The sequence below is a fragment of the Electrona antarctica genome (genome assembly GCF_951216825.1).
Source record: "Electrona antarctica genome assembly, chromosome: 9".
NCBI lineage: Eukaryota > Metazoa > Chordata > Actinopteri > Myctophiformes > Myctophidae > Electrona > Electrona antarctica.
This window is the reverse complement of record NC_136790.1, coordinates 54,887,525-55,160,024: the sequence shown is the minus strand read 5'-3', so window position 1 is coordinate 55,160,024 and position 272,500 is coordinate 54,887,525. Positions and strand designations below refer to the sequence as shown.

Here is a 272,500-nt window from a genome sequence, read left to right as displayed (position 1 = left end):
GGGCTGCCCCAAGGTCTACCACGCTGACTGTCTGAACCTCACCAAGAGACCTGCAGGTAGGGACCCCCCCCTTATAGGACCCTAACCTCACCCAGAGACCTCTCTGTGTGTGTGAGTGTGTGCGTGCGCGCGTCCCCGTGTGTGCGTGTCTCTCCAGGGCGCTGGGAGTGTCCGTGGCACCAGTGTAACTGTGTGTGTGTGTTTGTGTGTGTGTGTGTGTGTGTGTGTGTGTGTGTGTGCGCGTGCGTGCGTGCGTGCGTGCGTGCGTGTGCAGGGCACTGGGAGTGTCCGTGGCACCAGTGTAACTGTGTGCATGTGTGTGTGTGTGTGTGTGCGTGCCTCTCCAGGGCGCTGGGAGTGTCCATGGCACCAGTGTAACTGTGTGTATGTGTGTGTGTGTGTGTGTGTGTGTGTGTGCGTGCCTCTCCAGGGCGCTGGGAGTGTCCGTGGCACCAGTGTAACTGTGTGTGTGTGTGTGTGTGTGTGTGTGTGCGTGCCTCTCCAGGGCGCTGGGAGTGTCCGTGGCACCAGTGCGACGCGTGCGGCTCCGAGGCGGCCTCGTTCTGTGACGTGTGCCCCTCGTCGTTCTGCGTGGACCACCGCGAGGGCCTGCTGTTCATCTCCCGGCTGGACGGACGGCTGTCCTGCAGCGAGCACGACCCCTGTGGCCCCCGGCCCCTGGAGCCCGGGGAGATCCGGGAGTACCCGGACCCCCCGGAACCTCTGCACAAGGGCGGCACGCAACCTCTGCACACAGGTAATAAATAATAATAATAATGGCGGCACGGTGGCACAGTTGGTAGTGCTGTCGCCTCACAGCTAGAAGGCGGTAAATGAAAATATTGATTTAATTTTAGTTTTAGTTTTTTAGTTAGTTTTATTTAACTATAACAACCTCTGCACTGAGGCGAGCAGTGTGGATTTTGACAAGCAAGTTATTTAGATTTTAGTTTTATAGTCTCTTGGATAGTTTTCACTTAGTTTTGGTCACGTTTCAGTCGCCGGGAATGTTTTAGTGTTTAGTCTGGTTTTAGTCAACTGTATATCCTAGGATTTTAGTCGACTAAATCTACGGATGATTTAGTCGACCAAAATGTGTCTTGGCGGGCCTTGATGCCGTCGTAATGGCTGATTTTACACTTTTGCCGATCTACAAGCTTGTAGATCTGCTATTTTCAGCATGCAACCAAGTGTAAAATTACTTATACTGGATCTCTTGTCCCTTCCTAACATTTTAGTCTAGTTTTTATTGGCTGACGGACATTGTCACTATATTTATTCTCTATCCTCAGGTGAAGACGGTCCACCTCATCCACGACCTCTGACCTCCAGTCCGGTGGTGTCGTCTCCTCCTCATCCACGACCTCTGACCTCCAGTCCGGTGGTGTCGTCTCCTCCTGTCCATCAAACGTCTCATCCTATCAGGTATTATTAAAGTTATGTGTATATATATATATATATATATATATAGCCGATCTACAAGCTCACAATGCGTCGCAAATGACTTATACGGGATCTCTTGTCCACTAGTCCCTTCCTAACATTTTAGTCTAGTTTAGTAGCTTTTATTTGTTGACGAAATTGTCAATATCGTTAGTCTTAGTTTTAGTCGTCATAGCGTAGTTTTTTTAAGTTTCGTTTCCATTTAGTTTTCATCAGTGAACAAAGGTAGTCGACGAACATTATCTCACCATAGTATTAGTCGATAAAATCAACACTGGTGCATGCTGAGATGGGCAGTATTTGAAATACATGTATTTGAAATACTTTTTTGTATTTTGTAATTTGTATTTTGCTGGGATGGAAGAAATGAGATGTATTTTGTATCTAAATACTTTCAGATCTAGTATTTTCTGTATTTCAAATACATAAAATATACTTTTTAATGTCATTTTACACAGCCTCAGGTTTAAACTGTAGGGGCAAAACACATGCACCCACACACACCGTGGCCACATTTGAGCCGACAGGCGCGGCCAAAGGAAGCTGACTGACAACGTCTTTCCGGAGTTTTAGACAGCTGGTGGATGGAAAAGAAGCTCCACCCCCGCGGCTGACTGCCTCGACTGACAGATTCCCGGAAACACTCTCCTCCGCGGCAGTCAGCCGAGGGGGTGGAGCTTCTTTTCCATCCACCAGCTGTCTAAAAACTCGGAAATGACGTAAAATACAGCTTCTTCTGTCCGCGCATGGAATCTAAAGTGTGCTTAGGCCCACACACAACACAACACAATGTGTGATGTCACTTCTGATTGGCTTACACTCATTGAACCACAAATGAGAGGCAGAGTAGGACGGGCCTTGAGTTGAGACTTTACCTCACATCTCCAAGTTGCAACTAAATGATTACTTGTTCCCCAGAGATACAAGGTGTATTAATCTAAACATGATTATTGGATATTGCAAGCTAAGGCAAGCTTACAACAGGACATATTTAAATATTAGTAAAGTAGTGGAAGGTGGAGGGAGGCTTTAGAGCTGGGCATGTCTGACTCTGTGGACAAGCAGAACATGTGGACACATGGAACTGAACAGAACAGGGCACACCAAACAACCAACATGTTATAATAAATATGTTTGTTCTACTGTGTAGAGCCTAAATGTGCAGGTGCAGTACTATTTCAACACAGTGTGGGTGTATAATTCTATTTTTGGTTTTTTGTTTGGCTGGATCAGTCACAAAAAACACACCTGACTGCAATTAAATCTCTACTGTAGAGTGGTGCCAACTAACTGTTATTGTGTTTCTGGTCCAGTGCCACTGGACATCTCGCCGGTCCTACGGCCGAGTCCACTCTCCCCGCATCGTTCTCCATCGTCCCGGGGCTGTCCGTGGCGAGCGGGGCCCCCCAGGGTCCCGGCAGCAGCCCCCATCGGTGGGAGGGGGAGCGGGCCCCCCAGGGTCCCGGCAGCAGCCCCCATCGGTGGGCGGAGGAGCGGGCCCCCCAGGGTCCCGGCCACAGCCCCCGTCGGTGGGAGGTGGAGCGGGCCCCCCAGGGTCCCGGCAGCCCCCGTCGGTGGGAGGGGGAGCGGGCCCCCCAGGGTCCCGGAAGCCCCCATCGGTGGGAGGGGGAGCGGGCCCCCCAGGGTCCCGGCAGCAGCCCCCATCGGTGGGCGGAGGAGCGGGCCCCCCAGGGTCCCGGAAGCAGCCCCCATCGGTGGGCGGAGGAGCGGGCCCACCAGGGTCCCGGCAGCCCCCATCGGTGGGCGGAGGAGCGGGCCCTCCAGGGTCCCGGCAGCCCCCGTCGGTGGGCGGAGGAGCGGGCCCCCCAGGGTCCCGGGGCCCCCAAGGGTCCCGGCAGCAGCCCACATCGGTGGGAGAGGGAGCGGGCCCCCCAGGGTCCCGGCAGCCCCCATCGGTGGGAGGTGGAGCGGCCCCCCCAGGGTCCCGGCAGCCCCCGTCGGTGGGCGGAGCGGGCGCCCGCGGAGCTGCCGCAGTACTCTCCCATCTCCTCCTATGAGGGGGAGGAGCCAGATGAGGAGGGGGAGGAGCCAGAAGAGGAGGGGGAGGAGGTGCTAGATGAAGAGGAGCTGGAATGTGTGGAGATCAAAGAGGAGGAGGAGGAGTGACCTCCTCGTAATCACTCATTATTTGACCGTGACAGATCTGAAGGCTGCCAGTTATTCTGCAGCCCATTTGAACTAACCTCGCGTCTTTCCACCTCGGAGGAAAGCCTGGACTCTGTTACAAAATTGCCGTGTGATCCCGGTCTGGAGCGGATGATATCGTTACGTCATGTTGTAGTCATTGTTTTGTAGTCATCAGGCAGGAACAATCAATCGGAACTTGAATTCCTTTTCCCTCAAACCGGAGGAATAACAATAAAAGTGGCTTTTAATGAGAAAATTCGGTTTGAGGGAAAGGGAAGTTCCGGAAGATTGCTGACTACAAAACTATACTACAACAACATGACGTAGCGGTATCGTCCGCTCCCGACCGGATCATAAATAAAAGGAATGCTGCCCAGGCCAAATTTGAACAGGCCGATAAAAAAAAGGCTTCTAAATCAGACAGTTTTCTGAAAAACCTATGTTTCTGTGTCAGTGGTGCTCAACCTTTTCCATGTCAAGGACCCACAGACATTATATGTACAGTATTATAGGCTGCCGACCCCAGTCTGACAATATGTTGTTCCACGGACCTCCCAGAAGCAAAGATATGAGTTAAAAATGTTCGCTCTGAAAGAATATATATTATATTATATCATATATATATATAGAGAGAGAGATGTGTGGCACATTTTCACGATTTTTCAAAAGGCACTCGGTGCCGCACTATGAGTTTGTAGATCTGCTATTTTTCAATAGCTAAAGTATAACATAATGCTTAAAAACACCAACAGTGGTTCCCGTCCTGACTGGGTTAAACCTGGTGTCCATATTTTGGGCTTATGGGGAAAAGTTTCAAAGGTTTTCTGAATATGGTAGCCAATCTACAACGCGTCATTTCCTGACACTTTGCGAACTAGCTAGAAGATAGTTTATTTATTTTTTTGTATAGGAATTTGTGTTTATTTTCGTTTATTGGTTTTTCTTATACGTTTAGATCGTTCTCAAGTAGTAAATTGAATCAAAATTTAATTTAATTGGTCCTCACTAATGTTCATGATAAAATGCCACCATTTTTTTCTACTCAGTCTGTGTCTCATAGGAAGGCTGTGGGCGGTTCAGAAACCAGTCTGTGTCTCATAGGAGGGCTGTGGGCAGTTCAGAAACCAGTCTGTGTCTCATAGGAGGGCTGTGGGCGGTTCAGAAACCAGTCTGTGTCTCATAGGAGGGCTGTGGGCAGTTCAGAAACCAGTCTGTGTCTCATAGGAGGGCCGTGGGCAGTTCAGAAACCAGTCTGTGTCTCATAGGAGGGCTGTGGGCAGTTCAGAAACCAGTCTGTGTCTCATAGGAGGGCTGTGGGCAGTTCAGAAACCAGTCTGTGTCTCATAGGAGGGCTGTGGGCAGTTCAGAAACCAGTCTGTGTCTCATAGGAGGGCTGTGGGCAGTTCAGAAACCAGTCTGTGTCTCATAGGAGGGCTGTGGGCAGTTCAGAAACCAGTCTGTGTCTCATAGGAGGGCTGTGGGCAGTTCAGAAACCAGTCTGTGTCTCATAGGAGGGCTGTGGGCAGTTCAGAAACCAGTCTGTGTCTCATAGGAGGGCCGTGGGCAGTTCAGAAACCAGTTTAGAAACCAGTCTGTGTCTCATAGGAGGGCTGTGGGCAGTTCAGAAACCAGTCCACCAGTGACGGGGAATCCAAGCTAATGCAGGCTTTCTATTCATGAAAAGTTGCAATGCGAAAATGGAAGCCGTAGTTCTCACGATAATACAAATCTAAATAGTCTTGTTTAAAAAATGAAATCCGCCTAATGATGATGTCACTGGTGGACATTAGGGAAGGTGTATGCATGTACTATGTGTACTATATGTAAACTCTTCATTTCCATTTCCCAGCCACTCAGTTGCATAAAAAAAAAAGTGTTTTTCTGTTTGTTTTTTTTTAATTTATTTGGGGACCCCCCAAAATAATTTGGCGACCCCCCGAGGTGTCACGACCCACGGGTTGAGAACCCCTGGTCTAATACGTGGCAATCCCATTCTGAACAAACTGTACACTGTGCTCAGGAAAAGGACACTACGCCTTAGGAAGATAAATTAATAGCTACTATATGATGCAATGAATGAACGATAAGCCACCTTTTATTAAAAAATAAAATATATATATCATTATAAATAAGAAGAAAATAAATGAAATGCAGTGTAAGAGTTTTAACTAGTGCCTCCTGAGTAGAATGATTCTAAACTATGGTCATAACGTTTTCACTAAAATACAGTTTTATGTCAATAAGGTCACATCATGCTATTTCTATTTTCTATTCAGTAAGTTGTATTGGTCAAGTTTAGTTTTTTTTTTAATTTAATCTGGTTTATAAACACTTCAGTCGGTAGGTTCAAACTAAGTTTGTCATGATTTTTGTTTTATTTTATTTTGTATCATTAAATATAGTTAACACAATCTACCGGGTGTGATGTGAGGTGATTAGCGGCAGGGATGGAGCTCGATAACCGATAACAAGCTTATTGAGTACCCGTTATCAATAAGATTTGAGCTTATCAAGCCTGTTATCGAGCATAAAAAAATGTAATCATCCACGCTGGCACAAACATGTCTAAAGTGTATTGATACCTGCCAACCAGAACCAGCGCTGCCCGGGTAAACAAAATTACACTTTTAAAGTGACTGTACACATATTAACCAGTTATTTTATTGGTAAAAAGGTCAATTGCCTTCCGTCTGCTAGAAATGTACTGTATTTGAAGGCTCTCGTAAAAGATACTGGTTCTGTTCAGAATGTATCGTCTCCCGTCTTTCCACAAAATAATATAAAGTGCTCGATAGTGGTGCTCAATAAGAACCCGGCTCGATAAGCCGGATCGATAAGGTGCTCGTTATCAATAAATCTTAACGAGCTCCATCCGTAATTAGCGGTGATTTTGTGCACCCTGCACCATGTCACCACTCCTTTAAAAGGAACTTACATTCAGTCACTCTCCACACTGATGAAGGCTGGATATCCCAAACGTTTGTTCCTGTTCAACAATGAAATACATGTTTTGAACTTCAGTCTCGGTGTGTGCGAGACCCACTACCGTTTATTTATTTGATATGTTTTGAACGGGTAACGCACCTACAGTCAGCGTGGTGGTCACATGAAGAGTATCATTAAATATAACATAAAACATTAATTCTTCCATTTTACACTTCCTGTCATGGACCCCCCTGTAGTTCCTCATGGTTGGACCCCCCTGTAGTTCCTCATGGACCCTCCTGTAGTTCCTCATGGACCCTCCTGTAGTTCCTCAAGTGGACATTTGAGAAACACTGCTCTGGGAATCGGCGTCAGACCCACGACTCTGGCATCGGTTGGACTCTGAACAGAATAGGAAGCTGGTTCCTAGTCTCTGTCTCGGTTGGACTCTGAACAGAATAGGAAGCTGGTTCCTAGTCTCTGTCTCGGTTGGACTCTGAACAGAATAGGAAGCTGGTTCCTAGTCTCTGTCTCGGTTGGACTCTGAACAGAATAGGAAGCTGGTTCCTAGTCTCTGTCTCGGTTGGACTCTGAACAGAATAGGAAACTGGGAAAGAGTTTCTATTAGTATCTGTCTCGGTTGGACTCTGAAGTCTGAACATTATAGGAAACTGGGAAACTGGTTCCTAGTCTGTCTCGGATGGACTCTGGACATGGGAAACTGTTTTCTAGTCTGAACTCTGCACGAAGGATTTCTGAACTCACATGAACTTTGTTCACAACTAGATCTATTTAAAGTATCCTGTGGTTTTGGTGAGTTGAGCAACTGTCTTTGAAAATGTTATTGTACTGTCTGGAAAGTAAAAAAAAAAGAAAAGAGAGACAAAAAAAAACTCAAATAAAAAAAATCTATGGAACTTCTGCTTGGAATTTGGAGTCACTAAATCCAAATGGTGGGAATTGTAGTCTCCTTTTTGTAGTCCATTCTTACACGTGTCAGTTCCACACTACGGCACTGCTGCTGCTGCTTTGGTTTTGGTTGGTTGTTTTTGGTTGTTTTTAATGTTTGTGGCGTCATGCTAATAAGAAGAGTTATTAAAACCATCTGCATATCTGATTAATATGCTTTTAAATGTCGGATCCACAGTGTCTTGTTATTTTATCAGCAATCATTCTACAGTCAACCTTATTCTCACATCCAGGAGTCACCAACGTGTCCTACAGAGGTCAGGGGTCACCAATGTGTCCGTACATGGATAAATGTGTACACAACATTACAATGTTCTCATTTTGACACCCTAGGGATGTGCCGATGACTCGATGAGACATTTTGTCCGATATCGATATGCGATATAATTAATTGCTGTTATGGCTGATAACCGATATAACCGATGTCAATATGATCTCATTCTGTATTGAAAAATTATAATAATTTTGTCCATTCTGAAACATGCATGTAACAGGGTGTCTGCACTGCAGGCTTAGACAAGTCAGATTTAACTTTAATACCTTTATATTTAATATTGTGAGCTTGTAGATCTGTTCAAGGTGTTACTTTGGGATTGTTTATCTGTAAAGACAGACCGATTAATCGGACCGATTAATTAATCGGTCTGATTGATTAATCGAACCGATGCCGATTAATCTAAAAACAACTAGAATCGGCCGATACCGATGTGTTTGCAGATTAATCACCCGTCACTACAACACCCACTATACTGAATGAAGTCTCCAGGTCTTCTTCAGAATATGTATGACACATATTTACTACGACATCAGGGGCCCTATTATGCATGTCTTAAGTACCAGGTCTTATTACTTAACTTATGACCTGGAGGCGTGATCAATGCCATTTGGCTATTCTGAGTGGCCAAACAGCATTGACCACGCCTCCAGGTCTTAAGTTAAGTCATAAGACCTGGTACTTAAGACATGCATAATAGGGCCAACTAGTACTAGTGAGTGGTTCTCAAATGTTTTATTTGCAAAGACCCCGCCTTAACTCTGACAGTGTTCAATTGGAACCAAACGGACCCGTACGGGTCCGTTTGGTTCCATTTGAACACTGTCGGAGAGTTACAGACCTGTTATGGTCATCCAGGGCTATCTATTCACGTGTTTCTGGTAATATTTTCGTCCATTAATTTCATATGTCTGTGGCAAAGAAATTGAATGTACACTACAAGCCAACATGGAGATGACTCCCTGACCCCGATGACCCCTGACCCCCGATGACCCCTGCACATCACATTTTAGGCCTATAAAGCAGTGTACATAAGTACAAATTTGTTTGACTTTCTTCAGTATTTTTCCATTTTCTTACTACTCCACTACATCTCAGAGGAAAATATCGTTGTGCTTTTTACTCCACTAAGGGCCTTTCTCTGCCCCACCTCTCTCCCATTGTTTATATTGTGTTTTAGGATCCAAGATGGCCGCAGCACCAGGAGGGGGTGGCCTTACTGGGCTAAGTTCACAAATTCAAGAGACCTGTCTTGCGTCTGTCTTGTGTCTGTGTATAATGGCCGCTCCAATGCATTTCCAATGGAATCCCATATGGTTTGACCAAACATTTTGTTTGATGAGGGGGTGGGGGAGGACACATCCATCAAAGCTGTGTTCAGACACAAGTCAGGTGTCAGACACAAGGCAAGTGTCTTGAATGCAGCTCAGTAAGGGCATATGTCGACCCCGCCCGCTCACCTCCGCCCCACCCCCTCCTGGTGCTGCGGCCATCTTGGATCCTAAAACACAGGGAGAGAGGTGGGGCCGAGAAAGAAAAGTTTATTTACAACTGTGGTTAGCACCACTCAAAAATATCCCTTAAAAAAATAGAAGAATAGGAGCTGGAAACTTCTGCTTTGGTCCACCCAGTCCTGGGACTATGTGAGAAAGACCCAGTGAAGAGGATTCAAGGGTTAGGTAGCCTGTGTGACCAGATTTGACTGAGAGCCTGCCATCGCGCAAATTCCAGCTTTTCACCAGAGGAGAAAAACTTTCCAAAAATGAGTTAATAGCACAGGCAGACTCTTCACATACTAGAGCATGTCTGAAATAAATGTCAGAGCTGAAATTGACATGTAAATATGAAATAAATGCTTAAACGTGTAGCTAGGTGTAATGTTAGAGTCCACAGAAGACATGTAAATATGAAATAAATGCTTAAACATGTAGCTAGGTGTAATGTTAGAGACCACAGAAGTGAACCTTTCAAGCCTGTTTTCTCAACTCGCTGTTTTCTGCAAGACATTACTCTATAAGCCATATCTCCAAAACTGGTGGGTCAAACTGAACAACCAATATGTCAATTTGAAGCTGCTTTCATATGACATGAAAAAACGAAAAAAAAGCCAATGGCAGTCCCTCAGGCAAATTTAGTCACATATGTTGATGCTGACACTTTTGTACTTTTACTCAAGTAGGGTATATTTTGACTTCTAAAACGGTTAGTCCCAATAGAGCGTCGCAGTCCCGCCCCCTTTCATGACGACAAGAGAAAAGAAAAGAATGTGTTCTGTTTTTCTTCTTATAAATTATTTGATCGGCCCAAAACATTGTGTTTATCGTCATGATTTGTCACAACTCGAGTTGGCTTTGTCCGCGGCATAAACGTCTTTAAATACAAACTTTTTGAAAAGTCTATGAGGAAAATGAACGGGGAATTATTTTCCGGGTCTCTCGAGGGGGGCGGGACTAGCGACGCTCTATACTTGATTCTGATTGGCCGGTTGCCATGGTAAATCTCACGATAATCCACCACACCTTCAATCACTGTATATCATTCCCAGCTGCGTTATACATTGATCCCGCAGTGATCAAGGGGAGCACTTGATTGCCTTACAAACACTGGCCGTGCGGGCGTCTAAGCACCTCGTAAAAACATCAAGCGCCTCCTATTCCCCCGTCTGAGTAAAAACCAAGGACTATCTAAAGAGGACGAGAAGCGAAGACCGTACGGTGGTGGACGCCATGTTGCTCCATGGAAGGAAAGAAACATGCGCAGTTGAGACCAGGAAGTTGAACATGCACACATTTGGGCATGTATGTACAACTTCCTGGTCTGTCTGTGTGAAGTGTTAAATTATAGCAGACACAATTTAAAAGTACACATCGATTATACTATATAAAGATAGATTGCACGGGCCGGATTTTCCTGATTTTCTCCCCCTCCTTGATATCGCCCAATGATATATGCTGTAAATACCTTCTCACTATAGAGCGTTGCAGTCCCGCCCCCTACCATGGACCAGGAAATGATTCTCCGTTCATTTTCCTCATAGACATTTCAGAAAGTATTTATTTAAAGACGTTTACGCCGCGGACAAAGCCAACTCGAGTCGTGACAAATCATGACAACAAACACAATTTTTTGGGCCGAACAAATAATTAGAAAGAAGAAAAAAACGGCAGGTTACAACACTTTTTTTGTTGTTTTTCTTCTTTGTAATTATTTGTTTGATCCAAAATATTGTTTGTGTTATCATGAGTTGTCACGACTCGAGTTGGCTTTGTCCGCGGCGTAACCGTCTTTAAATAAATACTAATAGAAATGTCTATGGGAAAAATGCATTGGGATTCATTTCCTGGGCCATGGTAGGAGGCGGGACTGCGACGCTCTATTAATGCTGAAGTTTGGATATTTTGTGAATGTGATTGTGAACCAAATTTCCTGGGATGATATGAGATACTAGACATACGAACACTGTACTGAGGGTTTTAGTCCATTTAGACCTGAGGACGATTCTACAAATGTCTTCTAAATCCTGACAGTTTTCTGAAAAAACCCATGTTTCTGTATGTCAGTCGTTCTCAAACAATTTCATGTCAAGGACCCCCAAAAATATATGTAATTGGCCGCCGACCCCCATCTGAAAATATGTTGTTCCAGGGACCTCCCCAGAAGCAAAGATTTGAGTTAAAAACGTTTTTGAAAGAATATATATTCAAAGTTTTGTGCCACATTTTCACAATCTTTCCAAAATAGCAGACCTACAAGCTCGTAGCTCGTAGCTTGTAGATCTGCTATTTTTCAATAGCTAAAGTATAACATAATGCAATAGCTAAAGTATAACATAATGCAATAGCTAAAGTATAACATAATGCTTAAAACACCAAAAGGGGTAAAAAAACAAAACAAAACAAAACACAAACAATGATCATCATCTCACAAGCAGTCCCATCGTTCAATCGTACTTCTCTTGCACAAGGCCTTATCAAATAACTCTTTGAAACGGTTCTCCTTTGCATCATTGCTTGGTTTGGGCGCCGGGGACCTTGTTGTCAGCTGGACCGTAGGTCCAACGTAGGTCAGAGAAGCAGGGATCACCTCAAAGCAATCCCACTCACCGTCACCGGCAGAACTGTCCTTGTCACTGCACTCAGGTTGGCTACGTGAGCTGATGCCCACTGGATCGAGGCCTTCACCGTGAGGGACGGGATCGTCGTGAAGGCCGGTGTCATCCAAGCGTGGTCCCTTGGTGGGGCTCTGGTTTTGGGCAGACTGCTTTCTCCTGCTCTTCCTTTCTGTACGACTCCCCCTGTGAGAAGGGCTGTGTCATGATTACAAATTCAAGGGTTGCCGATTAATTATCACACAAATAAATAACTGCGATTAACGATTGAATTGCTGTTTTGTTTGCTTTGAACAATGGAACGTTACAATTTATAATGCCTTTTAGGTCTTCATAATCACATGGCAATGCACAGGGCAGATATGACAAAAATAGCGGAAATAGTTGATCTACAAGCTTACAACACATCACAAAGTCACGTGTTGGGAGACAGTCACTGGATTATTTTTGTTTTTGTCATGTGTTTTGTCCCTGCTTTCACACGCCATGTGAAAGCAGGGAATCGAAGCTTCAAATGGACATATTGGTTGTTCAGTTTGACCCACCAGTTTTGGAGATACGGCTTATAGAGTAAATGTCTTGCAGAGAAACAGCGAGTTGAGAAAACAGGCTTCTGTGGACTCTAACATTACACCTAGCTACATGTTTAAGCATTTATTTCATATTTACATGTCTTCTGTGGACTCTAACATTACACCTAGCTACATGTTTAAGCATTTATTTCATATTTACATGTCTTCTGTGGACTCTAACATTACACCTAGCTACATGTTTAAGCATTTATTTCATATTTACATGTCTTCTGTGGACTCTAACATTACACCTAGCTACATGTTTAAGCATTTATTTCATATTTACATGTCGATTTCAGCTCTGCCATTTATTTCAGACATGCTCTAGTATGTGAAGAGTCTGCCTGTGCTATATTAAATCATTTTGGATAAAACATAAATAATGTTTTCTCCTCTGGTGAAAAGCTGGAGGTTGCACGATGACAGGCTCTCAGTCAAATCTTGACGATTACGCAAAAAATATCTGTGATTATCTCAAACAATTGCGATTAGACGTGACGGGCCTATACCTGTGAGGGACGGGATCGGCGTGAAGGCTGGTGTCAACGGCGCGTGGTCCCTTGGTGAGGCTCCCGGCTTTGGCAGACTGCTTTCTCCTGCCCTTCGTGGCGGTCCTCCTACTCCCCCTGTGAGGAACTGGATCGCTGTGAAGGCTGGTGTCGCTGTGAAGGCTGGTGTCGCTGTGAAGGCTGGTGTCGCTGTGAAGGCTGGTGTCACCATGAAGGCTGGTGTCACCATGAAGGCTGGTGTCGCTGTGAAGGCTGGTGTCGCTGTGAAGGCTGGTGTCACCATGAAGGCTGGTGTCGCTGTGAAGGCTGGTGGCGCTGTGAAGGCTGGTGTCACCATGAAGGCTGGTGTCACCATGAAGGCTGGTGTCGCTGTGAAGGCTGGTGTCACCATGAAGGCTGGTGTCACCATGAAGGCTGGTGTCGCTGTGAAGGCTGGTGTCACCATGAAGGCTGGTGTCGCTGTGAAGGCTGGTGTCACCATGAAGGCTGGTGTCACCATGAAGGCTGGTGTCGCTGTGAAGGCTGGTGTCACCATGAAGGCTGGTGTCGCTGTGAAGGCTGGTGTCACCATGAAGGCTGGTGGCGCTGTGAAGGCTGGTGTCACCATGAAGACTGGTGTCGCTGTGAAGGCTGGTGTCGCTGTGAAGGCTGGTGTCGCTGTGAAGGCTGGTGTCACCATGAAGGCTGGTGTCGCTGTGAAGGCTGGTGTCGCTGTGAAGGCTGGTGTCGCTGTGAAGGCTGGTGTCACCATGAAGGCTGGTGGCGCTGTGAAGGCTGGTGTCACCATGAAGGCTGGTGTCGCTGTGAAGGCTGGTGTCGCTGTGAAGGCTGGTGTCATCCAAGCGTGGTCCCTTGGTGGGGCTCTGGTCTTGGGCAGACTGCTTTCTCCTGACCTTCGTGCAGGCGGTCCTCCTACTCACCCTGTGAGGAACGCGATCTCCCTGAAGGCTGGTGTCGCTGTGAAGGCCGCTGTCATCCAAGCGTGGTTTCTTGGTGGGGCTCTGGTTTTGGGCAGACTGCTTTCTCCTGCCCTTCGTGGCGGTCCTCCTACTCCCCCTGTGAGGAACGGGATCGCCCTGAAGGCTGGTGTCGCTGTGAAGGCTGGTGTCATCCAAGCGTGGTCCCTTGGTGGGGCTCTGGTTTTGGGCAGACTGCTTTCTCCTGCCCTTCGTGGCGGTCCTACTCCCCCTGTGAGGGACGGGATCGCCCTGAAGGCTGGTGTCGCTGTGAAGGCTGGTGTCGCTGTGAAGGCCTCTGTCATCGACGCGTGGTCCCGTGGTGAGGCTCCCGGCTTTGTGACGAAGACTCTTCCTCACAGTCCTCCTTCCCCTTCTGACCGCCCTACACCGCTTCAGGTTTCTAGAATGCAAGAGTGTGAAGATATTTCCACACAAAAAAGGGAAACCAATGCATGAACGCACATTAAAAAACCCTCTTGCACACAATGACATACTATACAACTATAGCTGCTATTTTGCACTGAAAGACTGAAACTGACAAATCAAGTGTGTGTTTTGTTACCTCTGTAGGAAAATGTGTGGTCTGGAACAGCTGTCTCTGTGGACACGCTCTATGGCATGGCGATCCCAATAAGGAGTCCTGGAAAGAATATTTATAGACCTGAGGACGATTCTACAAAATGTCATCATGACAGTTTTCTGAATAAACCTGTGTTTCTGTCAGTGGTGTTCAAACTATTTCATGTCAAGGACCCCCAAAAATTATATGTAATTGGCCGCCGGCCGCCATCTGAAAATATGTTGTTCCAGAGACCCCCCCTTCCCCCAAGAGCAAAGATTTGAGTTAAAAACATTCGCTCTGGCCCAGACGGTTAGCTCAACCGTCTGGGCACCTAGGCTGCTAAGCCAGCCTGACGGCGTGCCGCGGGTTCGACTCCCGATCCCGACGGCCTTTGCCGCATGTCTTCCCCCATCTCTATCCCCATTTCCTGTCAGTCTACTTTCAACCTATCAATAAAGGCAGAAAAAGCCACAAAGAATATCTTTAAAAAAAAAAGAAAAACATTCGCTCTGAAATAATATTAAATTCAAAGATTTGCGTCACATTTTCACGATTTTTCAAAAATATCAGATCTACAAGCTCGTAGCGCGGCACTCGGTGCAACGCTATGAGCTTGTAGATCTGCTGAAGCAGGAATCTATACCATCATCACACTCAAACTTATTTCTGGTGCACTATTTACAATTTCTCGCTGTGCCGTCTTCTTGTGCTGCTGCGCCTTTTCTGCATGATCCACTGGTCGCATGTCAAGGAATTAGGATCTGGGGAACAAATCAAAACACAATTTAACGCCATATTGTCATATTGGGGGGGCTGTATTGATTCACAATTAAAACGCTTTGTGTGCCCTTTCAACATTTTCAAAATAGTGAAACAAGTGTGAAGCAAGCTTCTTCTTCAATCTGGCGGAGTCAGGTTAGGAGAAACTGACCCAGCCATGCAACAACATGGTTTTTCCAGCATGCTAAGTAACATAATTATGGGCAAAACGACCGGTGCTCACCATTATCTAAGAGTTTGTTTTTGAGTGGCCTTCTGTTCTTCTTCTTCTTAATGGTTTGGTACAACGTTCGGCACCCAGCACACATGATGCCCTGCATTGGACCCTGCTGCGTCGTATGTGAATGTGGGAACGAAGGGCCAGACATGGTGCTGTCAGAATGAATGAAGGACACTGAGGTTAGGTCTGATGATGGCTCCCATTTAGGCCTGACGTCGAAATAAAAAAAGTCTTCTGAAAGAATATATATTAAAAGATTTGTGCCGCATTTTCACGATTTTTCAAAAATAGCAGACGAGCTTGTAGATCTGCTATTTTTCAATAGCTAAAGTATAACATAATGCTTCGTTAAAACACCAAAAGGGGTTCCCGTCCAGAATGGGTTTTAAGTCACCCTCCGGGTCACTGACTCCAGCATCATGGTAGTGTTATGGTGGAATTGGTGACCTGGAGAAATAGGCTATCTGACGATATCGTTCACCCACCCCTTTTTCCCCCTCACTTTTGATTGATTGATTGAAATATGTATTAACAGTTTGCAGAATTACAGTACATTTCAAGCACAAACTCAATACAAAGACTGTTAACTGTGAGTGGACGACCCAATTAAGCATTACACTTGTTTACAAGAGGGCTCACCTTGTTCAATCCATCAAAAAAAAATCACTGTATATGTTTCTTTTCCCTTTTTAGATCCTTTATGATGAATTCCTGTTCTCCAATAATATAGAAGTGTCTATTTTTGTACGTCTCTAAAATGTTTTGATGAATCGAAGGTGTGTGTGTACACGTGTGTGTGTGTGTGTGTGTGTGTGGGGGGGGGGGGGGGGGGGTGGTTTGGTTGTTGGAATTTGGCTTTCGCGTGCGTGCATCAGGCTATTCGGTACTTCCGGTCCGTGGAAACGGCTCTGGGTGGGCTAGTGTTTATAGTTCCGCCTCGTGAGGCGCGGCAGGCAGCCTCATAGCAGCAGCACGGCTGGTTGTTGTTTACGTTGTTTACTAACAGACTGAAGGGTCAGTAATCATCCATCACTGACCGACAGTCAGTGGTCAGTCACCTGCTTTGATGAGGTTCCAGTTCCTCTGTCCTGGATGTCAACACACAGCTAGTCGTTAGCATCGTTAGCATCAGTACAGTGACAGTCCCTCTACTGTACTGACTGTAGCCTGGCTTTCATTTTCGTCTGCGCAAAAAAACCCAAGATTGACGATAATAACAGCCTGTAGGCCTTTATCTGCTTCATGTCGTTAGATGTTGTCTATAGGCTGAAGAGCTGATCTCACATCCAGATAACAGGTATGGTTATTATGACTTGAATTGTATGATGTCTGATTCTTATCTCATAGCTGCTTTGTTCTCTGTGTCTGTCTTTCTGTCTGTCTGTCTGTCTGTCTGTGTCTGTCTCATTTGTGTCTTCTTTTGTGTCTATGTCTGTCTGCGTGTGTGTGTGTGTGTGTGTGTGTGTGTGTGTGTGTGTGTGTGTCTGTCTGTCTCGTGTGTGTGTCTGTCTGTCTGTCTCGTGTGTCTGCCTGTCTGTCTGTCTGTCTGTCTCTGTCTGTCTCATGTGTGTCTGTCTGTCTGTCTGTCTGTCTCATGTCTGTGTGTGTGCGTGTGCGCGTGCGTGTGTGTAACAGTGATATACAGTGTGTCATTAATCTGTCGTCTCGTGTTTGTAAAGAACGTTTCAAATGTTTACATAAAAAAAACAAGGCTTTTTATTTCTTTTGTATCTCTTTTTGAGAGTGAGATCTGGCCAAGAGGCAGACATACAATTACACAACAGTGGTTCCCAAAGTGGGGTCCGGGGACCCCCAGGGGTCCTTGAGGGAGTTCCAGGGGGTCCCCAGCTAAATGATAGTTTGGAACCAAATGGACCCTTACGGGGGGTCTGTAACTCTGAGTGGGTCCATTTGGTTCCATTTGTACACTCTCAGAGTTAAATTAACATTGATTTTACAATATAAATCGGGGGTCACAGAGATAGAAATGCCATTAAATGGGGGTCCGTAGACTAATGCATGTCAAACTGGGGGTCCTTGAAATTAAACGTGTTGAGAATCACTGCTAGAGCCGTAAAAATCTTCTCTTATGGGGGGTCCCTGGCATATGTTTTCAAATGGGGGTCCACGAGCTAATTGGTGCCAATGTGGGGGTCCTTGACATGGAAAAGGTTTGTGAACCACTGAAATACATTACAGAAAACAGACAGAGTAATTAATACATCCATGTTTATCCTCAAGAATACTTAAATACAATACAATAAGAAAGAAATCTACAAAGAGGTACCAATCCCAAGAGACGTGAAAAGGGCAAAGTGCTACGTTGTTATAGAAATGTACAATATACATAAGAACATAAATATATGAGTCTAACACAGAGTGCTACTAGTACATGTCCGAACATGTGCAAATGTTGGAGTGTACGTATAACGTAAGAGATGTGATCCTTTTGAAACTCCCCAGGGGGATTTTCAATGAGCAATAAGGACATTATGAAATAAGTACCCATTCCAGCTTATCGGCTGAGCTCATATAGTTTGTAACTGGTTGCCAGGGGTTGGGAGGGACGATTCACATAGAGAGCGTACGGGTCCATTTGGTTTCGTTTCACGCTCTCAAGAGTTTTTTGTTGTTGTTAAAACATCTGCGTTACATAATTTACCAAGAGTAGAATAATTCGTATCTGTTGTCTCTACTATTATCCCATTTTGACCTGAGATCAGATTCTAAAAATGTCTTCTACATCCTGACAGTTTTCTGAAAAAGCTATGTTTCTATGTCAGTCGTTCTTCGATTTTTCAAAAAATAGCAGACCTACAAGCTCGTAGCGCGCCACTCGGTGGCGCGCTATGAGCTTGTAGATCTGCTATTTTTCAATAGCTAAAGCATAACATAATGCTAACACCAAAAGGGGTTCCCGCCCAAAAGGGGTTCTAATGGTACCAACATCAATTTGGAAAGAATTGTGGACAAAATCTTATCCAACGACAACAAAATATGCTTTAGTTTTTGGCTCTGACAACCATGGGGAAACAAGGGAGCAGTTGAATCATACACTTCTAGAGGTCTATAATATCGTGTGTCATATTTCAGTCATATTATTTCCTTTCTAAAAACAATGATGCAGTGGTGTACAACAGGCTGCTTTTAGCAGTTCCTGCTCCATCAGTGATGTAAATAGCTTGCGAGCGCGCGCGCTGTAATGTTTTTATGTATTTCTGACTGGACTCCTGGAAGATTAGCTGATATTAGGCTAAAAGAGATCCAAATATAATTCACATACAAATTCAAAATAAATAGTGAAGGGAATACGGATGTTCTGTTGGTGTCTCCCCGTCCGTATTAATTAATCAATCAAAGGTGGTGTTTTTACCTGGTTGCTAGGTGGTCATGATGCGGGTGGATGCTAAGGTGTTGTTTTTACCTGGTTGCTAGGTGGTCATGATGCGGGTGGATGCTAAGGTGGTGTTTTTACCTGGTTGCTAGGTGGTCATGATGCGGGTGGATGCTAAGGTGGTGATGCTGGGGAAGGAAAGTGTCGGGAAGACCAGCCTGGTGGAGAGATATGTCCATCAACGCTTCCTGGTTGGACCGTACCAAAACGTACGTATTACTTCCAGGTTGGACCCAAGGACTGTCTAAAGAGGACGAGACGCGAAGACCGTACGGGCGACGCCATGTTGCTCCATGGAAGGAAACTGAACGTGGAAGTGTTGGCTGCATATAGCCCATTGCGCATGTTCTTTCCTTCCATGGAGCACCATGGAGCAACATGGTGTCGCCCGTACGGTCTTCGCGTCTCGTCCTCTTTAGACAGTCCTTGGTTGGACCGTACCAACACGTAAAGGTAAAATGTATGTACGTATGAACTGAAAGGAATAATGGATGTGATCTTGTGTCTTCCAGACCATCTAATATAATAATGGATGTGATCTTGTGTGACCATGTGATCTTGTGTCTTCCAGTAATAAAGTAATAATGGATGTGATCTTGTGTCTTCCAGACCATCGGAGCTGCTTTTGTTGCCAAGTCCATTCAAGTTGGAGACAAAGTGGTGACCTTAGGAATCTGGGTGAGTTTATTATCACTGTGGTGACCTTAGGAATCTGGGTGAGTTTATTATCAAAGGAGTGACCTTAGGAATCTGGGTGAGTTTATTATCAAAGGGGTGACCTTAGGAATCTGGGTGAGTTTATTATCACTGTGGTGACCTTAGGAATCTGGGTGAGTTTATTATCAAAGGAGTGACCTTAGGAATCTGGGTGAGTTTATTATCAAAGGGGTGACCTTAGAGGAATCTGGGTGAGTTTATTATCAAAGGGGTGACCTTAGGAATCTGGGTGAGTTTATTATCAAAGGGGTGACCTTAGAGGAATCTGGGTGAGTTTATTATCAATGGGGTGACCTTAGGAATCTGGGTGAGTTTATTATCAAAGGGGTGACCTTAGGAATCTGGGTGAGTTTATTATCAAAGGGGTGACCTTAGAGGAATCTGGGTGAGTTTATTATCACAGTGGTGACCTCAGGAGGCTGGGTGAGTTTAACCCATTTTGACCTGAGATTAGATTCTAAAAATGTCTTCTACATCATTTTAGTCTAGTTTGTATTTTGTCGGTGAAATTGTCAGTATGTTTAGTCATAGTTTTAGTCATCATAGCTTAGTTTCTATTTCATTTTTGTTTTTGTCGGTAGTCGTCCAACATTTTCCGGCATAGGTTTTAGTCGACAATATTAATATAACGAACATTGTCTGTCTCTCAGGACACTGCAGGGTCAGAGCGATATGAAGCCATGAGTAGAATTTATTACAGAGGAGCCAGAGCTGCCATCGTCTGTTACGGTAAATATACTACAATACTACTGATGTTACGGTAAATATACTACAATACTACTGATGTTACGGTAAATATACTACAATACTACTGATGTTACAGTAAATATACTACAATACTACTGATGTTACGGTAAATATACCACAATACTACTGATGTTACGGTAAATATACCACAATACTACTGATGTTACGGTAAATATACCACAATACTACTGATGTTACGGTAAATATACTACAATACTACTGATGTTATGGTAAATATACTACAATACTACTGATGTTACGGTAAATATACTACAATACTACTGATGTTACGGTAAATATACTACAATACTACTGATGTTATGGTAAATATACTACAATACTACTGATGTTACGGTAAATATACTACAATACTACTGATGTTACGGTAAATATACTACAATACTACTGATGTTACGGTAAATATACTACAATACTACTGATGTTATGGTAAATATACTACAATACTACTGATGTTACGGTAAATATACTACAATACTACTGATGTTACGGTAAATATACTACAATACTACTGATGTTATGGTAAATATACTACAATACTACTGATGTTACGGTAAATATACTACAATACTACTGATGTTACGGTAAATATACTACAATACTACTGATGTTACGGTAAATATACTACAATACTACTGTGTACTAGTAGTACTACTACTACTACTAGTACTACTACTACTACTACTACTAGCTCTGATCCATAGCTCTAATGCGTTGCATTTAGAGCTATGTTACTCTCAACTTCCGCCGCTCACATGAATGCAGACCAGCCTCTCCTCTTTAGCGTAAATAAAAATAATGTTTTTGCTACTCAGTTTCAGTTTATTTTATTTATAGTACAAAATCACCCCAGGGGGTCTCTGTGCACTTTACAGCATTAATACATCAAAAAACAAATCAAAGACACAAATAGCATAGCAATAAAAAACATAGTAAAACATGGTAAAATGTATGAATCATACTGATTAAAACTAGGCGGAACCGTAGTGTATAGAAAAAAGGTGTGTTTTTAGCCTTGACTTAAATATGTCCAGGGAGTGTGCATTTCTGACATCCTGAGGGAGAGCGTTCCAGAGACAAGGGGCACGGTGTGTGAAAGCTCTGCCCCCAACCGTTATTTTATTGTGTGTGTTGTGACTGAGTTTTCCAGCATCCTGAGAGCTTGGAGGGATGTATATATTTATTAAACTGGACATGTAAGGTGGTGCGAGTCCGTTTAAGGTTTTATAGGTCAGGAGGAGTATCTTGAAGTCGGCTCTGGCCTGTATGGGTAGCCAGTGTAGTTCTATTAGTGTTGGTGTGATGTGGTCAAATTTCCTTTTTCTGGTGAGTACTCTAGCTGCTGCGTTTTGTACTAATTAGTTACTCCGCCTTCTACCGATATTGCCCAGAGAATTGCCTCAGAGAATATTTTTCCTCCGGTGAAAAAATATCCCTTTCTGGCCAAAAAGTACAGTGTATACGTGTGTGTGTGTGTGGGGGGGGGGGGGTGCTCCGAGTGCGTCCACTAAGGAAAGTAGGCTTTCTAATGACACAACCCGCCTTTGTTTTGGTGTGTAGTAGCAAAAACGTTATTTTTATTTACACTAAAGAGGAGAGGCTGGTCTGCATTCATGCGAGCGGCGGAAGTTGAGAGTAACATAGCTCTAAATGAAACGCATTAGAGCTATGGACCAGAGCTACTCTACTACTACTACTACTACTACCATTACTACTATCCTCCTATCTCTGTGTTGAAGCAGTTGCTCTGAAGTTGCACACGGGAACGATATTTTTCACTTTTCCCAAATTCAAGCTGTTTATTATAATCTTTTTGTAACTCTGTTTAACACCGCGGCCAGAGTTTTTGACATTACTGGCCAGTGGCCACTGCACATACTGACTCACTGGCACAGCAACAGCATTACTGGCCACTGCAAATACTGACTCACTGGCACAACAGCAGCATTACTGGCCAGTGGCCACTGCACATACTGACTCACTGGCACAACAACAACAGCAGTGACAACAAACACACAGCAATTATTTGGCATAAAGGCAAACATTGGTGAGAAATATTGTCCTGTCCCCTTCACACGCCTTGCATGAATCGGCAGGCAGATAAACTCCATCCCCAATAATCACACCAACAAAGACGTTCCAGTTGTCTTTACTGTAATCACTGGCAGTAGGGTAAAACTGACAGAAAGAAAACATACATACAATCATAATGAGTACAAATCACATGAATGCAAGTACAATGTAAATACGGTGAGTATGAGTAAATCATAAAACAATATAAAAGTTACACAAACTTCCAAATGTTTCCCAAACATAGGCTACGGTAAGTATAATGTTGCACAATACAATGCATAAGCACATGTCTCTAACCCAAACAGGTACAAACATTATTACCTAAATATGCAAAGTGTCTGTATTAAATCTTCACAAAACTTGTACAAATGTCTCTTAATTGTAAGAACATGTATAAATGATAACATAGAAAGTATTTGCGCTCTTACCAACGATGCTATCAAAGACTTAAACGTCAACTGAAGAGAGCAGAAACAGCATGTCCTTCTCTGAGCTTGGTACATGTAGAAATGATCAGCTCTGCACTAATCAAACTGACCTGCTGTCAATAGGAGCACTAACTAGACACACCTGTTGAAGTGCTTTGATCCTAATGATCAGAATGTCATGGTGACATTAAATGCAGTTACACAAATCAACACACAGGGGGTGCTAAATAACAAAATACAAAACTGACTGACTGAAGGCAGCACACTCCCCGCTTGGTATCCCAAGATACCACATTTCAACCCTTTAACAGTTCACTGTGAATGAAGAAGACACTTGTTACTAGTATACTCGTCAGAGAAGAGCAGTAGTACCACTTCAGCGACAGTACTAAGAAAGAGTTATGATTCCTAAAGTCCAGTCATTCCCTTTGGACTGACAATCCCTCATGAGCACCACAGTTCCTGGTGGGATGTTTGGCCTACTGGAGGTCCATTTCCTTTGTGACTGCAGGGTAGACAAGTATTGCTTGTGCCATCTATCCCAGAAGGTATTGGCGAGGCTTTGCACGTGTCGCCACTGGCGCTTGTACAGGTCCTTGCTGTCAAAATCTCCTGGAGGAATTGAGTAAGGGCCGATTTTCTGCGTGTGTAGTGTGACAGGAGTGAAGATTGAATGGATCCTGCTTATCTGTCGAGACCGGCACTAGAGGTCTCCAGGTAGAGAAGCGCTCAAAGCGCTGAGATCCATGTCTGCTGTCATGGGCGGTGGATGTGAGCTCTGTCACTTGTGTGCAGATGTCTTTATCCCGTTCTGTGTCCAATAGTTTAAAGCTTGCTGTCTTGAGAGACGTCGTCTCTGGCTGAGATAAGACTGCAGGCCTGCTGAACCAGGCGGTGTCTTGCAGACAGACGGCAGGGATGGACCTTGTAACATGGTCCGTAGGGTTGTCAAAACCTGTGTGACAGTTATCCTCTGCAACTGGGATCTTCAGATAGGGAGCTGCTCCTATTGTTTTGTCTGAAGCATCCGAAACGACACTGAGTTCTTTGAGCAGGGTGTCTGTCAGAGACACTCTTGTTTCTGGCCTTGGTATCTTGTAATTGTGTTCGGTCTGTTGAAAGACATGTTCTCCGTAATCTCCATATGTGGGAACCTCCACATGGTCAGGGATGGGGAGACCTGGGACCTTGCTGCTGTACCACTTTTCCTTCACGACATAGCGAATAGGGCATGGTTCGTGGTGATCGGTATCCAGAGTGTTGGTAAAGTAGGTGCTCACAGTAACTGGTTTGTGAACATTACTCAAACAAACATCGCCAACAATCACCCATCCCAAATCTAGTCTTTGAGCATAGGGTGAGTCACATGGCCCGTTTATCTGTTCCCGTGCTTTGTGAATCTGAATGATGTCCCTGCCAAGCAGGATCATGATGGGAGCCTGAGGGTCGAGCTTTGGGATCGTGGGGGCTATAGGTCTCAGATGTGCATGGTGCATTGCTGCTTCCGGTGTAGGGATTTCCGAGCGATTATTCGGAAGTGCGTTGCACTCAATCAGTGTTGGTAGGTCGAGGATAACCTGTCCATCTATGGATTCAACCCGGAATCCATGTGCTCTTCTGCCTTTTGTTTCAACTACACCAGCACACGTCTTGAGAGAGTAAGGATAGTTGTAGCCCTTGATGCCGAAAAGGTTGAAGAACTCAGACCTTACTAAGGAGCGATTACTCTGATCGTCCAGTATCGCATATAACCGGATGGCCTTTCCCGGCTGACCAGCAGGGTAAACTTTCACAAGACAAATCTTCGAGCACGACTTGTCAGTGAGTTCTGCTCCACAGACCTGTGTACAGCTTGAGGAAACTGTAGTCTCTTCCGTATCCTTCTCTTCCTCCCCGCCATGCTCACATGCAGGGGATTGAGCCTGTGCGGACCAAGGAGCAGGCCCAGGGTGTAAGGCTGAGACGTGACTCTCGCTTCCACATTCATTACACTTTATGCTGCTGTGACAGTTTTTGGCCAGATGTGATGATGAGGCACAGCATTTGTAACAGATGCCCAGTTGCTTTAAAATGGCTTTCCTATTCTCAATGGAGTTCTCCCTAAATCCACGACATCTAGGGAGAGGGTGAGGTTTGTTGTGTATGGGACATTGCTTAGTAGGATCCACCTTACTCCTACGTGTTGTGTCAGGAGAGGTGGAAGGAGACACTTCAGTCTTATGGACCCAGATTGGAGGCTTCTGACTGCTGGGCTTAGGAGCTAACTTTCCCATAACTGGAGGGTCAGCACTGCTTTGTATGAGCGAGAAGCTAGGATCATTTCGCATTTTAGCTTGCTCACACACAAATTCCACAAAGTAGGTATACGGTGGGAAAGGAACGTTGTACTTAGCCTTGTACCTAGAACCTTGAGAGAGCCATTTCTCCTGCAAATAATATGGCAGCTTCTGCACAATGGGCCTGATGCCCTGGGCGCTGTCTAAGTAGGTGAGTCCCTGCAATTCTCCATCATATTTAGCAGCTTCAAGCTCCATTAACAAGTCACCGAACTCCCTTAACTTCTGGTGATCCTTGTTAGCAATCTTAGGGAAGCTATCCAATCTACCAAACAGCGAACTCTCAATGACCTCTGGTGACCCGTAACATTGGTCAAGTCTATCCCAAATCATCTTGAGACCCCTCTCAGGGTGATGGACATGTACGGCTCTCATCCTTCGCACATGTTCGCCTGACTCGATGCCTAGCCACTTCACCAAGAGGTCCATCTCTTCACTGTCTGTGAGGTTTAGACCTCGTACGGCATTTAGGAATGATGCTTTCCAAGCCCTGTAATTCTCAGGGCGATCATTGAACTGCAGAAGCCCTGAGGACACAAGTTCGCGTCTTGCGAAAAACCTGACAAGTTCTGACATACTGTCAGCAGGACTAGTCGGAGTTGTGCGACTTGTGTGATCCATGGTTCCCCCTGAACTCCTTATATTCTGGGACTTTCTATCTGAAGAGTGTGACATGTGATCATGGCGCCTGCTATCTGGAGAGTAGGACCTGCGCTTATGGGGCCTCCTATCTGGGGAGTGGGACCTGTGAGCCTGGGCCTTCCTATCTGGAGAGTGGGACCTGTGAGCCTGGGCCTTCCTATCTGGAGAGTGGGACCTGTGAGCCTGGGCCTTCCTATCTGGAGAATAAGACCTGTGCGCTTGGGCCTTCCTATCTAGAGAGTGGGACCAGTGAACATCAGTGTACATACTGGGCTGTACTTGAGTTCCAGCAAATGAAACACGCACTGGCGAATGATGGCCATGACTGGATTCCTTAATCTGAATGGGATGCTGCACAGTATCTGTGGGTGCATGGTGTACAACACTGTCTGCATCTTGTTGATTAACATTGTCTGCAGAGACTTGTCCTAAAGCTGTTGATGCCTGAGAAGTAGATGGCTCTGCATGCTGTTTCACATACTGTTTGGTGCGCTCTACTGGATCATGGCTTTCAAGATCAATGTTAGAACCACGGTCATGATCTTGCTCCTCCATGATTGCCTCTAATGCTCCAGCTTTAGCCTCTGCAATTGCAGCTTTTTTCTCTGCTTGTAGAGCATCAAGTGATATCTCTAAACGTGCTTTTTCCAATTTGATTTTGCTCTCCTGTATTATAAATGCAGCCTCCGTTTTAGCAGCTTCGGCATCAGCACGAGCCAAGGCTGCAGCTGCACTAGTGGATGAGCGACTCGATCTTTTAGATGAGCTTGAGGCGCGTGACCTTGTATGGTATGATCCAGATTCAGATGAGGATTTAGATGACCTTTTGTCTGACATCCTTGAAGAATATTCGTCTCTGAATGCAGTTTAGTATGGCCTGCTGCACTCACTGTTGTGATGTACTGTTGTGAAGCTCGTTCTTCGCTGTTTGGTCCGTCTGAAAGCGTTGTTTTACTGTCCTGTCCCCTTCACACGCCTTGCATGAATCGGCAGGCAGATAAACTCCATCCCCAATAATCACACCAACAAAGACGTTCCAGTTGTCTTTACTGTAATCACTGGCAGTAGGGTAAAACTGACAGAAAGAAAACATACATACAATCATAATGAGTACAAATCACATGAATGCAAGTACAATGTAAATACGGTGAGTATGAGTAAATCATAAAACAATATAAAAGTTACACAAACTTCCAAATGTTTCCCAAACATAGGCTACGGTAAGTATAATGTTGCACAATACAATGCATAAGCACATGTCTCTAACCCAAACAGGTACAAACATTATTACCTAAATATGCAAAGTGTCTGTATTAAATCTTCACAAAACTTGTACAAATGTCTCTTAATTGTAAGAACATGTATAAATGATAACATAGAAAGTATTTGCGCTCTTACCAACGATGCTATCAAAGACTTAAACGTCAACTGAAGAGAGCAGAAACAGCATGTCCTTCTCTGAGCTTGGTACATGTAGAAATGATCAGCTCTGCACTAATCAAACTGACCTGCTGTCAATAGGAGCACTAACTAGACACACCTGTTGAAGTGCTTTGATCCTAATGATCAGAATGTCATGGTGACATTAAATGCAGTTACACAAATCAACACACAGGGGGTGCTAAATAACAAAATACAAAACTGACTGACTGAAGGCAGCACAATAGGGGTAAAAAAAAACGTGATTTGCTACAGCTGTGTGCAAATCAATGTTGTCTTGCACGACACATAGAAGAAAGTTCACCACAATGCAGCTCTTGTCATGAAAATGAATTAGTAGATGTCACATAAAACGAATGACTGTATGTCACATCATCAGATAAATCACTGTTACTGATCATAAAAGTAATTGCCGGGTATGTCGGTTGCTTGCCATGTCAAAGACCTTTATGTGTCATTGGATACAAACTGGTATGTTTAGTTATAACACTGTGTTAAACCATTTAGGCCTGACATCGAAATTTAAAAAATGTTTAATGTTTCTGTATCAGTGGTGCTCAATATTTCATGTCCTATGTAATAGGCCGCCAACCCCCATTTGAAAATACAGTATGTTATTCCAGGAACCCCCCAGAAGCAAAGATTTGAGTTAAAAACTTTATATATATATATTCAAAGATTTGTGCCACATTTTCACGATTTTTCAGAAATGGCAGACCTACGGCACCGAGTGCCGCACTATGAGTTTGTAGATCTGCTATTTTTCAATAGCTAAAGCATAACATAATGCTTAAAACACCAAAAGGGGTTCCTGCCCAGAATGAGTTAAAGTTAATGAGTTACTAAAACCACCGTATTCCTCATGAATATGACTGTAGTGTTGTAGTGTGTCAGATCTAATCCCCTCCAACCAACCAGATGTGAACATATGGATACAGTGTGTCATTTTGTGTTTTGTAGATCTGACAGACAGCAGCAGTTTCCAGAGGGCGCGCTTCTGGGTGAAGGAACTCCAGAACTGTGAAGAGGTAATAATAACCTACCAATAACATATCACAACATTCTACATCATAATTATAGCTTCTGAATATACTACGCATTATTTTACTCATTAGGACCTTTGTCAAATACCTAAGACCTTAAGGTTGAAGGGGGGGGGGCAACCTTAGGCACGGGTGCCAACATTGGCAGAGTGAAGGGTGATCACGGCTTAACACATTTTGTGCCCAAGACGTCTGTGGACGTCTTTGAAAAAAATAAATAATAATCTTTTATTTTTTATTTTTTTTTAAACCAAAAAAATCTTAACAATGTTTTTTTTTTTTTTTATACGTGGTGCTAAAGTTTGTGTTTTCGCCATTGAGAATGCATTGGGCGTTTAAATTAAATAACTCAGAAACTATAAAACATTTCAAAGTAAAAAGTTCCAGCATGTGTCTCCACAGTCAGCTGAATTAAAAACAAAATGAATGGATTTTCTAGGTGAAAGTGATTTTCACCCACTTTTGCGTGGGCGCACTTAACACGAGGCCTGCCGGGAACATAGGAATTTTAAAACGTAGAATCTTGTGGCCTGCCACAAACGGAAAAGCCGTTTTAACAGCGATGTATTAATTAATGCATGTTTTAATACGATCGTATCGAAATCTACCGTCAGTTAGCTTTGTTATGCTTCTGACACAATGGGCGCGGCCATTTTGAAAATGCGCGCGCATCCACTTACATTGCCGGCTCTGGTTTCAGACGGCTTTATCTCACAGAAGCGACATTGCAGAGGACGCTTTGTCCCAGACAAGCGTTTTCAACGGCCTGTAGCAGGCGCTGTGATACTCGCGGTCAGCTTTTTCCACCGCCGAGCGAGACAACAACAACCGGTCATGATACCACACACAGCAGCTTTTCACAGGAACAATGCGATTACGGATATTTGGATCTTCAAAGTAAGTGTTACGCGCGATAAAACCTTGGCAATACGCAATCGAGGGATTAATGAATGGCGGCAGGCAGACGGTTAATCAAGTTAATAAAGCATGGCGACATGTTTGTGTGTTTTTCAGTTTCACATGTTCAGAGATATTTGAGTATAATTGTGTGTGTGTGTGTGTGTGCAACTGTGCATGTGTTTGTTTGTGTGTGTGTGTGTGTGTGTAGCATTGTCAGATCTATCTGTGTGGAACCAAAGTGGACCTGGTCGACGCAGATCGCAGCATCAGGCAGATCGACCGCCACGACGCCCAGGACTTTGCTGACGGTAGGTCTGGGGAAAAAATGTTTTGAAATCGGTGTTGATTTTGACAGCAACTCTTTGTTTTAGTCATAGCCTTTTGAATAGTTTTAGTCACCTGGAATGTTGCAGTGTTAGTCTGTTTTTTGTCAACTAAATGTCATAAGATTTTAGTCGACTAAATCTACAGTTGATTTAGTCGACTAAAATGTATTTTGGCGGGCCTTGATGCCGTCGTAATGACTGATTACATTTGCTGAACATAGCTGATCTACAAGCTCACAGCGCGTCGCAGCGCGACGTGTTGTGAGCTTGTAGATCTGCTATTTTCAGCATGCAACCAAGTGTAAAATGACTTATACTGGATCTCTTGTCCACTAGTCCCTTCCTAACATTTTAGTCTAGTATTTATTTCTTGACTAAATTGTAATCATAGTTTAGTTTTCATTTAGTTTCCATGTAGTTTTCGTCAGTGAAAAAAGGTAGTTGACGAACATATTTTTGTCATTAGTTTAGTCGACGAAATTAACACTGTTCTGCATGCCTTCCTTGTTGTTTTTATGTGTAAACGTAGAAGATATTATTTTCTGTGTAAACGTAGACGTGACACATGCTTGTCGTTAACAGAGATCGGAGCGCAGCTGTTTGAGACTTCCAGCAAGTCGGGAAACAACGTAGGTAAGTCCACCCTCCTTCTGGGACGATCTCATTGGTCCACCCTCCCCTCTGGGACGATCTCATTGGTCCACCCTCCCCTCTGGGACGATCTCATTGGTCCACCCTCCCCTTCTGGCACGAGCTCATTGGTCCAATGACAATATAACGATACAGAGACACCTCCCTGACAATATAACGATACAGAGACACCTCCCCGACAATATAACGACACAGAGACACCTCCCTGACAATATAACGATACAGACACCTCCCTGACAATATAACGATACAGAGACACCTCCCTGACAATATAACGATACAGAGACACCTCCCTGACAATATAACGACACAGAGACACCTCCCTGACAATATAACGATACAGAGACACCTCCATGACAATATAACGATACAGAGACACCTCCCTGACAATATAACAATACAGAGACACCTCCATGACAATATAACGATACAGAGACACCTCCCTGACAATATAACGATACAGAGACACCTCCCTGACAATATAACGATACAGAGACACCTCCATGACAATATAACGATACAGAGACACCTCCCTGACAATATAACGATACAGAGACGCCTCCATGACAATATAACGATACAGAGACACCTCCCTGACAATATAACAATACAGAGACACCTCCCTGACAATATAACGATACAGAGACACCTCCCCGACAATATAACGACACAGAGACACCTCCCTGACAATATAACGACACAGAGACACCTCCCTGACAATATAACGACACAGAGACACCTCCCTGACAATATAACGACACAGAGACACCTCCCTGACAATATAACGATACAGAGACACCTCCCTGACAATATAACGATACAGAGACACCTCCCCGACAATATAACGATACAGAGACACCTACCTGACAATATAACGATACAGAGACACCTACCTGACAATATAACGACACAGAGACACCTCCCTGACAGAGACACCTCCCTGACAATATAACGACACAGAGACACCTCCCTGACAATAACGCAGAGACAGCTTGTTTATTTTTGGACCACAACGCTTCTAGTAGACTATATTAAGATGAGCCCATGTTATTCTCCATAGAGAAACTACTTCCGTGAACCAGGGGATGAGCAAGTGACGTCTAATTTACATATGTTGAGTCTTGTGTGTGTGTGTGTGTGTGTGTGTGCGTGTGCGTGTGTGTGTGCACGTGCGCGTGCGTGTGTGTGCGTGTGCGCATGCGTCAGATGAATTGTTCCATAGGGTAGCAGACGACTACAACAGCTCCAGCTTCCAGTACATGTCAGGTCAGTATTAACCTGATTCCACCAGATGGTGGCAGTATTGAGTTCACCAGTTCCCTCCTCCTGCCTGCATCTGGTCTCTCTCTCAGGCAGAAACGATGAACCCGGAAGCAGCAGGACAAAAATCTGATATCTCCATAATAATTTTGAGTTGTAGGTCCTGTTAGGTTGAGTTTATATTTGCGCTGTGGCAGCGCTTCAATATGTCATGAGTCTCACGTTGATCCAGCCTCTAGCGGCCTCATATCGCTCCGGACAGAATTGGTCCGGAGTACATCGTCTCTGCCCGAGAGACTCCAGACTCTCCCTTCTGGCAGAATGCAAATGTTGTCCAGCAGGGGGAGTGGTTTCACCAGGCTAGGTCAGTATGACACTTATATTAACCCATTTTGGACTGAGGTCGATTTAAAAAAAGGCTTCTAAATCCTCATGTTTTTCTGAAAAACCTATGTTTCCATGTCAGCGGTGCTCAACCTTTTTCATGTCAAGGACCCCCAAAATTATCTCTATTGGGCCACCGACCCCCATCTCAAAATATGTAGTTCCAGGGACCACACAGAAGCAAATATTTTAGTTAAAAATGTCCGCTCTGAAATCTGAAACGATTTTTCAAAAATAGCAGATCTACAAGCTCGTAGCGCGGCACTCGCAGCGCTACGAGCTTGTAGGTCTGCTATTTTTCAATAGCTAAATTATAACATCTTTAAAACACCAAAAGGGGTTCCCGCCCAAAATGGGTTAAACCTGTCAAACTCACATGAAATACTGACGTATCCCATTCATGAGTGTAGATCAGTACTTCCCAAACTTTTGTAAAATGTCAAGGACCCCCAAAATGACCCTCATTAGCCCGCGGACCCCCAAAATGACCCTCACGCTCAATAGCAGATCTACAAGCTCATAGCTCATGAACTTGTAGGTCTGCTATTTTTGAAAAGTAGTGAAAATTGTGGTGCAAATCTTTCAGAGCAAACGTTTTTAACTCAAATCTTTGCTTCTGAGGGGGGGGGGGGGGGTCCCTGGAACTACATATTTTCAGATGGGGGTCGGTGGCCAATTACATATCATTTTTGGGGTCCTTGACGTGAAATATTGAGCACCACTGATACAGAAACAGGGTTTTCAGAAAACTGTCAGGATTTAGAAGATATTTTTTAAATTTCGACGTCAGCCCTAAATGGGTTAATGTCCATGTTCCAGCCATTCATTTGGCAAAAAAAATTAATATAACTTTTTTTATTTAATTTTTTTTATAATCTGGGGACCCCCCAAAACAATGACGCATTGTGAGCTTGTAGATCGGCTATTTTTTCAAAAGATGTTTGAAAACTTGGAATGGGACATCCTTGCAAACGGGGAGCGATAAAACGTGCCTATAGTTAATTTTCAATGAGACCTGCGTTTTTGCTCAGAGAAGTCTCGGTGCGACAACGCAAGCGTATTTACGTGGGGCTGCGGCCCCGTGAATTTGTCGCGCGCGTGCTCGTTACGTGCACACGCCCCCCAACGACTCACCAGACCTGGATTCTGTTTAGCTTTTTTTTACGCTTGCGTTGTGGCGCCGCTCTTCAACAGACCTGGAGGAGACCTGTGTTGATCCAGGCAACAACTCCTGCGTTCCTCGCTTCACGTTTGCCAGGCCCTTAACCGTCCGTCGTTGTCAAGGACCCCCACAAATATATGAAATTGGCCCGCCGACCCCCATCTGAAAACATGTTCCAGGGACCCCCCCCGGAAGCAAAGATTTGAGATAAAAACGTTCGCTCTGAAAGAATATATATTCAAAGATTTGCACCACATTTTCACGATTTTTCAAAAATAGCAGACCTACAAGCTCGTAGCGCGGCACTCGGTGCTGCACTACAAGCTTTTTTTCAATAAATGCTAGCGCTGAAACGGTTAATTGACGTAGATGAATGGCAATGGTGCGAAGTGGGTTAAGTAAAACATCTCTGATGTGATGTTTCAGAGGACAGCGGAGCGGTGGACCTCGGACAGAAGAAAGACTCTTACTTCTATTCCTGTTGTCATGGCAACTGAACCTGGACGCAACAGGAAGTGATGTCACGCTGGCTGTAGATGGACGGATCTGGACGGACAGACAGAGGTCAAAGTTCACACAGTGAGACTTTTTTTTGTAGTTTTCAGAGTTCTGTTGTGGAATATTGATGGAGTGGTTGCCGTTGGATACCGGGACCATACGGCCATGTTGGAAAAGTGATCGCAGGAGGCGGGGTTTGTGTCCCAGGAGGCGGGGTTTGTATCCCAGGAGGCGGGGTTTGTGACATTTTATGTTCGGAATGATGCACCTTTTTTTCCTTTTGCGTAGCCAATGGTTTTCACCCCCTTTTTCTCAATGTATTCCTTTTACAAATGTATTCCTCCCACTGCTGGCTCACCTGCCGGTGAGGAGCCCCCACCAGGAGGATGTACTGTTGTGCCCTACTGGCTCTGCCAGTGAGGAGCCCCCACCGGGAGGACATAGGCCTACTGTTGTATCCTACTGGGTCACCTGCTAGTGAGGAGCCCCCACGGGGAGGATGTACTGTTGTGCCCTACTGGCTCACCTGCCAGTGAGGAGCCCCCACTGGGAGGACGTACTGTCGTATCCTACTGGTTTGCCTGCCAGTGAGGAGCCCCCAATGGGAGGACGTACTGTTGTATCCTACTGACTCACCTCCCAGTGAGGAGCCCCCGCCGAGAGGACGCAATGTTGTACCCTACTGGGTCACCTGCCAGTGAGGAGCCCCCACCGAGAGGACGCAATGTTGTACCCTACTGGGTCACCTGCCAGTGAGGAGCCCCCACCGAGAGGACGCAATGTTGTACCCTACTGGGTCACCTGCCAGTGAGGACGCACTGTTGTATCCTATACTGACTCACCTGCTAGTGAGGAGCCCCCACCGGGAGGACGTACTGTTGTATCCTATACTGACTCACCTGCCAGTGAGGAGCCCCCACCGGGAGGACGCACTGTTGTATCCTATACTGACTCACCTGCTAGTGAGGAGCCCCCACCGGGAGGACGTACTGTTGTATCCTATACTGACTCACCTGCCAGTGAGGAGCCCCCACCGCCTCCATCGTGCTCTTCCCGCGCAACACTCCTTGCTGACAGGCTCCACCCCCCCAGGCTGTAGGAGTACGTACAACGAACACCCTCCCCACCACCAGTAGTGTCCACATCCAAACTGGATCCAACCGCCTGGACTCAATGGTGGTGGTGGGGGCGGGGGGTTTGGGGGAGGCAGGTGCCCTTACCCCCCCACACCCCCCCAACGCCTGGACTCAATGGTGGTGGTGGTGGGGGCGGGGGGTTTGGGGGAGGCAGGTGCCCGCACCCCCCCAACGCCTGGACTCAATGGTGGGGAGGGGCCAGGTGCTTTAACACCCCTGCACCGCTCCAACACACGCCTAAGAATGTTTAGTTTCTTTAATATCACTCCAACATGGCCGTATGTGGCCTTACACCAGGTCTACATCTCATCTGCATGTATTGTTCGTTTACTGAAAGGAAGCGTATAAGTGATATTTTTTTGGTAAAAAAACACACAGGTATGAATATATATATACGTATATATATATATATATATATATATTACAGGTATTTAATACTTATTTTAACCAAGGAATATCACTTACCCTACCCTTTTCAAATACCATGTATTTACTTATTGGAGAAGGAAAGGACATCTCTGTCATTCTCTCTGATCTGGCATTAGCCCTGCGACACTTGGGGACTTGAGAGCTATACTTAACTTAAATAACCAGCTCTGCCCACCAAAAGAATGATGATCCATATTGCTGAAACTAGTTTAAATATGTACGCGTTACATGTAAGACAAACACACTTGGAATGGAAAATAGAGGGAGAAATGGAATTGATGTTTTGTTTTGTTTTTGAGTGGTGCAACCACTCCAAGGAACAGTAATGTCCCTATGTGACTATGTCCCGATGTTTAGAGTACCAGTAGGGGCAAAAGTGGCGCTGTTGTGCCAGAAACAGAGAGAGAGAGATAGTGTTGCACTGTTGCCTGCTAATGAGAGAGTGAGAGAGGGAGAGGCAGGGGGAGAGGGGAGTTGCACCACTCAGTTCACACAGGTGTGATTTTCTTTTAATATATATCTTGTAATGCTACCTGAGTAACTGAACATTTGTGCACAACATTCTTGCAAGCAAAGTATTGCATTGATGTCACCGGTGGAGTCCTCTGCCTAGTCTTACCAGAGACCCCCCCCCCCCCCCCCCATCTGAAAATATGTAGTTCCAGGGACCCCCAAGAAGCAAAGTTGTGTGTTAAAAACGTTTGCTGTGAAAGAATATAATATTGAAAGATTTGCGCCATGTTCACATGATTTTTCAAGACTAGCAGATCTACAAGGTCGTATAGCGTGGCACTTTACGAGCTTGTAGATCTGCTAATTTTTCCAACAGCTAAAGTTTAAAATAATGGTTAAAGTGGTTAAAAGCTAGAAGGTGACACAGATGTGTTCCAGGTCTTAATTACCCGTAAATGTAATCATTTTAATGCCATGCCGTGTTCCTTATCGTGTGCGATGGAGATTATGTTTGGTGCCATTATTACGAAGTGCTTTGCAAAAGTGCATATTTTTGTTCCGAAAACAAACTTAAGATTGCCTTGTTCTTTCTTTCTTTCTTCTTTTTTTGTGTTATGTTCTTGAAGTGGTGGATGCTTAATTTTGCTCTGATATTATTATTATCCCCCAAAAAACAAAACAAACCAAATCCGATGATTTGTCTTTATTTAACATCTCTGCCTTCATACAATAAATCGCCCGATACTCATGTGGCTGTCTGTGCATCAGCAGCAGCACAGCCAGTGTTAACCCATTTTGACCTGAGATCAGATTAAAAAAAATGTCTTCTACATCCTGACAGTTTTCTGAAAAAGCTATGTTTCTATGTCAGTCGATCGTTCTTCGATTTTTCAAAAATAGCAGACCTACAAGCTCATAGCGCGCCACTCGGTGGCGCGCTACGAGCTTGTAGATCTGCTATTTTTCAATAGCTAAAGCATAACATAATGCTGACACCTAAAGGGGTTCCCACCCAGGATGCGTTTTAAGGGCCTTTCAAACAAGCACTGATTTAACTCACTATAACCTATAGTTCATTTTCAACGAGACCTGCGGTTTTTTTCGTGGAGAAGTCGAGGGGCGACAACGCAAGCGTATTTTACGTGGGCGGGCGCGTTCCCATGAAATTGCGCTGGGATGGGAATGTGGACGCGAGGCCCGGTTCTACAACAATGCTTTATAAATCTTGTAGTAATCGGATTCGGTACATCTTTCACGTTTCCCCCCCCCCCCCCCCCCCCCCAAAAAAAAGTTAAACGAAAACAGCAGATGTACAAGCTCGCAATGCGGCACGCACATGCTCTCCCCCGGCTTTAATGGGGTTAATTAATCATAGGCGATGATGTCACTGGTTCTCAAACCTCTGGTACCCCCGGGGACCCCCCCCAGCGGTCCAAAATGGACCCTCAATGGGTCCGTAACTCTGCCCGGGAAAATTAACACTGAGGATTTTGCGATGGAGATTTGAGTCCCAGAAAAAAATACTTTTTTTTTTTTTATTATTATCAAAGTGGGGAAAATGTAAAATAAAATGAAAAGGTTGAGAATGGCTGGCATATTAGTTTATGTGTAAATAAATACTTGTTGAATGTATGGGCTCATGTTTACACGTGTATCTTTAACCCTTTTCGACCTGAAGACTATTCTACAAAATGTCTTCTAAATCATCAAAAAACCTATGTTTCTATATCAGTGGTTCTCAAACATGTTCACAACAATGCTTAGACATGTAATTGGCTGCCCCTCCCCCCAGAAGCAAAAAGATTTGCGCCACATTTTCACGATTTTTCAATAAAAATAGCAGACCTACAAGCTCGTAGCGCGCCACCGAGTGCCGCGCTACGAGCTTGTAGATCTGCTATTTTTCAATAGCTAATGTATAACATAATGCTTAAAACACCAAAAGGGGTTCCCGCCCAAAATGGGTTAATCCGAATGTATGGGGTCATGTTTTACACTTTAATCTGAACACTGACTGGGATGATGTGGATTTTGTTTATTTGTATTATTTTGTGGTGATGCTCGAGAATGACTTGATTCCAGATAAATATTGTTGTAAAATAAAAAGAACAAAGCACATGATGATAAAAAAGGCTGTGTTGATATTCAATAAAGTTACATTAATAAATAAACAATTTTGTCGACTTTGATAAAATGTTCGACTACCTTTTTTTTTCACTGACGAAAACTAAATGGAAACTTAAGGTATGATGAGAAAAACTAAAGACTAAATATATTGCCAATTTCGTCAACAAATAAAAACTAAAATGTTAGGAAGGGACTAGTGCAGGGGTTCTCAACGTTTTTGGCCGGGGACCCCCGGAAATGCTTTGGCAATGTCTCGGGACCCCCGCCCCCTCCCGACCCCCAATATAAATTGACTGCTACAATAACCTTAAAGTTAAACCATTTTGGGCGGGAACCCCTTTTGGTGTTTTAAGCATTGTTATAATTTAGCTATTGAAAAATAGCAGATCTACAAGCTCATAGCGCGCCACCGAGTGGCGCGCTATGAGCTTGTAGATCTGCTATTTTTCAATAGCTAAAGCATAACATAATGCTAACACCAAAAGGGGTTCCCGCCCAAAATAGATTAAGGCAACCGGCCGGTTCCATGCGCTGCACAAGGTGCCCTTTTTTAACTTGAGCACCTGCCCCTCTAAATGTCTGTGCACGCCACTGGACGTCACTCATGCGACTCCTCCATGTCTCTCGCTGTCACTCAAGTGACTACTGGCCAATCACAGCGCCTCTTTTCCGGGACTTATGTTTACGCACGCTTGACGCTCATTGAAGGCAAATGCTTTGCAAGGAATGTTGGGAAATTGTGCCTTCAATGGTGACACGCGCCTCAGAGCCAGAAAGGGCGTGTACGTATATATGTCTGTGTGGGTGGGGGGGGGGGGGGGGGGGGGGGGACACGAGGGAGGCGACCCAGGCATGGCACACTGTGGGCACAGAGTGGGACAAACGCACACATGCACGGTGCACGCTCACTGACTCGCTCTCTCGACACACACACATTTTAGGTCTTTATTTGGATCCGCAAATTACAAATTATTTTTACAGGGAAACAAATATAACAGGGTTGAACTTGACAGTTCATGGCACCTCCACACAGACAGACTGCCTAGAACACCTCCTCCTCCACACAGACAGACTGCCTAGAACACCTCCTCCTCCACACAGACAGACTGCCTAGAACACCTCCACCTCCACACAGACAGACTGCCTAGAACACCTCCACCTCCACACAGACAGACTGCCTAGAACAGCCTAGAACACCTCCACACAGACAGACTGTCTAGAACACCTCCTCCTCCACACAGACAGACTGCCTATAACACCTCCTCCTCCACACAGACAGACTGCCTAGAACACCTCCTCCTCCACACAGACAGACTGCCTAGAACACCTCCTCCTCCACACAGACAGACTGCCTAGAACACCTCCTCCTCCACACAGACAGACTGCCTAGAACACCTTCTCCTCCACACAGACAGACTGCCTAGAACAGCCGGAAACAGAGCAGCATTTGGCAAGTATTGTTAGGACACTCATGGTCAGTTTATGCACATGGCCCGGGCTTCCAAACATCAGTATAGTGAATCTACAGCGATACCCCAGGTCTGTTATGATTCCAAGTAATGGTTGCTACTTAGAATGTTTATCTTGGACGGACACACACACACACACACACACACACACACACACACACACACACACACACACACACACACACACACACACACACACACACTAGTGCTACAAGACAGTGTCATGCTCGTCCTTATTTGAGCTACTCGTGCGTGTGTCGTCCACTTCCTCCTTTCCCTTCCGGAGTGGACAGACACTTCCCTTCCAGAGACAGAGGAGGGACAGACACTCCTTGTCCTTCCAGAGACAGAGGAGTGGACAGACAACGCCGTTGAACACGTGCAACACGGTGCAGAGCGGCAGACCGTACGCCGAGGACACGGCCTCGCCCGCGGCCTCGCCCGCGGTGACCTGAAGCAGCGACAGCAGCAGCACGGGAGCCCAGCAGATGAGATGGCCGAAGGTCACGGGCCATAAAACCGGCGACTCTCTCTCCGGAGGAGTCTCCACGACGTCGTTCCGTCCGCCGCACTTTAGCGAGCGGCTCGCCACGATGACGACGACGGGAAACGCCAGTCCAAAGAGGACGCGGGAAACCGCCACCGCTGTCGTTCTCTCCACCGCCACGGCAGACGGGCTTCGCTTCGTGACGTAGTCGTAACTCTCGGCGCAAAACACGGTTCCGTTCCTCTCGGGGTTTTCCTGCAGCTCCATGGACAGCAAGGAGGGCGTGGCTAAGACGGCTCCCAGGAACCAGCTGAGGAGGACCGGGAACAGCACGTTCCCGGGGAGGCATTTCTTGGGGACACACCGCGCCGCGTGCCAGAAGGTCACGATGAGCACGGCGGAGAACATGTCGACGAACGTGACGTAGGAGGCCAGCTTGCACGCGGCGGCGCCGGACTCCCAGGAGAAGCGACGGAGCGCGCTGAGCAGGGACAGGGGGAGGAAGAGGCAGCGGGCGAGGTGCGTGGCGGCCAGGCCGAGGATCTGGGCCTGTCCGGCGGGCGGTCTCTTCTTCTTCCTGCGTCCGAAAAGGGCCGCCGCGATCACGGCCAGGTTGAGCGGCAGCCCGAGCAGAGCCACGGAGTACGCCGACACGTACAGGAGTCTGAGCGACGTGACCGCGAGCGAATCGTTGAATCCGATCGGTTGGTCGTCCTTGATCCACAGGTGGTCAGGAGGAAGGCTGTAGTCGTAGTCTGGAGTGTCCGTCATGTTGTCCGTGACCTGGACGAAGGAAGAACATATATGTTTTATATATGGGTGCTACAAATGTAAGGACTCCTACAAAGCAGAGCCACAATTCACTTTTTATAGAGGGTATGCTCTGTGACATCATCATCAAACCAGGAAGTTATGCAGGAACGCCTACTGAGTGGCAAGAAACTACTTCCTGGCCTTGACAGCCCATACATCCACACAGAAAAGTCTTATCTGATTGCATTAAACAACATTAAACAATGTTATACTCACTTTGCCTGTTGCTTTGCCACTCGATTTGCCACTCGATGTGCCATTCACTTTAAGCATGCGCATACTCTCTATTCTGGTCAGGAATATAGCTTGTCTAAAAATCTGTAGTTAGATTAATCGGCATCGGTTCGATTAATCAATCAGACCGATTAATCAATCGGTCTTTACAGATAAACAAGCCCAAAGTAACAGCTTGAACAGATCTACAAGCTCACAACATTAAATATAAAGGTATTTAAGTTAAATCTGACTTGCCTAAGCATGCAGTGCAGACACCCTGTTACATGTATCTTATAGAATGGACAAAATTATTATAATTTTTCAATACAGAATGAGATCATATGGACAATCGGTAATATCGGTTATCGGCCGTCACGGCAATTAATTATATCGGATATCGATATCGGCCAAAATGTCTCATCGGCACATCCCTAGTTTAAAATACATCACAATACAGTCATACACATAACAGTACTATATACATTATACACAACACAACATGTACGTCCCTATCCATCCCTCTAAGATGACCCTTTATAGGGGAGCCTTGTCTTCTGTTTAAATGAATGGAATGTCTTTTCTCTAATCATGTACTGTAGATCAGGGGTTCTCAACGTTTTTGGCCGGGGACCCCCGAAAATGCTTTGGCAACGTCTCGGGACCCCCGCCCCGCCCCCTCCCGACCCCCAATATAAATTGACTGCTACAATAACCTTAAACCATTTTGGGCGGGAACCCCTTTTGGTGTTTTAAGCATTGTTATAATTTAGCTATTGAAAAATAGCAGATCTACAAGCTCATAGCGCGCCACCGAGTGGCGCGCTACGAGCTTGTAGGTCTGCTATTTTTGAAAAATCGTGAAAATAAAAATTTACTTTTTTTTTTTTTCTTTTTTTTTTAAATAATTTGGGGACCCCCTAAAATTATTTGGCGACCCCCCGAGGGGTCGCGACCCACGGGTTGAGAACCCCTGCTGTAGATAACCAAGTATTCTATTCATGTTGTTGTTTTTTGTTTTGTTGTTTTGTTCTTGTTTTATATACTGCAATCATGTATTCTGGATATTCTATATTTCTTGTACAATGTTTCATTGTGTTTTTCATACAGTAGGTAGAGGCCTCGTATAAGCCCCGCCCCTTGGGCTTTTTTGCCTCAGCCTAGCACTTTACCCTTCTTATATTTATATGTTCACTGTATTGTTTTTATACTGTGCTGAATAAATAAATACTAAAATACTAAATACTGTGACCTCAGATTGGATGTCAGTTTAACACTGGTTTCCAGGCTGTTCCACTGTGTGGCTCCCCTAGACATGAATGAGCCTTTTGACCACTTTACTTTTAAATTACCGATATATCCTTTTAAAGGAGCATTCAGTGATTTGGGTGATTTGGAAAACCACCCAGTCTGCCCCGGTAACAAAATGTGCAAATGCACGCTCTACAGTGGGGGGAAGTGCAACAGGCCAACAGCATGTGCACCAAGGCCCGCCCCCACTCGATCATGATTGGAGGAAGTCCCCTCTCACCCTGATTGGTTGAAGGTTTTGCCACCCGCCACCAAAACTGAAACTAGGGTTTTTTGACCCCAGGGGCTCACTGGGGACAGGGAGGAACTCCTTATGTGGTCAGCACACTCTATAGTAGGGAGGATTATCCAGAAAAAAAGAAAAAATAAGTGATATTTGAATTAAGTCAAATCACTGAATATACCTTTAAGGCCAATATTGGCCGATACCGATGTGTTTGCCGATTAATCTCCCATCACTACTCCTTGTGGAACTCCACATTCCATGATGTTTGGGTCAGATAAAATGCCATTCACCTCTACCCTTTGTCCGCACCGTCAGATATGATCTGAACACTTTACATGTTGGCCTGTCTGTCCCCAGGGCCTCCAGCTTGCTCAGTAACCTACCAGCCGATTCACCCGTTATCACTGTATTAAATATACGAAATCAACCGTTATCAGGACGTTGGAATACGGCCAATATGGCCTTACTGGCATACTAGACATTGTGGTGTTTGGCTGTATTCCCCCGGACTGCACGCATGCATGTTGGTGCAGACATAGCCTGGTCAAGGACTCCCCCTGCTGAACGTGTCATTTCCAACTCTATTGTCGGCGCATGGAAACTAGGGGCTAGTAGGGCTACTAATATATACTATTCTCTGCCTATCGGGACGTAACTCGGACAGCGCTGAGTCGGATCTGGTGGCCCTTGCAACGCTCGGCACGGCGACACGGCGACTCACGTGGCTCAAGGCCACCAGACACGGCGCGCCTCCGCCATTGACATCATTGACACAAAAAGCAAACGCTCCCATAGTTTCTCTTCCGGATTTCCCAGTATGTTGATTATCATGGGGGTATTTCTAAGGTGATTATCACATACTGGGGGTATTTCTAAGGTGATTATCACATACTAGGGGTATTTCTGAGGTGATTATCACATACTGGGGGTATTTCTGAGGTGATTATCACATACTGGGGGTATTTCTAAGGTGATTATGACATACTGGGGGTATTTCTAAGGTGATTATCACATACTGGGGGTATTTCTAAGGTGATTATCACATACTGGGGGTATTTCTAAGGTGATTATCACATACTAGGGGTATTTCTAAGGTGATTATCACATACTGGGGGTATTTCTAAGGTGATTATCACATACTGGGGGTATTTCTAAGGTGATTATCACATACTGGGGGCATTTCTAAGGTGATTATCACATACTGGGAGTATTTCTAAGGTGATTATCACATACTGGGGGTATTTCTAAGGTGCTGATTACGACCATTTCCTTGATTATCTGATGATAACGGTTGAATGGGGTGAACCTACTGTGGTTCACTGTGTCGAACGCTCGCCGTAAGTCCAGCAGCACCATTCCACAAAGTATTCCACTGTCAACTTCTTTCCTAGTTTGTTCTGTTAAATAAATATAGTAAACATGTGTCGGTTAAGTACGATTTTCTAAAGGCAGATTGGAGTTTATACTTCATCCATTTGAAAATAACTTTCTCATTTGACACGAGTACAAGTTTCAAATACAGGCATTTTAGGTGCAACTATTTATGTGTTATGGTTATGGTGTCACCTTACTTAAGTAAAAACATCTACTTCTACGCCAGTAAGACGCCTGAGGGTGAGCACGCATCCGCCTCGTTGACGGCAGCAGGGCTGGACTGGGACAAAAATTCGGCCCGGTCATTTTCGCGTGAATTTGGCCCAGACCGGCCCACCACAACCAGCGCGCAGATAGCAGAAACTCTACCACCCACTCCGTCAAGGCACACACAAACAAACAAGCCCTAATACCACCACTTTTACAGAACAACATAAACGATACAAACCAACCAGTGCCGGTTCTAGGCGTTTAGTGGCCCTAAGCAACATAATATTATGTGCCCCCCCCCCCCCTGCACTGCAACGCCGGGGGTGGTCCAGAAAAATCTGTAAATTTGCCATGGAAATGCTTTAATCTGGTGCACTTTGAGATCAAAATTAAGAGGCTAGATCAGGCCGCCAGTTGATATTAACCTGCGGGCCGCATTAGGTGAAGGTGGGGGCCACATGTGGCCCTCAGGCCGCCAGTTGATATTAACCTGCGGGCCGCATTAGGTGAAGGTGGGGGCCACATGTGGCCCTCAGGCCGCCAGTTCGCCAGGCCGCCAGTTCCATTGTTATGCGGATGACACGCAATTATACGTCCCCATAAAGCCTGGTCACTCTGACATCACCTGTATCGAGGCCTGCTTAAAGGGTAAGACCACTTTTTTAGAGGTTTGGGTTGTTTTCTTACCTTATTATGGGCAAACTAGTCCATTCCATGAGTTATTTCGCTCCGTTGTGTTGTTTATTAGAAATTTGAGAAATAAAAAAAGTCGCTCATTGACTTCCATTGTAACAGGGAAACAGCTCTCAAAGTCAGTCTTTTAGCACATGAACCAACGCAACAAAAGCTGATTCTGACAGTTTATGACACCAGGAAAACTCATACGGTTTTATTTTTAATAAAAAATGTCAACTTTGTCTTGTTTTGACTAATTTGTGTAGAAAGAAGATCCGGTAGGTATGCCTACACCGACCGAATCACTGCTGTGAAAAACGATCTGATTGGACCAAAACTGTACACCACTTCCTTATTGGAAATGACGGGGATGTAAACACATGGATTTGATCCCGTCCGCTTGTCACTAAAAACATACACAATGGACGTGTTTGAGGGAGACACTTTAGAAGAAGTGTGTAAAGTGTCTGGGACTGCTCATATGCGAGGCTGCAGCTGGATGCATCTCAAACAGCGTGGAGACTTCTGTTTACAAACGAAACCTCGCAAGACGACCCGCGAGAGTTGGGAACGCCGTAGCACTGCTTCAGTCTATCTCCGACTAAAATAGTAACTTTATAAATCTATCTTAAAAGACGAAAATAAAACCGTATGAGTTTTCCTGGTGTCATAAACTGTCAGAATCAGCTTTTGTTGCGTTGGTTCATGTGCTAAAAGACTGACGTTGAGAGCTGTTTCCCTGTTGCAATGGAAGTCAATGAGCGACTTTTTTTATTTCTCAAATTTCTAATAAACAACACAACGGAGCGAAATAACTCATAATGGACTAGTTTGCCCATAATAAGGTAAGAAAACAACCCAAACCTCTAAAAAAGTGGTCTTACCCTTTAAGTGACCTAAAAAATTGGATGTCCAGAAACTTCCTGCAACTAAATGAGTCCAAATCGGAATTAATTATATTTACCCCTCACTGCCCAAACACACAAATCTCTAATAATCTTACCTCCAGTCTTGGTTCCCTCTCCAGTAATCAAAAAACGAAGGTCCGAAACCTAGGTGTAATGTTTGACCCTGAGCTGTCCTTTGATTTCCAGGTGACTAAGGTAGTCCAGTCTTGTTTTGTCCAGTTGAGACAATTAGCTAAGGTCAGGCCATTTCTTATTTTTTCTGACCTAGAAAAAGTCATTCATGCTTTTATCTCTTCCAGATTAGATTACTGCAATGCACTTTATTCAGGTATCAGTAAACAGAACATTTACACAGTCTACAACTGATACAAAATGCAGCTGCTAGACTACTGACGCGCACAAAGATAAGTGAGCACATTACACCTAGCCTGGCTAATAAGCCAGACTAATATCACACAACACTGTCGCGGTATATTAGTCTGGGCTGGCTCCACTTGGATTTCATTTCCCGGGGGGCGGGTTCAAACATTTTCTCTTTGACGCAATTGGTCAGAGCTACTGTCAGTCAAAGGTCTCAAGCATTGAACGTCACTGTACCAAAGCCCGCCCATATTGCATACCGTGTCCCGATTGGCCCGACCTGTTCTCGGTTGTAGGAAAGAGGCGTGCTACTGAGCCTCGCCAGACCCTAATCCGCTGGCAGGCAATTTTTTTTTGCCAACGGCTGATTCGGTCTGGTTTATTAACCAGGCTACATTACACCTGTCCTTGCGGCACTCCATTGGTTACCTGTAAGTTTTAGAATAGATTTTATTACTTGTTTTTAAAGCTCTAAATGGTCTGGCACCTGCTTACATTCGTAATCTTTTAACTCCCTACAAACCTGGCCGCTGCCTGAGATCATCCAGCTTAACCCTATTAAAGGTTCCAAAATCTCGCCTTATCACAAAAGGCGACCGGGCCTTTGCTGTACGGGCCCCTCGGCTGTGGAACTCACTGCCTGAGGATCTCAGGCTGGCAAACTCAGAAATCACGGTTAAAAACTCACCTTTATTGCACATCCTTTTTATGAAATGTTTTAATTGTGTTTATTTTGTTTTATTCTTATTGTATTTTTTACTGCTATTATTATCTGTAAAGCACTTTGTAAACTTGTTTTTGGAAAGGTGCTATATAAATAAAGTTATTATTATTATTATTATTATATTAACCTGCGGGCCGCATTAGGTGAAGGTGGGAGCTACATGTGGCCCTCAGGCCGCCAGTTGATACTAACCTGAGGGCCGCATTAGGTGAAGGTGTGGGCCACATGTGGCCCCCAGCCTACAGTTGATATTAACCTGCGGGCCTTTTCTTTTTCTAGTTTGAACCTTTTAACCTTTTAACTAGTTCTCTATTAAAATTGTTTTTACTTATTTCTGTACAGCGCCCCCGGTGTAGAGGGATGGTATAAACATCCCTCAACTGTAGGCTGGGGGCCACATGTGGCCCCCAGCCTACAGTTGATATTAACCTGCGGGCTGCATTAAGTGAAGGTGGGGGCCACATGTGGCCCTCAGGCCGCCAGTAGCCCATGTATGGGATAGGGGATACATTAAAAAAATAAAATAAAATCTTCTCCCTGTGATGTGGCCCCCTCAGTGGTTGTGGCCCTAAGCGACCGCTTATACTGCCTATGCCTAGAACCGGCCCTGAAACCAACAGACAACTACACAACCCTTTGTCACTCACTGATACAGGTACAGTGACATTATCATGATGGCAGAATGGCAGCACGCCCGGACCTTTCCTGGTGGCCTTCCGCCTATTGGCCTGCCTGCCTGTCAAATCAGGATCCGGTTCCGGATCCGGATTTCCCAGTATGTTGATTATCATGGGGGTATTTCTAAGGTGATTATCACATACTGGGGGTATTTCTAAGGTGATTATCACATACTGGGGGTATTTCTAAGGTGATTATCACATACTGGGGGTATTTCTAAGGTGATTATCACATACTGGGGGTATTTTTAAGGTGCTGATTACGACCATTTCCTTGATTATCGGATGATAACGGTTGAATGGGGTGAACCTACTGTGGTTCACTGTGTCGAACGCTCGCCGTAAGTCCAGCAGCACCATTCCACAAAGTATTCCACTGTCAACTTCTTTCCTAGTTTGTTCTGTTAAATAAATATAGTAAACATGTGTCGGTTAAGTACGATTTTCTAAAGGCAGATTGGAGTTTATACTTCATCCATTTGAAAATAACTTTCTCATTTGACACGAGTACAAGTTTCAAATACAGGCATTTTAGGTGCAACTATTTATGTGTTATGGTTATGGTGTCACCTTACTTAAGTAAAAACATCTACTTCTACGCCAGTAAGACGCCTGAGGGTGAGCACGCATCCGCCTCGTTGACGGCAGACTGCTGGGCGAGCGCTGGCGCTTTGGCATGGGGGGGTCAGATCAACATATGGAATGAATTCTCTACATATGGAGCGTGTCTTGAGTGTACAGGGTTTGATGAGGTCAGATCAACATATGGAATGTCAGAACAGGTCAGCTCCATATATGGAGATCTAAGGGTGGCAGCGGGGGCAGTGTCTTGAGTGTACAGTGTTTGATGAGGGCCCAGGTAGGGCCGGGCCTTAATTTTTGGGCCAGCAGAACTCTAGTTTCCGGCGGCTGCGGCTGCACTAATAACTTTGGGGCAGGCCCTTCTAGAGTTTAGATGGATGAGGCGGGGTTGGCGAAAGGGCCTTTCTGTGCGGAGTTTGCATGTTCTCCCCGTGTCCCCTAGGGTAGGTACCCTCACAAAAACATGCAGTAATCCTGGTCTCTAAACAAACTGCCTCCCCCTGGCCAGCCGGGGCGCCTGATGGAGGGGAAAGGAACTGGTTGGAATAACGTGTTCCCTCCACGCGCTACGTCCAACCAGGGAAACTCCCCCCTGTCAGGTGTAAAGGAGAAACTTGGACACTCAAGCAGGAAGGAAGCATGAGTTCAAGTCCGTTGCTCTCCCCATGTCCCCCATATATGGGGACTAGGTTGGCGGAGGGTGTGTAGAGAGCCCAGGATCACATTAGATAATTGGCACAGGGGTGAAAAAATGGGTTACAAAATCGAGGGATAAAATGTATTAAAAAAAAAAGATGGATGAATGGACAGGTATCAGTCAAAAGGGAGACATCGGAGATGAGGGAAGGATCAGCATATGTCAGAACAGGTTCTGACATATCCATATATGGAGATCTAAGGGTTTGAGGTTTGCGGTTGAGTTGCTGGCCAGTCTTTTGAATAGTTTTCATTTTGTTTTAGTCACATTTTAGTCACCTGCAATGTGTTAGTGTTTGTCAGATTTTAGTCGACTTTAATCTACAATTGATTTAGTCACCAAAATGTATTTTGGTGGGCGTTGATGCCATCGTAATGGCAGATTTTACAATTGCTGAATATAGCTGATCTGCGAGCTTGTAGATCAGCTATTTTCAGCATGCAACCAAGTGTAAAATGACTTATACTGGATCTCTTGTCCACTAGTCCCTTCCTAACATTTTAGTCTAGTTTTTATTTGTTGATGAAATTGTCAATATATTTAGTCTTAGTTTTAGTCATCATAGCTTAGCTTTCATTTAGTTTCCATTTAGTTTTTGACAGTGAAAAAAGGTAGTTGACGAACATTTTTAGTTTTAGTATTGGTCGACGAAATCAACACTGAAATGGCCAAAATTAAGTGATTGTTTGTGAGCATTATTGCAACTTTGAGGAAGTGTGTGTTTGAGTAATAACATAATAATAGTAATAACATAACGGTGTGTGTTTAAAACAAGTTACGACATTCGTCCTACCACGTGCGGTGGGGAATCAGTAGTTAAGCAAAGCTATGAAACGGCAAAGTTTAATTATAACCGTACAATTGGTACTTTTACTTACGTAAAACATATGAGTACTTTTTCCATCACTGTGTATTTACACTCAGAAATTATTTCTCAATAAGGATTAGCCACACACACACATTATACAAATACATTAATGATGTCTCAATAAGGATTAGCCACACACACATTATACAAATACATTAATGATGTCTCAATAAGGATTAGCCACACACACATTATACAAATACATTAATGATGTCTCAATAAGGATTAGCCACACACACATTATACAAATACATTAATGATGTCTCAATAAGGATTAGCCACACACACATTATACAAATACATTAATGATGTCTCAATAAGGATTAGCCACACACACATTATACAAATACATTAGCGGTTGCTGTTCTTACCTGTTTTCCAGCAGAATAAATGACTACAGCAAACGGCGGTCCAGAGAGGAGGAGGAGTGTATATCGTGTGCAGACAGAGTAACTGTCAGGAATGCATTACGGGAGGACCCAAAAGCAGTCAAACAGGAGACTATTATTCAAAGTGTTTATTTCACTAGATCAAGATAGGGCAAAACAAAGGCACAGCAAAAACACATACACTCACTTGACAGAGGTCTATGGACCAACAAGGACACACTGCAACCAAAGGGCTTAAATAGACAGGGGTAACAGGACACAGGTGAACTCAAAATACAATCAAACAGGTGAACAAAACACAGGTGACTAAAGCCAAATTCCAATACCGCAACTTTCACACTCGCTCACTCCCCTCGCGTCCTCCACTCGCTCCTCGGCTCCGCCCCCAGGAAACACCAACAAGAGGGGGCAGGAAGGCACAGAACAATACTACAAAATAAGACAACCAAAAACACAACAGAGTAAAAAGTAACCAAAATACAGAACATACTGAAAACACAGCATAAGTCCAAAACCTAACAATGACTGTAACCAGTGTACAAAGGCAACACTTCCTTTCTCAACATCCAAGGCATTACAGAACAAGAAACAGAAAATGGCCATGCCATAATAGTTCAGGGTTTGGAGCCATATAGTCACGGTGCAAATACAAAGGCAGAGGAGCAGGGCGTGACAGTAACTGCAGTCAGAATGCACCCCCAGGTCATCTTTGAGCAGGCCACCATTGGACAGGTTAAGAACATTGTGTCTGACCCCTCCCATGTATTATACCTTGAGTATCGGCTATCAGGTAGGCGGTACGAGGTCCATGAGTGCAAATATAATAATAGGTACAAGCATTCCTTTTTCCCCGATCTGTCAATCACACTCCTTAACAGAGTCCTTGCAGAGGGCAGACAGGGTAGGGGTCGAAGGTTAGGAGGTGATGTTCTTCCTCTTTTGCACTAGGTATGTTGGTGTGTGGTTTTTTTAATGTTGTACGGGTCACTGTGTGCCTTTGTTGTCTTGTATTGTGTATTGTTTTGTATTGTACTGTATTGTATTGTATCTGTATGCTTGGGGTCCAAGACAAATTTCTCCCTTGGGAGACAAAATAAAGAAACCTTGAACGTGGTGTGCAGACAGAGTGACTGCAGTCACAATGCAGCTGGTGTACAGACAGAGTGACTGCAGTCACAATGCAGCTGGTGTACAGACAGAGTGACTGCAGTCACAATGCAGCTGGTGTACAGACAGAGTGACTGTGCAGTCACAATGCAGCTGGTGTACAGACAGAGTGACTGCAGTCACAATGCAGCTGGTGTACAGACAGAGTGACTGCAGTCACAATGCAGCTGGTGTGCAGACAGAGTGACTGTGCAGTCACAATGCAGCTGGTGTACAGACAGAGTGACTGCAGTCACAATGCAGCTGGTGTGCAGACAGAGTGACTGTGCAGTCACAATGCAGCTGGTGTGCAGACAGAGTGACTGTGCAGTCACACGTGGGGGCCGTGGGGGCTGTGGGGGGCCGTGGGGGCCACATTGGACAAAATGTGACTCCATGAGGGCCGGAGCGGTGCAACCAGTCACGGACTGCAAGCATGCTCACGCATGTTTACGTACACAGCTGTCACTTGGCTTTGTTTTTCTTCCTGTTGGCCCAGTCCCTGCTGTAGCTACACTACATCACACCATTTATATAAGAATAGCTACTTACATTATTGACTTTCATTATTGGTGTTGTGATATTACTTTGCCGGCGGGTACCCGGGAGAACAAATTAACGAGACACGAGACAGTATCACGCTAAGGTTCACAAAGTTTATTACACAAACATGAAACATATATAGTGCTGGATCATAATGACGTAACAATAAGATATGAGACAGAAGAACGTGCCTACTGCAGCAAGGCTGACCTTGCTGTCGCCTAGATGTCTCTCGTAGCCTATCTATAAAGAATGCTACAGTACCGGCAGTACACAATACATATCAAGTACACTGTATCTCAAGTTCAAGTACATAGACTAAGATGTACTGTGCATGGGCTAATATCACAAGAGGAAGGACTTGTAGTCTGGCCTTAACTGTAAATGTGATAATGTCCTCATTGAGTGCAGTGTTCTTGATGAATGCGTGTGAAACGGAGTGATCAGCATGGGGAAGACATGCAAGCTTCCCTTGGAGTTTTAGTCCAGTCCAGTGTTGTTGTTGTTGGTGCTGGTGTACATCCATGAGGACTCGTCTGGCACCTGTAGCTGTTAGCAGGTGACTGTGTCCAGCATAGGTGACCGTTGCCCTGACCTGGGTGAGGGGGTCAGTTATGATATCCTCGGAGACCCTCACAGTCTCTGAGTCAGACCGCACCCACTCCAGGGACACTCCAGTACGGACACAGAGGTCATTTAGGTCTGGCCAGTCCGACCAAACCCCAAAGCCAGCGGAACGGGTGTCCAGTTTCCCGTTGGGTTTCCTCCGGAAGCCAAGGAAGTGTGGCTCTAACTCCCTGGCCAGTGGGACCTTACGCCTCCTTAGGTCCAGGAACAGGGAGGATCGAGCCAGCTCCCTAACATCCTTGTCGTCGTTGTTTAGCATTTTTAAGAGGTGAGAAATCCTCATGCTGGTATAGATCCATTCCACGTTTGGGACCGCCAGTCCTCCCTCCCACTGTGGATGAAAAATGATGTCGCGGGTGCTGTGTGAGTTGAGTCCAAACCATTTTCGCACTAGGCTCACTGTTTTGTCATTCATCTCACACAGACCTTTCTGTTGAATGTGGACATTAGAGAACAGGTGTTGAACTTTGGAGAGCGCCACCTGTCTGATTGCTTCCAACTTCATAGTCAGGGGCAGTGGACACCTGTCAATCAGGTCCAGCCGAGATGTAAAATCAGACAAGATGGGTCCATTTGGTTCCATTTGTACACTCTCAGAGTTACAGACCCATAAAGGTCCATTTGGTTCCAAACTATCATTTAGCTGAACCCCTGGAATCCCCTCAAGGACCCCTGGGGGTCCCCGGACCCCAATTTGGAACCACTGGTCTAAAGTAACTATATAAGTACATTTTACTTAAGTACTGTACAAGTAAAATGTTGAGGTATTTGTACTTTTCTTGAGTATACATCACATATCAGTAGGCCTACTTCTACTCCACTATCAGAGGCGAATATTGTACTTTTACTCCACTGCATTTATTTGAAAACTTTATAGTTTGTACTTGTACTTTGTAGATTTTGATTATTAATACACAACATATACATTAATTACTTTATCCTATACATTTTGTCCAGAGTGCAGTTCTACAGCATTATAGGACAGATAGGTGCAAAACAGGACAAGAATGCAGTGCAAAACAAACTGAACTTATTTCTCATTTATTGAGCTGTCCTGACAGAACACTGACGATAACGTTTAGATGAATTCAGTTATCACTGTAATCCATCCTCCTCGTCCCTCGTGGTCATCTGGTTGGTGTCCACTAGGGGTCTCATGGGGTCAGCGCAGGTCAGGACTCACTATGGCTTTGTTCATCTATTGATACACAAAGACAATTCAAAGTGTTTTAGACACATAATGCATTTAAAGAGAAATAAAGAATACAACTAGATATCTACACACACTATATGGCTTTGGTTCATGGTTTGTTCATTGTTGTTTTTCTTATGATGAGACGCAGTAATACACTGTATTTTCATGTGTTCTTGTTTAATATCCTTGTTTGCCCTGTTTATTACTTTTATTATTATTGTTTCTTGATGCACCTTGTTTTTTCCTCCTGCCTTGTTTTCTTCTGTATACTACAGTACTTTTTATCCTTACTTGTATGTTGTAACCTTAACTGCTGTGCTGACTCTGGCCGACTGATTTCCCCCCGTGGGTTAACCCATGACGCCTGACGTCGAAAAAAAAAAAGAAAGAATATATTCAAAGATTTGTGCCTCATTTTCACAATATTTCAAAAATAGCAGACCTACAAGCTCATAGCGCGCCACCTGCTATTTTTCAATAGCTAAAGTAGAACATAACATAATGCTTAGTTAAAACACCAAAAGGGGTTCCCGTCCAGAATGGGTAAATAAAGGTATCTACAGTGGAGTCCCATTCCTTTTTGCCTCAGTCTCAAAAGGACATTTATCAGAACCCAGAGGTACCTCTGATAGACACACCCACAGACCCACCCCCAGATTCTCAGCCACACCCACAGGTTTATTTTAATATGTGGAGTGGCCATTCAACCACCAGGTGGCTTCAAGCCATGATGAGCAGAGCTGCACTGAGTATAGCTTGCAATATGCAGTGGAGTGGTGGAAAAAGTATCACATTTTGTACTTGAGTAAAAGTATCAATACTGCAATATAGAAATACATTGAAATACATACTGTTACAAGTAACAATCAAAGTGTACTTAAGAATGTCCCATTTCAAGTTTTCAAATGTATACAAATCTTTTGAAAATAGCAAATCTACAAGCTCATAATCTAGCACATCACGACGTATTGTGAGCTTGTAGATCGGCTATTTTCAAATAGTCTACTATACTGAGGAAGTGGTTAATGCATGTTTTTTTATAATAATCAAAATCACCAAAGTAACTAGTAACTAAAGTTTGCAAATAAATGTAGTGGCGTACAAATACAATATTTGCCTCTGAGATGTAGTGGAGTAGAAGTAAAAGTATTGGAAATTATGAATACTAAAGTAAAGTACAAATGCCTCAAAATTGTACAGTACAGTACTTAAGTAAATGTACTTAGTTACTTTCCACCACTGTGGAATGGTGAGTGGTGACTTTCTTAATATCATTTAAATATAAAAACTTAAATTAATTGGTTTACCATGCAGGCCAAAATAAGATTTTTTTCAATGGTTTTGTTATGTCATCAGGAGTAAGTCAGTAACAGTTCATATTTACCCCTGACTGTCATGTCATGAAATGTAGTGGAGTAAAAGTACAATATTTGCCTCTGAGATGTAGTGGAGTAGAAGTAAATAAAACATTAACAACTCAAGCCCTATACACAATTTGGCCATTTTATCTACAAGCTCACAATCACCACGGTGCGATGAAGTGTGAGCTTGTAGATCTGCTTTTTTCAAAATATTTGTATGTATTTGAAAACTTGAAATGAAAAAAAAATGTTCTCTCTCTCTCTCTCTCTCTCTCAACCCCCTCTCTCCGGTCTGAGAGGTGTGAAGATACGAGATCTGGAGACTGGCTAGTGGCTGGCTACCCCCTGCAGCCCACCTAGGCTTTTTCAGTGTGTATTCTTTGTCCAGACAGAGAGAGAGAGATAAACAAGCTTCCTTTTCAAGCAAAAAAGTAAATCAAGTAAAAAGACTTTCACTAATGCTTATTGTAGAACTTTACACAAATTATTCTTCAGTGGTGGAAAAAGTACAAATGTTTTTACTTGAGTAAAAGTATCAATACTGCAATCAACCATTTATGCCCATTTATGCCCATCTAGTTTCCCTGTAAAGTAGCTTGAAAACTTATAGTTGCATGTTGCCGTATTGGGCTTAATTGTTTCTGAAGCTTGGTTGCTTATATAAAAAAAAAAAACTTGTAGCAAGCTTCACAAGCTTTGCTTTAGAGTTGATCGATTAATATAAGAATTGAGAGTTGAGATTGAGAATAATGGTATCTATCTAGTGCTATCTGGCCCTACACAGAGAAACTGTATGGGGTTCACTCAAAAACCTGAGTAGACCCCAGACATGTTTTAAAGAGAAAACAAATACCCCTTTAAACTAACTTAAAACCAAGTAGTGGAAAAAGTACTAAATGTTTTTACTTGAGTAAAAGTATCAATACTGCAATGTAGAACTATTTTGTTACAAGTAAAAGTTTGTAATTCACCATTTACTTGAGTAAAAGTAAAAAGTATCAAAATGATTATAATAATTAAAAGTACAGCAGCAGTCTGGGGACGCATGGTCCTCCAGCCAGAGGTGCCTGCATGGTGGGGGTGGGGAAATGTTTTTTATTTTATTTTTCTATCAGTGGAGAGAGAGAGAGAGAGAGAGAGAGAGAGAGAGAGAGAGAGAGAGAGAGAGAGAGAGAGAGAGAGAGAGAGAGAGAGAGAGAGAGAGAGAGAGAGAGAGAGAGAGAGAGAATTTCCCACATTATTTTTGCCCTTGCAAAGTAGCCTGTAGTGCTGGTTTGCAATAGTTTGCCAAAGTTTTAAAATCAGTGTTTTATACTATACAATTGTATAAGTACAGAACAAATAATGTTTGTTTTTGCCATCTTTGTTGAAGAGTCTGAGAAATTATGTTTTAGTTTATTGTATGCCAGTGTTAATTTTTAGTTGGCTAAGACTAGATAGTTTAAGCAGCCTGAGACTGAGCTTAAATCAGAAATAAATTTGCTACTAAAAGTAACACTAAGACTAAGTTGCTAAAATACTTTGTCTTACTATAATTACTAGGTTCCCCCTGCCGTTTACCTGTGCCAAGCAAGTGTGTGTGTGTGTGTGTGTGTGGGGGGGGTGGGGGGGGGGGGTGCAGGCCTAATGTCTAACACCTAATAGGTGTCTGAGCACTAGGCCTGGCCATGCTAAAGGCAGTATAACCAGTTTCCTCAGCCTACAGCCTTCCCAATGGGCTCTATGCAGCCAACACTTCCGCGTTCAGTTTGGGCCGCCGGAACGCTTCCGGTCGGCAGAAACTCATTCACTGTGAACGTACGGTCGTGATTTTGTAGGAATAAAGTTCAGTACTTTATACAACACTATTTCATTTGATGTGATGGCATAGTTTTTCGTAGTTTGTATTATTTGTGTTGCGACGTTGACATGATGACATGAGTTAGAAACGTCTTAAATCTCCTGTTAAAAACGAGAGCTCTTCATGGATTTCTCCGTTGTTGACATGTCCGCTCCGTAAATTAAAATTAAAAGGTTGAGTATGGGTATATTGTTTCACTCCTTGACAGCAGCAATGACAATCCCTAAAACTGCAGTGCAAATTACTTAGCTGGAATGTATAGTTGCTGTGGCCTCTGTCCTACTGCCACCTACTGTCCATTTATTATATTACACAGTGGGTGAAAAAAACACACCCCTTAAGGCTAAACCCCACCCAACAGAGGTGTGGCTACCAGAGGTATTTTTTGGGCTGACTGACATTGATAGGTACCTACACATGTTAGCCCGGCAAAAAGGAATGGGACTCCACTGTATGCACGCACGCACGCACGCACGCACGCACGCACGCACGCACGCACGCACGCACGCACGCACGCACGCACGCACGCACACACACACACACACACACACACACACACACACACACACACACACACACACACACACACACACACACATTTTAACCATTTATTTATGTCCACACAAAGGATATGCATACAAGGACACAAATATTATAGGTGCATTAAAGTTACATCTGCAAAGTCATGGTATGTGTTTTCATGATACAACAGGCATGTCACACAGTACTCTATGGGTATAAGTAACAGCGTCTCCACCATATATGACGGCTGCCAATTATAGCAGAGACACCACAATACTTTGCCAGCCTTTTTGCCTCCTTTTTGGGCATCCCAAGTTGTTGGAACCCTCTAACAACCAGTCTGTGCATATGCCCTAGGCTGCCAAATATAAAGACAAATAGTCTGCACCTATAGCCCAGCTCTGAGATGTTATGTAGAAGTGGTTGGTATTTTATGACCTTGGTCATAAAGGCTTCCTCTAGGCTGTGGTCAAAGGTGCAGGCTATCTCTAATACAGACACTTCTCTGGACTCTTCATCAACCACAACAATATCTGGTGTATTAGCTGCTAGAGATGTAAAGGTATCTGAGTTATCACTGAGTTGGAACATGGATGGAATGACCCTGGAATGTTTGTACATTCTCACTGAAGATGCATGGTATTTTGATATATCCTTTGCTATGAGTTCCACTATTCTATCATGGCGTGCTATGTACATTCCTTTGTAGGCATAACATCCATTCAAGATGTGTGACAGTGTTTCAGTGATCTGTTCTGTGGTGTGGTGCAAGCAATGAGGGACCTGAGTGGTGGGGAACCAGATGGATAGATTGAGTCTGGTGGGAAGGACTTGTAGTCTGGCCTTAACTGTAAATGTGATAATGTCCTCATTGAGTGCAGTGTTCTTGATGAATGCGTGTGAAACGGAGTGATCAGCATGGGGAAGACATGCAACTAAGCTTCCCTTGGAGTTTTAGTCCAGTCCAGTGTTGTTGTTGTTGGTGCTGGTGTACATCCATGAGGACTCGTCTGGCACCTGTAGCTGTTAGCAGGTGACTGTGTCCAGCATAGGTGACCGTTGCCCTGACCTGGGTGAGGGGGTCAGTTATGATATCCTCGGAGACCCTCACAGTCTCTGAGTCAGACCGCACCCACTCCAGGGACACTCCAGTACAGACACAGAGGTCATTTAGGTCTGGCCAGTCCGACCAAACCCCAAAGCCAGCGGAACGGGTGTCCAGTTTCCCGTTGGGTTTCCTCCGGAAGCCAAGGAAGTGTGGCTCTAACTCCCTGGCCAGTGGGACCTTACGCCTCCTTAGGTCCAGGAACAGGGAGGATCGAGCCAGCTCCCTAACATCCTTGTCGTCGTTGTTTAGCATTTTTAAGGGGTGAGAAATCCTCATGCTGGTATAGATCCATTCCACGTTTGGGACCCCCAGTCCTCCCTCCCACTGTGGATGAAAAATGATGTCGCGGGTGCTGTGTGAGTTGAGTCCAAACCATTTTCGCACTAGGCTCACTGTTTTGTCATTCATCTCACACAGACCTTTCTGTTGAATGTGGACATTAGAGAACAGGTGTTGAACTTTGGAGAGCGCCACCTGTCTGATTGCTTCCAACTTCATAGTCAGGGGCAGTGGACACCTGTCAATCAGGTCCAGCCGAGATGTAAAATCAGACAAGATGGGTCCATTTGGTTCCATTTGTACACTCTCAGAGTTACAGACCCATAAAGGTCCATTTGGTTCCAAACTATCATTTAGCTGAACCCCTGGAACTCCCTCAAGGACCCCTGGGGGTCCCCGGACCCCAATTTGGAACCACTGGTCTAAAGTAACTATATAAGTACATTTTACTTAAGTACTGTACAAGTAAAATGTTGAGGTATTTGTACTTTTCTTGAGTATACATCACATATCAGTAGGCCTATACTTTTACTTCTACTCCACTATCAGAGGCGAATATTGTACTTTTACTCCACTACATTTATTTGAAAACTTTATAGTTTGTACTTGTACTTTGTAGATTTTGATTCTTAATACACAACATATACATTCATTACTTTATCCTATACATTTTGTCCAGAGTGCAGTTATACAGCATTATAGGACAGATAGGTGCAAAACAGGACAAGAATGCAGTGCAAAACAAACGTACAAAAAAAAGGAATCTTCTGTGAACTTATTTCTCATTTATTGAGCTGTCCTGACAGAACACTGACGATAACGTTTAGATGAATTCAGTTATCACTGTAATCCATCCTCCTCGTCCCTCGTGGTCATCTGGTTGGTGTCCACTAGGGGTCTCATGGGGTCAGCGCAGGTCAGGACTCACTATGGCTTTGTTCATCTATTGATACACAAAGACAATTCAAAGTGTTTTAGACACATAATGCATTTAAAGAGAAATAAAGAATACAACTAGATATCTACACACACTATATGGCTTTGGTTCATGGTTTGTTCATTGTTGTTTTTCTTATGATGAGACGCAGTAATACACTGTATTTACATGTGTTCTTGTTTAATATCCTTGTTTGCCCTGTTTATTACTTTTATTATTATTGTTTCTTGATGCACCTTGTTTTTTCCTCCTGCCTTGTTTTCTTCTGTATACTACAGTACTTTGTATCCTGACTTGTATGTTGTAACCTTAACTGCTGTGCTGACTCTGGGCGACTGATTTCCCCCCGTGGGTTAACCCATGACGCCTGACGTCGAAAAAAAAAAGAAAGAATATATATTCAAAGATTTGTGCCTCATTTTCACAATATTTCAAAAATAGCAGACCTACAAGCTCATAGCGCGCCACCTGCTATTTTTCAATAGCTAAAGTAGAACATAACATAATGCTTAGTTAAAACACCAAAAGGGGTTCCCGTCCAGAATGGGTAAATAAAGGTATCTATGCACGCACACGCACGCACGCGCACGCACGCACGCGCACGCACGCACGCACGCACGCACACATGCACGCACACACACACACACACACACACACACATTTTAACCATTTATTTATGTCCACACAAAGGATATGCATACAAGGACACAAATATTATAGGTGCATTAAAGTTACATCTGCAAAGTCATGGTATGTGTTTTCGTGATACAACAGGCATGTCACACAGTACTCTATGGGTATAAGTAACAGCGTCTCCACCATATATGACGGCTGCCAATTATAGCAGAGACACCACAATACTTTGCCAGCCTTTTTGCCTCCTTTTTGGGCATCCCAAGTTGTTGGAACCCTCTAACAACCAGTCTGTGCATATGCCCTAGGCTGCCAAATATAAAGACAAATAGTCTGCACCTATAGCCCAGCTCTGAGATGTTATGTAGAAGTGGTTGGTATTTTATGACCTTGGTCATAAAGGCTTCCTCTAGGCTGTGGTCAAAGGTGCAGGCTATCTCTAATACAGACACTTCTCTGGACTCTTCATCAACCACAACAATATCTGGTGTATTAGCTGCTAGAGATGTAAAGGTATCTGAGTTATCACTGAGTTGGAACATGGATGGAATGACCCTGGAATGTTTGTACATTCTCACTGAAGATGCATGGTATTTTGATATATCCTTTGCTATGAGTTCCACTATTCTATCATGGCGTGCTATGTACATTCCTTTGTAGGCATAACATCCATTCAAGATGTGTGACAGTGTTTCAGTGATCTGTTCTGTGGTGTGGTGCAAGCAATGAGGGACCTGAGTGGTGGGGAACCAGATGGATAGATTGAGTCTGGTGGGAAGGACTTGTAGTCTGGCCTTAACTGTAAATGTGATAATGTCCTCATTGAGTGCAGTGTTCTTGATGAATGCGTGTGAAACGGAGTGATCAGCATGGGGAAGACATGCAAGCTTCCCTTGGAGTTTTAGTCCAGTCCAGTGTTGTTGTTGTTGGTGCTGGTGTACATCCATGAGGACTCGTCTGGCACCTGTAGCTGTTAGCAGGTGACTGTGTCCAGCATAGGTGACCGTTGCCCTGACCTGGGTGAGGGGGTCAGTTATGATATCCTCGGAGACCCTCACAGTCTCTGAGTCAGACCGCACCCACTCCAGGGACACTCCAGTACGGACACAGAGGTCATTTAGGTCTGGCCAGTCCGACCAAACCCCAAAGCCAGCGGAACGGGTGTCCAGTTTCCCGTTGGGTTTCCTCCGGAAGCCAAGGAAGTGTGGCTCTAACTCCCTGGCCAGTGGGACCTTACGCCTCCTTAGGTCCAGGAACAGGGAGGATCGAGCAAGCTCCCTAACATCCTTGTCGTCGTTGTTTAGCATTTTTAAGAGGTGAGAAATCCTCATGCTGGTATAGATCCATTCCACGTTTGGGACCCCCAGTCCTCCCTCCCACTGTGGATGAAAAATGATGTCGCGGGTGCTGTGTGAGTTGAGTCCAAACCATTTTCGCACTAGGCTCACTGTTTTGTCATTCATCTCATCATCACAGACCTTTCTGTTGAATGTGGACATTAGAGAACAGGTGTTGAACTTTGGAGAGCGCCACCTGTCTGATTGCTTCCAACTTCATAGTCAGGGGCAGTGGACACCTGTCAATCAGGTCCAGCCGAGATGTAAAATCAGACAAGATGGGTCCATTTGGTTCCATTTGTACACTCTCAGAGTTACAGACCCATAAAGGTCCATTTGGTTCCAAACTATCATTTAGCTGAACCCCTGGAACTCCCTCAAGGACCCCTGGGGGTCCCCGGACCCCAATTTGGAACCACTGGTCTAAAGTAACTATATAAGTACATTTTACTTAAGTACTGTACAAGTAAAATGTTGAGGTATTTGTACTTTTCTTGAGTATACATCACATATCAGTAGGCCTATACTTTTACTTCTACTCCACTATCAGAGGCGAATATTGTACTTTTACTCCACTACATTTATTTGAAAACTTTATAGTTTGTACTTGTACTTTGTAGATTTTGATTCTTAATACACAACATATACATTCATTACTTTATCCTATACATTTTGTCCAGAGTGCAGTTATACAGCATTATAGGACAGATAGGTGCAAAACAGGACAAGAATGCAGTGCAAAACAAACGTACAAAAAAAAGGAATCTTCTGTGAACTTATTTCTCATTTATTGAGCTGTCCTGACAGAACACTGACGATAACGTTTAGATGAATTCAGTTATCACTGTAATCCATCCTCCTCGTCCCTCGTGGTCATCTGGTTGGTGTCCACTAGGGGTCTCATGGGGTCAGCGCAGGTCAGGACTCACTATGGCTTTGTTCATCTATTGATACACAAAGACAATTCAAAGTGTTTTAGACACATAATGCATTTAAAGAGAAATAAAGAATACAACTAGATATCTACACACACTATATGGCTTTGGTTCATGGTTTGTTCATTGTTGTTTTTCTTATGATGAGACGCAGTAATACACTGTATTTACATGTGTTCTTGTTTAATATCCTTGTTTGCCCTGTTTATTACTTTTATTATTATTGTTTCTTGATGCACCTTGTTTTTTCCTCCTGCCTTGTTTTCTTCTGTATACTACAGTACTTTTTATCCTTACTTGTATGTTGTAACCTTAACTTCTGTGCTGACTCAGGACGACTGATTTCCCCCCGTGGGTTAACCCATGACGCCTGACGTCGAAATAAAAAAGAAAGAATATATATTCAAAGATTTGTGCCTCATTTTCACAATATTTCAAAAATAGCAGACCTACAAGCTCATAGCGCGCCACCTGCTATTTTTCAATAGCTAAAGTAGAACATAACATAATGCTTAGTTAAAACACCAAAAGGGGTTCCCGTCCAGAATGGGTAAATAAAGGTATCTATGCACGCACACGCACGCACACGCACGCACGCGCGCGCACGCACGCACGCACGCACGCACGCACGCACGCACGCACGCACGCACGCACGCACGCACGCACGCACGCACGCACGCACGCACGCACGCACACACACACACACACACACACACACACACACCCACACACACACACACCATCATCATCATCATCGGCGATCACTCGGAACGAGTATGATTGTCCTCCTGTCGGTGGGTCTGGTCATCTGTGGGTCTTCAAGTGCTGGTTGCAGTGGGTGCATATGTGAATGGTTGTCATGGGGGTGGTGGTGGTGGTGTGAGGAGCCGTCTTGGTGGTAGGTCTCTCCTTTCTCAGTTGCCTTTTTGTTTCTGTGGCACTGTGGAGGTCCTTTTCTTGTTGTGCTGTGCCTTCATGGACCATCCTGCTCCACATGCCTCTCTGGAGGGCAGCCTCCTCCCAGGTGTTGAGGTTGAAGTGGCACTTTCTCAGGTGAGTTTTGATGTTATCTTTGTACCTCTTTTTCTGCCTTCCTTGGGTGCGTTGACCTTCCTTCAGCTGGCCATACAGCATTTGCTTCGGGAGGCGGTATGTTGGGCATGCGGATGACATGGCCTGTCCATCGCAACTGGTGCCGAATGATGGTTGTGGTGATGCTGAGGATGTTGGCTTCCTTCAGAACACTGATGTTGGTACGCCTATCTTCCCAACTGATCCTAAGGATCTTGCGGAGACATCGCTGATGGTATCGCTCCAGAGCCTTCAGATGTCTGCTGTAGGTGGTCCAGCTATCAGCCCCGTAAAGCAGAGTGGGCAGAACTACAGCTTGGTAGACAAGGAGCTTGGTGTTGGTCTGGATGTCCCTATTCTCAAAAACTCTCTTTCTCAGCCTAGCAAAGGCTGCACTGGCGCACCCTATGCGGTGGTTAATCTCTGCATCAATGACAGCTCTTGTGGAAAGAAGACTGCCAAGGTATGCAAATTGATCCACGTTTTCCAGAGTTTGGTTTTCCACATAGATTGTGGGGGCTTGGAAGGGTGTGTCAGGAGCTGGTTGGTACAGGATCTGAGTTTTTTTAATGTTTATATCAAGTCCTAGGAGTCGGTAGGCTCTAGCAAAAGCATCCAAGATGTTTTGGAGGTCCGCTTCAGAATGAGCAACTAGAGCGTTGTCATCTGCGTACTGGAGCTCTGTAATGGAAGAGGTGTCCACCTTGCTTTTTGCCCTAAACCTGTTGAGGTTGAAGAGCCCACCGTCAGTCCTGTACACAAACTTGACTCCCTCAGGCAGGTTTTGTCTCGTGAGGTGAAGAATGGCAGAGATGAAGATGGCAAACAGGGTTGGTGCAATGATACAGCCCTGCTTGACACCAGCACACACAACACACACACACACACACACACACACACACACACACACACACACACACACACACACACACACACACACACACACACACACACACACACACACACACACACACACACACACACACACACACACACACATGACCGGTGTCAAAATCAGGTTTCTCTTTTTTTTGTGTTCCTTTAATTGTTTGCATATTATTGTTGTATATCTATCAGTGACTTATAATATTCTCCCTTATTATATAGATATATTACTTTGTCGATTTGATATATGAGCTTATGTGTGCAAGACTAATGTGAAGGACTGAGCATGACATCTGAGCATGACATCAGTGTCATTACTGACAGCTGTCAGGAGTGAATGACAGCCAATCTGTGTTGTCTAATCAACACAGATTGGTTGCAGTATAAGAAGGACACTTGGAGAGAAAGGTGGTGTTGTGTGCTGCTCTGTTGTATGTGTAAGAGAGGTTGACAGGAGGACCACAGACACACACACACACACACACACACACACACACACACACACACACACACACACACACACACACACACACACACACACACACACACACACACACACACACACACACACACACACACACACACACACACACACACACACACACACACACACACACACACACACACACACACACACACACACACACACACACACACACACACACACACACACACACACACACACAGAGAGAGAGCTGGAGATCGGTTGGCACACCAAGGACGAGCCGAGAGAGAGAAGAAGGACTCGGGTGTGACCAAGCTGTTAAGGACGGAGAGGAACGAGTAAGCTGAGCCAGGGGAGGTGTCATCAGAGACGTTGCTGTACCTTTGGACATCGACGGGCCGGAAACGGTCCGTTGTGTGTGAGTAGCGCTCTATGCAAACGTCTGACAAATGCCACCACCCGTTAAAGGCTGCTAGCAGTGTCTGTCTATGGCTGAGCTCACACCTTTAATGCAATTCTGGTGCTCGTTGGATGCATGTTGTGTAGTGTCATGGCCGCCCAATGTATTTCCAATGGAGGTCACATGGTTTGACACAACATTGTGTTGTGTGAGGGGGAGGGGCGTTTCGACTGCGCCCCTCCCCCGGGCCTCACACAACACAATGTTGTGTCAAACCATGTGACCTCCATTGGAAATACATTGGGCGGCCATGACACTACACAACATGCATCCAACGAGCACCAGAATTGCATTAAAGGTGTGAGCTCAGCCTATGGAACAGAGAAACTGGCTTTCGCCTTATGTAATTTCAGGTCTACGATGAATGGAAGTGGACGTATTATTCTGATGCTGGACTGAATGGACTCTCTCTCCCTGATAACGCAAGGAACTGTCTAAACCTAACCGCACTTATTGCACACTTTTGTAGTTAACGCTTTTAAGGATTTATTACTTGTTTTGTTATTTTGGTTATTTTGATATTGCATTTTAGAATTAATAAATATTGTATTTCTACCGGTGTTTTAGGGGCCCATGTATAGGCTAATAAATATATGTTCTATTTTTGGATGTATGAGTCAGTGTCAGTCTCTCTCCAATGTTTTTATGGTTGCTCTCTTACCTGATTAAACGCGAACCTGTGTGTATCCTTGAACAAACTGAAGCTAAGAGTAATGATGACAAAAGAGTTGCCGTTCTCTTTAATCAAATAACGTGCTGGCGTAGTCCCAGGACTATTGACTTAATAGGGTTGTACAGCTTTGATATCTCTAGCACCTTAAACGGTGCAACTATAATAATTAAAGGTTGTATGTCTTATAAAGTAATAGTGATAAAGAATATTCTACTGCCCAAATTCTGTGTGGCTGATTCGGCCTTGGTCACACACACACACACACACACACACACACGCACTCTAAAGGAGTTGAGCTTGCGTAGTAGCTGGAGGCGTTGGTTACAAGTTTTTAAAAATCTATTAGTATTATCTACTATCTAGTATTTTCACTGAAATTGAGTTTGCTGTCAATATATGTGCCTAAGTATTTAAAGTTGTCTACTAGCTCCACTAATCCTAATGGACTGCACAGGTTCCTTTTCATGAATGACAAGTTCCTTTGGCCCCTAAGGAGCTTTTATCACACCAGTTCTGAGATGACACATGTACTCTGTATTAGTGATGCACCGAATATTCGGCCGCAGAAAATATTCGGCAGAAAATGGCTAAAAATGCATTTTCGGCCTATTCGGTTTAGGCCCGAATAGGCAGAAAATATATCACCGAATAGTGTATGCAATTAATGCATTCAAAAGAGCTGAATAAATGTTTTAGGGACCCATAATAGTGATTATTAATTAAGGTAAGTTTTGCCATAACCATTTATTTTGCCATAAATCAGCTGGTATAGCTTTAAGGTACGGCCATGACAGCAATGTTAGGAAAAAGGATATATAATATGAATCATATTCGGTTTTTGGCCAAGAATTTCCCTTTCGGTGCATCCCTACTCTGTATGCTTCCGCTGTGTCCCCCTTCTTCAGTAAGGCAACCAAGGCCATATTATCCACATTCTTAAACAAACAGGGGCGGTCGGTGGTTCAGGGGTAGAGTGGCTGGATGGTAACCACAAGGTTGCCAGTTCGAACCCGGGCTCCCCCAGAGTTAGTGTCGAAGTGTCCTTGAGCAAGACACTGAACCCCTGGTCCCTGGAACAATATATTTTTCAAATAGGGGTCGGCGGCCAATTACATATAATTTCTGGGATCCTTGACCTGAAACATTGAGCACCACTGATATAGAAACATGCAGGTATTTCAGAAAACTGTCATGATTTAGAAGATTTATTTTTAAATAATCTTGATGTCAGGCCTAAATGGGTTCAAATCTAAAAGTTACCATGCACAGACAACGGCCACAGGCACATTGTGTCCTTGTGCGGACGTGCTTCCCCACTCCCCTCCCCCGCCCCAGACCTAAAGGATACGTCTTATCTACGTCGTCGAACAGCATCTTGTTTTTATTACGTCTTCGTCTTTCTTCCCTCATCTGTTGTGACGCCAACATCCCATAATAGTTTAATAAACCTTGAGTGATACTTCCCTCCCTGGTGTCATCGTTCTCTACGAGGAGAATCAACTGGACGTCACCCTAGTTTAATAAACCTTGAGCCTCTCAGACCCATCTGAGCCACGGACCACCATGTGATGACATTTAGCCTCTCAGACCCATTTGAGCCACGGACCACCATGTGATGACATTTAGCCTCTCAGACCCATTTGAGTGGTATGTTAATCTCTGCATCAGAGACAATAACTCCTAAAGGGAAAATTGTAAAAGTGGCCTCTAAGATAATTGGCTCACAAATGAACAGCCTAGACCATATCTTTAAGAAACAGGTGCTTAACAAAGCCCTGTGTATCCGATCTGATGCTGCTCACCCTCTACACGGAGAGTACATCCTTCTGATGCTGATCACCCTCTACACGGAGAGTACATCCTTCTGATGCTGATCACCCTCTACACGGAGAGTACATCCTTCTGATGCTGCTCACCCTCTACACGGAGAGTACATCCTTCTGATGCTGATCACCCTCTACACGGAGAGTACATCCTTCTGATGCTGCTCACCCTCTACACGGAGAGTACATCCTTCTGATGCTGATCACCCTCTACACGGAGAGTACATCCTTCTGATGCTGATCACCCTCTACACGGAGAGTACATCCTTCTGATGCTGATCACCCTCTACACGGAGAGTACATCCTTCTGATGCTGATCACCCTCTACACGGAGAGTACATCCTTCTGATGCTCATCACCCTCTACACGGAGAGTACATCCTTCTGATGCTGATCACCCTCTACACGGAGAGTACATCCTTCTGATGCTGATCACCCTCTACACGGAGAGTACATCCTTCTGATGCTGATCACCCTCTACACGGAGAGTACATCCTTCTGATGCTGATCACCCTCTACACGGAGAGTACATCCTTCTGATGCTGATCACCCTCTACACGGAGAGTACATCCTTCTGATGCTCATCACCCTCTACACGGAGAGTACATCCTTCTGATGCTCATCACCCTCTACACGGAGAGTACATCCTTCTGATGCTCATCACCCTCTACACGGAGAGTACATCCTTCTGATGCTCATCACCCTCTACACGGAGAGTACATCCTTCTGATGCTCATCACCCTCTACACGGAGAGTACATCCTTCTGATGCTGATCACCCTCTACACGGAGAGTACATCCTTCTGATGCTGATCACCCTCTACACGGAGAGTACATCCTTCTGATGCTCATCACCCTCTACACGGAGAGTACATCCTTCTGATGCTGATCACCCTCTACACGGAGAGTACATCCTTCTGATGCTGATCACCCTCTACACGGAGAGTACAGCAGGGCCGGATTAACACCTCTGAGGGCCCCTTGGCACTGAAGCTCGAAGGGCCCCCCTTCACGCGCGTGCAACATTTTTGCTGTTTTGGAGCCGTTTTGGGGCAGTTTTATGCCGTTATATTGGCCTATTTCCGGTCGCCTACCCCCCCCCCCCCCCCCCCCCCCCCAGAGTGACAGCCAATCTAGGGCAATGTTGCTGCTTTACACACAATTGCACTTTTCAGCTGCCCTTCTCACCAACAATAAAACACTAATCTTTTTAGACACCATTTATTTCATTCGGATTAGCAGGGATTTTTATCCCACGATTTTGTAACACATTTTTCACCCCTGTGTCAATGATCTAATGTGATCCTGGGCTCTACACACCCTCCGCCAACCTAGTCCCCATATATGGGGGACATGGGGAGAGCAACGGACTTGAACTCATGCTTCCTTCATGCCTGAGTGTCCAAGTTGCTCCTTTACACCTTACAGGGGGGAGTTTCCCTGGTTGGACGTCACGTAGCGCGTGGAAGGAACACGTTATTCCAACCAGTTCCTTTCCCCTCCATCAGGCGCCCCGGCTGGCCAGGGGGAGGCAGTTTAGAGACCAGGATTACGATTACTGCATGTTTTTTGTGAGGGTACCTACCCTATAGGACACGAGGAGAACATGCAAACTCCACACAGAAAGGCCCTTTCGCCAACCCCGCATCGGGTATGGGCACTGATGACGCGGAGGAGGAAACATGCCGCCAGCACCCACAGCGTCCCGAGCGGGAATCGAACCCAGGACCTTCTAGCTGTGAGGCAACAGTACTACCAACTGTGCCACCGTGCCCCAAAAAATAAAATCAACTTTTTTGAGGGGCCCCTGGTGCCCAAGGGCCCCTGCCCAAAGTACCCATGGTAGATCCGGCCCTGAGTACATCCTTCTCCCATCCGGCCTTCGCTTGCGAGCCCCTTATTTTGCCACAAAAAACAGGCACAAACATTCCTTTGTCCCTGTCTCTATTTGCACACTGAATGCTGCTGTGATCAAGGAGATAACCTTATGATAAGCACTTTATTTACTGTATTGATCTCGTTTCTTTGCACACGCACTTTCTATGGCCAACGTGCACATATCGCATAGCACTTATAATGGTTATTTGTACTTTGGTATAACTGCTATGTGAACCGTTTATGTTTTATTTGTTCTGTTTCATTGTTTAATGTACTGTCTATATGCTGCAATCCAATTTGCCCTTCGGGGACACTAAATAAACTTGCATTTAATGTTTGTTTCCACAAAAAGCTGATTTGTTCAGACACATAATATGACGAAAATTCTCCTTTCATTGTCAATGGCAAATGTGACAAGAGTTCAGGACAATAAAGCTGTATATAGGAGGGGCTAACGGGTCCATTTGGTTTCATTTTACATCCTCAAGAGTTAAAGATCTATCCAGTTGCTTACCAACTCTCCATTTAGCTTGGGGACCACCTGGAACCTCCTCGAGGTCCACTGGTGGTCCCCGGACCACTGGTTGAGAACCACTGCTTCTGGTCTGCTCTGGTCTGCCCATAACATCGCAAGTTTGGGCCTGTCGCTATGTATATGTGCACTCTCTAGTCTCAGCTTACTGCAGTTACTCTGTCTGCACACGATATGCATTCTCTGGACCGCCCTTTGCTGTAGTAATTTATTCTGCTGGAAAACAGGTAAGAACAACAACCGCTAATTTATTTGTATAATGTGTGTGTGTGATGGGAATTTTAGAATGCCAACTACAGTGCCAAATATATGCATTATTGTGTATTTATCTTCCTTCCATTAAGTCTCTTTGCTCACCAATGTGCTCAGTCTAATTCATGCAGCTGTCAATCTAACAGCTGACTTGACTCCTCCACGCTGTCAGCAAAGGTATACTTATTTGTGTGTCGCCCTTATGTTTAGCGCAGATCCGTATATGGACATTCAGTATAGCATCTCTGTTAAGACTATAAGGACTGACTGAGAATGGGGTTGGGGAGGCTTGCGGAGGGGCTGCTGGAACAGGCAAGGAGGTCTGTTCCTCACTCTCTGTATGTTGTTACTCTGCTGAATCTTCTTAATAAATTATCAATACTTCACCCTGAAGAACTTTGTCATTCCTTCATCTTTGGAAGATTATTTAATCTACAACAGTGGCTAATCCTTATTGAGAAATATTTACACTCAGAAATATTAAAACGTGCAGGGAGGGACTATAGGAAGAGCAGCAAGCGTTCACGTCACGGTGCAGCCTGTATAGTGATTGTTTAATTTGTTTGTTGCAATTTGAAAGTTGCAACATGTCGGTCATTTGGCAACATTTTATATTGGAAAGTCCTACGAGCACAACAGCTACGTGCACGGTGTGCAAGAAGAATGTTCGCAGGGGAGGCACAAAGATCGCAACATTTAACACCAGCAACCTCATCAAACATTTGAGGAAGCATCCGGTAAATCACGCCGTGTACCTCGAATCAAGTAAGAAAAACAACAATGACCCAGGAGTACAACAGAGTTTGTTATTGTCATTTCAACGACGGGAGAAGCTGCCCATAGACAGCCCAAAAGCAACACAAATAACGGATAAACTTGTGGAATTCATTGTTCTAGATGACCAGCCCCTTCAAGTCGTTGAAAACATTGGCTTTCGCCGTTTAATCGAACATTTGGAGCCACGCTACAGTTTGCCAAGTCGACATTATATAACAGAAAAAGCCCTCCCTAGGCTGCATGATACCGTGATGAAGTGTGTTAAAGAGAAGATAAACAACGCACAGTTCTTAAGCTTCACAACCGACATTTGGAGCTCGGGTGTGAGCCCACTGTCTATGATAAGTTTAACAGCACACTGGGTGGACAGCTCGACATTTGAGCTTAAAAGTGTTGTACTACACGCTAGTGAATTCGGTGGGTCACATACTGGCGAACAGGGCTGCCAAGTCTCACGCTTTGAGAGTGAGAGTCACGCAATTTGACCTTTTACCACGCACCACGCCACACCTCTCATTTCTCACGCACGCACAATACGCACGCCGAGGGGGGCATAAAATGTGCCAAAAAAGCCAAGCCGGCTATCATAATAACAATTTTCTCCGCGGCTCCGCCGCGTAATAACGCGCGCCCATGTGTGCGTCCTCACAAACGGCAAAATAGCCGATCTGCAGGAGATCATGCAGCGCTGTTATATGCAGTAGAAGGGTAACCAGGCAGTGGACCACCAAATCGTCAGCAGGGTCCCTGACTGTGACGCATGGAAATGAGCCATGCAGAGTTTAACATCGCATCGAAATATTTTACATGGAAGACAATATAGCCTCCACAAGTGTTACAACATTAAGTGAGTAAGTCACAAGTCTATCTCTCTTCTATACTGGTGTGTGGCGTGACTGGCGTCTCTTGCGTGATATGAGGAACGGTGCCAGTAGCCTACGCACATTATAGGGACAAAGTCGTGTGTGTATGTGTGTGTGTGTGTGTGTGTGCGTGTGTGAAGGGGGAGGGGCCGCATCGCAACTTGTCGTTATAGTTCTGTTCAGAGAGGGGGGGGGGGGGGGGGGGAGAGAGAGAGAGAGAGAGAGACCACAGATGTGTGGGCATGGGGAAATTAAAAATAAGGCATTTTCCCAAATTCCAGTTTTCTGACTTTTTATTTCACAACATATTCCCCAATTTCCACTGAGATTATGGGGTGAATGAATGTGGCCAGACCCATCTTCTCTTTCTGTCATAGTGACATTGTCCTGCATCAGATCATGTCCAAATCAGGTTCTCCAATCTCCAGTAGCCTCTTCAGTTTTTTGAAGATTTTTTGAGTGGTGCAACCACTCCCTTACGGAGCTATGTGTGTGGCTGGCTGGGTCTGAGCACTATGTGTGTGGATTGCTGGCTGGCTGGGTCTGAGCACTATGTGTGTGGCTTGCTGGCTGGCTGGCTGGGTCTGAGCACTATGTGTGTGTGGATTGCTGGCTGGCTGGCTGGGTCTGAGCACTATATGTGTGTGGCTTGCTGGCTGGCTGGCTGGGTCTGAGCACTATGTGTGTGGCTGGCTGGGTCTGAGCACTATGTGTGTGGCTTGCTGGCTGGCTGGCTGGCTGGGTCTGAGCACTATGTGTGTGGTCTCACGTCATTCTACGCGATAACGCAACCAACATGAAGAAAGCAATGGAGCAGGAGATGAAGGTGGCGAGTTTGGGATGTTTTGCACACTCGTTGCAACTCGTGGTGAACGAGGCAGTGCTATCACAGAAAAGTGTTAAAGATGCGCTTTCTAATGCAAGAAAAATAATTGGGCATTTCAAACACTCTCCACTGGCGACATCGCGTTTGGAATCGGTCCAGTCAGACCTCGGAATGACCACAAAACGCCTGCAACAAGACGTGACAACGAGGTGTAACAGTACGTTCTATATGGTCGAGAGTATGTTGGAGCAGAAGAGATCCATTTCTTCATATATACGATCTGCCAGTGAACCTTACAGTCAGCCAATGGGCTTTGCTGGAGAAAATCGTGGTCGCTTTGCAACCATTTGAAGAACTGACCAAACAGAATAGCTTCTCCACCTCATCTGCAGCTGAAGTTATCCCCTCCGTCACCGTGCTAAAACGGCTGCTTGCCATTGCCAAGGAGAACAAAGAGGACACGGGTATAAAAACGATGAAGACCATCCTCCTAGAGGCTGTCAACAAGAGATTTGGACACGTCGAAAAGCAGCCCTTGTATGCAGTTGCCACACTATTGGATGCACGTTTCAAAGACAGGTATGTCCATTGTCCAACAATCATGTAATAGTCCAAATCTGTATGTAAACTATATTATTTATTTAACACATTGTAATGGCATTTTTAATCTTAATTGCACACATAATATAATTCCCCGGGCCATACCAGTGGTTCTCAAACTTTTCATTTAATGAATAAGTAACCAAATAATCAAATATGTATTTGGCTGTTGAAAAGAAGTTTGCCAGCAACCCCCATTATGTTTTTTTCCCCCAAAGGTAATCTGTTGAAAATAGTGCTCTTTGTGAGCTTGTAGATCAGCTATTTTCAAAAGAAAATGAAGAGTGCCCCCTCCTGGACAGAATAAAATAAAGGTTGTTTGTTTTGGAGTGTACACTTATTTTCTCTCATTGTAATTTCAGATACTTCACAACTGCAGACAGCGTCAAGCATGCAAAGGATGCTCTGACCAAAGAGATGGAGAAGATGGAGCAGTCTTTGAGGCGCACAACTGAGGCAGCAGAGTCGCCAGCAAAGAAGGCCCCACGTGTGGAAGCACAGGCTAATGCAAGCAGCAGTGGCAGGCAGAGCATTTTGAAGGGGGTATTTGAGGAAATCCTCCAGGAGCAGGGGGATGGGGAGGCAGGTGGGGCAAGTAGCACAAGCTCCCAGGTTCAAATGCACACATATTTGTCACAGAAAACCATCCCACGAGAAGAAAGCCCATTCCAGTATTGGAGCGACAACAAATCACAGTTTCCCACCCTGGCTGCCACTGCTGCAAAATTCCTCTGTGCTCCATCTACCAGTGTAGATAGTGAGAGACTGTTCAGTGTAGCCTCCAACATTATTGATGCGAAGAGAAACAGGCTAGATGGAGAGAGAGCAGAAATGCTCATCTTTTTGAAGAAGAACTTGCCATTGCTCTTGGATGTGCAAGCCTACTTGAAGTAGGCCTAGTGCTTTAGTTCATACTTTATACATTGTCTTAAAAAAAATAACTCAACTTCTCACTGTGTGTGTGTGTACTTACAGTGCTTTTATTAATTTGACTTGTGTTTGCAGTGTTAGTGTGTTACTGTACTTTTTCTTTACTTGGGGTGTGTGAGTGTGTGTGTGTGAGAAAGTGAGAGAGTTAAAGTGCCAGTTTTGCACAGCATGATGGTAGCATAATTGTAGCTCACATCTGTGGAAAAAATAAATCCTTATTAGGAATACATTTGCCTCCTGTGTGATATAGCTGAATATTAACATTGTATTTTAAGATTAATGCTGGACATGTTTTCTGAGGTGGTACTTGGTTAAAAAAGGTTGAACCTAAGTTACTTTTTAAAAGCACTCTGGTATCGGTATCGGCTAACACAGAAATTGTTGGATCGGAATCGGATCGGAAACGAAAAAAGAGTATCGGGACATCCCTAGTAAATACACAGTGATGGAAAAAAGTACTCAAATGTTTTACTTTCCGTTTTGCCAGATAATAAATAGCAGATCTACAAGCTACAAACTTGTAGGTCTGCTATTTTTGAAAAGTCGTTAAAATGTGGTGCAAATCATTGAATATATATATATTTCAGAGCGAACATTTTTAACTAAAATATTTGCTTCTGAGGGTGTCCCTGGAACTACATATTTTGAGATGGGGGTCCGTGGCCCAATAGAGATAATTCTGGGGGTCCTTGACATGAAAAAGCACCACTGACATATAGAAACATAGGTTTTTCAGAAAAATCGACCTCAGTCCAAAAGGGCGGGAACCCCTTTTGGTGTTTTAAACATTATGGTATAATTTAGCTATTGAAAAATAGCAGATCTACAAGCTCATAGCGCGCCACCGAGTGGCGCGATACAAGCTTGTAGGTCTGCTATTTTATATTTTATATATATATATTTCAGAAAGGATTTAGAAGAATCTTTTTAAATGTCGACGTCAGGCCTAAATGGGTTAATCCTATGGTTACTACGGTTCTGCTGGGCTGCGTTAAGTAAAAGTACTCTGATAGATATACTCTGTTACAACTGTAAAAAAAAAAAAAAAAAAAGCCCGGACTACAAAATGTACTTTATGAGTAAAAGTACAAAAGTGTTGGTATCAAAAGTAGAAAGTAGTCATTGTGCAGAATGTCCCATTTCAGGTTTCCAAATGTTTAAATATCTTTTGAAATAAAATAGCAGATCTACAAGCTCACAATGCGTCACACCGCATAATCTACAATGTAACTAAACTTTTCAAATGAATGTAGTGGAGTAAAAGTAGCCTACAATATTATGCCTCTGAAATGTATAGAGTAGAAGTAGCAGTACTGAAAATTTGACTTACTCGAGTAAATTACAAATACCTCCAAGTTGTATAACACCAATGATAATGTGTGGCTAATTATTAACCCATTTAGGCCTGACGTCGAAATTAAAAAAATGTCTTCTAAATCAAATTTTCTGAAAAACCTCATGTTTCTATATCAGTGGTTCTCAATATTTCATGTCAAGGACCCCAAAAATTATATGTAATTCTGTAACTCTGTCACGACATCTAACTAAAATCCCCGTCACTCGCCCCAGGTAAGCCCTGAGGTCATCGTGACATCACGTGACATCAGCCCCCATATATGGTGCCCAGGTCATTGTGACATCACATGACATCATCAGGGATGTATATATATAGTAAATGTGACCTGCTGTCGCAGTTAAGCCCATATATGGAGATCCCTGATGTCATCAATATTGGCCAGCAACTCAACTGGTCCTGGGTGCCATTTTAGCCCATTTTATAATGGGATAAAAGAAAGAAAATGTAATTCTATTGTGCATGTCATGTGCATGTCATCACCTGCACACCAGATTAGAGGACTTTTAAAAATATGCATACAAATATATATATATATATAATATATATATATATATATTTTGTTTTTTAAACTCGTCTTAACGTCCCTGGCAATCAGTGCATAATTAGATTCAGCTCGTCTTAACGTCCCTGGCACTTAAACAGTTTTAACAGTCTTTGTATTGAGTTTGTGCTTGAAATGTACTGTAATTCTGCAAACTGTTAATAAATATTTCAATCAATCAATCAATCAATCAATCAATCAATGAACCATGACTGTAGGTTACTGAGCAAGCTTGATGCCCTGGAGACAGACAGGCCAACATGTAAAGTGTTCAGATCATATCTGACGGGGCGGACAAAGGGTAGAGGGTGAATGGCGTTTTATCTGACCCAAACATCATGGAATGTGGAGTTCCACAAGGAGTAGTGATGGGAGATTAATCGTCAAACACATCGGTATCGGCCGATATTGGCCTTAAAAGGATATATCGGTCATTTAAAAGTAAAGTGGTCAAAAGGCTTATTCATGTCTAGAGGAGCCACACAGTGGAACAGCCTGGAAACCAATGTTAACCCATTTTGACCTGAGATCAGATTCTAAAAATGTCTTCTACATCCTGACAGAAAAAGCTATGTTTCTATGTCAGTGGTTCTTCGATTTTTCAAAAATAGCAGACCTACTGTACAAGCTCGTAGCGTGCCACTCGGTGGCGCGCTATGAGCTTGTAGATCTGCTATTTTTCAATAGCTAAAGCATAACATAATGCTAACACCAAAAGGGGTTCCCGGTTCCCGCCCAAAATGGGTTAAACTGACATCCAATCTGAGGTCATAGTATTTAGTATTTTAGTATGTATTTATTCAGCACAGTATAAAAACAATACGATATCCGATATAATGAATTGCTGTTATGGCCGATAACCGATATTACCGATTGTCCATATGATCTCATTCTGTATTGAAAAATTATAATTTTGTCCATTCTATAAGATACATGTAACAGGGTGTCTGCACTGCATGCTTAGGCAAGTCAGATTTAACTTAAATACCTTTATATTTAATGTTGTGAGCTTGTAGATCTGTTCAAGCTGTTACTTTGGGCTTGTTTATCTGTAAAGACCGATTGATTAATCGGTCTGATTGATTAATCGAACCGATGCTGATTAATCTAACTACAGATTTTTAGACAAGCTATATTCCTGACCAGAATAGAGAGTATGCGCATGCTTAAAGTGAATGGCACATCGAGTGGCAAATCGAGTGGCAAAGCAACAGGCAAAGTGAGTTTAACATTGTTTAATGTTGTTTAATGCAATCAGATAAGACTTTTCTGTGTGGATGTATGGGCTGTCAAGGCCAGAAAGTAGTTTTTTGCCACTCAGTAGGCGTTCCTGCATAACTTCCTGGTTTGATGATGATGTCACACGCATACCCTCTATAAAAAGTGAATTGTGGCTCTGCTTTGTACGAGTCCTTACATTTGTAGCACCCATATATAAAACATATATGTTCTTCCTTCGTCCAGGTCACGGACAACATGGCGGACACCACGCCCACTCCAGACAACATGGCGGACACCACGCCCACTCCAGACTACGACTACAGCCTTCCTCCTGACCACCTGTGGATCAAGGACGACCAACCGATCGGATCCAACGATCCGCTCGTGGTCACGTCGCTCAGACTCCTGTACGTGTCGGCGTACTCCGTGGCTCTGCTCGGGCTGCCGCTCAACCTGGCGGTGATCGCGGCGGCCCTTTTCGGACGCAGGAAGGAGAAGAGACCGCCCGCCGGACAGGCCCAGATCCTCGGGCTGGCCGCCACGCACCTCGCCCGCTGCCTCTTCCTCCCCTTGTCCCTGCTCAGCGCGCTCCGCCGCTTCTCCTGGGAGTCCGGCGCCGCCGCGTGCAAGCTGGCCTCCTACGCCACGTTCGTCGACATGTTCTCCGCCGTGCTCATCGTGACCTTCTGGCACGCGGCGCGGCGTGTCCCCAAGAAATGCCTCCCCGGGAACGTGCTGTTCCCGGTCCTCCTCAGCTGGTTCCTGGGAGCCGTCTTAGCCACGCCCTCCTTGCTGTCCATGGAGCTGCAGGAAAACCCCGAGAGGAACGGAACCGTGTTTTGCGCCGAGAGTTACGACTACTTCACGAAGCGAAGCCCGTCTGCCGTGGCGGTGGAGAGAACGACAGCGGTGGCGGTTTCCCGCGTCCTCTTTGGACTGGCGTTTCCCGTCCTCGTCATCGTGGCGAGCCGCTCGGTAAAGTGCGGCGGACGGAACGACGTCGTGGAGACTCCTCCGGAGAGAGAGTCGCCGGTTTTATGGCCCGTGACCTTCGGCCATCTCATCTGCTGGGCTCCCGTGCTGCTGCTGTCGCTGCTTCAGGTCACCGCGGGCGAGGCCTTCTCCTCGACGTACGGTCTGCCGCTCTGCACCGTGTTGCACGTGTTCAACGGCGTTGTCTGTCCACTCCTCTGTCTCTGGAAGGACAAGGAGTGTCTGTCCCTCCTCTGTCTCTGGAAGGGAAGTGTCTGTCCACTCCGGAAGGGAAAGGAGGAAGTGGACGACACACGCACGAGTAGCACAAATAAGGATGAGCATGACACTGTCTTGTAGCACTAGTGTGTGTGTGTGTGTGTGTGTGTGTGTGTGTGTGTGTGTGTGTGTGTGTGTGTGTGTGTGTGTGTGTGTGTGTGTGTGTGTGTGTGTGTGTGTGTGTGTGTGTGTGTGTGTGTGTGTGTGTGTGTGTGTGTGTGTGTGTGTGTGTGTGTGTGTGTGTGTGTGTGTGTGTGTGTGTGTGTGTGTCCAAGATAAACATTCCAAGTAGCAACCATTACTTGGAATCATAACAAACCTGGGGTATCGCTGTAGATTCACCATACTGATGTTTGGAAGCCCGGGCCATGTGCATAAACTGACCATGAGTGTCCTAACAATACTTGCCAAATGCTGCTCTGTTTCCGGCTGTTCTAGGCAGTCTGTCTGTGTGGAGGAGGAGGTGTTCTAGGCAGTCTGTCTGTGTGGAGGTGGAGGTGTTCTAGGCAGTCTGTCTGTGTGGAGGAGGAGGTGTTCTATAGCAGTCTGTCTGTGTGGAGGAGGAGGTGTTCTAGGCAGTCTGTCTGTGTGGAGGAGGTGTTCTAGGCAGTCTGTCTGTGTGGAGGAGGAGGTGTTCTAGGCAGTCTGTCTGTGTGGAGGAGGAGGTGTTCTAGGCAGTCTGTCTGTGTGGAGGAGGAGGTGTTCTAGGCGGTCTGTCTGTGTGGAGGAGGAGGTGTTCTAGGCAGTCTGTCTGTGTGGAGGTGGAGGTGTTCTAGGCAGTCTGTCTGTGTGGAGGAGGAGGTGTTCTAGGCAGTCTGTCTGTGTGGAGGAGGAGGTGTTCTAGGCAGTCTGTCTGTGTGGAGGTGGAGGTGTTCTAGGCAGTCTGTCTGTGTGGAGGTGCCATGAACTGTCAAGTTCAACCCTGGTCCATTTGGTTCCATTTACACTCTCAGAGTTACAGACCCGTAAGGGTCCATTTGGTTCCATTTGTACACTCTCAGAGTTACAGACCCGTAAGGTTCCATTTGGTTCCATTTGTACACTCTCAGAGTTACAGACCCGTAAGGGTCCATTTGGTTCCATTTGTACACTCTCAGAGTTACAGACCCATAAAGGTCCATTTGGTTCCAAACTATCATTTAGCTGAACCCCTGGAACTCCCTCAAGGACCCCTGGGGGTCCCCAGACCCCAATTTGGAACCACTGGTCTAAAGTAACTATATAAGTACATTTTACTTAAGTACTGTACAAGTAAAAATTTGAGGTATTTGTACTTTTCTTGAGTATACATCACATATCAGTAGGCCTATACTTTTACTTCTACTCCACTATCATAGGCGAATATTGTACTTTTACTCCACTACATTTATTTGAAAACTTTATAGTTTGTACTTGTACTTTGTAGATTTTGATTATTAATACAGAACATATACATTAATTACTTTATCCTATACATTTTGTCCAGAGTGCAGTTATACAGCATTATAGGACAGATAGGTGCAAAACAGGACAAGAATGCAGTGCAAAACAAACTGAACTTATTTCTCATTTATTGAGCTGTCCTGACAGAACACTGACGATAACGTTTAGATGAATTCAGTTATCACTGTAATCCATCCTCCTCGTCCCTCGTGGTCATCTGGTTGGTGTCCACTAGGGGTCTCATGGGGTCAGCGCAGGTCAGGACTCACTATGGCTTTGTTCATCTATTGATACACAAAGACAATTCAAAGTGTTTTAGACACATAATGCATTTAAAGAGAAATAAAGAATACAACTAGATATCTACACACACTATATGGCTTTGGTTCATGGTTTGTTCATTGTTGTTTTTCTTATGATGAGATGCAGTAATACACTGTATTTACATGTGTTCTTGTTTAATATCCTTGTTTGCCCTGTTTATTACTTTTATTATTATTGTTTCTTGATGCACCTTGTTTTTTCCTCCTGCCTTCTTTTCTTCTGTATACTACAGTACTTTTTATCCTTACTTGTATGTTGTAACCTTAACTGCTGTGCTGACTCAGGGCGACTGATTTCCCCCCGTGGGTTAACCCATGACGCCTGACGTCAAAAAAAAAAAAAAAGTCTTCTGAAAGAATATATATTCAAAGATTTGTGCCTCATTTTCACGATATTTAAAAAAATAGCAGATCTACAAGCTCATAGCGCGCCACTCGGTGGCGCGCTATGAGCTTGTAGATCTGCTATTTTTCAATAGCTACAGTATAACATAATGCTTAGTTAACACCAAAAGGGGTTCCCGTCCAGAATGGGCAAATAAAGGTATCTATATCTATATCATGTATTGGTACACAAAGACAATTCAAAGTGTTTTAGACACAAATAAAGACTAGTGATAATACAACTAGATATCTGTGGACTTCGTTGACATTAAGGAAGTATTTAGACAGATACCCATGTACCTGTCTAAATACTTCACTAAGATACCCATGTACCTGTCTAAATACTTCACTAAGATACCCATGTAAATACTTCCTTAATGTTAACGAAGTCCACACCCACAACACCAGAGGGAGTTCAACAAACCATGTACAATATATTTTTCAGACCCCTCCACGAAAAGGCCTGGTTGTCCTGACCCCTTATCCATCATTTATACATTATGGATAATTAGTGTGGACAATCATAAGCTGTTTTTCTTCTGTAGTACTGGAATGTCATTCAGTCAAACTGTACAGCAGGACATGTTGACTCACCGTTTAGACACCGTGTCCCTGGGGGTTATGCTTCAGACAAAAGAAAGAAGTTGGAGTTAAAAAAAGAAAACCTTTACCGTACATGTGTAATTGTGTACACACGGTATTTGAAGTACTAGAACAGCATGCAGAGCATTGTTGACTCACCCCAACTGCACGAAGCAGGCTCTTGATGTCGTTCGCCAACTGTGAACAGAATGAATTGAAATGAGTTGTAGTTATAAAGGCTCAACAGAGACAGGCAAAACATGTTAACCTACATGTGTACACGGTATTAGAAGTACTAAAACATGTTAACCTACATGTGTACACGGTATTAGAAGTACTAAAACATGTTAACTAAACATGTGTACAGGGTATTAGAAGTACTAAAACATGTTAACATACATGTGGACACGGTATTAGAAGTACTAAAACATGTTAGCCTGCATGTGGACACGGTATTAGAAGTACTAAAACATGTTAACCTACATGTGTTCACGGTATTAGAAGTACTAAAACATGTTAACTATACATGTGTACACGGTATTAGAAGTACTAAAAACATGTTAACTATACATGTGTACACGGTATTAGAAGTACTAAAACATGTTAACATACATGTGGACACGGTATTAGAAGTACTAAAACATGTTAGCCTACATGTGTTCACGGTATTAGAAGTACTAAAACATTTTAACCTACATGTGTTCACGGTATTAGAAGTACTAAAACATGTTAACCTACATGTGTAGACAGGCAGTAGGCCTCAGTGAAGTTGGCTGGGGTCAGGTCAGGGGAATCGCGAAAAACAGCCGCTGGTCAAGGGTCAGGGGCCGGTGACTTCTCAGGACAACCCTCATCTGAGGGAGGGGCCGCCTCTCCAGCATATGACGCAGTCTTCAAAGTATGAGGAAAATTTCCCCAGAATGCAGACCGGGCGGCCCCAGAGCAATGAATATAGGCATTGGGGTCGCGAGGCTTATAATGTTTACCCAAGGGGTCGTGAGTCTCCTCCAAGAGAGTATGGGCAGGACGGACGTTCCGGCCAGGGTGGACCCATTGTGAGACTCTACAGCAGGAGCGGGGACTTTTGAAGTTCCACAACAGGCCCACTGATATATCAAAGAAGTCGGCGATTTAGGGGTGATTGATGTCATGAGTGTGATAATAATAATAATAATAATAAACTTTATTTGTATAGCACCTTTCATACATAAATGCAACTCAAAGTGCTTCACAGGGCAGTACATAAAAATAGCAATAAAACACAGGCAAGCAGTTAGACGGATAAAACAATGGTAAAGAGCAAACAACAAAAAAAGCATAAAAACATAGATGGACGAGAAACAAAGCACACCGCAAAAGGTCAGAATAGAGAACTCAACTAAAACTAAAACTAAAACTCAATTAAAAGCAAGAGTAAAAAGGTGAGTCTTGAGTTGAGCTTTAAAAATGTCTACAGAGGGTGCGTGTCTAAGTTGAAATGGAAGTCGATTCCAGGCTGTAGGCCCATAGAAGCAGAAGGCTGCCTCACCATACTTTTTTGTAGACATTCTTTCAGGCACTTCAAGCAGGCCAGCAGTGGAGGACCTGAGGGGGCGGTTAGGAACGTATCTGGGTAGGCATTCGCGGAGGTATGAGGGTGCAAGACCGTTTAGGGATTTATAAACAAGTAAAATAATTTTAAAATCAATCCTAAAAACCACCGGGAGCCAATGTAGTGAGTGTAAAACTGGAGTAATATGATCTCTCATCTTAGTTTTGGTTAAAACCCTAGCAGCCGCATTTTGAACAAGTTGGATTCTGTCTGTTGACGATGAGATCATTGATGTTGTTCGCCAAAGTGTTTTTGTTTAAATCTATTTTAAAGTTTGTATGGTTACTATGAGAAGATATTTTATACCCCATACGATAAAAGGGAACGAAACAGCAGACGTGCATGTTGTCCTCCATATTAGGAGATTAGTAAACTGTCTGACTGACCTATTGTGACCTCCCCTGGTTTCCCAAAGTCTCTAGGAGAGATTTACACCCCCACCCCTAGTTTCACCCCAGATCAGCTGATGTGGCAGACACTATGAGTTCATTTTATTGTGTTTTGATTTTGTTTTCGCCTCTGAAATCTGATAATATGATTAGTAACCGTTTTGTTTGTAATGGTTTACAAGTTGAATTGAAGAAGGGACAATTGTTTTTGCCTACTAACTAACTACTAACTACTAACTAAGTAGAAGTTTGATTCCAGGTTGCTCATGTTTTCATATGACAACATGTGGTGTAAGCCTAAACATGTTAAATGAAATACAAGTTTTAATATAAAATAGGGATGATGTTATTTTAGCCTCCCTAGATCCTTAGAAACAGTATTGTGTTTTAATTTGTTTTTAATGCTAAAATGTAATGTTTGTAGGAAGTGTGTTTGTATATGACATGGTAAAAGGTCCTTAGATCTCCTTAGTTGATAAGTAAGGGCCCATAAATAATTAGGAGTTGGCATAAGAATGCGTGTCTGTTTTCCCCTCACTAAGCCATAGTGAGTTATTTGACGCCAGGCGTCTTCAAAAATATCAAAGCATGGTAAAAACAAAAAACAAGAGTGACCTCCCCCTCAGTAACACAGTAAAAAGTATAAAACCCCTCAGAGCAGAGGGTCGGTGTTGCAGTCTTCAGACCGGAGGGGAGAGGAGAGGTACCAAGACCGGAGGATGCTCTTAGCCTTTCAAAGAAAGTAGATAGCCCAGTTTAGAAACTTAGAGTTATTACTTCTATCTACCGTATATCTCCAGTTCTTCTAAACAATCTTTTTTTTCCTATTTTCTTTTCCTTATTTTTATTGATTATATAATTTTTGTATGCAACTACAAGTTTATAATAAATCTTCACTTTTGGAAAATCAACGCCCTGGTCTTGTATCCGTCTATTTTGGTGAGTAAATGTAACTGTAACTGTAATTATTATGTTTCCAGGGTATAATCATGCACTTTTGGGTGAGCGATATGTCAGTTGCCTCCATTGCCATGCACGGTCAGGACAAAGAGAAGACATCTACTAAAGTCTGCTTTTCCTCTCAACTCATGTCACAGGCGAGATGCTATGACCTCTGTGTTCAACGACCGGACTCCTCAGGCGAGCCGCTGAGGGTGTCCTTAATAACAGAGGCCGCTCTATCCTTTAGGCGAGACGCTGGGGGTATAGTGCGGTGCTCTCTCTCCGTCAGCAGTTCAATAGATACCCAGGCCTTACAGGCGAGTCGCTGTAGGGTCCTGGGGTCTGACTGACTGATTTCACCGGCCAGCCGCTACGCCACTCACTGGATCCTCCAGTGACGTGGTGGGAACAGTTAAGGAACAAACAGTACACCGAGATTTGTATCTCACAACCATTCGGGTGCACTACACAAGGCAGAAGGAGTGGAAGGACAACTTGAACCCTGTATATATGAGGTCCGATATTCCTGAAAGGCTCAGCCTGTCAACATGGCCAGGGGGCGGCTCTGCTCTCTATGCGAGTCGTATAGAGGGGGGGGAGTGGTGGTCTCTGACCCAGCAGTACAGTACTTTTCCCAGGCCTTACATGCGAGCCGCAGTATTGCCCTGGGATCTGACTTCACCATAAAATATACCTGGAACCTGGAACAATTCAACTCAACTCAAGTGCACCGTACTATAACAGACAGAAGGAGTGACCGACCGAACTTGAACCCGCAAAAGGGGGACAGATTTTTCCTGGTACACTCAGACTGTCAACAGTGTACACGGTATTAGAAGTACTAAAACATGTTAACTATAGATGTGTACACGGTATTAGAAGTACTAAAACATGTTAACCTACATGTGTACACGGTATTAGAAGTACTAAAACATGTTAACTATAGATGTGTACACGGTATTATAAGTACTAAAACATGTTAACTATAGATGTGTACACGGTATTAGAAGTACTAAAACATGTTAACCTACATGTGTACACGGTATTAGAAGTACTAAAACATGTTAACTATAGATGTGTACACGGTATTAGAAGTACTAAAACATGTTAACCTACATGTGTTCACGGTATTAGAAGTACTAAAACATGTTAACCTACATGTGTACACGGTATTAGAAGTACTAAAACATGTTAACTATACATGTGTACACGGTATTAGAAGTACTAAAACATGTTAACCTACATGTGTACACGGTATTAGAAGTACTAAAACATGTTAACTATAGATGTGTACACGGTATTAGAAGTACTAAAACATGTTAACCTACATGTGTACACGGTATTAGAAGTACTAAAACATGTTAACTATACATGTGTACACGGTATTAGAAGTACTAAAACATGTTAACTATACATGTGTACACGGTATTAGAAGTACTAAAACATGTTAACCTACATGTGTACATATGGTATTAGAAGTACTAAAACATGTTAACCTACATGTGTACACGGTATTAGAAGTACTAAAACATGTTAACCTACATGTGTACATATGGTATTAGAAGTACTAAAACATGTTAACCTACATGTGTACACGGTATTAGAAGTACTAAAACATGTTAACCTACATGTGTACATATGGTATTAGAAGTACTAAAACATGTTAACCTACATGTGTACACGGTATTAGAAGTACTAAAACATGTTAACCTACATGTGTACATATGGTATTAGAAGTACTAAAACATGTTAACATACATGTGTACACATGGTATTAGAAGTCCTAAAACATGTTAACCGTACATGTGTACATATGGTATTAGAAGTACTAAAACATGTTAACATACATGTGTACACATGGTATTAGAAGTACTAAAACATGTTAACCTACATGTGTACACGGTATTAGAAGTACTAAAACATGTTAACCTACATGTGTACATATGGTATTAGAAGTACTAAAACATGTTAACATACATGTGTACACATGGTATTAGAAGTCCTAAAACATGTTAACCGTACATGTGTACACATGGTATTAGAAGTACTAAAACATGTTAACCTACATGTGTACATATGGTATTAGAAGTACTAAAACATGTTAACATACATGTGTACACATGGTATTAGAAGTCCTAAAACATGTTAACCGTACATGTGTACACATGGTATTAGAAGTACTAAAACATGTTAACTATACATGTGTACACGGTATTAGAAGTACTAAAACATGTTAACCTACATGTGTACACGGTATTAGAAGTACTAAAACATGTTAACCTACATGTGTACATATGGTATTAGAAGTACTAAAACATGTTAACATACATGTGTACACATGGTATTAGAAGTCCTAAAACATGTTAACCGTACATGTGTACACATGGTATTAGAAGTACTAAAACATGTTAACCTACATGTGTACACGGTATTAGAAGTCCTAAAACATGTTAACCGTACATGTGTACACATGTATTAGAAGTACTAGTTGTTAGTCATTGGTAAAAACTGAACAGCAGAATGTTGTTGACTCACCCCATTAATGTCCTCGCGTATGTCGGCGATCTGGCCCTGAGAACAGAAGAGTTGGAGTTATATAAAGGCTCAACAGAATCCAGCAAAAAATAAGATAATATAAGATATATATATATATAAGAGCTACGGACTTGAACTCATATGCTTCCTTCATGCCTGAGTGTCCAAGTTGCTCCTTTACACCTGACAGGGGGGAGTTTCCCTGGTTGGACGTAGCGCGTGGAAGGAACACGTTATTCCAACCTGCAGTTCCTTTCCCCTCCATCAGGCGCCCCGGCTGGCCAGGGGGAGGCAGTTTAGAGACCAGGATTACTGCATGTTTTTTGTGAGGGTACCTACCCTAGGGGACACGGGGAGAACATGCAAACTCCACACAGAAAGGCCCTTTCGCCAACCCCGCCTCGGGTATGGGCACTGATGACGCGGAGGAGGAAACACGCCGCCAGCACCCACAGCGTCCCGAGCAGGAATCGAACCCAGGACCTTCTAGCTGTGAGGCGACAGCACTACCAACTGTGCCACCGTGCCCCATTACCCTTATTATAATAATTTACATGACTGTACACGGTTCTTGAAGTCATTCATAAAAACTGAACCGCAGCATTATTGACTCACCGTATTGCTCTCGATCTGCCTCTGAGAACAGAATGAAGAGTTGGAGTCATAAAGGCTCAACAGAATGCAATAATAATAATAATAATAATTACTGTCAGTCAGTTAGTTGTGTTGTTGTGTCAGTTCACTGTGTGGTACTGGAGTCAGTTATAGTTGTGTTGTTGTGTCAGTTCACTGTGTGGTACTGTTGTCAGTCAGTTGTGTTTTGTGGTGTTATAGGCTTCAAAGCTGTTGTCCTGTTGGCTCGATGCTTCTGAGGTGAATGTAAATCAGAACCTGATGCAATAGAGTTGGACTTATAAACACTTAACCAAACAAAAAAGTGTGACCTTGCCATGATGATTGATCCTGTGGTTGGTGGTCACTGATGTACGAGTCATAACATAAAATGTCACGTTCTCCAATGTAGATGAGATGTGCTTCACACACGCACGCACACACGCACGCACACACAGGCACTTGCACAGGCACGCACGCACACACGAGTGTTAAGCTTCTACATACAAGCTTGCAGCATGACATGCATGCACACACACACACACACACACACACGCATAATGTTATACTTTAGCTGTTGAAAAATAGCAGATCTACAAGCTTGCGTGGCACGTAGAGCTTGTAGATCCGGGGGAGTCTTCGTCTTTCTTCCTGCATCTGTTGTGACGCCAACATCCCATAATAGTTTAATAAACCTTGAGTGATACCTCCCTCCCTGGTGTCATCATGATCTCTTCGAGGAGAATCAACTGGACGTCCCCACTCCCCAGAGTTTAATAAACCTTGAGTGATACTTCCCTCCCTGGTGTCATCATGATCTCTACGAGGAGAATCAACTGGACGTCACCAGAGTTTAATAAACCTTGAGCCTCTCAGACCCATCTGAGCCACGGACCACCATGTGATGACATTTAGCCTCTCAGTCCCATCTGAGCCACGGACCACCATGTGATGACATTTAGCCTCTCAGACCCATCTGAGCCACGGACCACCATTTGATGACATTTAGAATCTCAGACCCATCTGAGCCACGGACCACCATTTGATGACATTTAGCCTCTCAGTCCCATCTGAGCCACGGACCACCATGTGATGACATTTAGCCTCTCAGTCCCATCTGAGCCACGGACCACCATGTGATGACATTTAGCCTCTCAGTCCCATCTGAGCCACGGACCACCATGTGGCATGTGATGACATTTAGCCTCTCAGACCCATCTGAGCCACGGACCACCATCTGATGACATTTAGCCTCTCAGACCCATTTGATGACATTTAGCCTCTCAGACCCATCTGAGCCACGGAACCACCATTTGATGACATTTAGCCTCTCAGTCCCATCTGAGCCACGGACCACCATGTGATGACATTTAGCCTCTCAGTCCCATCTGAGCCACGGACCACCATGTGATGACATTTAGCCATTTAGGCGACACATGTCTCTCTCTCCTCCCCCCCCCCCTCTCTCTATCGCTCTTTCTCTGTGTAGAGGGTCGGCTCCTGCGGTGTGTCGAAGAGTACTATACTTCTCCAGTACAAGGGTCTATAACCGAGGGACCATTCAGATCACAGCTGAACAAAAAAATTATCATATCTCACCACTGCAGATTATACATATTATTTAATGATGTTATGAAAATAACTTCTCAGAAACTAGTCGCTGATATTCAGGAAGCAGCAATGAAAACAAGACAGAGATGAAATGTCATGGTTTTAATTTCTTTGTCCCCCCCTTTGGCTATTTTTGAATTTTTTTTTTTTTTAATGTTATCACTTCAATAAAAAAGTAGGCCTGCATAAAAACAAGGGTTGTGTAGCCATTTACACATTTCTGCTGAGACAGTATTTGAAATTTAAATATTTTATTTTCAAATGGTTTATTGGCGCTCCATACATAAAAATAGCATCTCTCATAGCAATTTAGCAAATGTCTTCTATAGGCTACAGGGATAATACCAACTAGAAAAAGTGCCCTTCCGGGCACAGGTCTCCACCAGGAGGATAGGAGTGTGTGTGATGTTTGGCAAAATGTTTAGGAGGATGTTTTTTTTTTATTAGTTTTTGCAACAATTTTCTTCATTTTGTTGAGGAGAGCCAGATCACTCATAGCATCTCTGAGGATAGAATTCTGGATGAGCAGGACATGTGCAGCATTTTGTACAAAACGGGCCACTCCTGAAAACTTTGGAAGGCAATGTTAGCCAATCAGTGTACAATCTGAGAAATCCAACAGACTCGTCTTGATCACATGACTACAGAGATCATGTATTTCTGTAGCCATTTCTTCATACGCCTTTGATGGCAATTGGATGATTTGAGGCATTTTGTTCCAAAAATGTGTTTTGCAAAAATCAACCTGTTGGTGGCGCTATAACAGGCCAATGTGAAAAGGGTGGGATATATTCCTCAGCCTAGTAAGAAAATGTGTGAAAGATTTCACGTAAATTGCATGCTGCGTTCATGATTTGAGGCTATTGTTCAAAACGGGGCAATCTTGCAAACTGTGAAAGCCAATTATAGCCAATTAGGATGGAATATGAAATATCAGACAGATCCGACTTGAGCACATGACCATAGAGATACTGTGTAACGATTTGTGAGATTTTTGGACAGAATCTGGAGGAGTAATATCAAAAAATGTGTTTTACAAAAGTCGGCCTCCTGGTGGCGCTATAAAAGGCAGATGCGGAAAATGCAGGTCAAAGGTTTGTCCTTGGCCTCTAGGGAGTGTGCATGCAACGTTTCACGCAGATTGGTGCAGTTTTAGGTAATACATGTGAAAAGCTGCCTCATGGTGGCGCTATAACAGGCCGTTCTGGAAAATGTGGGGCAGAGGTTCATCGTTGGCATCCAGGGAGTGTGTGTGCAAAGTTTGGCATCGGCCGGGTTAACGGTGCCGGAGATTAGCTGTACACAGACGGACGGAAGGACGGACGGACGGACGGACGGACGGACGGACACACACACACGGACGGACACACACACACACACACACACACACGGACGGAGTGCAAAACATACTCTCTCCCCATGCCTTCGGCCTGGTGGAGACAATTACCTTTAGTCTTATCAATAAAACTTGTGATTCAACTAGTCATATAACTTGGTATGTGAGGGAAAGGAATCCTCACTGGGCTGAACCAAATTTCCATCCTCCAACAGCCAGTAGAGTCTTCAGATGAGGATTCCTAAAGACAAGTTAAGCAAAATTAATTTGTAAAAATTAGTCGACTTGTGCATTTCAGGGAAAATTGAGAAGGAGGTGCTTTGCAAATCTGTCCTAGACAGCTTACTTGATCTTCAGGTCGTTGAATGCCTTGTAGTTAACATCATCATTCCATTCATAGGTGACCAGTTCATTGTTGCTGTTGATTACTGAGAAGGCTATTGACAGGTGCGTAGGGCAATAAAGTATACTTAAAAGGGTATCTTTGAAAAACAAAGAAGGGTCCCGCACACTGTCAGAAAACTTGCCAGAAATGTTGCTCTTTATTCAACGTTTCGGTCTATTCGACCTTCATCAGGACAGACAATACAGGACACAATAACCACCAAACATTTATAGACCACACCCCCAGTAAGAAGGTCATGGAGATGCAGGTCATTGGCTGCACAGATAACCAGAACCCTTAAGACACTCCCCTTAAAACCATATTGAACCCACCCTAAATAGAGAAAAGGTGTATGCAATCCCATAAAACAAAATACAACAATTTATCAGGGTCAGGGCATCACTAAAGACCAAAGGATCATATGACAGTGTAAGTCATCCAGGTCTTCAATATCTAAAAGACAAGAAAAGTCATATTAGTGGACCCAAAAGTTTAAAAACACAGTGAGAATACAATATTATAGAATATTATAGAGAAGCCACAAGAGTACAAAAAAACAAATATATAAAGGCAGTCCATCCAATCAACGCAAGATAAATCACAGCATAATGTTAAGTGTGAATTCATCATTAAGACCCTTAGGGGCCAGGGTTTGCAATGTAAAGATCCAGAATGTTTCTCTTCTTTTTAGCATGAGGTCAAGGTCGCCACCTCTGGGTGGCATTTGGACTTGTTCTATCCCCTGAAATCTAAAAGAGGATATGTCATGCTTTAAGTCATTAAAATGAACAGCGACAGGATATTCTCTGTTGTTCCTGCGGATTGAGCTCTTGTGCTCACTCATGCGTTCTTTTAATTTTCGGGTGGTTTTACCGACATATGCCAGTCCGCAGGGGCATGTAATTAAATAGATAACATGGGTGCTATCACAGGTGATGACGCTTTTTATGGGAAACTTTTTCCCTGTGTGTGGGTGCCTAAAGTGCATCAATTTAACAGTGTTATTACACTGTGCACAGCGGCCACACCGGTAGTTTCCTTTAGGTAAGGGGCAAAGGCGTGTTTGGCTGGACTGTGGTTCGTTTTGTGCAAAATATGATTCCCATATTAAGAATCAAAATCTACAAAGTACAAGTACAAACTATAAAGTTTTCAAATAAATGTAGTGGAGTAAAAGTACAATATTCGCCTCTGATAGTGGAGTAGAAGTAAAAGTATAGGCCTACTGATATGTGATGTATACTCAAGAAAAGTACAAATACCTCAACATTTTACTTGTACAGTACTTAAGTAAAATGTACTTATATAGTTACTTTAGACCAGTGGTTCCAAATTGGGGTCCGGGGACCCCCAGGGGTCCTTGAGGGAGTTCCAGGGGTTCAGCTGAATGATAGTTTGGAACCAAATGGACCTTTATGGGTCTGTAACTCTGAGAGTGTACAAATGGAACCAAATGGAACCTTACGGGTCTGTAACTCTGAGAGTGTACAAATGGAACCAAATGGACCCTTACGGGTCTGTAACTCTGAGAGTGTACAAATGGAACCAAATGGACCCTTACGGGTCTGTAACTCTGAGAGTGTACACATGGAACCAAATGGACCCTTATGGGTCTGTAACTCTGAGAGTGTACAAATGGAACCAAATGGACCCTTACGGGTCTGTAACACTGAGAGTGTACAAATGGAACCAAATGGACCCTTACGGGTCTGTAACTCTGAGAGTGTACAAATGGAACCAAATGGACCCTTACGGGTCTGTAACTCTGAGAGTGTACAAATGGAACCAAATGGACCCTTACGGGTCTGTAACTCTGAGAGTGTAAATGGAACCAAATGGACCCTTATGGGTCTGTAACTCTGAGAGTGTACAAATGGAACCAAATGGACCCTTACGGGTCTATAACTCTGAGAGTGTACAAATGGAACCAAATGGACCCTTACGGGTCTGTAACTCTGAGAGTGTACAAATGGAACCAAATGGATTGGTTGATTGAAGTATTTATTAACAGTTTGCAGAATTACAGTACATTTCAAGCACAACTGTTAACTGTGAGTGGACGACACCATAAAGCACTAGACTTGTTTACAAGAGGGTCCACCTTGTTCAATTCATCATAACATTTAGAGACGTACGAATATACACTTCTATAAAGCCAAAAAACAGGAAATCATCATAAAGGAGGTAAAAAGGGAAAAGAAAACATATACAGGCCTACAGTGAGAAGGGTCCATTATTTGGTTCCATTTGTAGGCCTACCCTCTCAGAGCTAAATTAGCATTGATTTTACATTCATATAAATCGGGGCCCAGAGATAGAAATGCCATTGGTCTGTAGACTAAAATGCATGTCAAACTGGGGGTCCTTGGAATTAAACGGGTTCGTTGAGAATCACTGGTCCCTGGCATGTCTTTTCTAATGGGGGTCCGCGGGCTAATTAGTGTCAATTTAGGGGTCCTTGAGCTTGACATGAAAAAGATTGGGACCCAGTGCTTTACACCAGTTGTTCCAAAACTTTTTCATGTCAAGGACCCCTAAATTGACACATATCAGCCCGCAGACCCCCATTAGACAATATATGGCCCAGGGACCCCCATAGGAAAATACTTTTACGGCTCTAGCAGTGATTCTCAACCTGTTTAATTTCAAGGACGCCCAGTTTGACATGCATTAGCCTACGGACCCCCCATTTAATGACATTTCTACCTCTGGGACCCCCAATTTATATTGTGTAAAATCAATGTTAACGTAACTGTGAGAGTGCAGAAATGGGTTCCATTTGTACACTCTCTGAGTGTTACAGACCCATAAGGGTCCATTTGGTTCCAAACGATCATTTAGCCCTCAAGGACCCCTATAGAGGACAGGGGTCCCCGTAACCCCACTTTGGGAACCACTTTTAGTACTGAAAAATCGTTGAATACCCCATCATTTTTTTGGGTCAACACTGCCACCTACAGTAATAATATAATAAGGACAACGAGCATGCACGCACGCTTTGCACGCTGGTGAGTGACGTCAGTAGGCAGCAGAGCAGCAGCAGCAGCAACACAACGACATTGGCGGAGCGCGTGGTGACGTCACCAGGCAGCAGAGCAGCAGCAGCAGCAGCAGCAGCAGCACAACACAGCAGTCACAACAACATGGCGGACATGATGGCAGAGGAAGAGGCAGCAGCGGTGGAGCAAAGTTCTTCTGTTCTCACGGAGATCTTCACCTCTCCTCTCAACCTCAGCCTGCTGGCCCTGTGTCTCTTTCTGCTCTACAAGGTCGGTTTGACTTTAATTTAAACTCTAATTGATTTCATTTATATAATCGTCAAAGTTAATAACTAAGTTAAAAAGGCTGTGTGTGTGTGTGTACACAGTACTTCTCCATTAGACTTCAGTCTTTACTGCTGGCATTTTTTATTATGTGTGTGTTTCTATATGAAGACAGTCACAGTTTTAAACGGATTTGTATTTATTTTTTAGACTTTGTGTTTTCCATCTCAGTTGAGTGAGTTATAACTTATATTATGTCGGTTTCCTTCTTTAGTTTAGTTTTTTGTTAGAATTAATTTAAAGTTGTCCAAAGTGATTTCCCCCCATGTTGAAATAAGTGTGTTATTGACATTAGTCATTGCTATAGAGTGTGTTCAGTAACAGTGTTAAATAGCTCTATATTGTGACAGTAATCATTGCTATAGAGTGTGTGTTCAGTAACAGTGTTAAATAGCTCTATATTGTGACAGTAATCATTGCTATAGAGTGTGTTCAGTAACAGTGTTAAATAGCTCTATATTGTGACAGTAATCATTGCTATAGTGTGTGTTCAGTAACAGTGTTAAATAGCTCTATATTGTGACAGTAATCATTGCTATAGAGTGTTTTCAGTAACAGTGTTAAATAGCTCTATGTTGTGACAGTAATCATTGCTATAGAGTGTGTTCAGTAACAGTGTTACATAGCTCTATATTGTGACAGTAATCATTGCTATAGAGTGTGTTCAGTAACAGTGTTAAATAGCTCTATATTGTGACAGTAATCATTGCTATAGAGTGTGTGCAGTAACGGTGTTATTAAATAGCTCTATATTGTGACAGTAATCATTGCTATAGAGTGTGTGCAGTAACAGTGTTAAATAGCTCTATATTGTGACAGTAATCATTGCTATAGAGTGTGTGCAGTAACAGTGTTAAATAGCTCTATATTGTGACAGTAATCATTGCTATAGAGTGTGTTCAGTAACAGTGTTAAATAGCTCTATATTGTGACAGTAATCATTGCTATAGAGTGTGTTCAGTAACAGTGTTAAATAGCTCTATATTGTGACAGTAATCATTGCTATGTTTGTTTGTTTAGCAAAAGCGGTCTCTCCAGCTCTTTAGTAAACAGAAAATACATGTTCAGGTCTCGATAACAAGGAAAACAGGCAGTGTTGCACATTTTATCAAATCAGTGAACTTTGAGAAGCGGAGATGTAGTTGTCACCTGCTCAACTCATACAGTAGGTTGCATGACCATGGAGGTAGGGCGAAGGGTTAATTTTAACAGTACATTTTAATGTCGTTTTTTGTCTTTTGAATACAATTCTATGCATTTATAAGATTTTAGTCGACTAAATCAATGGTAGATTTAGTAAACTTTACATTCACACATCGATGACGAAGGAAACCATGCAAGGCACCAACCTGCACATCGGGAGCAATTAGGGGTTCAGAGTCTTGCTCAAGCACACTTCGACACTAACTCTGGGGGAGCCCACAGGGTTCGAACCGGCAACCTTGCGGTTCCCATCCAGCCACTGAGCCACCGCCGCCCGACTAAAATGTATTGTGGCAGGACCTGATGGTGCCGTAATGCCTGATTTATAATTAGCTGTGTGCTGATAATAGCAGACCTACAAGCTGTGATGCGTTGTGAGCTTGTAGATTGGCTATTTTTGGAGCATGACCCTCCATAACATTTTAGTCTAGTACTCTTTATTTGTTGCTCAAATATTTAGTGATATTTGTAGGCATGATAGCTTAGCTTTTATTTAGTTCTCATCGGTGGAAAATAGTACTTTAATAATACTTTAATAGTCGTCGCTGTCGGACAGAAACCAGCTACATTTTATTTATATATATTTTGTCCTATGTCCAGCTTTGTGTACACAAACATATAGTGTAAACACAAACATTAAAGAGACAAGTGAGGATGCAAATTGTGATTGGCCGGAATGAGATGATGTATGATTATAAGAGCGCCCCTCACTAAAATCTTTAAATCACACGGGTGTGATTTAAAAAAAATCAGTGCTATTGAACACCCTTTAACCCATTTAGGCCTGACGTCGAATATATATTCAAAGATTTGCGCCACATTTTCACGAGTTTTCCAAAGTATAACATAATGCTTAAAACACCAAATGGGATTCCTATATTTTCTATAGATCTTCCGAGGGGACCAGCCCTCGGGCCTCCTAAAGGGGGACCAGGTTATAATCATATATTTTCTATAGATCTTCCGAGGGGACTAGCCCTCGGGCCTCCTAAAGGGGGACCAGGTTATAATCATATATTTTCTATAGATCTTCCGAGGGGACCAGCCCTCGGGCCTCCTAGAGGATTAGGTTATAATCATATATTTTCTATAGATCTTCCGAGGGGACCAGCCCTTTGGGCCTCCTAGAGGGGGACCAGGTTATAATCATATATGTTCTTCTGGTCAGATCTTCCGAGGGGACCAGCCCTCGGGCCTTCTAGAGGATTAGGTTATAATCATAATGTTTCTATAGATCTTCCGAGGGGACTAGCCCTCGGGCCTCCTAGAGGGGGACCAGGTTATTATCATATATGTTCTGGTCAGATCTTCCGAGGGGACCAGCCCTCGGGCCTTCTAGAGGATTAGGTTATAATCATAATGTTTCTATAGATCTTCCGAGGGGACTAGCCCTCGGGCCTCCTAGAGGAGGACCAGGTTATTATCATATATGTTCTTCTGGTCAGATCTTCCGAGGGGACCAGCCCTCGGGCCTTCTAGAGGATTAGGTTATAATCATAATGTTTCTATAGATCTTCCGAGGGGACTAGCCCTCGGGCCTCCTAGAGGGGGACCAGGTTATTATCATATATGTTCTCCTGGTCAGATCTTCCGAGGGGACCAGCCCTCGGGCCTTCTAGAGGATTAGGTTATAATCATATATTTTCTACAGATCTTCCGAGGGGACTAGCCCTCGGGCCTCCTAGAGGGGGACCAGGTTATAATCATATATTTTCTACAGATCTTCCGAGGGGACTAGCCCTCGGGCCTCCTAGAGGGGGACCAGGTTATAATCATATTTTCTATAGATCTTCCGAGGGGACTAGCCCTCGGGCCTCCTAGAGGGGGACCAGGTTATAATCATATATTTTCTACAGATCTTCCGAGGGGACCAGCCCTCGGGCCTCCTAGAGGGGGACCAGGTTATAATCATATATTTTCTATAGATCTTCCGAGGGGACCAGCCCTCGGGCCTTCTAGAGGGGGACCAGGAGCCTCCCCTCCCCAAGATGAAGAAGAGGGATTTCAGCCTGCCGGACCTGCGTCCGTACGACGGGACCCAGAACCCTCGCATCCTCATGGCGGTCAACGGGAAGGTGTTCGACGTGACCCGGGGGAAGAAGTTCTACGGACCAGGTACCTCCATCCATCCATCCACAAGCACTTTGATTACAATAACATATCATAGTAACACTTTTTAGACCTGAGACCAGATTCTATAAAATGTCTTCTAAATCCTGACATTTTTCTGTTTCTAGTGGTCAGTGGTTCAGTGGAACTATTTCATTCGGCCACCGACCCGACGTGTTGTTTCAGGGACCCCCCCTCCCCCTGCAGCTAATACCTATTGAGTACCTATTTGGTGTGAACCTATTTGAGTTACAATTGTTTGCTGGTGCCTGGGCCGTGGCTCAGTGGTCCAGGCCTGGGCCGTGGCTCAGTGGTCCAGGCACCCTGGCTGGTAATCCAGTCTGGCAGTGTGCCGCGGGTTCGACTCCTGATCCCGACCGGCCTTTACTGCATGTCACCCCCCCATCTCTCTCCACATTTCCTATCAGTCTACTTACTGTCTATCCCTCTATAAAAAAAAATAAAAAAGGCGAAAGCCACAAAAACAAACATAAAAAAAAAGTTTGCTGAATGTTTTTAACTCAAACTGGTTCACACATTGGTTAGCCCGGGGGTCCCCGGGGGGCCCCACCTTGAGAACCACTGACTTAAGGTGGCCTTACACTAGCCGATAATCGGGCATTTTTGACGCTCGGGGGGGTGGGCACCCCCCCGAGCGTCAAAAATGCCCGACCGCTCAAAGCACGATCGGGATCGGCCCGATCAACATCAAGAATGTTTGATATTTGCTCTGCCCCGCTCCGATTATCCTGTAGTGTGTGGTGCTATCAGATTTCAGATTGAAAAAAATCGGCTAGTGTAAGGCCACCTTTAGAGAACATTTAGTTAATTCTATCTGGAGAAGGACGGTCATCCTCCTTTTGGAACAAGAGCTCTTTCATGTTTCAAGGTCTCTTAGAAACCAATCTGGGAACCCATCGTCAAAAAAAGAAGGAAGAGTCAAAACAGTGCCTCGCAGCTCTGAATCAATCTGTTCACGGGAGATTACTTGGAACATAAAAAGCGACGCAGGTCGATTTATTTTAACCTGAGGCTGATTCTACAAATCTCTTCTAAATCCTGACAGTTTTCTGAAAAACACCATTTCCATGTCAAGGACCCCCAAAAATGATATACATGTATTTGGCCACCAGCCCCCATCTCCCAAATCTCTGTAGCGCGGCTACGGAGAGTGCCGTGCTACGAGCTTGTAGATCTGCTATTTTATTTATTTATTTATTGTGATCTTTGATATTCATTCCCAGCAAACATATTAACTCAAATCTTTACTTCTGGGAGGTCCCTGGAACTAAATATTTTCAGATGGAGGTCGGCAGCCAAATACATACAATTCTAGGGGTTCCAAATACATATAATTCTAAAATACATATAATTCTAGGGGTTCCGAATACATATAATTCTAGGCGTTCCAAATACATATAATTCTAGGCGTTCCAAATACATATAATTCTAGGGGTTCCGAATACATATAATTCTAGGCGTTCCAAATACATATAATTCTAGGCGTTCCAAATACACATCATTCTGGGGATTCTTGACATGAAGTAGTTTGAGAACCACAGATAGGATTTAAGAAGACTAGAATTGGGTCTATAAAATGTAGATGTCCAAAGATTCCACAAATGTCTTCTAAATCATGACAGTTTTCTGAAAAACCCTATGTTTTTATATCGGTGGTTTTCAAACTATTTCATGTCAAGGACCCCCACAAAATATATGTAATAGAGAGTATGCGCATGCTTAAAGTGAATGGCACATCGAGTGGCAAATCGAGTGGCAAAGCAACATCGTTTAATGTTGTTTAATGCAATCAGATATTACTTTTCTGTGTGGATGTATGGGCTGTCAAGGCCTGAAAGTAGTTTTTTGCCACTCAGTAGGCGTTCCTGCATAACTTCCTGGTTTGATGATGATGTCACACGCATACCCTCTATTGGCCGCCGACCCCCATCTTGAAAATATGTTGTTTCAGGGACCCTCGCAGACGCAAAGATTTGAATTAAAAAACTTTCGCTCTGAAAGAATATATATATGTTCAAAGATTTGGGCCACATTTTCCACGATTTGTCCCAAAAAAAAATATAGCAGATCTACAAGCTCGTAGCGCGGCACTCGGTGCCGCGCTACAAGCTTGTAGATCTGCTATTTTTCAACGGCTAAAGTATAACATTATGCTTAAGAACAGTGTACGCTGCCTCTCTAGCAGTGAATGGATGGCGTGTGTGTTCAGGCCACAGTGAAGGGGAAAGTTCAAAGTTCAGACCCGAGCAGCAGAAAGCAGAACCAGCCAGTTTGTTATCAGACATGATGATGACATGAGGCATAGAAAAAAACCCATTCCTAACATTCCTCTGTGGAGCACGCCCTCCCTTATGGTCCAATAAACGCCAAGACAAACTATATTTAAGCTATATTCTTATTATTAATTATTATTATTATCGTCTCTTGGTCGGGTTAAAACATTTACTTTTCAGGATTCAAAAGCGTCAAAAGTAGGTCGTTCATTTACAACAATAATAATAATACAAAAATAAAATAGAAACAAGTTAAAATATGGAAATAGGAGGCACACTCTTATCACACGTGACTTTTAACCCATTTAAGACTGAGGCCGATTATAAAAAAGAAAATGTTTTCTGAATCCTAGAAGTTTTCTGATTAAAAAATGTTTGTGTCAGTGGTGTGCTCAACCTTTTTACATGTCGAGACTGAGCTACACTTCCTACGAAGGACCCCCAGAACTATGTGCATTTGGCCGCGGACCCCCATCTGAAAATATGTTGTTCCAAGGACCCCCCCCCTCCCCCCAGAAGCTAAGATTCAAGTTCAAAACGTTTGCTCTGAAAGCACAAGGGGCCATGGTCATTTTTCAGTTTTTGAGTGGTGTAAACCACTCCTACAACTGGCTTTTTTGTGCAGAAAAAATGAGCATGGTTGCTATGTTCACCCTGTTGTAATGACGTAATGAAATCACACCCGGGTGAACAGGGTGAACATAGCAACCATGCTCATTTTTTCTGCACAAACAAAGCCAGGTAATGAAATCACACCCGGGTGTGATTTCATTACGTCAGACATGATTTCATTACGTCAGACAGACCTTACACCACTCAGTTCACACGGGTGTGATTTTCTTACATATTATGAAACTACAGAATGTAAGCTTTCATATGACGTATTGTTTATTGAAATTGGAACATATTTGAAGAAGATATGAGACTTTGTAAAAACAAAAAGAAACCCAAAGTAGAGAAACTGCCTTGAACAAGATTAAATATTCAAAGATTTGCAGATCTACAAGCTTTCTGTGTGTGTCTCTCTGTGTCCCTTTCATTCCTATATATGGAGTTCTGTGTCAGGCATGCCCACATATCAGTTTCAGTTTATTTTTATTTATATTGCAACATCACCCCAAGGGGTCTCTGTGCACTTCACAACAATACACAACAAAAAAGCAGAAAATACAATAACAAGCATAATACGATCTGTAGTCGATACTGTATTACAGTAGTGCATCCCGTGGATGCAGAGGTCGTTGTTTTATTGCGTCCCTTAACTATTAACTGCGTTTTAGATTTTAATCTGTGTGTGTGTGTGTGTGTGTGTGTTCCAGAGGGCCCCTACGGGGTCTTTGCAGGGCGGGACGCCTCCAGGGGTCTGGCGACCTTCTGTTTGGAGCAGGACGCTCTGAAGGACTCACACGATGACCTCTCTGACCTCAACGCCATGCAGCAAGACGGCCTGAGCGAATGGGAGACGCAGTTCACCCGTACGTCCTGTCTGTCTGTCTGTCTGTCTGTCTGTCTGTCTGTCTGTCTGTCTGTCTGTCTGTCTGTCTGTCTGTCTGTCTGTCTAACATCATGTCCTGTGTTTTCGAAATCATAAAAAAAAAAAAAAAATGTCTTTCTTTCTAAAGAATTCCTTTTAACAAAAAATATATATATATATATATCCATTGATTAGAGAGGGGGTTCTCCCAAAAATATATTCTCGTGAAAGATATTCCCAGCCCCATACATCCACACAGAAAAGTCCTATCTGATTGACAGCCCATACATCCACACAGAAAAGTCCTATCTGATTGACAGCCCCATACATCCAATCAGAAAAGTCCTATCTGATTGACAGCCCATACATCCAATCAGAAAAGTCCTATCTGATTGACAGCCCATACATCCACACAAACTCGATTTGCCACTCACTTTATGCACATATCCTCTATTAGGCCTATTTAACTGAGTAAAAATAATAATAATAATAATTCAGAAAATAATCTGGAGGACCCCCGAAATAATTTGGCTACGTTTGCCTGTTGTCTCTCCTCATGGTACCAACATCAAATTCAGCATGGAATTGTGGATAGGATACAGCAAAATGTTATCCGACAATTACAAAATAGGCTATTCTATATTTTGGGTCTGAGAGGCGACGCGTTGTGAGCTTGTAGATCGGCTATTTTTTTGGATCCTGGGAAGACGAGACACATTCTCTCTGAATAGTTTGAGCACCACTACTGGCACGACGCCCTGCGCTCATTGAGCACCACTGTGGCACGACGCTCTGCGCTCATTTCCTCTTCTGCAACATCACAAAGTGTTGAAAGATGCAGAACGGTGAAATACTGAGGCCTCCTGATTTAGACACACTGTACTTGGTCTACATGTGATTGTGGAGATGTTTTTATGAACACACTGAGAAATAGTCAGCTATTAGACATCTGTCTAAAACTGTTTTTTCTAAAAACGGTTAGTCCCAATACTTGATTCTGATTGGCTGGTTACCGTTGTAAAATCCACAATAATCCACACCTTCAGGGAACTGGGGAAGGGGAGCACTTGATTGCCTTACACACGCTGGCCGTTGCGGGCGTGTAAGCACCGCCCGCACTCATATGACTGTGCATGTGTGGCTCCAGGCAGCCCCCTAAAGACATCAAGCGCTATTCTCCTGTCACATAGCCTATACTTGGCGAGCAAAACAAGGATGTGATGTGGCTCGCTCTGGTGGCGCAAAGCGTAGCTACTTTTGTGAATTTAATAGTTTTATGAGGTATAATATTTATAATGGCTGAGAGGGTAGAAGACCTACCTACGCCTCTCAACCATTATAAAATCCATGGCTATTTCCAGCATACAACCAAGTGTAAAATGACTTGTACTGGATCTCTTGTCTACTAGTCCCTTCCTAACATTTTAGTCTAGTTTTTATTTGTTGACGAAATCGTCAGTATATTTAGTCTTAGTTTTAGTCACCATAGCTTAGTTTTTTATCAGTGGAAAAAGGTAGTCGACGAAAACAACACTGCCTGTGCGGGACTTTATTGTCTCTTTGTGACACAGCAGTATTTATTGAACTGTGTCTCTGTCTCTTTGTGACACAGAAGTATTTATTGAACTGTGTCTCTGTCTCTTTGTGACACAGAAGTATTTATTGAACTGTGTCGCTGTCTCTTTGTGACCCAGAGAAGTATTTATTTGTAACGTTGCGTCTCTGTCTCTCTCACAGAGAAGTACGACTACGTGGGCAAGCTGCTGAAGCCGGGGGAGGAGCCCATAGAATACACCGATGACGAGGACCTCAAGGACAGGCAGGAGAAGAAGACGGAGTAAAACCAGCACCCTCGCAACGTGCACGCACGCACGCACGCACGCACACGACACACACGCACACACACACGCACGCCTTACTCCGATATACCTGATAATGCCTTTCTGTGTGTGTGTGTGTGTGTGTGTGTGTGCACCATGCTACAGCAGTAGTTGACCCAGACAATGATTTATTTTCTATCTGTTTTACACACACCTCACTGTCTATAATTCAGTCTATGGACATGTCTGTTGCATTCCTGTGCCAATAATTTGATGACCGGGTCATCGCTCAATAGGAGACTCTGTAGGCAGGAGACCTCAGAACAGAGGGAATGTACCTACAACGTGCCTCAGGCCCGTAGCGGCTCGTCCGGTGCATCACAGGAACAAGGACAACAGTTGTAGAAGCTGGAGCAGCACGGACAATTTATTTAGGTGCTGGTATGAAAAAGAAATGACTATACTCTTTACTCCCGACAGTCGTCAAAAGATTTGCTTAAACAAAAAAACAAATCTCCATGAATTGAAGGCTTCATGGGGGTGTGTAATCCATAGGAAATAAGTCATTTTTAGGGTGAACTGGGGCGAAGCTGCTCATTCATAAAGTGCATTCTATTTGTCTTCCAACCGACGACCATAATTCAGCCGGTAGTTGTGTAGTTGTGTAGTTCTGCGTAGTTGTGTGTACTTCACGCACAGTGGACCAGCTGGCGTCTGGAACGTTTAATTATCTGCTACGCCGTCTCGCGCCGAGAACAGCCGAGCTTGTCGATGGATGTTTTTTTGGCACGAGACACAGGGCGACTCAATTAACCAATCTGCCTTATTGAAAGAGAGAGAGAGAGAGAGAGAGAGAGCCCTTATCGGACCATAATGTCACTGTGACAACACGCACACTGTACACACACACACACACACACACACACACACACACGTCAAATTGGCATCACACACAGAGGCGCGCAGGCTGGTTGATGAATGAGTCCAACAGTCAGTCATTCTCTGCCTTTTGCATTTCAAGGACCCCCTCCCCCACACCCAGTATCTCTGGGACCCCCCCCCCCCCCCCCCCCCCAGTCTACACTGTAAAGACCTCAATGTTCATTTAACTTTTGAGAGTTCTACAGACCTGTTCGGGGTCCATTTGGTTGCCAACTATCAATCATTTAGCTGGGACCCTCTCTGGAACGTACCCCTCCTCAAGGGCCGTTGTTGTTGTTAAATGTGTGTTTGGTCGAACGGTTCATGTCACTGTAAATGGTGAACAATGGGCAACACTTTACCTAAAGGTCCGGGCTATAGAGCGTCGCATTCCCGCCCCCTCCCGAGACCCAGAAGTGAATCCCCCGTTCATTTTCCTCCATTTCAAAAAGTATTTATATAAAGACGTTTACGCCGCGGACAAAGACAACTCGAGTTGTGACGACAAATGACAGTAAACACAATGTTTTGGGCCGATCAAATAATTTGTAAGAAGAAAAACACTTTTTGTTTTGTTTTTCTTCTTACAAATTATTTGATCAGCGAAAAACATTGTGTTTGTTGTCATGATGTGTCACAACTCGAGTTGGCTTTGTCCGCGGCGTAAACGTCTTTAAATAAATACTTTTTGAAAAGTCTATGAGGAAAATGATTTCTTTTCCGGGTCTCTCGAGGGGGCGGGACTGCGACACTCTATATTTCATGCATTTAGTTTAAAAAATGATTTGAGGTAATTGATGTGATGTTTCCACGACAACCCGGTTGGTGAACAAACACATTAACTGTCCTGTGAGGATATTTGCAAGTGCCGGGCCCTAAAATATTATACGACAGATTCAAGTACACCGGTGTTCCTTACATAGTCAACTTTGTTTTATACAGAGTAATGTAGTAAGAGAGTGGCGACACTAGCGTTGACTCCCATTGTAACAATGGAATGCGGAAGTGCTCATTCTATCTCAATGGGATAGTTCCAGCCATAGGAGCAATGTGTGGAACTATAGCCCATAGGCACCCGCTTTGTCTCAATGGGATAGTTCCAGCCAATAGGAGCAATGTTTGGAACTATAGCCCATTGGCACCCTCTTTGTCTCAATGGGATAGTTCCAATGTTTGGAACTATAGCCCATAGTCACCGCTTTGTCTCAATGGGATAGTTCCAATGTTTGGAACTATAGCCCATTGGCACCCGCTTTGTCTCAATGGGATAGTTCCAGCCATAGGAGCAATGTTTGGAACTATAGCCCATAGCACCCCGCTTTGTCTCAATGGGATAGTTCCAACCAATAGTTCCAATGTTTGGAACTATAGCCCATAGCACCCCGCTTTGTCTCAATGGGATAGTTCCAACCAATAGTTCCAATGTTTGGAACCAATAGTTCCAATGTTTGGAACTATAGCCCATAGCGTGTCGCTACTCTCCTACTCTACACTCTGGTTTTATACATATATGATGCTTTGTATGGTCTCGTTTAATATTAACCTTTTAAAAAGATGCATCATCCGACATGATAGGATCACGTTTCACTGATGGCCGTTATTTGCAGAATACATTCTTGTTGTTATTGTCCAAGTTGGTAAAAGAAAATGGGTTGGATAGAAACGCTGCTCTTGAGAGTTTAATTATTGTTCAAATGAACAATGATGTTGATTGTTGTTTATTAGTTTTAATTGTTGTTCATGTGAATAATTGATTGTTCGTGGTTGATAATCTCAGACTGAACGTTTAGAGGTTAAAGTTCAGATTGTACCGTAATTCAACATTCTTTGTTGGATTGAAACAGACAAGATCCAACAGTTTTGAACATTCCAGAATTAAACATGCATTTTACATCCATTCAACTATAAATGTCATTGTATTGTGTGATATTTTGATACAATTGATAAATAAATCTTATAATGGAGCCAGTTGTTGTTGCGATTCTAATTATTGTGGCTTCTCATCATTTGTTTTTAATTAATTCATGACGTTTTTATTGCATAGCCAATGTGTAATAACTAGGTTATTAAACATCTACTTTATTTTTATTAGACTCTAAACTACCTCCCCTTGTAAGGGTACCTATCCTAGGGGACACGGGGAGAACATGTGAGGGTACCTACCCTAGGGGACACGGGGAGAACATGTGAGGGTACCTACTAGGGGACACGGGGAGGGTACCTACCCTAGGGGACACCGGGAGAACATGTGAGGGTACCTACCCTAGGGGACATGTGGAGAACATGTGAGGGTACCTACCCTAGGGGACACGGGGAGAACATGTGAGGGTACCTACCCTAGGGGACACAGGGAGGGTACCTACCCTAGGGGACATGGGGAGAACATGTGAGGGTACCTACCCTAGGGGACATGTGGAGAACATGTGACGGTACCTACCCTAGGGGACACGGGGAGAACATGTGAGGACACGGGGAGAACATGTGAGGGTACCTACCCTAGGGGACACGGGGAGGGTACCTACCCTAGGGGACATGGGGAGAACATGTAAGGGTACCTACCCTAGGGGACACGGGGAGGGTACCTACCATAGGGGACACGGGGAGAACATGTGAGGGTACCTACCCTAGGGGACACGGGGAGGGTACCTACCCTAGGGGACACGGGGAGAACATGCAAACTCCACACAGAAGGGCCCTTTCGCCAACCCCGCCTCGGGTATGGGCACTGATGACGCGGAGGAGGGGAACACGCCCCCAGGACCTTCTAGCTGTGAGGCGACAGTAGGGCTGTCGCGGTTACATAATTTAAACCGTGGTGCGATCAAGTGGCTCAGAATCATCTTGACTGTGAATCCCTTGACTCCTTCAAAACCGCTCTCAAAGGGCACCTACAGACGGCTGCAATTCGAAACTGGCCCCCGTAAAATCTGAGTCCCCCCCCACCACCCTCCCCTTTTTCCCCTCACTGTATATGTTTATTTTCCCTTTTTACCTCCTATGATGATTTCCTGTTCTGTTCTTTGATTATATAGAAGTGTCTATTTGTACATCTCTAAATGTTTTGATGAATTGAACATGGTGGACCCTCTTGTAAACAAGTGTAATGCTTAATTGGGTCGTCCACTCACAGTTAACAGTCTTTGTATTGAGTTTGTGCTTGAAATGTACTGTAATTCTGCAAACTGTTAATACATATATCAATCAATCAATTAACCTAAATTAAAATGATAGATAAAATGCAAAAGAAAAAAAGTACAAAGGTCAGTTTTTACTGCCCCCAAGTGGCGCTTTCCGGAATTACACATGACAATAATTGTGTGGCGTGAATGTGTGTAATGCTCAACGTTAAAACGTTGTAAAACATGAATTATACATTTTACTGTCAAACTGTGAACTGAACGACAGATCTGAATAGACTCTGGAGCAGATTTGAAGATAAAACACGAGCTTTCACTGTTAATGGCTTCATCGTTCATCATAGTCTTGTTTGTTTGTCATGTTTATTTCGAATATGCCAATAAAGCAGGAACAATTCCTTGCATTTCGCATCACAAAGAAAAACAATTAAAATATATAAAAACATAAAGATTTGTACATGAGTTACAGACCCATAAGGGTCTATCCAAATTATCATTTAGCTGGGTCCCCCCTGGAACTCCCTCAAGTACCCCTGGGGGTCCCCGGACCCCACTTTGGGAACCACTGGTATATTTGGTTCCAAATTATCATTTAGCTGGGGACCCCCTGGAACTCCCTCAAGGAGCCCTGGTGCTTTGGGATTGATGTAAACGTATGTTTCTCATGCCAATAAAGCTCATTTGAATTGAATTGAATTGTACGTATTTCCTGTCGGCCATATTGTATTGTTCAAGGGTAACAACACCATCCATCTCTCTCTCTCATCATGTTCCGTCTGGTCAAAGTTGCAGGGAACCTTTCTGGTGAGAAACACGCAGCCGTTACTTCACAAGACCAGTTTACACATTGTTCTGGTTTTAATGCCTGTCATGTTTTATTATTATATCAAATATAACCTCCAATAACAGCCTGTCTGTCTCCTCGTGACCTGGCGGTTAGCACCCGGCTAGCACTGTTGGCACCCGGCTAGCACTGTTGGCACCCGGCTAGCACTGTTAGCCTCCTCCTCCATACAAACACTGACCTGGCTGTTAGCACCCGGCTAGCAGCTGTTAGCACCAGGCTAGCACTTTTAGCCTCCTCCTCCTCCTCCTCCTCCTCCAAACAAACAGACTACTGTCTGAAGACAATACATAAATAACACGCATTTAAATGCTTTTACTGAATCCACGAGTTAATGTATTGTTTAGTTAATGGGTGGACGTATCTGTTGACGTTGGACAGTAACTATAACATGGAGTGTACTTTAGCAGTCAGTCATATCTGTCAGTGTTGTCCTCAGACAACCCGGTGCATTTTTATTAATGTGTAGCTTTGTGACCCCTTCACCTGACACGGGTCACACTTAAAGTCATAATAGTCTTAACTCTTAATGTAATCATTCTAAAACGACATTAAATTATATTTAATTCGTTTGCATATAATGTAGAAGTGTGTATTTCTTTGTACGTCTCTAAATGTTATGATGAATTGAACATGCATGGTGGACCCTATTGTAAACAAGTGTAATGCTTTATGGTGTCGTCCACAGTTAACAGTTTTGTATTGAGTTGTGCTTGAAATGTACTGTAATCAATCAATCAATGCGTTTGAGGTCATGTAATCCTAATGATGACCAGTATTCCTATATTAATTTATAACTGTGTTGTGACTATTATGGGACAGTTTGGCCAACATTAATGATTTACGTTAAAAAACCACGTACGTTCTGCTAGCTTCATTGCATTGACACTAGTATTACATATTAGATTAGTTTTGTCTTGACTCTTGCACCTTTCATTTCATGTTTGTTTTGGTTGCAAATCTGTTCTTCATCTATTTTATATTTTATGACAAGTTGTGTAGACCTACTAGACCAGCCTGGATTATTGTCTTCTATTCACTGTTGACATCACATAACTCTTATTTTTAACTAGAAAGGTCAAAGGGTCAAACTTTAAATGTAAATAAAACGTGTTTAACTTGCATCATAAACGGCCCTGCTAGCATTTAAATGGCAGTGATATTGGTTTGGCTAATGTTAAATAGCACTGTATTGTGTTAAATGTAACTTTTGGTGTGTGTGTGTGTGTGTGTGTGTGTGTGTGTGTGTGTGTGTGTGTGTGTGCGTGTGTGCGTGTGCGCGCGTGCGTGCGCGCGCGCAGACAACTTGGATCGTAGCTCATACTGGCAAAGTAGTAATAATAATAATGTCCTGAAGTTTTATTGTATTGACAGGTTGACAAAGAAAAGCGAAAACTAGGATAGAACTGGGTCTAATATTCCTCATGAGTAGAGTCAGTGAAGATACAAGTAATCTTTTGCAAAAAATACGCACTAGTCTGCACTCTACAAGTACCTAATTCAAAAAACGGTTGATGGTATCTGGGGGAGTGGGTCCCTGGAACTACATACTTTCAGATGGGGGTCGGCGGGCCAAATACAGATAATTCTGGGGGTCCTTGACATGAAAAAGGTTGAGCACCACTGACAGAAACATAGGGTTTTTCCGATAACAGGATTTAGAAGATATTTGTAGAATCGGCCTCAGGTCGAAATGGGTTACTGGGTAACTTGACCCATTTAGGCCTGACTGAAATTTAAAAAAAATGTCTTCTAAATCCTGACAGTTTTCTGGAAAAAAAAATGTTTCTATATCAGTGGTGCTCAATATTTCATGTCAAGGACCCCCAGAAATGATATGTAATTGGCCGCCGACCCCCATCTGAAAATATGTTATTCCAGGTAGGTAGGTACCCCTTAGAAGCAATGATTTGAGTTAAAAACGTTCGCTCTGAAAGAATATATATTCAAAGATTTGTGCCACATTTTCACGATTTAAAAAAAAAAATAGCGGACCTACAAGCTCATCGGTGCCGCGCTATGGACAAATGAGGAAGTAGGAAGTAGCGGAGGAGACTCACTGGCTCTCAATTCAATTCAATTCTCTTTTATTTGTAATCGTATATAAAACATATTGCCCCTCATGCCCCAGCCACTACAGCATCGTTCATGTGAACTACTCTGTCCACGGTTATTCATTGCAATGAAGAAAAATCACTATGATGATCCGCGACGGCTTGTCACCGTTGGCAAGCACGGGTTGAATGCATGCTTCAAGCCGGCCGGACCACCCAACCATGCGCTATACATACTGTAGCGATTCTCATAATTTCAATAGGCTTACATATTAAATCATAAACATACTATTTCACATGAACAATGGTGAAACTAAGATATGGGGATAATATTATACATGGCAATGAAATCGCATCGCGTTTTCATTATAATACTGCTGGGTTGAACACAACGTCACAGCCTCGTGCTGCAATTGGCTAAAAGTGTAAATCCGTCCCGACTAGTAAACTGTAGAGGATATAAACAGTGCATTCAGCCAGAGGGGGCCAAAGGGAGAGGGCTGGGAGAGGGCTGTTGCAGGAGAACACCTCAGCATCCTAATATAGGGAAAGATAGAGGGAAAAAGGCCAAAAAATAAATTTATATATATTTTAAATTTTGGCTGAAAACTTGTCTGAAAATACCAGAAGGTGTTCCTGCCCAGAATGGGTTAATAGCAAAATGGCAGCTGTGTGAATTTGGTGAATTGCTGGCAGTTCACCATATATCTGCTTTGGTTGAAATAGGTTTGATAATTGTGTGGTTGTGTGTTTTCAGGTCAGGCTGTGCGGCAGGCGAGGCACTGCTCCTCAGCGCCCCCTAACTTCCACACCAAGTATGGCAACGCGCTGATGGCTGGAGGACTTGTGTTCTGTGTGTCTGTCTGGAGTTATGTGAGTTCACATTTTGACCCAAATATCTTCTAAATCATGACAGTTTGTTTATTTCTGTTTCTATGTCGGTGGTTCCCAAACATTTTCATGTCAAGGACCCCCAAAAAGATATGTATTTGGCCTCCGACCCCCATCTGAAAATATGTTGTTCCAGGGCCACCGAGTGCCGCGCTATGAGCTTGTAGATGTGCTATTTTTCAATAGCTAAAGTAAACATGATGCTTAAAACACAAAGGGGTTTCCGTCCTGTATTGGTTATTGGTTAAAGTTGCACTATGTAAAGCTTTTTTTTTTTTTAATTAATAAAATGTAATGTTGTCCATCTGTATGGTAGACCAGTGGTTCCCAAAGTGGGGTCCGGGGACCCCCAGGGGTCCTTGAGGGAGTTCCAGGGGGTCTCCATGGGTCAGTAACTCGGAGTGTACAAATGGAACCAAATCCATTTGTACACTCTCGGAGTTAAATTAGCATTGATTTTACAATATAAATTGGGGGTCCTAGATATCATTAAATGGGGGTCCGTAGACTAATGGATGTCAAACTGGGGGGGTCCTTGAAATTAAACGTGTTGAGAATCACTGCTAGAGCTGTAAAGATCTTCTCTTATGGGGGTCCCTGGCATATCTTTTCAAATGGGGATCCGCACACAGATTGTTGGTGGTAACCTTGTGTGTCCAACAGCTAGGTAGGAGAACCTTCCAATGGATCCAAAGAATGCATTTTGGTATTTAGTCACAACTCACAAGCTCCTGTTAATAAAGGTTCTTGTTAAAAAATATTACAATTTAGGCATTTATCAGATGCTCTTAATCCAGAGCGATTTACAGTAAGCAGGAACAATACAAGGTAATACATAAAATACATAGAAATAGAATCATAAGCAAGCTAAGAACCTAATATCTGTCTAACAGTACATTATCTGTGCAGTGCAGCTATGAGTATACATTATAGAGTGCTACGTTTACATAAAATGCTAAATTATAAATCTAAATTACATTAAGTTGAGCCTTTGCATATGCCTGTAAGGCTGTAGAGTCTAGGGCAAGAACTACGGGCCAAGATGGAGTCTGAAGAGGTGGGTTTTTTTTCCTTCAGACTACGGCGGAATATTGGGAGTGAGTCTGTGGTTCTGAGTGCAACGGGAAGTTCATTCCATAGTTTCCGAGCCAGAAGGAAGAATAGTCTGGGACGTGTGGAGCGTTTTTATTGATTATCTTAACCCATTCTGGGCGGGAACCCCTTTTGGTGTTAGCATTATGTTATGCTTTAGCTATTGAAAAATAGCAGACCTACAAGCTCATAGCGTGCCACAGAGTGGCGCGCTACGAGCTTGTAGGTCTGCTATTTTTTTTTTAAATCGTGAAAATATTTATTTCAGAAAACTGGACGATTTGGAAGATTTTTTTTTTATTTCAACGTCAGGCCTAAATGGGTTAATGAATGTATTGTTTGATTGGATTATTGATTATGTTATGGATGTATTGTTTGATACGATTATTGATTATTATTGATTATTGATTGATTATTGGATGTATTGTGTGTGTGTGTGTGTGTGTGTGTGTGTGTGTGTGTGTGTGTGTGTGTGTGTGTGTGTGTGTGTGTGTGTGTGTGATTTGCAGGTGATTACGCAGGCTGGCATCACGTGGAACCTCTCCCCGATCGGTACACTCATGCCCAAACCCTGGAGACAGGCCGAGAGCGAGGAGGAGGAGGAGTAGTGATGAAGACCCCGCCTGCTGTCGTCCTCTCTAAACACCTTACTGTCATGTTTTAGAATCTAAAACATTGTGCTTGTACAGAAGAATGTCATGTTAAACTGTATCATAATAAATTAAACTTTAATTGAGAGTTGAGAGGTTTGCTTCTCGTGTTGAAATTGGCCAGGGTGTTGTAATTATCCAGTCCTGATTAACCCATTTTGGAATGAGGAGAAAAAAAAGGCTTCTAGGTCCCAAGAGTTGTCTGAAAAACCTCATGTTTGTGTTCAACCTTTTTCATGTCAAGGACCTCCAGAATTATTTGTATTTGGACCCCATCTGAAAATATGTTGTTCCAGGGACCCCCCCCCCCCCCCCCCCCCCCCCCCCCCCCCCCCAGGAGCAAAGATTTGAGATAAAAAACGTTTGCTCTGAAAAAATATATATTCAAAGATTTGCGCCACATTTTCAAGATTTTTCAAAGAAATAGCAGATCTACAAGCTCGTAGCGCGGCGCTACGAGCTTGTAGATCTGCTATTTTTCAATAGCTAAAGTACAACATAATGATTGAAACACGAAGGCGTTCCCGTCCAGAATGGGTTTAAAGGTACAGTTGTATGTTCTGACCGAGAGGTAATTGCAACCCAGTAACGGGCTGCACTCGTAGAATGCGATCTACACGTTACGGCACACGTACGTTTGTACTCAAGAGAGCAGCCCATCGCAGAGACTAGTACTTGCATAACATATTCATACATTGAAGTTTGAAGTCAAAGAAGGCAGCATAGTCGACGGTTTCTGTGACTTAACTTCTCTCTTCTTTGTGTGACTTCAAATTCACGCGTGTAGGTTTTTGGAACAACATATTTTGAGATGGGGGTCCGCAGCCAAATACATATAATGTTTGTGTCCTTGACATGAAATATTGAGCACCACTGATATATATATATATATAGAAACATGAGGTCAGAAAACTGTCAGGATTTAGAAGACTTTTTTTTTTTGTTTTGACGTCGGGTCTAAATTGGTTGATGAACAGAAAATACATGTTGAGGTGAGTGGCCAAATTTCAACCAATTAGGGGCTACATGCGGCCCCCACCTTCACTTAATGCGGCCCTCAGGTTAATGTCATAATACTGATATTATTGATTTCAGCTGTTACAATTCCAAACATGCAAACATGACCCGAGTCTATAAGTAGCTTAGCTTAGTATTAAAATGTTAATACTAGTTAACATAAGTATAACTAAATGCATTTGAAATTAAATACAAATTAGCAAAATTAACAATTCTGGATTTAAATTCTAATATAGGAAGGGGAAAAAAAGCAGATCTAGAAACATGCAGTCCTGCACACATTTCTAGATTGCTTTTCTATCGGGAATTTCATGGGATTTTTTCAACATTTTTCATGTAGAGGCCCACTATTCAATTGGCATTATGAGCCCCGGACCACCATTCAATTAGAATCCATCCATTAGATCTAACCTCAGACCTAAAACTAAAGAAATATTTAGTTGTTGGAAACGATTTAGTCGACAATTCCATGCTGTGTTGATGTTGGTATACCATTAGGAGAGATAACGGACACTATCAAAATATTAATTATTTGACATTGTCTAATTGTGTAGACTTCTTGTAAATTAACTTATGCAATGCAGATGTAACTCTTGAGAGCGTAAAATGAAACCAAATGGACCCTAATCATTTTACGCTCTCAGGAGTTATACATTCTACAAGGGTTCATTTGGTTTCCAGCTCTTCATCATTTAGCTGCATGGGGACCACCTGGAACCCCCTCAAGGACAGTATAAGGGTCCATTTGGTTTCCATCTCTCCATCATTTAGCTGGGGACCACCTGGAACCCCCTCAAGGACAGTATAAGGGTCCATTTGGTTTCCATCTCTCCATCATTTAGCTGGGGACCACCTGGAACCCCCTCAAGGACAGTATAAGGGTCCATTTGGTTTCCAACTCTCCCATCATTTAGCTGGGGACCACCTGGAACCCCCTCAAGGACAGTATAAGGGTCCATTTGGTTTCCAACTCTCCCATCATTTAGCTGGGGACCACCTGGAACCCCCTCAAGGACAGTATAAGGGTCCATTTGGTTTCCAACTCTCCCATCATTTAGCTGGGGACCACCTGGAACCCCCTCAAGGACAGTATAAGGGTCCATTTGGTTTCCAACTCTCCCAACATTTAGCTGGGGACCACCTGGAACCCCCTCAAGGACAGTATAAGGGTCCATTTGGTTTCCAACTCTCCCAACATTTAGCTGGGGACCACCTGGAACCCCCTCAAGGACAGTATAAGGGTCCATTTGGTTTCCATCTCTCCATCATTTAGCTGGGGACCACCTGGAACCCCCTCAAGGACAGTATAAGGGTCCATTTGGTTTCCAACTCTCCCATCATTTAGCTGGGGACCACCTGGAACCCCCTCAAGGACAGTATAAGGGTCCATTTGGTTTCCATCTCTCCATCATTTAGCTGGGGACCACCTGGAACCCCCTCAAGGACAGTATAAGGGTCCATTTGGTTTCCAACTCTCCCATCATTTAGCTGGGGACCGCCTGGAACCCCCTCAAGGACAGTATAAGGGTCCATTTGGTTTCCAACTCTCCCAACATTTAGCTGGGGACCACCTGGAACCCCCTCAAGGACAGTATAAGGGTCCATTTGGTTTCCAACTCTCCCAACATTTAGCTGGGGACCGCCTGGAACCCCCTCAAGGACAGTATAAGGGTCCATTTGGTTTCCAACTCTCCCAACATTTAGCTGGGGACCGCCTGGAACCCCCTCAAGGACAGTATAAGGGTCCATTTGGTTTCCATCTCCCATCATTTTGCTGGGGACCACCTGGAACCCCCTCAAGGACAGTATAAGGGTCCATTTGGTTACCATCTCCATTTAGCTGGGGACCACCTGGAACCCCCTCAAGGACAGTATAAGGGTCCATTTGGTTTCCATCTCCATCATTTAGCTGGGGACCACCTGGAACCCCCTCAAGGACAGTATAAGGGTCCATTTGGTTACCATCTCTTCATCATTTAGCCGGGGACCACCTGGAACCCCCTCAAGGACAGTATAAGGGTCCATTTGGTTACCATCTCTTCATCATTTAGCCGGGGACCACCTGGAACCCCCTCAAGGACTCATTCAGGTCTGGTGGCAGAAGACAAGATGCACTTCACATGGGAAGTGCATGGAACCCAACATCTGGTGGAACCCAACATCTGTCAAAGAAATGTACCCATTCTGCAAACTGTTAATAAACACTTCAATCAATCAAGTCTGAACAAAACAACATCACATCTGTATAACTATCATCCATCACAACATGGGCACCAAGAAGTCATACAAGGAGTGGAGCGCTATACTGTTTATAGTCCCAGGGTCACTTTACATCTGGTAATCCTGTTATGTGATCAAGTAGATTCCGTGTCTGAAGAACTGAGTTTTCACACTGCCGTTAACTTGCATTATCCATGCACAGATGTTAGGTTCACTGTATAGCCTACCTTGTTTTTAGCATTTTATTGTTTTCTTTATTTTAGCATTTAATTTGTTTTATTTGCACTGTTTACATCCGTGGTTTTTAACCCTCTTCATATCAAGGCCCATTATTTATTCAGCATTTGAGCCACGGAACCACCATTAAACCCATTTTGGGCGGGAACCCCTTTTGGTGTTTTAAACATTGTTATAATTTAGCTATTGAAAAATAGCAGATCTACAAGCTCATAGCGCGCCACCGAGTGGCGCGCTATGAACTTGTATGTGGCGCGCTATGAACTTGTATGTGGCGCGCTATGAACTTGTAGGTCTGCTATTTTTGAAAAATCGTGAAAATATTTATTTCAGAAAACTGGAGGATTTAGAAGATTTTTTTTTAATTTTGAGGTCATGCCTAAATGGGTTAAATGGTGGTCCGATCAAATTTTGATGACATTTAGCCTCATTATTTTGTTATCATTGGATAAGATTTTGTTCACAAGAGAGATTTACAGGCAAACATTGATACAAAATTAACAATTTGTCTACATTCTCTAATTGTGTAGACTTCTTGTAAATTAAGTAATGCAGATGTCTAACAACAATTTACTTTGTTGAAGTTTAACATACTTGCACAGAATGCGAATTAAGAGGCAGTGTAGTGCCGTAATAACAGATAAACAAAGAGGAACTGTCCTAGCATCAGTCTAATTATTTACAATCTAAGAAATAAATAATCTGTACGGTACATTGAAACTATATTTCTATGGTGTCGATGCAGGATGCCAGGTAATTTAACACATGAACATCTGCCTACACAACATGCTCTAAATCACATTATAAGTACCTTTCCATAAGACTGTCTCTGATAATATAAGTAAGACGCGGGGAAATTGCAATAATAACAATTACAATAAATGTATTATAAGTTTATTTTTTTGAAGGTTTCTTTTTATTAAAGATTATGTCTAATGATAATAAAGTGAACTGTAACTCATATAGTGAGTTTCAGGCAACACTACTTTCCAACCAGTAGGTGGCTCCAATAGTCCAATAGTAGATTATACACCAAGGTTGAAAATGCTTCTTATCAAGTTCAAGGCATAAAAAAATACCCCATGTGCTTTTTTTCCAATAAATGACACCAAACCCAGCCAATGGCTGCACGTCTGCGTCAATCACCCGGTCCCCACCCACTCTCTCTCCGCCAATCAGCGGGGGGGCTTGAGCCTGTAAGGCCCGCCCCCTGCGGTGTACCTCCCAGCCGGGTGGAGGTCAGTTCATTCTGTTGGAGGAACCCACGCAGGATCAGCTCAGCAGAAGACCACCATTTCAACCGTTTTTCCAACTAATACTGACCTATAAGTGACCAGCCACCATGTCTCTGTCCACCAAACTGACCCTGGACAAGGTGAACGTCAACGGAAAGCGAGTCATCATGAGGTATTCAAATTTCATTAAAACATTCACGACGTAGGCTAACACATAACGTATACTTTGTTTTAATGTGCTTTTTACTATTTGTTCATAGTTGTATCATTGTTTTATGAATGAATATCAAGTTGGGTCTGTTTTCTAAACTGTCATTCATTCGGGATTTATCAAAATACAAACATGATCATCCACACGAGATGCAGATGAATGAAGTGGACATCTTGTCAAATGAAATGTAAACGGTAGACTATAGAGTCTGTTGCAGTTCACTTGACAAGATGTCCACAGACGGACAGACAGACGTAATGTTGCATGTTGTGTCGAGCATAGAGTTGACATTAAAGACATGAGTTTGCAGTTCTATTGAATGAGTTCATGTTACATCACTTTCAGTACCAGTGTTGCTTTAACACAGACAGGAAGTGTGTGTGTTTGACTTCAGTCACGTTCCTATATCTGCTGTTACGTGCATCCTCTCAGATGATGCATGGAAGGATGGGAGGATGGTGGTGGTGCACAGTGCACACGGCATCACCCTGTAGGCCAGGGATGGGCAACTTTTTGACGATGGCGAGGGTCAATATATTTCCACACTCACTCCAGAGGGGCCACAGTGCATATTACTGTCGTTGCAAAAAAAGCTCAAAACGCTTGATTGATTGAAATATTTATTAACAGTTTCCAAAATTACAGTACATTTCAAGCACAAACTCAATACAAAGACTGTTAACTGTGACTAGTGGACGACCCAATTAAGCATTACACTTGTTTACAAGAGGGTCCACCTTGTTCAATTCATCAAAAGTGCGTCGCAATGCGACGCGTTTTGAGCTATTTTTGCTATTTGAATTGAAAACTTGATTTTTGGAAAATTGGAAACCTGAAAAGTAACCTTTTTTTTAATTCAATTTCAAATGCATTTAGTTATAGTTATGGTAACTTTATGAATTGTAACAGCTGAAATCAATACTATAGCCTATCAGTATTCTGATATTAACATGTGGGCCGCATTAAGTGAAGGTGGCGGCCGCATGTGGCCCCCGGGCCGCCAGTTGCCCACCCCTGCTGTAGGCCATACTGTGTACATGATGTACTGGAATCTTAAGATTCATGTAATGCAGCTTTTATTGTCACATAACAGCTTTACCAAGCACCATGCGGCATGCATCTATTTGTAGTTTTTTGAGTGGTGTAAACCACTCCTACAACTGGCTTTGTTAGTCTGTCTGTGCTCAAAAAATGAGCACGGTTGCTATGGTCACCCAGTTCACACGGGTGTGATTTCATTACGTCAGACATTACGTCAGACCACAGCTGATCAGTCTATATAAGACCTTACACCACTCGGTTCACACGGGTGTGATTTTTTCAGGATGCCAGGAAAACAACCTTTGCATGAGGTTACAGCAGGTGGAAGTCGTTATATGATCAAATGGGAGTAGTGTGAAAATGTATTGGGCTACATTACATACATATACAAGCAGGCCAGATAATGCCAAAAATATTTATGAGAATGGCAATGGTACAGTAAGATATACTGTAGTGTAGACCTACATGATTTAATACAAATCAGACCACTCTGAAGTGAGTGGTACTGTACTGTACTGTACTGTACTGTACTGTACTGTACTGTACTGTACTGTACTGTACTGTACTGTACTGTACAAGCCCTCCTCCCTGGCCTGTGTGTGTCTGTGTGTTAGGCTTGGTGGTGAACAAACGCTATAACGCTATGTTCGTGCTCGGACACAGCCAGGAACACCGGGACACAGCCACACACACAGCTGTCTATAGGAGTGGTTCAGAAATTGTACCAGATGATAGGCTACAACATGACTACAGGGAAGGCCTTTGAGCAAATGGTAATACTAGTAATGGTACATTCTAGTTTGATGTGAATGCCCTACCTGAGGGGCATTCAAGCTCCTAATGGTCCTTCAGACATTTACTGATGAATTGAAAATGGAGGACCATTTTCATGTAAACAAAGTCTTTATGCGTTTTCTGGTTCTATCCAGTAACGGTAACAGTTTTTGTATTGACCTGTACTTTAGCCCATTTTGGGGCGGGAACCCCTTTTGGTGTAAGCATTATATTATGCTTTAGCTATTGAAAAATAGGAGATCTACAAGCTCATAGCGCGCCGAGTGGCGCGCTACAAGCTTGTAGGTCTGCTATTTTTGAAAAATCGAAGAATGACTGACATAGAAACATAGCTTTTTCAAAAAAGGATTTAGAAGACATTTTTAGAATCTGATCTCAGGTCAAAATGGGTTAGTTTGAAATGTAGCCATTCTGCATACTGTGAGAGAAAACATTTAAATCACATCGTTCCAAAGAATGGTGGCCTCAGGTGGGCCATAGCTGAGGCCCCTAGAGTCTAGGGGCCTCAGGTGGGCCATAGCTGAGGCCCCTAGACCACTGGTTCCCAAACAGTGAGTCGGGAACCATTTGTGGGTCACAGACCACTTTTTTGGGGGTCAAGCCTAAGGGCCCTCAGGTAGGGCATACCAAAGCCTAAGGGCCCTCAGGTAGGGCATACCAAAGCCTAAGGGCCCTCAGGTAGGGCATACCAAAGCCTAGGGCCCTCAGGTAGGGCATACCAAAGCCTAGAGGCCCTCAGGTAGGGCATGCCAAAGCCTAGAGGCCCTCAGGTAGGGCATGCCAAAGCCTAGAGGCCCTCAGGTAGGGCATGCCAAAGCCTAGGGGCCCTCAGGTAGGGCATGCCAAAGCCTAGAGGCCCTCAGGTAGGGCATACCAAAGCCTAAGGGCCCTCAGGTAGGGCATACCAAAGCCTAGAGGCCCTCAGGTAGGGCATACCAAAGCCTAAGGGCCCTCAGGTAGGGCATACCAAAGCCTAAGGGCCTTCGGGTAGGGCATACCAAAGCCTAGGGGCCCTCAGGTAGGGCATACCAAAGCCTAGGGGCCCTCTGGTAGGGCATACCAAAGCCCAAGGGCCTCGAGTACCCCTTTCCGAAGCCTCCTAGGGTGGTGAGTAATGAGGGCAGTTTGAGGAGGATGTAAGGCTGCATACAGGCTCAGAGGACCAGCATGTCTGACAGAGATGTAGCTGCATTGACGCCTTGCAGGAATTTAAACGCTAAAACATTCAAATCCATCCTGGAACTTAACTTATAACCAGCCAGGAGAGAGACGCTAATATGGTTGATGTGAATGATATGGTTCACGTATTCCTAGAAATGAACTATACATTTCATGCAATCATCATAATGTTTCGACCGTGGTCGAGAATCGAGATCATGGATTTCACAATGCCACGCCAGACTTTCCGGTCATTCATTGCCATCCCCAGTTCCTGCTTACTGATGCATGTGTCCCTAGCGATGACATCAGGGAACGACAGTTTTCTACCTCTGGTCTGCTTTGAGGCAGGACTCCAGAGAAGAAGGGAAGATATAACCTCATTGTCAGCTCTGTAGCAGTGGCCGGCAAACTGTGTTCTTCTGGATCGGACCAGTGAAGAAACACGGGGAAGGTTGCCGTATATTAGAGAAGTCGATGGGTGGCTCTTCCAAGACAGATTTTGTGCTCTCATTAGAAGGCGGGTTCATGCAATACTCTGTATGGGAAGAACTTTAATACTGGTATTTGAGGAGTATTTTTTCCGTTTATGGCAGGCTGTGCAATATAACTTACCGTATTTCCCTTCCCCGGACATACAGTACTAGGTGTCCTGTCCAGGGGGAAGGTGTACTTGTGCATGGAGCTGGTCACACTTTACAGAAACAGGAGATATGCTCCTGACCTATGGGCCACATGACTCAGGAACCGGTTGGTCCCTGAGGCTACCCAGTACCCACTTATAAATATAACTGTACAAATATCATTTGAAAAGCAATTTCTGTGGATGTCAGAGTGTATGTCAGAAGTCTTGAGGACAACATCAGTGTGAATGTCACATGATGATCGTTGTTATAGTTGTGGAAGGTGCGTGGTTATCTTACTGTATAATTATATGATATATATATATATATATATATATATACATACAGTACACATTACAGTAGGCTACACAAGGCAGTGGTCAGCCATGTGCATACTTGACTGTCAACTTGAAACTGAACACCGACCGGTCTGTTGTAAATATCAGGGGTCAGACATTCAGGGGGCCGGCGGGGAAAGGTCAAGGTTCGTCTCGCTGTCAGGGAGGGGGCCGGCCGGCCGGTCGGTCCGCTGCTGTCCGACAGGCTCGGGGGGCGGGGGCTCCGAGGAAAGGTCAAGGTTCGTCTCGCTGTCAGGGAGGGAGGGGGCCGGCCGGTCGGTCGGTCGGTCGGCCCGCTGCTGTCCGACAGGCTCGGGGGGCGGGGGCTCCGAGGAAAGGTCAAGGTTCACGCCACTCCGTTGGTTCGTGATCTTTACAGAGAAAGGTTTGAAGGTTAACAGAGCAGCAAGTTCACTTTCTGGAGCGGATGGACTTTAGCCTGAGTGGAATCTAAGCTTCCATGTGATTCCTGCTGTAGGAGGAATCGATCTAGACATGTTTGAATGTGATTCCTGCTGTAGGAGGAATCGATCTAGACATGTTTGAATGTGATTCCTGCTGTAAGAGGAATCAATCTAGACATGTTTTACATGTGATTCCTGCTGTAGGAGGAATCAATCTAGACATGTTTTAATGTGATTCCTGCTGTAAGAGGAATCAATCTAGACATGTTTTACATGTGATTCCTGCTGTAAGAGGAATCAATCTAGACATGTTTTACATGTGATTCCTGCTGTAAGAGGAATCAATCTAGACATGTTTTACATGTGATTCCTGCTGTAAGAGGAATCAATCTAGACATGTTTTACATGTGATTCCTGCTGTAAGAGGAATCAATCTAGACATGTTTTACATGTGATTCCTGCTGTAGGATGAATCAATCTAGACATGTTTTACATGTGATTCCTGCTGTAGGAGGTAGGAGGAATCAATCTAGACATGTTTTGTGGAGAAGTGTTTGTACAGACAGGAACAGTGTTAATTTTAACAGCGCATCTTGATGTTGTTTTTAGTCATAGTCTTTTGAATAAAATTCAGTTTAGTTTTAATATTTTTGTTAATCTGAATTACTTTTAGCCTAGCTTTAGTTGACTACATATTATAAGATTTTAGTGAACTAAATCTAAAATAAATGTGTTTTTTGACTAAAATGTACATTGGCGACTGTGGCTCAGGAGGTAGAGCAGGTCGTCCAATGATCCATGGGTCGGCGGTTCGAATCCCGGCTCCTCCTGTCTACATGTCGAAGTGTCCTTGGGCAAGACACTGAACCCCAAATTGCTCCCGATATGTTGGTTGGTACCTTGCATGGCTTCCGCCGCAATCGGTGTATGAATGTGTGAATGTAAATGCACAATCTATGTAAAGCGCCTTGGATAAAGGCGCTATATAAATGCACCATTTACCATTTATAATGGCGTCCCGGTTCCTGATTTTTACTTGTCTGGCTGCCTGTGCCGACGTGAACTTGTAGAACATTCTTGCGTCACACGAAATTAACCCAGGACACTAGGAGGATGTGTGTGTGTGTGTGTGTGTGTGTGTGTGTGTGTGTGTGTGTGTGTGTGTGTGTGTGTGTGTGTGTGTGTGTGTGTGTGTGTGTGTGTGTGTGTGTGTGTGTGTGTGTGTGTGTGTGTGTGTGTGTGTGTGTGTGTGTGTGTGTGTGTGTGTGTGTGTGTGTGTGTGTGTGTGTGTGTGTGTGTGTGTGTGTGTGTGTGTGTGTGTGTGTGTGTGTGTGTGTGTGTTGCAGCACTGTAACTGTCAGTCTGCTGTGCATCACAAAGCAGACATTTGTTGTAACTATTAATTCACTTCCTGATTGTGCAACTTTCATTGTTGTTCTTCCTCCCTCCGTTCATTTAGCTGAGATCAAACACATAGATAGACCTTTTATTGGTCCTCTGCCTGCCTGAGGGAAACTCACTGACTGGCTGTATGGAAAAGTGCTTGGAAACGGGAATCTTTTCTTCTTTTTTCTTTTTTTTACAGAGCCTGGGTTTCGATGGGATGCTTGTTTTACAGTGCCAGCTACTACTAGTAGGGCGGGGTTATATAACCTCACAAAAACTGCCTAAACCTACACCTAACCTCACAAAAACTAAGTCTAAACCTAACCTTATCCCTAACCTGTAAAACAAGCGCCCCCTCAGCGACCATGGACTCCAATGGATCCACACTAGTTTTATACTGGTTCTATAAGTGGATTGAAGCTGGTTTCATTCTGGTCCAGCCAGTGGACACAGTTGTTATTTCAAATCACACCCCGATAGGATTCCTCTGGCACTGAATCAATGGAACTCACTGACTGCTTACTCAAGAGTCAAGATGACTAGACGCTAACAATAGACTGTGCGTGCGTGCGTGCGTGCGTGCGTGCGTGCGTGCACAAGCATGTTCATACATATATTCGCTGTGAAACGATAGCTAATCTATTGCGTGTTCTATATGGTTACACTTAGTAGTTTTCAAAATACATGGAACTGTGTGTGTGTGTGTGTGTGTGTGTGTGGTGTGTGTGTCTTTGCATTATACAAGAAGAATATACCATGTTTACATACATACAGTATAATACAACAGAGATTAAAATAGGGTGCATTTTGCATCCCAAAACGCAGTTTATAGTTGAGGGACGCAATAAAACAACAACCTCTGCATCCACGGGATGCACTACTGTACTACTGTACCGTTTTTTTATTCTAGTTTATTTTGCTAGCTTTAGTGATAATAATCATTCCTTCTGTTTTCTACATGAATATAACCACGTTATAACCATAATGAAATGAGAGTTAAATGCTGCAATTTGTAAATATGGCAAAATGTGACTCCTAACGTCGTTGAAGTGGGACTCATAAAGTCCCTGGGACTAATTTCTAAAAGACCATCCCTGGGACTAATTTCTAAAAGACCATCCCTGGGACTAATTTCTAAAAGATCATCCCTGGGACTCATTTCTAAAAGACCATCCCTGGGACTCATTTCTAAAAGATCATCCCTGGCACTCATTTCTAAAAGACCATCCCTGGGACTCATTTCTAAAAGACCATCCCTGGGACTCATTTCTAAAAGACCATCCCTGCATCCTGGGACTCATTACATTGGAAAGCTATTTACAGTATATCACTGATACAGTGTTATTTATTGAACAGTGTAAATGTAATCGTATCTCTTCATCATAATCCTCTGCGATGACTCTGAGGATTAGAAAACTCTCATCGTCAACCTGCCATACAGGGACAGCAGGGGGTCAGGAGCACTGGTGACACACACACACACACACACACACACACACACACACACACACACACACACACACACACACACACACACACACACACGCGTGCCATTTTGGAAAGAACTTGGGCCACTTCCCTACTTCCTGATGATGCTAATGAAGGCTGATTAGGCCCACTGGCAGAGCCTGACCAGAGCCTTTTGTGGTGGTTCTGGAGAACCGTGAGTCCGACCGACTCAAGGCCGGGCACCGCACTCCCTTTGGGGGGGCGGGGGGGGGTGGTGTGTGGAACGTGTGTCGAATTTGAATGCACGCACACAGTGCGTCACAGTGTGTTTGTTAGTTTTACTACAGTGTGTTTACAGTGTGTTTGTGTTTACAGGGTTGACTTCAACGTTCCAATGAAGGACCAACACATCACCAACAACCAGAGGTACATAAACGGACACACACACACACACACACACGCACACACACACGCACACACACATGTATCACCTTCTCACCCGTGTGCCTCTCATCAGGATCAAGGCAGCCGTTCCAACCATCAAACACTGTTTGGACAACGGGGCCAAAGCTGTGGTTCTGATGTCCCATCTGGGCCGTCCTGACGGCACCCCCATGCCCCAGAAATACTCCCTGGAGCCGGTGGCCGCTGAGCTGAAGACACTGCTGGGGAGGTAGCTGACTACAGTACTATTAATATCATATTTATACTGGGGAGGTAGCTGACTACAGTACTATTAATATCATATTTACACTGGGGAGGTAGCTGAGCACAGTACTATTAATATCATATTTATACTGGGGAGGTAGCTGACTACAGTACTATTAATATCATATTTAATATAAAACACTGCTGGGGAGGTAGCTGACTACAGTACTATTAATATCATATTTATACTGGGGAGGTAGCTGACTACAGTACTATTAATATCATATTTATACTGGGGAGGTAGCTGACTACAGTACTATTAATATCATATTTATACTGGGGAGGTAGCTGACTACAGTACTATTAATATCATATTTAATATAAAACACTGCTGGGGAGGTAGCTGACTACAGTACTATTAATATCATATTTATACTGGGGAGCTAGCTGACTACAGTACTATTAATATCATATTTAATATAAAACACTGCTGGGGAGGTAGCTGACTACAGTACTATTAATATCATATTTAATATAAAACACTGCTGGGGAGGTAGCTGACTACAGTACTATTAATATCATATTTAATATAAAACACTGCTGGGGAGGTAGCTGAGCACAGTACTATTAATATCATATTTATACTGGGGAGGTAGCTGACTACAGTACTATTAATATCATATTTAATATAAAACACTGCTGGGGAGGTAGCTGACTACAGTACTATTAATATCATATTTAATATAAAACACTGCTGGGGAGGTAGCTGACTACAGTACTATTAATATCATATTTAATATAAAACACTGCTGGGGAGGTAGCTGACTACAGTACTATTAATATCATATTTAATATAAAACACTGCTGGGGAGGTAGCTGACTACAGTACTATTAATATCATATTTAATATAAAACACTGCTGGGGAGGTAGCTGACTACAGTACTATTAATATCATATTTAATATAAAACACTGCTGGGGAGGTAGCTGAGCACAGTACTATTTATATCATATTTATACTGGGGAGGTAGCTGACGACAGTACAGTTAATATCATATTTATGCTGGGGAGGTAGCTGACTACAGTACTATTAATATCATATTTATACTGGGGAGGTAGCTGACTACAGTACTATTAATATCATATTTATACTGGGGAGGTAGCTGACTACAGTACTATTAATATCATATTTATACTGGGGAGGTAGCTGACTACAGTACTATTAATATCATATTTCATATTTATACTAGTCAAAACACTGCTGGAGAGGTAACTGCTACAGTACAGTTAATCACATTTAATATTTATATAGGGACATAACGTTCCTGAAGGACTGCGTGGGTCCTGAGGTGGAGGCGGCGTGCGCCAGCCCCGCCACCGGCAGCGTCATCCTGTTGGAGAACCTGAGGTTCCACGTGGCCGAGGAGGGCAAGGGCAAGGACGCCGCCGGGAACAAGGTACGCACCTGGGGGGGGGGGGGGGGGGGGGGGGGGGGCTGTGCGTGTGTGTCTTCCCTTCTTCTCTGGAGTCCTGCCTCAAAGTAGACCAGAGGTAGAAAACTGTTCCCTGATGTCATCGCTAGGGACACAGGCATCAGTAAGCAGGAACTGGGGGTGGCAATGAAGGACCGGGAAGTCTGGCGTGATATTGTGAAATCCACGATCTCGACCGCGGTCGAAAAATTATGATGGTGTGTGTGTGTGTGTGTGTGTCCGTGTCCGTGTCCGAATTGGAATACCCCATTAACAGTTTCAATGCCTAGGGCGAGATTGGCCGAGATTAATTAATGATCGCAGAGGACTTGATAAGGGTTTATAATGTTTAAGAGTTCCAGTTCCAATTTTGTCTGGTGACTTCTTTGTGTCATCACTTCCAGTTCCACTTGTTTATGCTTGTCCTGTTTGAGTTCTCTCTCCTGATTGGATGGAATTGGTGTCCTTGGAGTCCTGTCCTCACGGTGAAGGACCGTGACTCAGCTATAGGCCAGCTGCAGTGTCCCTGTAGAATGCTGAGTCACTCTTTGATGATGTCACTGCAGTGTCCCTGCAGAATGCCGAGTCACTCTTTGATGATGTCACTGCAGTGTCCCTGTAGAATGCCGAGTCACTCTTTGATGATGTCACTGCAGTGTCCCTGCAGAATGCTGAGTCACTCTTTGATGATGTCACTGCAGTGTCCCTGCAGAATGCCGAGTCACTCTTTGATGATGTCACTGCAGTGTCCCTGCAGAATGCTGAGTCACTCTTTGATGATGTCACTGCAGTGTCCCTGCAGAATGCTGAGTCACTCTTTGATGATGTCACTGCAGTGTCCCTGCAGAATGCTGAGTCACTCTTTGATGATGTCACTGCAGTGTCTTTGCAGTGTGCTGAGTCACAGCAAAATGCAGAGTCACCCATGAGTGATGACATCAGCAGGACTGCAGTGCACTGCCTGGATCCACTCCCTGTTTTTGAGGGGCGCCAGCCCCTCCTATACTCGGCTATCAGTGTAGCAAATCGGCTATGTTTGTCTCATACAAACATTAGTGTCTATTTTAGGTCATGAGAAATGAGACATGATGAGCACCCCTCACTTCACACGGGTGTGATTTTTGAGGGGCGCCTATATACAGCTTTTGTCCCCACAAAATGTCCGCAACACAAACATTAAATGCCATTAATGAAGGGAAAGTTTATGTCATATTGTCCTCCACACATCTTTATTTGCCATCGACAATGAAAGGAGAAATTAGGTCAAATGTCCGCCAAATATGACGTACATTTGTGGCAGCAGGCATTCTGATTGGGCAGTATGAGATGATGCATGATGATGTAGGATGATAAGAGCGCCCCTCACTTCACACTGGTGTGATATTTACTGTAAGACTAACCAGTACAACCACAGTCTGATACTGTTGTACTGACCGGTACAACCACAGTCTGATACTGTTGTACTGACCGGTACAACCACAGTCTGATACTGTTGTACTGACCGGTACAACCACAGTCTGATACTGTTGTACTGACCGGTACAACCACAGTCTGATACTGTTGTACTGACCGGTACAACCACAGTCTGATACTGTTGTACTGACCAGTACAACCACAGTCTGATACTGTTGTACTGACCAGTACAACCACAGTCTGATACTGTTGTACTGACCGGTACAACAGTACAACCACAGTCTGATACTGTTGTACTGACCAGAACAACCACAGTCTGATACTGTTGTACTGACCGGTACAACCACAGTCTGATACTGTTGTACTGACCGGTACAACCACAGTCTGATACTGTTGTACTGACCGGTACAACCACAGTCTGATACTGTTGTACTTACCGGTACAACCACAGTCTGATACTGTTGTACTGACCGGTACAACCACAGTCTGATACTGTTGTACTGACCAGTACAACCACAGTCTGATACTGTTGTACTGACCGGTACAACCACAGTCTGATACTGTTGTACTGACCGGTACAACCACAGTCTGATACTGTTGTACTGACCGGTACAACCACAGTCTGATACTGTTGTACTGACCGGTACAACCACAGTCTGATACTGTTGTACTGACCGGTACAACCACAGTCTGATACTGTTGTACTGACCGGTACAACCACAGTCTGATACTGTTGTACTGACCGGTACAACCACAGTCTGATACTGTTGTACTGACCGGTACAACCACAGTCTGATACTGTTGTACTGACCGGTACAACCACAGTCTGATACTGTTGTACTGACCGGTACAACCACAGTCTGATACTGTTGTACTGACCGGTACAACCACAGTCTGATACTGTTGTACTGACCGGTACAACCACAGTCTGATACTGTTGTACTGACCGGTACAACCACAGTCTGATACTGTTGTACTGACCGGTACAACCACAGTCTGATACTGTTGTACTGACCGGTACAACCACAGTCTGATACTGTTGTACTGACCCGTAAAACCACAGTCTGATACTGTTGTACTGACCGGTACAACCACAGTCTGATACTGTTGTACTGACCGGTACAACCACAGTCTGATACTGTTGTACTGACCGGTACAACCACAGTCTGATACTGTTGTACTGACCGGTACAACCACAGTCTGATACTGTTGTACTGACCGGTACAACCACAGTCTGATACTGTTGTACTGACCGGTACAACCACAGTCTGATACTGTTGTACTGACCGGTACAACCACAGTCTGATACTGTTGTACTGACCGGTACAACCACAGTCTGATACTGTTGTACTGACCGGTACAACCACAGTCTGATACTGTTGTACTGACCGGTACAACCACAGTCTGATACTGTTGTACTGACCGGTACAACCACAGTCTGATACTGTTGTACTGACCGGTACAACCACAGTCTGATACTGTTGTACTGACCGGTACAACCACAGTCTGATACTGTTGTACTGACCGGTACAACCACAGTCTGATACTGTTGTACTGACCGGTACAACCACAGTCTGATACTGGTGTACTGACCGGTACAACCACAGTCTGATACTGTTGTACTGACCGGTACAACCACAGTCTGATACTGTTGTACTGACCGGTACAACCACAGTCTGATACTGCTGTACTGTCTACTCATAATGGAATGTGGATTCCTAGTAATTGTACATTAATAGTATTGACCTTTGAACCTTCCTGGACTCTGGTATTTCAGGATGTTACAGTCTTGACCTTTCAGCCTCAGAGCTGTGACCTTTTGACCTTTCAGCCTCAGAGCTGTGACCATTAGGTTGATAAAGGTCAACATGAACCAGAGCCAGCAGTGTAATGTCTCAGTCCGACCACCAGGGGGTCAGATGTTGAACATGATATATATTTAATTATTATTTAGACCTGAGACCAGATTCTACAAAATGTCCGACCCCCATCTGAAAATATGTTTTACCAGGGACCCCCCCAGAAGCAAAGATTTGAGTTAAAAATGTTCGCTCTGAAAGAATATATATTCAAAGATGTGTGCCACCTTTTCACAACTTTTCAAAAATTACAGATCTACAAGCTCGTAGCGCGGCACTCGTAGCGCGCAGCAGATCTACAAGCTACGAGCTTGTAGATCTGCTATTTTCCAATAGCTAAAGTATAACATAAAAAACACCAAAAGGGGTTCCCGCCCTGAATGTCTTACGAAAAGACACATTCAACTTCATTGAACCCCCTCAAGGACCACTGGTTGAGAACCACTGCTCTACGTTATCAGCAAAATATCTGTGTTGAAATCAACGTAGACAAAAACCCTATAGAAACCTTCCACGGACGGACATGACCCGTTTTCTTTGGGTCACAAGTTTCAATATAACACGGTTCTGGTGTGTGTGTGTGTGTGTGTGTGTGTGTGTGTGTGTGTGTGTGTGTGTGTGTGTGTGTGTGTGTGTGTGTGTGTGTGTGTGTGTGTGTGTGTGTGTGTGTGTGTGTGTGTGTGTGTGTGTGTGTGTGTGTGTGTGTGTGTGTGTGTGTGTGTGTGTGTGTGTGTGTGTGTGTGTGTGTGTGTGTGTGTGTGTGTGTGTGTGTGTGTGTGTGTGTGTGTGTGTGTGTCAGACATTCTTCTACTGCGTGATGCGCGTGTACAAGCCACACACACACTGACTGATAACATTATTCAGGTCAATTTAAACATGATGTGGCTACGGTCCAAAGGTTTGGCAAGCTATTGTTCTTTCTTTCTGGCTGTATGTCGTTCTTTCTGCCAGTCTCCGAAAAAGCAAGATAAATTAAGCTGTTAAATTAAGCAATATTACACGAGAGGGTGTGCGTTAATGGCACGCCTGCATTGCTGCAAGAACGAGCCGAAGGAGAGTTCTGTAAGCAGCGCAGAAGTTATGTAATGACAGTAACGCACACCCTGGAGTTTAGTTACCCTTAAAACTAAGATAGTTGCTAAGAAAATCATATTTTTTTTTAATGACAGATGAAGCCGCTACGACCACAAATACCACAACAGTCTGCTGCGCTCTGAGAGAACAGAAATTAACTACCCTAGCCACCCAGTCTGCTGCGCTCTGGGAGAACAGAAACTAGCTAGCCTAGCCACCCAGTCTGCTGTGCTCTGAGAGAACAGAAACTAGCTAGCCTAGCCACCCAGTCTGCTGCGCTCTGGGAGAACAGAAACTAGCTAGCCTAGCCACCCAGTCTGCTGCGCTCTGGGAGAACAGAAACTAGCTAGCCTAGCCACCCAGTCTGCTGTGCTCTGAGAGAACAGAAACTAGCTAGCCTAGCCACCCAGTCTGCTGTGCTCTGGGAGAACAGAAACTAGCTAGCCTAGCCACCCAGTCCGCTGCGCTCTGGGAGAACAGAAACTAGCTAGCCTAGCCACCCAGTCTGCTGCGCTCTGGGAGAACAGAAACTAGCTAGCCTAGCCACCCAGTCCGCTGCGCTCTGGGAGAACAGAAACTAGCTAGCCTAGCCGCCCAGTCTGCTGTGCTCTGAGAGAACAGAAACTAGCTAGCCTAGCCGCCCAGTCTGCTGCGCTCTGAGAGAACAACGCGGCTGAATTCTTTGTTTTAATTAGCCGTTCCATGATGCTGGTTTGAAGGACAGCTAGAAAGCTGTTTCAACCAATCAGATTGCTTCCTCGAAACAACCTTTTGTTGTATAATTCTAAATACTGTCTGTCTGTCTGTCTGTCTGTCTGTCTCTCTCTCTCGTCAGACCAAGGCAACTCAGGAGCAGATAGACGCCTTCAGGGCGTCTCTCTCTAAGCTGGGAGACGTTTACGTCAACGATGCGTTCGGCACCGCCCACAGAGCACACAGGTACACACACACACACACTCACACTCACACTCACACTCACACTCACACTCTCACACACACACACACTCACAATTTAGGCATTTAGCAGACACTCTTAATCCAGAGCGACTTACATTAGGCAAGAACAAAAGTATGGGAATACATCACATATATAAAATGCATTTATCAAGAAACATGCGTAAGCTAAGAACGTAACTAGAACATATCTATAAATGACACTATACATATTAACTATACATATATACTATACTATGCTATACATATGTACTATGATGTGCTATGACTACATACAATGCAATTATTGTGCTGTCTACATGACATGCTATAAGTCTGTTTCAAATGCTATCTAAGTCTAAAAAGTGCTATCTAAGGGGGTAGGATAAGTGCGCACACACACACATCTCGACCTCCATGTAAGTTGTGTGAAGTCCACAAGATGGTCACATATTTAGGCAAGTCACCAACGTCACCATAACAGCAGCACCATGCTGAGTGAGAGAGTGGCTGAGATGTAGTGTATTGTCTAAAGTTAACAGTACTGCTCTCTCGCCTCTCAGTTCCATGGTAGGAGTGAACCTTCCCCAGAAGGCAGCAGGCTTCCTGATGAAGAAGGAGTTGGATTACTTCGCCATGGCCCTGGAGAAACCCGCCAGGCCCTTCCTGGCCATCCTGGGAGGGTAAGAACCTTAACCCAGGGGTTCCCAAACTTTTTTTTCGACCAGGTACCCCTTTTGGGGTAGACATTTTTCCAGGTACCCCCTCATCTGAAGCGGCCGCAGAAACCTTTCAAGTGTCCTGAGTCTTTTTGTTGTTTCTGCAGCATGCGTCCTGCTGTTACTGTTTGGGGTCACGACAGGTTGACTGATGTTGTAGTTTTAGTAATCATGTCAGCTATTGGCCCAAAGCAAACATGGGAGAAACACAATGAACAACACAAAGAATACGTTTATTGCGCAACTTGGCAGAAATGACCACGTAGATAAACATAATTTTAATGTTAAAAAATGTTAAAAAAAGGGGGGGAAAAAAGAAATTCTCGGAATTATTTCGCGTACCCCCTGGCTATGCGTTGCGTACCCCTAGGGGTCCATGGACCCCACTTTGGGAACCGCTGCCATAACCCATTTTGACCTGAGATCAGATTTAAAAAATGTCTTCTACATCCTGACAGTATTTTTCAAAAATAGCATACATCAAAAATAGCATACATCACAATAGATAGGCTACGTATTTAAAAAAGTCAAATTAAACAATGAAAACAAATGTCGGGAATGTCGTGATCCGCAGGGAAGCTGTTCTTTAGCAATTATGTCGTGAATAGCAGCCAAACTGTTTACATGTTAGTGTTGGTTTTTATTTGTTGAGAAAATTGTCAATATATTTTGTCATAGTTTTATTCATCAGTTTATTTCCTAACGTAGTTTCCAATGCTACCTCCAGCAACCTCAGGATTAATTACATTCTCTCCAAACAGACTGTATTAAATAACTTAACTGACGTGATTTTAAAAGGTTTTACCTTTTTATATTCACTGGTTGTCCTGAGCACGCACGCACGCACACACTCTCTTGGGTCAGGGTCCAGGTTCTGTTGTGCAACTGCCACAGCATTTTAACGTCTGGAAAGCAGCCAATCAAATCCTTCCACTGTCATGTGTCTGTCTGCACAGACACACAGTCATCATTAATGATTACAGACGTCATTGTTCAAATTGACATAAATAGAGTACATTTTAATATATGTTTTGTGACTGCATGGTTTAGTTGCACAGGCTAGGTTTCATGATCACAAAAGGTCTCTTTCATTTCTCTCATTTTCAAAAGTAGCCACCTCACCCCTGTCCATTTTAACAGGCTGTAATGGCTTAGGGTTGACGACAGAGTACAGCATCCTGCACCCACAACACCACAACCCCATCCTGCACCCACAACACCACAACCCCACCCTGCACCCACAACACCACGACCCCACCCTGCACCCACAACACCACGACCCCACCCTGCACCCACAACACCACGACCCCACCCTGCACCCACAACACCACAACCCCACCCTGCACCCACAACACCACGACCCCATCCTGCACCCACAACACCACAACCCCATCCTGCACCCACAACACCACAACCCCACCCTGCACCCACAACACCACAACCCCAACCTGCACCCACAACACCACAACCCCACCCTGCACCCACAACACCACAACCCCAACCTGCACCCACAACACCACAACCCCACCCTGCACCCACAACACCACAACCCCACCCTGCACCCACAACACCACGACCCCACCCTGCACCCACAACACCACAACCCCACCCTGCACCCACAACACCACGACCCCAACCTGCACCCACAACACCACAACCCCATCCTGCACCCACAACACCACAACCCCAACCTGCACCCACAACACCACGACCCCACCCTGCACCCACAACACCACAACCCCACCCTGCACCCACAACACCACGACCCCAACCTGCACCCACAACACCACAACCCCATCCTGCACCCACAACACCACAACCCCAACCCTGCACCCACAACACCACAACCCCACCCTGCACCCACAACACCACAACACCATCCTGCACCCACAACACCACAACCCCACCCTGCACCCACAACACCAGAGAGAGTTCAACAAACCATGTGAAACCAGCCAGCTCTGAGTCCAATTACAGTTTGAGTCAAGCCATAATATGACTGCTTAAATCAGCCATCCTGCATCCCTTAATTTAATCTCTCTCTCTCTCTCGCTCTCTCTCTCTCTCCCCCCCCCTCCCCCTCTCTCTCCCTGTGTCCTGGTGTCTCTCTCCCCCCCTCCCTCTCTCTCTCCTTGTCTCCTGGTGTCTCTCTCTCTCCCTGTCTCCTGGTGTCTCTCTCTCTCTCCCTGTGTCCTGGTGTCTCTCTCTCAGAGCCAAGGTGAAGGACAAGATCCAGTTGATCAACAACATGTTGGATCAGGTCAACGAGATGATCATTGGAGGAGGAATGGCTTTCACCTTCCTGAAGGTCCTCAACAACATGGAGGTATGGACACACACACACACACACACACACGCACACACTCTTACACGCTCTTCCTGTGCGTCAGGTCACTCTGTCCACACGCGCCCGACGCATGTGAACAACAGTGCAGTTCAGTTGGACGCTGGTGTACTTTGACCGGGCATCGACCAATAGGGAAGAAGCACCGTAACTCCACTCTTCAACGAGCCGTTCTCCAGGCCATTTATTCTGTCGTGTGTAGCCCAACGTTCCAACGTCAATGAAATGCACGACAAAACAACCCCGCAAGGCCACATGGGAAACTGAGGCATCTGAGCACCAGGGGTCACCAATGGGTCAATAGTACACCGTGGCAAAGACCCCGTCTTGTCTGTGGGAAATCTTTAGATTTTCTGTTTTTTTACACACCATTACAATGTTCTCATTTTGATCATAACACCCACTATACTGAATGTCAGTCTCCAGGTTTTATTCACAATAAGTATGACACATATTTACTACGACTCTCTACGGCACATTAGGAGTCCAACTAGTAGTGGTTCTCAAATGTTTTATTTGCAAAGAACCCTCCTTAACTCTGACGAAATGGAACCAAATGGTTCCATTTTTTTGTAAATGTGTAAAAGGTATAAAATGGAAGTGATTCAGCTTATTATTTGGCATTACTCAATCCAAATAAATGTTGACCGAGTGATAAGAGTGATAACAGGAGTATAATAATGTTATCACACAGACTTGGTGGAAATATGTCACGTTAGGAAAGCACTAAATAAAGTGACCTCCGGTTGACCTCCACGAACAAACGCTGGTTTTCCCACAATGCAGGCCAGGATAGGCTACTGAAAGGTTCACATCACATGTGAACCTTTCAGTGTTGTTTTCGTCGACTAAGACGAAAAAATGTTCGTCGACTGCCTTTTTTCACTGACAAAAACGAAATAGAAACGAAATGAAAACTAAGCTACGATGACTAAAACTAAGACTAAATATACTGACAATTTCGTCAACAAATACAAACTAGACTAAAATGTCAGGAAGGGACTAGTGGACAAGAGATCCAGTATAAGTCATTTTACACTTGGTTGCATGCTGAAAATAGCAGATCTACAAGCTCACAACGCGCCGAAGCGCGTTGCGTTGTGTTAAGAAGGTCTTAACGAGGTGTTGTTAACGAGGCTTTCTTCCGTTCCACAGATCGGAACCTCGCTGTACGACGACGAGGGGGCGAAGATCGTCAAGGACCTGATGGCGAAGGCCGAGAAGAACGGCGTGAAGATCAACCTGCCCGTGGACTTCATCACCGCCGACAAGTTCGACGAGAAGGCTACCATCGGCGCGGCCAAGGTGTCTGACGGGATCCCTGCCGGGTGGATGGTGAGTAGAGTAGGGTTGTTCGATCACGTCATTTTCAAATGATCGGAAATTGGATCGGGATCACAAAAAACAGGGACATCCCTACTCCCTAGTATCAATATTATATCCATATCATGATATCAGACTGGATATTGTCTGTGATTTTGGATATTGTACTATTGTGATATGACATGTGGCAAAGAGTGTTCTATAAAATATAAATATTGGATTGGGAAGAATCGGTGTCTGCAGATAGTCAACATCAAATGATCGGAATCAGATAAACGTGATCACTAATGGCGAGTTAACGTTGCTGCCTACCAGTGACATCATCAATGTGTAATCTATGCTAAAAAAAACCCCAGCCTTTCTCTTCCTGAAGAGAGAGGCCATTGGTCTCACATTAACAAAAACCTGCCTACCGATGATGTCACTGGTATGCAGGTGTCTGAACTGTCCAATGACACACAGAGTAGACAGAAATGCTATAATGAGCAATAAGGTCCTTTTCAAATGGGCAGCGATGCCGAGCGAGTCGCCGTGCCGAGCGCTGCGAAGGCCACCAGACCCGACTCGGCTCTGTCCGAGTTACGTCCCGATAGGCAGAGAATAGTAAATATTAGTAGCCCCTAGTTTCCAAAAATTAGTAGCTCCAATTCTCCAAAAGCCACATCTTGTACCTTTTTCTTAAATAGAATTAAATGATTGCACTGCTGGACATTCCATAGCTTTACTCCACTGACACAGTGGTGCGAGCACCAAGCTGTTTGAAATGTAGCTCCCTTCTTAGTTCATATCTCATCCCTCCCTTTCCATGAACAATTTCAGAATATTTCCTGGTAGTAGTTTATGCCTTGCCTTGTAGATGATTTGTGCTGTTTTAAACTGTACCATGTCCATAAACTTCAATGTGTTAGACCTTATCTGGAAACCAATGTCTAAACACAATTTACCACCTGTAAACTAATGTCTAAATGTATAACTTATATCTAAACATTACCATGGTCAACTAATGTCTTCTAAACAACCAACCTTTGTAAACGTAACTGTGTGTGACAGAAGCAGACCTGGTATATTGGTCTGGACACTATTATATCGGTCAATATTTGACTTTAATCACTATAATTGTGTCCTGATTTGTAACCACTTTGGTGGTCTGCTAGCACCACCTACTGGTTGGCAAGAGGTACTGCATGCATATCATAGTGCCCAGTCATTCTCAACGGGACGCACACGCAGAACCGACACGCCAACGGACCGACGTGTGGAAACAACGGTCGGCTAAAGGCTAAAACATGTCATTTAGATATTACGTAGACATAGTGTTCTATAGTGTACTTATAGTTTAATTGTGCAGATGTGTTCTTGCTTACTGTAAATCACTCTGGATTAAGAGCGTCTGATAAATGCCTACATTGTAAATAAAAAAGACGGCTACTAAGTAATTATAAGCGGGTTATGTTTGCGTGTTTGGAATTGTAACAGCTGAAATCAATAATATATCAGTATTTCCAATATTAACCTGCAGGGCCTCATTAAGGGAAGGTGGGGGCCCCATGTGGCCCCAGGTACCCATGTACGGTCTAACTAACTTATATATTATTGTGGTGTTCCACGGCCATGAGACTGGGTCTAACGTATGTTGTGGTGTTCCACAGGGCTTGGACTGTGGCCCAGAGAGTTGCAAGGCGTTTGCGGATGCCGTGTGCCGAGCCAAGCAGATCGTGTGGAACGGGCCCGTCGGCGTGTTTGAGTGGGAACCCTTCGCGCACGGAACCAAGAGCCTGATGGACAAGGTGGTGGAGGTCACCAAGACCGGATGTGTCACCATCATCGGTAAAAACAAAACCCTGACCCTTAATCCATTGAGACCTGGAACGCATCCATGTCACGTTAGCGTTTAACCACATTAACCATTAACCCATTTTGGGGCGGGAACCCCTTTTGGTGTTTTAAACATTGTTATAATTTAGCTATTGAAAAATAGCAGATCTACAAGCTCATAGCGCGCCACCGAGTGGCGCGCTATGAACTTGTAGGTCTGCTATTTTTGAAAAATCGTTAAAATGTGCCTCAAATCTTTCCGAAAATTGTCATGATTTAGAAAACTTTTATTTTATTTTGACGTCAGGCCTGAATGGGTTAACCCATTCAGGATGGCAAAACCCGTTTTGGTGTTTTAAGCATTGTTATACTTTAGCTGTTTAAAACGTTTTTTACTCAAATCTTTGCTCCTGGGGGGGGGGGGGGGGTCCCTGGAACAACATGTTTTCAGATGGGGGTCAGCAGCCAAATACAGATAATTCTGGGGGTCCTTGACATGAAAAGGGTTGAGCACCACTGAAACATAGGGTTTTTCAAAAAACTGTCATGATTTAGAAGCCTTTTTGTTTTTTTTAGAATCAGCCTCAGGTCTGAATGGGTTAATGACCCCTGTACCTTCACCCTAGAACCCCAAAAGGTAGATCACACACGCTGCGCAGGTAGACCACATGACATGCCCCCTAAAACATATATTATTTACATGTCGAATAAATAAACACAAAAAGGCAATCTGCCACTTGAATTAAGGCGACTTGATTGACATCAAACAGGGGGCATGTCAGCTCAAACCCCACAATGCGATACTTTGTTTTCAAGTATTGTATCACAAACATCAGTAGTATCAGTACTAGCATTACACAAGTTCTGTACAAGAAACCCCAGCTACCAATTCAAAGTTGTTGTTCCCATTCCAAGTGTCTTTCTATTCCAAAGGCCCCTCAGGTACATTGTTTAACCCATTTTGGGCGAGAACCCCTTTTGGTGTTCTTAGCATGATGTTATACTTTAGCTATTGGAAAATAGCAGATCTACAAGCTCATAGCGCGCCACCGAGTGGCGCGCTACGAGCTTGTAGGTCTGCTATTTTTGAAAAATCGTGAAAATGCGGCACAAATCTTTGAATATATATATATATATATATATATATATATATATATTATTTCAGAAGACTTTTTTTTATTTCGACGTCACGCCTAAATGCGTTAACTATTTTCAGCAATTTGATGATTTTCTTTTTTTTGGTGGGTAGATCTTGTTGAGCTTGTCGCTTTGAAAGTAGCTCTCTAACTCTAAAGCAGAGGTTCTCTTTTTGATAAACAGACATTCAAGTGTTCAGGAGAGGAGAAACTGATTTTTCTTTTTTCCCCCCATGCAAAATGAGTTAACATCACAGGCAGACTCTTCACATACTAGAGCATGTCTGAAATAAATAAATGTCTGAAATAATGTCTGAAATAATGTCTGAAATAAATAAATGTCAGAGCTGAAATGTAAATATGAAATAAATGCTTAAACATGTAGCTAGGTGTAATGTTGGAGACCACAGAAGACATGTACATATGAAATAAATGCTTAAACATGTAGCTAGGTGTAATGTTAGAGTCCACAGAAGACATGTACATATGAAATAAATGCTTAAACATGTAGCTAGGTTTAATGTTAGAGTCCACAGAAGACATGTAAATATGAAATAAATGCTTAAACATGTAGCTAGGAGTAATGTTAGAGTCCACAGAAGACATGTACATATGAAATAAATGCTTAAACATGTAGCTAGGTGTAATGTTAGAGTCCACAGAAGACATGTACATATGAAATAAATGCTTAAACATGTAGCTAGGTGTAATGTTAAGAGTCCACAGAAGACATGTAAATATGAAATACATGCTTAAACATGTAGCTAGGTGTAATGTTGGAGACCACAGAAGACATGCAAATATGAAATAAATGCTTAAACATGTATCTAGGTGTGATGTTAGAGACCACAGAAGACATGTAAATATGGAATAAATGCTTCAACATGTAGCTAGGTGTAATGTTAGAGTCCACAGAAGACATGTAAATATGGAATAAATGCTTAAACATGTAGCTAGGTGTAATGTTAGAGTCCACAGAAGTGAACCTTTTCAAGCCTGTTTTCTCAAACTGAACAACCAATATGTCAATTTGAAACTATGATTCCCTGCTTTCATATGACATGAAAAAAAAACGAAAATTAAAAGAAAATCAATGAATTCTGAAACGGCCACATTTGGCTCAGGGTTACACCCCTGTAAATACCCCTGTAGGGACCACCTGAAGTACTGTATTTATTGTATAGCTTTTCAACCCTTTTTGCATCGGGGCCCATTATTTATTCAGCATTTGAGCCACGGACCACCATGACGTTTAGCCTCTCAGACCCATTTGAGCCACGGATCCACCATCTGATGACATTTAGCCTCTCAGACCCATCTGAGCCACGGATCCACCATCTGATGACATTTAGCCTCTCAGACCCATCTGAGCCACGGACCACCATTTGATGACATTTAGCCTCTCAGACCCATCTGAGCCACGGACCACCATTTGATGACATTTAACCTCTCAGACCCATTTGAGCCACGGAACCACCGTCTGATGACATTTAACCTCTCAGACCCATCTGAGCCACGGACCACCATTTGATGACATTTAACCTCTCAGACCCATTTGAGCCACGGAACCACCGTCTGATGACATTTAACCTCTCAGACCCATTTGAGCCACGGAACCACCGTCTGATGACATTTAGCCTCTCAGACCCATTTGAGCCACGGAACCACCGTCTGATGACATTTAGCCTCAGACCCATTTGAGCCACGGAACCACCATCTGATGACATTTAGCCTCTCAGACCCATTTGAGCCACGGAACCACCATCTGATGACATTTAGCCTCTCAGACCCATTTGAGCCACGGAACCACCATCTGATGACATTTAGCCTCTCAGACCCATTTGAGCCACGGAACCACAATCTGATGACATTTAGCCTCTCAGACCCATTTGAGCCACGGACCACCATTTGATGACATTTAGCCTCTCAGACCCATTTGAGCCACGGACCACCATCTGATGACATTTAGCCTCTCAGACCCATTTGAGCCACGGACCACCATCTGATGACATTTAGCCTCTCAGACCCATTTGAGCCACGGACCACCATCTGATGACATTTAGCCTCTCAGACCCATTTGAGCCACGGACCACCATCTGATGACATTTAGCCTCTCAGACCCATTTGAGCCACGGACCACCATTTGATGGCATTTAGCCTCTCAGACCCATTTGAGCCACGGACCACCATCTGATGACATTTAACCTCTCAGACCCATTTGAGCCACGGACCACCATTTGATGACATTTAGCCTCTCAGACCCATCTGAGCCACGGACCACCATTTGATGACATTTAACCTGTCAGACCCATTTGAGCCACGGAACCACCGTCTGATGACATTTAGCCTCTCAGACCCATTTGAGCCACGGAACCACCATTTGATGACATTTAACCTCTCAGACCCATTTGAGCCACGGAACCACCGTCTGATGACATTTAGCCTCTCAGACCCATTTGAGCCACGGACCACCATCTGATGACATTTAACCTCTCAGACCCATTTGAGCTACGGAACCACCGTCTGATGACATTTAGCCTCTCAGACCCATTTGAGCCACGGACCACCATCTGATGAGATTTAACCTCTCAGACCCATTTGAGCTACGGAACCACCGTCTGATGACATTTAGCCTCTCAGACCCATTTGAGCCACGGAACCACCATCTGATGACATTTAGACTCTCAGACCCATTTGAGCCACGGACCACCATCTGATGACATTTAGCCTCTCAGACCCATCTGAGCCACGGAACCACCATCTGATGACATTTAGCCTCTCAGACCCAAAACTAAAGAATGTTTTCTTGTCGTTGGATAAGAGTTTGCCCACCATTCCATGCTGTATTGATGTTGGTACCATTAGGAGAGATAACAGACAAACGTTGATCAAAATAATATTCAATTCTCAATTCTCCTACATTCTCTAATTGTGTAGACTTCTTGTAAATTAAGAAAATGCAGATGTTTAACAATAATTTAACTCTTGAGAGCGTAAAATGAAACCAAATGGACCCATACCAGGCTAAATAGGACCCTAAGGGCTCTATTTTCGTCCATGCTAAACCCCTTATTCCTAAAATTTTGATTTTCTGTTTCACACCATTATAAAGTCCTTATTTTGACACACTTAGTGAATGAAGTCTCCAGGTTTTCTTCTGAATATGTATGACACATATTTACTACGACTCTATACGGTACAATAGGACTCGGAGTCCAACCATTTGAGTGGTTCTCAAATGTTTAATTTGCAAAGACCTGCCTTAACTCTGACAGTGTACAAATGGAACCAAATTGGCACTTCATCATGCCTGCGGACCCCCATTTGAAGAGATAATGCCAGGGACCCCCCCATAAGAGGAGATGTGTACGGCTCTAGCAGTGGTTCTCAACCCGTTTAATTTCAAGGACCCCCCCCAGTTTGACATGCATTAGTCTACGGACCCCCCATTTAATGCCATTTCTATCTCTGGGATCCCCAATTTATATTGTAAAATCAATGTTAATTTAACTCTTGTGCATTTGTACAATCTAAGTGTACAAATGGACTTTTGTACACTCTCAGAGTTACAGACCCATAAGGATCCATTTGGTTCCAAACTATCATTTAGCTGGTGACCCCCTGGAACTCCCTCAAGGACCCTTGGGGGTCCCCGGACCCCACTTTGGGAACCACTGTTCTATAGCTAACGAATCTAAATGATTGGGGTGAGTGTGTGCTTGCGTTCATGTGTGTGCACTACCTGTCTCCTCCAGGTGGGGGCGACACAGCCACATGCTGCGCTAAGTGGGACACGGAGGACAAGGTCAGCCACGTCAGCACAGGAGGCGGAGCTTCACTGGAACTGCTGGAGGGTGAGACGGCATGCTAATTAACCTCGTTAATTATTCATGAACCCATGATTACGTCGTTGGATAAACTCCATTCATATTAAACTTTATACACGTTCATTTGAGAGGGTCAATGCTGTATTTTGGGGGCGGCTGACGGTGGCTCAGGAGGTAGAGTGGGTTGTCCAATGATCCCTGGGTCGGCGGTTCGAATCCGGCTCTTCCTCCTGTCCACATGTGGAAGTGTCCTTGGGCAAGACACTGAACCCCATAGAGCGTCGCAGTCGAGCGTCGAGAGACCCGGAAAATAAATCCCCGTTCATTTTCCTCATAGACTTTTCAGAAAGTATTTATTTAAAGACGTTTTACGCCGCGGACAAAGCCAAATCATGACAATAAACACTATTTTGGGCCAAACAAAGAATTAGAAAGTAGAAAAAAACGGCAGGTTTTTGTTGTTTTTCTTCTTTGTAATTATTTGTTTGGTCCAAAATATTGTTTGTTGTCATGATTTGTCACGACTCGAGTTGGCTTCGTACGACGCTTAAAAGGTCTTTAAATAAATACTTTTTGAAATGTCTATGGGAAAAATGCATTGGATTCATTTCCTGGGCCTGGCGTCGTCATGAAAGGGGGTGGGACTGCGACGCTCTATACTATACCGACTCATTGGAGGCTATAGAGTCTATAGCCTCCAATGAGTCGGTCGGTGTGAGCTCGCCACCGTCGGTGTGTGGATGTGGGAAGTGAGGACGCTGGCGTCGACTGTTCGCCGCTTCACCTCCCAATGTATGGACCGTTGTAAAGCGCTTTGAGTAAGCACGTAGTGCATAGAAAAGTGCTATAAAAATGCAATTTATTTTTATATTAATGGCACTCTATGGAATGCGCGCATGTTTCCTTGTGCTGGGAGTGACGAAGAGACAGTTTCATATCGATAAAGTACATTAATGTGCAAGGCATGATTCATAATGGTGAAGACAGACACACACACAGACAGACCCTCTTCTAGACTGCTCGCCTCGTAGAAGCCAAACCGCAATGGTGTGTCAGCGTAGAGATGTGGCCGTGGTGGCTGATGGTCCTATAGACCCAACAACTCATTAAACTCACTTATCTTATAAAAAATCACCTCATATAAGAACTGTTGAAAAATAAACACATCATCCAGGCCGTTTCACTCATATGGATATGAAGAATCAACTGACTGAGAGAAAACGCTAATGTTACTGCTACTGAATTAGTTACATTTACACTAGAAACAGACTGTATCATATATGTGAGACACCTCCCTGACAATAACGCAGCTTGTTTATTTTTGGACCACAATGTTATATGCTTATATGAAACGCTTATATGTAAATGCTTATATGAAACGATTTTAAGATGCATTTTCTCTCTGTCCTCAGGTAAAGTCCTGCCTGGAGTCGACGCCCTGAGCAGCGCTTAAACACACACACACACCGCATACCCGCACTCGCGTGACACACACACACACACGTGCACACACAAGCGCACACAGACACAAGCACTCGCGCACACACTCTGGCTCACGCACACACACACACACACTACTCTGGGATCCTGGATGTTCATCCTGAGGTGTGAAATGAACGGGACCTTCTTCCTACAGCCACTACAAACCTACTCCCTTCTGTGCGTGTGTGTGTGTTTGTACTTGTTTTACTATACTTGTGAGGGCCAAATGTGACTCCACAAGTATGGTAATTTGACTGTGTGTGTGCGTGCTCCCTGTATACATGGCGTGACCGTGTGTTCATTACGTCATGTGTTTGTTGTATCACTGTTGTTCCTGCCTAGTCGTTGAATGTTTTCTACACATCCTGCTGTACTGTACGTCCTGCTGTACTCTACTGTACATACTGTACGCCATGTGAACGGAACCTTATCATAAAGTTGTGTTTTCTTACAGTGCAACAACGGGTTCTCATGGTTTTTTGTTCATTTCGACGCCCCTTACCGACTCCCCCTCACCTCTGAGAGTTGTGGAAATGGAACCAAATTGACCCAAACGGGTCCGTTTGGTTCCATTTATTCAACTCTCAAGAGTGACAGACCTGTAAGGGTCCATTTGGTTCCATGTGTTACACTCTCTCTGAGTTAACAGACCTGTAAGGGTCCATTTGGTTCCATGTGTTACACTCTCTGAGTTAACAGACCTGTAAGGGTCCATTTGGTTCCATGTGTTACACTCTCAGAGTTACAGACCTGTAAGGGTCCATTTGGTTCCATGTGTTACACTCTCTGAGTTAACAGACCTGTAAGGGTCCATTTGGTTCCATGTGTTACACTCTCTGAGTTAACAGACCTGTAAGGGTCCATTTGGTTCCATGTGTTACACTCTCTGAGTTAACAGACCTGTAAGGGTCCATTTGGTTCCATGTGTTACACTCTCTGAGTTAACAGACCTTTAAGGGTCCATTTGGTTCCATGTGTTACACTCTCTGAGTTAACAGACCTTTAAGGGTCCATTTGGTTCCCCACTTTGAGAACCTCTGCTGTAATACATTCTTAACCCATTTAGGCCTGACCTCGAAATTTAAAAAAAATCTTCTAAATCCTAAATATTCACGTATTTAAAAAAATAGCAGACCTACAAGCTCGTAGAGCTATGAGCTTGTAGATCTGCTATTTTTCAATAGCTAAATTATAACATGTTTAAAACACCAAAAGGGGTTCCCGCCCAAAATGGGTTAAAGATCCCTTTATCATAAAGTTGTGTTTCCTAGTCGTCCTGCTTCGGTCTGACTCACAGTGAAACTGTCGTGTTGAGATAGTTGTGAAGGTTTAGAACCATTAATAAATATAATAACATATAGTATCATTAATATATGTTAATATATTATGCTAATTTAGGCCTTGACGTTATGTTAACGGTTGAATTACGGAGCACTTTTCTTTGTTCACACAAAATAAAGCGTTTTCTGTTTAAAGGAGATATGAGCCGTCATGATTATTTTTTTGACTCCCTTTTGCTCCTCGAGTTGGTAGTTATGCTATTGAATTCCTCCACACGCACACACACACACACACACACACACACACGTTTGTTTTGTCACTGCTGTTCTGTTGTATCTAGGGCTGTCCCCATCCGATCAGATCGGAAATCAGGGCCGATCACGTCATTTTCAAATGATCGAAAACGGATCGGGAGCAAAAATAACGTGATCGGGACATGCCTAGTATCAATATGATATGCATATTGAACTGGATATTGTCTGTGACGTAAAATCGGGACATCCCTAGTTGTATCCTACTCGCTCACCTGCCGGTGCGGAGTCCCCACCGGGAGGACATCCCTAGTTGTATCCTACTGGCTCACCTGCCGGTGAGGAGTCCCCACCGGGAGGACATCCCTAGTTGTATCCTACTGGCTCACCTGCCGGTGAGGATCCCCCACCGGGAGGACATCCCTAGTTGTATCCTACTGGCTCACCTGCCAGTGAGGAGTCCCCACCGGGAGGACATCCCTAGTTGTATCCTACTGGCTCACCTGCCGGTGAGGAGCCCCCACCGGGAGGACATCCCTAGTTGTATCCTACTGGCTCACCTGCCAGTGAGGAGCCCCCACCGGGAGGACATCCCTAGTTGTATCCTACTGGCTCACCTGCCGGTGAGGAGTCCCCACCGGGAGGACATCCCTAGTTGTATCCTACTGGCTCACCTGCCAGTGAGGAGTCCCCACCGGGAGGACATCCCTAGTTGTATCCTACTGGCTCACCTGCCAGTGAGGAGTCCCCACCGGGAGGACATCCCTAGTTGTATCCTACTGGCTCACCTGCCAGTGAGCAGTCCCCACCGGGAGGACATCCCTAGTTGTATCCTACTGGCTCACCTGCCAGTGAGGAGTCCCCACCGGGAGGACATCCCTAGTTGTATCCTACTGGCTCACCTGCCGGTGAGGAGTCCCCACCGGGAGGACATCCCTAGTTGTATCCTACTGGCTCACCTGCCGGTGAGGAGTCCCCACCGGGAGGACATCCCTAGTTGTATCCTACTGGCTCACCTGCCAGTGAGGAGTCCCCACCGGGAGGACATCCCTAGTTGTATCCTACTGGCTCACCTGCCAGTGAGGAGCCCCCACCGGCACGAAGGAAGCTCACAGAAGGAAAGGTCAGTCATGTGACGAATCTGCCGTCTGGAACAATTTAGGCATTTAGCAGATGCTCTTAATCCAGAGCGATTTACATTAAGCAAGAACAAAAAAGCATGGGAATACATAAACATACATAAAAAGTAGTTATCATGAAACATGCGTAAGCTAAGAACGTAACAGTGGAGTATCTATGTAAACTATACATACTATACTATATTATATATAATACATGTGTACTATAAAGTGCTATGACTACATAAAATGCAATTCTAGTGCTGTCTAGTCTACATAACATGCTATAAGTAAGGTTGAACTTGAGTCACTTTGAGTTGGATATGAAATGATCTCTGGATGCATTCTGTAAACACTGGCATTTGAAAGCTGGCTTTATATTAGAATATTCTAGTCTCATTGTTATGAAGGTTGTGCTTTTAAGTTATATTTATAATGTATTGGTTTAAACTATAGTTTCAACTATTTTTTGGGTAGGAAAACAAATCTCCAGCAGGAATTAGAATTAGTTCCACTCTCTGTGTCCACTAGATGGCGCACAGGAGCCACAACAACACGATTCAGTGAGAAACATGGACGGTTTGTAGTCTCAACTGTGAACACCATGACCCACAATCCACTGGGACGCGTTTGTAGTCCAACGTGTCCACACAGTCCACTGTGAACACCATTACCCACAATCCACTGGGCTGTTGTAGGCAGCGTGCGCCACGTGGCTCCGCCCACACCTGCAGAGTGTGTGTGTGTGAAGATTCAAGAGCCGCTGCCTGCGTGACGGAACATGGCTTTATGTAAAGAGTTCTTATTATCACTCTGTGGTAAGTTGTCTACATTTGTAAAGGGAGTGTGTGTTAACAGAGTGTGTGTGTGCAGTTAGTGTCTGCGTGTGTCACAACGTGTGTGTGTGCGCTGTGTGTGTGCTGTGTGTGTGTGTTCGGAAACCACGTGGTTCATTTTAAACAACAGTATATAGTGCTTCCCGAAACAGCACAGAGGGAGGAGGGGGAAAAGAAAGTAGTCACTGTTTGTTTTACTTAAGTACAAGTATCAATACTGTACTGTAATGTAGGTGAAAACACTCTGTAAATAGTAACACTGTAAAAGTCGGGAATTCAAAATGTACTTGCAGTAAAAACGTGCAAAAGTATTGCCATTACAATCAAAATGTAGACCACTTAGAAATGAATGGGTCATTGCAGATTTAATGCAGAATGGACCATTTCTTTCACATGTTTTCAAATGTGTACTCCTTTGAAAGTAGCAGCTCTAGTAGTACTGGTAAATGTATTTATTTAATTTACACCACTGCATGGGTGGGGTGTATAAAGTTACTGTAATGACATTCACACTGGATTTAAAGTTACTGTGTAGACTACACATAGATTCATTCATTTATTCACTCATTCTTTAATTAATTCACTCACTCACTCATTCATTGATAAGTCTGTGGCTGGCAGGTAATTAGACATAATTAAAAAACTGAATTAAAGGCAGACTGAGGAGCAATACTTCTGTCATGTATGTCACTGGTTCCCAAAGTGGGGTCCGGGGACCCCCAGGGGTCCTTGAGGGAGTTCCAGGGGGGACCCAGCTAAATGATCATTTGGAACCAAATGGACCCTTATGGGTCTGTAACTCAGAGAGTGTACAAATGGACCATTTGTACACTCTCAGAGTAAAAAATAGCATTGATTTTACAATATAAATGGGGGTCCCAGAGATAGAAATGCCATTAAATGGGGGTCCGTAATGCATGTCAAACTGGGGGGTCCTTGAAATTAAACAGGTTGAGAATCACTGCTAGAGTCGTAAAAATCTTCTCTTATGGAGGGGTCCCTGGCATATCTTTTCAAATGGGGGTCCGCGGGGCTAATTTAGAGTCAATTTGGGGGTCCTTGACATGAAAAAGTTTGGGAACCACTGGTGTATGTAATGTGACGCAACATTATAAATCCATGATGCAGTCAGTCCGTAGTTCAACTTTCAGTGGCACTTTGTTTTGTTTCCTTATTTTGGAACGTTTATACAAGCTAAGTTGCACATAGTGTTATCTTAATGTTACACTATTGCTACATGGCGTAAAGTAAACATTCTTGTATGGATTTGTAGCATGTGTGTAAATCTTTTACACCAATCAAATGTTCAAACATGATGTCTAGTAGCCTGCAGTCATTTTGGGGCTTAACCCATTCTGGGCGGGAACCCCTTTTGCTGTCATGCTTTAGCTATTGAAAAATAGCAGATCTACAAGCTCATAGCGCGCCACCGAGTGGCGCGCTATGAGCTTGTAGATCTGCTATTTTGGAAAAAATCGAAGAACGACTGACATAGAAACTTTTCAGCTTTTTCAGAAAACTGTCAGGATGTAGAAGACATTTTTAGAATCTGATCTCAGGTCTTAAAGCAGAAGATGAAGGGTAACTGTATGATGTTCACATCATCATCTTTTTCTTTCTTTCTTGTACATGTGTTATCCTTCCTCCTATATTCAGTGTAGATTTCCGTCTTACACAAACATTAAATTCCCACGTCATATAATGTGGACGAGCAAATCGTCTATTTTTGTCTTACATTAAATTCCCATTGACATTGAATGGAGAATGTACGTCATTATGTAGACGAGCAAATCGGCTAACTGATCACATCATTCCAGTTGTTCACGAGATGATGTATGATGAATGATAAGAGCGCCCCTCACTTCACACAGGTGTGATTGTTGATGTTCCAACTTCCAGCCCACAGAACCAGACCAGTATGACTCCAGCTTAGAAGAACCAGTCAACAGAACCATACCAGTATGACTCCAGCTTAGAAGAACCAGTCCCAACAGGACCAGACCAGTATGACTCCAGCTTAGAAGAACCAGTCCCAACAGGACCAGACCAGTATGACTCCAGCTTAGAAGAACCAGTCCCAACAGGACCAGCATGGTGTCAGTGGACCAGTGGGGACCAGAGCAGGTGGCAGGATGGCTGTCTCACATCGGGATGCCAGCCTGTGCCAACACCTTCCTGGGTGAGGAATGCCCACACACACACACACACACACACACACACACACACACACACACACACACACACACACACACACACACACACACACACACACAAAAGGGAAGAGTACAACACTTTTTTGTTGTTGTTTTTCTTCTTTCTAATTATTTGTTCGGCCCAATTTTTTTTGTTTATTGTCATGATTTGTCACCATCCGAGTTGTCTTTGTCCGAGGCGTACAGGTCTTTAAATAAATACTTTATGAAATGTCTATGGGGGAAAATAATGGGAAAGTCTCTTCCGGGCGGCTCGTGGTCATGAAAGGGGCTGCGACGCTCTATAGTGATTATTTGTTTGCATTGTCTGATGTTTGATGGCTGGGGACTGCCGATGGAAATTAGCATGTTTTGCCAAATCTGGTATATTTACACTGCATTTTTAATATAATGTTAATCAATATACACTGTCCCGACTAAATAAACAAATAAAGTGAAAGTAAATTTAGAATACAAAGCGGGGCTTGCAACTCACTTTTTTTAATGGTGTGTTTATTTGCGACACGACAGCAGTTACGGCGTTTCAACCATGTCGGTCTATTCGTATACTTGGAAAAAGACGAAAGGGTCAAATTGTTGTTATCTGCTGCTTGTTATAAGCGTTAAACGTCCCTGCTTTGATGTCATGATTCTGTTCTTACAGCTTGGCACAGCGCCAAGACCCTGAGGACGTGCGTTACTATTTGATTAAGCTCACATTTTTAAACTGTCAAAGTGATTTTGGACCAAAAAAAAAGAAGAAAAATAAGTATCTCAGTTCTGCCACTAGGTGGTGCAGTCTGACTTGAAACGCGTCTTCATTGTCCCTTTAGCTTGTGTGCTTGAAGAGTCTTCGGCTCTTAGGTTCACGGGTGATTGGCCCATGAGTTTTACCATTTCCCTATTGGCCAGCTTTACCTGTTTCCACCTCTCATGACGGGGACGTTAGGGTTGGATTTTGAGAGGCCTGACTTGAAACATAAGCTTTAATAGAAGTACACACAAGCATGACAGACAGAGTTGAAGTCAGGGTGCAGGCTGGAGGGCTTAGGGCGGACATTGAATGGAATTGGGCCAAACACTGAATAAGCACTTCCCCCCATATTTCATGTTTCCTATTTCCCTACTTTTCGTGTGTGTGTCTGTGTGAGAGAGAGAGAGAGAGAGAGAGAGAGAGAATGCTTAAACATTGAAATACTGCTGTCAAATTTCAAAAGTATGAAGCCAACGTCTCCTCTATGGATGTATAACTATCTTTTTTTTATAGTTTCAAAAGATAGTATTACCCAAAGTGTTAATGTAACACAGCTCTGTTTACACCTTTATTTTATTGTTTTATCTTGATTGTTTTGTTCCGCTTTTGCTTTGGCAATGTAAACGTATGTTTTCTCATGCCAATAAAGCTCCTTTGAATTGAAGAGAGAGAGAGAGCGACTGTTGTTGTACTGTACTGAATTTCTGTCAGACAAATAGCCTATTATAATAGATCATAATTATTCTTCTTCTATTTCACAGAGAACAGTGTGACAGGGTTGGACCTCCTGGAAGTGAGCGACTCCATGTTGGGTGAGTCTCAAGTACAAACGTAAAACACAAGAAAAGAGATGTTTAAAATCCGTCAACACGCATCACACTGTGACACGTTTTGAGCTTGTAGATCATCTATTTTTGCTATGACAGTAATATGCAATGTGGTCCTCTGGAGTGAGTGTGGAACTATAGTGGCCCTCTGGAGAGAGTGTGGAACTATAGTGGTCCTCTGGAGTGAGTGTGGAACTATAGAGCGTCGCAGTCCCGCCTCCTACCCTGGACCAGGAAATGAAACCCAATGCATTATTCTCATAGACATTTCTTAAAGTATTTATTTAAAGACGGTTACACCGCGGACAAAGCCAACTCGAGTCGTGACAGCTCATGACAACACAAACAATATTTTGGACCAAACAAATAATTAGAAAGAAGAAAAAAACGGCAGGTTACAACACTTTTTTTGTTGTTTTTCTTCTTTGTAATTATTTGTTTGGTCCAAAATATTGTTTGTGTTGTCATGAGTTGTCACGACTCGAGTTGGCTTTGTCCGCGGCGTAACCGTCTTTAAATAAATACTTTAAGAAATGTCTATGAGAATAATGCATTGGGTTTCATTTCCTGGTCCCAGGGTAGGAGGCGGGACTGCGACGCTCTATAGTGGCCCTCTGGAGTGAGTGTGGAACTATAGTGGTCATCTGGAGTGAGTGTGGAACTATAGTGGCCCTCTGGAGTGAGTGTGGAACTATAGTGGCCCTCTGGAGTGAGTGTGGAACTATAGTGGCCCTCTGGAGTGAGTGTGGAACTGTAGTGGCCCTCTGGAGTGAGTGTGGAACTATAGTGGCCCTCTGGAGTGAGTGTGGAACTATAGTGGCCCTCTGGAGTGAGTGTGGAACTATAGTGGTCCTCTGGAGTGAGTGTGGAACTATAGTGGCCCTCTGGAGTGAGTGTGGAACTATAGTGGTCCTCTGGAGTGAGTGTGGAACTATAGTGGCCCTCTGGAGTGAGTGTGGAACTATAGTGACCCTCTGGAGTGAGTGTGGAACTATAGTGGTCCTCTGGAGTGAGTGTGGAACTATAGTGGTCCTCTGGAGTGAGTGTGGAACTATAGTGGCCCTCTGGAGTGAGTGTGGAACTATAGTGGCCCTCTGGAGTGAGTGTGGAACTATAGTGGCCCTCTGGAGTGAGTGTGGAACTATAGTGGCCCTCTGGAGTGAGTGTGGATTCTGGAACTATAGTGGGTAGTGGCCCTCTGGAGTGAGTGTGGAACTATAGAGCGTTGCAGTCCCGCCCCCTACCAGGGCCCAGGAAATGATTCTCCGTTCATTTTCCTCATAGACATTTAAAAAAGTATTTATTAAAAGACGGTTACGCCGCGGACAAAGCCAACTCTTGTCGTGACAAATCATGACAACAAACACATTTTTTTGGGCCGGACAAATAATTAGAAAGAAGAACAAAACGGCAGGTTACAACACTTTTTTTGTTGTTTTTCTTCTTTGTAATTATTTGTTTGGTCCAAAATATTGTGTTTGTTGTCATGATTTGTCACGACTCGAGTTGGCTTTGTCCTCGGCGTAACCGTCTTTAAATAAATACTTTTTGAAATGTCTATGGGAAAAATGCATTGGGAATCATTTCCTGGGCCTGGCGTCGTCATGAAAGGGGGCGGGACTGCGACGCTCTATAGTGGCCCTCTGGAGTGAGTGTGGAACTATAGTGGCCCTCTGGAATGAGTGTGGAACTATAGTGGCCCTCTGGAGTGAGTGTGGTACTATAGTGGCCCTCTGGAGTGAGTGTGGAACTATAGTGGCCCTCTGGAGTGAGTGTGGAACTATAGTGGCCCTCGGGAGTGAGTGTGGAACTATAGTGGCCCTCTGGAGTGAGTGTGGAACTATAGTGGCCCTCTGGAGTGAGTGTGGAACTATAGTGGCCCTCTGGAGTGAGTGTGGAACTATAGTGGCCCTCTGGAGTCAGTGTGGAACTATAGTGGCCCTCGGGAGTGAGTGTGGAACTATAGTGGCCCTCTGGAGTCAGTGTGGAACTATAGTGGCCCTCGGGAGTGAGTGTGGAACTATAGTGGCCCTCTGGAGTCAGTGTGGAACTATAGTGGCCCTCGGGAGTGAGTGTGGAACTATAGTGGTCCTCTGGAGTCAGTGTGGAACTATAGTGGCGCTCTGGAGTCAGTGTGGAACTATAGTGGCCCTCTGGAGTCAGTGTGGAACTATAGTGGCCCTCTGGAGTGAGTGTGGAACTATAGTGGCCCTCTGGAGTGAGTGTGGAACTATAGTGGCCCTCTGGAGTGAGTGTGGAACTATTGTGGCCCTCTGGAGTGAGTGTGGAACTATAGTAAATGGTAATTGGTAAATGGTGCATTTATATAGCGCCTTTATCCAAGGCGCTTTACATAGATTGTGCATTACATTCACACACACATTCATACACCGATGGCGACGGAAGCCATGCAAGGTACCAACCAGCACATCGGGAGCAATTTGGGGTTCAGTGTCTTGCCCAAGGACACTTTGACATGTAGACAGGAGGAGCCGGGATTCGAACCGCCGACCCACGGATCATTGGACGACCTGCTCTACCTCCTGAGCCACAGTCGCTAGTGGCCCTCTGGAGTGAGTGTGGAACTATAGTGGCCCTCTGGAGTGACTGTGGAAATATAGTGGGTCAAAGTTGTCCACCCCTTGCCCTTGGTGTACACATACTAGTCAAGGCTTTCCTCAGTCAGTGTAGGATCAGTCACAGCGCTCATGTTACCGTATTCCTGCCACCTGTGTATTCTCTGTTTAGGGATCATTAGCATTAGCATTCTGTTCTATTCACTGCGGCCAGTTGATTGAGCTTAATGCCACCATTGTTGTTTTCTTTTTTCTTTTATCATTGTTTGTTGGGTGTTCGTTCACTCTCTCTCACTGGTGAAATGCCTGGAGGCATGCAGCCTCTGACCAGGCCCACATTAACCCATTTAGACCTGAGATCAGATTCTAAAAATGTCTTCTACATCCTGACAGTTTTCTGAAAAAGCTATGTTTCTATGTCAGTGGCTCTTCGATTTTTCAAAAATAGCAGACCTACAAGCTCATAGCGCGCCACCGAGTGGCGCGCTACGAGCTTGTAGGTCTGCTATTTTTCAATAGCTAAAGCATAACATAATGCTAACACCAAAAGGGGTTCCCGCCCAAAATGGGCCTGAGGACGATTCTACAAATGTCTTCTAAATCCTAACAGTTATCTGAAAAATGTTTCTATCAGTGGTGTTCAACCTTTTTTCATGTCAAGGACCCCCAGAATTATCTGTATTTGGCTGCGGACCCCCATGTGACAATATGTTGTTCTAGGGACCCCCCTGCACAAGCAAAGATATATGAGTTAAAAACGTTCGCTGTGAAAGCATTATATTCAAGTATTTGCGCCACATTTTCACATTTTTTCAAAAAATAGCAGATCTACAAGCTCGTAGCGGGGTACCCCCCACCCCACCTCCACACACACACACACACACACACACACACACACACACACACACACACACACACACACACACACACACACACACACACACACATACAACAATCTACATTTTGCTTGATATACTGAAAGGATACGAAAGTCATATTTATTATAGTCCTTAATCAAATAGTTGTTTGAGGAATAAAATGAAATGTAAAGTGCACCGTCTTGTCTGTCACATCACATGCAAAAGCAGAGATGTTTCTGTGGCTACCAAGGTGTGTGTGTGTGTGGGGGGTGGGGGGGGGGCACATGTGCGTACCTCGGCCACGTGTGCGCGCAGACACATCCACAGAAACCTGCCCCAATCATAGAAAACACAGTATCTTCGATTAACCCATTTTGACCTGAGATCAGATTCTAAAAATGTCTTCTACATCCTGACAGTTTTCAGGATGTCTCTATGTCAGTCGTTCTTTGATTTTTCAAAAATAGCAGACTTACAAGTTCATAGCTTGTAGATCTGCTATTTTTCAATAGCTAAAGCAAAACATAATGCTAACACCAAAATGGGTTAATTGATAACTTGAATTGAAGAATGTATTAACGATCGGTTGTAGAGCTCTAACTATAACTGTAATATATGTCACTATAACAGTGGCTCCCACATTTTAGCTTGAGGAAAAAAAAAGTCTCCCCCCAGACTCCCCCCCGGGACCCCCGACTAGTTAACATAGCTGATCTGCCCTGGGGGGGGGGGGGTCCCTGGAACAACATATTTTCACATGGGGGGGGGGGTCCGCGGCCAAATACAGATAACTCCTTGACATGATAAAGGTTGAGCTGAGTTAACGGGCAGCGGTGGCCGAACGGTTTGCGGAGCGGTCTTGTTATCGGAAGGTCGCCAGTTCGAATCCCCGGACCGGCACGTTAAAATTACCACCGCTGAAGTGCCCTTGAGCAAGGCATTGAACCCCTACCATGAAATGTTCTATGAGCAGGGTCTGGCTGTAAACAAGCATCTCGAGCTTAGTCCATTCACCCTGGGTAAACAAAGAACTTTGCTTTGCTTTTAGCAACGCTGACATAGAAACATAGTGGGTTTTTTTTTTCTTCCAGAAAACTTCAGAAAGAAAAAAAAGAAATCGAAAAAAAAAAGAAAGCAGACTTCAGAAAAACTCCTCCAGTTTCACACTGGGGAGGAGGAGGAGGAGGGGGGGGGGGTGTCAGAGGAGGAGGAGGAGGGGGGGGGGGGGATGTGGTCAGAGGAGCTGGGGGGGCGGGACTTCCAACATTCCAATCCTTTCACACAGTTTGCTGCCTCTGTGGGGCTGTGATCTGTTCCTCCACAGATCCTCCACTACAGCTCGCTCTCTTTATGATGGGTTCTTATTGAATCATGTAACGTCTCCAAGCTGTAAAAAACACACACACACACACACTGTCGTTTGAGCCGATTCAAGGATCCATCACAGGCAAACACACAGAGCCGCGGGACGGAGAAGAAGGAGACTTCTGAGAATTGTTTTTGGGTTTTTTTTCCTCTCTTTCCCTTTCCTCTTTCTTCCTTTTTTTTTGTGAGTAGGATTTATTTGGTCCATCTTGTTTGTTTACAAGACGTGAAACGGATTCCTTTTTGGAGACTTTTGGAGACTTGTGGAATAGTTTTGGAGTATGATTCTAAAGTTCACCAGACTAGGGACAGACCCTCTGCTCTGGCAGCTTCACTTTGCTACGGAATACTGAGACTTTGTTTCTTTACTTTTTTTTTCCTTGCTTTTTTTTTAGGAGGAATTTGGGGGGTTTTTTTATCTCTGGTTTTTTTTGGGTGAAATGTGTGAAAAGATGAATAATAATCCTAGCGGAGGAAGAGGATCTGGAGCGAACGTCGGAGCATCTCAAACCTCTTCTGAAAAGGTAAAGAAAAAAAAATGAAAGTAGGAAATCCGTAACACATTTTGGAAGTGTTCGAAACATCTGTCGACTCCATCAGGGGAGACTTTTAACCCACTTTGGGTCCTCGTTGTTGGTCTGGACAGGCCGACATCCTGCCCCCCCCCCCCAAATACAGCCTAAAAATCTACACAGCTCTTATAGATGGGTTGTCTTGGGAGCCCCTGAGGGGCCTCGGGTTGTGTTTGGAGTCCCCTGGAGGGCCCTCGGTTGTGTTCGGAGTCCCCTGGAGGGGCCTTGGTTGTGTTTGGTGCCCCTGGAGGGGCCTCGGTTGTGTTTGGGGCCCCCTGGAGGGCCCTGGGTTGTGTTTGGGGCCCCCTGGAGGGCCCTCGGTTGTGTTTGGGGCCCCTTGGAGGGCCCTGGGTTGTGTTTGGGGCCCCTGGATGGGCCTCCGTTGTGTTTGGGGCCCCTGGAGGGCCCTGGGTTGTGTTTGGGGCCCCCTGGAGGGCCCTCGGTTGTGTTTGGGGCCCCCTGGAGGGCCCTGGGTTGTGTTTGGGGCCCCTGGATGGGCCTCCGTTGTGTTTGGAGCCCCTGGAGGGCCCTGGGTTGTGTTTGGAGACCCTGGGGAGCCCTCGGTTGTGTTTGGGGCCCCTGGACGGGCCTCGGTTGTGTTTGGAGACCCTGGGGGGCCCTGGGTTGTGTTTGGAGACCCTGGGGAGCCCTCGGTTGTGTTTGGGGCCCCTGGACGGGCCTCGGTTGTGTTTGGAGACCCTGGGGGGCCCTGGGTTGTGTTTGGAGACCCTGGGGAGCCCTCGGTTGTGTTTGGGGCCCCTGGACGGGCCTCGGTTGTGTTTGGAGCCCCTGGAGGGCCCTGGGTTGTGTTTGGAGACCCTGGGGAGCCCTCGGTTGTGTTTGGGGCCCCTGGACGGGCCTCGGTTGTGTTTGGAGACCCTGGGGGGCCCTGGGTTGTGTTTGGGGCCCCTGGAGGGCCCTCGGTTGTGTTTGGAGTCCCCTGGAGGGCCCTCGGTTGTGTTTGGGGCCCCCTGGAGGGCCCTGGGTTGTGTTTTGGGCCCCTGGACGGGCCTCGGTTGTGTTTGGAGACCCTGGGGGGCCTCGGTTGTGTTGGACCTCGGTTGTGTTTGGGGCCCCTGGAGGGCCCTCGGTTGTGTCTGTGGCCCCTGGACGGGCCTCGGGTTGTGTAGAGGGAAAGAAGTAGAGGGTCTCTGGTACGCAGCCCTGGGGAACTCCAGGACGCGAGTTTTTTATTCCTATGATGGGAGGGAATTTGGAGCGCTGTGATTGGTTGTCAGTGGAGTAGGAAGCGCTGGGCTGTGTTTTGGACCGCACACAAGTGTTTATGCCTACTAGTACTCTATGACTAGTACTAACCCTATCTCTAACTCTAACCTAAACATAACCGCAAGCAGGGGAGCAACGCATCCCTCACCAACCTTAATCCAAAAACTATTAACGTACCCCTCACCAACCTTAATCCAAAAACTATTAAAAAATCTGCGGTAGTAAAAGAGTAGTAAAACGAGCGCTCCTAAACCTGAGCTATCCTAGGAATAAAAAACTAGCCTCCAGGACAGCATATAGAGTCTAACAGTGGTTTGTTTCCTGTCTGGTTTTCAACATGGCTACCCGACGTACTATTATTATTATTATTATTACAATAATAATTATTATTGTTGTTATTATTTCTTATTCTCGTAGCAGTGAAAGAGAGACACTAGAATCAATGACATGAAATGACATATTACATTACAATGACACTAATTCTGTAATATAGTTAATGTGTTTTTGTTTATCAGTGTGAGAATAGTTTTCTGTTCTTATCACAGTTGTTTTATTGATTGGAGGGTGTGTGTGTGTGTGTGTGTGTGTGTGTGTGTGTGTGTGTGTGTGTGTGTGTGTGTGTGTGTGTGTGTGTGTGTGTGTGTGTGTGTGTGTGTGTGTGTGTGTGTGTCTGTGTCTGTGTCTGTGTCTGTGTCTGTGTCTGACAGTTAGTGTTGAGTCACTTGGACCCCTGCCCATTGTTTAGAGTGACAATAGACAGACCTTTCCTCCCCACGACACACACACACACACACACACACACACACACACACACACACACCCATACCCTGTATAAATCATTAGGTGTGTGTATATTCTACGGTGTAAACATTATCAGGGCTGTCAGCTGGAAACCTGGTATGACCAAAACTGTTGCTTTGCATTGGTTCAGTATGTGATGCAGACACACACACACACACAGACACGCACGCACGCACGCACGAGACACACACACACGCACGCACGACACACGCACAGACACACGCACGCACGACACACGCACAGACACACGCACGCACAAACATGTATACAGCACGGAGGTAGAGTAAGGCATACATGGGCAACTGGTGGCCCGGGGGCACATGAGGCCCCCACCTTCACTTAATGTGGCCCTCAGGTTAATATCAACTGGTGGCCCGGGGGCACATGAGGCCCCCACCTTCACTTAATGTGGCCCTCAGGTTAATATCAACTGGCGGCCCGGGGGCACATGAGGCCCCCACCTTCACTTAATGTGGCCCTCAGGTTAATATCAACTGGTGGCCCGGGGGCACATGAGGCCCCCACCTTCACTTAATGTGGCCCTCAGGTTAATATCAACTGGTGGCCCGGGGGCACATGAGGCCCCCACCTTCACTTAATGTGGCCCTCAGGTTAATATCAACTGGCGGCCCGGGGGCACATGAGGCCCCCACCTTCACTTAATGTGGCCCTCAGGTTAATATCAACTGGTGGCCCGGGGGCACATGAGGCCCCCACCTTCACTTAATGTGGCCCTCAGGTTAATATCAACTGGTGGCCCGGGGGCACATGAGGCCCCCACCTTCACTTAATGTGGCCCTCAGGTTAATATCAACTGGTGGCCCGGGGGCACATGAGGCCCCCACCTTCACTTAATGTGGCCCTCAGGTTAATATCAACTGGCGGCCCGGGGGCACATGAGGCCCCCACCTTCACTTAATGCGGCCCTCAGGTTAATATCAACTGGTGGCCCGGGGGCACATGAGGCCCCCACCTTCACTTAATGTGGCCCTCAGGTTAATATCAACTGGCGGCCCGGGGGCACATGAGGCCCCCACCTTCACTTAATGCGGCCCTCAGGTTAATATCAACTGGTGGCCCGGGGGCACATGAGGCCCCCACCTTCACTTAATGTGGCCCTCAGGTTAATATCAACTGGTGGCCCGGGGGCACATGAGGCCCCCACCTTCACTTAATGTGGCCCTCAGGTTAATATCAACTGGTGGCCCGGGGGTCACATGAGGCCCCCACCTTCACTTAATGTGGCCCTCAGGTTAATATCAACTGGTGGCCCGGGGGCACATGAGGCCCCCACCTTCACTTAATGTGGCCCTCAGGTTAATATCAACTGGTGGCCCGGGGGGCACATGAGGCCCCCACCTTCACTTAATGTGGCCCTCAGGTTAATATCAACTGGTGGCCCGGGGGGCACATGAGGCCCCCACCTTCACTTAATGTGGCCCTCAGGTTAATATCAACTGGTGGCCCGGGGGTCACATGAGGCCCCCACCTTCACTTAATGTGGCCCTCAGGTTAATATCAACTGGTGGCCCGGGGGCCACATGCGGTCCCCACCTTCACTTATTGTGGCCCTCAGGTTAATATCAACTGGCGGCCCGGGGGCCACATGCGGCCCCCACCTTCACTTAATGTGGCCCTCAGGTTAATATCAACTGGTGGCCCGGGGGCCACATGAGGTCCCCACCTTCACTTATTGTGGCCCTCAGGTTAATATCAACTGGCGGCCCGGGGGCCACATGCGGCCCCCACCTTCACTTAATGTGGCCCTCAGGTTAATATCAACTGGTGGCCCGGGGGGCACATGAGGCCCCCACCTTCACTTAATGTGGCCCTCAGGTTAATATCAACTGGTGGCCCGGGGGTCACATGAGGCCCCCACCTTCACTTAATGTGGCCCTCAGGTTAATATCAACTGGTGGCCCGGGGGCCACATGCGGTCCCCACCTTCACTTATTGTGGCCCTCAGGTTAATATCAACTGGCGGCCCGGGGGCCACATGCGGCCCCCACCTTCACTTAATGTGGCCCTCAGGTTAATATCAACTGGTGGCCCGGGGGCCACATGAGGTCCCCACCTTCACTTAATGCGGCCCTCAGGTGTGAGTGTGGAAATGTAGTGGCCCTCTGGAGTGAGTGTGGAACTATAGAGCGTCGCAGTCCAGCCCCCTTGAGAGACCCGGAAAATAATTCCCCGTTCATTTTTCTTCATAGACTTTTCAGAAAGTATTTATTTAAAGACGTTTACGCCGCGGACAAAGCCAACTCTTGTCGTGACAAACCATGACAATAAACACAATGTTTTGGGCCAAACAAAGAATTAGAAAGAAGAAAAAAAACGGCAGGTTACAACACTTTTTTGTGTTTTTTTATTCTTTGTAATTATTTGTTTGGTCCAAAATATTGTATGCATTGGGAATTATTTCCTGGGCCTGACGTCATCATGAAAGGGTGCCTGACGGTGCCTGGCGTCGTCATTCATTGTAGTTGTAGTTGTAGAATTATTTGCACTTCCCGTTGCAATCAGAACTGCAGCATCACTCCCGATCTTCCGCCGTAGTCTGAAAACCCACCTTTTCAGACTCCATCATGGCCCATAGCACTTACCCTACCCCCCTTAGACAGCACTTCTTAGACTTATATAGCATTTGAAACAGACTTATAGCATGTCATGTAGACAGCACAATAAGTGCATTGTATGTAGTCATAGCACTTCATAGTATATATGTACAGCATAGTATAGCATATATGTATAGTTTATATGTATAGTGTCATTATATAGATATGTTCTAGTTATAGTTTATATGTATAGTGTCATTATATAGATATGTTCTAGTCACGTTCTTAGCTTACGCATGTTTCGCGATAAATGCATTTTACATATGTGATGTATTCCCATGCTTTTTGTTCTTGCTTAATGTAAGTCGCTCTGGATTAAGAGCGTCTGCTAAATGCCTAAATTGTAAATTGTAGAGGGCAAGTATTTTTAAAGCATATTTTGTCATGTTAGCCAGGGTTCCTTTTAAGATCCAAATAAGAACATTATAATGGTGTGTAAAAAATAAATACAATTAAATGTAATATTTGCCACGGATATCACAAGACAAGTCTCGCCACGGACACACATGTCATATATTGATGGGGACCATATGCCTGGGGACTCTCTCTCTGTCTCTCTCTCTCTCTCTCTCTCTCTCTCTCTCTCTCTCTCTCTGTCTCTGTCTCTGTCTCTGTCTCTGTCTCTGTCTCTGTCTCTGTCTCTGTCTCTCTCTCTCTCTCTCTCTCTCTGTCTCTCTCTCTCTCTCTCTCTCTCTCTGTCTCTCTCTCTCTCTCTCTCTCTCTCTCTCTCTGTCTCTGTCTCTGTCTCTCTCTGTCTCTCTCTCTCTGTCTCTATCTCTCTCTGTCTCTCTCTGTCTCTCTCTCTCTCTATCTCTATCTCTATCTCTATCTCTATCTCTATCTCTCTCTCTCTCTCTCTCTCTCTCTCTCTCTCTCTCTCTCTCTCTCTCTCTCTCTCTCTCTCTCTCTCTCTCTCTCTCTCTCTCTCTCTCTCTTCTCTTTCTCTTTCTCTTTCTCTTTCTCTCTCTCTCTATCTCTGTATTGCTGAGTCATCAGTTTATAATCATGTGACTTCAGAGAACTTCTCTCATCATCATGAACAACAATTAGTTGAGCTGCTGTCTGTGTATAGTACAGTGTGTGTGTGTGCGTGCGTGTCATGCGTGCGTGTGTGTAGAGACATCAGAGGAATACAGTACAAGCAGGAAACAAATGGACCGTTTGAAGGATATGACTGAATGCTAGCGTAGTAGCATTAGTAGCATTCTGCGCAACACGCGCGCCGACACATGGGAATCCAGCTTATGATGTTACATTAATCCATTTTGACCTGTGATCAGATTCTAAAAATGTCTTCTACATCCTGACAGTTTTCTGAAAAAGCTGTGTTTCTATGTCAGTCGTTCTTCGATTTTTCAAAAAATAGCAGACCTACAAGCATATTTATATACCGTAGACGACACGGGTTATTTATTTGTTGTTGAACTAATAATTACTTCAAAAGCGTTAAGAAAACAAGAACATCGTGTTATCATGAGAGAGAGAGAGAGAGAGAGTAGAAGGGGAGAGAGAGAGAGAGAACTGTCCACTGTCTGTCTCTCAGCTGTCCTACTGTCTGTCTGTCCTACACTGTCTGTCTCTCAGCTGTCTGTCTCTCCTACACTGTCTCCCTCTCAGCTGTCCTACTGTCTGTCTCTCCTACACTGTCTCCCTCTCAGCTGTCCTACTGTCTGTCTCTCCTACACTGTCTGTCTCTCAGCTGTCTGTCTTTCCTACACTGTCTCCCTCTCAGCTGTCCTACTGTCTGTCTCTCCTACACTGTCTCCCTCTCAGCTGTCCTACCGTCTGTCTCTCCTACACTGTCTCCCTCTCAGCTGTCCTACCGTCTGTCTCTCCTACACTGTCTCCCTCTCAGCTGTCCTGCTGTCTGTCTCTCCTACACTGTCTCCCTCTCAGCTGTCCTACTGTCTGTCTCTCCTACACTGTCTCCCTCTCAGCTGTCCTACTGTCTGTCTCTCCTACACTGTCTCCCTCTCAGCTGTCCTGCTGTCTGTCTCTCCTACACTGTCTCCCTCTCAGCTGTCCTGTCTGTCTTTCCTACACTGTCTCCCTCTCAGCTGTCCTACTGTCTGTCTCTCCTACACTGTCTCCCTCTCAGCTGTCCTACTGTCTGTCTCTCCTACACTGTCTCCCTCTCAGCTGTCCTGCTGTCTGTCTCTCCTACACTGTCTCCCTCTCAGCTGTCCTGTCTGTCTTTCCTACACTGTCTCCCTCTCAGCTGTCCTACTGTCTGTCTCTCCTACACTGTCTCCCTCTCAGCTGTCCTACTGTCTGTCTCTCCTACACTGTCTCCCTCTCAGCTGTCTGTCTCTCCTACACTGTCTCCCTCTCAGCTGTCTGTCTCTCCTACACTGTCTGTCTCTCAGCTGTCTGTCTTTCCTACACTGTCTCCCTCTCAGCTGTCCTGCTGTCTGTCTCTCCTAAACTGTCTCCCTCTCAGCTGTCTGTCTCTCCTACACTGTCTCCCTCTCAGCTGTCTGTCTCTCCTACACTGTATGTCTCTAAGCTGTCCTACTGTCTGTCTCTCCTACACTGTCTCCCTCTCAGCTGTCCTACCGTCTGTCTCTCCTACACTGTCTCCCTCTCAGCTCTCCTACTGTCTGTCTCTCCTACACTGTCTGTCTCTCAGCTGTCTGTCTCTCCTACACTGTCTCCCTTTCAGCTGTCTGTCTCTCCTACACTGTCTCCCTCTCAGCTGTCCTACTGTCTGTCTCTCCTACACTGTCTCCCTCTCAGCTGTCCTACCGTCTGTCTCTCCTACACTGTCTCCCTCTCATCTGTCCTGCTGTCTGTCTCTCCTACACTGTCTCCCTCTCAGCTGTCCTACTGTCTGTCTCTCCTACACTGTCTCCCTCTCAGCTGTCCTACTGTCTGTCTCTCCTACACTGTCTCCCTCTCAGCTGTCCTGCTGTCTGTCTCTCCTACACTGTCTCCCTCTCAGCTGTCCTGTCTGTCTTTCCTACACTGTCTCCCTCTCAGCTGTCCTACTGTCTGTCTCTCCTACACTGTCTCCCTCTCAGCTGTCCTGCTGTCTGTCTCTCCTACACTGTATCCCTCTCAGCTGTCCTACCGTCTGTCTCTCCTACACTGTCTGTCTCTCAGCTGTCTGTCTCTCAGCTGTCTGTCTCTCTCAGCTGTCTGTCTCTCAGCTGTCTGTCTCTCCTACACTGTCTCCCTTTCAGCTGTCCTGTCTGTCTGTCTCTCCTACACTGTCTCCCTCTCAGCTGTCCTACTGTCTGTCTCTCCTACACTGTCTCCCTCTCAGCTGTCTGTCTCCCTCTCAGCTGTCTGTCTCTCCTACACTGTCTCCCTCTCAGCCGTCCTGCTGTCTGTCTCTCCTACACTGTCTCCCTCTCAGCTGTCTGTCTCTCCTACACTGTCTCCCTCTCAGCTGTCCTGTCTGTCTGTCTCTCCTACACTGTCTCCCTCTCAGCTGTCCTACTGTCTGTCTCTCCTACACTGTCTCCCTCTCAGCTGTCTGTCTCTCCTACACTGTCTCCCTCTCAGCTGTCCTGCTGTCTGTCTGACAGGACGTGACTTGTGATTGGTTCCTCAGACAGACAGGTGTCTCACATGTTTCCAGGACATTGTAAAACAATCAGACCTGTCTGAAGTGAGTGGTGCAACAACAGTGACACTTGGTGGTCAACACATGCTATTGCGTCTGGAAGTGTGTTCTGTACTGTTACACTGAAACTCAGCTTCCCATCATGCACCTGTGCACAGTGTGAAGCTCAACAGCGCCACTTTGTCACCTGTTGGTACCCTAAACATACAGACAGACAGACAGACAGGCAGGCAGACAGGCAGACAGACAGACAGACAGACAGACAGACAGAGCTGGTCATTGGAGTGGCTCCATCCATCCATCCATCTTCAACCGCTTATCCGTAGTCTGGTCGCGGGGGCAACAGCTCCACCAGAGTGCTCCAGACTTCCCTCTCCAGAGCAACATTAGTGACTTCCTCCTGGGGGATCCCGAGACGTTACAAGGCCCCGGGGTCTCCTCCCAGTGGGACGTGCCTCGAGGACCTCCCTAGGGAGACGCCCGAGAGGCATCCTATCCAGATGCCCGAACCACCTAAGATGTGGCTCCTGTCCAGGCCAAGAAGCAGACAAGCAGTGTGACTCTACTCCGAGTCTCTCTCGCGTGACTGAACTTCTCACCCTATCTCTAAGGGAGATGCCAGCCATCCGTCGATAAACTCATTTTGTCCTTTTGTATTCACGACCTGGATCCAATATTATCCCATTCTAGACGGGAACCCCTTTTGGTGTTATGCATTATGTTTAGCTATTGAAAAATAAGCTCATGGCGCGCCACCGAGTGGCGCGCTACAAGCGTGTAGGTCTGTTATTTTTTTTAAATCGCAGAACGACTGACATAGAAACATAGCTTTTTCAGGAAACTGTCAGGATTTAGAAGACATTTTTAGAATCTGATCTCAGGTCAAAATGGGTTATGAAGTCACAAGCTCTCGTCAATAGTAATACTTTTCCTTGGTTCAATAAAAACAATAAACACAATGATTCATGAAAAATGTAGTTTTCTGCCTCACAGCTACGATATCTAGGTCACCCCCCCCCCACACACACGCAAGCACGCACGCACGCACACACTGGGAGTTTGGACAGTAATGACAGGAGAGAGAGAGACGCAGGCAGACAGACAGGCAGGCAGACAGACAGACAGACAGACAGACAGACAGACAGACAGACAGACAGACAGACAGACAGACAGACAGACAGACAGACAGACAGACAGACAGACAGACAGACAGACAGACAGACAGACAGACAGACATCACTGATCTGATCTGATTGGAGAGGCCCATTAATGTTCACAGCCAAGCTTGACTGCATTCCTTGTGTGTGTGTGTGTGTGTGTGTGTGTGTGTGTGTGTGTGTGTGTGTGTGTGTGTGTGTGTGTGTGTGTGTGTGTGTGTGTGTGTGTGTGTGTGTGTGTGTGTGTGTGTGTGTGTGTGTGTGTGTGTGTGTGTGTGTGTGTGTGTGTGTGTGTGTGTGTGTGTGTGTGTGTGTGTGTGTGTGTGTGTGTGTGTGTGTGTACCAGCGAGAAAGACCGTTGTAGCCCGAGGGGGGTGTGGGTGGTCTCATGCTGATGATGTCATCAACCTAGCAGTCAGGTGATTGGTCAGGAGGCTGTCTTTCTCTCCCCCATGTGTGTGTGTGTGGGGGGGATCAATCTGCAGCTGAAGGCAGATGTTGCAATCAGACAAGCAGAGACCTGTTAACTAACACACACACACACACACACACACACACACACACACACTGGATTTACACCTGTCTCTGGGTGGAGGTGCGGGGGGCGCGCCCCACCCAAAAGCACCAAGCAGGTGTAGAAAGAAACCACACACACACACACACACAGTGGCTCGGAGAAAGTTTAACTTAGCGCACATTCACACACACACACACACACACACACACACACACACACGTTCCCATGCTGCCTGCAGGAGGAACCTGGGATTGTTTTGGATCTGTTGTGAGAAACATTTCCAGGAGGAAAACGAGAGAAGGTTTGAATCCGTTTCTTGTTTTCTTTAAAGGCTGAATAGAGCACCGAAGTGTCATCCAGGCCGTTTCACTCGTATGGATATGTAGAATCAACTGACTGAGAGAAAACACTGCTATTGTTACTGCTGCTGAATTAGTTACATTTTCACTAGAAACAGATATGAGTGACCGACTGTCGTAAACGATACAGAGACACCTCCCTGACAATAACGCAGAGACAGCTTGTTTATTTTTGGACCACAACGCTTATATGAAACGATATTAACCCATTTAGGCCTGACGTCGAAATAAAAAAAACGTTCGCTCTGAAAGATGATATACCTATTCAAAGATTTGTGCCGCATTTTTACGATTTTTCTAAAATAGCAGACCTACAAGTTGAGCTACATGAGCTTGTAGATCTGCTATTTTTCAATAGCTAAAGTATAACAGAATGCCTGAAACACCAAAAGGGATTCCCGCCAAAATGGGTTAAGATCGCCCCATGTTATTCTCCATAGAGAAATTACTTCCGTGAACCAGGCAGAACCAGGGGAATCGAAGGGATGAGCGAGTTACGTCAGGACTTCGGCGCTCTATGTGAGAGAAAATAGCCCTGAGAGTTAAACTAACCTGATCTATTCATTTAACTCTGAACTAGAAAATAGTCCCGAGAGTTTGAGACCAGAGCCAAACTAAGGCTGATTTTACACTCGCTGAAAACAGCTGATCTACAAGCTCACAACGTGTCGCAGCGCGACGCGTTGTGAGCTTGTAGATCAGCTGTTTTCAGCATGCAACCAAGTGTAAAATGTCTCATACTGGATCTCTTGTAATGTCCACTAGTCCCTTCCTAACATTTTAGTCTAGTTTTTTATTTGTTGACGAAATTGTCAGTATATTTAGTCTTAGTTTTAGTCGTGATACTGTAGCTTAGTTTCCATGTAGTTTTCGTCAGTGAAAAATAAAAAGGTAGTCGACGAACATTTTTCGTCTTAGTTTTAGTCGACGAAATCAAACACTGCTCCTAACTAGCCTGGTCTGCCTTGTAGGTCATCGCCGGGACGTGTTTAGTATATGTGGTTCTCAAACCTCTTTATTCATCTCTTGAATAGTTTTCATTTAGTTTCAGTCACATTTTAGTCACCTGGAATGTTTTAGTGTTAGTCTTGTTTTAGTCGACTAAATGTCATAAGATTTCAGTCGACTAAATCTAAAGTTGATTTAGTCGACTAAAATGTATTTTGGTTGGCGTCGATGCCGTCGTAATGACTTTTTTTTTTACACTTGCTGAAAATAGCAGATCTACAAGCTCACAACGCGTCGCAGCGCGACGCGTTGTGAGCTTGTCCCATGGGGGACATGGGGAGAGCAACGGACTTGAACTCATGCTTCCTTCATGCCTGAGTGTCCAAGTTGCTCCTTTACACCTGACAGGGGGGAGTTTCCCTGGTTGGACGTAGCGCGTGGAAGGAACATGTTATTCCAACCAGTTCCTTTCCCCTCCATCAGGCGCCCCGGCTGGCCAGGGGGAGGCAGTTTAGAGACCAGGATTACTGCATGTTTTTTGTGAGGCTAGACCGGCATTTCCATAGACAACTTTTCGGTTCCAGCCAAGAAGCTTTGCGTTGTTCCCAAACATTTTCATGTCAAGGACCCCCAAATTGACACTCATTAGCCCCACGGACCCCCCATTTGAAGAGATATGCCAGGGCCTCCATAAGAGAATAATATGTTAACGGCTCTAGCAGTGATTCTCAGCACGTTTAATTTCAAGGACCCCCAGTTTGACATTAGTCATAGCATTAGTCTACGGACCCCCCATTTAATGGAATTTCATGGGACCCTCAATTTATATTGTAAAAGCAATGTTAATTTAACTCTGAGAGTGTACAAATGGAACCAAATGGACCCGTTAGGTTCCATTTGTACACTCTCAGAGTTACAGACCCATAAGGGTCCATTTGGTTCCGAACTATCATTTAGATGGGGACCCCCTGGAACTCCCCCAAGGACCCCTGGTGGGTAATGTGTGTTTTTAGATATTTCAGTATTTCAAAGTGTCCATGGACTCCAGGTTGTCATGGACACTGGGCTCACTTACTTCCTGGACTACATGTTGTCTCATTAAGGCTGCCATCCCCCTATCCACAAGGAGGAGCAGTGGACCAAAGCATTATGGGGATTGTAGTCCAGGAAGGAAGTGAGCCCTGTGTCCATGACATCATGGAGTCCATGGACACCATGGAAACCCAGTGTTTATTGTCTCCCAAACATCATTAAATTAAGATCTGGTTGCAAAAGTGTCCCGATAGAAAATGATCCAGAATGCACCAGCTCGCTTGCTCTTCAACCGGCCAACACTTCCCCCATGTCTCCCCCCTTGTCTCCCCCCTTCTCCCCCCCCCTCCCCCCCTTCTCCCCCCCCTTCTCCCCCCTTCTCCGCTCCCCCCATTGGCTCCTGCTTTAAACTGCCCACACAGAGTACAAAACACTGATGCTGGCCTACAAAGCAACCGAAGCTGTTGTAATACAATAAATGCAGTACATTATTTGTTTGCCTTCATATTTCTTCTGTACATAGAGACAATACACTGATTTAGTCAAATGCTCACAGATGAAAAGTTTTCATGATAAAACTATTGGCTATACACATTATACTGTTTTGGCCATACTAGCCTATGAACTATTAGCCTACTTGATTGATTGATTGAAGTATTTAACAGTTTGCAGAATTACAGTACATTTCAAGCACAACTCAATACAAAGACTGTGAGTGGACGACACCATAACGCATTACACTTGTTTAGCCTGCATGTTGGCTTCAACCAGTATGTGCTTAAAATACAAGTCACAGAGACGGACTCGTTCACCGTCGCATCACGGAGTACCTTCCTATAAGAAATCATCGGCAGCACAGAACTACCCAGTCTCCACAACATCTACACCACTCGTTGTATCAAAAAATCACACCCGTGTGAACTGAGTGGTGTAAGGTCTTATATAGACTGATCAGCAGTGGTCTGACGTAATGTCTGACGTAATGAAATCATAGCAACCGTGCTCATTTTTGAGTGGTGTAAACCACTCCTACAACTGGCTTTTTTGTGCAGAAAAAATGAGCATGGTTGCTATGTTCACCCTGTTGTAATGACGTAATGAAATCACACCCGGGTGAACAGGGTGAACATAGCAACCATGCTCATTTTTTCTGCACAAAAAAGCCAGGTAATGAAATCACACCCGGGTGTGATTTCATTACGTCAGACAGACCTTACACCACTCAGTTCACACGGGTGTGATTTTTTCTGGTACGGACAGACACGGGTACGGACAGACACGTAAACTAACAAAGCCAGTTGTAGGAGTGGTTTATACCACTCAAAAAAAGCCCACAACATCATCAAAGACACCAGCCATCCCGCAAATACCCTGTTCAAACAACTCCCTTCCAAAAAAACGCTACCAGAGCATCAAATCTCGCACCACCCGTCTCAGTAACAGTTTCTTCCCCCAGGCAGTCGGGCTGCTGAACAGCTGACCTTGAACTGTATTGTCACTTCACTTGCACTTTCTTTTGTGTTTTTGTCTTTTTCTTTGCACTATAGATGTTTGTTTATGTCCTGTGTATGTAAGAACTGAGAGTGCTCTGAGCAAAATAATTTTCATTGTATTTATACTCTGTATCTATACATATGACAAATAAACCTGAACCTGAGAATCAGAGAATATATCCCCGCATGCGAATAATTTTACTACCATTTAAAGGTATATAAAGTGATTTCACTTAATTCAAATATCACTTATTTTTTCAAATTTGTTTGGATAATCCTCCCTACTATAAAGTGTGCTGACCATATAAGGAGTTCCTCCCTGTCCCCAGTGAGCCCCTGGGGTCAAAAAACCCTAGTTTCAGTTTTGGCTTTGGGTGGCAAAGCTTTCATCCAATCAGGATGAGAGGGGCCTTCCTCCAATCATGATCGAGTGGGGCGGGCCTTGGTGTGTGTGCTGTTGGTCTGTTGTACTTCCCTCACTGTAGAGCGTGTGCATGTGCACATCTTGTTACCAGGGCGGACCGTTTTTTTTCTCCAAATCACTGAATGCTCCTTTAAGATTGCACTGTGCAGAGTGCAGAGGCTGGCGGAGCGAGGATGTCCACGCTACTTGTCACGTCTTAACCCATTTTGGGCCGGGAACCCCTTTTGGTGTTAGCATTATGTTATGCTTTAGCTATTGAAAAATAGCAGATCTACAAGCTCATAGCGCGCCACCGAGTGGCGCGCTACGAGCTTGTAGGTCTGCTATTTTTTTGAAAAATCGAAGAACGACTGACAGAAACATAGCTTTTTCAGAAAACTGTCAGGATGTAGAAGACATTTTTAGAATCTGATCTCAGGTCAACATGGGTTAAATAGTCAGCGACTCGTCGAGCATTACGTTTACATTTACTCAACTGACCTACTGTACGTAACTATTACATCGATTGTGATTTTAAAACTCGGGAGGACGGGTTAAATCGTTTTGTTTGGCTCACGTGATGCGAGCACTAGTACGTTACTGGAGTATTTCCAATTTTTGCTGTACTTTATTCTACTCCACTACATCTCAGAGACGAATATTACATTTACTCCACTGCAATTATTTGAAATATTTACTAGTTACTTTGTAGATTTTGATGATTATTATAAAACATACATTAACCACTTCAGCCCTTTATACATTTAGGCGGCCATTTAGCTTTCAGAGTGTATTGTGTGTGTTTCAGAATTGTGTGTGTTTCAGAGTGTATTGTGTGTGTTTCAGAGTGTATTGTGTGTGTTTCAGAGTGTATTGTGTGTGTGTTTCAGAGTGTATTGTGTGTGTTTCAGAGTGTATTGTGTGTGTTTCAGAGTGTATTGTGTGTGTGTTTCAGAGTGTATTGTGTGTGTTTCAGAGTGTATTGTGTGTGTTTCAGAGTGTATTGTGTGTGTGTTTCAGAGTGTATTGTGTGTGTGTTTCAGAGTGTATTGTGTGTGTGTTTCAGAGTGTATTGTGTGTGTTTCAGAGTGTATTGTGTGTGTGTTTCAGAGTGTATTCTGTGTGTTTCAGAGTGTATTGTGTGTGTGTGTTTCAGAGTGTATTGTGTGTGTTTCAGAGTGTATTGTGTGTGTGTGTGTTTCAGAGTGTATTGTGTGTGTGTTTCAGAGTATATTGTGTGTGTGTTTCAGAGTGTATTGTGTGTGTTTCAGAGTGTATTCTGTGTGTGTGTTTCAGAGTGTATTGTGTGTGTGTTTCAGAGTGTATTCTGTGTGTTTCAGAGTGTATTGTGTGTGTTTCAGAGTGTATTCTGTGTGTTTCAGAGTGTATTGTGTGTGTGTTTCAGAGTGTATTCTGTGTGTTTCAGAGTGTATTGTGTGTGTGTTTCAGAGTGTATTCTGTGTGTTTCAGAGTGTATTCTGTGTGTTTCAGAGTGTATTCTGTGTGTTTCAGAGTGTATTCTGTGTGTTTCAGAGTGGTTAGGAGTGTCTGATGTGGACCAGCGCCTGTTCGTGTTGGATCGTCTTGAGGATCTACTGAACCTCAACCCCCACCTAGAACTACAGCCACCTAGCAACCACCACCTAGAACTACAACCACCTAGCAACCCCCACCTAGAACTACAACCAGCACCACCTAGCAACCACCACCTAGAACTACAACCGTCTTCACCTAGCAACCCCCACCTAGAACTACAACCATCATCACCTAGCAACCACCACCTAGAACTACACCTAACACCACCTAGTGACCCCCACCTAGAACTACAACCATCATCACCTAGTGACCCACACCTAGAACTCCACCCAGCATCACCTAGCAACCACCCCCTAGAACTACAACCAGCACCACCTAGCAACCACCACCTAGAACTCCACCCAGCATCACCTAGCAGCCACCACCAGCAGCCTAGCGTAGCACCCATATCACCTAGCAGCCGCCACCAGCAACCCACGTCAGCAGCGGATGCTGAGAGACATGACCTCTCACTGACCCCTCTGTCCAGTGCAGAGGTCGAAGGTCATCTCCATACAGGTAGGCATGACTAACAAGTCCCATAAACTCCCACCATGTAAAGAGAAGACTACAAGTCTCATAACCTCCCACCATGTTAAGAGAAAACTACAAGTCCCATAACCTCCCACCATGTAAAGAGAAAACTACAAGTCCCATAACCTCCCACCATGTAAAGAGAAAACTACAAGTCCCATAACCTCCCACCATGTAAAGAGAAAACTACAAGTCCCATAACCTCCCACCATGTAAAGAGAAAACTACAAGTCCCATAACCTCCCACCATGTAAAGAGAAAATTACAAGTCCCATAACCTCCCACCATGTAAAGAGAAAACTACAAGTCCCATGACCTCCCACCATGTAAAGAGAAAACTACAAGTCCCATAACCTCCCACCATGTAAAGAGAAAACTACAAGTCCCATAACCTCCCACCATGTAAAGAGAAAACTACAAGTCCCATAACCTCCCACCATGTAAAGAGAAAACTACAAGTCCCATAACCTCCCACCATGTAAAGAGAAAATTACAAGTCCCATAACCTCCCACCATGTAAAGAGAAAACTACAAGTCCTATAACCTCCCACCATGTAAAGAGAAAACTACAAGTCCCATAACCTCCCACCATGTAAAGAGAAAACTACAAGTCCTATAACCTCCCACCATGTAAAGAGAAAACTACAAGTCCTATAACCTCCCACCATGTAAAGAGAAAACTACAAGTCCCATAACCTCCCACCATGTAAAGAGAAAACTACAAGTCCTATATCCTCCCACCATGTAAAGAGAAAACTACAAGTCCTATAACCTCCCACCATGTAAAGAGAAAACTACAAGGCCCATAACCTCCCACAATTTTACTTCTGAACAGAAGTTTTGCCAAAATTGGAAGATATGGTGGTTAGAAACGCCAATATGCTAACCGGGAGGTCGCACTATTTTTTTGTATTGATCTCCAAACATCGTCCCTCTGCCTCATAGCCTCAATTCCGAGAAATACGCAGCTAAAGATCGCGTGCGCATGTATGTGGACGGTGTTTTGGGATTTCGCTGACGTCACATCATGGAAGCAATCTTTGCCTAGCGACGGGAAGCTAAAAGAAGATAAAAGCGACGCAAGGTGTAGCTACTTTTGTGAATTAGGAATAGTTTTATGAGGTTAATATGACTATATGTTTGTAACTGTTTTAGAAAAGCAATAAGCCACTCGAGGTTTCAGCTTACCGGGTATTTTATAATGTCTGAGAGGGTCGGAGACACACTGCTACGTGTCGTGTCTCACTACGCCTCTCAGCCATTATAAAACATGCGGTAAACTGAGAGCTCTGGTGGCTTATTGCTGTATTACACTCTGTCTGTCTGTCTGTCTGTCTGTCTGTCTGTCTGTCTGTCTGTCTGTCTCTCTGCCAGCTGTCTGTCCAGAGGGAGATGAACGTCAGGCCATGCCAGTAGAAGTATGTCTGTTAAAGGAATATTAATAACTATGAATAGAAACCATGTTTGAAGTGCTTTAGACATTACATTCTAAAATAGAAACCAGTTTAAAGTGGTTTAGACATTACATTCTAGAATAGAAACCAGTTTAAAGTGGTTTAGACATTACATTCTAAAATAGAAACCAGTTTAAAGTGGTTTAGACATTACATGTTGAATATAAAACCAGTTTAAAGTGGTTTAGACATTACATTCTGAATATAAAACCAGTTTAAAGTGGTTTAGACATTACATTCTGAATATAAAACCAGTTTAAAGTGGTTTAGACATTACATTCTGAATATAAAACCAGTTTAAAGTGGTACAAAAACAACGGCACATTATAAATACATCATGTGTTCCATGCTGATGTTTATGTATTATTCATCGATTACTAATGTCTGATTCAACATATCATTGATCGATTACTAATGTCTGATTCAACATATCTTTGATTGATTACTAATGTCTGATTTGTGTCATTGATCGATTACTAATGTCTGATTCAACATATCTTTGATTGATTACTAATGTCTGATTTGTGTCATTGATCGATTACTAATGTCTGATTCGTGTCATTGATCGATTACTAATGTCTGATTCAAGTCATTGATCGATTACTAATGTCTGTACATATAATTGATCGATTACTAATGTCTGATTAGTGTCATTGATCAATTACTAATGTCTGATTGAACATATCATTGATCGATTACTAATATCTGATTGAACATATCATCGATCGATTACTAATGTCTGATTGAACATATCATTGATCGATTACTAATATCTGATTGAACATATCATTGATCGATTACTAATATCTGATTGAACATATCATCGATCGATTACTAATGTCTGATTCGTGCCATTGATCGATTACTAATGTCTGATTGAATATATCATTGATCGATTACTAATGTCTGATTCAACATGTCATTGGTCGATTACTAACGTCTGATTCAACATGTCATTGGTCGATAATGTCTGATTCAACATTGATCGATTACTAATGTCTGGTTTATACTCTGTACAACCATAGATATATATAAGAAAGCTAGATGGCTCACCCGCGCTCTGGCCAATGGAGAGCGACGTTGCTACGTGGCGGCCATCTTACCTCGGGGCAGCATAAGTAACATTGTGTCTATGGGGCATGTACTTTTACATAACCATAACTTGCTCAATTTTCAACCGATTTTCAAACGGTTTTGTTTGTTATAAACGTCAGATGTCCGCATACTTATGCTTTTATACGACATTCATATAAAAAAACAAAATTAAGCAGATAAGCGTCCTGAATCATAGCCACGTTGACAACGTTTGTAATAAACCAACCCGTTTGTAAATCTGTCAAGATTTGAGGGAGTTATGACTGTTTTTGTTTGAGCTGCCATAGAACATACTGTATACTGTAGCCCCGAAGCAAGATGGCCGCCGGGTGAACTACGTCAGAGACTCCGCCTTGAACCATCTAGCCTTTATATATATATATCTATGTGTACAACCATGACATCACTGACTAGAAGGTTTTCATCCGGTGATGTCATCGTATCGTATGAGTATAAATGTATCTTTCTGTCATGTCTTCAAACAGCCTAACGGTGTCTTATTTGTTTCATGTTTTTCTTTTAATTTACTGACAGATGTTTCGGAAAAAAGCTTCGTCTTCCTTGAGAATGAGAAGGATGACAGAAACCTCTAGATGTAATGTCTGTCTGTCTGTCTGTCTGTCTGTCTGTCTGTCTGAGATGCTTTTTCACGCTACAAGCTCATGAAAATGAAACCACACCCATGGAGAAATGGAATAGAAATCACAGACATGCAAACAGAACACATTATGTGATGTTAAACAGCTCTAGATTGTGTGATAGGGCGTTCACTTCTAGTCATTTTTACTATTTGACTAGTTTGGTTTGGTTGCCTGGTTTACTAGTCGACTAGTTGTTTAACTACCTATTGTGTAAAAAAAAACCGACCTATTTTCATAATAATATTTTTACATTGAACATTGGTGACTATAACTATAATCTAGCTGATCTTGAGGCCTACAAAAACGGGGGGACATTTTTTTTTCTTTCTTTCTTTCTTGTTCTCCTTATCAACTAGTCAACTAGTACCAACGAGGTCAACTAGTGGATTTACTAGTCGACTAGATGAACAGTGGACTAGTTGTTTAACCCATTTAGACCTGACCTCGAACTAAAAAAAAAAGTTCGCTCTGAAAGAATATATATCCTTAAGATTTAAGCCGCATTTTCACGATTTTTCAAAAAATACAAGCTCGTAGCGCGGCACTCGGTGGCGCGCTATGAGCTTGTAGATCAATGTCTACCATAAAAATCTACACTTTGCTGATATACAGAAAGAATTCATGTTATATTCCGTAATCAAATAGTTATTTGGCCACTTGCGATACAGGGCCAGGCAACGCCTCCTTTGTATGAGAAATGGAATCAAATGAAAAGTCTGTCACGTCACATGCAAAAGCAGAGACGATTCGATTAGTCATTATAACTGTTACGTTGAATTGACTAATTTCTTAACGGAGATGAATCGATTGACGATTAACTATTAACATCTATAGCAATGATTACTGTCACAATATTAGAGCTTTAACACAAAATGTTTAGTTTTAAAGGTGTAGTGAAATGAAAAATATTTTTCACACTTTTAGACCATCTCCGTGGTCATCATATGAGCATACCTAACAATGGATGCCAAAAAAATGGGAAAATTCTCATTTTTGTGTGTTTTTATATCAAAAGTCCATAAGAATATATTTTTTATTACTTCCTGAAAACGAAAACGTGCTGCGTGATGACGTGTCGAGGCCAACATCGATAAAAGCCAATAAAAATGAAGCTCACCCGTATCCTCAACAATATGTGCGCATCCGTGCAGCACAGCTGCTATTGATTACAGAAATCCTCCGTTTTTATTCCCATTCCAGATAACATCCAGACAGTGTATTACTCGGTTTCAACTTAATCATCACGCTAAAATATGTATCTGAAAACATTATAGGGTAGAAATAAGCCACATAACAGTAAACTGGTACAGCTGGCTCTCTATTTGATTTGTAAACAAACACACACCACGCTGCTGCGTATAGCATAGCAACATTCCCTAGCTACCGTCCCATCGCCTGAAGGGATGCGACGCTCTGATTGGTTCAGAAACTTCATAGCGGTGTTTCAACTTGAGACCGTCTGAAACTTCAAAATAAAATATCCACCATTTCCGTTTCACTACGCCTTTAAGCTTTTAAATGTTCCAGATGTCTGTTGTCCCCTGGGGTTGGTTTCAGCTTTGATGAACTGAACACTTTCAACTGTGTGTGTGCGTGTACGCTTGCATGGTGTGCATGCGTGGTATAAATGGTGCATTTATGTAGTGCCTTTATGCAAAGCGCTTTATATAGATTGTGCATTACATTCACCCATTCACACATTCACACACCGATGGCGGAGGAAACCATGCAAGGCACCAACCTGCACATCAGGAGCAATTAGGGGTTCAGCGTCTTGCTCGAGGACACTTCGACACTAACTCTGGGGGGAGCCCACAGGGATCGAACCGGGAACCTCACGGTTTTCCAATGCGGCCGTTCCGACCGGCCACTCTACACCTGAGCCACTGCCCCACCCTGTGTGTGTGTGTGTGTGTGTGCGGGCGTGCGTGCGTGCGTCAATGTTTTGGGCTGTGTGAAGGGTTGTGAGGTTTGGTGTCAGACATCCCAGCATGCATTGTGGTGGTGGAGGAGGTGGTGGAGGTTGATGAAAATGTGTTTGATATCCTTGTAATTTATACTCTCTCTCTCTGTCTCTCTCTCTCTCTCTCTCTCTCTGTCTCTCTGTCTCTCTCTCTCTCTCTGTCTCTCTCTGTCTCTCTCTCTCTCTCTGTCTCTCTCTGTCTCTCTCTCTGTCTCTCTGTGTCTCTCTCTCTGTCTCTCTCTCTCTCTGTCTCTCTCTCTCTCTCTCTCTCTCTCTCTCTCTCTCTCTCTCTGTCTCTCTGTGTCTCTCTCTCTCTCTGTCTCTCTCTCTGTCTCTCTCTGTCTCTCTGTCTGTCTCTCTCTGTCTCTCTCTGTCTCTCTCTCTCTCTGTCTCTCTCTCTCTGTTTCTCTCTCTGTCTCTCTCTCTCTCTCTCTCTCTCTCTCTCTCTCTCTCTCTCTCTCTCTCTCTGTCTCTCTCTCTCTCTCTCTCTCTCAGCGAGTATAGACCGGGCTCGCAGTTTGTCGTTCCATGAGGTCAGAGGTCACCACCAGAGGGGCGGGGCAGCAGAGATGAGGGCGTCCGAGGAGTCGTCCAATAGCAGCGCAGCAGGAGGGGGCGGGGGCAGCACGGTGCTGCAGCGCCTCCTACAGGAGCAGATGAACCGGAACTATCTAGACTCTGCCCACTCCAGCATGAACAGGAACTATCTGAACGCAGACTCCGCCCACTCCAGCATCAACAGGAACTACTTGCTGCAGCAGCAAGGAGGAGGAGGCGGGGCCGGAGGAGATGACTCTGCCCACTCCAACATGAGCCCGCACATCGCCCGGCAGGTACAGCCTGGCGCCTCCCTCGCAATTATGACATCATAATTGATGTGTGAACTAATTAAGCCATTAAGCTCTCAGTGATGTAAATAGGTTTCAACGTAATGAGTCCCGGGTTGCAGGGATGGTCTTTTAGAAATGAGTCCCAGGATGCAGGGATGGTCTTTTAGAAATGAGTCCCAGGATGCAGGGATGGTCTTTTAGAAATGAGTCCCAGGATGCAGGGATGGTCTTTTAGAAATGAGTCCCAGGATGCAGGGATGGTCTTTTAGAAATGAGTCCCAGGGACATTTTACGAGTCCCACTTCAACTACGTTAGGAGTCATATTTTTGCCATTTTTACAAATTGCAGCATTTAACTCTAAAAAATGTCATTTTATATGGTTATTATAATGTGGTTATATTCATGTAGAAAACAGAAGAAGAAATGATTATTATAACTAAAGCTAGCAAAATAAACTAGAATAAAAAAACAGTACAGTAGTACAGTAGCCTCTGTCTCTCCTGAATGCAGGAGCCTCAGTCTAACCTCTGTCTCTCTCTCCTGAATGCAGGAGCCTCAGTCTAACCTCTGTCTCTCTCTCCTGAATGCAGGAGCCTCAGGGCCAGGAGCTGCAGTCGGACGGAGGCCTGCAGGAGAAGATGAGCTCCTCGTGCTCCGTGTCGTCGCGGGGGGGCGGGGGGAGCCAGGGGGGGGGGAGGGGGTCCCGGGCCAGAGGACCTCCCCACGTACGAGGAGGCCAAGGTCCAGTCTCAGTACTTCCGGGGGGGTCACCCCCCTCCGCCTCCCCCCGTTGGGGGAGGCGCCCCCCAGCAGACGGCCCAGCCCCCCCAGAGCCCCTCCTCCAACGCAGCCAATGTGGCGGCGGCGTTCTACGTCAGCGCCGTGACGGGAGCGGGCGGAGCTAAGGTATGGAAAGACACATGATTGGTTTATAAAGACTGACAAGGGATTTGTTTGCAAACGTTGGCCGATTATTTCTTTACAAACATTGAGCTACGGTGTGTATATACCGATGGTTTGTTTACAAACATTGACCAAAGATATGTTTACAAACATTGAGCTACGGTGTGTATATACCGATGGTTTGTTTACAAACATTGACCAACTATATGTTTACAAACATTGAGCTACGGTGTGTATATACCGATGATTTATTTACAAACATTGACCAAATATATGTTTACAAACATTGACACAACAAACATTCCTGGCTTATCCATTGGAATTAATGAACGTCATTGGCTGGGAATAAGTTGTTAAAAGTCTTTTTCTGCCAGTTTTCCTGTGACCACCATTGACTTGAAATGATTTTTTTTTTACGCGCGGGAATAATGGTGATAACGGTGATTGTTGTCAGGGATGTAGCTCGATAACCGATATCGATTAGTTAGAAAAGTTCTGTATTTGAAGGCTCTAGTAAAAGATACTGGTTCTGTTCAGAATGTATTGTCTCTTGTCTTTCCACAAAATAATAGAAAATGCTTTATAAGAACACGACTCGATAAGCCTGATCGATAAGGTGCTCATTATCAATAAAAGTTAACGTCAGGTGCGTACAGACCTGAGATCAGATTCTATAAATGTCTTCTACATCCTGACAGTTTTCTGAAAAAGCTATGTTTCTATGTCAGTCGTTCTTCGATTTTTCAAAAATAGCAGACCTACAAGCTCATAGCGCGCCACCGAGTGGCGCGCTATGAGCTTGTAGATCTGCTTTAGCTATTTTTCAACAGCTAAAGCATAACATGATGCTCCAAAAGGGGTTCCCGCCCAAAATGGGATAATGGTGATAACGGTGATTGTTCTCAGGTGCGTACGGAGGGCCGTCCCAGCGTGCAGAGAATGGGCGGAGCCGGGGGGAAGGTCCACCAGGACGACGGGCTGAAGGACCTGAAGCAGGGTCACGTCAGGTCAGTGTGGATGTCGTCCACTAGAACCACGCCACGGTGACTGAGACTAAATCTATTGACACCACGGTGACTAAAACTGAGACTAAATCTATTGGTGACTAAAACTGAGACTAAATCTATTGGTGACTAAAACTGAGACTAAATCTATTGGTGACTAAAACTGAGACTAAATCTATTGGTGACTAAAACTGAGACTAAATCTATTGGTGACTAAAACTGAGACTAAATCGATTGGTGACTAAAACTGAAACTAAATCGATTGACGCTACGGTGACTAAAACTCAAAATCTATTGGTGACTAAAACTGAGACTAAATCGATTGGTGACTAAAACTGAGACTAAATCGATTGACGCCACGGTGACTAAAACTGAGACTACATCTATTGGTGACTAAAACTGAGACTAAATCGATTGGTGACTAAAACTGAGACTAAATCGATTGACGCCACGGTGACTAAAACTGAGACTAAATCTATTGGTGACTAAAACTGAGACTAAATCGATTGGTGACTAAAACTGAGACTAAATCTATTTACGATTTCGTCAACATATTTAAAAACTAGACTAAAATGTCAGGGAGGGACTAGTGGAGAAGAGATCCAGTAGAACTAAATGTCAGGGAGGGACTAGTGGAGAAGAGATCCAGTAGAACTAAATGTCAGGGAGGGACTAGTGGAGAAGAGATCCAGTAGAACTAAATGTCAGGGAGGGACTAGTGGAGAAGAGATCCAGTAGAAGTAAATGTCAGGGAGGGACTAGTGGAGGAGAGATCCAGTAGAACTAAATGTCAGGGAGGGACTAGTGGAGAAGAGATCCAGTAGAACTAAATGTCAGGGAGGGACTAGTGGAGAAGAGATCCAGTAGAACTAAATGTCAGGGGGGGACTAGTGGAGAAGAGATCCAGTAGAAGTAAATGTCAGGGAGGGACTAGTGGAGAAGAGATCCAGTAGAACTAAATGTTAGGGAGGGACTAGTGGAGAAGAGATCCAGTAGAACTAAATGTCAGGGAGGGACTAGTGGAGAAGAGATCCAGTAGAACTAAATGTCAGGGAGGGACTAGTGGAGAAGAGATCCAGTAGAACTAAATGTTAGGGAGGGACTAGTGGAGAAGAGATCCAGTAGAACTAAATGTTAGGGAGGGACTAGTGGAGAAGAGATCCAGTATAACTAAATGTCAGGGAGGGACTAGTGGAGAATAGATCCAGTAGAACTAAATGTTATGGAGGGACTAGTGGAGAAGAGATCCAGTAGAACTAAATATCAGGGAGGGACTAGTGGAGAAGAGATCCAGTAGAACTAAATGTTAGGGAGAGACTAGTGGAGAAGAGATCCAGTAGAACTAAATGTCAGGGAGGGACTAGTGGTGAAGAGATCCAGTAGAACTAAATGTTATGGAGGGACTAGTGGAGAAGAGATCCAGTAGAACTAAATGTCAGGGAGGGACTAGTGGAGAAGAGATCCAGTAGAACTAAATGTTAGGGAGGGACTAGTGGAGAAGAGATCCAGTAGAACTAAATGTCAGGGAGGGACTAGTGGAGAAGAGATCCAGTAGAACTAAATGTCAGGGAGGGACTAGTGGAGAAGAGATCCAGTAGAACTAAATGTCAGGGAGGGACTAGTGGAGAAGAGATCCAGTAGAACTAAATGTCAGGGATGGACTAGTGGAGAAGAGATCCAGTAGAACTAAATGTCAGGGAGGGACTAGTGGAGAAGAGATCCAGTAGAACTAAATGTCAGGGAGGGACTAGTGGAGAAGAGATCCAGTAGAACTAAATGTCAGGGATGGACTAGTGGAGAAGAGATCCAGTAGAACTAAATGTCAGGGAGGGACTAGTGGAGAAGAGATCCAGTAGAACTAAATGTCATGGAGGGACTAGTGGAGAAGAGATTCAGTAGAATTAAATGTCAGGGAGGGACTAGTGGAGAAGAGATCCAGTAGAACTAAATGTCAGGGAGGGACTAGTGGAGAAGAGATCCAGTAGAACTAAATGTCAGGGAGGGACTAGTGGAGAAGAGATCCAGTAGAACTAAATGTCAGGGAGGGACTAGTGGAGAAGAGATCCAGTAGAACTAAATGTCAGGGAGGGACTAGTGGAGAAGAGATCCAGTGGAACTAAATGTCAGGGAGGGACTAGTGGAGAAGAGATCCAGTAGAACTAAATGTCAGGGAGGGACTAGTGGAGAAGAGATCCAGTAGAACTAAATGTCAGGGAGGGACTAGTGGAGAAGAGATCCAGTAGAACTAAATGTCAGGGAGGGACTAGTGGTGAAGAGATCCAGTAGAACTAAATGTTATGGAGGGACTAGTGGAGAAGAGATCCAGTAGAACTAAATGTCAGGGAGGGACTAGTGGAGAAGAGATCCAGTAGAACTAAATGTTAGGGAGGGACTAGTGGAGAAGAGATCCAGTAGAACTAAATGTCAGGGAGGGACTAGTGGAGAAGAGATCCAGTAGAACTAAATGTCAGGGAGGGACTAGTGGAGAAGAGATCCAGTAGAACTAAATGTCAGGGAGGGACTAGTGGAGAAGAGATCCAGTAGAACTAAATGTCAGGGATGGACTAGTGGAGAAGAGATCCAGTAGAACTAAATGTCAGGGAGGGACTAGTGGAGAAGAGATCCAGTAGAACTAAATGTCAGGGAGGGACTAGTGGAGAAGAGATCCAGTAGAACTAAATGTCAGGGAGGGACTAGTGGAGAAGAGATCCAGTAGAACTAAATGTCAGGGGGGGACTAGTGGAGAAGAGATCCAGTAGAAGTAAATGTCAGGGAGGGACTAGTGGAGAAGAGATCCAGTAGAACTAAATGTTAGGGAGGGACTAGTGGAGAAGAGATCCAGTAGAACTAAATGTCAGGGAGGGACTAGTGGAGAAGAGATCCAGTAGAACTAAATGTCAGGGAGGGACTAGTGGAGAAGAGATCCAGTAGAACTAAATGTTAGGGAGGGACTAGTGGAGAAGAGATCCAGTAGAACTAAATGTTAGGGAGGGACTAGTGGAGAAGAGATCCAGTATAACTAAATGTCAGGGAGGGACTAGTGGAGAATAGATCCAGTAGAACTAAATGTTATGGAGGGACTAGTGGAGAAGAGATCCAGTAGAACTAAATATCAGGGAGGGACTAGTGGAGAAGAGATCCAGTAGAACTAAATGTTAGGGAGAGACTAGTGGAGAAGAGATCCAGTAGAACTAAATGTCAGGGAGGGACTAGTGGTGAAGAGATCCAGTAGAACTAAATGTTATGGAGGGACTAGTGGAGAAGAGATCCAGTAGAACTAAATGTCAGGGAGGGACTAGTGGAGAAGAGATCCAGTAGAACTAAATGTTAGGGAGGGACTAGTGGAGAAGAGATCCAGTAGAACTAAATGTCAGGGAGGGACTAGTGGAGAAGAGATCCAGTAGAACTAAATGTCAGGGAGGGACTAGTGGAGAAGAGATCCAGTAGAACTAAATGTCAGGGAGGGACTAGTGGAGAAGAGATCCAGTAGAACTAAATGTCAGGGATGGACTAGTGGAGAAGAGATCCAGTAGAACTAAATGTCAGGGAGGGACTAGTGGAGAAGAGATCCAGTAGAACTAAATGTCAGGGAGGGACTAGTGGAGAAGAGATCCAGTAGAACTAAATGTCAGGGATGGACTAGTGGAGAAGAGATCCAGTAGAACTAAATGTCAGGGAGGGACTAGTGGAGAAGAGATCCAGTAGAACTAAATGTCATGGAGGGACTAGTGGAGAAGAGATTCAGTAGAATTAAATGTCAGGGAGGGACTAGTGGAGAAGAGATCCAGTAGAACTAAATGTCAGGGAGGGACTAGTGGAGAAGAGATCCAGTAGAACTAAATGTCAGGGAGGGACTAGTGGAGAAGAGATCCAGTAGAACTAAATGTCAGGGAGGGACTAGTGGAGAAGAGATCCAGTAGAACTAAATGTCAGGGAGGGACTAGTGGAGAAGAGATCCAGTGGAACTAAATGTCAGGGAGGGACTAGTGGAGAAGAGATCCAGTAGAACTAAATGTCAGGGAGGGACTAGTGGAGAAGAGATCCAGTAGAACTAAATGTCAGGGAGGGACTAGTGGAGAAGAGATCCAGTAGAACTAAATGTCAGGGAGGGACTAGTGGTGAAGAGATCCAGTAGAACTAAATGTTATGGAGGGACTAGTGGAGAAGAGATCCAGTAGAACTAAATGTCAGGGAGGGACTAGTGGAGAAGAGATCCAGTAGAACTAAATGTTAGGGAGGGACTAGTGGAGAAGAGATCCAGTAGAACTAAATGTCAGGGAGGGACTAGTGGAGAAGAGATCCAGTAGAACTAAATGTCAGGGAGGGACTAGTGGAGAAGAGATCCAGTAGAACTAAATGTCAGGGAGGGACTAGTGGAGAAGAGATCCAGTAGAACTAAATGTCAGGGATGGACTAGTGGAGAAGAGATCCAGTAGAACTAAATGTCAGGGAGGGACTAGTGGAGAAGAGATCCAGTAGAACTAAATGTCAGGGAGGGACTAGTGGAGAAGAGATCCAGTAGAACTAAATGTCAGGGATGGACTAGTGGAGAAGAGATCCAGTAGAACTAAATGTCAGGGAGGGACTAGTGGAGAAGAGATTCAGTAGAATTAAATGTCAGGGAGGGACTAGTGGAGAAGAGATCCAGTAGAACTAAATGTCAGGGAGGGACTAGTGGAGAAGAGATCCAGTAGAACTAAATGTCAGGGAGGGACTAGTGGAGAAGAGATCCAGTAGAACTAAATGTCAGGGAGGGACTAGTGGAGAAGAGATCCAGTAGAACTAAATGTCAGGGAGGGACTAGTGGAGAAGAGATCCAGTAGAACTAAATGTCAGGGAGGGACTAGTGGAGAAGAGATCCAGTAGAACTAAATGTTAGGGAGGGACTAGTGGAGAAGAGATCCAGTAGAACTAAAAAGACATGCTCTCGCGTTGCACTCGGAAAATAGCCGATCTATAAGCAGATCGGCTATTTTCAGCACGCAACCGAAAGTAAAATCAGGCATTTTCGACGCCATCAAGGCCCGCCAAAACACATTTTAGTCGACTAAACACTAAAACATTTCAGGTGACAAAAATGTTTGACTAAAACCAAAATGGAGGCCTGGGCCGTGGCTCAGCGGTCCAGGCACCTTGGCTGGTAATCCAGTCTGGCAGTGTGCCGCGGGTTCGACTCCCGATCCCGACGGCCTTTACTGCATGTCTCTCTCCCCATTTCCTGTCAGCCTACTGTCTGTCCCTCCATAAAAAATATAAAATAAAGGCGAAAGCCACAAAAAAAAACATTAAAAAAAGAAAAAAAAAACGACTATGACTGAAAACCAAAATCTAAAACATTGTTCGTGTCCAAACCAGGTCGCTGAGCGAGCGCCTGATGCAGCTGTCGCTGGCCACCAGCGGGGTGAAGGCCCACGCCCCCGTCACCTCTGCCCCCCTGAGCCCCCAGCTGCCCGGACCCCCGCTTCCCCTCCACCACCACCACCACCCACCCCAGGGAGGAGGAGGGGACTACTACAAGCCCCAGCAGCCCCCCCAGCAGCAGCAGCACCGCGGACCCCCACCCGACTACCCCTACAAGGGCATGGGCTCGCCGCCCAAACAGCAGCAGCAGCAGCACGACTTCTACCAGGAGGCCTCCAGGGGCAGCCTCCACCGAGAGCTGCCCCAGGTCCGATACCAGCCCCCGCCCGAGTATGGGTCGTTCAGGTAGGAACCACACACTGATACCAGCCTCCACCGAGAGCTGCCCCAGGTCCGATACCAGCCCCCGCCCGAGTACGGCTCCTTCAGGTAGGAACCACACACTGATACCAGCCTCCACCGAGAGCTGCCCCAGGTCCGATACCAGCCCCCGCCCGAGTACGGCTCCTTCAGGTAGGAACCACACACTGATACCAGCCTCCACCGAGAGCTGCCCCAGGTCCGATACCAGCCCCCGCCCGAGTACGGCTCCTTCAGGTAGGAACCACACACTGATACCAGCCTCCACCGAGAGCTGCCCCAGGTCCGATACCAGCCGCCACCCGAGTACGGCTCCTTCAGGTAGGAACCACACACTGATACCAGCCTCCACCGAGAGCTGCCCCAGGTCCGATACCAGCCCCCGCCCGAGTACGGCTCCTTCAGGTAGGAACCACACACTGATACCAGCCTCCACCGAGAGCTGCCCCAGGTCCGATACCAGCCCCCGCCCGAGTACGGCTCCTTCAGGTAGGGACCACACACTGATACCAGCCTCCACCGAGAGCTGCCCCAGGTCCGATACCAGCCCCCACCCGAGTACGGCTCCTTCAGGTAGGAACCACACACTGATACCAGCCTCCACCGAGAGCTGCCCCAGGTCCGATACCAGCCCCCACCCGAGTACGGCTCCTTCAGGTAGGAACCACACACTGATACCAGCCTCCACCGAGAGCTGCCCCAGGTCCGATACCAGCCCCCGCCCGAGTACGGCTCCTTCAGGTAGGGACCACACACTGATACCAGCCTCCACCGAGAGCTGCCCCAGGTCCGATACCAGCCCCCGCCCGAGTACGGCTCCTTCAGGTAGGGACCACACACTGATACCAGCCTCCACCGAGAGCTGCCCCAGGTCCGATACCAGCCCCCGCCCGAGTACGGCTCCTTCAGGTAGGGACCACACACTGATACCAGCCTCCACCGAGAGCTGCCCCAGGTCCGATACCAGCCCCCGCCCGAGTACGGCTCCTTCAGGTAGGGACCACACACTGATACCAGCCTCCACCGAGAGCTGCCCCAGGTCCGATACCAGCCCCCACCCGAGTACGGCTCCTTCAGGTAGGAACCACACACTGATACCAGCCTCCACCGAGAGCTGCCCCAGGTCCGATACCAGCCCCCACCCGAGTACGGCTCCTTCAGGTAGGAACCACACACTGATACCAGCCTCCACCGAGAGCTGCCCCAGGTCCGATACCAGCCCCCGCCCGAGTACGGCTCCTTCAGGTAGGAACCGGTGTTGTCTCTTGAATAGTTTTCAGTCAGTCAGTTAGACAGATTTTAGTCACCTGGAATGTGTGTGGGTCTGGTTTTAGTCGACTAAATGTCATAAGATTTTAGTCGACTAAATCTACAGTTGATTTAGTCGACTGAAATGTATTTTGGCGGGCATGGATGCCGTCGTAATGGCTGATTTTACACTTGCTGAAAATAGCCGATCTACAAGCCCACAACGCGTCGCGCTGCGACACGTTGTGAGCTTGTTGATCTGCTATTTTCAGCATGCAACCAAGTGTAAAATGCACTTATACTGGATCTCTTGTCCACTAGTCCCTTCCTAACATTTTAGTCTAGTTTTTATTTGTTTGACGAAACCGTCACTGTATTTAGTCTCAGTTTTAGTCATCGTAGCTTAGTTTTCATGTAGTTTCCATTTAGTTTTCGGCAGTGAAAAAAGGGTAGTCGACGAACATTTTTTTCGTCTTAGTTTTAGTCGACGAAAACAACACTGCCTGAAGTCTACACACTAGTTTTTGAGACATTCAGTTGGAGAAAAGCGTCACCCAACACCACGAGAGGAAGTCTTCGAGTATTTGGCCGTGGCAATGAAGGACCGGGAGGTCTGGTGTGGCGCTGTGAAATACATGGTCTCGACCGTGGTCGAAAAATGATGATGAAAATATCATATATCATAAAAGTGAACTGAATTGACTTTGGTAACCAAAAGGACTTGTTGGAGAGCGCAGGTCTAGACAACACCCCCCATTACACACCTGATGAATGCATGATTCACATGCACGCACGCACACACACACACACACACACACCCTGAGGCGGACAGGTGTAACTTAGATCCCGTCTGTCCAGTTCTCAGAGAATTTGATTCATGGAAATGGCCGCGTTCCAAGTCTCTAAATGAAATCCTTGTTCCCCTTTACCTTCCTTGTTTCCTTAGCTCCTCCCACCGAGGAAGCATGGAGGTGAGGAGAGGAGAGAGGAATCAAAGACGTGTTGTTTAAAGAAATGGAACGTGGAAAAAAAGAACCAAAGGTTTTACTGCCAGAGTAAAATAATCAATAGTTCAGCCCCTGCCAGCGATTATAGTCTGACTATAATCACTAGAGGGCGCTAAGTCCACTGTTTCATGTACTTTTTATTTCCATTGTAATCCCCATAGGGGGAGTTTAGATCACCTCATATAAGAACTGTGTTTGAAAAATAAACATGTCATCCCGGCCGTTTCACTCATATGGATATGAAGAATCAACTGACTGAGAGAAAACGCTATTGTTACTGCTGCTGAATTAGTTACATGTTCGCTAGAAACAGACTGTATCAAATATGAGTGACTGACTGTCGCAAACGATACAGAGACAGCTCCCTGACAATATAACGATACAGAGACACCTCCCTGACAATATAACAATACAGAGACACCTCCCTGACAATATAACGATACAGAGACACCTCCCTGACAATATAACGATACAGAGACACCTCCCTGACAATATAACGATACAGAGACACCTCCCCGACAATATAACGATACAGAGACACCTCCCTGACAATATAACGACACAGAGACACCTCCCTGACAATATAACGACACAGAGACACCTCCCTGACAATATAACGATACAGAGACACCTCCCTGACAATATAACGATACAGAGACACCTCCCTGACAATATAACGATACAGAGACACCTCCCTGACAATATAACGACACAGAGACACCTCCCTGACAATATAACGATACAGAGACACCTCCCTGACAATATAACGATACAGAGACACCTCCCCGACAATATAACGACACAGAGACACCTCCCCGACAATATAACGACACAGAGACACCTCCCCGACAATATAACGACACAGAGACACCTCCCTGACAATATAACGATACAGAGACACCTCCCTGACAATATAACGACACAGAGACACCTCCCTGACAATATAACGATACAGAGACACCTCCCTGACAATATAACGACACAGAGACACCTCCCTGACAATATAACGATACAGAGACACCTCCCGGGCAATATAACGACACAGAGACACCTCCCTGACAATATAACGATACAGAGACACCTCCCTGACAATATAACGATACAGAGACACCTCCCCGACAATATAACGACACAGAGACACCTCCCCGACAATATAACGACACAGAGACACCTCCCCGACAATATAACGACACAGAGACACCTCCCTGACAATATAACGATACAGAGACACCTCCCTGACAATATAACGACACAGAGACACCTCCCTGACAATATAACGATACAGAGACACCTCCCGGGCAATATAACGACACAGAGACACCTCCCTGACAATATAACGATACAGAGACACCTCCCTGACAATATAACGATACAGAGACACCTCCCCGACAATATAACGACACAGAGACACCTCCCCGACAATATAACGACACAGAGACACCTCCCCGACAATATAACGACACAGAGACACCTCCCTGACAATATAACGATACAGAGACACCTCCCTGACAATATAACGACACAGAGACACCTCCCTGACAATATAACGATACAGAGACACCTCCCTGACAATATAACGACACAGAGACACCTCCCTGACAATATAACGACACAGAGACACCTCCCTGACAATATAACAACACAGAGACACCTCCCTGACAATATAACGACACAGAGACACCTCCCTGACAATATAACGATACAGAGACACCTCCCTGACAATATAACGATACAGAGACACCTCCCTGACAATATAACGATACAGAGACACCTCCCTGACAATATAACGACACAGAGACACCTCCCTGACAATATAACGACACAGAGACACCTCCCTGACAATATAACAACACAGAGACACCTCCCTGACAATATAACGACACAGAGACACCTCCCTGACAATATAACGATACAGAGACACCTCCCTGACAATATAACGATACAGAGACACCTCCCTGACAATATAACGATACAGAGACACCTCCCTGACAATATAACGATACAGAGACACCTCCCTGACAATAACGCAGAGACAGCTTGTTTATTTTTGGACCACAGATCTTATATGAGACCATTTTAATGAAAAGGTTTTGTATTTTACAGTCTCTCTCTCTCTCTCTCTCTCTCTCAGGTCCAGTAAAGATGGCGGCTCTCTAGTTTCCCAGAGGTCCTTGCTGCACCATAGCCCCTCCTCCTCGGTGACCTCGGTGGGCTCTCTGTCTCGCGCCCAGAGCCACGCCCTCAGCGGCCTCCTTAGCTCCGCCTCCTCCTCGTCGCACTCCTCCCACCCCTCCTACCCCTCCCACCACCACCCCCACCCACCGGGGGCGCAAGATAGCCACCATCATTACCACACGCTGGGCCCGCCCCCTCGCAGCGCAGAGCCCCTCCTCCATCCTGCCGGGCCGCCGCCCCAAAGGGGAGGGGCCCACGTCGGGTACCTCCCCCACGACCACTATGGCTCCACCCCCAGGTTATTAGAGTTAACTAAAACTAACATTTTCGTTAATTGACACTAAATTTAAAAACTAGAAAAGGAAATTAAAAATGATAACCGTGTTCACAAAACTAACTAGAACTAACTGACATGATAGACAAAATGCCCTTAGTTTTTGTTTTTTGTCAATTTATTTATAAGCTTAATTTGTAACTGAATATCGTTGTTGTTGGCAGGAAACCTCATAACTCCAGGAGGAGGAATTGCCGTATCACACTTTTGCTTATTCCTTCGAAATCTCTGCATATAAAATATAGCTCACTCAGCGAATCTCTCAGTTACATCAATATTGTTCTTCGACAATAGTTGGTTTGTGCCTAGGTATTACGATTACACAGTTCGCATTGGCCATTTCCAATGCGACGCACTGTGATGCACCTTCCCAGGCATTAGCCATGATCGCACTGGTTTCAACCTGTCCCAGAGCCAACTAATACAACAGTTACGACATTGAGGGGGCAAATAACAGCCGGAGCGCCGCTAAAACGTGGCAGCAGACTCGCTGATTTAATGGGTAACAGACAGTAACACATTTGAGTCTCAGTGACTGTACTCGCGAACTCCCACACATACTACCGCGGACCCCCTCCGCCCCGCGCCGAACTCCTCGGGGACCTCCACAGCCCCTAGCCTCTACCCGCGGACCCCCACGCAGGCTACCGCGGGACTTCTTTAGACCTGCCAAGCCTGCAAATGGACCCATAACTACAAAAAGTTCGACTCTCGTTTTAGGAAACATTGACATGTCAATGTGTTCGGGTGTCAATCAAACCAACTGCGTGAGTGCTGTCAAGTGGAAACCTCATACTCATATTAGTAGCCAATTTGAATGCAATCTGGTCAAACTGACTGGTACTGATACAGTCAGATATATTGCTGTCATGTGAAAACCTTGTATGACCAAAACCATTCCTTTACAAAATATATAATAATCAAAAATACATCAAATAGTTAAAATAGCCTATCTACAAGCTCACACTGCATCCTATTCATATCTTCACAAGTTGGGAGCTTGTAGATCTGCTATTTTTTTTTTTACTGTGGACCACCACCGCCACAAATATAAAAGCTGCTGGTAATAATATGACGAATATTCATAATTTCTTGTTTGGCATAAATCAGTGCTATTGAACACCCTTTACGTCTGTGTGTTGTTTTGAAAACGTTGAACCAATGGAAAGTAGTAAAAAACGCTTTGGACAAAACCTCTTAACTCCATTGGACCCTCAAACTGTCTGCTAAAGCAGCTAACTCCACCACCTCTCCCTCTCATGGAAGTCATTGACAATATATAAAGTTACAACACCAACTTCTATGAGGCTGTATTGCTTTGTTTTAAAAATATAAGGTTTTCTTAATTTTTTTCGTTTCCTGAAAAATGAACATTTTGGGTTTCTTCTCGACAGCAGTACAATATCACAGACAATATCCAGTCTTAACATCGTGATGTGGATATAATATTGACACTAGGGATGTCCTTTTGATGTAATTTTGCAAGTGACGTGATCGGCCCCCGATTTCCCATCACGGGATCGGATCGGGACAACCCTAATTGTAACCTCTCTCCACCCCCAGAATGCACCACCAACAACAACAGCAGCAGCAACAGCAGCACCACCAGTCGTTTGCACAGCAGCACCAGCAACACCAACAACAACAACTACACCAACAACAACAACTACACCAACAACAACAACAACAACACCTACAACAACAGCACCAACAACAACAACAACAGTTCCAAGCTCCTCCCCCTGTCCAGCATCAGGCTCCGCCCCCCGCGGGACATTTCCCACACCCGCACCCGCACCACCACCCCCACCTGCAGGGGGAGCCCTTCGCCATGATGGCGCGCGCTCACCATATGGTGGACATGCTGACGGAGGAGAACAAGACACTCCGACAGGAGATGGAGACGTGTCGGGAGAAGGTCAACAAACTACACAAGGTAGTGGTGTTGTTGTTGTTACGTGCAAGTAATGTTATCAGTCAGGTGCTACGATGCGTATGTCCCTTAGCCAGTGGCGTGCACAGATAGACACTAGGGGGTGCTAGAGCACCCCCTGCCCTTTTGGCAATGTGCCCTTTTGAAGAAAAAAAAGAAACAAAAACTTTGTTTTCTCTTTTTTTTTTTGATTTTTCAAAAATAGCAGATCTACAAGCTCATAGCGCGCCACTCGGTGGCGTGCTATGAGCTTGTAGATCTGCTATTTTTCAATAGCTAAAGCATAACATAATGCTAACACCAAAAGGGGTTCCCGCCCAAAATGGATTAAGGCAACCGGCCGGTTCCACGCGCTGCACAAGGTGCCCTTTTTAACTTGAGCACCTGCCCCTCTAAATGTCTGTGCACGCCACTGCCCTTAGCAGCATATGATATGACGAAGCAGACCGTGCAGGTATGTTTCCCGTCATGCTACGAAGCGTATGTCCCATGACGTGATGAAGATATGTACCAATGTCCCTTAGCAGCATAATGATATGACGTCATTTGCTGGCACGGGACATACGGAAGCAGACCGTGCAGGTATGTCCCATGACGTGATGAAGATATGTACCAATGCCAGGGTATAATTAAAGGGACATACGCATCAAACCACCCGAGTAACCACATTATACCACTAATCCAGGGTATAATTGGTTATCGATGGTGACGTAACGATGACATGTTTCAGTGTCGGGTTGACTAAAGGTAATGCCCCTATGTATACTAGGGCATTAACATAAAAAAAGATTAGTCGATTAGTCGACTAGCAAAACGGTAGTCGACACTGTAAATCAAAAATCGAGTAATCGTTAATATTATTTTTAATATTTTTTATGATTTTTGTTTTATTTTTACAGCAGACATGCAGCTGTGAGCTCTGTTGTTTTGTTGGTAGTTCTCCAACTTAAGTACTAATCCCTTCCTGGCTGATTGTTTTCATATCATATACAAGCCGACTGTACGTGGGTTTTGCCGTCACCGTCACTCGTGTAGGTGCGGTGGGCGGCAGTAGCTGCACTGGCAACATTTAAGACAGATTTTCAAAAAGCATATGCCTCATAGGCTCATACGCTCAATGGGGACAACTACAGTGTGTAAATACTTTTACTATTGGTGAGTTTATTACTGTAGTTTGTTCAACAAGTTAGATTGGAGACGTGTCGTCGTTTCGTCCGGTACAGTAGTATAGCAGCCTGTCCCTCCTCACTCTGCCCAATAATATCCAGTTTGGTGACAGTCAAACTACAATAGCTCTTGCCGTGATTTCATGTTTATTTTTCTTATTCATCTTTCTTCATGCTTATCCAACAAAAGTGCAGGCGTGCGGCATTATTAAAAACAAACAGCTATGCCGCGCGATCATAGTTATAATAGTCGCGATGGAGTGAAGTAGTTGATCATCTGATTCATAGCCTGGTAAGCCTGCTAGCTAGAAAGCCTAGTATGTAATCATAACCTCCTCCTAGCTTGTAGCTCCTTCTAAAAACCAAAGGAACTGTGGTTGTAACTTGTTGTTGAATATTTAGGGTTGTATGAAAAACATCGCATCATTCATTCCTCCTCCTCCGTCTCCACTCTCCAAGTTAACTGAACAAACATTTTCATGATTATGCTGCGCCGTAGAAAGGTCTTGCGCATCAAAAATAGCAGATCTACAAGCTCACAGAGCGTCCATCCGTGAGTCATTGTGGACTTGCAACTTTGACTTGACTTTTAACAGCTGATTTCGGCCAATCAGAGCGGCATTCAGCGTAATCTAGTAAGAGAGTGGCGACACTAGCGTTGACTCCCATTGTAACAATGGAATGCGGAAGTGCTCATTCTATCTCAATGGGATAGTTCCAATGTTTGGAACTATAGCCCATAGCACCCCGCTTTGTGGTGAGATCAAAGCGTGTCGCCACTCTTACTATTCCACTCGGCCTGCATTCACCGGCTCTGTTTTGCAGTTAATCCTTCACTCGCGCTGGCCGTTTCAGAACACAATGTTTTAATGCTTGATTGGATGGAAAAAAATATCATATTTTACCGCCGACTAATCGATTATAAACCGATTTTGATGGTAGTCGTGTCGACTATCAAAAATCACGTTTGGTTAATGCCCTAATGTATACATGTATGTAATCTGACACCACTGCCATAACAGGCATAAGTAATCATTACCATACTTCAAAATACTACTTTTTTCCTCCAAAAGCAAGGTATGTAGCAAATAGCTAAACCTAATAATTCAATATTGCAAACGTTCTTTCACAGAGAGGCTGAGATTTGAAAGTTTGTAGCGGTCGACAGTACTTGCACGCTCTGCTTGCGCACTAGTAGTATGGCCTACTAGTGCGCAACAAGCAAGTAGGCACTCGACAGAGTTCAGTTCTAGTTGTTGTTATTATTATATATAAACGACACAAGGTATTGAATGACACCGTGTTATTATTTCCAGTACACCTGACAAAAAAACTACTTTATTGTGTCTGTGTTGGGGCAGATACTGCATTGTGTCTGTGCTGGGGCAGATACTGCATTGTGTCTGTGCTGGGGCAGATACTGCATTGTGTCTGTCCTCTCCCCTCCCCTCCCTCCAGTGGGGGACAGATCCAGTCTAACCTCCTCTCCTCTCCTCTCCGATCCAGTCTAACCTCCTCTCCTCTCCCCAGTTGGAGACAGAGATCCAGTCTCCTCTCCTCTCCTCTCCGATCCAGTCTAACCTCCTCTCCTCTCCTCTCCGATCCAGTCTAACCTCCTCTCCTCTCCCCAGTTGGAGACAGAGATCCAGTCTCCTCTCCTCTCCTCTCCGATCCAGTCTAACCTCCTCTCCTCTCCTCTCCGATCCAGTCTAACCTCCTGTCCTCTCCTCCCAGATCCAGTCTAACCTCCTCTCCTCTCCTCTCCCCAGTTGGAGACAGAGATCCAGTCTCCTCTCCTCTCCTCCTCTCCGATCCAGTCTAACCTCCTCTCCTCTCCTCTCCCCAGTTGGAGACAGAGATCCAGTCTCCTCTCCTCTCCTCCTCTCCGATCCAATCTAACCTCCTCTCCTCTCCTCTCCCCAGTTGGAGACAGAGATCCAGCTGGTATCAGAGGCCTATGAGAACCTGGCCAAGTCGTCTTCTAAGAGAGAAGCTCTGGAGAAAACCATGAGAAACAAACTGGAGCTGGAGGTCAGGAGACTACACGACTTCAACAGAGACCTCCGAGGTAACGCACGCACGCACACACACACACACACAAACACACACCTCCCAGTGGGACATGCCTCGAGGACCTCCCTAGGGAGACGCCCGAGAGGCATCCTAACCAGATGCCCCGGGGTCTCCTCCCAGTAGGACGTGCCTCGAGGACCTCCCTAGGGAGACGCCCGAGAGGCATCCTAACCAGATGCCCCGGGGTCTCCTCCCAGTGGGACGTGCCTCGAGGACCTCCCTAGGGAGACGCCCGAGAGGCATCCTAACCAGATGCCCCGGGGTCTCCTCCCAGTGGGACGTGCCTCGAGGACCTCCCTATAGGGAGACACCCGAGAGGCATCCTAACCAGATGGTCTCCTCCCAGTGGGACGTGCCTCGAGGACCTCCCTAGGGAGACGCCCGAGAGGCATCCTAACCAGATGGTCTCCTCCCAGTGGGTCGTGCGTCGAGGACCTCCCTAGGGAGACGCCCGAGAGGCATCCTAACCAGATGGTCTCCTCCCAGTGGGTCGTGCGTCGAGGACCTCCCTAGGGAGACGCCCGAGAGGCATCCTAACCAGATGGTCTCCTCCCAGTGGGACGTGCCTCGAGGACCTCCCTAGGGAGACGACCTAGAGGCATCCTAACCAGATGCCCCGGGGTCTCCTCCCAGTGGGTCGTGCGTCGAGGACCTCCCTAGGGAGACGCCCGAGAGGCATCCTAACCAGATGGTCTCCTCCCAGTGGGTTGTGCGTCGAGGACCTCCCTAGGGAGACGCCCGAGAGGCATCCTAACCAGATGGTCTCCTCCCAGTGGGACGTGCCTCGAGGACCTCCCTAGGGAGACGCCCGAGAGGCATCCTAACCAGATGGTCTCCTCCCAGTGGGTCGTGCGTCGAGGACCTCCCTAGGGAGACGCCCGAGAGGCATCCTAACCAGATGGTCTCCTCCCAGTGGGTCGTGCGTCGAGGACCTCCCTAGGGAGACGCCCGAGAGGCATCCTAACCAGATGGTCTCCTCCCAGTGGGACGTGCCTCGAGGACCTCCCTAGGGAGACGACCTAGAGGCATCCTAACCAGATGCCCCGGGGTCTCCTCCCAGTGGGTCGTGCGTCGAGGACCTCCCTAGGGAGACGCCCGAGAGGCATCCTAACCAGATGGTCTCCTCCCAGTGGGACGTGCCTCGAGGACCTCCCTAGGGAGACGCCCGAGAGGCACCTCAGCTGGCTCCTGTCCAGGCCAAGAAGCAACGACTCTCGGAGGCTCTCTCACGTGACTGAACTTCTCACCCTGTCCAGCAGTGACTCTTCCAGGGAAACGGTTGTGAGCTTGTAGATTTTCTACTGGATCTCTTGTCCACTAGTCCCTCCCCAACACACACACACACACACACACACATGCACGCGCAAACACACACACACACGCACGCATGCGCAAACACACACAGGCACACACACACACACACACAGCAGAATGTTTTCAGGGTGTAATCTTTGTTTTTCATCCAAAAGTTCTGGTGTTTTAAACACTTTAAAACAAATGTTGTTTACTTTATGTTTGTGGAGATTCTGCCTGGCAACCGTCTCCCAGAGAGAGAGAGAGAGAGGGAGAGACAGAGGAAAACTTGGCAATATAAGAATGCTTGTCATGCCAATAAAGCATATTTGAATTTGAATTGAGAGAGAGAGAGAGAGAGAGAGAGAGAGAGAGAGAGATCATGGTGGATTTGGTCCAGATGGAATGGATTCAGATCAGTCAGCTCCACAATAACACTTTTCGGTTTCATGCTTGTTTTCCGATTATTGATGTATTTTTTATTTATTTTTTAACCTTTTATTTAATCAGTAAAAAACCCACTACCGAAGAAGACAATAACAGGACAGACATGCAACGTTCATAAATCGAAGAAACTAAATAAATGTAGCAGCCAAACATATTGACCCTGTGGATCGGGCTCTCTCTCTCTATCCTGATTGGATGAAATTGGTCGGTGACATTTGGCAAAGTTAGTTGTGATGTCATAATTGTGATGTCATTACAGTAGCTGTGATGTCATGACTCATGACTCATGAGTGTCATTGTGATGTCAATGTGATGTCATTACAGTAGCTGTGATGTCATGACTCATGAGTGTCATTGTGATGTCAATGTGATGTCATTGCAGAGCGGATGGAGACGGCCAATAAGCAGCTGGCAGTTAAAGAATGTGACGGATCTGAAGAGAGCCGCAAAACCATCTCGCAACTGCTCACGCAGAGTGAGTAACACATACACGCGCACGCACGCACGCACGCACGCACACACACACACACACACAGACACACACACACACATACACGGACGCACACATTATGTGTATTTGCAGGACCACTTCACCACTTTTCAACCTGTCTTCATATAACTGGTCGTCACTAATGTTCATGATAAAATACCTAAACCGTTCTAGGTGAAGGCGCGCTCTACTCAGAAAGTCAAGTTGAGTCTCTGTAGCTGATAGGTGCTAGGGCATTAAGCAACTAGTCGACTAGTTTACTAGTCGACTAGTTGACTAGTCGACTAGTAAATCCACTAGTCGACCTTGCTGGTACTAGTTGATAAGAAAAAAAAAAAAAAAAAGTTCATTCCCCCCCCCCCCCCCCCCCCCCGATTTTGTAGGCCTCAATATCAGGTAGATTATAGTTATAGTCACCAATGTACACAGTTTTTTGTGTTTTTTTTTTTTTTTTTAAACATAAAAGGTGGTTTAACGACTAGTAAACTAGGCAACTAGTCAACTAGTAAAAATGACTAGAAGTGAATGCCCTAATAGGTGCAGATTCTTGAAGATCAATGGAAAAAGGGGAATATCCACACCGTCTTGTATAAAGTTAGAGTTTCTCTATTTCATTAAATCACAATCAGAAGCAGCTCCACCTAGAGAAACGAACGCGTTTCGGCACACAGGCCTTCCCCAGCGTTTCAAACTAGGAACTACAAAATATATCTAGTTTGTAGGAACTACAAACTAGGAACAACTCTAGGTGGAGCTGCTGATGATTGTGTTTTCATGAAATAAAGAAACGCTAACTTTATACAAGAGAGTGTGGATATTCCCCTTTTTCCATGATAAAATGCCACCATTTTGTTCTCTACTGTCTCATGTGAGGGCTGTGGGCAGTTCAGAAACCCAGTCCACCAGCCAGTGACATAATCGTTAGGCAGATTTTATTTTTAAAATCTAGATTTTTATTATCGTGAGAATGATGGCTTCCATTCTCGCATTGCAACTTTTCAGGAATAGTTGACTTGGGGTGAATTAGTGCTCCTCTGACCTACTGTAAACACACAGCAGTTTACAATGTGTAGTTTATTAATTCATTTAAACGTCCCCTCTTAAATCCGTATGGCTGCATTTTGTCTGTGTTCTGTGCACGCGTTTTGTTCAGTGAAAAAAGGTAGTCGACGAACATTTTTTGTCTTAGTTTTAGTCGACGAAATCAACACTGGTGTGTGCGTGTGTGTGCGTGACTGCGTGCGTGTGTGTGCGTGCGTGCGTGCGTGCGTGTGTGCGTCTCCAGATAAGGACGTGCTGAGGGAGAAGGAGAAGATGGAGATGGAGGTGAGCGCTCTTCGCTCTCAGACCGACGACCAGAGGAGACACATCGAGATCCGAGACCAGGCGCTCAACAACGCCCAGGCCAAAGTAGTCAAGCTGGAGGAGGAGGTAGGAACTGCGTCCCCGACCCGTAAGGGTTCATTTGGTTCCATGTGTTACACTCTCAGAGTCACAGACCTGTAAGGGTCCATTTAGTTCCATGTGTTACACTCTCAGAGTTAACAGACCTGTAAGGGTCCGTTTGGTTCCATGTGTTACACTCTCAGAGTCACAGACCTGTAAGGGTCCATTTGGTTCCATGTGTTACACTCTCAGAGTTAACAGACCTGTAAGGGTCCATTTGGTTCCATGTGTTACACTCTCAGAGTCACAGACCTGTAAGGGTCCATTTGGTTCCATGTGTTACACTCTCAGAGTTAACAGACCTGTAAGGGTCCATTTGGTTCCATGTGTTACACTCTCAGAGTCACAGACCTGTAAGGGTCCATTTGGTTTGTTACTAACCACAGTCCGATACTGTTGTACTGACCGGTACAACCACAGTCTGATACTGTTGTACTGACCAGTACAACCACAGTCTGATACTGTTGTACTGACCGGTACAACCACAGTCTCATACTGTTGTACTGACCGGTACAACCACAGTCTGATACTGTTGTACTGACCAGTACAACCACAGTCTGAAACTGTTGTACTGACCACTAGTACAACCACAAACCACAGTCTGATACTGTTGTACTGACCAGTACAACCACAGTCTGATAATGTTGTACTGAGTCTGACCAGTACAACCACAGTCTGATACTGTTGTACTGGCCAGTACAACCACAGGCTGATACTGTTGTACTGACCAGTACAACCACAGTCTGATACTGTTGTACTGACCAGTACAACCACAGTCTGATAATGTTGTACTGACCAGTACAACCACAGTCTGATAATGTTGTACTGACCAGTACAACCACAGTCTGATAATGTTGTACTGAGTCTGACCAGTACAACCACAGTCTGATACTGTTGTACTGACCACTAGTACAACCACAGTCTGATACTGTTGTACTGACCAGTACAACCACAGTCTGATACTGTTGTACTAACCAGTACAACCACAGTCTGATACTGTTGTACTGACCGGTACAACCACAGTCTGATACTGTTGTACTGACCGGTACAACCACAGTCTGATACTGTTGTACTGACCGGTACAACCACAGTCTGATACTGTTGTACTGACCAGTACAACCTCAGTCTGATACTGTTGTACTGACCAGTACAACCACAGTCTGATACTGTTGTACTGACCACTAGTACAACCACAGTCTGATACTGTTGTACTTACCACTAGTACAACCACAGTCTGATACTGTTGTACTAACCAGTACAACCTCAGTCTGATACTGTTGTACTGACCACTAGTACAACCACAGTCTGATACTGTTGTACTGACCAGTACAACCACAGTCTGATACTGTTGTACTTACCAGTACAACCACAGTCTGATACTGTTGTACTGACCAGTACAACCACAGTCTGATACTGTTGTACTGACCAGTACAACCACAGTCTGATACTGTTGTACTTACCAGTACAACCACAGTCTGATACTGTTGTACTTACCAGTACAACCACAGTCTGATACTGTTGTACTGACCAGTACAACCACAGTCTGATACTGTTGTACTGACCAGTACAACCACAGTCTGATACTGTTGTACTTACCAGTACAACCACAGTCTGATACTGTTGTACTGACCACTAGTACAACCACAGTCTGATACTGTTGTACTGACCAGTACAACCACAGTCTGATACTGTTGTACTTACCAGTACAACCACAGTCTGATACTGTTGTACTGACCACTAGTACAACCACAGTCTGATACTGTTGTACTGACCAGTACAACCTCAGTCTGATACTGTTGTACTGACCAGTACAACCACAGTCTGATACTGTTGTACTGACCACTAGTACAACCACAGTCTGATACTGTTGTACTGACCACTAGTACAACCACAGTCTGATACTGTTGTACTGACCAGTACAACCTCAGTCTGATACTGTTGTACTGACCACTAGTACAACCACAGTCTGATACTGTTGTACTGACCAGTACAACCACAGTCTGATACTGTTGTACTGACCAGTACAACCTCAGTCTGATACTGTTGTACTGACCACTAGTACAACCACAGTCTGATACTGTTGTACTGACCACTAGTACAACCACAGTCTGATACTGTTGTACTGACCACTAGTACAACCTCAGTCTGATACTGTCGTACTGACCGGTACAACCACAGTCTGATACTGTTGTACTAACCAGTACAACCACAGTCTGATACTGTTGTACTGACCGGTACAACCACAGTCTGATACTGTTGTACTGACCGGTACAACCACAGTCTGATACTGTTGTACTGACCGGTACAACCACAGTCTGATACTGTTGTACTGACCAGTACAACCTCAGTCTGATACTGTTGTACTGACCAGTACAACCACAGTCTGATACTGTTGTACTGACCACTAGTACAACCACAGTCTGATACTGTTGTACTTACCACTAGTACAACCACAGTCTGATACTGTTGTACTGACCAGTACAACCTCAGTCTGATACTGTTGTACTGACCACTAGTACAACCACAGTCTGATACTGTTGTACTGACCAGTACAACCACAGTCTGATACTGTTGTACTTACCAGTACAACCACAGTCTGATACTGTTGTACTGACCAGTACAACCACAGTCTGATACTGTTGTACTGACCAGTACAACCACAGTCTGATACTGTTGTACTTACCAGTACAACCACAGTCTGATACTGTTGTACTGACCAGTACAACCACAGTCTGATACTGTTGTACTGACCAGTACAACCACAGTCTGATACTGTTGTACTTACCAGTACAACCACAGTCTGATACTGTTGTACTGACCACTAGTACAACCACAGTCTGATACTGTTGTACTGACCAGTACAACCACAGTCTGATACTGTTGTACTTACCAGTACAACCACAGTCTGATACTGTTGTACTGACCAGTACAACCACAGTCTGATACTGTTGTACTGACCAGTACAACCACAGTCTGATACTGTTGTACTGACCACTAGTACAACCACAGTCTGATACTGTTGTACTGACCACTAGTACAACCTCAGTCTGATACTGTTGTACTGACCACTAGTACAACCACAGTCTGATACTGTTGTACTGACCGGTACAACCACAGTCTGATACTGTTGTACTGACCGGTACAACCACAGTCTGATACTGTTGTACTGACCAGTACAACCTCAGTCTGATACTGTTGTACTGACCAGTACAACCACAGTCTGATACTGTTGTACTGACCACTAGTACAACCACAGTCTGATACTGTTGTACTGACCACTAGTACAACCACAGTCTGATACTGTTGTACTGACCAGTACAACCTCAGTCTGATACTGTTGTACTGACCACTAGTACAACCACAGTCTGATACTGTTGTACTGACCAGTACAACCACAGTCTGATACTGTTGTACTGACCAGTACAACCTCAGTCTGATACTGTTGTACTGACCACTAGTACAACCACAGTCTGATACTGTTGTACTGACCACTAGTACAACCACAGTCTGATACTGTTGTACTGACCAGTACAACCACAGTCTGATACTGTTGTACTGACCAGTACAACCACAGTCTGATACTGTTGTACTGACCAGTACAACCACAGTCTGATACTGTTGTACTTACCAGTACAACCACAGTCTGATACTGTTGTACTGACCACTAGTACAACCACAGTCTGATACTGTTGTACTGACCAGTACAACCACAGTCTGATACTGTTGTACTGACCAGTACAACCACAGTCTGATACTGTTGTACTGACCAGTACAACCTCAGTCTGATACTGTTGTACTGACCGGTACAACCACAGTCTGATACTGTTGTACTGACCGGTACAACCACAGTCTGATACTGTTGTACTGACCAGTACAACCTCAGTCTGATACTGTTGTACTGACCAGTACAACCACAGTCTGATACTGTTGTACTGACCACTAGTACAACCACAGTCTGATACTGTTGTACTGACCACTAGTACAACCACAGTCTGATACTGTTGTACTGACCAGTACAACCTCAGTCTGATACTGTTGTACTGACCACTAGTACAACCACAGTCTGATACTGTTGTACTGACCAGTACAACCACAGTCTGATACTGTTGTACTGACCAGTACAACCTCAGTCTGATACTGTTGTACTGACCACTAGTACAACCACAGTCTGATACTGTTGTACTGACCACTAGTACAACCACAGTCTGATACTGTTGTACTGACCAGTACAACCACAGTCTGATACTGTTGTACTGACCAGTACAACCACAGTCTGATACTGTTGTACTGACCAGTACAACCACAGTCTGATACTGTTGTACTTACCAGTACAACCACAGTCTGATACTGTTGTACTGACCACTAGTACAACCACAGTCTGATACTGTTGTACTGACCAGTACAACCACAGTCTGATACTGTTGTACTGACCAGTACAACCACAGTCTGATACTGTTGTACTGACCAGTACAACCTCAGTCTGATACTGTTGTACTGACCGGTACAACCTCAGTCTGATACTGTTGTACTGACCACTAGTACAACCACAGTCTGATACTGTTGTACTTACCAGTACAACCACAGTCTGATACTGTTGTACTGACCAGTACAACCACAGTCTGATACTGTTGTACTGACCACTAGTACAACCACAGTCTGATACTGTTGTACTGACCACTAGTACAACCACAGTCTGATACTGTTGTACTGACCGGTACAACCACAGTCTGATACTGTTGTACTGACCAGTACAACCTCAGTCTGATACTGTTGTACTGACCAGTACAACCACAGTCTGATACTGTTGTACTGACCACTAGTACAACCACAGTCTGATACTGTTGTACTGACCACTAGTACAACCACAGTCTGATACTGTTGTACTGACCAGTACAACCACAGTCTGATACTGTTGTACTTACCAGTACAACCACAGTCTGATACTGTTTTACTGGGAGCATAGAATTAGTTTATTTAATTAGTTTGTGCCATTCTGCCCCCTGGTGGTGGTAGATGAGAAGTGTTCAGGTTCACTGTGGTCTTTTCAGAGCTACTTCTTTAATCTTCCAGTTATCTCAGATAAGTGGACTAAAATGTTAGGGAGGGACTAGCCTGAGAGCTAACGAGTTAGCTTTCTGGTCTAGAGGGGTGGGTCTGCGCATGAGATTTGCGCTCGCCCTGATTTGTTCACCGATATGTCCGTCAGCCCCGGCCCCTCCTCTCCCCCCTAGTGCAGCACAGAGCCATCCAATAGAAGAGTTAGGACATTGAGGGGGCAGAAACCGAGCGCTCGAGCGCTGTTCATTCATGCAGGAGAGCCTCCATTGGACTGAAGCCCCATGAAGTGACCAATAGAAGTCTATGTAGGAGAGCCTCCATTGGACTGAAGCCCCATGAAGTGACCAATAGAAGTCTATGTAGGAGAGCCTCTATTGGACTGAAGCCCCATGAAGTGAACCAATAGAAGTCTATGTAGGAGAGCCTCCATTGGACTGAAGCCCCATGAAGTGACCAATAGAAGTCTATGTAGGAGAGCCTCCATTGGACTGAAGCCCCATGAAGTGACCAATAGAAGTCTATGTAGGAGAGCCGCCATTGGACTGAAGCCCCATGAAGTGAACCAATAGAAGTCTATGTAGGAGAGCCTCCATTGGACTGAAGCCCCATGAAGTGACCAATAGAAGTCTATGTAGGAGAGCCTCTATTGGACTGAAGCCCCATGAAGTGAACCAATAGAAGTCTATGTAGGAGAGCCTCCATTGGACTGAAGCCCCATGAAGTGACCAATAGAAGTCTATGTAGGAGAGCCTCCATTGGACTGAAGCCCCATGAAGTGACCAATAGAAGTCTATGTAGGAGAGCCGCCATTGGACTGAAGCCCCATGAAGTGAACCAATAGAAGTCTATGTAGGAGAGCCTCTATTGGACTGAAGCCCCATGAAGTGACCAATAGAAGTCTATGTAGGAGAGCCTCTATTGGACTGAAGCCCCATGAAGTGAACCAATAGAAGTCTATGTAGGAGAGCCTCCATTGGACTGAAGCCCCATGAAGTGACCAATAGAAGTCTATGTAGGAGAGCCTCCATTGGACTGAAGCCCCATGAAGTGACCAATAGAAGTCTATGTAGGAGAGCCGCCATTGGACTGAAGCCCCATGAAGTGAACCAATAGAAGTCTATGTAGGAGAGCCTCTATTGGACTGAAGCCCCATGAAGTGACCAATAGAAGTCTATGTAGGAGAGCCTCTATTGGACTGAAGCCCCATGAAGTGACCAATAGAAGTCTATGTAGGAGAGCCTCTATTGGACTGAAGCCCCATGACGTGAACCAATAGAAGTCTATGTAGGAGAGCCTCCATTGGACTGAAGCCCCATGAAGTGAACCAATAGAAGTCTATGTAGGAGAGCCTCCATTGGACTGAAGCCCCATGAAGTGAACCAATAGAAGTCTATGTAGGAGAGCCTCCATTGGACTGAAGCCCCATGAAGTGAACCAATAGAAGTCTATGTAGGAGAGCCTCCATTGGACTGAAGCCCCATGAAGTGACCAATAGAAGTCTATGTAGGAGAGCCTCCATTGGACTGAAGCCCCATGAAGTGACCAATAGAAGTCTATGTAGGAGAGCCTCCATTGGACTGAAGCCCCATGAAGTGACCAATAGAAGTCTATGTAGGAGAGCCGCCATTGGACTGAAGCCCCATGAAGTGAACCAATAGAAGTCTATGTAGGAGAGCCTCCATTGGACTGAAGCCCCATGAAGTGACCAATAGAAGTCTATGTAGGAGAGCCTCTATTGGACTGAAGCCCCATGAAGTGAACCAATAGAAGTCTATGTAGGAGAGCCTCTATTGGACTGAAGCCCCATGAAGTGACCAATAGAAGTCTATGTAGGAGAGCCTCTATTGGACTGAAGCCCCATGAAGTGAACCAATAGAAGTCTATGTAGGAGAGCCTCCATTGGACTGAAGCCCCATGAAGTGACCAATAGAAGTCTATGTAGGAGAGCCTCCATTGGACTGAAGCCCCATGAAGTGACCAATAGAAGTCTATGTAGGAGAGCCTCCATTGGACTGAAGCCCCATGAAGTGAACCAATAGAAGTCTATGTAGGAGAGCCTCCATTGGACTGAAGCCCCATGAAGTGAACCAATAGAAGTCTATGTAGGAGAGCCGCCATTGGACTGAAGCCCCATGAAGTGAACGCAGTTTGCGTAACTCTGTCTGTATCTAAGGCTCTGAAAAATAGCAGATCTACGAGTTGTGAGCTTGTAGATCGGCTATTTTCAGCATGCAACCAAGTAGTAGTATAGTTTTTGAAGTGATCAAACTAGCAATAGAATACACGTTTAGGGCCTGGGCCTGGCTCAGTGGTCCAGGCACCTTGGTTGGTAATCCAGCCTTGCGGTGTGCCGCGGGTTCGACTCCCGATCCCGACGGCCTTTACTGCATGTCATCCCCCCCATCTCTCTCCCCATTTACTGTCAGCCTACTGTCTGTCCCTCCATAAAAAAATCACACCCGTGTGAACTGAGTGGTGCATCTCCCCTCTCCCCCTGCCTCTCTCTCTCTCTCTCTCTCTCTCTCTCTCTCTGTAATTAGCAGGCAACAGTGCAACACTATCTCTCTCTCTCTCTGTTTCTGGCACAACAGCGCCACATTTGCCCCTACTGGTACTCTAAACATTGGGACATAGTCCGTCCCATAGTCCCATAGGGACATTGCTGTTCCTTGGAGTGGTTGCACCACTCAAAAATATAAAATAAAGGCAAAAGCCACAAAAGAAAAAGAATACAAGTTTAGAAGCATCTTCCAAAAACACGAATGGTCGGTCCTAAAACATCATCATTACATTTTCAGTCTTGAGATTTTATTTCGCTTCATTCTTTGTCTGTGTGTGTGCGTCTGAGTGCGTGCGTGCTTGCGTGCGTCTGTGCGTGCGTCTGTGTGCGTGCGTCTGTGTGTGTGCCTGTGTGCGTCTGTGTGCGTGCGTGCGTGTGTGTGCATGCGCAGCTGAAGAAGAAGCAGGTGTACGTGGAGAAGGTGGAGCGCATGCAGCAGGCTCTGGCGCAGCTGCAGGCTGCCTGCGAGAAGAGAGAGCAGCTGGAGCACCGACTGAGGACCAGACTGGAGAGGGAGCTGGAGAGTCTGCGCAGCCAGCAGGTACGCACACACATACACACACACATTTTCAGATGGGGGTCGGAGGCCAAATACACATATTTTTCGGGGCCCTTGACATGAAATAGTTTGAGAACCACTGATACCTGTATAGAAACATAGGTTTATCAAAAAAAAAACTGTTACAGAAGGGGGTTCCCGCCCAGAATGGGTTAAGTGTCGTATGTTGTGCCCATGTGTCATAAGTTAATGTATTGTCCATGTCTTTTTTTTTCCTGCTTAATAAAAATATTGAAACACACAGAAAACTGTCATGATTTAGAAGACATTTTGTAGAATATGGACTCAAGTGCTAACTGAACTGTGTGTGTGTGCGTGTGTGCGTGCCTGCCTGTGTGTGTGCAGCGGGGGGTCAGTCAGCCGGGGGCCGTGGGCGGGGCGTCCACAGAGTACTCGGCCTCGGCGCTCATGGAGCATCTCCGTGAGAAGGAGGAGAGGATCCTGGCCCTGGAGGCCGACATGACCAAGTGGGAACAGAAGTACCTGGAGGAGAGCGTCATGAGGCAGTTTGCCCTGGACGCTGCTGCCTCTGTGGCCACACAGAGGTACTACAACTGTTATTACTACTGCTGCTGCCTCTGTGGCCACACAGAGGTACTACTACTGTTATTACTACTACTACTGCTGCCTCTGTAGCCACACAGAGGTACTGAAACTACTACTACTACTACTACTACTACTGATGCCTCTGTGGCCACACAGAGGTAATGATACTACTACTACTACTAGTACTAGTACTACTACTACTACTACTACTGCTGCCTCTGTAGCCACACAGAGGTAATGATAATACTACTACTACTACTACTACTACTGTTCGCGACAATCATTCAATCATATATGATACAGTCTGTTTCTAGCGAACTAATTCAGCAGCAGTAACAATAGTGTTTTCTCTCAGTAAGTTGATTCTTCATATCCATATGAGTGCAGCGGTCTGGATGACATGTTTATTTTTCAAACCCAGTTCTTATATGAGGTGATCTAAAACCCCCCCTATGGGGATTATAATGGAAATAAAAAGTACATGAACCCGTGGATTTGCGTCCTCTAGTGATATTGACGTCAGACTTCGGTGCTCTATTGATCGATATTATTTGGTCTCCAGGGATACGTCCATGTCGTCGATGATAAGCCACTCCACCAGCAGCAGTTATGACACCTCCGTGGAGGCCAGGATTCAGAAGGAAGAAGAAGAGATCCTGATGGCCAACAGGAGATGTCTGGACATGGAGAGCAGGTAGCACACGCACACATGCACACACACACGCGCACACACACACACACGCACACACCAGTGTTGTTTTCGTCAACTAAAACTAAGACGAAAAATGTTCGTCGTCTACCTTTTTCAACTGACAAAAACTAATTGGAAACTAAATAGAAACTAAGCTATGATGACTGAAACTAAGACTAAATATACTGACAATTTCGTCAACAAATAAAAACTAGACTAAAAAAATGTTAGGAAGGGACTAGTGGACAAGAAATCCTGTATAAGTAATTTTACACTTGGTTGCATGCTGAAAATAGCAGATCTACAAGCTCACAACGCGTTGCGCTGCGACGCGTTGTGATCTTATAGATCGGCTATTTTCAGCAAGTGAAAAAAACTGTCATTACGACGGCATCAAGGCCCGCCAAAATACATTTTGTTCGACTAAATCAACTGGAGATTTAGTCGACTAAAATCTAATGATATTTAGTCGACTAAAACTAGACTAACACTAAACCATTCCAGGTGACTAAATGGGACTAAAACTAAATTAAAACTATTCAAGAGACTATGACTAAAACTAAAATCAAAATTTGCTGCCAAAAGAAACACTGACACACACACACACACACGCGCTAGGGCTTTAAGCAGCTAGTCGACTATTCAACTAGTCGACTAGTTAATCCACTAGTCGACCTTGCTGGTACTAGTTGACTAGTTGATAAGGAAAAAAGAAAATGGTGGATTTGTTTTGTTTTTTCCCGTTTGTGTAGGCCTCAAGATCAGCTGGAATGATAGATTATAGTCACCAATGTACACAGTTTTTAAATGTACGAAATAGGTAGTTAGACAACTAGTCGACTAGTAAACTAGTCAACTAGTAAAAATCACTAGAAGTGAACGCCCTAACGCACGCACGCAATTTCAGTTTATTCAAAATATAAGACCCATATCTCCCTCTCTCCCTCTCTGTCTGTCTCCCTCTCTCCCTCTCTCCCTGTCTGTCTGTCTGTCTGTCTGTCTGTCTGTCTGTCTGTCTGTCTGTCTGTCTGTCTGTCTGTCTGTCTGTCTGTCTGTCTGTCTGTCTGTCTGTCTGTCTGTCTGTCTGTCTGTCTGTCTGTCTGTCTGTCTGTCCCTCCCTGCAGGATAAAGAACCTGCATGCTCAGATCATAGAGAAGGACGCTATGATCAAGGTGCTCCACCAGCGCAGCCGGAAGGATCCCAGCAAGGCGGACGGCGGCGGCGGCGGCCTCGGGGGGGCCTCGGCCATGCGGCCCTCCAAGTCCCTCATGTCCATCTCCAACGCCACGGGGGGAGGGGGCAGCCTGTCCCACAGCCTGGGCCTGAGCAGCTCGCCCAACGCGCTGGGGGGAGCGAGCAGCTCTGTTCTGCTGTCCCACAGCCTGGGCCTGAGGAGCGGGTCGCCCAACACCGCGGGGGTGGGGGGCAGCTCTGTTCTGCTGTCCCACCACAACCTGGGTCTGAGCAGCTCGCCCATCACCGAGGAACGCAGGGACTCCGGCTGGAAGGGCAGTCTGGGTGAGTTATGCTAACGCTATAGCGCCATCTGGCGATAATTCACGCTACGCCAACCATTCACCGTCATTGTATTGCAGTGTAGAAGAAGGCCCGCCTCTCTTAACAGACCAAAACACTAATAATGGCCGCCGGTCCGCACACGCATCGCAGCAGTCACTAACTAAAGAGTCTTTAGAAGCGTTCGTATTTTAATCGCGCAGTCTATTAAAGGAGAATTCCATACTAAAAGGCTTTCTTACCTTTATTTGTAGTTGTTACGTCCCCACCAAAGAGGTACAGGTGTTATTTTGTGCAAAAGCTCCTTATTGGCTATTTCCCCTACCATAAGCCCTAAATGAATTGCATTGAATTGAATGGGAATATTTTGAGATGGCGGACAGCAAGCCAATTACATACTTGACATTAACTGGTTTGAGAACCACTGACATAGAAACGTATGTTTTTTTCAGAAAACTGTCATGATTTACAAGCTCGTAGCGTGGCACCGAGTGCCGCACTACGAGCTTGTAGATCTGCTATATCTGCCACAAATCTTTTGAATATATATTCTTTCAGAGCGAATGTTTTTAACTCATATCTTTGCTTCTGGGGGTCGGGATCCCTGGGCTCCTTGACATGAACTAGTTTGAGAACCACTGACATAGAAACTTAGGGGTTTTTTTCAGAAAACTGTTCCGTGATTTACTTAGACGACATTTTTGTTCTCCCTCAGGGCTTCTGTTGGGTCCAGAGTTCCGTGATTTACTTAGACGACATTTTTGTTCTCCCTCAGGGCTTCTGTTGGGTCCAGAGTTCCGCACCGACTCCCTGAGGACGGGCTCCATCTCCTCGTCTCCGTCTCCCGTCCTGCCGTCCACGCCCATGTCCGCCATGATGGCGTCCGCCCTGTCGTCCACTCCCGTCCTCACGTCCGCCGGACACTCCAAGACGGGCAGCCGCGACAGCTGCACGCAGACGGACAAGAGCAGCCAGCAGCCGCTTCAGAGCAGCACCGCGGACTGCAGCAGCAAGCAGAGCAGCATGACGCTGCCCGCTCGCCTCTCCTCTCCCAGCCCCGTCTACGTTCCTGACCGCCTCGCAGGTCAGTAAATAAATACTAACACTACCTCTCCTCTCCAGTAAATACTAACACTACCTCTCCTCTCCAGTAAATACTAACACTACCTCTCCTCTCCCAGTCCGGTCTACCTCCCTGACCGCCTTGCAGGTCAGTAAATACTAACACTACCTCAAATACTAATTATTAAACATTAAGTTAAGTTCAGTTCAGTTTTATTTTCAGAGTCAATGGACAACAGAAAGCAGAATGAATAAACTAATGGTAATAATAATAAAGAAACAAAAAATACTTGCCCAAATGTGTCCAAAATGAGCTGACCTCATCATTTTGTGATGACGGCTATGGCCGTTTTTATCCCAAGGAGGGTTTTTGGAGCGATAAAACGTGCCTATAGTTCATTTTCAATGAGACCTGCGTCTTTGCTCGGAGAAGTCGCGGTGCGACAGCGCAAGCGTATTTACGTGAGCGCGGTCCCGTGAATTTGTTGCGCGAGTGCTGGTTTCGTGCACACGCCCCCCCCCGCGACTCACCAGACCTGGATTCTGTTTAACTTTTTTTTTACGCTTGCGTTGTTGCGCCCCCCTTCAACAGACCTGGAGGAGACCTGTCGTTGATCCAGGCAACAACGCCTCGCTTCACATTTGCAAGGCCCTAAATACTGCTATATTATTGCTGTTACAGCTGTTACAGTTCCAAACATGACCAAACCGGGTTACTTCAGTCTGAATTAGTATTATTAAATTGTTATTGTGGGTTTTTTTATGTCCAATTGTTCATAAAGTTAACTTAACTATAATTTGAAAAGGCTGAGTGTGAGAATATAGTGGCCCTCTCCATCGTCAAAGTTGCCCACCTCTGCTGTTGACCACCGATTGTTTTGACTGAAATGTTGTGCTGTTAACACTTTAATTGCCCGGAACTATTTAATCCATTACATTCATGCGCCCAGCCGATTTATAAACACGGACGCCTTTTCCGGACGGACCGGCCGGAAGTTCATGATGTTGTGTAGCAGCTAACAATAGCCACAGCACTATAGAGTCGATCGACAACAACGGGAGACAAGAATAAATCTATCGAGACTAGCGACTGGACCGCGGAGCGCCGTCTAACACAGGATCTTTTTTCAGAAAAAGACGGGATGATTTAGATCGCGATTTATGAACGTTTTAAGATTTTCGTTTTCATCAGCTAAACAGGGGAGGGAGTTTTTAGATGACGCCTCACTCTTGCGCGTCACCGAGGAGAGCCCAGCAGGCGCGCCTGGGCTATACAGCCAATGCGATCTGTTCTCGTATCAATAAACTTCGTCTTTTGGACAATACTTCGTCCTGAGCGTCGGGCGTTACTAATAGAAAGGACAAAGAACTTCGTCCTGGGCGATGGGAGTGTTAACTAGTGATGTTTACCTAGTGTGTGTGTGTGTGTGTGTGTGTGTGTGTGTGTGTGTGTGTGTGTGCGTGTGTGTGCGTGTGCGTGTGCATGTGCACGTATGTGTGCTTCTAGACATCCCAGGGTTCCACAGCAGTACGCTGGAGAGGCGGGCTCCTGTTCAGTCACACCCCCAACAGGCTCCGCCCACCCAACAGGAAGTGGACAATGACATGGTGGAGATCCTCATCTGACCTCTGTGACCTTGAGGTCAGGTGAAGGTCATCCTGAAGACCACACACACACACACACACACACACAGGTGAAGGATTGTATCTCCCGTTAGCTCCTAGCCGCTAGCTGTGAGTGGCAGTTTGGAGCACCAATGACATTTCAGCCACAGATGTTTAAAGCTCCTCCCCAAAACGCTAACCTACAATCTGCATTCCTGATTGGTCTAAATCTACAATCTGCATTCCTATTGGCCAAAAATGGTCACAACATGAAAGTTTTGTAGTTTTGTTTTTCAGTTCAGTTAAAAAAAACTACAGAAGATTAAAGTTTTCATGACATTATTTTTTTCTTTTCTTTTTCTTTTAGGTTTCATGACCTCAATATGACACCCAAACACAACTTGAACTTTGAGCATTCAGTGGTTGTTCTGTGGTCTGGGGGTTTTCTTCTGTGTGTTCTGAAGCCTTTTGAGCTGCAATGAAAACAGGCAAACAGGCCTCAACAGTGATGTCATCTGCTGGCAAATCATAGTAAGGGATTTGTGGACTCTTACCTCACACTCAGAGCACTTGTTTGAGCCAGAAAACCCCAGACCACAGAAAATCTACTGAATGTTAAAAGTTCAGGGTTTATTTGGGTCCAATTGAGCTCAGAAAACCAAAAAAGAAAATAAGAAAAATTACAAAAACTTAATTTTTTTATGGCACGATCTTTACAAAAAACATGGCAGGCTGCATAAGGCTAAGATGTTCAGATCTTACATTTCAGTTATATTTTAGTTCTACGTTTCACTTATATTTCAGTTCTTATGTTTTATCTAAAAGCTAAAACCCAGACCGGTAGGGAGAGAGAGTGAGAGTGGCGACACTAGCATAGACTCCCATTGTATGAATCCATCCATCCATCTTCAACCGCTTATCCGTAGTCGGGTCGCGGGGGCAACAGCTCCACCAGAGGGCTCCAGACTTCCCTCTCCAGAGCAACATTAGTGACCTCCTCCTGGGGGGTCCTGAGACGTTCCAAGGCCAGTGAGTCGATGTGTTTCCTCCAACTGTGCCTTGGTCTGCCCCGGGGTCTCCTCCCAGTGGGACGTGATCCTTGGTCTGCCCCGGGGTCTCCTCCCAGTGGGACGTGCGTCGAGGACCTCCCTAGGGAGACGCCCGAGAGGCATCCTAACCAGATGTATGAATGGAACGCGGAAAATTCTCTTTCAATCTCAATGCGGAAGTTCCAGTGTTTGGAACTACAGGAGGCAACATTCCGCTTGGTGGCGAGATCAAAACGCGACAACTCTCTCTCTCTCTCTCGCTCTACGGGTCTGCTGAAACCCAGAGAATGTTTGACGTTCCTCACTAAAGATTAAACACTAGAGGGCGCTATAGCGGGTTCAGCTCATAATGTACAGTGTTGCTAACAGGAGGCTAACTGGTTAGCTTAGCCTCCGACCTTTGGACCAAATCTATGGACTCTACCTTCCTGTTGCATATTATTGCACTACTTATTTGTTTTTGTTTTTTAATGATTTTGTAGTTTTGACTGTTTGTTTGTATTTGCTTCGTTTTTTTCCCCCCCTTCATTACATCAAATCATTTGACGGTAGATATTTGTATTTATGTTTTAGTCGTCGTACGTTTATTGGTTTGGATCACGGCAGCGCATCGGGTTTACTGATTGGACATTTCATCTGATTGGCTGAGAGGAGGTACACTCCTCCTATGAATGAACTCACTGTCAGGCCAATCAGGGGGTGACATTCCTAAGAATGAGTTTAAAGTTTAGAGGTGTGGCTCTGGAGACCAACGATGCACAGGTATAAAAAGCTAGACACCTCATTGGCCGCTGCAGTTCCGTTGGAGCGACCTCATTGAAGCGACCTCATTGGCCGCTGCAGCAGTTCATTGGAGCGACCTCATTGAAGCGACCTCATTGGCCACTGCAGTTCCGTTGGAGCGACGGGTATGTCACACAGTAAGGCACAAGTCAAGCGGAAGAGGCCTGTCTCACAGCCCTTTCCCGCCCCCTTTCCAGACCTAGTGGTGTTTACGTGACGTCACTCCATAGACATTACATGTTAAAAGACCTACATTCAGAAGCCATAAACAACGCTTAGTAGCGTTGTTTATGGTCTAGGGATGTAGCTCTGGTCCATAGTGGACCAGAGCTACATCCCTACCTGCTTTCTCTGCACCATTTAAGGCCATTTCCAAATGTTAAAATGTAAAAGACCAATATTATTATGAAGAAAACAAGATGGTAAGACAGCTAAAACAAATAGAATAAAGTTTACCTTCAGAAAAAGGTAGGTATTTTAACATGTAATGTCTATAGAGTGACGTCACGTCAACACCATCAGCTCAGAAAAGGGGGCGGGTAAGGGCTGTGATAGGCCTAGTGCGTCGGTCCAAGCCGTACTCATCTGAGAGGAGAAAGGCCTGGGAAGGCAGAGACGACCTGAGGCAGAGACGGTGTCGGCGGGAAGTGTCGGTCCGGAACATCCGTCAGATGTATTTCCCGGCGGATACGATATTTTTTCGACCAATCAAAACACTTTGATTGATTAGATTTTTAAAGTGTCAACGTCATTTCCTTGAGCCAAAATCCGCCCGCCTAAAAACAAAACGATAGCGTCTACACAGCGCCGTAGGTCTGGCCCAGTGTGATTGGCATGAGAAAACAAACGTTTACAATTTGCATTGCCTCTGATTGGCCTGCCGAACGCCAGAGTAATCTAGTAAGAGAGTGGCGACACTAGCGTTGACTCCCATTGTAACAATGGAATGCGGAAGTGCTCATTCTATCTCAATGGGATAGTTCCGGCCACAGGAGCAACGTTTGGAACTATAGCCCATAGGGACCCGCTTTGTCTCAATGGGATAGTTCCAACGTTTGGAACTATAGCCCATAGGCACCCGCTTTGTCTCAATGGGATAGTTCCAACGTTTGGAACTATAGCCCATAGGGACCCGCTTTGCGGCGAGATCAAAGCGTGTCTCGCTACTCTACACTCTGCCAAACGCCAAGCGTCCGCGTGCGTCCCAGAAGCTTCCGCCCCCCGAGAGATACCCGAAAGGAGGCGTCTACCTTTCTATGTCTTATGCCCACAATGCACTGCTGCCTTATGACATCACACACCACGGACCACAATGCACTGCTGCCTTTATGACATCACCACCCACCACAGATGGAGAGACCACAATGCACTGCTGCGTTATGACATCACACACCACGGACCACAATGCACTGCTGCCTTATGATGTCACCACGCACGGACCACAATGCACTGCGGCGTTATTATGACATTTTCCACGGTGGTTCGTTTTGATGCCCGTAGGACCCCACTGGATGGGGTTCAGAGGTCATGTAATGAAGAAGAAGAGTTACAAATGTTACTTAATTATCCAAATAGTTACTGAACCGTATGTCTGTCTGTCTGTCTGTTGGACCTATCGGTTAGTTTTGAACAGTGGTGGACTCAAGTACTCAACGGCTCTAGCAGTGATTCTCAACACGTTTAATTTCATGGACCCCCAGTTTGACATGCATTAGGCTACAGACCCCCCATTTAATGGCATTTCTATCTCTGGGACCCCCAATTTATGTTGTAAAATCATTGTTAATTTTGAGAGTGTACAAATGGACCCTAATGGGTCCATTTGTCTCCATTTGTACACTCTGAGTTACAGACCCATAATTAAGGGTCCATTTGGTTCCAAACTATCCTTTAGCTTCAGGGGACCCCCTGGGACTCCCTCAAGGACCCCTGGGGGTCCCCGGAGCGCACTTCGGGAACCTCTGCGGGCGTTGGTGCACCACCACAAGGGGTGCACAACGCACCACAGTTTGGGAACCACGTCATGTACAGTATGGCATACAATAAATGTATGTAATAATAGTATTAAATATTAAAGGAGCATTCAGTGATTTGAAAAAAAAAAACCCGGTCCGCCCCGGTAACAAGATGTGCACATGCACGCTCTACAGTGGGGGAAGTACAACAGACCAACAGCACGTGCACCAAGGCCCGCCCCACTCGATCATGATTGGATGAAGGCCCCTCTCATCCTAATTGGATGAAGGCTTTGCCACCCAAAGCCCAAACCGAAACTAGGGTTTTTTGACCCCAGGGGCTCACTGGGGACAGGGAGGAACTCTTTATATGGTCAGCACCATACAAGTGAAATCACTGAATATACCTTTAAAGTATGTAATAATATTACAGTATGGCATACAATAAATGATTCAAAGATACTCCAGATATTACTCCACTACACATGGAAGTATTCAAAACTAACAAACCATATCACGCTTGATCACATTTTGAAATAATAATAAAAAAATAATCCCCCTAAAATGTCAAAAACAAATTTAAAGGAGAATTCCATGCTAGAAGGCTTTCTTACCTTTATTTGTAGTTGTTACGTCCCCACCAAAGAGATCCAGGTGTTATTTTGTGTTTAAAGTGCATTATTGGCTATTTCCCCTACCATAAGCCCTCAATGGGGGTTGGGTTTTAGAGCTAATTCGCTCATTTCCATCGAAATAAGTAGTAAAGTGTGCCGCTTGGGATACTATTTACATTATGAAGAGAGGATACAATACAACAAAAAAAGATTTTTGAGCGATGGAAATAAGCAAATTAGCACAACAACCCAATGCCCAATTCAATTCAATTCATTGAGGGTTTATGGTAGGCCCTACCATAAGCCCTCAATGAATTGAATTGAAAAAACCCAAACCCCATTGAGGACTTACGGCCAAGCTACACCAGGCTTTTCTCGCGCGTGCGTTTAATTTAGGTCCAGTCCTATTTAAAAAAAACGCCAATAATGCACTTTTGCACAAAATAACACCTGGACCTCTTTGGTGGGGACGTAACAACTACAAATAAAGGTAAGAAAGCCTTCTAGCATGGAGTACTCCTTTGATTTGTTTATTTATGATGTTTGTGGGGGGGGGGGGGGGGTTACATTTGGGTGGCAGGAGTCTTTTCCTAGAAATGTAGTGGAGTCCAAAGTACAATATTTGTATTTGAAATACTTGTAAAGGACAGATACTGTACTTTCAAGTACAGTACTCAAACTAAGTACGTCGATACTGTCCACCACTGAGTTCTGACGATGACTCGGATTGTAAACATGTTTAATAGTATTCACAAACGTTAATGCATTCATAATTAATGCACATATAATGAAAATTAATATTTTCTTTTTTGACATTTGTGTTTCAGACTACAACATAAAATGAGATTCACAATGAATGAATGAATGTGTTTGATAATGATAACGTCTCGTGTTGGGTTGGTTGACAATCATTTAATTTGATGTACGTCGTAGTGTTTATAACATGATGCTTTCATTTAACTGTGACAAATTAAACTCAACAGTCTTGTGTACAACTGGTGTAATTATTTTTTTAAACTATTTTTTTTTATCCCACGATTTTGTATCCCATCTTTTCACCAATTATCTAATGTAATTGTGGGCTCTCCGCCAACCCTTGTCCCTTGACCCTTATCCCTAAACTTATTTTGCCATTTTTTACTATTTTAAAAAACCTTTTAAATAGTTCAATACAGCTGATCTACAAGCTCACAAACAGTCCAGGGGTGCCCACGCTTTTTGAGTGGTGTAAACCACTCCTACAACTGGCTTTGTTAGTTTACGTGTCTGTCTGTCTGTTCGTACCAAAACATTAGCATGGTTGCTATGGTCACCCAGTTCACACGGGTGTGATTTCATTACGTCAGACCACAGCTGATCAGTCTATATAAGACCTTACACCACTCAGTTCACACGGGTGTGATTTTTTTTTTTACTTGAGAGCTATTTTAAAAATGACCAGCTCAACAAGATCTACCCACCGAATACCATTGCTGAAAATAGTTTAAATATGTCATGGAATAGGTAGTGTTTTTTGTATTTAATTTGTAATGCTACTGACGTTTGTGCATATAGCAACACTCTTGATCTGAAAGGCCCTTTTTTATGTCAATGAATCAAGTAATTTTAATTCAAGTGGCAGATGCAAAAAAAGATATATATTTTTTTTATATTTAAAATAAATATTCATTAGGGGCATGTCATGAGATCTACCTGCACAGCCTTTGTGATCTACTGGTAGATCACGATCTACCTTTTGGTAGATGATTTTCAAAATAGTAAAAAATGGCAAATAAGTTTAGAGATAAGGGTGGCGCAAGATGGAGCCCTATATGCACTAGATGGAGCCCTATATGCACCATATAGTAGGCTATAAGATGGAGCCATATATGCACCATATAGTATAGGCTATATATGCACTATATAGTAGAGCCCTATATGCACTATATAGTAGGCTATAAGATGGAGCCATATATGCACTATATAGTAGGCTATAAGATGGAGCCATATATACACTATATAGTAGGCTATAAGATGGAGCCCTATATGCACTATATAGTAGGCTATAAGATGGAGCCCTATATGCACTATATAGTAGGCTATAAGATGGAGCCCTATATGCACTATATAGTAGGCTATAAGATGGAGCCCTATATGCACTATATAGTAGGCTATAAGATGGAGCCATATATACACTATATAGTAGGCTATAAGATGGAGCCCTATATGCACTATATAGTAGGCTATAAGATGGAGCCATATATACACTATATAGTAGGCTATAAGATGGAGCCCTATATGCACTATATAGTAGGCTATAAGATGGAGCCCTATATGCACTATATAGTAGGCTATAAGATGGAGCCCTATATGCACTATATAGTAGGCTATAAGATGGAGCCCTACTGTAGAACGGACGTAGAATACGCACATCGACAGGCTAGGTGCTGGGCTAAAGAAACTTCAGTAGATATTGGATGGAGCCCGCACACCTGCAGGTACAAGAAAGACGTTCTTTATTGAAAATTCTGACAACGTTTCGATCTATTTGATCTTCATCAGGTCATGTGAACATACACAAAAGTTTGTACTTTTATAATAAGGGAGTGTCCCCAGACATATTGATATAAATATACTGTAATCTGTTCAGAAATGTTAGTGCACCAATTAAAAACATTTTAAAAACATTTTAAAACATACATGTATACCTATAATCATTTCACCGATACATCAAATCAAGATCTCACATGTCCTATCTACTACAGTAGGTCTGTGGGCTTTTACATTTCCAATGTTTTTCCTTTTGTTGTATTGTTTCCCTTTTGTAAGGTAAACTCTGGCAACTAAACTGAAAAACTGAAAGATATGGATGTAAGATAGTATACTATGGAGACAAGAACTGATAAAGAACAATCAAGACAACAAACAAGGAAACTACGGAAACCCCAAAAAATTATATAATACACACCAAATGATATACATGCAAAAACAACATATGCACCAGGTTAGATTTATTCAACGCAGGAGGCCACCTTTTAAAGCTTAGAAACGTATATTTTTTAACCATATTTGTTACTTTTTAAATAAAAAATCAATTGGAGAAGCAGAGCTTCACTCCTAACAAACCAAAAAGGTTTCTACAGAAAGTGTCTAATTTCATCTGCCTGGTTTAAGCCCCTCGGCATCATGGTTTGAAGAGTATGAATGTAGTAACTTTCTCTTCTTAATAAAAGGTTATAAACACCTTTAGATAAGCCAGTTCTGAAAGGAATGAAAATACACCCGCACACTGTGTATCTGCTCGGTATATTTTCTTTTAATAATGCAACGTTTCGTTCCCTCTGGACCTTCTTCAGGCAGTTCTAAAATACACTTTCTGGTGAGGATTTGTCTGAACTGTTGTATTACAGTATAATTACTCACATTGGGTGAACTATATTGAATTTACATAGCGTGATGTTAACAAAGTGGGCAGGCTATTCAAATTGATATCAGATGAATTGAATTCCATTCTAATGAAATGGGCCATAGCTTAGTGCTGAAACAGTCCAGAAACTGGATGGGAGATGATTGATGACTGTTGAAGTATTACATTTCTTATATTAGTTTTATTTTTATTTTTGATGGGTGCTACCCCCCCCCCCCCCCCCCCTATGTCCACTTGTCCAGCTTTTGAACACAAACTTTATCCTAACACAAACATTAAATGAAATGATATTGAATGTCATTTGTCCCAACACAAACATGAAATGCCATTGACAATGAATGGCCAGTTTTTGTGTTTGTGCAAACTTATTGGCCGGAATGAGATGATGTATGATGATGTATGATAGCGTCCCTCACGGGTGTGATTTTATTACATTTGATTTGGCAATCCATTTGTTTTCTCATGCCAATAAAGCTTAAATTGAATTGAAAAAACAATTATGTGATACAAAAATAACACATTTATTGTATACATATCATGTCTTGGGTAAATTGACTTTACAATAATGTATTTTATTGTTCCTTATATTGGCTCAAATTCACTGTGCTCATTTATATCTAGCAGAGCTGTGTTGCATTAAGGCAGCTACCGGTAAATATGTTAATACATTATGAAGTAAAATATATTGGATACATTTATCAGATCGAGAAAGCCACAGTTTGGTCAGTTAATGGGTAAATACAGACTTTAGCTGGCTTACTGGAATGATGGATAAACTGTGTTTATAGAAAACTCAAATCTCAAATTAACAACGTTGAGAATTGTTTGACTATCCGGTGGTGTCAAGGGTTAAGTGGGGGCAGGGGCTATTAACCAACAGTTCTCCAGTACAGTTTCTGTCTATTGTTGGTGTGTCCCACCCTCCACTCTGATTGGATCATCAGACCCCCTCTGTGAGTATTTAGCAGGGCTCTGTTTTATTTGGTGTCACTCCACTTTAATGTGTGTTGTTGTTAAGAGCTGAACTTCTCTCTTCTGGACTTGGTGAAGTTATCAGGTATGTTTAGGATTTCACAATTCTTGTCTTCATTAATTTGACTTGCAGTGATTTGTTTGAAGTGCTCAAATTCTGATTTCCATCTACCAGTACTGCTACTACTACAATTACTACTAAGGGTACAGTCACAGCTAACTTTGATTCTACCTAATGTGCCCAAGACTTATGTTGATGTGGGCGCTGGTGGGGCGTGTTCTCTCCTCCGCCCATACCCTAGGTGGGGTTAGCACTGGGGGCGTGTTCTCTCCTCCGCCCATACCCTAGGTGGGGTTAGCACTGGGGGCGTGTTCTCTCCTCCGCCCATACCCTAGGTGGGGTTAGCACTGGGGGCGTGTTCTCTCCTCCGCCCATACCCTAGGTGGGGTTAGCACTGGGGGTGTGTTCTCTCCTCCGCCCATACCCTAGGTGGGGTTAGCACTGGGGGCGTGTTCTCTCCTCCGCCCATACCCTAGGTGGGGTTAGCACTGGGGGCGTGTTCTCTCCTCCGCCCGTACCCTAGGTGGGGTTAGCACTGGGGGCGTGTTCTCTCCTCCGCCGGTACCCTAGGTGGGGTTAGCACTGGGGGCGTGTTCTCTCCTCCGCCCGTACCCTAGGTGGGGTTAGCACTGGGGGCGTGTTCTCTCCTCCGCCCGTACCCTAGGTGGGGTTAGCACTGGGGGCGTGTTCTCTCCTCCGCCCGTACCCTAGGTGGGGTTAGCACTGGGGGCGTGTTCTCTCCTCCGCCCATACCCTAGGTGGGGTTAGCACTGGGGGCGTGTTCTCTCCTCCGCCCATACCCTAGGTGGGGTTAGCACTGGGGGCGTGTTCTCTCCTCCGCCCATACCCTAGGTGGGGTTAGCACTGGGGGGCGTGTTCTCTCCTCCGCCCATACCCTAGGTGGGGTTAGCACTGGGGGCGTGTTCTCTCCTCCGCCCATACCCTAGGTGGGGTTAGCACTGGGGGCGTGTTCTCTCCTCCGCCCATACCCTAGGTGGGGTTAGCACTGGGGGCGTGTTCTCTCCTCCGCCCATACCCTAGGTGGGGTTAGCACTGGGGGGCGTGTTCTCTCCTCCGCCCGTACCCTAGGTGGGGTTAGCACTGGGGGCGTGTTCTCTCCTCCGCCCGTACCCTAGGTGGGGTTAGCACTGGGGGCGTGTTCTCTCCTCCGCCCGTACCCTAGGTGGGGTTAGCACTGGGGGCGTGTTCTCTCCTCCGCCCATACCCTAGGTGGGGTTAGCACTGGGGGCGTGTTCTCTCCTCCGCCCATACCCTAGGTGGGGTTAGCACTGGGGGCGTGTTCTCTCCTCCGCCCATACCCTAGGTGGGGTTAGCACTGGGGGGCGTGTTCTCTCCTCCGCCCATACCCTAGGTGGGGTTAGCACTGGGGGGCGTGTTCTCTCCTCCGCCCATACCCTAGGTGGGGTTAGCACTGGGGGGCGTGTTCTCTCCTCCGCCCATACCCTAGGTGGGGTTAGCACTGGGGGGCGTGTTCTCTCCTCCGCCCATACCCTAGGTGGGGTTAGCACTGGGGGGCGTGTTCTCTCCTCCGCCCATACCCTAGGTGGGGTTAGCACTGGGGGCGTGTTCTCTCCTCCGCCCATACCCTAGGTGGGGTTAGCACTGGGGGGCGTGTTCTCTCCTCCGCCCATACCCTAGGTGGGGTTAGCACTGGGGGCGTGTTCTCTCCTCCGCCCATACCCTAGGTGGGGTTAGCACTGGGGGTGTGTTCTCTCCTCCGCCCGTACCCTAGGTGGGGTTAGCACTGGGGGTGTGTTCTCTCCTCCGCCCATACCCTAGGTGGGGTTAGCACTGGGGGCGTGTTCTCTCCTCCGCCCATACCCTAGGTGGGGTTAGCACTGGGGGCGTGTTCTCTCCTCCGCCCGTACCCTAGGTGGGGTTAGCACTGGGGGTGTGTTCTCTCCTCCGCCCGTACCCTAGGTGGGGTTAGCACTGGGGGCGTGTTCTCTCCTCCGCCCGTACCCTAGGTGGGGTTAGCACTGGGGGGCGTGTTCTCTCCTCCGCCCATACCCTAGGTGGGGTTAGCACTGGGGGGCGTGTTCTCTCCTCCGCCCATACCCTAGGTGGGGTTAGCACTGGGGGGCGTGTTCTCTCCTCCGCCCATACCCTAGGTGGGGTTAGCACTGGGGGCGTGTTCTCTCCTCCGCCCATACCCTAGGTGGGGTTAGCACTGGGGGGCGTGTTCTCTCCTCCGCCCATACCCTAGGTGGGGTTAGCACTGGGGGGCGTGTTCTCTCCTCCGCCCATACCCTAGGTGGGGTTAGCACTGGGGGCGTGTTCTCTCCTCCGCCCATACCCTAGGTGGGGTTAGCACTGGGGGCGTGTTCTCTCCTCCGCCCATACCCTAGGTGGGGTTAGCACTGGGGGTGTGTTCTCTCCTCCGCCCATACCCTAGGTGGGGTTAGCACTGGGGGGCGTGTTCTCTCCTCCGCCCATACCCTAGGTGGGGTTAGCACTGGGGGCGTGTTCTCTCCTCCGCCCATACCCTAGGTGGGGTTAGCACTGGGGGGCGTGTTCTCTCCTCCGCCCATACCCTAGGTGGGGTTAGCACTGGGGGCGTGTTCTCTCCTCCGCCCATACCCTAGGTGGGGTTAGCACTGGGGGCGTGTTCTCTCCTCCGCCCATACCCTAGGTGGCGTTGGGCGAAAGGACCTTTCTGTGTGGAGTTTGCATGCTTGTTCTCCCCGTGTCCCCTAGGGTCAAAAATCACACCCGTGTGAAGTGAGGGGCACTTTACGAACATCACATTATGACATCAATTTAACATCACAAAATGGCAGTTTATAAGAATCGTGGTCCCTTATTGGCCGAGGTTTTCCTCTGACATGCATATGCTGATTTGCTCAGTGACAGACAAGACAAACATTAAACTCTGTTCATTGTCAATGGTGTGTTTAATGTTTGTCTAGACAAGACAAACATTAAACCTGTATATAGGAGGGGCTAGGGGAGGGGCTTGGGGAGGAGCTAGGGGAGGGGCTAGCGCCCCTCAAAAAAGGAACATCCATTACAACACAGTAATCCTGGTCTCTATACTGCCTCCCCCTGGTGGAGGGGAAAGGAACTGGTCGGAATAACGTGTTCCTTCCACGCGCTACGTCCTACCGGGGGAACTCCCCCCTGTCAGGTCAGGTGATATAAGAAGCAGCCTGCTCACTCCTCATGCATAGAAGGAAGCATGAGCTCAGTTCGTGGCTCTCCCCAGGTTGGCCGAGGGAGAGTAGCTCCCAGGATTACAGTTTATAAGCAATTGGCACCGGGTGATAAATGTGTTGCAAATGCTGTGGAATAAAAATGCAACATCTCAGAGGCAATTTATATCTGATCCCACCATCATACTGTAGTCAAACCTCTGAATGACATCATACTGTAGTCTCTCATTGTCTTAATCTCTCTCTCTCTCTCTCTCTCTCTATGTCTCTCTCTCTCTCTCTCTCTCTCTCTCTCTCTCTCTCTCTCTCTCTCTCTCTCTCTCTCTCTCTCTCTCTCTCTCTCTCTCTCTCTCTATGTCTCTCTCTCTCTCTCTATGTCTCTCTCTCCAGTCCAGTATCACCATTGACTCCAGTACAGTAGGATCGTCTCTAGTCCCGGTTGAACACAAAGGAAGAGGTACATGAACGCACGCACACACGCATACACACACACACATGCACACTCACACACACACACACACACAGGAACAGGGTTGCGCCAATATGTTTGACCTTTGGTTCTGCAGCCAACAAGGGGGCGTGGCCTCACACAGCGATAATATGTGTACGTGTAATATATAGATCAGTGGTTCTCAACTTGAAAATGATGATTTTCCAGAAGCTGATCTAATATATGTGAACTATACAGGGCTAATATATAGATCTAATATATGTGAACTATATAGGGCTAATATATAGATCTAATATATGTGAACTATGTAGGGCTAATATATAGATCTAATATATGTGAACTATATAGGGCTAATATATAGATCTAATATATGTGAACTATACAGGGCTAATATATAGATCTAATATATGTGAACTATACAGGGCTAATATATAGATCTAATATATGTGAACTATACAGGGCTAATATATAGATCTAATATATGTGAACTATACAGGGCTAATATATAGATCTAATATATGTGAACTATACAGGGCTAATATATAGATCTAATATATGTGAACTATACAGGGCTAATATATAGATCTAATATATGTGAACTATACAGGGCTAATATATAGATCTAATATATGTGAACTATACAGGGCTAATATATAGATCTAATATATGTGAACTATACAGGGCTAATATATAGATCTAATATATGTGAACTATACAGGGCTAATATATAGATCTAATATATGTGAACTATACAGGGCTAATATATAGATCTAATATATGTGAACTATACAGGGCTAATATATAGATCTAATATATGTGAACTATACAGGGCTAATATATAGATCTAATATATTGTGAACTATACAGGGCTAATATATAGATCTAATATATGTGAACTATGTAGGGCGGCTGTGGCTCAGGAGGTAGAGCAGGTCGTCCAATGATCCCTGGGTCGGCGGTTTGAATCCCGGCTCCTCCTCCTGTCCTGTGGAAGTGTCCTTGGGCAAGACACTGAACCCCACATTGCTCTTCACCGCGGCTCGTGCCATGTTGTAGTTTGGTGGTCACCTAACCACGGAAGTGAGGACGCTGGCGTCGACTGTTCGCCACTTCACCTCCTAAATTTTTATTGTTGGGATTTGTATGACTTTATTGATAGGACGGTAAGATGACAGGAAATGGGGAGAGAGATGAGGAGTAACAGTAAGCAAAGGCCATCGTGATCGGGACTCGAACCCGCGACGTGCAGTGCACGCCTAATGTATGTTTTATCTTAATATCAATCAAATCAAAAGCACAACATAAATTACTCCCTGACTGCATTCAGAAGCTGTTCCAAATGAAAGTAAACCATTACGAGCTGAGGGGTAAACGGATGTTTGAAATTAAAAAAGCAAGAACTAACATTAAAAAAAGATGTCCATCTGTAATGGCAGCCGAAATATGGAATAGCTGTGATAATGACCACAAAAAGTGCAATACGATCTATAAATTCAAGAAAATGTTTAAAATTAATATAGTAGAAAAATATAAAACATCATCATAAACCTCTTATATTGCACCATTTCCATCCATATGATTCTACCAAATGCATGGATGTTAAAAAAAAGGATTTTTTATTTTTTCCCTTATTTTCTATTTCTATTTTTTGTTGTTCGTCTTTGTTATTATTTTGCATTAATGTAAGATAAGTAAGTCAAAAAGGATAGGCACTATATAAGCTACGGCTTCAGCCTATACCATTTTTGGTCCAAACATGTCCTGTAAAATGCCTTTGCTGCTGTAATAATCATGTACATGTTGTTTTAAGACCGAAATAAAACTATTCATTCATTCATCAAAGACAATTGCGCACTAGTAGCACTACACTGCATCGACATTCCCCGCTGTTCACAGGCACCATGCACAGCCAGTTTCAGGAGGAAAGGCACAATGTACAACTCACGTTGGCTGAACAAAGTTCCAACCTTCTCATGGTTCCATTATAGGCTATTTCCAGGACAGGAGTCATTTGCATTTCTTCTACCATCAGTAAACGCTGCATTCGTGGTCTGGAGAGGGCAGTTGTTTTACAGACGGGTAAAAGGGCAGGGGCTGAAGCCCCCTTTGATGTCTATGTGTGCACGTCCCTGGCTACAACTAAACATGTTTGTAACCAAATAAGCCTGTAGCAGGTAGTGTAAAGCCCAACAAACACCGTCTGTGAAGCGGGTGCGCAGCGACGCGGCACAGTATTGCCGCGCGTCATAGCCGCACAGCAACACCCACAGGACGCGCCGTGCTACCGCACGGCTGGCCAGCCACGCCCACGATTCCCGGATGGAGGCCGTGCGGCAACGCCTGGAAAATAGAATAGCGGCGTATCGGAGCGTCAGGCGAGGCGTGAACGCGTGCCAGCGTGCGTCTGACGCCGCCGGTGTGGGATAGGTTCATTGAAAATAACGGAGGTGGCTGTTTTGACGCGCGGCGTTCACAGACGGTGTGTGTTGGGCTTTACATTACGTGGACATGGTGGGCAACCTTAGAGTATATACGAATAGAGACGGCACCCGGATGAAACCCTGAGGCGAAATGGACATAGTGGCCGAATTTGATATTGCAGCGTGGGCCCAAACACATGAACGCGCTGGTCCGTTGACTATCATTGTGCACGTTCACGATGACACGTGAACGCTGAATGCCTGCAATGATAGTCAGCGGCAGCGCGTTCATGTGTTTGGGCCCAATCCATCCCAGAATGCACTCTGTTCCTACCCAGAATGCACAGTGAAATCGCCTCATGCGCTTTTGAGCAACTTAATGCAAGTGGATGGGAGGAGAACTCGGGTGCCGTCTCTATTCATACTCTAAGTGGGCAACATGTATGTAACTTGACGTTAATGCTCTCTCTCTGTCTCTCTGTGACTCTCTCTGTCTGTCTGTCTGTCTGTCTGTCTGTCTGTCTGTCTCTGTCTGTGTGTCTCTCTCTCTCTCTATGTCTCTCTACCTGTCTCTCTCTCAGTGGGCAGAGAGACAGTTGGAGTCTAGACGATGAAGGCGGAGCCGCCGTAGAGTTTATTGTCCTGAGGAGACAGGTGAGTGACAGCTCAACCGACAATCACATTTTCCTCATAGACTTTTCAAAACGTATTTATTTAAAGACGGTAACACCGCGGACAAAGACAACTCGAGTTGTGACAAATCATGACAATAAACACAATGTTTTGGGCCGATCAAATAATTAGTGAGAAGAAAAACAAAACAGAAAGTGTTGTATCCTGCCATTGTTTTTCTTCTTACAAAGTATTTACCGTTACCGTCTTTAAATAAATACTTTTTGAAATGTCTATGAGGAAAATGAACGGGGGATTATTTCCGTGTCTCGGGGGGCGCGATTGCGACACTCTATTACGATTTCTAAACGGCGACGCGTTGTAGGCTTGTAGATCTGCTATTTTTCGGCTTTAGACTAAAAAAACTAACATCCACTGTCTTAAAATGTACAAACCTGTGTCACGTGCGTGCGTGTGGTGTGCGTGCGTGCGGTGTGTGTGTGTGCGTGCGTGCGTGCGGTGTGTGTGCGTGCGTGCGTGCGTGCATGCGTGCGTGCGGTGTGTGTGCGTGCGTGCGGTGTGTGTGCATGCGTGCGTGCGGTTTGTGTGCGTGCGTGTGCGCGTGCGTGTGCGCGTGCTGTGTGTGCGGTGTGTGTGTGTCTAGGTGGTGAAGATCAGTCGTCGTCTGGCCGGGTTGGAGCGTCAGAACGCTGAGAGGAGGAACTCTGAGGTGGTTCTGTTCTCTCTGCTGCTCTCTACCTGTCTGCTCAACACATGGCTGTGGATACGACGATGACGCACGCAGACACACACGCACAAAATCACACGTGTACAAACACACAGTCACACGTACTAACGCACACAGTCAGTCTCACACGTACTAACACACACACAGCACGAGTGTGTGTGAGAGAGACAGACGTAGCATTCTTTTGGGCGACTTGGTAGCTAGTTAAGGTAGTGTTATACAGTATATAAATAAACATGATGTCATTAAACTGGTAATTTGATCAAAATATATATCTTTTGAATCGATAATTTTGCCAAAATGTCGATCAGCAGGTCATTGTTGCGTTGTTTACCGCATATCGTCTGTGTGGGGTGGTAATCTCACATGTCCAAAACTAGAGATGTCCCGATACTGTATCGGTATGGGGAAAGTATCGGTATCGGCCCTTATTTGGTCATATCGGTATCGGCGAATATGCCAGTCTAACCAGCGATCCCACACAGGGGTAAGGGGTTGACAATATGGCAGGTAAATAAAATGTTGGGGCATGTGGAGTTTGCTTTGGAGTTTGTTTTTGAGAATTTGAGTGAGGAGTCTGCTATAAACACAACACCAGATATACAGCGAGATAGCTATAAAAACTATTCCCGGTTGTTGGACTTCAAAATAAGATCTTTTTTCTTTTTGTATTAGTATAAATATTATTCTCTGGTGTCGGTATAATTCGGTATCGGTATCGGCTAACACAGAAATTGGTGTCGGGATCGGATCGGAAACGAAAAAAGTGCATCCCTAGTTTCCAAAACTGTCACTTTTCAGGATTCAAATAAAAGCATGAAAGGTGGACGTGTTTCAAGCTCTGTGTGACGCTGTAGTAACCAAATGGACCCGCTGTAGTAACCAAATGGACCCGCTGTAGTACGGTGGTTTTCAACCAGTGGTCCTCGAGGCGTACGCTATCCAAAGACCCTTATTTTGATGCTTAACTCTTGCGAGTGTAAATTGTAAGCTTGGAGTTTGTTTTTCTATACTTTTGTGTGACATTAGTATGAAAAAAAAAAGAAAGTTGAAATATTATGGATATGAGATGTTTCTACCTGACGCAGAGGCGTATCTACAATAAGGCGAGGGCAGGCGTCCGCCTGTCCAAATCCATTTCTGGCCTGGCCAAAATCCATACAATGAGAAAAAAAGAGGACAAAAACAAGACATGAGAACTATTAATGTCCAGCTGATTGGCCGTTGCGGTAGAGCGCGGCCCTCAATCACCCATTGGAATGTAAATGCAAGCCTTTCAGCCTTTGTATCCTACTTGTCTGGCAGGTATATCTCTTTGAAAACCTTTAGTGCTACGATTGTGCGCGGGGAGACGACAATTAACACAGCATCTTGCCTGCCCAAAACGTAATTCCTGGATACGCCACTGGCCTGACGACAACGATAATGCAACCGTCAACCACTGTGTCATATTGTATTTAATACTAATATAATACATGATATACATATTTTATTCACTGAAGAACATTACATCGTGTGTCTTCTAAGCACTTTGAATGTGAAGTGAACAATGTTTAAAATATCTCAGCACTGCTTTTATAGCTGTTAAAGTTTGTTTATTTAATACAGATATAAGAGTTACTGTTGATGTAGAAGTGATTGTTTGTTCACTCGTCACGTGATTTAACCCATTCTGGATGGGAACCCCTTTTGGTGTTTTAACTAAGCATTATGTTATACTTTAGCTGGTGAAAGATAGCAGATCTACAAGCTCATAGCGCGCCGCGCTACGAGCTTGTAGGTCTGCTATTTTTGAAAAATCGTGAAAATGCGGCACAAATCTTTGAATATATATTCTTTCAGAAGACTTTTTTTTTATTTCGACGTCAGGCCTTGAAGTCTCGGTCTATAGAAGTTTTCCTTCATTTTTTGATTGAGCGAGTCGTGTTCTGTCAAGTGTCTCTATATAGTGTCATTATGGATATATAGATATTCCACTGTTACGTTCTTAGCTTACATATGATTCATGATAACTACTTCTTATGTATGTGATGTATTGCCATGTATTTCTGTTCTTGCTTAATGTATAAATCGCTCTGGATTAAGAGTGTCTGATAAATGCCTACATTTTTAATTGTGCCATAAAGTCTGTGCTATATTGCCATTGGGCGTTTAAGTTAAATAACTCAAAAACTGCAACATATTTCAAAGCAAAAGGTTCCATCATGTTTGGCCACAGTAAGCTGAATTATAAAACGTGTGAATGAGTTTCTAGGAGAAAGTGATATTTTTTATACAAAATCTGCCACTGACCCCCGTTGTACATTTCTCAAATTTGAAAGCACTATATTTCTAAAACTATGAAACAACAAGATTCATTTTCAGTCAAACATGTATGATGTCCACCGTAAGATGTTTTTAAAGTTTCAAAGGGGTTTCTACTTCCTAGGTGTAAGTATGTAGGAGGTCAGGGTACCTTAGTATAGGACTAGAATTGGCTTGTTAAATCTGAATCCAACATATTATATAAAACATAGGCCTATATTTAAAAAATATATATTGTTTTTCAATTTGAATTCATAAATGTATTCCTAGATACATATATCACTATAACATTTTAAAACAATTATAAACAATATCAAACGTTAAAAGTTAAGTCATAGCCTATAGGCCTTCAATGCATGCAGCCAGATAACTTCAGTCAGTCAATAAAAAAATAGACTATAGTGTGTGTGTGTGTGTGTGTGTGTGTGTGTGTGTGTGTGTGTGTGTGTGTGTGTGTGTGTGTGTGTGTGTGTGTGTGTGTGTGTGTACCTGTGACCGCTGCGTTGCTGCAACAGCTGCTCCACGTCAGGAACATGAAGACGTGAATCCATGGTTTTACACTGAAAACACTGAAAACACGGAGTTGGAAAGGCACGCGAGAGACGGACTGAAGCGCCATGCTTTCCTGCTCCTCCACAAAGTGATCCACAGACACTCCCTGATTCTTTTTGCTTTCGTTTTCATCTTTTTTTGTGTGTTTGTTTGTGTTCCAGTAATCTGAGTTCCCAGAAGTTTTATTTTTCGCCACTAGGGGGGCGTCCAGCAGCTCTGAGCCGAGTCATGATGACAGAAGCTCAGCCTGCTGTGTGTCTTCCTCCGTTTATAACCTTTATAAATGTTATCTAAAGCTCTCTACTCAGAGCCACGGATGGTAGGATCCTCCTCGGGTCGGTGGAAGAACCGAATCTTCAATGTTGTTACAGAAAAACACTTTTTAATCACATCCCTGGACGTTTTCACTGTTTGTTTCACCATGCCTTCAAATAGGCGCCCCTATCGGCCGGCACGATAGGGGATTACATTACAACTCTATTAGTAGAAACGTCCAGGGATGTGATTAAAAAGTGTTTTTCTGTAACAACAGTGAAGTATTTAGACAGGTACATTGGTATCTTGGTGGTGTAGTGAATCTTGTGGACCAGACCCATTGCAAGATGCTGTACTCTGTCGTCAACCCTAAGCCATTCCAGCCTGCCAATATGAGCAGGGTGAGGTGGGTTCTGGGAGTAAGGCAGAGTAGTATCCAGACCAGCTTAGCTATAGTTTGTTGTTTTGTTTTGTTTGTTGGTTACAAAATAACAAACAAAACAAAACAGCAAACAACTATATCAATATCCAGCCCTCGAGAGTTTTTTTGTGTGTGTGTGTGTGTGTGTGTGCGTGTGTGTGTGTGTGTGTATGTGTGTGTGTGTGTGTGAATAATATCGAAACTAAGCACAGGATAGGGTAGGTGTGTGTGTGTGTGTGTGTGTGTGTGTGAATAATATCGAAACTATAAGCACAGGATAGGGGAGGTGTGTGTGTGTGTTTGGGGGGGTATGCTGGGGGGGGGGGGGGGGGGGGGGCATTAGAGGCCGTTCCTCGGGCTCCATGAAAAAAAAGATATATAGGCCTTGCATTTTTTTAAATGATAATAACAATAATAGTTCTGTTCTGTCTGTTTGACGTTTTAGGGCAGCGTCGGTCCTAAAATCTATGCCAATTAGTTGTGCGTGTGTGCGTGCGTGCGTGCGTGCGTGTGTGTGTGTGTGTATAAACCACAACAACACGTCTAAGTCGTGGTCGTGCTCATGGTGACTTCCTGTCACATGACGTCCTGTTGTCTGCACAGAGACATTACTTCCTGTTACAACTATACGTTTTACTAAAAAGAAACATGTTGCACTGAATGTCTTTATAGAAAATATTTATTAAAATAAAACAATAGATTATAGATTATAGTGAAATATGTTTTACATCACGCAGAAAAGAACAATAGACTAATAATGCATATTTAGTACATACATTCAAACTTAATAAAATGTAGAAGGAAAATGAAAACGTTTTAAAGACTGCACTCACTCACGCGTGCGCACACACACGCACGCACGCGCACACACATGCATGCAAACACACACACACACACAAAATGGAAACAAGACCGCAAGGAATGAGTGTTAGACTGTACTCTGTTGCTGTTTATACATTTATGTCTAATAAACTATTCAACCAATCAAAGCAGAGACACTTGGACAACACTCTTCCTTCTTCCTTGTGCTTTGTTTGCAACTATAGCTTTCTAATCCTGTGCGTGTGTGCACGCGTGTGTGTCGTAGTTACACAGCCACTTCCATGATGACAGCATTGATGCCTCTTCTCCTCCTCGCATTGGCTGCTGCAGCTGAGAGAGAGAGAGAGAGAGAGAGAGAGAGAGAGAGAGAGAGATCACAATCACTTTAATTTAAAGGCCATGTGATGCTACATCTGATTAGCTCTGGAATGCTAGCTGCTCAGGTTCAAGACCTGGGGTAATTTTTGCCTCAATCAAAAACGTTCAGAATGGAAGGCATTGGCAGGGGTGAATACTGGATACCTGGCATTGAATGTGTTTAATGTCTGTATGAGTATCAGAGTGAAGGTTCAAGAGTCTAAATAGAAATGATCTGATATGATTGGCCAGTCCTATTTAATGATCCGTGGCTGTGATTGGCCAGTCTTTTTTAATGATCCGGCTCTGGCTCTGTCCTTCAGGATAGAACTAGAACTACATAGAGAAGTGTATTCTCAGCTCTGGCTCTGGCTCTGTCCTTCTGGATAGAACTAGAACTACATAGATAAGTGTGTTCTCACCTCTAGCTCTGGCTCTGGCTCTGTCCTTCTGGATAGAGAAGTAGAGGAAGGTAGAGATGACGTAGGGAGTGAACACCAGTATCTTGATGATCAGCTGGGTCAGAGTCATGAGAGGTTCTGCTGGGTCGGCGCTCGGGTCGGAGGAGGAAGAGGAATCTGGGAAAGACAACAAATGGTTTTATAGTTTCCAAACACTGGATTATCTTCTCGTGGTCGAATCATCTGACAACGACTCACTTGTCACCTCCATCCAGCTCTCTGGGGACTCTCCGAGGCCAGAGATTGAGCACTTGTAGAGTCCTTGGTCAGACTTGTTGACGCCGAGGATGGTCATCTGTCCTGCAGACTCAGCCCTGAAGAAGGATCCGTTTTGGTAGAAGTCAGCCGGAAGGTCGGAGGACCGTTCCTTTGTTGTCGGGTGGTTGTAGAGGCAGCGGAACGTGGCGTTACCTCCCTCTGGCACAGGAAGTAGAGGACTCTGTAGGATCACATCTATAGAGCAACATGTTATGGTTCTACTGTCAGAAACAGGACTCTGTAGGATCACATCTATAGAGCAACATGTTATAGTTCTACTGTTAGAAACAGGACTCTGTAGGATCACATCTATAGAGCAACATGTTATAGTTCTACTGTCAGAAACAGGACTCTGTAGGATCACATCTATAGAGCAACATGTTATAGTTCTACTGTCAGAAACAGGACTCTGTAGGATCACATCTATAGAGCAACATGTTATAGTTCTACTGTCAGAAACAGGACTCTGTAGGATCACATCTATAGAGCAACATGTTATAGTTCTACTGTCAGAAACAGGACTCTGTAGGATCACATCTATAGAGCAACATGTTATAGTTCTACTGTTAGAAACATGACTCTGTAGGATCACATCTATAGAGCAACATGTTATAATTCTACTATTAGAAACAGGACTCTGTAGGATCACATCTATAGAGCAACATGTTATAATTCTACTATTAGAAACAGGACTCTGTAGGATCACATCTATAGAGCAACATGTTATAATTCTACTATTAGAAACATGACTCTGTAGGATCACATCTAGAACAACATGTTGTAGTTCTACTATTAGAGACAGGTTATAGTATTGTGTATCTGTACTAGTGTCTATCTACAGTAACATTCTGTCATATTAATGATACACAGTAGAACACAACGACCTCCAGTATGATGTGGAAGGACATTTAAATGTAATAATTATACTGTACTTGTATGTATGATGTGGAAGGGCATTTAAATGACCAGAGATCTTGATGTGGACGGTTGGGCTGTGTAATAATTATATAAACTGTACCAGAGATCTTGATGTGGACGGTTGGGCTGTGTAATAATTATATTAACTGTACCAGAGATCTTGATGTGGACGGTTGGGCTGTGTAATAATTATATAAACTGTACCAGAGATCTTGATGTGGACGGTTGGGCTGTGTAATAATTATATAAACTGTACCAGAGATCTTGATGTGGACGGTTGGGCTGTGTAATAATTATATAAACTGTACCAGAGATCTTGATGTGGACGGTTGGGCTGTGTAATAATTATATAAACTGTACCAGAGATCTTGATGTGGACGGTTGGGCTGTGTAATAATTATATAAACTGTACCAGAGATCTTGATGTGGACGGTTGGGCTGTGTAATAATTATATAAACTGTACCAGAGATCTTGATGTGGACGGTTGGGCTGTGTAATAATTATATAAACTGTACCAGAGATCTTGATGTGGACGGTTGGGCTGTGTAATAATTATATAAACTGTACCAGAGATCTTGATGTGGACGGTTGGGCTGTGTAATAATTATATAAACTGTACCAGAGATCTTGATGTGGACGGTTGGGCTGTGTAATAATTATATAAACTGTACCAGAGATCTTGATGTGGACGGTTGGGCTGTGTAATAATTATATAAACTGTACCAGAGATCTTGATGTGGACGGTTGGGCTGTGTAATAATTATATAAACTGTACCAGAGATCTTGATGTGGACGGTTGGGCTGTGTAATAATTATATAAACTGTACCAGAGATCTTGATGTGGACGGTTGGGCTGTGTAATAATTATATAAACTGTACCAGAGATCTTGATGTGGACGGTTGGGCTGTGTAATAATTATATAAACTGTACCAGAGATCTTGATGTGGACGGTTGGGCTGTGTAATAATTATATAAACTGTACCAGAGATCTTGATGTGGACGGTTGGGCTGTGTAATAATTATATAAACTGTACCAGAGATCTTGATGTGGACGGTTGGGCTGTGTAATAATTATATAAACTGTACCAGAGATCTTGATGTGGACGGTTGGGCTGTGTAATAATTATATAAACTGTACCAGAGATCTTGATGTGGACGGTTGGGCTGTGTAATAATTATATAAACTGTACCAGAGATCTTGATGTGGACGGTTGGGCTGTGTAATAATTATATAAACTGTACCAGAGATCTTGATGTGGACGGTTGGGCTGTGTAATAATTATATAAACTGTACCAGAGATCTTGATGTGGACGGTTGGGCTGTGTAATAATTATATAAACTGTACCAGAGATCTTGATGTGGACGGTTGGGCTGTGTAATAATTATATAAACTGTACCAGAGATCTTGATGTGGACGGTTGGGCTGTGTAATAATTATATAAACTGTACCAGAGATCTTGATGTGGACGGTTGGGCTGTGTAATAATGATATAAACTGTACCAGAGATCTTGATGTGGACGGTTGGGCTGTGTAATAATTATATAAACTGTACCAGAGATCTTGATGTGGACGGTTGGGCTGTGTAATAATTATATAAACTGTACCAGAGATCTTGATGTGGACGGTTGGGCTGTGTAATAATTATATAAACTGTACCAGAGATCTTGATGTGGACGGTTGGGCTGTGTAATAATGATATAAACTGTACCAGAGATCTTGATGTGGACGGTTGGGCTGTGTAATAATTATATTAACTGTACCAGAGATCTTGATGTGGACGGTTGGGCTGTGTAATAATTATATAAACTGTACCAGAGATCTTGATGTGGACGGTTGGGCTGTGTTCTCCAGTGGACTCAGACTCACACCAGTAAACTGCAGAGTCTCCGTCGTAGAGAGTGACAGAGCACTGAGAGTGACTAACTCCTGTTAGAATCACAATGAAAACAGAGACGTTATCATGGGCCCCATTCACTATGGGCCCCATTCACTATGGGCCCCATTCACTATGGGCCCCATTCACTATGGCCCCATTCACTATGGGCCCCATTCACTATGCCCCATTCACTATGGGCCCCATTCACTATGGGCCCCATTCACTATGGGCCCCATTCACTATGGCCCCATTCACTATGGGCCCCATTCACTATGGCCCCATTCACTATGGGCCCCATTCACTATGGGCCCCATTCACTATGGGCCCCATTCACTATGGGCCCCATTCACTATGGGCCCCATTCACTATGGGCCCCATTCACTATGGGCCCCATTCACTATGCCCCATTCACTATGGGCCCCATTCACTATGGGCCCCATTCACTATGGGCCCCATTCACTATGGGCCCCATTCACTATGGCCCCATTCACTATGCCCCATTCACTATGGCCCCATTCACTATGGGCCCCATTCACTATGGGCCCCATTCACTATGGGCCCCATTCACTATGCCCCATTCACTATGGGCCCCATTCACTATGGGCCCCATTCACTATGGGCCCATTCACTATGGGCCCCATTCACTATGGGCCCCATTCACTATGGGCCCCATTCACTATGGGCCCCATTCACTATGGGCCCCATTCACTATGGGCCCCATTCACTATGGGCCCCATTCACTATGGGCCCCATTCACTATAATAATAATAATAATAAATTTTATTTATAACGCACTTTACATTTGAAACAAATCTCAAAGTGCTACAACAAGAAGAAGAATAAAAACAATAATCTTAAAATAATGCATGATTAAATAAAATGACTAAAAAAGCACATTTCATGGTATACTGCTAAAAGGATTAAAAGCACACTAATGGTCCAGCTGGCCAAATGCCTTGTTAAAAAGAAATGTCTTAAGTCCCCTTTTAAAAGCGTCCACGGATTGTGGTGCTCTCAGGTGGTCGGGGAGGGCATTCCACAGCCGAGGAGCAGCTGAACAGAAGGCCCGGTCCCCCATGGTGCGGAGTTTTGTTTTGGTGGTTTTGAGTGTGTTAGAATTTCCAGAGCGGAGGGAGCGGGTGGAGGCTGGGGGTTCAATGAGTTCCTTCAGGTAGGAAGGGGCGTTGCTGTGGATGCACTGATGGGTGAGGAGGCAGACCTTGTATTCTATCCTGGAGGAGACGGGAAGCCAGTGAAGGGAATGGAGTATGGGTGTGATATGATCATATTTCCGCACTCTCACCAGGATCCTAGCAGCACTGTTCTGGATGTACTGGAGCCTCTGGATGCTCTTGCTAGGGATCCCGGTGAGAAGTGCGTTGCAGTAGTCAAGCCTTGAGGAGACAAAGGCGTGAACAAGTTTTTCTGCATCTGGCAGGGTGAGTGTGGGACGGAGTCTGGCTATGTTTCGGAGGTGAAAGAATGAGGTTTTGCAGAGGTGTTTGATGTGAGGGTCAAAGGTCAGTTGGGGGTCCATTTTTACACCTAAGTTGGTGACTACAGGTGAGAGGGGGAGGTCCTGGGTGGAGAAGGTGATGCTGGTTATTGGGGATGATTTGACCTGGTGTGGGGTGCCGATGAGAATGGCCTCTGTCTTGGAGCTGTTGAGTTGGAGAAAGTTGTCAGTCATCCACGCCTTTATCTCCTCAAGGCAGGTGGTCAGTGTGGATGATGGTGATGATGGTGATGACAGGGGGGCAGAGGGGGGTGGGACTGTCCTGAGGTAGAGTTGGGTGTCATCAGCGTAGCAGTGGTAGGATATCCCATGCCGACTGATGACACGACCAAGGGGGAGCATATAGAGAGTGAAAAGGGTGGGGCCGAGGACGGAACCTTGGGGTACGCCGCAGGTGACAGGGTGTGAACGTGAGTGAACACCTCCCAGGGAAACGCGCTCGGTTCTGTCCGTGAGATATGAGGTGAACCAGTTTAGTGCAGTGTCGGTGAGTCCTATAGTGGAGTGGAGTCGGTTGAGGAGGATGGTATGGTCGACTGTGTCAAATGCGGCTGACAAGTCCAGGAGGATGAGGAGGGAGGGGGAGCCGTTATCAGCTGCCATCAGCAGGTCGTTGGTGACTCTGACCAGTGCTGTTTCTGTGCTGTGAGCTGAGCGGAATCCTGACTGGAATTTGTCAAAGAGGTTATTGTTTTTTAGGTGTTGTTGAAGTTGAGCAGCTACTACCTTTTCCAGTACCTTGGAGAGGAAGGGCAGGTTGGAGATGGGCCTGTAGTTGGCATGAACTTCCGGGTCAAGAGTGGGTTTTTTCAGGAGAGGTGTAATGATGGCTGATTTTAAGGCAGGTGGAACACAGCCGGCTTGGAGGGAGAGGTTGATGACTGTGGTGATGAGGGGGCTTATGGCAGTAATGTGGGTTTTTAACAGTGCTGTGGGGAAGGGGTCAAGGGCGCATGTTGATGGTTTCATCTTGGAGATGATGGCCTCAACCTGGTGTTGTGAGATGTTGGCAAAGCAGTGGAAAGGCTGGGGGATCCCTGGCAGTGGGGTGACAGACAGGGAAGTTGAAGTGGAGGAGTGCGATAGGGTGGAGCGGATGTTATTGACTTTTGACCTGAATGAGTCTAGGATGCTGTTGCATTGGTCCTCTGTGGTGTCGCTGTGAGTGGGTGATTGTGGTTTGAGGATGTTATTTATGGTGGTGAAAAGTTGCTTGGAGTTACCGGAGTTGTTATTGATGATATTGGAGTAGAAAAGTGACCGGGCATCTCTGAGGGCCTTTGCATAGGCTTTTTGATGCTCCCTGTATGCCAGCCTGTGGACAGTGAGTCCTGACGCCATGAAACGGCGCTCAAGGACACGGCCCGCTGCCTTCGCTTTCCGCAGCTCACTGGTGAACCAGGGGGAGGAGCGTGAGAAAGTGACTGTTTTTGTTTTGACAGGGGCGTGAAGATCCAGGAGACGGCTCAGGGTGTTGTTGTAGAGGTCAACTGATTCAGTGGCTGATGAGGGGGTTGCAGAGGAGAGGTCATGAAGGTCCAGGGCAAAGGCGTCGGGGTTGATGTTTTTGATTTGTCTGAAGTGAATTTGACGTTTTGGCTTATTGTGGGGGGAGGGGAATGGCAGCTCCATAGAGATGACTCTGTGGTCAGACACACCCATCTCGTACACCTGCAGGTTGCTGATCAGGCCAGGGTCACTGATGACCAGATCAAGCGTATGTCCCCTGTCATGTGTTGGGACGTGCACGTGCTGTGTGAGGTGGAGGCAGTCCAGTAGTTGTAGTAGTTCAGCTGCGGGGGGTGAGGTGGGGGTGTCCATGTGAATATTCAGATCTCCTAGAATTAAGGTGTTGGTGGATGTAATACAGAGTGTTGTGAGGAGATCATGCAGTTCTGAAATAAAAAGTGAGTTTGGTTTTGGTGGCCGGTAAATGAGTATTGCTGTCATAGTGGAGGGGGGTTTGCATTTAAAACCGAGACATTCAAATGAAGAGAATGCTGGCAGAGGGAGGGGAGACAGGTCCAGATGGCCTTTGTGCAGGATGGCTAAGCCACCACCTTTACCACCAGTGCTGCGTGCTTTCTCCAGGTATTTGTAACCAGGAGGGCAGGCTTTGTTGAGTGATGAATAAACCCCTGGCTGGTGCCAGGTCTCAACAAGGCACATGATGTCTAATTGTTTTTCCAGAATGTGGGTGTGAATGAGAGAGGATTTTTCTTTGAGGGTTTGTAGGTTGAAAAGTTCAATTTTGACTGTTGATGGAGTCGTGAATTTCTGCAGTGGCCGGAGTAAGGTGGAATCCACTCCACGTTTTGTATGCCACCTGCAGTAAAGTGGTCTCGCGACGATCCCAGCGCTGCTGTATTGGCTAGCTGGGAGTGTGCTCTGATGACGTGTCACACATGCGACGGAGCGTTTGGTTGAACAGATGGAGTGAATGGAGTGACAGGATTGAGAGAAGACAAATTTACGACGGGAACTTCTGTGGATATAGCGGGGACGGCGGATAATTCTAATCCGTCGGATGACTGAAGTGGATAACGGAGTGGTGAAGTTGTTGAGCCGAAGCAGTTGCGAGAAGGAATATTGTAGCATACTGCCCGGTAGGAGTATGGACTGTGAAGATGATGTGATCCTGTTAGCCGGGCCGGCTGCAGCCACAAGTTGCTTGCTGGCTAGCAAGCAACTTCGTGCCCCACTGACAGCACAGGAGCAACTGCACGTTACTGGTCGCCGGCTAGCCCTGAGGTCGCCAGCTAACCAGAACGACGAGAACACGGGGGGGGGATGGCTGCCTATGTTTTGGTTGTCAGCTAGCCCTAAAGCCGCCAACTAACCGCAACGTTGAGAAGCAGCCAACACACCAGGACAGTAAATCCAGTAAATCCCCCAGGACAGGGGGATGGCTGCCTATGTTTTGGTTGTCAGCTAGCCCTAAAGCCGCCAACTAACCGCAACGTTGAGAAGCAGCCAACACACCAGGACAGTAAAAACAGCCCGAAGTATTTCCAGGGTGGAGGTCCAGAAAGCCGTTCTCTTGCAGTAAAACGCTCCTTGGTAGTGGGACAGTGGAGTTAGCAGGTGAGTGAACACAACAACAGTAAAAAGTCCAATCGGGGAGGCAATGTCAAAAAGCTTTAAAAATAACTAATCTAAAACTAGAGGTAAAAGGCAACTTTAAAATAGGCTTAAACTGAACTAATCTAGCTCAGATGGAGAAGCGGCGAACAAACTGACGCCAGCGTCCTCTCACATCCGTCCTCCTCTCTCTCTCCATGGGCCCCATTCACTATGGGCCCCATTCACTATGGGCCCATTCACTATGGGCCCCATTCACTATGCCCCATTCACTATGGGCCCCATTCACTATGGGCCCCATTCACTATGCCCCATTCACTATGGGCCCCATTCACTATGGGCCCCATTCACTATGCCCCATTCACTATGGGCCCCATTCGCTATGCCCCATTCACTATGGGCCCCATTCACTATGGGCCCCATTCACTATGCCCCATTCACTATGGGCCCCATTCACTATGCCCCATTCACTATGGGCCCCATTCACTATGGGCCCCATTCACTATGGGCCCATTCACTATGGGCCCCATTCACTATGCCCCATTCACTATGCCCCATTCACTATGGGCCCCATTCACTATGGGCCCCATTCACTATGGGCCCCATTCACTATGCCCCATTCACTATGGGCCCCATTCACTATGGGCCCCATTCACTATGGGCCCCATTCACTATGCCCCATTCACTATGGGCCCTATTCACTATGGGCCCCATTCACTATGGGCCCCATTCACTATGGGCCCCATTCACTATGGGCCCCATTCACTATGGGCCCCATTCACTATGCCCCATTCACTATGGGCCCCATTCACTATGCCCCATTCACTATGGGCCCCATTCACTATGCCCCATTCACTATGGGCCCCATTCACTATGGGCCCCATTCACTATGCCCCATTCACTATGGGCCCCATTCACTATGGGCCCCATTCACTATGGGCCCATTCACTATGGGCCCCATTCACTATGGGCCCCATTCACTATGGGCCCCATTCACTATGGGCCCATTCACTATGGGCCCCATTCACTATGGGCCCCATTCACTATGGGCCCCATTCACTATGCCCCATTCACTATGGGCCCCATTCACTATGGGCCCCATTCACTATGGGCCCCATTCACTATGGGCCCATTCACTATGGGCCCCATTCACTATGGGCCCCATTCACTATGGGCCCCATTCACTATGGGCCCCATTCACTATGGGCCCCATTCACTATGGGCCCCATTCACTATGGGCCCCATTCACTATGCCCCATTCACTATGGGCCCCATTCACTATGGGCCCATTCACTATGGGCCCCATTCACTATGGGCATATATGTATTATTATAATTGTAATATTTTACTCATGATCAGAGCTTCCGTTGTTCCAGACTGTATGACGGAAGCATTTATATTTTACTCATGATCAGAGCTTCCGTTGCTCCAGACTGTATGACGGAAGCATTTATATTTTACTCATGATCAGAGCTTCCGTTGCTCCAGACTGTACGACGGAAGCATTTATATTTTACTCATGATCAGAGCTTCCGTTGCTCCAGACTGTATGACGGAAGCATTTATATTTTACTCATGATCAGAGCTTCCGTTGCTCCAGACTGTACGACGGAAGCATTTATATTTTACTCATGATCAGAGCTTCCGTTGCTCCAGACTGTACGACGGAAGCATTTATATTTTACTCATGATCAGAGCTTCCGTTGCTCTGCAACAGTCTGGCAACACGAGACTTCCAAAACCCTAACCCTGACTCAGTACCTTCAATAGTTCCCCAGTCTTACCTTCAATAGTTCCCCAGTCTTACCTTCAATAGTTCCCCAGTCTTACCTTCAATAGTTCCCCAGTCTTACCTTCAATAGTTCCCCAGTCACGGCCGCAGGTCCCAGATGCCTTATTGCTCTGTCTTCTCACAGTCCATCCCGCTGCACAACTCAGTGAGATGGACTCACGGGGGAAGAAGTCTGATTGGTCAGGGCGAACTCTCAGAGACACTGGATCTGGATCTGGATCTGGATCTGGAAGGAAAGAAGGAAGGAAAGAAAGAAAGAAAGGAAGAAAGAGAGAGAGAAAGAGAGAAAGAAATACATTAGTTAGAAGAGCAAATCTGTTGAGGATGTACAGTCATTGTTCATGTTTTTTATATTGTATATTGTATATTATATTGTATATTATATTGTTCATGTTTTTTATATTATGATAAATATTATGATAAATCAAGATAAATCGGCTTCGCCTCGGTGGTTAAACTCCCTGTCGGTGAATTATCTCCCGATAATGACCACCTAGCCAGATATTATCCCTTACATAATATACATATAACTACACAGACTGCTGTTTCCTCGACACACGCTAAGCAATGCATTCAATGACAATCAATATCAATATGATTGATTTAATACAATCTTATGATTCCAGATTCTTATTTTAAAACTTCTTAAGATCTCATGTTTCATGAACTAAGATCATAAACATGATACTGTGAGATATTATCTACTCTGCCAGACTGAAGCCTGTGTGTGTGTGTGCGTGTGCGTGCGTGTTGTGTGTGTGTGTGTGTGTGTGTGTGTGTGTGTGTGTGTGTGTGTGTGTGTGTGTGTGTGTGTGTGTGTGTGTGTGTGTGTGTGTGTGTGTGTGTGTGTGTGTAAACCTTGTGCGTCTAAATTCCACCTCACAATCCTCTGTGGTTTTAGTGCTTCTATGTCGATGCCTTTTTATAAATAGCCCTACATATAATTATAAAGTGTTGTAGTTCTCTAAATGATCGTCTCACACTACACTACCCATAATGCAATGAAATGACGTCATCTCACCTTCTGGTTGAGCAGGAGCACAACAGATGAGGAAATACATCACTGTGGGAGAGAGACATAGAGAGAGAGGGGGGGAGAGAGAGAGAGAGAGAGAGAGAGAGAGAGAGAGGGGGGGAGAGAGAGAGAGAGAGAGAGAGAGAGGGGGGGGAGAGAGAGAGAGAGAGAGAGAGAGACAGAGAGAGAGAGACAGACAGACAGACAGACAGACAGACAGACAGACAGACAGGCAGGCAGGCAGGCAGGCAGGCAGGCAGGCAGACAGACAGACAGACAGACAGACAGACAGACAGACAGACAGACAGACAGACAGACAGACAGATAGACAGACAGACAGACAGACTTAGTTTTAATAATTAAATTAAATATCGCCTGATAAAGGTAATGTAATTTTCCCTAATTTAAGACGCTCTTAATCCAGAGAGATTTACAGTAAGCAAGAACAACACATGGTAAAAGTCTATAACAGTAGAATATCTATAAGGAAACTATGAGTATAGGCCTACACTATAGTGCTATGTCTACATAAAATGCTGTCTGAGTTACATAAATTGAGCTTAAATTTGCATTTGCCTGTAAAGGCTCATACATAGTCTGGAATTACGGTGGTTAGGTGACCACCGAACTACAACATGACGTCACGAGCCGCGGTGAAGAGCAAACCACCGCCACCGCTCCAGCCCTTCTCTCTGTTTTTACTCACCACCGCTCAATGTTATTTCAGCATTGAGCACTGACCGGTGGTCAGCTCACCACCGGAGCGGTGGTGAGCTGACCACCGAAAATCCAGACTATGAATAGGCCTTAAGGTGGAGGCTATAGGGTGAGGTGGAGGCTATAGGGTGAGGTGGAGGCTATAGGGTGAGGTGGAGACTACAGGGTGAGTGGTACCTGTAAGGTGGAGGCTATAGGGTGAGGTGGAGGCTATAGGGTGAGGTGGAGGCTATAGGGTGAGGTGGAGGCTATAGGGTGAGGTGGAGACTATAGGGTGAGTGGTACCTGTAAGGTGGAGGCTATAGGGTGAGGTGGAGGCTATAGGGTGAGGTGGAGGCTATAGGGTGAGGTGGAGGCTATAGGGTGAGGTGGAGGCTATAGGGTGAGGTGGAGGCTATATGGTGAGGTGGAGGCTATAGGGTGAGGTAGAGGCTATAGGGTGAGGTGGAGGCTATAGGGTGAGGTGGAGGCTATAGGGTGAGGTGGAGGCTATATGGTGAGGTGGAGGCTATAGGGTGAGGTGGAGGCTATAGGGTAAGGTGGAGACTACAGGGTCAGGTGGAGGCTATAGGGTTAGGTGGAGGCTATAGGGTGAGTGGTACCTGTAAGGTGGAGGCTATAGGGTGAGGTGGAGGCTATAGGGTGAGGGCTATAGGGTGAGGTGGAGGCTATAGGGTGAGGTGGAGGCTATAGGGTGAGGTGGAGGCTATAGGGTGAGGTGGAGACTATAGGGTGAGGTGGAGGCTATAGGGTGAGGTGGAGACTATAGGGTGAGGTGGAGGCTATAGGGTGAGGTGGAGGCTATATGGTGAGGTGGAGGCTATAGGGTGAGGTGGAGGCTATAGGGTAAGGTGGAGACTACAGGGTCAGGTGGAGGCTATAGGGTTAGGTGGAGGCTATAGGGTGAGTGGTACCTGTAAGGTGGAGGCTATAGGGTGAGGTGGAGGCTATAGGGTGAGGGCTATAGGGTGAGGTGGAGGCTATAGGGTGAGGTGGAGGCTATAGGGTGAGGTGGAGGCTATAGGGTGAGGTGGAGACTATAGGGTGAGGTGGAGGCTATAGGGTGAGGTGGAGACTATAGGGTGAGGTGGAGGCTATAGGGTGAGGTGGAGAATAAGACAGAATGTAGAACTGGTACGAACACTAAGACAGAATGTAGAACTGGTACGAACACTAAGACACAATGTAGAACTGGTACGAACACTAAGACACAATGTAGAACTGGTACGAACACTAAGACACAATGTAGAACTGGTACGAACACTAAGACAGAATGCTGCTTTTATTTGACATGAATTTTCTGTCCAGAGGAAACTACCATTAACCCTAAACCACTGCTAGTCATCACAGGATGCGACAAAACATGATCCATGAATTCTAGTCTGCATGCGGTAATTAATAGAAATACTAGTCAGTAGAGTAGTTAGTAATCAATAGAAGTAGGCCTACTTGTCAGTAGAGTAGTTATAATTAATAGAAGTACTAGTCAGTAGAGTAGTTAGTAATCAATAGAAGTAGGCCTACTACTTCAATACACAATACTTCAATACACAATACTTCAATACACAATAGGTCAACAATACAAAAGACGTTAGTTTTGTGAATTCATTGAATCTCAGTGAACTGAGATAAATGAAGTACTCACATATATAAACACAGTGAACTGAGATAAATGAAGTACTCACATATATAAACACAGTGAACTGAGATAAATGAAGTACTCACATATATAAACACAGTAAACTGAGATATACATGAAGTACTCACATATATAAACACAGTAAAAGTACTCACATGCTGTGATGTAGGATGGTGTACATGTCATGGTGTCGAAGTGACTGACTGACACTGACTGAGAGCTGAGTACACACACACACACACACACAAGCACTGACGGAGAACAGAGCTGTACGTGTGGTTTCGCACACACACACACACACACACACACACGCACGCACACACACTGACTGTGTGGTTTCACATACATACACAGCTCTGCTGGCTGGATGAAGAGACCATTTCCTTGCTGGTAAGATGCTCTGACACTCTGACACACACACACACACACACACACACACACACACACACACACACACACACACACACACACACACACACACACACACACACACACACACACACACACACACACACACACACACACACACACACACACACACACACACACACACACACACACACACACACGGCGCTCTAATACATGTTGTGCCTTTTAATATAATTTCATTTCATGTTTTATGAGTTGAATAAATAGACAAAAAGTTAGAGGGATAGTTCAGATTTTTTTAACTTAAGCTGTATGAAATACTTTAATATAGTGATTGCAACTGTATTAATTGATTGGCCGAGTCCCGTGGTGGGAGTTCTGCTCTGGTTTTGGTGAAATATTAAGTAGTTCCAGTCATTTTGTGGGGGGGAGGCACTGGGGCCACGCAGTAAAAGTAAATTAATTCACATTGTATTGTTGACCTTTTTTGTATTGTTGACCTTTGTACGTCTCTAAATGTTTTGATGAATTGAACATGGTAGACCCTCTTGTAAACGTAAGTGTAATGCTTAATTGGGTTAACAGTCTTTGTATTGAGTTTGTGCTTGAAATGTACTGTAATTCTGCAAACTGTTAATAAATATTTCAATCAATCAATCAAAAAACCTATTTCTAAAATATTAGTGCAACTTTCGTTCATTTTTTACCCCTCTATCACACAGAACTATGTTTTTTGTGTCCATATCACTACGCCCAAAAAATAGTTCCATGTGATAGAGTGGTCAAAGTTGAACGAAAGTTGCGCTAATATTTTAGAAATAGGTCAACAATACAAAAGACGTTAGTTTTGTGAATTAATTGTGTGGCCCCAGTACCCCCCACAAAATGACCGGAACTATTTAGTTCTGGTCAGTATTTCATACAACTTTTTAGTTAAAAAAAAATCTGAACTCTAGGCTACCTCCAGAACTCTGGAGGCCTCAGGATATATAGCCTGTAAATATGACTCAACTCTGACACCTAGTGGTAGAATTTCAAACCTTGAGATAGGATCCGACAGGAAGCACGCACATCTCAAGACATTCTGCAGGTGCTGGTCAAAAAATATACGTACAATGAAAAAGGAAGGGATGTCCGCACACTGAGTTGTAGCTCCCAGGAAGATTCTTTATTTGTTACGACGTTTCGACCTCTGTGGGTCTTCGTCAGGTATGAGTACACAACATCAAGAGGCGTATTGATTGATTGATTGATTTAAATATTTATTAACAGTTTGCAGAATTACAGTACATTTCGAGCACAAACTCAATACAAAGGCTGTTAACTGTGAGTGGACGACCCAATTAAGCATTACACTTGTTTACAACAGGGTCCACCATGTTCAATTCATCAAAACATTTAGAGACGTACAAATAGACACTTCTATATAGACAAAGAACAGAACAGGAATTCATCAACAGCATATGGGCAGGTCAACAAGGAACAAGCTCTGTTGCAATGATGAAAATCAAGCCCACCGCATCAGAAAGGATGAGGCTGCAATCAGCATGTAGGGCATGTCTAGCTAAGGACTCTATAAATATATTGAAAATAGTGGCTCTAAGGCCAACTCTTTAGAACCGAAAAGAAAAGTATAAAGGTGCAGACATAGTTAAAAGTAAGCTGCAAACCAATAAGAACATTGCAAAGGATACAAATACTGCCTACAGGATGAGACCAAAATATAATAGGAAAATAATCAAAATATATAATAGGGTACTGTAAAATAATGAGGACATAGCATAGGGCCAAAGAATGGCAATAACACAAATAATACACAAAAGTTAAAAAGATAAAACATAAAAAGAAAGAATGAATTAACCCCGAAATGGCTTGACATCAAATTCCTCATTAAGCCCTTGAGGCGCCATAGTGTTGAGTGTATAAATGTAAAAAGCTTCACGTTGGAGTAGGAGTCGATTATGGTCACCACCCCGAGGGGGTCTCTCTACTTTTTCAATGCCCCAATATTTTAAAGTAGAAATATTATGTCCCATTTTTTTTAAATGGGCTGCGACTGGATTTCGCTCGTCGCCACATCTGATATTACTTCTATGTTCACTGATACGTGTGCGTAGGGCTCTGCTAGTTTTGCCAACATAGGCTAAGCCACAGGGGCATTTAATAAGATAAACAACAAAAGTGGTGGAACATGTGATGGCACCTCTTATTGCCATCTCTTTGACACTGTGGGGATGTGTAAAGTATTTGCTTTTGGACATGAAGCTGGATCAAAGGCAAGCAGTTGATTTAACAAATAGATTTCTTACAAGGGGGTACAAACCAGAATGGATTGACACAGCAGCTAAACGTTTTGAGTCTGTCACACAGGAGGAGTGTTTGAAACCCACTACATGCACTAAACCAAATGATAATTCCCCTTTCTGTATTACTAGATACTCCTCTATGGGCTTTGAATTCAGAAGGATCCTACACAAACACTGGTATATCATTCAGACTGATCCTAAACTTAAGCTTCACGTCCAAAAGCAAATACTTTACACATCCCCACAGTGGCAAAGAGATGGCAATAAGAGGTGCCATCACATGTTCCGAAATCCACATGTTCCGCAGCCCATTTTAAAAAAATGGGACATAATATTTCTACTTTAAAATATTGGGGCATTGAAAAAGTAGAGAGACCCCCTCGGGGTGGTGACCATAATCGACTCCTACTCCAACGTGAAGCTTTTTACATTTATACACTCAACACTATGGCGCCTCAAGGGCTTAATGAGGAATTTGATGTCAAGCCATTTCGGGGTTAATTAATTCTTTCTTTTTATGTTTTATCTTTTTAACTTTTGTGTATTATTTGTGTTATTGCCATTCTTTGGCCCTATGCTATGTCCTCATTATTTTACAGTACCCTATTATATATTTTGATTATTTTCCTATTATATTTTGGTCTCATCCTGTAGGCAGTATTTGTATCCTTTGCAATGTTCTTATTGGTTTGCAGCTTACTTTTAACTATGTCTGCACCTTTATACTTTTCTTTTGGGTTCTAAAGAGTTGGCCTTAGAGCCACTATTTTCAATATATTTATATATATATAGAGTCCTTAGCTAGACATTCCCTAAATGCTGATTGCAGCCTCATCCTTTCTGATGCGGTGGGCGTGTCTAGCTTGATTTTCATCATTGCAACAGAGCTTGTTCCTTGTTGACCTGCCCATATGCTGTTGTATATAATGATGAATTCCTGTTCTGTTCTTTGTCTATATAGAAGTGTCTATTTGTACGTCTCTAAATGTTTTGATGAATTGAACATGGTGGACCCTGTTGTAAACAAGTGTAATGCTTAATTGGGTCGTCCACTCACAGTTAACAGCCTTTGTATTGAGTTTGTGATCGAAATGTACTGTAATTCTGCAAACTGTTAATAAATATTTAAATCAATCAATCAATCAATACGCCTCTTGATGTTGTGTACTCATACCTGACGAAGACCCACAGAGGTCGAAACGTTGTAACAAATAAAGAATCTTCCTGGGAGCTACAACTCAGTGTGCGGACATCCCTTCCTTTTTCAGAATTTCAAACCTATACATATACATCACAGTATGTAGAATGGGTACATTTCATTATATTTAGCAGTATGTAGAATGGGTACATTTCATTATATTTCACAGTATGTAGAATGGGTACATTTCATTATATTTCACAGTATGTAGAATGGGTACATTTCATTATATTTCACAGTATGTAGAATGGGTACATTTCATTATATTTCACAGTATGTAGAATGGGTACATTTCATTATATTTCACAGTATGTAGAATGGGTACATTTCATTATATTTCACAGTATGTAGAATGGGTACATTTCATTATATTTCACAGTATGTAGAATGGGTACATTTCATTATATTTCACAGTATGTAGAATGGGTACATTTCATTATATTTCACAGTATGTAGAATGGGTACATTTCATTATATTTCACAGTATGTAGAATGGGTACATTTCATTATATTTCACAGTATGTAGAATGGGTACATTTCATTATATTTCACAATATGTAGAATGGGTACATTTCATTATATTTCACAGTATGTAGAATGGGTACATTTCATTATTTCACAGTATGTAGAATGGGTACATTTCATTATATTTCACAGTATGTAGAATGGGTACATTTCATTATATTTCACAGTATGTAGAATGGGTACATTTCATTATTTCACAGTGTGTAGAATGGGTACATTTCATTATATTTCACAGTATGTAGAATGGGTACATTTCATTATATTTCACAGTATGTAGAATGGGTACATTTCATTATATTTCACAGTATGTAGAATGGGTACATTTCATTATATTTCACAGTATGTAGAATGGGTACATTTCATTATATTTCACAGTATGTAGAATGGGTACATTTCATTATATTTCACAGTATGTAGAATGGGTACATTTCATTATATTTCACAGTATGTAGAATGGGTACATTTCATTATATTTCACAGTATGTAGAATGGGTACATTTAATTATATTTCACAGTATGTAGAATGGGTACATTTAATTATATTTCACAGTATGTAGAATGGGTACATTTCATTATATTTCACAGTATGTAGAATGGGTACATTTCATTATATTTCACAGTATGTAGAATGGGTACATTTCATTATATTTCACAGTATGTAGAATGGGTTAGGGTCACATTTTTACATTAGAAAATGTACTTAGATTCTCCAGAGAAAAAAACGTGTAAATGCTCATGTTAAAGACACCACTATTTACCGGAAGTGGGCGTGGAAAGCGGGCTGTGAGATAGGCCTATTGGAGTAAGACTGCTTTTCCAGTGCTATTTGGCATGACCCTCTACTATACTGTAAAGTGACATAAGCATATGACGCTGCATGTATGTATTAGAGGCAGAAGAAGAATTTTCACAAACCAACAATTTTCATTGGCTCATAAAAATGTTTTCACTTAAAAATAAATTACTACGATTTATTGTCCGTATAGGTCCAAAGTTCACGTGTAGACGTTTTTGTGCATTTTGATCAAAGATCCTGGGAGGAGATACATTTTAACTGTTTTTTATATAATTCAAAATGGTGGGTGATCTAAAGGTCAGAGGTCAAAAGTCAGAACACGAAAGTTGTTCGGCATGAGGAGACACATATGTGTATCAAAGTGTCATTGCCAACGGTCAAACGGTTCATGAGATATGCACGTTCAAAGTTTGCATTTTCAATTGAGTTCTATAGCGCCACCATTTGGCCAATCGTCATGGGCTTCGCATAGTCACCGTTTGGCATGGCCCTCTACCAGATTACCGCGTTTCGCGAAACCGACTGCACCGTTCAGTCAGAACTGCAATTTTTGGCGGAAGAAGAAGAAGAAGAAGAAGAAGACGACGAAGAAGAAGAAAAAAACACACAAAAACAATAAGTGACAAAAGTCACTTCGTAACTTCTTGGTCCCTTAAAAAAAACACAAAAACAATAAGTGACCAAAGTCACTTTGTGATTTCTTGGTCCCTTAAAAATATAATAAAAAAGGAGCACTTCAGCCATTTTCAACCATCATTCATATAATCCTCATTAAAGACACCATTTCTATCTATAAGAGGAGGGTGTGGAGTTGTGGACAGTAGAAAGCTGCCTACCAGTGACATCATCGGTAGGCAGGTTTGGCCATTTCAAACAAAATATCTACTTCTTGTCACAGGATGGGCAGAATTGAGTGTACAGAAATGGTGCCATCATATAATGAGCATTAGTGAGGACCAATATGAAGACAAGGTTGAACTGGAAACGTGTGAAGTGCTCCTTAAATATAATGGAACAAATCACACTTGTGTGAAGTGAGGGGCGCTCTTATCATCATATGACGTAAAATAGGCACTATGCCTATTTGCTCAGACACTATGACATAAAGTTCTCCATTCATTGTCAATGAGAATGTAATGTTTGTGTAGGACAAAGATAGACACTAAGCTGATTTGCTCAGACACTGACGTAAAATTCTCCATTCATTGAATGAGAATCAATCAATGAGAATTTAATGTTTGTGTAGGACAGAAATCTACACTAATAGCTGAATATAGGAGGGGCTAGCACCCATCAAAAATAGCAGTAGACAGAGGAAAAAAGGGTTGTGCATGGGAAGAAGTGTGGAGTTTTGAGGGTGGTTTTAAAAGAAAAAGTGGGGGTCTACTTTGATGAGGGTTGGAAATGAGTTCCACTGAGAAAGCGGGACAAAATACAAAGCCTCGTGCTTAAGTGAAATTAGCAATAATACCAATATGAAAATACTGTAATAGCAAAAGTCCTGTATTCAAATTTTACCTGAGTAAAGGTCCTTGCAGACTGGACACGTTTTTCGGAAAACCAGTGGAAAAACGCAGCAGTGTGCAGGGACCTTAAAAGTATACAAACTATACAACAACTGTTAACTGTGAGTGGACGACACCATAAAGCATTACACTTGTTTACAATAGGGCACACCATTTTCAATTCATCAAAACAATTAGAGACGTACGAATATACACAACTATGTAGTCAAAACAGGAAATCATCATAGAGGAGGTAAAAAGGGAAAAGAAACATATACAGTGAGGGGGAAAAGGGGTGGGGGGGACTGATCTACAAGCTCACAATGTGTCGCCAATGCGGCGTGTTACTGTTGTGACATACTTGTGACATAGTGGTGTTGATAATTGTAGGTGGTGAGTAGTATTGAAGTATATGAACTAACGGAGAGAAAAGTGCTTCACCACTTTGAAGTATATGAACTAACAGAGAGAAGAGTGATTTTTCTCTCTCTATAGGGTGTACCAAAACTCCTGGAGGGGGCGTCAACATATGTGTCACGTGGTAGCGGCCGCCATACTTGCTGGCTTGTCTGGTTTGTTTACATTGAGCGACTATCCGTGTGCTTGTATAAGTTATTTTTTTAAACTGACCTCACAATGGTGCAGACTTGCTCAGTAAATAAGTGCCACAGCAGGTCGCAACGAGGAAATGAGCCAGAAAACGGAATTAGATGTTCAGCTTTCCAGCATGGAGACAGCATCAAGGAACCCAGATTGACGAGTTTACAAAAAGACGTAGAATGGCTTGGATCTCGGCTGTACGGTGCACGGGCGCAGAGACATAACGTTCAACAAAGTATCTAAGCACAGCCGTGTTTGTTCACAACATTTTCGTTGTCCTTGTAATGTATTTGGGCCCGACGTTCTTTCTATCCATCCTGATGTTGGTTCACTATGTTGTCGCCAAGAACGAGCTCAATATTTACAAAAACATACCACCGTCACTCTATTCTGAGTGATGTGGGCTAGAATTTAATGCCCACGAGAGGGCCGTCCCTAGCTTTTCAGACGCCGCCCCCCTCTTGGTGACGTACACGTTTTCACACGCTATATAGCCCATAAACAGACATAAAGACTAAAACACACAAAATACGGAGAGGTTCTGCAGACAGATGGATGAAGAGGCACAGGCAAGCAGATGAATGAAGGTTCCGGAGTTCCATTTATTTTCAGAGTTCAGAATACAGCATCACAGCCATGGGGCCTGAGCCCCATCATTCAGCCTCACGGCGTCCGGAGACTAACACACTGTTACAAACATTTTAGTAGGCTTTATACAGATCAGGACAAAGACATCAAAGGAAATGAAAGGTGGTCTCAACCCCCCTGTAGCAAATTGTCAAACATGTCCATATTAGGTGTGGTCACCAGGAAGCCCAACAGGAACCCAGTAGGTGTCCTAACATGTAGCAGGCAACCCCCAACCATTTGTTTGTGGTCACTGGCTATTCTGATATAGAAACTTCTCCTGCAGATCATAGCGTTTAATCTTCCCCAGTACATTCACCATTATCTTCTCTCCTTTATTGGTGTACGTCTGCACGATCAGATGGGCGGTCTCTGTCTTGCTGGCTTTCTCCAGGCAGCCCTTAGCGATCGGCTGCAGGCCTTCCAGAGGTCCTGGATTTCGCAGCCACCAGCGGAAATCATCAAACTCCTGCTCTGTCAGCTCGCTCAGAGCATCAGCGATACGTTCCTCGAGAGTCTCCTGCAGGGTTGAATCCTGGTACAAATAGATGAAGGTCTCTGCTTTGTTCACTTAATGCATGTATGTTATGTTATGTACCCTATTTAAAGCAAAAATATCTAAGGGCCGATGTGAAAAAGCAGACAATGTGAAAAAGCAGACAAACAAAATTAACTAACAGAGAAGTTAACACGTTTTGACATGTTTCTGAAGGTGTGCGAGCTGTAATGGACATAACAGATAACAGATGTGTTGATTTTATAATGTAAAATGTCTTTGGACAGCACTACTGTAGGTTGAAGCCATTTATTGTACCTGCTCCGAGGACACACAGTCCATGGTCCCTTCTCTTGACACTGCTGTTGAAAGAGGTGGACATTTCTTATACATACAGTAGCCTACATAGACAGACAAAAAGACCCTCTTATCTTATTGGTGGCTAGGCTAGCCTCCAAACAAAGCCATGGCGTGAAATGTTGGCAATTGGCATTGTATGTTTCTGCAAACCACACATTTTGACATTTATGGACCCCAACTATGTTGCGTATAACAATATTTCGAGATACAAATACAAAAAATATAGCTGCAAGCAGCGATAAGGCAGGACCAAGAAAGAAGACAATACGCAATAAAATCAATATGCACAAATAAGACTCATGGGCTGAGTTGTCGGTAGCCCGGATTTGAACACACAACCTTGTGGTCGCAGTGTGAGAGCTCTACTGACTGAGCTACACGGAGACAATCAGTGACTACAATGTAAACAGGAAAATCATTCAGTGTGTTTGATAACAATCATGTGTGTCCTCGTTTTGGGCATGTCATTATCCATTACTACAGTGTGTTAGCTGTTCATGCTTTCACGTACAAAGTTCTCTTCAACTGGAATTTCAGATAATGGTCCATACATTGTGTGTAGAACGTTTCACGCAAATTGCTCAAAAAAACAGGCAGAAAATCAGGTATAAGCATTCTTCAAACTGCTCAAAATGGCGGAACATCTGAGGGCGGAGCTTACTTGTCAAAGTGACAGATGTGTTCCCCATGAGTCAAGGAACATGTGGAAACAAGTGCCATGCATTTTGGCCAAACGAGGCATGAGTTATGACTGTTCAAAGGTTTCATTTTCAAAAAAATGCTTTAGTGCCCCCCCTTTGGCCAATTGGCGTAAGATTGCTTTCAGCGCTATTTGGCATGACCCTCTACCATACTGTAAAGTGACATAAGCATATGACGCTCCATGTATGTATTAGGAGCAGAAGAAGAATTTTCACAAAACAGCAATTTTCATCGGCTCATAAAAACTTAATTTTTTCACTTAAAACAAATGTACTACGATTTTTTGTACTACGAATGTACAAAGATCCTTTGAGGAGATACATTTTAACTGTTTTTCATATAATTCAAAATGGCGGGTGATCTAAAGGTCAGAGGTCAAAAGTCAGAACACAAAAGTTGTTCGGCATGAGGAGACACATATGTGTATCAAAGTGTCATTGCCAACGGTCAAACGGTTCATGAGATATGCATGTTCAAAGTTTGCATTTTCAATTGAGTGCTATAGCGCCACCATTTGGCCAATCGTCATGGGCTTCGCATAGTCATGGCATGGCCCTCTACCAGATTACCGCATTTCACGAAGACTGCACGGTTCAGCCAGAACAGCTATTTTTGGCGGAAGGATGAGGAGAAGAAGAAGGAGAAAAAAAACAAAAGAAGCAATAAGTGACCAAAGTCACTTTGTGACTTCTTGGTCCCTTAACACTTTGATTGCTACAGGATCTCGGCAGGCCTATTTTGATGTTGCTACCGTTTAACATTGCACAAAGGCCTTGTTCGGGGGCCCACAGCAAAATGTTCTCTTATAGCGAGAATCACACGCATACATCAAAAGAAAGCTGAACTTGTCCACTTCAATTTACATTTTGATTTTACCATGTTCCATTCTGGAGATATTGACCTTTTTGCAACACCTGCATTTGCCTGGAAGTGGTTATCTTGAACAGCGAGCAGAGTTATGGATGGTTTAAAGTCAGAGACATTTACAGGCAGATATAAAATTGAACCCAATAAATATCCTATACATCCTATACACCGAATGAAAGCCCTGAATGTGTACTTTTACGAGGAGAACCGTATACATTGATCCCATCTACAGTTAGACAGTAATTGGTTATTGAATGCAGCTTGTGCCCACCAGATAACTTCAGAGAAGACATGGACGTGAACTCCTCAATATTCACAAAATAAGGCCTATAGCGACATATAAATACTATATACCGTATGAAACAGAAGACTCTCTGCTTTCATAAGAAAAAAAATCACACCCGTGTGAACTGAGTGGTGTAAGGTTTTATATAGCATGATCAGCTGTGGTCTGACGTAATGTCTGACGTAATGAAATAAGGTAAGGTATTATGTAGCCTGATCAGCTCTGATCTGACGTAATGAAATCACACCCGGATGTGATTTCACAACTGGCTTTTTCTGTGCAGAGAAAATGACCATGGTTGCTACGGTCATCCAGTTCACCCGGGTGTGATTTAATTACGTCAGAAATTATTTTGAACATAGCAACCATGCTCATTTTTTTCTGCACACAAAAGCCAGTTGTAGGAGTGGTTTACACCACTCAAAAACTTCTACTGTAGTAATAATAAAAATCACACCCATGTGAAGTGAGTGGTGCAACTCTGACTGACATGACTTTCTGTCTCAGTCCGTATATAGCGAGCTGTAGTGAATAAGTACAGAACAGTTGCAACGCTCACTTCACAGGGTGTGATTTGTATTATTACAGTAGAAGTTTACAGACCAAACTGTAAATAAAAGGTTTACATGACTTTCTGCCTCAGTCCGTATATAGCGAGCTGTATTGAATAAGCAGAGAACAGAATATGGGACAGAGTTGCACCACTCACTTCACATGGGTGTGATTTTTATTATTACTACAGTATAAGTTTTTTTCTTATGAAAGCAGAGAGTCTTCTGTTTCATACGGTATATAGTATTTATTAATGCTGTCAAAAATAACGCGTTAACGACGTTAATTCATTGCGTTAATTAATTGCGTTAAAATATTTAACGCAATTAACGCATGCTCAGTGTTCCCCCTAACCTTAGAGTATAAGCCCCTAACGCGAGGCTCAGAAACGTCCAGTGCATAACAAATCTGTCACTGTGTAGCGCACAATCATGATTGAACAACACCAGAGAGATACACTGTAGCTTGTGTATTGTAGTTGGGTTCAATGGGTTGCCAAGTGGTTTGATTCTGTAACTCTGTTGCGTTACTTTGTCTGCCTACAGTGCCTGTGTAGCTATCGGGATCAGACGCAGCGCTCTGCAAGAATCCCTCACAACACTTTATAGTACCGTCGGGTCCGTCGCAACTTGTGGACAGTTTGAAAATGCGGGTCCTACGTGCATTAAGCCATTAACGTTGGTCCGCCTGGTTTCGTTTTGTCCAACGCGATTACGTGAATCAGCATGGCTGCGCCTGCAGTAGGCTATTACCAAAACAAACACATGGTACTTTTGTGTCGCACATGGAAAGCAACTGAAAACGACCATGGATATAAAGACAGTTCTCCTGTGCTGCTGTGCACAGCGCAGATAACTCCAGGTACGAACCAAAACACTGACTGAAGCTGATCATTCACGACTAACTATCTCCAGAGTCCTGCAGTCCCGCAATGAAGGAGAGACAATCTCGTCTCTCACTATAGTCCACTTCTCTACAATGCCATTCTAGCCTTAACACCTACATTTATATCTTATTCAATATATTACTTTAGCGCAAAATATAGGCTTTTCTAAACCAAGCCCTGTTTCAAAAATGGTTATGTGCCATGTTATTGTATTTTGTGAATTAACTATAGTCTACAGTTTTACCCATTGATTCTCAGTCATTTTAATTTCAAGGACCCCCAAATGAAATTGATAGAAAGTAGCCTAGGCCATTTCATTATGATTTTTATCTCTGGACTGGGACCCCAGTCTCCATCCATCCATCCATCTTCAACCGCTTATCCGTGGTCGGGTCGCGGGGCAACAGCTCCACCAGTGTTCCAGACTTCCCTCTCCAGAGCAACATTAGTGACTTCCTCATGGGGGACCCCAGTCTACATGGCCAAAAGCCAGTGTTAATTTAACTCAAAGTGTAGGCTAGGCCTACAAATGCTCACATCATATATAAATGCATTAGAAAACAAAAAACTAATTTATATCCGCTTTCTGTCATTTATATTAACATTTCCACAACAATATACAGGAAAATATGGCATATTTTGGACATAGTTCGAATGGTGATTAATCATGATTAAATTAATTTTAAAGCTGTGATTAATCTGATTAAAAATTGTAATCATTTGACAGCCCTAGTATTTATATGTCGCTATAGGCCTTATTTTGTGAATATTGAGTTCGGGTCCATGTCTTGTCTCTGCAGTTATATCTGGTGGGCGCAATGTGCATCCACCCAGTAACCAATTTATGACAAACTGTACATGGGATCAATGTTTACTCTTTTCCTCGTAAAAGTACACATTCAGGGCTTTCATTCGGTGTATAGGATGTATAGCATATTTATTGTGTTTATTGTTATATCTGCCTGTCAATGTCTGACTATAAACCTTCATAACTCTGCTTTCTTTAGATGAGGATGATGATGATTGCCTCGCCTAATCTATCTCACTGCTTTCATTGTTTTGATCGCAGTAACATTGGGGGGGGGGGGGGGGGGGGGGTCATGGGCACATTGGGCAGCAAAAGTCTTGATCCGTACGGCTATAAAAAGTCCCATTCCACCGTTCGGTTCAGAACTATAGTATAACGGTGAGACGCGTTGTCATCATCAGCTGATTTTTTTTCCCAAGCTAGTATAAGGGAACATGCCTGGGCATGCAGCATGGGGGCGATGGAGAAAAAAAAAAGCTTCACCCGGCTGTGATGTCGACGACAAGGAAAAAATGACTTCCACAGATCACAACACCACGGTTTAGGACGCGGAAAAGTTCGTTATACATTACACCCGGGTCGATTACGTCCCCGACGCGTTCATTGCGGTCTTATCACTACAATTATAATGAATAAAAAAGCGTTACAATCACACGTCCGAGCGATCTCCGATTATGACGGCTCTGCATGGCGATACGTGATCCACCAACGGAACACTGTCTGTTTTCGTGGCGGCCCCTCGATACTGTGGTTAGTTCGTAGTATTGTAGGCTCGGGGATCGTTTGGTCGCTACAGTATGAAGAAGGAAACATGCATCTGTCCATGTGTGTTGCAGACGTTATGCAATGCCGATCCGGTGCATATGTGTTTAGGCAGCGTTCCGTTCATCATGTTTTTTTCCGAGAGACAGAGCTATGGAGTCAGAACCCCACAGAGCCCCCATCTCGCAAGATCCTCCTCCTGGAGAAACAGGAGGGGAGGGGGGAATCGAGTATTATAGTGTTGGGTGAAATGTCCGAGGTGGAAAGCCTGGTGAGGCGAGGTTAGGTGAAATTTGATTCTTTTCACACACCGACTAGATCGGCATGGGTGCATCCATTTTACACTGGCTTCTACACGTAAAGCGGCCCGCCCTCCTGTTTTCAGGAGGGGAGGGTTTTTTTTTTTTTTTTCTGATCATGTGAGCGGGACTAAGCAGCAATGACAGGGGGATGGTTCTTCATTGTCCGGGTGGGTAAAAAGATGAATGAAAGTATGCTATAAAAAAGTGATTCAAACGTATGGATACGTGGTTAGCACCGGACGTTTGATTAATTGATAACGTATTGATACGCGATTAGCGTTCGCTGTGTTAATAACAACCCCCATAGGGCATAGGTTCCAAACCACTGGTGGTACTTGATTCCCCTCTGGTGGTACACTGAGGAGTCGCCCAAAAAAGGAGGAAAAAAAGGAAAAATCACACCTGTGTGAAGTGAGTGTTGCAACTCCGTGTGGGCGAACGCACCCAGGGTGCCGGCCCGGTTCCGGCGAGCCGCTTCGCGTCCGAAACAGTTGATAAATGACAGAGTTACCGTGTGCCGGTCCCTCTACTGTACCCTCTACTGTACTGTACTGTCACTATACTGTACTGGCACACCCAAAATCATCATATATACAGTTAATATGTGCGTGTGTGTTTGTGTGTGTGTTAGGTTGCGCACAGGTGGTGAAAAACAACCATGCTGTTACCGTGCTCATACCCAGCCAGGCACCCACCCAGCCAGCCACCCACCCACCCACACACATAGCTCCGTAAGGGAGAAAAGTGGAATGAAATATTAACGTTAATAGAAGATATGAGAACGGACAGAGTTTTGTCAGAGCAGCAGCCTTATTGGCGTAATGGAACAAAAAAGGCAGGTTCCTGTATTTTAACATCAGTTATTATGGTGGTACTTGGAGAGCCTATCTGTCATTGGACGATGTGCCTAAAACAATGGCAACTAGAAAACACGGTGCAGCAGCTTTCTGCTTCTACGGGCCGACGGCGTGGCACAAACTCCCACTTATATACCTTCGACAGGCAACCACTGTAGACATTTTTAAAGCACAGCTCAAGACCTACTTCTACACTCTTGCTTTTAGTTGATCTTTTAAATTCTTTGTTGTTATTCATGTCCTCACTGTATTGCATTACTGCTATTATTTTAATGTTTTATGACTTGCTTTTGGCAACGTTTCGGTCAAAGACCGATGCCTGAAGAAGGTCTTTGACCGAAACGTTGCCAATAAAGTTTGTATTGCAAGTGCAGACGGTGTGCGGGTCTTTGTACTTTTTTGTGCATTTTTCTGAGTACTTCAGTATAAAAAGGTTGGGAACCAATGCCCCATGGGGAACAGAATAGCAGAGAGAGGTGGTGCTGGGGTGGCGGTGGGAGCAGACATAACAACACCAGGAACGCATATGCAGAGGATGGAACGCAGGAAGAATCCAGATCTACGTGAGCTTAAATACCCCGCCCGATTGGTCAGCTGACTGCCACGTCAGCGAATGACATGTGAGTCTTGTATAACACTGAATGAGCCCTGACTGAACTAACTACCCAAGCTACATAATATCTGTGTAGGGCACCAAAAAATATATACAGTTGACAGCAAAAATACTGTAGATAATATACAAACCGAATATTTACTGTATATGGTCATTAAAGTACCACAGACGAAAAACAGTCTAAGTCCAAATTTCAGACTGACCCCTCCACGAAAAGGCCTCGTTGTCCTGAACCCTTATCTATCATTTATATATTATGGATCAATAGTGTGGACTTAGACTGTTATTCGTCTGTGGTACTCTTTAGTTTATTTTGTCGCTGATGGGCGCAAATCTCATTATGATATCACCGTCTTTTAATGTTTTAATTTTCTTTAATAAGTCAGTGCTATTGAACACCCTTTATAGTGGCTTTTACATTACAAATATTGAAGCAATGAAAAGTGTGTGTGTGTGTGTGTGTGTGTGTGTGTGTGTGTGTGTGTGTGTGTGTGTGTGTGTGTGTGTGTGTGTGTGTGTGTGTGTGTGTGTGTGTGTGTGTGTGTGTGTGTGTGCGCACCTTGTAGTGTCTGGATGGTCTTCTCCAGCTGCTCTGCTGTGGTCTTCAGTTCCAGCAGTTCTCTTCTCTCTTATTTTATAGAACACAATATATATAGTTTAGAATAGATGAACCACTGACATTTTGGACATCCCAAATTAATATATTTTCTTGAATGTCTTCAAAGTGCGTTTACTAATATTGTTGTCTTGAAGGGAATATTAATGTTGTTTAACTCTTGAGTTTTTCTTATATTATTTTGTTCTCTTAAAAAGTAAATTAAGGGTTAGGGTCATGTATTTGTTTCCACTGGTGGGAAGAAAGGCTGCAGAAGCAGAGAACCTGCAACACTGTGTGTGTGTGTGTGTGTGTGTGTGTGTGTGTGTGTGTGTGTGTGTGTGTGTGTGTGTGTGTGTGTGTGTGTGTGTGTGTGTGTGTGTGTGTGTGTGTGTGTGTGTGTGTACCTTGTAGTGTCTGCATGGTCTTCTCCAACTCCATGCACTCCTGCAGTTCTCTTCTCTCTTCTTTTATAGAACACAATGTATACAACATGCTGTATGTCAGTTTAGAATAGATGAACCACTGACATGTTGGACATCCCCAATTAATATATTTTCTTGAATGTCTTCAAAGTGCGTTTACTAATATTGTTGTCTTGAAGGGAATATTAATGTTGTTTAACTCTTGAGTTAAACAACATTAATATTCCCTTCAAAAAAGTGTATGTATGCATTTGTTTCCACTGATGGGCCACTGGCGCGCTCGTGCGTGCGTGTGTGTGTTTGACTCCTGCCAGGCCTCCCCGTGGCCATGCACGGTAACTGGGGCTCCAGGCTCCAGGCTAACGTGGTAGGGGATCTCGGAGCTGCAGTGGTCCCCAGAGGCGTGGTGTGAAGGCCCACAGTGTGGACACGCCCTGGCATCAGCCAACCACTGCCCCGCTGCCTTGTGGGTTAGTCCGGGAGGACAAAAGGCTAGGGGAGCACACCCTGAGAGAAAAGCAAGTGCCAGCCTGCCAGGTCGTCCTGGGTTCCCCTTGCCATCGGATACATCTCCCCACAGCGAAGAAGTGATGTTGGAGTATGTGCATCCCCTTCGTCACTCAAATAAATTCAGTTTCAGGTTTCAGTGAGTTCCACCACGCTCATTATAAGTCCACTGGCATTGGGGTACCTGGTAACGTAAATATCTGGAAGCTCCTAGCTCGGTCCCTGCACAGTAGCGGCACAGGGCTATTTATGGTCGTCAGCAGCTGGGAAATTGGGTGGCAGCTGCTCCCGGCAGACCCCTGTGTGTCTGAGCAGCCCTATTAAGGACCACACTGCTCACTAGGGTTAGTGAGCACGGAGAGAGGGTTAGTCCCCTAGAAAAGGTGACCTAAACATTGTCCACTCAGACTTCTCCTGGATCTCAGGATATTCCGCTAGCGGTCGAAAACAAGCAAAACAAAAAAGAAACGTACCCCTACGACTGGCAACCTGGAACATCAGGATCCTCTTGAACTCTAGCCAAAACACCAGCAGGCCAGACCGAAGAAGAACATTGATGTTGCAGCTCTAAGCGAGACCAGATTACTGGGTGAGGGATCACTCAAGGAGGAGGGAGCTGGCTACACCTTCTTTTGGAAAGGCTACCCCATAGGAGGAAAACACCTGCACGGTGTAGGCCTGGCCATTAAGAACTGCCTAATGCCAAATCTCACAGAGACACCAACTGGCATAAACGAAAGGCTCATGTCAATCCGCATCCCACTTGCAGGAAAACAACATGCCACCCTTTTCAGTGCCTACGCACCCACTCTGCCATCAGAAGAGGACGTGAAAGACCGCTTCTATGAGGTACTGGATGAGGCCCTCCACAAAGTCCCCAAAAGCGACAAAATCCTGCTGTTGGGCGACTTTAACGCAAGAGTGGGGAAGTACAATGACATCTGGAAAGGTGTGATTGGACAACATGGCGTCGACCACTCCAATGCCAATGGGCTACGACTCTTAAGTCTCTGTGCTGAACACAACGTCACCATCACCAACACCATCTTTCAGATGAAAAACAAATACAAAACCTCCTGGATGCATCCTCGGTCCAAGCACTGGCACCTCCTGGATTACATCATTGTCAGACGCACAGACCCGAGAGATGTTCACGTCACACGAGCCATGAGACGGACCATCGGCTGATCATGGCCATGCTCAAGCTGAGGATCCGTCCAGCAATACGCCTCCGAAAGTCCACTAAGAGAAGGCTGCACTGTGCCCGGCTGCAGGAAACTGAGGTACGCAACACCCTCCGCTGTTCCCTAGCTAAACAGCTGGAGAACAGTGAGCCTCTCCTGGGCATGGAGGGGACGACCACTGACAAGTGGTCCACCCTAAGCTCGGCACTCTATGAAGCAGCAGCTCAATCCATCGGCTACAGCAGGAAGAAACATCAGGACTGGTTTGACGAGAACTCCACACATATCACCACTCTCCTCAATAACATGCACAAAGCCCACAAAGCCTTACTCAACAATCCATCTTCTACAGCCCTGAAAAATCAATGGCAAGACCAAAGGAAAGAGGTCCAACGCACTCTGACTAAAGACATTTGGAATCAAACCCCCTTCCCTTGAGGATGCCGCTGTAGATTGTTCCTCCTGGCGTGGACTCTGTCAACAAGGAGTCCAATTTGCAGAGGAGGAAAGAATTAACCATCGCCTGGCAAAAAGTCAGAGAAGGAAGACTGACAAGTCTGCACCTGCCCCATCGGGTCAGGTTTTCCCTTGCACTGTCTGTGGCAAACAGTGTCTATCTCTCATCGGACTAAACAGTCATCAACGGACCCACGAATAAGTAGCAGAAGTCATCATCGGACACGATGGACTACCTTAAGCAGTAAGTGTGTGTGTGTGTGTGTGTGTGTGTGTGTGTGTGTGTGTGTTCACTGCACCTTGTGGTGTCTGGAAGGTCTTCTCCAAGTCGCTTCTCTCTTTTTCACCCAGTCGAACTGTGAGAAGCTCTAGTTTGGTGTTCAGTTCCTGCCGTTCTCTTCTCTCTTCTTTTATAGAACACAATGTATACAACATGCTGTATGTCAGTTTAGAATAGATGAACCACTGACATTTTAGACATCCCCAATGAATATATTTTCTTGAATGTCTTCAAAGTGCGTTTACTAATATTGTTGTCTTGAAGGGGATATGAATGTTGTTTAACTTATATTATTTTGTTCTGCTCACTGATTGGCTGAAGTATTGAACAACCTGCTCACTGATTGGCTGAAGTATTGAACAACCTACTCACCGATTGGCTGAAGTATTGAACAACCTGCTCACTGATTGGCTGAAGTATTGAACAACCTACTCACTGATTGGCTGAAGTATTGAACAACCTGCTCACTGATTGGCTGAAGTATTGAACAACCTACTCACTGATTGGCTCAAGTATTGGACAGTCTGGATAGAAAAAGCTCACCTTTTTCTGCATCTGTTTCAGCCAAGATGTTGATTGGTCATCATGTAGCGATATGAAATATAACAAAAAGAAAATACATGTAAAGGTTAACTCGCCTATAGTTCATTTTCAACGAGACCTGCGTTTGTTTTTCTGTACGGGCAGAGTTGTCAAGGGGCGACAACGCAAGCGTATTGACGTGAGCGCGGTCCTGTGAAATCGCCGCGCGCGTGCTCGTTTCGTGCACGCGACTCACCAGACCTGGACTCTGTTGAGCTTTTAGTGTGGTTGCCCCACTTTCTGAAATTTTTAATTGCACTGTGTAGAACACATCTTAGTATGGTTGCCTATGGCGACCATACTATTGTTCCCCTACTTTGGAATACTTTGTATCGCTACTCCTCCCACAGTTTTTTCCACACGCACTCGAGCCATATGTCAAATCGACCGGCTTCGTCGGGAATCGTGTGCTTGCTCATTGCTAAGAGATCCGTTGTATAGTTTAATTGATATTAATTAATTAGTTCTCCATTGACTTATAATGGGAAGATCGAAGACTAATTACAGCTCAAATTTAAGTATTTTTTCCCTTGGAGACCGTAAGCACCATATTTACAAGACTTAGGCTGGAGGTTCATAATAATTATGAAAATAAATTGAAAAGGAATTACATCGCTCAGCCTCATGGTGGCGCTATAACAGCCCACTTCACGTTTTTCCCTATAACTCTTGAACCGTAAGTCGTAAAATCTAAATTTCCTTTTCCATGGATTCCTTGGATCATGACGGATCTCCCCGCATAGGCCACGCCCATTTCCGTCTAGAACGAAATCGCACCAAATTTGCATTTTCTTCAAAACACACTTTTTGCTCCACCTCCAACAGATTTTGTCCAAATCTCACACAAATTGGTACACAACATCTCTGGTGCTATCCGATTACTTAAACACTGGCAGAATTTTGATAGTCCATACCGTTCGGCCGTAATCGGCTTCCGAAGTTAGTAGGAGGGGCCTATTTTACAAAGAATGCCACAAATAATGAACGGAACGTTCAATCCACACAGAATTTTATTCACATATCGAGAGTGGTTCAATCAATGTAGCGCCAAAAGCAATTCCATTTTCACCCATAGGGGGCGCTGCAAATGCCAAAAATGTCACCGTTTGTTGAAAAAACAATTTGTTGGGGGGCTCAATCCCCACCAAAATACTTACACATGATCTCAAAGGTGATGTGACCATTTAATTGACTCGTAAAATTAGTGGGAGGGGCCAATTCTTTTCGAAAAAACTAAAACACTATATGTCACCAAATCAGGATCCGATCAGCGCCAAATTTGAATGGCATGTTGTTTGGCCTTGGCCTCTAACACAACACCTCCTGGCAGACTCCTTGGGTCCCCAATGACGTCGGTGCGACGGGTGCGATGGAGGCAACCATACTTTGCAATTTCCCAGAATTGCTTCTTTCTAGTTATTAGTGTGGTTGCCTATGGGCAACCATACTATTGTTCCCCTTACCTTTTATTAGTGTGGTTGCCTATGGGCAACCATACTATTGTTTCCCTTACCTTTTATTTCTTTCTTTCTTTCTTTCTTTCTTTCTTTTCATTTTATTCTGTATAAACTTTATTTTGCAGTGCTACTCCTCCCACAGTTTTTGCCGAACATACTCGAGCCATATGTCAAATCGACCGGCTTCATCGGGAATCGTGTGCTTGTTGATTGATAAGAGAAATGTTGTATAGTTTAATTGATATGAATTAATTAGTGAATTAATTTCCCCCATTCACTTGAATGGGAAAATGGGAAAACTCACATTCAACTATTTGTTTCTCTGAGACCGTAAGGGCTGTAGTTACAACACTTGGGGAGGAGATTCATAATAATTACAATAATTAATTAACATATAATTATATCGGTCGGCCTCATGGTGGCGCTATAACAGCCCACTTTACGTTTTGCCTTCTAACTCTTGACCCGTAGGTCATACAAACAAATTTATTTTTTCCCTGGATTCCTTGGGTCATGACGCATCTCCCCATATAGGCCACGCCCATTTGCGTCAGGATAGATTTTCCGCCATTTTGAATTTTGTTCAAAACACACTTTTGGATCCTCCACCTACAGATTTTGTCCAAATCTCACAAAAATCGGTACACATGATCTCCGGACCTATCCGATTAAAACAGCACAGTCAGAATTTTGATCTTCCGTATCGTTCGTCCGTAATCGTCTTCCGAAGTTAGTAGGAGGGGCCTATTTTACAAAAAATGCCACAATTCACGCACGGAATGTACGATCCATCCCAAATCCAAATCACATGTCAAGGGTGGCTTAATCAACGCAGAGCCAAAAGCAATTCCATTTTCATCCATAGGGGGCGCTACAATTGCAAAAACAATTACCCGTTTATTGCAAAAACATGATTTCAGGAGGGAAAAAACACTCTGAATTACTTACACATGATCACAAGGGTGACTTGACGTTGTCATTGGCTAGCAAAATTACCGGGAGGGGCCTATATCAGCGAGTGAGGCAACCACACTTTGCAATTTCCCAGAATTGCCTCTTTCTAGTTTCTTTCTTTGTTTATTATTCTGTAAAAACTTTATTTTGCAGTGCTACTCCTCCCACAGTTTTTGCCAAACATACTCGAGCCATATGTCAAATCGACCGGCTTCATCGGGAATCGTGTGCTTGTTGATTGATAAGAGAAATGTTGTATAGTTTAATTGATATTAATTAATTAGTGAATTAATTTTCGCCATTCACTTGAATGGGAAAATGGGAAAACTCACATTCAACTATTTGTTTCTCTGAGACCGTAAGGGCTGTAGTTACAACACTTGGGGAGGAGATTCATAATAATTACAAGAATTAATTAACTTAGAATTACATCGGTCGGCCTCATGGTGGCGCTATAACAGCCCACTTTACGTTTTGCCTTCTAACTCTTGACCCGTAGGTCATAAAAAGAAAATTATTTTTCCCTGGATTCCTTGGGTCATGACGCATCTCCCCATATAGGCCACGCCCATTTGCGTCAGGATAGATTTTCCGCCATTTTGAATTTTGTTCAAAACACACTTTTGGATCCTCCACCTACAAATTTTGTCCAAATCGCACACAAATTGGTACAAATGATCTCTGGACCTATCCGATTAAAACGGCACAGTCAGAATTTTGATCTTCTGTATCGTTCAGCCGTAATCGTCTTCCGAAGTTAGTGGGAGGGGCCTATTTTACAAAAAATGCCACAATTCACGCACGGAATGTCCGATCCATCCCAAATCCAAATCACATGTCGAGGGTGGCTTAATCAACGCAGAGCCAAAAGCAATTCCATTTTCATCCATAGGGGGCGCTACAATTGCAAAAACAATTACCCGTTTATTGCAAAAACATGATTTTGGGGGGGAAATCCCCTCCGAATGACTTATGCATGATCACAAGGGTGACTTCACATTGTAATTGGCTGGCAAAATTACTGGGAGGGGCCTATATCAGCGAGTGAGGCAACCACACTTTGCAATTTCCCAGAATTGCTTCTTTCTAGTTGTGGGCTCGCAACAGCGAGCACACACTAGTTATTGCCAGTTTATATTTGTGGGCTCGCAACAGCGAGCACACACTAGTTCTTGCCAGTTTATATTTATACTTCCAATTTCCGCCCTTTTTTCGTCCTCCTACTACTTTCACACACTTTATGCTAGAAATTTAGTTCAAACTTCAAACTGTTCAGCTCTTTGCAGTTATTTATGCTTGCATTTAGATTTTTACAAATGTTTATACTTTTTTAACTTTTAAACTTTTAAACTTTTTTTTACATTCTTTATAATGAGAGTCGATGGGAGAAACGTCCCATTTTTCACAGTTGACTTTTTTGTGCTCTTATTACTCTTTCATACTTTCACTTTGAAACTCCATTCAAACTTTAAAATGTTCATCAATCTTTGAATTTTCATTGGTGAAAAAGTTTTTTTGAAAAAGTTTATACTTTTTAAAATATTTAACTTTATTTATAAAATGTTTCTCTCATAGACAATGTATGGGATGCAATCTCTAAATCCACCTCACTTTTGCAGCCTCATTACTCTGGCATACTTTGTCGTAGAAACGTGATTTAAACTTTAGCTAGCTCACACGACTGTGGACTTTGTCGTGGTTCAAACCGTATTCGAATATGTTACACGGTTTTTCCGAAATCGCAGTTCAATCGCAGGCCGTTTCGCCCAATCAGTGTCCCCTTAGAGTGCGGGGCCTCCTTGAGTAGAGTGTGGAAACTGAAATTCTTTCCTTGGAAATTTACCAAACAAATTGTCGTCCCGGCCAAAATATTCACTTTACACAGATGTTCTTTGGTCATTTTGTAGCCACACATGTCCTCTTTCACACAATGTAACCACCAAAGCACAGATACATACAGAATGTGAACTACAGCCTTTTAAGTGACACAAATACAGTCAAGCTGCCCATTGACCTCCATTGTATAATTCTTACGAGGAAAGTATCGTGAAGACAATTCTTAACTCGCTCTTATAACCACATTTTCGATCGTACCAACACCACCATCGCACATGTTGTACCTCAATGTCTCAGGCCACTCAAAGTGAAAATAATATTTGCATTCGACTTTTACTTTTTGCGATAG

General features: G+C 44.5%; 10 protein-coding genes and 1 pseudogene across 13 annotated transcripts in view; 8 read left to right on the top strand and 3 right to left on the bottom strand.

Moving 5' to 3' along the window:
- Positions 1–3,570, top strand: part of nsd1b (nuclear receptor binding SET domain protein 1b) — a gene marked incomplete at its 3' end in the record, with an annotated part of 41,328 nt that extends 37,758 nt beyond the window's left edge. The window contains exons 34-36 of the mRNA XM_079510810.1: positions 506–757; positions 1,293–1,425; positions 2,757–3,570. Coding sequence (XP_079366936.1) covers positions 506–757; positions 1,293–1,425; positions 2,757–3,570 — 1,199 coding nt within the window. The remainder of the gene's footprint in view (positions 1–505; positions 758–1,292; positions 1,426–2,756) is intronic.
- Positions 3,571–11,478: 7,908 nt separating this feature from the next.
- Positions 11,479–13,179, bottom strand: LOC306929103 (uncharacterized protein). The gene is made up of 2 exons (XM_079509498.1): positions 12,949–13,179; positions 11,479–12,053 (listed from the first exon to the last, which is right to left on the bottom strand). Exons 1-2 carry the CDS (start codon positions 13,175–13,177, stop codon positions 11,839–11,841), a joined length of 444 nt encoding a protein of 147 aa, XP_079365624.1. The 5' UTR covers positions 13,178–13,179; the 3' UTR covers positions 11,479–11,838.
- A 45-nt stretch (positions 13,180–13,224) lies between these two features.
- On the bottom strand, positions 13,225–16,202 carry LOC306930066 (uncharacterized protein; the record flags this gene model as incomplete). Its single annotated transcript, XM_079510809.1, has 7 exons — positions 16,109–16,202; positions 15,473–15,621; positions 15,152–15,230; positions 14,470–14,547; positions 13,391–14,307; positions 13,283–13,344; positions 13,225–13,245 (listed from the first exon to the last, which is right to left on the bottom strand). Exons 2-7 carry the CDS (start codon positions 15,615–15,617, stop codon positions 13,225–13,227), a joined length of 1,302 nt encoding a protein of 433 aa, XP_079366935.1. The 5' UTR covers positions 15,618–15,621; positions 16,109–16,202.
- A 179-nt stretch (positions 16,203–16,381) lies between these two features.
- rab24 (RAB24, member RAS oncogene family) lies at positions 16,382–36,254 on the top strand. 2 transcript variants are annotated; one of them, XR_013790838.1, is made up of 10 exons: positions 16,382–16,766; positions 18,956–19,072; positions 19,473–19,541; positions 20,231–20,309; positions 28,225–28,292; positions 29,416–29,515; positions 30,116–30,166; positions 31,391–31,450; positions 33,417–34,698; positions 34,779–36,254. XR_013790838.1 is itself a non-coding variant. In XM_079510403.1 (9 exons), exons 2-9 carry the CDS (start codon positions 18,962–18,964, stop codon positions 33,485–33,487), a joined length of 609 nt encoding a protein of 202 aa, XP_079366529.1. In that variant the 5' UTR covers positions 16,382–16,766; positions 18,956–18,961; the 3' UTR covers positions 33,488–34,739. The 2 variants fall into 2 exon arrangements, 1 of the variants encoding a protein (XP_079366529.1); XM_079510403.1 differs by lacking the exon at positions 34,779–36,254 and having other exon boundaries at positions 33,417–34,739.
- Positions 36,255–39,310: 3,056 nt separating this feature from the next.
- Positions 39,311–40,360, bottom strand: LOC306930064 (chemerin-like receptor 1; the record flags this gene model as incomplete). The annotated part of the gene is made up of 1 exon (XM_079510807.1): positions 39,311–40,360. One exon carries the CDS (start codon positions 40,358–40,360, stop codon positions 39,311–39,313), a length of 1,050 nt encoding a protein of 349 aa, XP_079366933.1.
- Positions 40,361–69,964: 29,604 nt separating this feature from the next.
- On the top strand, positions 69,965–78,940 carry LOC306929459 (chemerin-like receptor 1). The gene is made up of 2 exons (XM_079510003.1): positions 69,965–70,071; positions 77,455–78,940. Exon 2 carries the CDS (start codon positions 77,467–77,469, stop codon positions 78,541–78,543), a length of 1,077 nt encoding a protein of 358 aa, XP_079366129.1. The 5' UTR covers positions 69,965–70,071; positions 77,455–77,466; the 3' UTR covers positions 78,544–78,940.
- A 14,746-nt stretch (positions 78,941–93,686) lies between these two features.
- On the top strand, positions 93,687–105,683 carry pgrmc1 (progesterone receptor membrane component 1). Of its 2 annotated transcripts, XM_079510405.1 has the most exons (5): positions 93,687–93,843; positions 96,957–97,001; positions 97,071–97,215; positions 100,823–100,978; positions 102,715–105,683. In XM_079510405.1, the coding sequence occupies exons 1-5, from the start codon at positions 93,718–93,720 to the stop codon at positions 102,816–102,818; spliced, it is 576 nt and encodes a 191-aa protein (XP_079366531.1). In that variant the 5' UTR covers positions 93,687–93,717; the 3' UTR covers positions 102,819–105,683. The 2 variants fall into 2 exon arrangements, with proteins under 2 accessions (XP_079366531.1, XP_079366530.1); XM_079510404.1 differs by lacking the exon at positions 96,957–97,001 and having other exon boundaries at positions 97,026–97,215.
- Positions 105,684–107,506: 1,823 nt separating this feature from the next.
- Positions 107,507–112,479, top strand: cox7b (cytochrome c oxidase subunit 7B). The gene is made up of 3 exons (XM_079510002.1): positions 107,507–107,659; positions 110,511–110,626; positions 112,246–112,479. Exons 1-3 carry the CDS (start codon positions 107,623–107,625, stop codon positions 112,342–112,344), a joined length of 252 nt encoding a protein of 83 aa, XP_079366128.1. The 5' UTR covers positions 107,507–107,622; the 3' UTR covers positions 112,345–112,479.
- A 4,624-nt stretch (positions 112,480–117,103) lies between these two features.
- On the top strand, positions 117,104–146,024 carry pgk1 (phosphoglycerate kinase 1). Its single transcript, XM_079510402.1, has 11 exons — positions 117,104–117,267; positions 124,876–124,926; positions 125,018–125,173; positions 126,460–126,604; positions 131,801–131,904; positions 132,462–132,581; positions 134,829–134,943; positions 136,117–136,296; positions 137,934–138,111; positions 142,991–143,089; positions 144,475–146,024. The coding sequence occupies exons 1-11, from the start codon at positions 117,203–117,205 to the stop codon at positions 144,513–144,515; spliced, it is 1,254 nt and encodes a 417-aa protein (XP_079366528.1). The 5' UTR covers positions 117,104–117,202; the 3' UTR covers positions 144,516–146,024.
- On the top strand, positions 133,930–134,566 carry LOC306929259 (annotated as a pseudogene). The gene has a single exon. The product of its transcript is annotated as an uncharacterized misc_RNA (transcript).
- A 1,881-nt stretch (positions 146,025–147,905) lies between the features above and the next one.
- amot (angiomotin) lies at positions 147,906–219,075 on the top strand. The gene is given in 22 exon segments (XM_079510401.1): positions 147,906–148,012; positions 149,930–150,209; positions 151,738–151,788; positions 172,830–173,390; positions 174,780–174,823; positions 176,489–176,549; positions 179,054–179,391; positions 179,980–180,065; positions 180,067–180,295; positions 181,199–181,299; positions 186,652–187,002; positions 191,404–191,745; positions 193,345–193,717; positions 196,804–196,948; positions 199,076–199,168; positions 200,469–200,614; positions 208,639–208,788; positions 209,152–209,351; positions 209,915–210,046; positions 211,168–211,562; positions 212,335–212,643; positions 214,129–219,075. Coding segments are annotated over 21 exon segments (4,314 nt in total). The 5' UTR covers positions 147,906–148,012; positions 149,930–150,121; the 3' UTR covers positions 214,248–219,075.
- Positions 219,076–272,500: the final 53,425 nt, after the last annotated feature.

Coding starts and splice junctions, on each gene's coding strand:
- pgk1 (XM_079510402.1), top strand. CDS start 117,203: ATGTCTCTGTCCACCAAACTGACCCTGGACAAGGTGAACGTCAACGGA. Junction 126,605..131,800: donor AGGACGCCGCCGGGAACAAG/GTACGCACCTGG, acceptor CTCTCTCGTCAG/ACCAAGGCAACTCAGGAGCA. Junction 138,112..142,990: donor CGGATGTGTCACCATCATCG/GTAAAAACAAAA, acceptor TGTCTCCTCCAG/GTGGGGGCGACACAGCCACA.
- LOC306929459 (XM_079510003.1), top strand. CDS start 77,467: ATGGCGGACACCACGCCCACTCCAGACAACATGGCGGACACCACGCCC.
- LOC306929103 (XM_079509498.1), bottom strand. CDS start 13,177: ATGGTGACACCAGCCTTCATGGTGACACCAGCCTTCACAGCGACACCA. Junction 12,054..12,948: donor GCCGATCCCGTCCCTCACAG/GTATAGGCCCGT, acceptor CCCTTCTCACAG/GGGGAGTCGTACAGAAAGGA.
- pgrmc1 (XM_079510404.1), top strand. CDS start 93,718: ATGGCGGACATGATGGCAGAGGAAGAGGCAGCAGCGGTGGAGCAAAGT. Junction 93,844..97,025: donor GTCTCTTTCTGCTCTACAAG/GTCGGTTTGACT, acceptor TATTTTCTATAG/ATCTTCCGAGGGGACCAGCC. Junction 97,216..100,822: donor GAAGAAGTTCTACGGACCAG/GTACCTCCATCC, acceptor TGTGTGTTCCAG/AGGGCCCCTACGGGGTCTTT.
- rab24 (XM_079510403.1), top strand. CDS start 18,962: ATGATGCGGGTGGATGCTAAGGTGGTGATGCTGGGGAAGGAAAGTGTC. Junction 28,293..29,415: donor AACTCCAGAACTGTGAAGAG/GTAATAATAACC, acceptor GTGTGTGTGTAG/CATTGTCAGATCTATCTGTG. Junction 31,451..33,416: donor CAGCTTCCAGTACATGTCAG/GTCAGTATTAAC, acceptor GTGATGTTTCAG/AGGACAGCGGAGCGGTGGAC.
- cox7b (XM_079510002.1), top strand. CDS start 107,623: ATGTTCCGTCTGGTCAAAGTTGCAGGGAACCTTTCTG. Junction 107,660..110,510: donor AGTTGCAGGGAACCTTTCTG/GTGAGAAACACG, acceptor GTGTGTTTTCAG/GTCAGGCTGTGCGGCAGGCG. Junction 110,627..112,245: donor GTGTGTCTGTCTGGAGTTAT/GTGAGTTCACAT, acceptor TGTGATTTGCAG/GTGATTACGCAGGCTGGCAT.